At 46.7% G+C, this 250189-nt stretch overlaps 1 protein-coding gene and 1 long non-coding RNA gene across 3 annotated transcripts; one reads left to right on the top strand and one right to left on the bottom strand.

Moving 5' to 3' along the window:
- Positions 1 to 22083: 22083 nt before the first annotated feature.
- On the top strand, positions 22084 to 191081 carry EXT1 (exostosin glycosyltransferase 1). 2 transcript variants are annotated; one of them, XM_050708491.1, is made up of 12 exons: positions 22084 to 23304; positions 24804 to 24851; positions 165963 to 166056; positions 168813 to 168920; positions 172788 to 172907; positions 177862 to 177994; positions 179313 to 179431; positions 180158 to 180253; positions 183046 to 183135; positions 186842 to 187002; positions 187968 to 188139; positions 190618 to 191081. In XM_050708491.1, the coding sequence occupies exons 1-12, from the start codon at positions 22340 to 22342 to the stop codon at positions 190801 to 190803; spliced, it is 2292 nt and encodes a 763-aa protein (XP_050564448.1). In that variant the 5' UTR covers positions 22084 to 22339; the 3' UTR covers positions 190804 to 191081. The 2 variants fall into 2 exon arrangements, with proteins under 2 accessions (XP_050564448.1, XP_035412055.1); XM_035556162.2 differs by lacking the exon at positions 24804 to 24851 and having other exon boundaries at positions 22088 to 23304.
- Positions 95991 to 101328, bottom strand: LOC118252660 (uncharacterized). Its single transcript, XR_004780204.2, has 3 exons — positions 98156 to 101328; positions 97110 to 97216; positions 95991 to 96124 (listed from the first exon to the last, which is right to left on the bottom strand). It is a non-coding gene; the product is annotated as an uncharacterized LOC118252660 (long non-coding RNA).
- Positions 191082 to 250189: the final 59108 nt, after the last annotated feature.

Below are 250189 nucleotides of genomic sequence, written 5' to 3'. Positions count from 1 at the left end.
TAATCCAGTGTGAAATCCTAAGAAAATGAGTTTGGGCTAGATTTATTGTTTAAAGAACACCGGTACATGCTGGCTGCCCGTCAAATGAGCTCCGTGGAGTCACTGGTTATGTGCACGGTGGCATGAGTGTCCCCTTGCAGCGGGGACGGACAGACGGCCCCCGGAGGCATGGCCAAGGTCAGGCTGGGCAGGGAAGGAAGCTGATCTTGCAGATGGCTGTATCATGTCCGCTTCTTCCGTAAAAGTGGGATTTCAGGCATTATTATAACACGTCCAGGCTTAGTCAGAATGAAATGAAAAGCTCCTTTCAGATTTGAATTCCAAATATATCTAAATACATTTGCTGAAAAGAAAAAAAAAAAAAAAAGTCCTCTGTAGCTGTTGTTACATCTCTAATCATATTACTTCTATTAAGCACTTGCCTTGAATTCATCTATTTAATATCATGTCACCAAATTAAATAGCGATATACAGTTGTTTTTTTTAAAGCGGGGAGATCAATATTGCAGCAAAACCGCATGTAAGCAATAAAAAGCTGCGCAGAGAAAAAAAAAATCTGCCCATCAGATGCTTAGGGGACTTGTTTGTTTTGTTTTGTTTATTGAGAGCTCGGTTTTACATCCAGACAGAGGTTTGCCCTACTGCAGCAGGCTCTGGCCTCAAGACTAGTCCAAACAAACGCTTGGATCCCTCTTACTGCTTCATCCACATTCCTTGTGTGCAGGAGGCTCCTTCTCTGCCTTGCTCCTGAGAGAGGCAGAGAAGAGGCTGAGTGGCCTCCAGCGCAGTGGAGAAGCCACGGAGGGATATGAGCTTCCAGACTATGCAAAGCATCTCAGCCTGAGACACAGATCTCATCCTTCTCCCCGCTAAGCTCAGCTCCGCGGATGGAGGAGAGGAACCCAGAGCCCTGCACCAGGCTGTCCTGGGGCCGTGGCAGGTGATAGGCAGACAGACGGACAGACAGACAGATCCCCTTGCAGGGAAAGCATCCTCAGGGCGAGGGAAGCTCACTGCCTTCAGAGGTCACTTCAGTCTGCTGGGCTTCCCCTACAATAATGATGAACTGCACAGGGCAAGAACCTAAAAATGTGAACGACCAGCATTTAAATCATGGAATGAGAGGGTGGCTGGGGTTGCAAGGGACTTTTAGAGATCATCACATCACCTATCCCCACCCCCAGCTGCCATGGGCAGGGGCATCTTTCACTGGGTCAGGTTGCTCAAAGCCACCTGGCAGGGGCTGCAGAGGTGCGGGGTTGGGATGCGCTTGGCTTTGTCCTCAGTTTCTTGTAGGGATTGAGATATATGGACCTGCCTCACAATTATTCCTTTTCCACATCTAAGCATGGGTAAGATGAGGGTGATAGCTGCCTGACTCCGATCCGTCTCACGCTGTGTCAGACAGAAAAGTGGCCTCCAGCTTTGGGTTCCTCCATTCTGGGGAGCTGAATTTAAGGTTGATTGAACCTGTCCTTGAGGAGGGCAGGTAATTTACGGGTGGAGCTGTAGCCACATCTGCGTTGTCTCCAAAGGCTGCCCCAAATCCGTGGCCTGCATGCAGCTGGGGATGGACACGAGCTGCGGGAACCGAGGGGGAGGCTGGGATCGAGCTCCTGGGGTTGAGTTCCTGGGAAATACGCCGGGGTGAGCCAGGAAAGTGCTGAGGAGCCTGGTGCAGAAAGGGACGAGTGCGGTGCCCTGGCCATGCTGCGTGGGCAGAAGGGTCCCACAGCCTCACAGACTGTGTCTGAGCCAGCTGCCCTTGGGTTCAGTTCTGAGTTACACTCACCAGGGAAATACTCTAAGGCCGTAACCTCCTTTTGATGTTAACTTGGTTGAAAATCTAGGAGAATGCCAGCACTCGAGTGGTTAAAACGCGACGCACTGTTACTCCCTGTCCATCTATGAGCGAGCATTTTAAAGACAGAGCCAAACGAGGTGGTGTAAGACAAAAGCGTGCCTTTTTGTTTGATGTGCGCTGCGCTTCCCCAGGCATCCAAAGTGTTCATCTGTATAGCAGCGCTTTTTTTCCCAAACCAGAAATTGTCATGCAATCTAATTTTTAGTATACGAAGCGGCCATCACTGTTAATTCCACCCTACGGTTTTTATATTTACATTAAATTCCTTCTGTTTTCAAAAATCAACAGAAAATAAAACCCGGGTGGGAGGGAGGAATTCTTATAAACGATGAAATTAAAACCAATATCAAGTTTTTGGTATCTTTGGGCATGATCTCTGGAAGCTTTGGATATCTGCTTTATCATTTTGTATATTTGACAATTTTGTACTCTGCATTGTTTGACTTCATTTGTGCATGGCAATGTATTAAAACATGGAATTTTTATTATACGGTAAAAGGATCTTGTTTGATTTAAGGAGGTTCAGGGCTTGTTCCATCGCGTGAAGGGAAAAAATGAAAAAAAAAAAATCGATGGGGAACAGAGGCCCGCTGATGACAGTTCTCAGCAGGAGGGGACCTGTGCTCTGGTGCAGCCCTTTCCATCGTATTTCCTCCCCCTTTCCCTTTGAGGAGGGGGAGTGAGAGAGCGGTTCTGCTGGAGCTCAGCCACGTAGCAGGGTAAACCCACCACCAAGACATCTCCTATGGGGACCAAAGCACAAGAGAGGCAGGTGCTAGACTTGATGGTGCATGTCGCTTCATCTCCATCCCACCCCCATTTATTCTCTGTATGGCTCAGCACTTACAGCACAACAGCAATTTACAAGTCAGTGGCTGAGACAGTTTTCAGAGATGCTAATGCTGAAATTCCAGCACAATACTGTGTTCTTCCCTCTATGTGGTGTTTGGTTTTTGTTTTTTTCCTTTCAGCCATAATTCTGAACATTCTCTTATTTGCAAGGGAGAGACTGATGACATGTTTTGGTCAAACAGAAAATAGTGGGCTTAATACAAAATAATAGAGTGAAATTATGTAGTGTGCAATGTAACTGACAAAGTCAGGATAAATTGTCATCTAAAAAAAATCATATATCATATTTTTTTATTGCAGCAGCTTGTGATCGTGCTGCCATTTACTAAATTCTATTTACATCTTTAAAAAGCTTTCTACTCCATAAACTTTGTTAGTGAGAAGTATATGTTAGCAGAGAAAGCTTCGTTTTAGAACAAATCTGTGCACATTGCATCTTGGGCTGAAGGAAATCAGAAGAATCATAATGGTGAAGGAAGCAGTTTCCATGTCGCATGTTCTTTTCACCACAGTAGTCTCCACAGGGGTTACAGCAGCACCATATGACTGCTGTTCTGGGTGCTGCATGTGAAGATTATTTCCATTATAAACAATGGCACCTAAATCAGATCTGCTGTGGGATGAAACAGCAGCTGCCGTGACAATGAAACTCCTCCCTGGACATAGAGAAAGCTCCTGGTGCTTTGGGGCAAGGACCTGCCACGGTGCTCTGTGGGTTTTGCTTTCTTAGCAATGGGCAGTTTCCTAGTTCATAGCTCATTATTCCTAAATCATCGCTGGAGCAGCTGGTTGTGCAGTTTGGTCATTCCGTGGATTTCCTTTCCATGATGGATGGTCCTCAGAGTGACTTGCACGGTTCTGGGTCCTCCAGAGCTTGCTGTACCTCCGGGCAGCAGCCACAGGTCACAGCCCTGGCCATGCTGTTTGGCCTCTTGGCTCCACTGTCCCCTCCAAATGTTGGGTTCCTGAACTGAGACCCGATAAGCTGAGCCAATCTGTGCTCGGTTGGAGCAAAGTCTTACACGGTGAGAAAATGCCCTTAGACCAGAGTGAATTCCAGTGAATGGAGTCCAACCCCAGAAAACACAGCTGATACCCCCAGTCCCACCACTAACGCGCTGTCTAAGAACAAATTCCCTCACTTCAGCTCTTCTCATCCCTCCTCCTGACCCGTAAAATGGGAACTGTATTGACCTTGAGGCTGAACAGAGAAACTGCAAGTCTTCCAAGAAGCTGCTGCTGCAAAGATTGTGTTGCAAGTGGGACTGATCTGAATGGGCCAGGCATTTTGGTACAAATTTAACGCACTTTATTTGCGGAACAAGAATTTCCCATCCACGCCCCACGCTTATCTGACATTCACGTCTCACTGCAACCATGCCATGGCCTCTCGGGGTCTCAGTGTGGGTCGTGATGCTCCAGCAGCATTTCTGTGGGTGAGGTTTCCTGTCGGTCCAGCCTTGATTTGTCTGAGGTTAATTTCTCCTCTGAATGCTCCTTCGCCTCATTCATGTCATCGCTTTGTCATTGCCCTCTCCTTGCTTTCTGCACCTAGCGTGATTCCTCGCCTTCCACTGATGTTAGCATCGAGTGGGAAGTACACTGAATTGCTGCACATGGGAAACGTACTTTCAACTGAAGTGGTTTTGCTTTAACTAAATGGCACCAAGGCACTGGCCTTAGGAGGAGATTAAAAAGGAGACAAACTGCTACAGGTACATTATAGGGCAACAAGGGGGTTCATCTCGTCCTCATACCCGTGTTGGAGCGATAGGCTGACACGGCAGCAAGAACGATTCCGGCTGGACGTGAGGCAAAGCTTTCCAGGAACAGGGATGCTGAAGCATTGGGAGAGAGCCTGGAGAGATGGAGAACTGCTCAGCCAAGGGGAATCCTGACCCTGTGCTGGCGCAGGAGGATGAACTAAGTGCTCTCCCGGAATTTCTTTCAGACCGATTTTTCTGCAGGTATGACTTGAATGGGAAGCAAAGAGTTAACTTTGTTAATTATCATTACTTTGCATTTCAGCTGGAACCGAATTTAGCTCTTCTTCTTTCTACCTCTTGGAGGTAGAAACCTACTACGCTGTAGCTATGAGTAATTCCAGACATGCTCTGGCTCATTTAAGTCAATACATCAGGCTGTCAGCTGGGAAACTGGGACACGTCCACCGCTCCTGCCGCCCCGGGCACAGGGGCAGAGCGCGGGGTGGCTGCGGGGAGCAGGGCTCCCATCCAGCGCGAGTTCGTCTTGGTAAAGGAGAGAAATTATTCACAGGGAGGACAATCAATCACCAGAACAACCTCCCCAGGGACGTGGTAGAGCCCCCCATCACTGGAGGTTTTCAAGATGCGATTGGACAGGGTGCTAGATAACCTCATCTAGGCACCCTTTTCCCGTGACGGTTTGGACCTGATCATCTTTTGAGGTCCTGTCCAACCTGGGCTGTTCTTTGGTTCTGGGATTTTGGCATCATGGTGAGGATCCTGCTTGAGACCACCTCCAAGATCCAGGCTTTCATCCGCTCTTTGCAGGGCATGGCCAGGGGATCTGGGGCAAGGTTGGCGAGAGGCTTGGGAAAAGAGGGTTGGATAGAAATGGAAAAAAAAAAAAAAAAAAGAAAGAAAAAAGGAAAAAAAGAAAGAATAAAAAAAAAAGAAACTGTTTTAGCCCATATACAAGGCAGAAAAGGGGCAACACTTTATAGCCAATGGTCTAAAGCCTCGAGAGCTTCATCCATCGTTGGCAAAGGGCAGGCTGGAGGTGCGTGTGGTCACCTCCACCTCCACCGAAGGCTGTAGGTGTAGCCTCTCCTTCACTGGGAGTTTTAAGGCAGAGAAACGAAGCGCCCAAGGGCACGTGGCAGGTCTCAGCTCGAGCACCCTGCTCTGGCACTTTGCAGGGAGAGCCCAGGGGGAGCGTGGTCTGTGCTACGCGCCCGATGCGCAGCCCCAGGGGCACTTCAGCTCTCCCTGCTGCGGGAAGGGAAGGAGAGGCTGACAACGTGGGAGGCAAATTGTTTTATGGAAAATATCGGGAACCATTGTGCTAAGCTGATTAACTCATTTAAACAATTTTATTTAGCTGCAGAAGTTGCCCCGTATGAAAGTGCAGCTGTAAGCGTTTGCACAGTGAAATGCTCCCACATGCAGGAAAGCCAGATAAGCCCCTGCCTGTCATTGTTATAGCCAGAAATTGTAGCACTTTGGGGAAAATGCAGGGGGGTTTTTTGTGTCTTTGTTTAAGTTTTAATGCAGAGCATGAAGAACACAGTCCTGCTAACTGCATGTCCCTCGGTCCCAGCCTCAGCCTGGTGTTGGCAGTTCTTGGCCAGAAGCCTCAGCTCTTGGGAAAGCCTGGGGCTCCGAGCACCTAATTGCTCCTGGCGATAACAACTGCCCCTTACTGCCCTCTGGAAGCAGCTCTTCTTCCCTCCCTCTGCCTCCCTGAGATGTGTATCGAGGGTCGAGGAAATGAGGGTAGAGGAAATGAGGTTTTCCTCATGCTTTCTCTTTCTCTTTGTTATTAGTCTTTGTTATTAGGCTGCCTCAAAATCCCAGAACATGGACCTTTTTGACAGTGTTCTGCTAATCCCAGGAGGGACAAGGCAACCGAGAGGAAAACCAGGATTGTCTGGAATATTACCCAAATGTGCTGGACCGAGGACCACCCTCAGTTTTTCTCTTGGGCCGCCAGTCACAAAACCCTCCCCATTAGGCTTAAATTAAAACCACCATAAAAGCAGTATGGTTTCAAGCAGTCAGCAGGGCATTTATATGGGATCTTCAGCCTGCTACTTCTCCACAGGCCATGGTTTGGGACCCCCTGAGAGTAGGATATTGTCTCGAAATATTCTCCGAAAGCCAACGAGAGGCACTGATATCCAACCACAAAAAAAATTGCTCTCTGCTCTACCATCTCTGAAAGCATTAGCTGTAAGGCAGCGTTACCTCCTCTGTTTGCTCTGCTCATGGCCAGTGCTTGGCTCCAGTTTTCCTGGGTTCCTATCGCAGACTTGAAGAGGCAGCAGACCTTCATCACAAAGAGGTGGCCGTGCCTGCACGTGTCCCCTGCCTCGGCGCGGACAGAAAACATGGTGAGCTGTGTCCGTGGCAATAGGTGCTTGGGAAGCATCCGAGAGATTCTGGGGGCTATGCTCTGCCGTTTGCTTTGTGTTGAGAGGCAGCACTGTTAAAAAAAAAAAAAAAAATCAATACGGCCCATTTTAAATGGATTAGGAGGCAGTTAAACGACAGGTCTCAGAAGAGGAATTGCAAATGAAGAGTGATCCCATGGGAGTTTTCATGAAGAGAATATTCAGGAAGCTCTCCATGGCTGTTTACTTTAGAGGTTGTGATGGATAAACAACCGAATACGAGGTCCCCATGTGACGCTCTTGCTAAAGGGGCTAATATGACCCTAGCATGTATAAATGGGAATATTGAGTGTAAGGAAATGTATTAGCTCTATATCTGCCATTAATGAGACAAAATAGTCCAGTTCAGCTGTCAACAGTTAAAAATCACGTTGAAAAACTGAGAAAGGTTGGGAGAAGAGCTATAAGACTGATCGAAAGCATATCTTACGATGACCCAAAGGAGCGCAATCCATTTATATTATCAAAGAGAAGCATGAGAGATGAATTGACCAAGATCTGTAAGTATCTGCACATGAAGGAGCAATGCTGCATCGGAGGATTACTTACTCTTGCAGACAATGGCATGCAAGCTGGGAAGACTGGAGCTAAAAAAAAATCAGGTTGAAAATGAGGCATATTTTTCTCCTTAATAGCCTTGTAATTAACCACTGGAGGAGCCGACGTGGGATATGGTAGATCCTCCATCACCCAAAAAGATCTTTAAATTAAGTGTGGATGTCTTTCTACATGATGTAGCTCATGTATTGGTGTGGGAATTGCTGGGCGAAGCTCCACGGTGTGCATTATGCAGGAGGGCAGAGGAAACCACCGCAGTGGTGCTTCCTGGCCATGAAAGCTCTGAAACTATCAAAGCCATGACATCTGCATCACACCCAGCAGCACACAGCCTGTTTATGCAACACATGGCAAGAAAAGGCTCTTTTAGGGATATTTAAAGGCCTTTAAATATTTTATTAGGTAGGGTGGTGTTTTTTTGGTTTTTTTTGATAGCCGCTGCCTGTAAAACCAGGTAGATGAGGTAAACCTTAAAAAAAAAAAAAAAAAAAAAAAAGCCAACTCCAACTCCTGAAATAGATTTCCTATACCCCCAAATCCCAGTATTAAAGGCCAATATCTCAGGATACTCAGGGCTTTCAAAGTGATGCTCCAAGGACTCAGTTCTTCATCGTGGTTTAAAGCTCCTATTTCACAGATTTATAGATGCTGAAGTTGGAAGGGACCACAGTGATTATCTAATCTGACCTTGTGCATAACAGAGGCCATGGGGCAGCCCTCAATTACTTCCAGGCTCTGCTGAAGCCTTCCAGACCCTTCCTCCACACCACTGTCGAGACACAGCCTCTCCTCTCCATCCACACAGCTCAACTCGGCATCGCCTCACGTCTCACCGCAACATCCTTTCTTCCGCCCCAGACGCAAGCAATCCTCCCTGGCACATGTCCATTCAGATTGCTGCTGCAAAGATCATCCGCCGTTCCCACCTCACCCCTGGGACCCACCTCGCCACCTTTTGGGAAGAGAGAGAGGAACCGGGAGGGAAGCTTGTGGCAGATCGTCTTCCTGGCAGCCCGGTTTGTTTTTCTGGCTGTTGCAGGATTTATGAGTGCTAAGGTAGGTCCTGGGGAGATGGAGCACTAGAAAGTGATAGTCATAGACATGTGAGACGTGTATTCGTGCTTCTTTAGCTTACTGCACAGACATCACCTCCAGCCTTCAGCTGTTTGAGACCAAATCCTTGACTGGTGCATGTGACTGCTTCAAAATCAAGGGACTGCTGTGAGGTGCAGATCCCGGTGTGGGGGGAGAGCAGTCGTGAATTATTAAATGCCTGCACACATTCCAAGGCATATAACAGCATGGTACAGTTTGCATCCAGACAAAACCTGTATTTTAAGGCTCTTCATCTTTCTAAAAGAACCCAGCTTGATAAGCTCAAGTCCAGGAGGCTGGTACCATTGAGCTCCCTCCATAAATAAGGGGAAACTGAGGCAAGGAACAGGAGGAGTGGGCTGTGCAGGAGAAGTCAGCCCATAAGCAGTCCCAAATACTGCTTTCTGGAGAGCAGCTCCTTGCTTTTTGTGTGCAAGCTGTGCTGTGCCTGAGGGGAGTAGGGACAGGAGGAAGGATGCAAAAACATGACTGACTGCTTTCACTGCTGCTCGTTCAAAATACCCTCTTTCAAAAAGCCTTAGCATTATGACTTTTTTAACCTAATACTAATACACACAACTGCAAAACCTGTCCTGATCTGACTTCACAATAGTTACCTTTCTGTTTGTTGTGAGCAGGGTCTAATCCTTCTGGAGTCAAATGGCACAAAGTTGCCAAAAGTTTCTGCACATCTCTGCCTGGCATTGCCTACTGCTGAGCAGGCAGCCCTGGCCAAAACGAGAGGAAGGTATCTGGCAGCAGGTGCTAATGAGATGGTCGCATGTAGCAGGCGAGACCAAACCAGCTCAGCAAGATCAGGCAAAATCCGTGCTCTCATGAGGTGTTCACGGCTGCCTGCCACTGTGCTCAGCTGGCTGGGGGCCACTCGCACACGTCCCTCCTTGCACGGATATTTGATGGGTTTTAGACTACAAATCTGACCTTGCAAGCCCACCTGTCAAAGCAGAGCTTTGGACACTCCCTTACAGGTGGGAACAGAGCAGTATTAAAGGATATTGCAAGCATCCTTTTCTCTGAGCCAGCACAGTCCAAGCATGGGGCTGGAAGTACTGTGTTTTTTTTAGCAATGAGTTGCAAAATTCAATGCCCCATCACCTGTAACTCGTCCTGGTTCTGTGTCAGTTGTGCAGGAAGTCCTGGGCAGCTTCAGCCTTCCTAACTGCCGGTGGTCACAAACGCCTTCGAGCAGTGGTGAGGTAGAGCGGATGGGAGGCAGGGGAAAACGGGAGAGAAGGGAAGCAGTAATTTGCAGAGAAATTTTTCATTTAATTAGCTGATTATTTACATCTTGCTATACAAATCAGAGCTAAGTATATCCACCCAAGCCAATATCTATGATTCACAGTTTGTCAAATGGATATTCTGGAAGTGAGAAGTTACAGAAATAAAAGTCACGAAGCATCAGTTGTTTTTTTTATGCTCATGGACAGCATCTTTTATTACACGTAAATTCAATTTATAACTATCACAAACAGAAAAAATAGCTAAAGCCAAGTTTGCATAGATGGAAAAGTGACTTAGCTTTGAGAATAAAAACTTGCAAGCCTAAGGATGGGTTCTAACAAGGTGTTTTGGTGGGATTCACCTGACCAGCAGTCAACATTCACAGTGTCTTTGTACGGTCTGTGCTGGGGAAATCTCCATCCTGGCCTAAAGCAGCCAGCCACGATGGCAAAGCACACCTTAACGCTGCTGTTTCCCCTCTGCTGACCATGAGAGGAGGCTCAGAAACTAGCTCAGATAAAGCCTATGGCTGACTAAAGTTAGGTGAGGCGAACCCTACTTGCTGATGCTCTTTGAAGCCAAATTCATAGACAAGTCCCTGATCATTTTGAGAATTTCTGGTGAGATGCCTGGCATGATCCACGAGCCCTTCCTCACAGGATGCTGAGCTCCTGCGGCGCTACCCGACAAGGATAAAAGCTGCAAAACCCTCCCCACGCACACTTTTAGAAGTCATGCTGCAGAATCTGGGGCTGAACGGCCAAAAAGAAATGGCTTTGCTGTAACGTGGGCTACGTCCTGTGCCCTACCATGAGACAGGAGCCTGCTGCCATGCCAGGTTCCCTGAGGGGATAACTCAACCCTCCGATGTGTTATGTGGAGTTTCTCAGGTGCATTTGCCACGGCTGGGAGGACACACACGTGAGTTAATTTGCAGAAGTAGGAAGCACATGTCCGGACGTTTCTTTAGCATGTCAAGAAAAGGCAAGGGTTTGGGCAGGCTGCTGGGTGTCAAGCAGACCCCCATTCCTGAATGTCTCAGGCAGTGTGCCCAGCAGGAGCAGCTCCTGCGTTGTCTCTCTCCTCTGAAGACGCACCAGGCAGGAGGGCTACACCGCGTATCTTTGGTTCTCTGGAGCATACCTACAGAGGCAACGAACTAGCAGCCATAAAGTTGGCTGTTTAACTGACTCGATTGTTTATAAATTTAATAAACAAATGTAAATACCAGTAGGTATCTGGAAGCTAGTGTTTCGCTTTTTATCTGAGGCAGCACAATGAATGGAGAGCAATATTCAAGCACCAAAAGTTAGCAGACTAGGGACAAAAATATACCGGTTGCTAGGAGATGGCATTTAATCTAGAACTTTAGGCACTAAATAAAAACAAAGTTATAAGAAGAAACACTGTTTAGGACAGAAATCAGCACTAAGCAAGTGGTTGGTTGTGACAGGAACTGAAGCTGCCACGGTGGCTGTTGAGCAAGGCTGGGGTGAACGGGAAGGTTATCGGCCGTGGAAACAAAACCCATGCCAGTGAGAGGCACTGTGGGCAAAAATTGGACCTTGCCTGGGCTGCTGGGAGGTGGGCCCCTAAGGTAGATAAGGCTTGTGCTTCCAAATATCCCCTGTCTGTGATGGAAGCACCACCAGAACCCGAAAGGTTGTGAAACTCAGCTCGCTCCCTCCAGTCGTGAGAGTTACAGCACAGCAAAAGTGACCTGCTTGTGAAACCGAACCCTGAGTCCATCCGCCTTTCTCCATGGAGATCCCTCATTTCTTAACAGAATTAAAAATTACATATATATATATATTTATTTTTTTTTTTAAGAGGGGTGCACCCCTAGCCTAGTCCAGCTCATGGTAAGCAGCTACATCTTGTGAGGACTTGGAGGCAACCCTCTTCTGGTTCTTGTATGAAAGAAATTTACAGGCAGGTCTGAGAAACAACGTTCCTTCAGCACCATGACAGGGTAATTTCCATCTCAGAGGTCCCCTTGACCAAGGGTGGTAAGCACTTCTATAATATTTGGTCACGGTGATTGCATTAATTAGTAAGACCAAACTGCAGGGGTCTCAAGGGCCACATGGAAATTCAGACCTTTCATAACTTCAATATTACCCAAAATCCTGAATGCTGGAGCACAAGCTGTTTGGACTTGCTTAGGATAGCGCTTGTTGGATTGATTAATAATTTTCTCTGGGCAGCAGCCAAAGATCAGAGTCCATGCTGACGCCAGCAATCTGCCAGAGGGCTTGGGTATTATCAACAGTTGATATGGTCAGGCTTGAATAACCACTAGCGGAGTGGATATGAAGTTCTCTCTAGGAAGATCCATAGGACCATCTTCTCTGCTGTACCAGTGTGTCTTCTGAAGGTCAACAGCCGCTGTCTATGGCCTCAGCAGACCTGTAGGTGCTCTCAGGCAGGCAGTGACATGGGTCCTACATTACATTAATGACGCTGGCAGCATCTGGCATCTCCTCTGTGTTCAGTCTGGCTAGCACACCTGGATCTCACACCTGGATCTGCACACTCTCCACAGTGATGGAGATCTGGACCAGGATCATCATTCGATCCCTCTGACCGATCCCACTGGCTGGGCGGGGGGAGATCAGGGAGGGCTGGCTGGATTCTGGTCATTACGTGTGGTTTAGAGCCCAGCCACCGCAGGTGCTGACTGCAGCAATCTTGTTGTGGTCTCTCTAGGTGGCCCCGCGTGAGCACGGGGCTTGGACCAGGTGTCCTCCTCTTCCAGCCTCAGCCGTGCTGTGACACTGTGACTTTTACACCAGAAACGATACCAAAAAGGGGCTGGAGGGAGTAGGGGCAGAAACAGGCCACTAGCCTCAAAGGCCTCAAAGGCCTCAAAGGCCTCAAAGGCCACCAGATATCCAACTAGGTGTCCAAAAGGAATGACTTAAACTGCCTTTGCCTCTGCCAACAGCTCTGCCTGTGACCTCCACCCCTGCCACCTCAGGTGGGAAGCGCTGGTGCCCGCACCGTCCCTCTGTCCACCCCGTGGCTGTGCTCACGGCTCCCTCCAGCCCCGCATGCGCTCTGAACGAGGCTCCGAGGGAAAGGGAAATGTCAAAGATGCGTGTGGGAACTGCATAATTTTTCTAGTTTATTTTAGCAGAATGTGATCCTGGGCTTCCAGGGGCCAGCTAGGGGATTTTGTGTGCTGGGAGGTGATCGCAAATCGGGAGAGGAGCCCAGTGTACCATTACTGCTCAGCTTTTAGCTATTTGATTTTTAAGTCCCATTCTGATCTGGGGACAGGCTATGAACCTGTAAGTCAGCATTACATCTCCTAAGAGGCCTGGGAAGAAACTTCTGCTTATTTTCTGGCATCTTGGGCTAAAAATAAAGAACAGCTTGGTAAGATAAGCGCCCTCCAATTCCAGGGACCAGTGCGCAGACCACAGCAGTCAGCAGGACCTGCAGCCACCCGGGGCTCGGGGCTGAGCGGCAGCTTTCAAACATTAACTGCGATGTTTATCTGCCGTCAGAGGAGCTCATTTCCCGCACGCATGGACTGCGTGCGAGGCAGCCCACTTATCTGGTGGTACAATCGATAGGCAAAGCCTGCAGAAGTTGGGTGCCTTCTGCAAGCTCAATAAAGCTGGAGTGAGCGCTGCTTTTTGGCATCAGTTGAAGAAGGAAGTAAAACCACAGGGTACTCGGGGGGGGGTCTGATGCCAGGACCATGTGAATTGTAAGAAATAGGAGCATGTTAGTATTTCCCTTGTTTCTTATCCCTCATTTTTAAGATTCAAGGTAGGTGAGATATGTCCTGCTGCAACCGTAATTAAACATATGAGTCTGGAGGAAGGAGGGGAACAGGGAATCGCCAAGTCTGCTCTTCATGGGAGGAGGATTCAGGGGAGCAGCGCAAAACACTTCTGAGATCAGCTAATGGCAGTGGACAGGGGAGATCCTGACCATCCAAGGTTTTCAGAGGTGCTGGCACCCATCCCCATTCTTTCCTACTGAAGTAGAGCTGCAGGAGCCAGATATCCTCACGCTGCCAGGAGGCCTCCCCACCGGGGCCATGCCTGTGAATTCAGGAGCAGGTCCAGGCTCCCCTGCCGCAGTAGCACTGCTCACCCCATCTCGGGGAGTCTCCCCTTCCCTGGCTGAGCTTAAGGCTTCCTCTCATTTCCCTTGAAGCGAAAGAGGGATGTGCCCAGCAGCAGCAGCCGCTCTGGGTTGTGATCACCGCCGACCCACGCAGGTGGGAAGAGGGACTCGCACCTGCTCGCACCGCGGAGTAGCAGGAGCACTTTCATCTCTGCGATTGTGTTTTACCTTTTGATGCCCTGGATGTTTATTGCTTTATCGTGTATTAATTATTGGCATTCTCTAGGCTTCCTTCTATCTTAATCTGATTTAAGGCAGACATTTGCATTTGAAAAGTAGCTAGCATGTATAGCAAATCCTTTCCCTTGGTTTCCTATTAATGTGCCCAGCTTTGATGTATTATATTAATGCCATTTGCCAGGGGTGAAATTAGCACACCACCTAGGGAGATCCACTTCCTTGGCGAACCTACTGCTTTTACCCACAGGCAAAGCATCTGCCTGCCCTGGCGCTAGCACCGGATCCTGACGGCAGCAGCACGGACACGCAGCCGCTCCTCTCCCCATCACCTCTGCACTGGCCACGTCCATCCCGCAGCACGGGGAGCTCCGTGCACACCCCAACCTGCCGACCTGGGGCCGGGTGGACCCACAGGCTGAGGATCAGAGAGGTCTGTGGCCGTGGGACAGCGAGAGCTGAGCACGATGAGGTGCACCGTGCTGGTGATGGAGGGCTGGGCAGGGGAGGTTGTGGAGGGGTGCAGAGGGCTGCGTGGTCAGAGGGCTAGGCGAGACGTGGGGTTTGCCTAGTGGTCTTCTCGAGGGTGTAAGCGCAGAGGCTGACATGCATGTGGACTTCTCACAGCCTCAAAATGATCTGTCTAACCTTTCTGTCGCACTATCATGGTCAGTTTGGGAACAGAACAAACCATTCCTCTGGTTAGCTCAGTACCACCATTACTCCCTCCACTTTTTTCTTTTTTTCTTTTTTTCTTTTTTTTTTGGCTTGCACTGCATAGCTTGCATAATTTAGGTCTTTTGTGAAGTTTCCCTGAGCCTGATTGATCTGTTTAAATTGGAGCAAAGGGCCTATGGGGGTCACAGGAGCAACTGGCTGATGTTGACTTAGCAGAAAGGACGAGCGGTGGGCATGGGACTGGCTGACCAAAGGTGTGCTCAGAGCTGCTGACCTTAGCGAAACCGAGCTTAGGTGACCAGCCCCAACCCACCTCGGGTGTTTGCCGCAGCTGGGTGGCTCTGCCAGCCTGGATCAGATCCCAGGACCAGTGAGGCTGCAATGTCCCTGCGTGGCACTGCCGGGGAGGTGACAGCCTTTGTAAGGAGCTGTGCTGGGGCTGGAGACGTGGCCCTCCCAAAACAGCACTCTGATCCCAGCCTCGGTTGAGTCTGGGCAGCTTGAAGTGAGCTTGCTTCCCCTTAAATGCCCGCGTGGAGTTTTGTAGCAGGCTGAGCTGGTTTTAACAGCATTTAAGTTAAAATGATTACAACTTCAGCCCATGGACAAGAGTTCGAGCAGTTTCCAGAGCTCATTTACAAAAGGGGTTGGAAAAGTTATTCCAAGTTAACAGCCTACATTACAGTAGCAGTTATTTGAACAGGTGGGGACTGGGGGAAGTAGGGACATTAGCCAAATGGTGAATCATAAGCTAATCAGATTGCCACCCATATTTGCGCCGAAAGGAGGAAAAAAAAAAAGTGGTGCACGAAAATACCGCACATCGCCAGCTTCAGAACTGACTCAGCAATGGCCCAAACTTTTATTGAGCTTTACTGGGCTGCCTGCTGTGCTCCCACTTGGTATAGCGGGAGCTGTCTCCGGGAGCCACCAGAGAGGCTTGCTGTGCCCCAATAGCCTGTGGCTTGCTTGTGCTCTGTGCTGCCCTCCGCATTTCTGCTCTGCACAAGCAGGGATGAGTCTGGGGCAGCCGCAGCCTCCAGCTCCTGTGCCCAGCAGAGCTGTGCTGGTGCCGGAGAAAGCCTCTGGCCATCAGGGGACAGGTAGGTGATGGAGCCGATCCCTGCCTCTTCCAAAAGCTGGGGGAAGAAGAACCACGCTGGGGCCCAGGGCTGCTCCGCACCACCCACACTCACCCTCCCGGAGTGCAGCCGCCGGAGACCCCCTGGAGCAATAAATAAATAAATAAACGGAGACTTAAATGGATTAAAAATAAACTAATGACATAAAATAACAACCACATCGCTGGAACTCCGCTGATGTCAATGGAATTCCTCACGCCTTGCAGCAGCGAGCAGAGAATCAGATCTGAAGTGCTGAGGCTGCTGGCAGCTGCTTGCCTGTTTGTGTGTGCAGTGGAGAAAAGTGCTTGTTTGGTGCTGATTGCAGACTACGGAATAAGAGCAATTTCTCATCCCACCTCCACAGAAGCTATTTAAATAGTTCTACACCCACTTTGAAAGATGCTCAGTTAGAAAGGGAGTAAATCTGGAAGTTGTTACTCCTCGAAGGAAGAAGAACCAACACCAGGCTCTGCGGCTGGCGAAGCCCCGGGGGCCAGGAAGCCAAAGCGTTACGCAGAGCCCCGATTTGCAAAGCCATTGTGAAATACTGGGGACAGGGCTGTGCCAACCTCTCCCCTCCTTGGGGATTCGCTTACATCCACTGGCGAAGAAGGCAGCGTGTGCTGGCTCTTTCCCACACCAGTGATGGAGATTTAAGCCACGGCACAGGAGCTCAGCCAGCGGCTGAGGATGAGGGCGATGCACTTAGGATTTAAAAGCCTCTGGTTTTACTAGGTGTTTAATGTCACAGTACATCAGTGCCTGAACGGCTGTCCCTCCACCCCACCCGGAACCCTCACCTCCTTAGGAAAGGGCAGCGATGTTTTTTCTTAAAAATAAACTAATTATAAAACCTAAGTCAGTTTCTCACATTCAAATAGCCTCTGTAGCAACCAATTATTTCCGAGGACACGAGGAACAGCTGTTGCAGTGCTGTAGCTCAAGCAGTTACGTCTTGGCTATTTAAATGGATAAGAGTTGATAGTTTTATTCCCATGTGATATTACTAAGACATGATAAACAACCATAGTGTTAGTATTAATTTGTGGAGCAAAGATCGCTTTAATTTGCTTCAAGCTGAGGAACAATTTTAATGCAGTATTATCATTCCACAAATTACTGTTTGAAAATGTGCTTTGTCTTTCCCTCCTTTTTCCCCACTTCCTTTTTTTTTATTTTATTCGATGAAGCAATACAACCCCGGGCAAAGGCGACGTTAAGGCAGAGCCAGTTTGTAAATCAGCCTTCAATCTCTGCAGACCAGGAATGCTTTCCAAAGGTGAACCTGGTGCCTTGCCTCGGGACCTTCTCAGCTCCTGTTAGAAGGTAGGGAAATACCACATTTGGCCATGGAAAGGTGAATCCGTGGCACGAAGGCTGGCAGTCGGAGCTAATTAAGCAACAGGTGACACTGCTTAACGCACACGTGCCTGTCGCCAAGCCTTTCCAAGCATCCTGGCTGCTCTGTGTTTTTATGCTGTGTTTCTTCCTAGGATCACAACACACTCGACAGCGGTGATAAATCAGCTCTCGTGATGTCCTGTTAGCCAGGGAACTATTACTGACCCCGTTTAGTGAGAAATCCGAGGCCCACAGATGGCCTAATGGCGTGATTACCCCAGGTGGGGCTCCCCATGGCTTCACCGAGTCCAAGACAGAGCTCAGCACTTCTTAAGATGGAAAAAAATAATAATAATAATAAAAAGAAATGGGTTGGACCACTGAGATCTGGGTACTTAAACAAGCCAAAAACCCCACAGAGGGTTGGATTTACCACGAGGTTTAGGTGCCACGTACCTCTCGTGGGACAGTAAGGCACCAAGGAGTAACGCACGTAGATGCTCGGCAGCTTGCAGTGGACAGAAAAGCTCTGTAGCCTCCTCCCCGAAGCATGGGAGGCTTTTCCTACCGAAGGCTCACTGTGGTCCTGCCGAAATTAGACCCCAGGCACGTTCATGATGCTGTGGTGAGCGTAACAGGAGGCTTGAAGCCAGGGCGCTTGCCTGACGTGGCTCCTCTGCCCACGGCTTAGTAAAAGAGCGATGCATTGAGATGTGAACTGAAATGCAGGGAATTTCCTTACCGGAGGCTGCTCAAATGGTGAAGGTGCTTGCATCGTGCCGAGATGCTCACAAGGACCCAGAATGGAGCTGTTTTTCAGAAGGGGTGTCCCACTCGGCCCAGCCTGGGAGGGTGGTGTCCTGCGAGGCATGCGGGTGATTCCTGGTCTCCTGCTTGGGCAAACACTTCAAAACAAAGGGGCTGGGGACAGGTGACAGCGTGGCAGCATTTTCTCGTATGTTTTATGTGGCTTTCAATCCAAGGAGTACATTCTGAGGCCCAGGATTGAGGCCTGTAGGCAAAGTAGATAGAGGAACATCCAATGCCGAGGGGGTCAGTCAGGGACTTTACTCAACAGTGTCAAAATGAAGGTGCACTCAAACATGTAGAGCAATAAGGACTTTTTCACACAAAAAAAGGTTCTGTGGGCTTCCTGCTCATCCAGAGCAGGGAACTCTGAGTAATTAGATTTTGGAGGCGCTGCAAACCACAGTTGGGCACCACAAGGAAGACCCCAAAAGAGGAGTCCATGCTAATCCACCTCTTTAAATCTGGCCCCGAGCGACTTGCACGGGTCGGACAGGTGTTAAGAGGCAAAGCCAGAAATAGAAAACCGATTCCCGCTCCTGGCCTTTCGTTTGAGGGCTTGGACAGGTTCCCAGACAACTGCCAGCCACATGAAGGTACAAATTACTTGGAAGAGTGCAAAAGGGTAATGGACCGGGGTCAGAAGCCACCGCTGGCTTGCAGGCCCTTAGCAGGCAATGGCGGCCACGGCGCACGCGGGGTTCAGCCTTGATGGGGAGTACATGAAACGCTCCTCCTCTCCTCCAGGCTGGGTTTCTCCGTGCTGGCTTGCGCTCCACCTGCCTGACAGCAGAAGCAGGCAGATTTATTTCCTCCGAGGAAGGTGGGCTCGCATCGCAGGAGCACCCTGCCGCCCGGCAGACAGCTCCCCAGCAGCCCTGGTGGCATCCACGGTGCCCACGGTGCCCGAGCACTGCCAAAAAATGGGCTGGAGAAGGCTGATTTCGTGCTGTTACCCAGGGAAATGATGAACAGCAGCTAGCAGCCGGCTTCTGAAGGCAGTCTTCAGAGAGAGAATCGATCGCCGGAGCTCCACAGCTCGGGTAGGGGCACGCACCCTCTCCCTCAGTGCGTCTTGCCCAGCACAACGCGACGGCAGCGGCCGTACCGCACGTCGGGCACGGCAGCAGTGATCCGCAGAGGTTCATTTGCCTGCCTTGCAACATGATGTCATTGCTGCCTGTGTCCGGACCCAGACATTTTAAGGCTTAAGTATTTATTGCTGCTGCTGCGAAGCTGGTAATGGCCTCGGTTCCTCCAGCGTGCCGCAGTCCTGCTGGAAACCCAGCTGCTTTCGCTTCCTTCCCGTGCCTCTCTGTTGTGGTGAGAGGCGTTGTCGTGCCATGGGCTCGCTAGCACCCGAGCCTCAAAATCGGCTTGCAACAGCTACCGTCCTTGGCACAGACAGCAAAGCTCGCAGGCTTCCTTTTCTGTTTGAAACTGGTCCCCAGAGGCTTAATTTGCAGACAGTAATGGGATTCCATCTTCCTGCGCTTGACAGAAGGTGCCTCTGCGAGCAGCCTTGGTTCACCTTTCAAGAAGCTGACCTCTTTTTCTTGAACAGCATCCCAGTTTTGGTATGTGGGCTGTGACAAATGTTTCAGGGAAGGATTACAGGGTTAATTAACACATTAATATTTAATCCCGCTTCCTTGCTTTCACGTCCCAGGCCAAAATTTCTGCCCCCGGACCCAAATCTACGCCAGCCATAAGTATCACTTTCGACTAGGACCCCGAAATTTCCGCGTTATTACTCTCACTCTTTTCCTCTGCATGAAACCCCGGCCTCCTTCCTTCAGCCGTCCTCCCTACAGTCAAATCGTTTTGGAAGGGAGTTGTCTTCTCTTGGCGCCAGCCACGAGATCAAACCTCATTTCCCGTCGGTAACGCGTCCTCCTCTGCTAGGCTCTCCTTTGCTGAGGAGGCACGACGTCTTCACGCCTGTTATCTTCACATTTCTTCTTCTCAGCTCCACAGAAGCGGAGGGAGATGAGGAGAAGACACGACAGGAGCCCCAGGGGCAGGGACGAGCATGGGGACGGGCACGCTTTTTGTCAGGACAGGGTTTGTGCCCTTTGGCTGGCTTGACCCAACTCTGCTCCGGCACAGCAGCAGGAGGGTGGGAGGTGGGATCGCAGCGGGGGAAGGCCCACCCGTTATGGCTTTAACACCAGTACGAGCAGCAGGGCAAGCGTGCTGGCACAGGTTTTTCCCTAGGATGGTTCCTTGGTACCTACGTCTTGTGCAACCAGCTTGAAGCCCACCCCATCCCATTCCCCTGCCCTCAGTTACTGAGCTAGGAAGGCCTGACACCTGTACCCCGAAACATCTCTGGTGTTGATGCCCCTCGCAGAGCCGTGCGTGCACAGGCATTGCTGCCACACGTCCTGCTGCTCTCCTGCCACCTCCTGCAGCCCGGCCGTGCCCTTGGGTTCGCCACCCAACCAGCAGCGCGGCTCCCTCCAGCAAACCAGGCTGCTGGTTACGGAGTTAAACGCTGAGGAGCGGGTGAGATCAAGCACAAACACATAGCTGGAGGGATGTTCGGGTGCTCCAGCAGCTCCCTGTAGCAGCACTGGACCACCAGCAGCTGCTCCCTGGCCAGCCCCATGAGGTTTGGGGTGCTCGTTCTGGAGCACTTATCGTAGAATCACAGAATCATCAGGGTTGGAAAAGCCCTCCAAGACCATCTGGTCCAACCATCCCCCTACCACCGGTGTCACCCACTGAACCATGTCCCCAAGCACCACGTCCAACCTTCCCGTGAACACCCCCAGGGACGGTGACTCCACCACTTCCCTGGGCAACCCGTCCCAGTGCCTGACTGCTCTTTCTGAGAAGAAATGTCTCCTCATTTCCAACCTGACCCTCCCCTGGCACAACTTGAGGCCATTCCTTCTGGTCCTATCACTGGTTATCTTCAAGAAGAGGCTGACCCCCAGCTCCCTTTCAGGTAGGCGTAGAGAGCAATAAGGTCTCCCTTCAGCCTCCTTTATTATTATTATTTTCTTTTTAATTTTTTATTTTTACTTTTTATTTTTCCCCCACTTTTGAGGTTTAATTTCTTGTTTTCACAAACTCAAAGCGCAGTGGCACATAAAAAGCGCGGGGCCCTGGGGCAACCACATCCAGCGGGTGGCATCCACCCTCGCCTGTGTTGGGACAGGGGGATCTTTCAGGTCCCTTCCGCCCTGAGTGTTGCCATGCTAAGTTTTACCGTTAGGAAGCCTCTCGTCCCGGTGGCTCGCCCTGCCAGCCCACCCCGTTCAGCGGGTGACGTGGGTGGTAGGGGGGCACAGCTGCCCAGGTCACCTCAGAAAGAGCAGCCAGGCGCTGGGACGGGTCGGTACCGGCGGGGGGGGGGGGGGGGCGGGTCGGTGGAGTCACCGTCCGCGGGGTAAAGGTGCCCGGGGACACGACCCCGACCCAGCAGCGGGCGGGCCCGCGGCCCCCCCTCCCCGCGGGGCCACCCCCGGGGCTCGGCGCGCCCCGGCGCCGCAGCGCCCCCCGCCCGGCGGCTTTATGAATGGGCGCAGCGGAAGCCCCGCCCCCCCGGACGTGACGCCCGGCCAATGGGGGCGCGGGGCTGCGTGGCTGGGTGAGGTCAGCGCGGCGGGGCCGGGGCCGGGGCCGGGCCGGGGGCGGCGGCGGCGGCGGAGGCGGCAGCGGGCGGGGGGGGGCGGCGGCGGCGGCGGCGGAGCCGGGAGGGGGGGGGCGCGGAGGGACGAGGAGGAGGAGGAGGAGGAGGAGAAAGAGCGGGAGGAGCAAGAGGAGGAGCGGGGGGCTGCCGCCGGTTCCCGCCGCCGTTCCGCGGAGGGCAGCTCGGGGCGATGCAGGGCTTCGTCAGGCTGTGAGCGCCCCGCCGCCGGCAGCAGGAGCTGCAGCAGCAGCAGGAGGAGGAGGAGGAGGAGGAGGAGGAGGAAGGGGAGGGAGCGTGGCGGAGCGCAGCGCCGCGAAGGCGGGAGCGGGGCTGCCCCGGTGCCCGCCCCGCGCGGGGGGCCGGCCCCTGAGTGCATGCGGGGCGCCCCGCCGGGCCGCCGCCGGCCCGCTGCCGCCCGCCGCTGAGAGCCCGGCGGCGAGGAAGTCCGGGCGGGCGGTCGCCCACATGCGCGGCCCCAGCCCGCGGCTTGGGGAACGGCGCCGAGCGGAGGAGGCGGGCGAGGGGAGCTGGAAGCGGCCGGCGGCGGCGGCGGCGAGGAGAAGATGGCGGAGCGGCGGAGGAGCTGAGAGCGGCGCCCGGAGAAGTGGGGCCGCCCCCGCAGCCTTCCTCCGCAGCCCCCCGGACCCCCCGGCGGCCACATGCAGGCCAAAAAACGCTACTTGACGCTGCTCTCCGCCGCCACCTGTCTCGCCCTGCTGCTCTACCTCGGAGGCGTGCAGCTGCGGGCAGCCCGCGCCCCGCCGCCCGCCGGCCGGCATGGGGCTGCCCCGCGGCCCGGCAGCGAGCGGCCCTGGCCCCGCTTCCCCGACGCCCTCCGGCCCTTCGCGGAGCCGGAGGGGGCCGCGGGGGGCGACGCGGGGGGCGGTGGCGGCGGCCGGGTCTCGCCCCGGCAGCGGCGGGACGGCAGCGCCGGGCTGTACCGCGGGCGGCGGTGCCGCATGGAGTCCTGCTTCGACTTCGCCCTTTGCCAGAAAAACGGCTTCAAGGTCTACGTGTACCCGCAGCAGAAGGGGGAGAAGATCGCCGAGAGCTACCAGAACGTGCTGGCGGCCATCGAGGGCTCCCGCTTCTACACCTCCGACCCCAGCCAGGCGTGTCTCTTCGTCCTCAGCCTGGACACGCTGGACCGGGACCAGCTCTCCCCGCAGTACGTGCACAACCTCCGCTCCAAAGTGCAGAGCCTCCACTTGTGGAACAACGGTAGAAATCACTTGATTTTTAATTTATATTCCGGCACCTGGCCCGACTACACCGAGGACGTGGGCTTCGACATCGGCCAGGCCATGCTGGCCAAAGCCAGCATCAGTACTGAAAACTTCAGACCCAATTTTGATGTTTCTATTCCGCTCTTTTCTAAGGATCATCCTAGGACAGGAGGGGAGAAGGGATTTTTGAGGTTTAACACCATCCCTCCTCTCAGGAAGTACATGTTGGTATTCAAGGGGAAAAGGTACCTGACAGGGATAGGGTCAGACACCAGGAATGCCTTATATCACGTCCATAACGGAGAGGATGTTGTCCTCTTGACCACCTGCAAGCATGGCAAAGACTGGCAAAAGCACAAGGATTCGCGTTGCGATAGAGACAACGCCGAATACGAGAAGTAAGTGAGCGCTGCCCCCGCCTCGCGCGCGCGGCTCCGGGGCCACGGCGCCCGAGGGCGCGCTCTCGAGCGCCGGTGGCTGCCCTCGGGACAGAGGAGAGTCTCGACGTACCCCTCTGGCTGGCCCTGGGCGATGCCTCGGGTCGGGGAGCGGGGAGGGAGGTGGTGGAAGCGGCCACGGGGGACGCGGCTGCGGCTCGCGTCGCCTGGGGACCGGCGGAGCGCTGGCGCCCTCGGCTCGGCGGGTGAGGATGCTGCCGGAGGATGCTCGGGCACCTGGTGCTACCCCGCCTCCCCGTCCTGCCACTCCGGGTAAATGCTCTGCCCGAGACAAAGTTTGAGGGGGGCTGCAGTTGGCGAGAGCGGCGGTTGGGACGGTGTCCGAAAGCGCTGCCTGCTGCCCGGGTGGTTTCCCCGGGGGGCTTACCCGAGGCAGCAACTTGCCTCGCGGGCTGGTTTCCCCTTGGCTCGAGCTGATACAACATCAGAGGAGCGAGGAGGAGAAAGAGAAGCTCTCTGTGTGAATGCCCCGTGTTCGAGTTCCTGATTTTTGTATGGGAGGGAACGCGTCCGTGGTGTGAGCACAGCTCACGTTTTCCCTTAGCGCTCCCGCTCCTGGCTTTCCCCGATGCTTGTTTTTATTTGCTGGCGCCGTCAGGTTGCTGTGGTGTTACCTTTCCAGTACGCTTTTCAGGTTTGTACAAAGAGCTGCCGGGAAAATCGCTTCCTGGGAATTACCTCCAGAGAACCACGGTGCTGATGAAGCTGTTTGCAGCCCGTTTAAATGCTGACCACCAGTACATTTCCTGCAGAGTGGATGTACGCGAAGTTTTTAGCATGGGAATGTGTTCCGTGTTGCGGGAGCCAGGCGCTGAATTAAAACAGAGCAGCCTCGCCCCGCGGAGCTGCCGAGGGCTAGAGGAAGGGGTTTGCAATGCATAGTGAACGTGGGTGGGAAAATACTCCTGGGGAGGAGCGGTGGAGAACCTACAATGCCATTAACGCTGGTCAAAATTTGCAGTTGGCTGCCTGTTTCTCCACCGAAAGTAGCCACGGGGCTTTGAGAGGGATCGGCCGGGTCAGCGCCAAAACACGAGGAGGGCTGTGTGTTCTTGGGTGAACTCTATTCGCCTTCCCGTCCTCGTAAATTCCCCCTAAGGGGGGAGAAGACAGCAATGCAAATACTTCGTAGGCTTTTAATGCCATTCACTTTTGGGAAACTGATGATGGAGTGATGAAATGGTGCAGAAAAAATCCAGCGGAGGTACCAAATGATGAGAAATCCAGCGGAGGTGCTAAGCTAGACTCACGCTCTTGGTGACCCAGGAGCTCTTTTGGCTGCCCTGTAGGGCACGGTTATAGGGACCCGGGCTGTGGCAGAGAAGAAGGCAGACCTGGCAGCTGTGCCTTTCAGGTCATGCTGTTGCCTGGCAGAGCTTGGAGTAATTTGAGCTGGTTTACAGATACGAAGAGTCTTGATCGTTTGTTCTGTTCTGCAGAGTGTGTGTTGTCAAGTTCATAAAGCAAACACCAGCCGGTTGTTTGACGTGAGTACAGCCTTATTTTTTCTTCTTTTTTCCCCAGTTGCAGCATTTGGCCTAATAAAAGATACAGCTCTCCCCATATTTCCTGGCCTTCCTAAAACGTCTTTGCAGCTTGTTTTGTAGGGAAGAGCGTACACAACCCTCGTTCACACAAAAACCGTTCTGGCTCCGAGATGCGGCTGTATCCGGGGTGGTGTCTGGTGACTTCAGCATTCCCTCACGGCGCTACCTTTTAAGACAGGAAGTGAAAAAATGATGATTCCAAGGAAGTAAGATTACACGAAGAATTGAGGCAGGCTGAATTTGTGGCCAGGCTACCGAGGTGAGCAGGCAAACAGCTAAGTGCGGGTGCCGAAGCTCTCTAACCTCGCGTCCGATCCCAGAGAGCACCTGGCAGAGCGTGCTGCTGCCCCTCCGCGCCCGTGGTTCGGAGCTGATTTACAGCAAAGTATGCCATCTGCTGATTCTCCAGGACCGCTTCCTCCCGTGTCCTGCCTTTTCTCTTTCTCCCGTTCGGATACGGACCGCGCCTGATGCTCAGCTGGCTTTACAAAACCTGACGAGGTCACGTCCTGAGGGTAGGGTAACTGGTCAGCTGGTGGAGGTGCTTGTGTGTGAATGTGTAACCTGCGTGTGAACGCTGAAAGAGACTCCTCTATTCGCTCAGCCCAGAGCAGCATCTGATCACCAGCAAGGCTGTAGCACTTGGAAGTGTCTCTAAATAAAGCTGGGCCTGTGCTGACTCGAACACCACTTAGTGGGGCCTTGAAAACCGCAAGCAGAGCTGCTTCTGCAGGGCTTTTTCAGCTCGGGTTTAACGGTGTGTTCTCGAGGTTTTAATCACGAAAAGGATGAAATGTGTTCTCCAAGGTACGTGTGGTTGCATATCCATGTAGAGTTAGTTGTGTATGGCAGTCTTCTCCCTTGCTGCAGCGGCTACCCTACCTCGCAGGACAGACGGGGAGTAGTGCCCTCGTGCCCCGTCCCTGGAGAGCTGTGCGAACGAGTGGCGAGAGGCAGAGGGCTTGCCGAGCCAGGTAAACGAGGCGATCAGATGTTAAAACGCGGTAATCTCGTGCCGACAGGGTGGGGTTGTGTGCTCTTACCTCCGTACCAGCGCCCGCCGTCAGTTACTCGTGCTGGAGCTTTGTCTGCGGCGCAGCACGCGGTGGGTGTCGAGTCCGAGCGAGGTCTGCAGGACGCGTTCCTTCCCCTCCAGGAACCTGAAGCAGCCAGGAAAGGTGACCTCCTTACCTGTGGGAAGTGCAGGAGTGCCTTACCGCATCGGGAGGAAGGTGGGAAGGGCATGTGCATATTAAACTCCGTCCCCAGATTGCATTGAGAGATCCGTCTGTGTGTTACAGCTAATTAATTTGCTTCCCGGTTACGCATCTCGGCAGATAAAGCTGATGCAGACAAAAGTGAATTGCGTTATCACCATCCGACTACTAGCAAACAGGATTTAAGGGAAAACAAAGAAAATACCTGGTTTCTCTACACTGTTTTAGGCTCGTCGAAGTTGGCCTTTGTCATCAGTGCTGGGCTTGCTGAGCTCCTGTTCAGTGGGATTTTAGCGCCGAGCTTTCCACCTCACGAAGGGTTAAGCAGGCAAACTGCTGCTGAAGTTTGAAGACAGCCTCTTAAATATTTAATGTCAGTCTAAATATATACATATGTACAAAGTGTTTTAAACAAAGGCAGAATTCATGTACAGGCCTAACTGGTTCCAAATAATTACTTTTTGGAAGGTAATAGAAATGACTACGGATACCGAAAGAAATTGAGGAATGCAGCGTTTTAATAAAGCCAGATGCAGAGAAGAGATTTGCACCGAAACGGGGATCTTTCTAGGGATGCCAGCAGTGTTGTCTGTGGTGTTTCCCCTGATGGGTGGACAACCCTGCCTTCAGAAGATGGAGCGAGCAGCAGTGATGGTATCCAAAAATGCAAGGTCTCATCAGAAGCCCATTCGGGTGTTCCCTGCTCTTATCTGTGCAGGATAGCTGAGGTCGGTGTTGGTAATGAAACGGTGCGGGCGGGGGAGGACACGGGTAATGAGCAGAGTCCAAGAAAGGAGGAAAGAAAAGGGGGAAGTGAGCAAAAAAATGTGGTTTTGGGCAGATGAGCATTTTTTTTCTTGTGGCGGAGGGCAGCTAGTGTACGGCACCTCGGCAGGACGCGGGGTAGCTGCTGGGGGTTCACTGGGGGAAGACTCCCAGTTGAACTCGTTGTGGGTGCTTTCGATAATCCCTGGTGCCCTGTGGGCTTACCTGGTGTGCACTCTGCTGGTGGAACGCGTGTCAGCCACTGCTGCACCTCCTACCGTGAAAATAGTGTCCTGGGCAAAGGGTACAGGGATGCGCGCTGAGCACGGGCTGGGAAGAAAAGCAACTTTCGGTTTTGTTTCCTCGCCCCCAGGAATAAAATACATATATATAAAAAAAAGAAGTGGTAGACACTAGGGATGAGTTTGCCGCTCACAAGACTGGCACGAAAACACGAAGTGAGGCTTAGGCATGCCCGCCGAGCATGTGATGATAATCTAGGCGTTGCACACGCGTGTACGTGCATGTTCTGAACAAAGGTGAAATTCTTGGGTTTTCAGCATCTCGAGCTTCAGTGTGTTGCATTAAAGCATAAAGATAAATGCCCCCTTTAATCACTTCAGGCGTTATTTTCAGAATTCTTTAAAAGGTTTTTTGAGTTAGCAGCTATTTAGGACAGGGCTGAGAAGTCATCCACGGTTGTGGTAGCTGATGTCCAGGACAGATCTGTTCCCGAATCCGGTGAGCTGCACTGAGACGGGAACCGGCCCACGGATCCTAAATATCACCAGGCCACTGCTGGAGCTTGGATGCAGCTCAAGAACTACTGAGCGAGCTTGGGCATTTTCCCAGAGTATCTTGGCTCCTGCAGAGACCAGTCCCAATCAGACTGCTTTTTTATTTTAATATCAATTTTCAAGAAACTGGAAATCTGCCCGTTTTCACAAGACGTTTATTCCAAAGAGCGGGAAGCAGGTAAATATCGATGTGCTCCCCAGCACCTGAAATGTGCTGTACTGCCTTCTTACCCCTGCTCTCCGTACCTATCTCAGCATCCTTGTATGCAGATGGGGAAAGGCTCCGGCTTCCCACGGAGGACAGAGCTGCCTGCCGGCCCCGAAAGGCGCCGAAGGGACGCGGGTGCTGGCTGTCCACATGTGGAGTGGCTGCAGCCACCCTGCCCGTGGCCAGCCTCCCTCCTAACCTCAACTCGTTTTCTTGTGAGGCGAGGTGTTGTTATAATCACTTGCTCCAGGCTTTTCGGCATCTCTTCTGCCCAGCATCTAATCCGAGGCTCTGCGGTGACAATGAATTGCGGTAGATGGCTGGCTGGTCCAGCCCCTTTTTTCTTATAGGCAGAAACGTAGGTGAAAACTGCTTTTACTTTTTGAAGAAAATCGTTCTGGGATAATTCACTGATAAATAATTACCGTGCTTGGCAGTAGGACAGAACTCGAACCCAAAAGTGGTTGTAGCCATCGTTTTCACATTTAGCAGAATTAAACCCCAAACGGGCGAGTTGGAAGCACTCTGAGCCCCGAGCAAAGCCGAGCCAAAAGCCGTGTTTGCAGCCTGCTGTCCAGCCACGACTGAGACCAGCCATGCCCTTGCCTTCCTGCCCGGTGGGGCACATCTGCTGGCCTGGATTGGTTCGAGCAAGGGCTTAGCAATGTGTCCTCGGGGTTTTAGTCAGAAAAAAGGACAAACGCGCTCTCCAAGATGTGTATAATTGCATATCCACGTAGCGTTGGGAAAGTCGTTTGAGTTTGACTGCTGGAAATAATCCTTTTCTCCCATATTCAGCCTGGGAACAGCCCACTGGAAAGGCAGAAGGCAGGCGTCTGTGAGCGGGAAGTGAATGAAGCTGGTGGGCATGGAGCGCTTATTTGCTCAACAGATGTGAGTCAAGAGAATGCGCGGTAATCTGGTGATTTCTGGAGTATTACCTGCGACTGTTTTCCCGTCCTTGCTGCAAGGTTTCTTTCAGCAAATCCACAGCGTTTTGTGGTCTTTGGTAAACAAACCGTTTTGCTAACCAGAGCAAAGTAGTCGGTGGGTACACAGACAGCTGGCTCCGAAGGAAGTTAAGCGATGTGCTGCGTGCTGCTAGGGTGGCTGATTTCCCAAGGAGTTGGCTGTAGCTGGAGGATGATGCAAGCTGCATCCTCCTGTCCCTGCTTGCATGGAGAGGCGTTCAGCGCTCAGGAATGCGTAACTTTAGGTTACGGTTAAGGTCCTGCAGCTTTCCAGGTTGCTCGGGAGTTTGGGACATAGGGGTGTCCTGGCCAGAGCGCTCCCTTAAGGAGTGAATCCAAAATGAGAACAAAAGAGAGGAGGTTTGTTTCACTTGAGAAAAGGGAAGTAATGCTTCAAGAAATAAAGGCCCTCGCTCAGCAAAATTTTGTGCCTAGCTGCGTTGCGGAGAAAGGAGCAGAGTGAGCGTGTTCAGTTAGATGACTTTCCAAATGGGATGTGACTTTCTGAAATGGTATCGTGTATTGGAGTAAGGAAACATAACTTTCAGCCAGCCACGGGGTTAGGACTCCTCAATAACGAGAGGAAGGAGATGCCATTTTCTGTAAACACATTGCATTTTCCCCACTCAGCTCTCCCACCCCCCTCTTGCTGAGGTGTAACCTCAGTCTTTCAGGTGCTGTGGTGCTGCCTCCTTGGAGAGGGTGCAGATCTGGAGGTAAGGAGGTGCTGACCTGGAAGGTGGCACCGTGGGGTGTTTATGCTGGCTGAGCCAGGCTCCTGGTTCACGATGCAGTAGGAGAAGCTGCCCGCTGCTCCCGCAGTCCTGTTGGTGGCTGCTATGGGACCGCCTTCTCCTCCCATGGGCAGCTGCTGTCCATGGCCAGCCTTGCCCCTGGCCAAGACATTGCGTTTCCATCTGCCTTCAAAATGGGGAAGAACGCTTTGCTTCCCATAAGCATTTTTGGAGATTGCTTCAGAGGGTTTTAGAGAAAGTGCTGTGTAAAACTCAAGTATGGTTCATTAATATTTACCGTGTCCCCTTCTCAGACAGCATCTGAATTGTGACTTGCCAATAAAAAGTGATGGTCGTTCGAGGGAGATGTTATCTGTGCCGGTGAGTGGCAGTCCCCACAAGAACTTATTTAGGGTTTTTTGGTTTTCGTAGATGGGGATGCGTGGCCATTTGTAATATATGAACCTTTTGGCTCTCCTCACTCAGACCCCCCAGACATCTCTGCCCATCCTGGTGCCTGTACCAAAGGCACCTGTGGTGAAGCTGCTCTTACCGCTGTGGACTTTGTTCCCCGTGATGGTTTCTGGTTCAGAAATACACGAAAACGAAATAATTCCCGGGTTCCTAAGTGAATTTCCTGTTTGTTCACTTTTTTTCCTCTAATATACTCTTTGTGTTTGTGAATGAAACAGAATTAGGGCTAATTTAGTTGATTGGCTGCAAAACAAAAGTATTCAGTGCGAAGAATGGGAAATGAGAAGGCCTTTCTGCAGTGTTACTTCTTTGCATAATTGTAATAGATTATAATTATACAGTTGGGCGTCGAGCAGTGGGCTTGCTGTAAACACGGTCATGTGAAATGTCTGCCTGCTCCCTTCTGTCGGTTTGAGGCCTGGTGCGGCCCCGCCGACGGCTGCTCCAGCACCTCCAGCCGCATTTTCTCTCCTGGCAGGATGGCGTGATAGCGGCAGCGCCGCCGTCTTCGCTCCCCTTCCCGGCTCCTCCCCCAAAATTACCGCCGGTCGATGCGGCCATGTCAGGCTGTTGACACAAATCAATGAGATCAATCACTCCTCAGCTCCTGAACGGAGCCGAGAGCTGCGCCGAGCCATCCCGGCAGCGCTTGCTGAAGGGAAAACGCGTGCTGCGATGGTTCAGGGGTAGATGAGGGGACCCTGTCCTGCTAAGGATCAGTTCTCCAAGGCTACAAAAAGAGCATGGTGTATATGTATGTGGTATAAATGTTTCCTGTGATGGCAGCATGCTGTATGACCCGAAGGCCGTCAGCCCCAGGAGAGCATCGCGTGCTGAGCCGCGGAGAGGGCCGAGGCGGCGGCAGCAGGCCGGGAGGAGGAACGTGGACAGCAGGGTGACCATGAGTCCGGGGCGAAGGGAAGCTGAAGAAACCTGCTTCTGCAAAATGCATCTTTTCCTGCGTTTGCAGCTGGACGTGTGTGCTGGGAGCGGGCTGACAAGGTTCCCCTGGCCGTAGCAGCAGGGCTGGTGCATCCCTTGAGCGTGCTGGTTTAAGGCAGTGGAGCTCAGTTTCATTCACGTGCCCATAGGGCGAGCGTAATTACAGACCCTGCTTTCCTTCCCTTCTCCTAGAAGATCTTGACTACTTCTGATCCTTTTTTTTGCCCTGCAAACGATGGCAAACTTTTATCAGAATACCAGAATTACTGGTGCAATGGGGTAGTTTAGCGTGACTACTAAAAAGCCCATCAAAACTGCACTTGCTGCAGTCCGCAAGGAGGAAATCAGAGGCTGCTTGTGGAAGTCAGAACCTTCGTCCAAAGGGGAGGACAAATCTTTGTGCTGATGTCTGGTTTTGTATCTGAGAAGGCTTGTTTGGGTGTGCCTGCTCATGGGCTCAATCAGCTGCTGTGGGAAGATAAACACATAAATGTTTCATCTCCTCGATTTGCCACCAACCATTGTGCTGGGTGCTAGCAGATTTTTTTAATTAAATATAATTTATCTAGTCCTAGTGAGAAACATAATTACAGGATTTACTTTGTATACTGCGATTTTAGAATTACTTAATAAAGAAGAGTAACATTTCCCCCTCAAGGGCTGTTTAAAAACGAACAAACAAAATCAAAAAACAAACTGCACTTTGCTAAAAGTAATAAATCTCAGGCAGGAAGCACAAAAAAAAAAAAAGGCATCTAATATGTTGGAGCTGCAATAAAGCTGAAAATTAATAATCGGTAAGTTGGTGCTGCAAGAGAGCGAAGGCATTTCCTCAAATCCATAATGCATATAGCTTATTGAATGGCAGCAAAGTTTTGCATAAGCAGGAGAAAACCCTGATCAGAAAATGTAAAACCATGCGATCTGCAGCCTGAAGATACAGTGCCACAGAGGATGTGGAGCCGTGCGCACGGCTGAAATGTAAGAAGGTGCTTTGCAAGATCAGGGTCTGAAATTGCATGCTAAACTTCAGTTTCTGCTCGGGGGGGTGGGGGGGGGGGGTTAAGCGCTGCAGGAAGGCACGGCTGATAGTCTCAGGGAGAGAATTTAGGGTACTGTGAAACCCTCACACGAAAAGGTTTGTATGGCTGTTTAAAATAATTTAAAACAAATAACAGCCCTCCACCCTCCCGTCCTCTCTCACGCTTTCTTTTCCCCCCTAAAACTGAAAGGTAAGGCTACTACTTGAGTTGTAATGGAATAATATATCAAGTGAGTGATCACATCGGGCATGGACACTTACCAAATCACAGTGAGATAACTGTGAATAACTCTCTAGTTTCAACAATTTGCATGGCCATTAACAATTGATGGGTTTCCCTTAGAACCGCATTATCTGTGGCAGCAGGATCTATTCCGTGTACCGGCTCCTGCATGCTAAGTGGCAGAGAATTGCTCCAAAGAAGGGGTAATAAAAATCTGATGGCAGCAAGGTGGGTGGAACAGGCAGGGATTTAAAGGTGACATTTTCTTGAAGGTGGGGAAGTAGTTCAGGCAGTTGTTCGTTTCGCTCTCTCCCTTCCCCAGCTGGTTTTTCAAATACAGCTCTGCAAATCTTCGTGCAGGCTTCTGCGAGCTTTCCCTTGACTGCTTGGCGTGTTCTCGGGCTGCATGGCTGGCTTTGGCATGTGGATCAGTTTAAGACACGTTTCAAAAAACATTTTGGTTTAGGTTTGGATCGGCCACGTGTCTCAAGCAGCTTTTATGCATATTTGTCAAAAAGACGAAATCGGGGTAAATTTAGCAGCGCTGGGTTGATAGATGGCTCTTTTATGGGAGTGCTTTTGAGGAGGTGTCAAAAATGTGTTTTCCTTGTGAGAATCGTGCCACCCTTTCAGTGAGCACACTGCGAGCCCCGCGCTCTGTGCTTTCATCTCCGGCTTGCAGTATGTCAGCTCTTGCCAGATCCCTCTGTCAAGTTGACTTTTGCAGCCCCAAATCTCATCTCTTCTCTCTTTTTCCTTCTCCTGAGCACGCTCTTCCTGCTCTCCCCTTACTTTTCACGGCTGTTGATTCAAGAGCCAAGGATGAAGTGGTGGAGGGAAAGTGTGAGCCGTCACAGCGGGTGAGCTGCTGGGGCTCGTGGAAGAGGTCAGGGATGCACCGGAGCCCGTGGTGCAGGCACAAATAATAAAGTCTTAGATGTGATTCTTCAAAAATGCCTTCTGCAGGTGTGCCACATTGCAGTGCTGCACAGGAGGTGCTCGTTCCCGTGGAGCAGAGAAAATCACAGCTCTCCGAAGGGCTTCGTTAAACTCCCCATGTGTCTCTTGGTGCAGAGCTCCCAATGCCTGCTCCCAACCTAGTGATGGGCAGCAGGTTCCTGCTCCTGCTCTGAAGCGTTTGTTCTCAAAGCGTTGAAAAATGATTGCGTCTTGTACCTAACAGCCTTCGCAGGACTCTTCGTCACCACCTCCAGCCTTCTGGTAGCCACTTCGGTTCCTGCTGCTGCAAGCCAAAATAATAATAACAAGAATAATAACAAATACAGCAATTAGGACCTGTGTCCTTTGGCTTTGGGCTTAGAAAAATCTGCAAACTTTAATGAAAACAAGTTTTCAGCTTTTGTTCTGTTAGCCATTCCTGGTGGCCTGTAATAATCCTTTCTAGCAAAAAAAAAATTATTTTCTTTCATTTTTAATGAAAAATCTTTCTGCCATGGGTCATGCTCAGATAATTAGCAGGGAGATCTGTGTTGCATGTGTCTAGAACTGGAGAGCCGAGGATTTAGAGGTAGTGGTGTGGTCCCAGATTGCTCTGGCAGTTTGGTTACTGGTTATAACAATGCCTCGTTTACTTCACCTTTATTCTCAGGATGACCGTCTTTCACTATAATCAATGCACTGATTGCTATAATTGCGTTTTGAGGTACTGTGGTCGTACAATTAACTGGCTGGGCTAATAAAGTGTGGAATGTAATGAATATTTGTAAACGAACTTCATTAGGAAGAAGCTTAGGTTGAGAATAGGCACTGGTAGAGGATAAGAGAGGAGCCTCATCCTCTGTATCAATAATTACAGCATGGGGAAACCTGGAAATGAACAGGTCAACGTGGAAACTGTTCCTCTGTTATGTATCTGGCATTTGCTGCTGCAACATGCCTTTAAAATCCCTCTATTTAAAAAATACATATATATTTCTAGGAGAAGATTCCCCTGGAATGAGATCCTATTACAGACTGGAATTGTGTTTGCAGGATGTTAACATTAAAGCTGTATTGGGCACGATGCTGAAAACTGGACCGACAGCACAGGGCTGGCAGTGGCCTTAAGAAAGAAGAGTCTATTGTGCCCCCACGATTGGATCTTAATGCAATTAAAGTGAAAAAGGAAACCACCATTGAAAATAGGAAATGGATTTCCTAGCGGTGCCTCCACGGGGGTGGATCGCTGACATCTGGCTGTTGCTGAGAAGTTGGATGTCTTTTATTTTCCTTGAGGAGCTGTGTCCAATTCTTGCTTTTGTGTTTGTGCGTGCTCTGCGTGCCTCCCTCCAGTTGTCTTCCCCGTGTTTCGGATGCACGTTCCTGGTCCCAGGCGTGGGGTTTGGTCCTGCACGCTTCTGGGAGACTGTTGAGTCTAGCGAGTGAAGAGCTGAGGAATCCCTCCCACTTTGGAGTGTCAGCGCCGCCACTTTGGCTGGTAGCTTTGTTTTAAGGTTGCCAGAAATCCCTTTACACCTCCTTGCCTTCTCCTCTGCCATCGTTTGAGCTCACAGCCTCATTTTTAAGCTACTTGGCTGTTTTGTTGTTTTTTGTTTTTTTTTTGTTAAGCATGGGTTTTCTTGGTTGAGTCTGTGTGTCATTTTAGCAGCAGTAACATTAAATTCCTCACCCTCCTTTTTTTAAGCTTTTGGTTGTCTGTGGAGCTAGTTATTTTTTTTTTCAGAAAAATCCACATCTAAAGAGCCTTGCTCAAAGAGCACTGGCTCAAGGCCCTGTGTGTTAGGCTGGGGGCTGGCTCTTCTTGCCGTGGGAGCTCGGGGGCAAGAGGGTCTTTCAGCAGCACCAGTTCATGCATCTGCTTCCTACCTGCTGGTTTCAAACAGTATTAATTTTTATGCGTTTATTGTGTTTAATTAAAAGCAGTGCTGCTTACGGCAGTGCTCGTGGAGATTCATCCCTCCCCCCTTCCCCCCCAATGAAACAAATAGGCATCTGGTATTTGTTTTGTATAACACAATCCTCATAAAATGAAGAGTAATAAAACATAATTATCTGTAAAGGCTGGTTTTATAAGCCTAAGAATGAGCTTGTTTCTGCCTCATTTTGCTCTGTTTGTAAGATAAAGGGTCTCTTTGTATGGCTTTAGCCCCTCTCCAGGTTAGGAGAGCATCATAGGGTTTTAAAATCCTCGGGGAAGGGTGCAAGTCAGTGGGAGCACATGCACAGGAGAAGGCGCTGGCCTATCTTCAGGGCTGGGGAAGATGCTTTTTGTGTTCCTTTCGGAAAATTTCCCTTCCAGACACTGGGTTTTACTTGAAAGCTTTGGTAAAGTAGGGGGCAGAAATCTGTAGACCGTGACAATGAGGAATAAAGGTCAAAGTTTCTGTGTGCCCTTTTGCTTTGCTTTGCCTTGCTGTAACCCTGCAAAAACATTTTCCACCACCAAACACCAGCTGGGCTGGGGGATTTTGTGAACTGCCCCTGCATCGTGTCTGCTCCCAAGGGACTGGGTCTCCTGAGCATCCTCCTTGCTGGTTCTCAGCTGCGTGTCCCCTGGAGAGGAGGTGACATCTGCCTGCGATGGCATCCGCCACCAAGCCTGGGTCCAGCACCCAGGGCGAGGAGCAGCAGATGAGGCAGTGCTCCTGCAGCGAGTGGTTCTGCTGCTGGTGGTGTAATGTGCTCCTGGGGTGTTGCAGGGTCTGGTGCTCAATGTCAACCCTCTCCTGGGTGTTGTTTTTCCTGGGAAAAAGTGGAACTGGATCATTTACGCCAATTAGATATTAAAGTGGGATGTGCTAATGGTTTGTGACTGTTCTAAAGGTAAAATATGGGGGGGGGAAATCCTTTTAGAAAACTCAGTCTGAGCCTGTTTATTTTTCTTTTAAATAGTAATGACCAAAATGTCATGTGTTTGTGATGAAAGCTAAAAGCTGCAGGGCTGCAAGGCGCCTTCAACTCAGGTGTGCTTTGCAATACGTTGTCTTAGGCCCTATTCTCATTTGCACAATTAGAGCAATAGAAGAGGAGGTAGCTCTCAGCTACTCTCTCAGCTTTTCTGTGAATTGTAGCCTCCTCAAAAGCAGCTACGACTTCGGTATTGCTTTCTCTCTGCGGGGCGAGCCTTGTAATTTTGCATCTTGATTAGCAGCTGCTTTTGTTCTTCCACGACGCTCGGGAACAACAGGGTTGGGAGCATGCACCGAATTGCTGGGCGATACCCTCGCTGAGAGAGATGGCACGGCTTGGCTCGGAGCAGCTTGGCGCCTGCCAGATGGAGGCCGATGTGGAAACTTGTCTCTTTGCAGCACAGCCTCGTGTCACGCGTGAGCTAAATGTGCCGTGGGTGTCAGAGGCTGCAGAATCCAGTTCCATTTACAAGTCAAGTGGTCCGGGATGTTTGACCCCCTCCCATCCTATGTTATGTTCCACTTAGTTTCCATCAGAGGTCTGGAATGCATCTTCCTTTATTTTCTTTCTGGGGTATTGCTTTGCAGATATCTCCCTGGAAAGTGTGCTGGTCCTTAATTAATTAATATCTACAAAATGCTCTGAGACCAGCGTTGCTTTGCATTCACAACAACAGAATTATAGTTAAAAGTTGAGCTTCTGATTTAACCTCCTCATGTCTCCAGAGTAAATGGCTTTTACTTCACCAGTGTATGGGGGAACCCCCCCAAGCTGTTATCTTCAGTCGTGCCATCAGTGTGACACGGCCTCTCTTATTTATTCTCTTTCTCGTTGCCTATAAAGTGGTAACGCTGGGTGGATTTTCTTTTAAACGTGACATAAAGTGAAATCCTGTTATTTGCACACATTCTGTGGCACTCGTCTTCGAAGTATCCAGGCAACCTTTATGTAGATGACACTTTAACTCAAACTCTTCCATTGTTACGAACGTGGACCTGTGAAGACAAGCAGGGTGGAAAAGGGAGGGAAGAAAGAGCTGGCTTGAACTCACGTTGGGCACCTTGAGTCACCTGGGGGACTCTTCGTAGAAAGTGCAATGCATTGAAGAGCTCTGCTCCCGGGTACTTAAACCTTCCACTTCAAAGTATTGCACGCTTTTGCCTTGGGAGTGGGCAGGTGGAGCTGGCAGCTGAGCTCCTGTGGTAGAGCCGCCAGGAGAGGGGATCTCATCGCTTCTCCAGCCTGTCACGCAGGGAACAGAATCACAGAATTGTAGGGGTTGAAAGGGACCTCGAGATTATCGGGTCCAGCCCCCCTGCCAAAGCAGGTTCCTTAGAGCAGGCTGCCCAGGTAGGCGTCCAGACGGGCCTTGAATATCTCCAGAGAAGGAGACTCCACAACCTCCCTGGGCAGCCTGTTCCCGTGCTCCGTCACCCTCACCGTGAAGAAGGTCTTTCGCATGTTGGTGCAGAACTTCCTGTGCTCCATTTTGTGGCCACTGCCCCTTGTCCTGTCCCCACAAACCACTGAAAAGAGGTTGGCCAAATCCCTCCATCTCCCACACTTAAGATACTTGTAAACTGTAATAAGATCCCCTCTCAGTCTTCTCTTCTCAAGGCTGAACAGACCCAGGTCTCCCAGCCTTTCCTCATAGGGAAGATGCTCCAGGCCCCGTATCATCTTTGTGGCCCTCCACTGGACTCTTTCCCTGTCTTTTTTATACTAGGAACTTCCTTGCCAGGTTCTCGATTTCAGGCCCGGGAGGATGAGGGCTCCAACAAGCCTGCAGCTGCAGCCGTTTTGTATTCAGCTGTGCTGCCCAGAAATTGAGAGCCCGGGGCTGAACGGGAAGCCCGAAAGACTTGAAGAGGAAGCCACCGGTGCTCTGTTAGTTTGCTCTGACCCCCCCAGGGGAGAGGTAACCCCATCTGGGGGGGCTGGGTGTGTGACCTCTGGTTGGGAATTGGTTTCTGAAGCCCTAGTCAAGGGAAGTGTGATTTGTGAGCTCACACCAGATCCTAATCCATTTGGGGCTGCCGGTGACCGGCAGGGTGCACGTGGGTATTAACGAGCATGTTGGTCTAGGCCGGAGGATGACCACGGAGGAGCGAGCCCTTGGAGGAGGCTGTGGTGGAGGACAGGGGCAGTGCCTTGGTGTCCCCAGGGGAGGCCAGGTAAGGCTGGCAGGGGTCTGCCATCCAGGGCTAGGCGAGTTGAATCCTGGTCTCCATCAGAGGAGGGAAAGTTTTAGGAAAAATCCTTCGTGTTGATGAACCAGGATCAGTTGCCTTACATACCTTATGATAGATTAATTGCGGTCCTTAGCTTCACTCGTAGCTTTTTGCTTTAAATCTTTGGACTAAGCCTATGGCAAGGGTGAGAGAAGCTTTTTTTTTTTTTTTTTTTTTTTTGCCACTGCTTTCAGATGGAGAAGCCTCTGCTTATTTCTGGAGCCTTCCTTTAATGGCACAACTCAACTCATGTCCAGACATTCCCTGCTGCCTTGAAGCTGCCCACCTCAATCATGTCATCAGCGTGGACTGTGGCTGATATTTGTGTAACACAGAGTATCAAGTCCTGCATTTTCTCTAATTACCCCGTTGCTTTCTTAGAAAAAACAACCAACAAAACAAAACCCCAATAAAACCAATATCGCCCAAGCCCTCAGCGTGCAGCACAGCACATCCCTGCTTGGCCCACTCACCCTGGCCTGGCGCTTTTCAGTCCCTACGTATTGTCGTCCCCACCCAGCTCTGAAAGGATGGGGCATTTGGAAGGCTGTGGCTGTGGTTTGGGGACATAAGAGGTTGGGTATCAGGGATTTACATTTGCTGGGAGGTCGTTTCCTTGTGCACACATTGCACTCACTGGGTCAGCCCAGATCTTTTTGACCACGATGCATGTCAGTCTGGAGAACTGATTTATGTTTTTTTTGTTTTTTTTTTTTTTCCGAAATGGGGAAACCTGATGGTTTTATTTATTTACTCTCTAGGGTTTTTTTTGTTGCAGCATCCTCGAGCACACAGCTGGGCTGGGCCGGGCAGGAGGCTGGGGAGCCCTGAAGCCAGCACTGCTATCAGTGCTGTGTTTTGGGAGCTCGCAGACTGAGCCAGCTCCCCAGGGTTGCCCAGGGAGCCTGTGCAGCACAGGAATCGAAACTGACAGTTCTGACTACAGTTGCCCTTTCCATCCTTATTCACCATTCTGGTTTTTATCAATAGCTGAGCCTAAATGTTTAGCAATAGCAGGATGGTGACGGTAGCTGTCTTATCAACTACTGAAAGGGAGGGTACGGGGATGGCTTAGGCAAATATTTAAAGTGTGGGGAGGTAGAAACCAATCTTTTCCAGTTATCTGTGTGTGAATGCTTTGGGCTGTAAACGAAAGCTTCCTGTCATAAGGCAAGACAATTGCATTTGTAGCCAAAGGTGTGTGTTGTTGTTGTTTTTTTTTTCTTCTGCTGTGCTTAACTGTGATTCCTCATGAGACTCATGGGGGTAGCGGGGAGGAATTGCATGCACTAAAATGAAAATCGTGCTGTAATTTGATACAGTGCATGGCATTGCTGGTAATGTACGCATAAATAGAGACTCCAGCACTCGGCTCTTCAGTGGAAGACAGGTCTTCTATATTTATCAGTTTCTGCTATTTTTGCAGCATACCCTGTTACACTGTTGTTTAAAAAAAAATCCATATCGGTTCCAAAGTGTTATTGTTTCCTCATTCTGGGATCAATTGTACCAGACCTTTCTCATCGACTCTGACCTCATTGCATTTAAATAGCTGGAAATTACAAGTATTTCTTGTCTGTGGGAGCAGAGGAACAGTTCCATCTGAGTTTCTGCTAATCATCTCCTGTTCTATAGGATCGCTTTCCTCTGCTCGGAGGAGGTTTTCTGCTCCTGCTGAAGCCAATGGGAGCAGCTGCTGTTATGGATTCCCAGTAGGATCGGGGCTGGAGTCCGTGGTGGCCTGTTAACAGGGGCAGCTCGTTGTGCAGGCACCCGTGCAGCTCCATTGATTCTCATGAAGCTGGCAGGGTCAATTAGCAGAGAAAAGAAGTCCACGGGGTCTGAAATGAAAGAAAAGAAAATGTATTTTCAGAAATGCAATATTTTAAAATAATGCCTGTCTGGTAAAAAGGGGAAAATAGTTTTTACTATCTTATAGAGATAGCACCAAAGTAAAGAAAGAAAGAAGTCTGTAGTGCAGTGTGGTGTAGGAAGCAGAGCCCCGGGTTTTGTTTTCTCCAGCTCTTTTGGTTGAGTAATTTTGCTGTTTCTTTGCAGAATGGGGATAGTGGATTTTTGCAAGTGCTTTGTGAGCCTCAGATAAAAGGTATCCCATGGAGCTACTTCTCTTGCTTGACGTGGGGTTTTGGTACTCCTTTAGAGGTGTGTGATGCTCCCTTTCACAGGGTCGGAGCACAGCAGTGGTGGCCGTGGTCAGGGTGGGCACAGCCGGGTTTGGCTCGGGGGCCCCAGGCTGTCCCTGCCTGCCAGGAACGTGCCATGGGGTATTTCCGAGGTCGTTCTTCAAGAGACGTGTCATCTTTCTGTGGCCACAACCAGAGCCGTTCGCAAGTGGCATTTGTGGTTAGTTACGATGAAAGACTAGAATTGTTCTGGGCAGACTGGTTGTCAAGTGCTGGGAGGTAATCGACAGTGAGGTGGTGAGGAAGGAAGGCAGTGCCTGATGGTCTGAGGCCGGGCTGGATGGGCTTTGGGCAACCTGATCTAGTGGGAGGTGTCCCTGCCCGTGGCAGGAGGTAGGACTAGATGATATTTAAGGTCCCTTCCAACCCGAACCATTCTATGAGTCTTATTGTGGATGGACTGGATGCATAGGTAATCTAGGCTTCATTTCTCTGCTACAAACAACAAAAGCAGCTTGGACACCTCACCCCAAGATTAATGACAGATTTGCCCATGATGAGGACACTGCTGGTTTAATCCCCATGCAGTAATATTTCTTTATTTGACCTCATGCCCGTGGGTTGGTCATGAAAGCTGAAATGGACACGGACTGCTCTGGTCTCGACTATTTGCTTAATGAGAGCGCAGTAGGAATGAAGTGGATAATATTTTGGGTGGTTGGTGTGGAGAATAAAACGACATGGTAAACTGAGCCCTGGTAGTTCATTTGGGACAGTGCAGTGGATTGTTATTCCATTATAGTGGGAGAAGCTGCCAAGCAAATAGTACTGTACAATTAAATGGGGCTGTTAACGGCATGACTGAGCCAATTCATTAATGACAATGGCGTATTCTTGTATCCGCTTTCCCTTACAACTCCTGGGTGAGGATACTCAGGGGAAAAAAGACAAATGGGAGGAAGGGGGGGGGGAATGCCAGAGTGCTCCCGGCGTGACGTCCCCGCGTAGGTGCTTTTTCTTTGTGTCGTCTTGGCGAGAAGTGGAGGAAAGGAGCAGGTCACTTCTGTCACGTGGAGGCATCTGTGCGGAGGGACCGCATCGAGGCAGCAGGTGTCCTCTGGCAGCGGGTGCTCTCGGTTGCTGCTCTCTCACAGGCAAATAGCGGTGGACTGCAGGGGCCTGTGAGATACAGCAACGAGTGGACAAGAGCGCTGCCCGTGGCGTTTCAGTGGAAAGCCAAAGCGAAGAGCTGGAAGCTGCAGGCACTGCACTAGTTCCTTTGGTATAGACAAAGCTGTCGTCCGACCCATTTCTTTTTATGCTTATCAGTTTCTTTCTTAGGAGTTAAAGCTAGTTCCTGGATCTTTTAATATTTGGAGCTATGGGAAGAAGACCCCGAAATAATCTGCTATAATATAAGAGTGGTTTAGAAAAAATTAAATCAACACACACTTTACTTTGAACACTAAGCCCCTGCAGTAATGAGAACATTGAGAGATCAGCGATGCTCTTGGTCAGCGGCCTCCCCGACCACATACACGGAGGTCTGTGCTGCTTGCTGTGCAAAAGCATCGCTGGTCCAGCAGTGGCAGGGTTTGTGGGGTGGCCTCTGCCCCGCCAGGTGGGCACCAGCTCTGCTGGGCATCCTGAGGGGCAGCATGAGCTTCCAGGAGCCAGCGATGGTCACCACGGTCCTGAGATAGGTATAAATAAAACGCAGTGCTGCAGAGCTGGCTGAACTTTGGCTTGCTTGGTTTTCTTCCTTTGAAGGGCTTTAGGAGATTTAGGGCTACTCGGTGTCATATATTGGCCCAGATTGTGTGCTAATGATGGTTTTCCCTGTTTAAGGCTCCTGGAATAGAAGATAAACATCGTGTGTGAAAGCCTGAGGATGGAAGGAGGAAGAGAATTAAGAATTTGCAAAGCAGCAGCAACTCTCCGTGCAGGAGCTTTTTCTTCCCTCCCAGCTCAGTTTGTTTCCTCCTGTGTTTGCTAGAAGCAGGGTTACGCTGTTTTGATTTGGGCGGTGAGAAGGTTACCCTCGTTTTTTAATTCGAGATACAAACCGTAAACTGCAGCCAGATCGTGAAAACAAACGTGAAGTGGAGGTGCTCACCTGGCTTAAAGCACATCCATGTCAAAGTGGAGGGTTGCTGGCGTGGAGGCATTTGTGTCTGGCACCTCCATTCAGCAGTCAAATAAACCGGGTTTGAGAGCTCCCAGCACCGGGTGGTGCAGCACAGGCACCATCCAGCAAAACACGCATCTGCTGCTGCTCCACTGATTCACATTTCCTTAAAAAAAAATCCCCAAAGTCTGATGAGTTGACGCAGATCCTGCAGGGTTTGTGCTGAACCGGCTATCTGCCAGGCTGTCCTAATGTAGCTCAGGTGCCATGTCATCTCCTGAAACCAGCGTAAAACCAGCAGAATAGAGTTTGTCTCGTGTCCCTTCGTTGGAGAGCTTAGACAGATGTATGTAATCACTTAATTTAACCAGTCTTATTTTCTGTCTTCCTGCTATTATGCAAATTTTCCATTATGTGCTCGGGTGGTTTACTTTATATTGTATTTTTACAAAGAATCTAGTGTGGTTCAACTTAGCAGCGGGTTTTGCAGTGGTGCTGTGGGCATCGCAAGGCCAGGGGGAGTTGCAGCCTCCATGTGCTCCTGTCCCTGGGATGCAGTGCAGCGCACTGCTGTGCCGAACAGTTAATGGTGGTTAGAACTTCACCATAAATGATATCTTCAAGGGAAGGTTTAAAAGACGAGGCATTTCCTGCTTTGAATCTTTGTATAAGAGAGCAAATTAGGCGAGCAGCCTGACCTCTGAACTTCCTGAGGCTGAAACATCAAAAGGGTTTTACCTCCTCTAGTATTAAGCAGCAATGCTTGAAAGTGTCTCACGACACCTCTGTTTGTTAAATGCCTCAGCTGGAGGACACTGGGAAGCGCTGAGTAATCTGGAGATGTGTGTTTGTGTAACGGAGCACAAATGGTGGGACGGTTTTAAAATATTTTTTTCTCCTTTGTGGAGACAGTTTGTGTGTGTGCCTGTGTGTGTTTGGATGCTCAGTTTGACAAGCAGTGACTTTTTTCTTCCTGATGACACACAATGTCTGTGTTCTTACTCCACTTTTTTTTTTTTTTTTTAACATTGCGCAGGCTGATCCGATATGCGGTGCACGCTTTCTCTGTTAAATTACACCCTGAAAGTGTTGACCTCTAGCATTTCGTAGGAGCTTGTAAATTATGTATGGAAATGTTCTGTATTGTTCCTGTATGAACTCCATCGAGGAGGGACGTCTGAGTTGCTCCATTTGTTCTTGAGCTTGGGAAGGTTTCCCTGTTCCTCCCTAAACTAGCCCTGATCTACACTTGCCTATTGCACTGAAGCTAACTTTTGTCTGCACATGCAGGAAACCTGGAGTTGCTCCTAGCCAGATTAAATAATGGATCACTTGAAAGAATATTGCCTAGTATTTATTGCTGCTCACCGGAGGATAATTTCAATAAGAATTTATCATATTTATTCAGCAGAAGACTAATAAATTCAGATTTGTTTAAACAAAGACTCGAGGAAGAAAATGCTAAATGCTTATGGTTTTATTCATTGCAGACATGAGCTACTCCATTTCACTCAATGTACTTTTACCTGCTTATGTCACCAATTAATTTGGCTCTTAATATCTTATTTTCAGCACTTTTCTCTCTTTCCTCTGGGTACTGCAAGTCATGTTCACTCCCAATGCAAGTCTGTCGAGGATAATGGCATCTCTGATGCTTTCTGGCTTTGTATGGATTTGATTTATTGTTGTGGCAAAGTCTAGATAAATAAAAACACTTTTGCAGGAAAGTGTGATCTAATACGCTGAACTTCATCCAGGAACATCTTGAATACGAATTCTCCTATGCTGTGCTTGTGGTATTGATTAGTTCACCAGTTTTTTTTTTCCTCCTTATTTAAAAACATGCACTATGCTTAACAGGTGAAAGGTGTTGCTATTTAGTATCTATAAGATACAGTATAGGGGAAGTGCGTGCAAGGGCATTAGTAGTTTCAGATTTTTCGTGAGAAATACCTTCAAAACAAAGAAACCAGAAAGGAAATTGGTGGCCAAATGGTGAACGGGACCACATGAGGAATGGGTGAGGGGCGTGTATATCCATGAGCATAAAGCTAAGGGACCTTCTCGTATTCTTTCTTCTGCTTGTGTTGGGCATCAGTGCAAGAAACCATGTGGATGGTGTTAAAAATAAAAAACTTTCACCCAATCTGAGATTTCTTCTGTCAAAGTTATATGGGCAAATGTGTCCCCTGTGTGTGAACGGGCATACTCCAAGGTGCTGGAATGTGTTATGCCAGGCAGCTTCTGAATTTTTCTGTGTGGGGGGTAATTTTTGTGTCTGGGGGCAGGTTTGAAACTGGTGTGTAGACTAGCAGAGTTTAGGGCACATAGAAAACTAGGACAGTTTGGGAAGCTGCCACGGTTTTTGCCTGATCTGTGGAAGTTTGGTGTTGGGGCCTGCAGAATAGAGAGGGTTAATGATGCTTAGGAAGGAAAAGGGTTGGTGACCTTTTCTATGTAAAATAAGGCTGAGGAATGCCATGCATGTTAACCTAAAAAGGCCAGTAACAGTTGTTGGCTTTCTAGGAAATGTTTGCATGTGTTGGTGGTTTCTTTTCCAAAAGAAGTGAATTCTTCTGTGTCCTAGGAGTGAATCACAATGCGTTTTTTCCACTCCATTTTTTAAATTTAAAAATAAAAGATAGCAAACCTTTTTATACCAGTGGTTGGAAAGCTGATCAAGCCCTAGGAGATAAATAAAACAGTGAAGATTTACTGAACCGGGTAACAGAAGCAACGGATCTCTGTGCCTTCAAATCCTTGACAAAAATGTATTAATATGACTAATATGTTGGTTTCTTAGTGTGATCTGCTCTTGCATTGCGAACGACTTCATGTGGGCGCTGTGCTTTCTGAAATCCAGGGTAGAACAAAGCAAGGGGTGTCTTGATTTGATCTTTGCGTTAAAAATCTTGGTAGAAACGCACTGCTGATGGCAGCAGGACCTGCTGCTACTATACCTTAAAGCCTTCCTATATGTGTGATAAGCAGCTGGGTACGCTTGCCTGTGTGATTTTAGGGCCGTAAGTGGGGATAGGGCTCGTGGCCTGCCTGCAGCGCTCACCTTGCGCCCTGAAAGCTGCCAGCACGGTCAGTATTCATCACGTGGACGTTACGGGCTTTTAATTGCTTTTGTGTCTGGGTTGGTGGCAGTGCTCTCTGATTTATCATCCTTATTATTTGTACGACATTAACGCCGGGAGACGCCCACTGGGACTGAAGCGCTGCTGTGCCGAGGCTCCGTGAGGGTGAGGCGGTCGCAGAAGGCTGCTGTGGACGGGGTGAGAGGCGAAGTGCTGTGTTAAAACGGGTGCTTTTTATTCAAACTAGTATGATGCTGGAGTATCTCACACACTTTTACTTCTTACTAGCCAGAGGCAGCTTGAAATTACGCTCTCCTGCATTGTCAAGAGGGAGTATACAATTAAAGCCTGGTAGAAGTCACCCACAGACATGCGCTCTGAAGCAGGCCGCGCTGCCTGCCACCATGGGGCCCAGCTGCGTGACAGGAACGTCCCTGCCGTCAGGGCTAAAGTAATGGTGGAAAGGGCCGAAATCGGGGAGCGAGAGGCTCTCAGTGTGTGGTGACGGGTTTGTTTGGAGGAGAAGGGCTGGGAGCGACGAACAGAGCGGGTGCTCTGGCGCTAGGTGGTTTTACTGGCTGGCTACCCGGTGTAGTGTTAATGAGCATTTATAACCTTTCTCGGTGCCTTCAGCCGTTTTGGTTTCAGTGCAGTAAGCGCACAGCTTTTTAGTGCTGTTTTGAAAAGGGACAAACTATTTTTGTTCGATGGCTCCCAATTTGCTCCGAGCGTGCCGTGACCTCTGCCAGTCTCCGTGCATTAACAAAGTTTTTAAAGGTTTTACAGACACTTTCCATTAGCCATGCCGTAGCTGCTTCCATGAATGTTTAATGTCAAGAGCGGTACTTTTTATTATTATTAGTTTCTTCAGTCACTCTGCTTCGATAAAAGCAACCCCTTTCACCCTCAAAGCCTCAGCAGGCCGCGGCCAGTGCCACAGCTCACATCTTCCTCTGCATCCCTTCCCATTTTCAGCTGTAGCTGTGAGAAAGTTTACCCTAATGCCATTGTGGTCTTTGTTCGTTTGTTTGTGGTTTTTTTCTCTTTTTCCCTCCCTATTATCTGCAGTTTGGCAAGGCCTAAACCCTTCCTCTTCCTCCTCCTCCTCTTCCTCTTCCTCCTCCTCCTCCCCCCCTTCTTCCTCAGCCCCCGCTGAGCTGCCTCATGGTGCTTTTCTGACAGGATTTGGGGCTGAACTTCTCTCCAGCACAATAGCTGTCCAGCATCGCCATCTCCTTTCTGTCCGCAGCAGAAGCAAAGGGATGTCAGCAAGGCAGGGCGGCTGCTGGGGGACACTCACACATTCACCCTGTCTGGGGCAACCTCTCAGTGTTTCATTTCTTCTGCTGAAGAAAATGCTTTTTTTCTGATCCATAGCCCAATCCTCTTCCTCGTTTATTTGATGAATATGTCCCTTGTCCTCCTCTCTCCAGGAAAGCTGTGTCTTATACCAGGAGGAAGAGAAAGGCATGCCCAAGATGCCCAGCTGCTTCATGTGTACTGGTGGTGCTTCAGCATTAGATTAAGTTTTGCTACATGGCATGTTTCTGCTTGCTCCAAACACCAACCAGGGTTTTTTCTTGTTTTTAAGTTGCCATCAGCCAACAAGAAGAGTGCACCTCCAAAGCAAATTTGGTTTAGGAGGTCTTTTTAGGTGCAACCTCTAAAAATAATGAAGTGGAAACTTACCAATCCATTATGCATGCCGAACACACCTCTTAATTGTGTCATCTTGTGCTTGGGCTTGTTTTACTTGATTTGTAGACCCAGATACACCCCCCATAAATCACATGGCCTCATTGTTTAGCATCTGTGCTATCTCGAATTCATGCAGTCTGTAACAGGGAGCACTGGAAACACACCCAGAAGGTGAGTTGCCGAGTCCGAACAGCAAAGCAGCCACTGTTGGTTTTGGCTCTTAGTATAGATTTCCTTTAATACAAGTGTGGGGGTGAAGCCCCTGAGTTCATTCTATGTGAACTGCAGTCACTGACTGATTGATTTCTGCATGTGTGCACCCTGCTTAATGTGTAGGTGCCCAGATATGTTGGAAAGCCCCAGCCGGCCCTTCTTGCAGGAGCGGGTTCCCCACTGCTGCCACGTTGTATTTGTGTGTTTAGGGGCGTCCGTCACATCCTTGGGTTTCTGTGGTTTGAGAGAAACTGGACTGCATGCTGTCAGTATTTCAGCTATGCACGTGGTTATTCCAGCCATGATCCGTTGGGGCGTGAATGCAGATATGATGTTGATCTGCTTGGAGAAGCAGAAGTGTTGTACTGGTTAAAGGCATCTTCCTGCTGGAAGGTCTTTTTTTTTTTCTTTTTTCTTTTTTTCTTATTAATCCAGTTACAACTCAGCCTCCAGAGGCCTGGCCAGCCTAAGCACATGCCCTGGATTTGGTGTTAGGGTGGCACTGAATGATGTTAGCAGATTTTTCTGATAGGAGAAAGGCTTGAAGGCGAGAGGCTTTTCCCTTCAACGTATTTCCCAGTGACTGGAGCAGCCGGAAGGCTTTATTCTCCAAATCCCACTGCAAGCCCTCATCCTTTGTGTCTCCTGCTTTTGAAGCCGTGCTCCATTTGATCCACAGAGAGTCTGAAAACTCTTGTTTTGCAAATTGGTTCCTGAAGCCTGCGATCGCAGTCCTGACGTTACGGGAGCCGTGACGGCGGGAGCCGTATCTGCCAAATGTCTCTCGCAGGCTGCTGCGCCGGGATGTGAGAATTGAAATGTTCAGTTCTGGCTTCGGGAGCCAGCCAGCAGCTCGACCTGCGCACGCCGGAGGGCTGCGGCTGGAGAGGCGGCAGCTCTGCGCGTCGAAATCTCCCCGGGATGAGGCTAGATTGAGGGAGAGCTGAGACTGCGCTCTGCGAAAGCCACTCACAATTTCCCAATTCGCTCCGCAGGTAAGGAATAGCTCCGCAGCAGCAAATGCCTTTCTCCTGACTCCCTCAGACCCTGAAACAGCTGCTGTTTGTGCAGACCCGCCAGGCTGGCAGCCGCTCATCCCCGCGCGTGCAGATGTGCGTCGGTGGGTGCGAGGGATGGGGACACTGCTGGTGTCCCCCTGTCACCCTGCGCCTGGGGGTGAGGAGGGAGGGAAGGACGCGCCTGCAGGCCCCTTCGCAGCTTCACGAGGGAAGTGCCGGCGGTGTCCTGCAGGCAAGAAGAAGTACACAGAAGCGCAAGCCTATTTAAGCTGTATTGCAGGTGAATATTTAACTATGGCTTCAGGTTTTTCTTTCTAAAAATAAAGGCGAAGATGCTTCTTGGGCAGAGGGTTGTTAAGAAGTGCAAGGCGTTACTGGAAAGCGGGTGGTGGTCGTAGCGTGGAGCTAAAGCTTGCTTTCTTCACCGTGCAGACAGCCTTTGTCTCCTTGCAGGGTTCCCCCCTCACCCGTGGTTTGCCTCTGTGTCAGACCAAACCGATGCGAGCCATCGTGTTTCTCTCGAAATTAGGGAGCGAGAGCCCGTGGCTTATCTCTGCCTCCCTCTCTGTGCCGAGGCAGGGACGGGACCTGGGCGCAGCTTACCGAGGGGCTGCCTCCTGGCAGTTGGCAGCACTGCACTATTAACCTAGCGTCTCTGAATTGGACTTGAATAACAAAAACATGCTAACAAGCTCCTCTCTTTTTAATTACATTGATATGGCACGCACTGGAAACAGCGAGGCTTCCCCTCTCTTCCCTGCCCTGTCCCTGGGGGGAGAACGTCTCCGATTGCTTAAAGTTGGTTTTCCCTAAATGAGAGTTTCCTAGCAATTGGGACACCTCCTTCGTTGTTCTGGCCTTTTATTTGAGATAATATTAAGAGACATCATAACATCACAGTGTCAGAGCAAACAAAGCCCTATGTAATTTTATCCCATATTAATGCAGAGTGTCGCAGATGGTGCTATCATTAGACAGCAATCTATAAAAATGGCCCATGAGACAAAGCCCTGGCACAATTATTTATTCTTCAATTATTTATTCAGCCCTTTAGGATGTGTAGTACTGACAGACAGCACAGAGCGTACTGCCTACCAATTTGCAGATCTTGACTGACTGAGCCCTCCATCATCTGTGGAATAAAACGTCTGGGGGGGAGGGGGCCGTATCGTGGCCTTGGATTTTATTTTCTGCCTCTTTCCCCTGCTTACCGACTGGTTTCAAGGTTACCTTTCCAAGCAACCTCCACCCCGATTGTCACCTTTTTCTTGCAGCTCATTGCCAGGAAGACTTCAGGGAGCCCGGCCTGAGGTTGCCAGCCCCTGGTGGCTTTGGGACCAGGGGGTCACCGCTGCCCCTGCATCCGGGGAGCTCTGCCCTCGCTGCCGATCGATTTGGGGATGGATTCTGCCCGGACCCGACGGGAAGCAGGATCAGACCCGCTGGTTTCCCGTCAGATTAATGTGCGGGGATGCGGGCTCTTTTGGTTGAGACCGTAAAGCCGGAGACGTTGTCTGCTCCTGACAGCTATTACTGTTGCAGCGGCATTTGGGGAGAGGAATTTATTGCCTGCCAAATTTTTACTGTCACTTTACCGTCAAAATGATGTCAGTGCCATCAAAAGGAACGCGTCTGCCTCTGCCTGTACCTTGGCCTCCCCTGTGATAAGACAAATATTGCCGTGGTTGCCCAGTGAACCAGAACTGGGAGCCGATCTCGTTAGATGCTAATGATGTTGTTACTGGTTTGGTTTTCAGGCTTCGAGTGACTGGGAAACTGCTCAAGTGTCATTGTCCGAAGTGGCTCGGATTCATCTGGAAAAATCCTCCCAAGCGACTGCGTTATATTATGCTGTATTAATGGGAACTTTTAGTTCTGTAGGGTTTCAGAGACCCCATAAAATGCAAATTTATCTGTCACCAGCGTGTCCTGTCCCTTCCCTGCACATGTTGGTTGGGTTTGTCCCTTTGGTGTGTGCGCTGTCACAGCTCCTGCCCCTGCGCACACCTGAAGCAGTGTCCCACAGGTACCTTCTGTTTTGTTTAGTTTTGTTGTTTTTTTTTTAAATAAATTATAGCATTCTGCTGGAAAGCCTCCCTTGCCTTCCCCGTAGCACTTCTCCCCACACCTGTGATAAAAATGAACAGTGGCCCTCTCACTCAGAGACACGGTTTCGGTTATTTATAGATCGTACTAACTGCATGTCTTTAAAACTAAAATCCAACCCTGCCCCTTTTTTCGCTGGTGAGTCATTCTGGCAGGTCCTTTGCATTAAGCTGCTCAATTGTGGGCCAGTGGAAGCAACCTCCCTATTTTTTTTTTTTTTTTTAATTTACTGGTAAATCTATAACAAGTAGCTTGTAACTGACAAGATAAAGTCTCTAATTGGATTAGTTTGTAATTTCTAAAGTGCTCGGTTTAGAGAGCTAAGTTAGCTCGTTTTGTTCCCGATGAGATAGGATCTGGTGGTCGTTCTCTTTAATTCCAGTCAGCCCTTAGGTCCCTGCCAGCCCAGACCGTTCTCCGATTAAATTTGCAAGCAGCCTTGGTCTGAAGAGTGGACGGGGAATGTGTATTTGTTCCCTGGCCAAATGCTGGCGTTTGGGATGGAGATTTTCCTGTTCTGGGAAGCCCCTTCCCCATTAGTTGCCCACTTCTTCACGTTCTCACCCTGGTTAAGGAGTGACTCGACGAATTCAGTGGCTTCTTGTGAAATACCCACGACCTCAGCTCACGCCGACTCTGTTTTTGGCACGAGTGCCCCCAGGAGAGCTCTGCCCGTCCCCGGGTCCCCTCCTGCCATCCCACGGCCGGGTCCTCGGGCCGTGGCACTGCTCAGTCCCCTTTTGTGCCCACGTTGGAGGGATGGCTGGGATTTCACGAGTCGGTTCGTGCCGAATTCACGGCTGTTGGGGAGGGAGGACAGGCGTGAAACCACGCGTGGAAAGCCGTGAGTGTGTGTGTTTGCACTCGATCCCCATTAGATGTTCGTATCATGTTAGAATATATCCGAGCCATGCCAGCAGCTTGACTTAAGCAAAGAAACTCGTGGTGAAGGCTGAAAATCTCTGCTGACACGCAGGCTTTAACCCAGGCGGTTGTGCCAAAAGAGCCAGAAAAGGCTCAGTGGCGGGAGATAATGCCGCCGCGTCAGCACGCATTTTCAGCCTTAGCTCTGAGTTTCCTGGCTTTTGTGTACTTGAGCTGAACCCTGATGTCAGCGGCCCGTCACGCCCTCCAAGTGAGTCCCCTCGCATAAGAGGGGAGCAAATCCCAGCAGTTTGCTGCTTAGCGGGGCGGGCTGCTGGGTGATCCCAAGGGACGGGGGCAGCGGTGGCACAGGCTGGGAGCTGCTGTGAGACCTGCTCTGCTTCGGGTCCGTGGGGGCGTTCCTGGCCAGCTGTTCCCAGAACCGGAGATTTACTTTGCGGATCGATGGCTGGAGCTAACGAGGCTCCAGGGCTCAGAGTCGCTGATAATCTTTGTGCTCTTGCCAATAGCAAGACATCCACGTGCGCTGAAAATCCCTCTTGGAACTCGTTTGGTTGCGTTTTTAATAAACGCGGGCTGCGACCAACCGATTTCCTATTCGTGTCACCTGCCCCATCTAATTACTCTGGCAGCTTACCTGGTCCTTGTTGTGTCTTGCTGTTGTTCAGTCCTTGCACCCTGCAAGGTCCTAGGCAGGAGCGTGTGCTCCAGCCGGCCCTGTGGTGTCCTGGGAGCTGGAAATGCCCCGTAAGCTCCTACAGTACGATGCACCACTCACCTGCTAAGAAAACAGCATCATTTTGACAGCACCGAAACAAGCAGACGAATATTGGAAAGAATAGCAAAGACACCTAGCAAGGTTTCAGCGATAGCGGGATTTGGTTTTGAGGCTCTGAGCCTGTGCCGGAATTCGTTTGGTCTGATCCCCAGGTGTCCCGCTGACTCAATCTCCTTTAACAAGAAACATTCAAGAGAAAGGAAAGGGAAATCTCCCTCTTGAACTTGAAGTTGTAGCTGGCGTGCGAGTGAATCCTTCTAATCCAGCAAAGCGGGGGCAGAGAGAAGGGTTTATCGTCTGCCCCGTCTCGGTGTCTGCAGCGAGAAAAACGTGCACAAGCATCGTGTTGGTGGTAATCCTCGTGTGCCGTGACAGCGTAGCGTGGTCTGGCGTATGGGCCGGGTATCAGTTCTGCAGGCCGAATAAACCAAATCCATCGGGTCGAAGCGGCCCTGTTTCATGCAAGGTGGGTCGTCCGCACGCGTGAGTGGTGCAGGAGAGAAGCGAGCGCTCCAGGGTGCGCTTCTTCCCATCCCGACGTGGCAGTAAAAATAGGTCAGATGACTCAGACCTCAAGGCTTGACCGCGAGCCCTGCGGGGGAGCCTAGATGGCACGCCGAGATTGCGGTTATTGGAGGAGGATGTGAACTGTACCTGGATTACACGGCTTTGAGCATGGCTTTTTTGGGCTTGTGCTTGAAACCAGACTAGGCAGAGGTGGTGCTTTCATGGAAGAACAAATATTTCCATTTCCCCCGCCTGTGGAAAAGGCACGTAGTGAGCGTGTCTGGAAAATGAGTGGCTTTCCCTGCTGCTTGTTTTGGATGTCAGACTGGGGCAAAGTTCAGAGGTGCCAGTTCTTGTTCTTTTAGCGTCGCAGATTTCCCGCAGTGGTTTTGCCTTTGTCCCACCCTTGCGGCAGGCAAGCGCACCCATGCGTGTGTAGGACCCTCCGTTTGTCCTCTTGCTTGGAATTGCCATCGTGTCCCCGTTAAGGCTTTGTGGAAGTGGCCTGCAGGCTTGAGAGCGGGGCCGTGAATCTGTTGCAAGTCCCAGGCTCTGCGAGCACGCCGATTTACGGATCTGATCTCCGAAAACTGCTGACCGCGGTGGTTGCTTACTGCTTGCTGTTACGAGGGATGCAGTCCAGAGTGGGGAATACAGGTGGGACAGGACCCTCTGAAATTACAGCGCAGGAAATTAATCTTCCCTAGTTTTAGTAAGGCTCGAACGGTGCGTGAAAGGTCTGGGCTGTGGCGATTGGAGGTATGAGGAGGAAATCCTCAGTTTGGAGGAGCTGGAAGGCGTGCAGCCTACCCGGGGCAGCAGGAGTGGAGGAGGAGAGGGAATGGGGCGTCATCCTGGTCTTTGGTGAGCCTGATGCACACCTCTTCTTTCCTCTTTCATACAGAAATGGGTAAAATGTAAATGAGTAGTTGGTGCTGTTGCTGAGTCAAGCAATCAACATTTTTTCTCCAGCTTCTGAACAATGGGACATGAGAGAGATTGCACATAGCTGCTGTGCGTATGTATAGGTCATACGAATGTCGGTGAAACCAGAGTACGCTAAAATTGAAAGTGAAGTTTATTTCAGGTTACTCCGTTTATGTGAGGTTCCTCTGAAAGCAGAATTTGGCCCATTCTTTCTTTCATTTTTTAAAGAAGTGGAATATCCATCACCCGTTTACTTCACCTCTCTTCCAATATTACAAATAGACAAAACAGCTGAAATAAGGGGATAGCGTCGTCGGTGGGTGGTTGGTGTACAAGACTTACTTTTTTACAGAAAAAGAAAGGCAAACGCTTTGGGTGAAACTCTTGCCTTTGAAGGTTTTCCTGCAGAGCTGTGGTTTTAACCGTTGGCTCCTGCAGTGTGTGGCTCATTCTTCTCGAGGCGGCGGTGGACGGAGGCCTTGCCGATTGCTCCAGGCCGTGGCTGGTGGCCTGCCTGAGAGCCAGCTCCAGCCTGAGCAGGGAGGGGTTGCATCATCTACATGTGTACGTAAATAATAATAATAATAATGATAATAATAATAATACAGGACAGCAAATGAAGATGAGGTTTTAAGGAGGGCATGCAAGGAGGCAGAATGAGGACATTTTCCCTTTCAAAGGTAAGGAGAGGAGCTCAGTTTCTCTCTCGGCAGGGTTCCTTGGGGCTGTGCATCTTGACGGAGAGGATGAATGTGGGACCTGCGAGGTGGTTCTGCATACGTTCCGGACAAAATGGAAACCTCTCATGACTGTATAGTCTGCCTGGAAAAAAAAAAACGCTGTTTTTGAAATGGGGATAATGTGACAGAGCTTGAGGATGAACCGGGGTGTGCTGCTGGGTTTGGTCGGACAGCTACAAGTCTTCATTCTGGAGAGCAGTGCTTCTGGCCCACGCAGGGAAACAGCGAGTAAAGGTTTTAATCTGTGGGAAGCTGGATTTCCCCTGTGTCGCGTGAGACCTAGACGTCACTTAAATCCTGTGTATCTGCCAAAATACTTCTTAGGTGGCTTGAAGGAGCGTCTCGGCTTCATGGCGACCCGCTGTGCTGCGGAGGATTTTCTCCCCGGGAAGCAAGCCAGACCTGAGGGAGCAGAAATGTTAAGTGTCTTTGTTTCACTTGGCCAGTCACTTGCCTTTCTGTAGCATCTTTTTCCAGGCCTCTACAGTGGTAAATCAGGAAAAAAAAATCCATCTGCAGCTGATGTCTCAGGGGCTGGCTGCATGCAGGGCACGCGGGCTCCTCTCCCTGCTGTAGGAGCTGAGCCCTGTGGGGCAGGGTGGTCTCGAGCAGCTGGGGGCAGCGAGGAGACGAGGGCTTGGAGCAGTTGGGTATCAAACCAGGGTTTGCTCAGCAAAAGCAACTTGGGGCTTGCAGCTTGCCATGTGCACAGACCTCTCTGCCTCTCCTGGGGTGAGCAAAGCCAGCGATGGCAGCGACAAAGCCAGCGTGCGGCATGGCGCAGCAACCCCAGGTACTTCTCCTTGCTCACTTTCCTGTTGGGAGAAAAGGCTCGAGGTGCCCCTCTGCTTAAAGAGGGCTCTGCAGAAATGATTGGGATCGGGTGGCGTGAGTTCAGTTTTGGGGAAGGTCGGGGGAGGAGTGCGGGAGAGGAGATTTCAACGGGCACGGGGAGCGCGGGTGGGAAAGGGGAGCAGGCGGTGCGAGCTAGGGGCTGAGCGGGCTGCAAACGGTGGGGTGCTTGCGGGAGGATGAGGGAAGTATGGGCTTCAGTGTCTCTGAAACGAGAGAAAGAAGGTCTGGTGTTTTGTGTTCGTGTTCCAGAATGAAGCTGTTTTACAGTGGTCCTGCTAAAGGTTTTAGCACCAGAGAGAAAATGGGAACGTTTCAGTTCTCTTGACAAGGATAGTTTATTTGTATTAATTCTTTTGTGTTACACTGAAGGAAATTTCCTGGCAAAATGTCATTTGAAAGGATTATTTTAGAGTTTAAATGTGTTTTGCCAATCCCTTCTTTCTTTTCCTCACCTCCAAGTAGAGGAGGGGAATGTATGCTGAAATAAATTTTGGCTTCCTAGCTACTCAGGGGCACAGGAGCAAAAATTACTGCAAAATAAATAAATAAATAAAACATTTGCTCCTGCAGTTCATTGCAGCTGCAGCAATGTGTTGTGTTTACATCTCCACTTCTCAATTTTGGTTTCAGGTGCTGGGACACAGGTTTACAGCCAGAAAATGGCAGAAGCTTGGCTTGGATGCTATTCTTTCTTGCCCAGTCTTGTCCAGTTCTCGCTTCTCTCCCTGTCCACAATCCTTCTGAAGTTCTGTTTCTTGAGATTTGGATGTATATAAATTCGGCAAACCAATGATGAATTGAAACCGAATAATAATTCTGCAGTTTGATTTTGCGTTGTTCCTTGACACACTGAAATTAGACTTTTATTGCATTCTATTTTTAATATATTTTAAAAAGAAAGGAAAATAATGACTGTTACTCAGTGAATTTCATAAATGGCTTTATAACTATTATTGGTTCCCATGAAATAAGCTTGAGTTGAGGTATAACAGAGTCTATTGTATGGCTTTTGGCAGACGACAAACAGTACTGCAGGACATACTTTTCACAGATGCTGCAGCCTGAGCAAAACTTTGCCGTAGCCCATCCCTAATTTCTCGTCTGCTTGTGACCACGTTGTGGTCTTGTAGCAATTGCTTATGAAGAGATGGAGCAGTCGGGAATATTGGTATTTTCTGTTGTGACTTGGTGGCTAAGCTTGGCTGGGATTTAGTACCCCTAACCTGCTGGCTCTGCACACCTATGGCTTTGGTTTAGGGAGTTGCAGCTCCACGGTTGGGGTGGCCCAATTTTGTGAAGTCAGTTGTTGGTTTTGCCACTGTCCTCTTTTGCTGTGCTCAGTAACCAGGGATTGAGGGCATGCTTGTGTAACACATTTGTTTCTTAAAAAAATATTTTAAGCTTGCTTCTTTATGGGGGTTCGCCTCTGATAACTTTTGGCCCTACAGTGGAGTTGCAGCAGGGGCCAACAGGAGTTCTGGTGGGAGAAGCAGTAGGAGACAGTCCTTGCTCTGGTAAGCTCCTGGCGTCCTTCAGACATAGGTGAAGCTCCTGTCCTACCAAAAGAAGCTCACCTGGACTCCAGGAGTGCATTGGGTTTTACATGGCAAGGTTTTGGTAGCAGAGGGCTGCAGGGGTGGTCCCTGTGAGCAGAGCCCAGCAGCTGCCCCATGTCAGAGCAGAGCCAGCTCCAGCTGCTCCAAAATGACCCACTGCTGGCCAGAGCCGAGCCAATAAGCGATGCTGGTTGGGCCTCTGGGAGAGCAGATTGAAGAAAGGGAAAAAAAACTGCCGTGCTCTTGCAGCTGGGAGAGAGGAGTGAGAAAATGTGAGAGAACCAGCCCTGAAGCTCCAAGGTCAGTGCAGAAGGAGGGCGGGAGGTGCTCCAGGCGCCAGAGCTGAAGTTCCTCTGCAGCCTGTGCTGTACCACGGCGGAGCAGATCCACGCTGCAGCCCGTGGAGGAGCCCCCGGTGGAGCAGGTGGATGTGGCCTGGAGGAGGCTGCGGCCCATGGAGAGCCCCCGCGGGAGCAGGCCCCAGGCCGGAGCTGCAGCCCGTGGAGAGGAGCCCACGCAGGAGCAGGGGGTCTGGGGGGAGCTGCCGCCCGTGGGGGACCCGTGCTGGAGCAGTTTGCTCCTGGGGGATGGACCCCGTGGTACGGAGCCGTGTGGGAGCAGTTGTTGAAGAGCTGCTGCCTGTGGGCAGCCCCTGCAGGCTCAGTTCGGGAAGGACGGCATCCCGTGGGAGGGACCCCACAGGGAGCAGGGGCAGAGAGGGACCGTGAGGGCGCGGTGGAGGCGAAGTGTCAGGGACTGACCGCAGCCCCCATTCCCTGTTCCCCTGTGCTGCTCAGGGGGAGGAGGTAGGAGAGGGTGCATGGGGGGAAGGCGTTTTTGGTTTGCTTTTAGTTCTCACTGCTGTAGGCTGTTAGTAATAGATAATAAATTTTATTAATCTGCCTATGTTGTCTGTTTTGCCCGCGATAGCAATCAGTGAGCGATCTCCCTGTCCTTATCTCAACCCTAGAGCCCTTTTCCGTTGTATTTGCTCCCCTTGTTCTTTTGAGGAGGGAGAACGAGAGAGCGGTGTGGTGGAGCTCAGCAGCCCATCGGGGTGAAACCACCACAAGCAGCTAGCACGCTATCTGTTTTGCTTGTGACTTTCAGGAAATACTTCCTCAGCGCTAGGAGAGAGAGTGAAAATACAGCAATATAAAATATAAATAGATATTAAAAATATATAAATATAAATAAATATATATAAATAAATATAAATAAATATAAATATAAAAAATACAGTGGAAAGTCTGCGATCTGCCCCGAGGCGCTGCTGGTCCAGCAGCCACCTTGCTGAGGCACAAGGGCAAGATTCTTCTTCTCCGGGGTCAGGGCTGCACGGGGTAGTGCTGGGACCCGTAAATCGAGGTTATTCAGTAACAGTGTGGCTGCGAAACTCCATTAGGCTTTCATTCTGCGTTTATCAGAAAGAGCCATATAGAACTGAATAAACAAAAAAGAATCCTTAATTTTAGGAGCAATTATTTATATTTAAAAAAAAAAAAAAGGAAAGGAAAGCAAACCAAAGGAAAACTGTGCAAAATATGTTTTTGTTTCCAAGGGAAACAGTAATGAGAAAGAGTTAGGTCATTGTGGAAAAAAAAAAACACATAGAAAACCCTTTTTTAGCGAGGACGTGGAAACAGAGCTTATCTTTTTGGGCAGCTTTGCCTAATAGATAAGGCCCTGGATTAGAAGTGGGTTCAAATCCCAGCTCTGTTGGAGAACTTTTGTCAACTTAGGCCTATCATTTTATGCCCTTGTAATTTCTTGTTGCAAAGAGAAGATCATGCATGTTGTCCTCCCAGAAGTGGTTCACAGTGCAGATGAGGGCCTCGTGTGGCCCCCGGGGATAGCGCCCGCCTCTGCTGATCCCAAGGACTTGAGGCTGCCTATGTGGGGCAGGTTGCCCTGCCCTCCATGAGGTACCTGAGATACCACTTTATTTCTCACCCTCTGCTAAGGAGACCCTTGTCACCTATGATATATATACATGGCACTTGTACACCTATAATATATATACATGGCGGCGCTCTTGGGAGACGCCGTACATCGCAAAATGCCTCCCCTCCTCACCCCCAACTTCGGAGAAGCCCAGTGACTGTATCAGTTGCTTCAGCACCTGTGGGCCAAGGAGCAGCTGCTGATTGATTAAGCCTTGCAGCAGACTTTGGGAATGGCTAAGCATGATCCCAGCTTTTTGGGGGGTGAATTAAGCATGGGGAGGATGAGCGGCCTGCGCAGCATTACGCAGTCGTGTGCCGTCTAGCGCACAACCCCAAACGTGGCCTGCTCGATACTCCTCCCTCTGTCTGAGGGACAAGCTGTAATGTATTGCACAGTGCCAGCCCCAGCATAGAGGGGGTAGGTCAGCGTTAAAATAAGGATTATCAAAGAGCTGGGGAACTGGAAGTGATACGGGGGCTCTGCTTTCCGAATCAGCTGTCTTCAAAACCACAGAAGATGATATCCTCCTTGTTTGGTGTTACGCAAGCTGAAGCTTTGCTGAGCCAAACCCAAAGTGATGACTACAACCGGTGCTTGCTTTTCAGTTTTCAATATGATGCCGCAGTCTGTTTCTTTTTCTTTTTTTTTTTTTTTTTTCTGGTATGCATTGTTTTTGGCAAGCTGCAGAACAGCTATGGTGTCATGGCACAGCGGAGGCAGAAATCCACACCCTGACTATGTCCTGGGTACGTTTTTAAAATGCCTGAGGTCCCTGAAGTTCATGGTGGTGTTGGACGAGGTAGTGGAGAACACCTCTTGGAAACAGGCCAGGCAGACACTGGTGGACCAGACTTGTTACCACAGCAGTAAACCACGGGAGAGTACAAACAATGGAATGAGAGCATCCAAACTTTTTTCAACCACGTTTAAGTTCAGCATCTAAAGAATTCTCGCAAGGAGCGAACCCAAAGAAATGCAGCACCTCAAAGCCTTCAGTTAAAATGAAGGTGCCTTTAAGACTCACATTTCAGCATCCCACTGGAGGAAACCAGATTTCTTTAGGAAAACTGATTTTCTTTAGAAAATTTCTTTAGAGAGCTAAGGTAAATATTAACTGAGAAACCACAGGGCTGCTCCTCTCCCCCACACCCCCTGGTCTTCCAGGACGCTTAAATCTCCTAAAGGGACAGAGAGGTACAGTCGATGTATTGAAAAAAAAAATACTAGATAAATAAACTTCCTTTTCGGGTATTTTAAGGTGGTCCACCAGTTATTTGTAGTACCAGAAGCACCTGCCACGGGTTTGTCCCTACCCCCGCAGCCCCACATTCACTTGTGCATGTCTGCTTAATGAGCTGGAAACCATTAAAGGGTGCCCGGGTTCCTCCTGGACTTTTAACTGTGCTAAATCAAAGCCAACCCGAGGCTTGGTGAGCTCTAAGCATCTTTTCATTTTCAAATAGCGGTGCTGGATTGTTGATAGTTATCTTTTCGCTGATAGCATTGTTTTTTTTTAAAGTGTAATTGCTGTTTAATTAGTTTCTAAGTGAGAGCTGTGGTTGAAATCAGCCTGCTCTGAAGAGAAGAGGGTAAATATTGCTCGCTCATCTGTCAGTGAAGACTGACAGAAAGGGGCGTAGTCCCATTTCAGAGCCTTTTAATGCCTTGGTTAACCAGCACAGTCTGACACAACACCTGACCAAGGCCTGGCTGCTTGTATCGGCCACAGCTTTTGGTATCACCGGAGTATGGGAAAACATATTTCATACTGACCCTTGTGCAACAGCCAGTGGTTAAGCCGCGGGCGATTTCAAAATGCAGTTACTCCCTACATAAAAAATGTACAGCAGAAAATAGCAGGTCGACCATGTGGAGAAATAAAGCCAGAAGAGAGAGTATATTTTCAGTAGCAATTTAGTGCATGATTGATCTTACTGATAGTGCTAGTGTAATGTTCATAGCCGAGTAAGCCCACTAGCAACAACTTGCGTGTAATGTGTGTGCTGGAAAAATGCAAAGAAAATAAATTAAGTTTTAAGTAAAATTCACGTTTGTATTAGAAAATCAACATGTTAGAGTTTCGCATGCTTTACATTTTATGAGAGCTAATTCCCTTTCCAAAATTGCCCTGTTTATGTGCTTGTTTCGCTTTTCCCTTTGACTCTCCTCCCTGGCTGCTTGTTTGTCTTGATATCTGTACTGTGTATAAATACATATTTTTATTAACACCTGAAAGGCAAAAACAATTATTTCAGGTGCAGTTAACTTTGCCCCTGTATATTTGTTTTCTTATTAAATCCCCCATAACGCTTCCTCTGATGCTTCCTCCCTTCCCACCAACCTCTCTGATAAGACAGCTGATCGTCGTGTGTCGTTTTTGCCCCAGGGATGCCCCAGAGCAGATTTCTCCCTTCTTCAGCAAACGCAGCAGCTCCTGTCCGAGAAACGTGGACAAGAAACCCTACAGAGGAGCGAAGGCAAGGCGTGGAGCGTAGTGGAAGAGTGGTCACACCTCCAGGGACACGATGCGCCTGCGGCAGGGACGGCGCTGAAGCGAGGTGTTGGTTTAAAGGGCTGCAGCCACGCGACGTCGGGGTCTGGTTTTGCTCTCGTCATGCTCTGTGGTCGAGTTCTGGTTTAGGTGTTTGCAAGTGAAGGCTCTTTCCCTCTTGTGGAGGGAAGCTTTCAAGCTGAAGTCTCTTACCCTGTGGAAATTTGAATATGAAAGCTTTCAAAATCACCTGGCAGTGGGTGAGAGAGATTTCCGTTCTCACCCTGACCTTTCTTTTATAATAACTGCACTTTCACGTAGTCTTTCTGAACAGCGAAAGTAATGGTAAGGACCGTGTTCAGAAAGGCCAGCGGCAGAGGTGGGCAGCCTCCACTGACGCCTTCTCTTTTCCAGCCCGTCCTTGAGTTCTTCCCTTTGTAGCGCGGGTGCTCAGTGCAGCCGCCAGCCGGGAGCAGCGTAAAACCAGCACCTCTGCGTTGGCTTAGCCTTTTTGTGGTGTGCTCGGCCTTTTTTTCTGTGTGTGTCCTGTTTGGCCGAAGGCATGCTGGCAGTTATCTTTTCCTCCCTCATTGGGCTTTTGTGTGGCACTGGGATTTGGTACATCTTGCTGCAGCCTTTTCAGATGTTGCTGCCATCAGCTGTTTACAGCTCTGCTTCAAGACCGGCTTGTAGCAGGTCGGGGAACCCCTTGTGTGCACCTGTATTTCAGCAGGGCTTCTGCGTTACTGCCCTAGATGTTGGTTTAACCCACCAGTAAAAATAGATTTGCTTCCAAATCCAGACAGTAGGATGGAGAGGCCAAGGCACAGCGTGCCTTCACTTCTGCTGGGAGCGTGCACGCGTCCAGGTCCGGAGTTTGGCACAGCCCTGAAGCTCCTGGGAAGAAAGGTCCTAGTGCCTTGTAAGTCCCCATGGGATCTGGCAGAGGTGAGGCTGAGCGAGCTGCAGCCTGTGTGGGAGCTCGGGTGGGCTGAGCTCATCGAAAGCAATGCGACTTAGGAATCTGATCTGTGCTGCGGTACAGAAGGCAACAAGAACAGAAAGCATCCGGGTCACTGGATGGAGGACATGCTCGCGTCTGATCCTCGTTTGTAGGTACAGCAAAAATTCGAAGGCTGAAATAATGATGACGGTATCTTGGTGCTCAAAATGGACCCAGTGTTATAGAATCATAGACTCATTAAGGTGGAAGAGCCCTCCAAGACCATCTGGTCCAACCATCCCCCTACCACCAATGTCACCCACTAAACCCTGTCCCTAAGCACCACGTCCAACCTGTATCTAGATCCAGACAGCCTGAAGTTTGGAGTAGCTTTTTGTATTTTCCCCAATTGGTTATATTCAGCTATTGTTTATTTTACTAAACTTTAGGGTTTGATCTGTTTTATGCCGGGTTTTTATTTTTCTTTTGTACGCCTACTGTAGTTGAGCTGGGATCTCTAGATAAATAACACTGCTTCAGTATTTGCATAAGGGCCTTATATATTTCAGTTCCACTTGGGAGGAAGTGGATATCTAGCTTTTGAGCGTGTATTAAAACATCATTGTGGGTTATAAATTGTTGTTATGGGCTGTTCACATAGCGCCTTGGATTTGCATGCCCTAGTCTGAGAAATAAAATAAGTGATCATGTTCTGAGTAAATGTATCTTTATCTTACTACTGTTCTTTCGCAAAAGGGCAGGCCTGATGTTGTATGTTGAATTTTGCATGCATGGTGTGTGCAGCTAATCTTGTTTCATAATAACTTACTTTAGAGCCATTTTATGGCAGGGTGTTATCTCGAGGCCTTGAAACAGCCGGTTGTTTCAGCTTACTTAGCCCAGTGGCAGTAGTTCTCCTAGACAGCACTCTCAGGTTGAAATCCACGCTTTGCACAATGGGCACTAGGCTGTGTTCAGTTCTTTTTGTGTTATTTCCTCTCCCTTTTACTCATTCATGACTGCCACATCATTTTTCCGCGGTGAAGAAGAAAGTGAGTTATTTCCTTTGGGAAGCATCTTCCGGCACATAAAAAAAAGTGAATTTGAGTCGTTCTGTTTCCTGCTGCTACGCTTCCATCACCGGATCAGCTCCTATTTTGCTTGTGCAGTCTCCTTTTTCAGATGTGCCAAATAGGGCATTGGTGAGCTGTAGCGAATATTATAGGACATGCTCATCCATGCTTGTTCCGGAGTATAGGGAAGACATAAACCTGCTGCATCTGGCTGACGGACCTGGGTGAGTGGTGGCTGGGTGCCACTGGCACGTCATGAAAGCAGGGTGCCCTGGTGAGTGTTATTTCCATTGATAATTTCTTTCAGCATCAGTATATTATGAAGAGAGGCTGAGGGAGTTGGGGTTGTTCATCCTGGAGAAGAGAAGGCTCCGGGGAGACCTTACAGCGGCCTGCCAGTACCTAAAGGGGGCCTACAGGAAGGGTGGGGAGGGACTCTTTGTCAGGGGCTGTAGGGATAGGACAAGGAGTAGTGGCTTTAAACTAAAAGGGGGGAGATTTAGATCAGATATAAGGCAGAAATTCTTCACTCAGAGGGTGGTGAGGCCCTGGCACAGGCTGCCCAGAGAAGCTGTGGATGCCCCATCCCTGGAGGTGTTCAAGGCCAGGCTGGATGGGGCTTTGGGCAGCCTGGGCTGGTGGGAGGTGTCCCTGCCCATGGCAGGGGGCTGGGACTGGGTGGTCTTTAAGGTCCCTTCCAACCTGAGCCATTCTGTGCTTGTATGGTACAAGATGTGCTGAGATGTGTACATAAAAGTGTCTATCATCTCTGTATGACGTGTATGAAGTACCTGCATTTACAGGGGACTTTGCCTGGTTTCGAGTTAGTCTTCTGGAATGTGAACGTCAGGATTTGTCTGTCCTGTGTCCAGGAGGGGCAACGAAACTCCTCTTCTAGACAGTAAAAAAAGAGCAGCTGCAGAGGGAGTCATGCCCACCTCAGGCTGGTATCCACATGGTTTACACCCAGATCACTGCGGCCATGGACAGATGGAATAAACTGGATTTAGGGGGAACACATCCCTCTCTCTCTTGACTCTGCCTCTGCAGCTGGCTTTCAGCTGACGCCTGGCTTTCAGGCAGCTGAAATTAGGTGGCAGGAGAGCCGTGGTAACCGTCTCACTCCAGCAACAGGTCCCTAATGAAGTTACAGGATTTTATTTAACAACTTTGTCCCTCATCAGATTGTTTTTATGTATAAACCCTGGGTATTGTGACTGTAATTGTGTTTTGCCTTTATAATGTGTTATTTTGAGGCAATTTTAAGTACTTTTTTCTCTTGCCCAGCCTGGTTGCATCTACATATGCTTGCTGCGTTCAGTGGAGCTTTTCTTAGACAAGCACATCGAGAATGTGTGGAGCATCTCAGAAAGCGAACAGAAGGAGATTCCTAAAATGTCTGTTGTGAAGGGAAAGAGGAGCCTTTTCTGCAAAGAATGCAGCAAAAATTAACAGACCTAAAGCAAATTACCATCTGAAATGTGCTGCTTTGGAGAGTTTTCTGAAGACCAGAGGAGATCATGGAAAACAAATCATTCTGCTAATGTAGGACACAGCTTAGTCTACGAAAGTTATTAGTTTTTGGAAAGTTTTTGTAATCGTATAAAACTCTTTCCTAAATCATCTGGGGCTTTTTTCCTTTCTTGGCTTGCTTAGCATGTGTAGCCTCTTTTATTTGGCGTGGATAGCTAGGTGGCTGAAAAGAAAGGCTTATTCCAGGGAAGGCAAGGGGGGCCTTTTCCAAAGATAAATTTCACGGAGGGGAAGGGGCGGTAGAGTTGTGCCCCACTTTGGGAAATTGCGTAACCGTGCGCTGATGTGGCAAGTGGCGAAGGAACGAGAAACAATCACGCTAAATCAGATGCAGGTGCAAGGAGACAGTTGAACTTTGCCCAGCGAGTCATTTCAATGAGTCATGTGTATGTGTCTGCCTCCTAGCAGCCTGAACTAACGAACTTTAAAAACTATTATCTAATTAAGATAACAAGGCATTTGAGGAAGGATCTTTCCCATCTGGATGATTTTATTGGATCAGCTAAATTGTATGGCTTTGTTAGCTGGAGTCTGCCTCGATTGAAGGCTACAGCTGGTGGAACAAGATGGAAGACGGGGCCTGGAGTGAGCTCCAAATTGCGCAATTTCAATCCAGATCTCTTCCACCTCTGAAATGAGTTTGGGCACATGCCTGATCAGGGTGTTTCGCTTGTTTGAAAGCGTGCTTCTCTTTCCTCTGGTGTTGTTGACTTGTTTGAGAAGCATCTTGCCTTGAAGTGGCCAGGTTCTCTTCTGCAGATGACAAATGTCAGGGTGAGAATGATGGAGGGGAAATTATTCATTGTGTCCTGAGCTCGTATGGATCAAAGTTGCGTGTACGTACGCGTTGCCCGTTTTCTCCTGAGGAGAAGTTGGATTTCATGTCACGTGCCGTGGGGAAGAGGCCCCGCTCGGGCTGAGAGGCAGCGGATATCAATAGACCGAATATATATTGACAAAAGCATTCAACGTGCCAGTCAGAAAGCAGCCTTCTCCCCGAGACAGAGGGCAGCTGTCTGCTGCTGACTCGAGAGGTGTTTATGAGCAAATAAATCTTTGTCTTCTTTCCATCCGCTAATGCGGTTGTGCTAAATCAGTGGAAAGAAATAGGAGGAAGGTGTGAGACCCTACCTGCCAGTGACGGTGCTTTGCCCAGATCCTTTTCTCTTCAGGACTGTTTTTCTTACTGCTTGTGTAATGCAGTTAAAATACCCAGAAAAGGGAAAGTTTTATTTCTAGATACCGAGTCAAAGTATGATCTCTGTAGAACATTTTTAAGGCAATTAACCCAGTGTGGTCCTAGTCGCCAATGGAAAGGCAAACGCACTTGCCAGGGAAGTTTTTGCCTTGTCTGTCCTGCGGTTTGTGGTCTGCTAATTAGGTCAGTTGGTTTATTTGAACTAGACAGAGATTTGTTAAAGTGCGCGCTTGTAGAAGAAGGCATGGCCGTTTCCTTGCAATAAGATGGCAATTCTGAGTCAAACGTTGCTCTTCCCTGGCGGTATTTTCACAAGGCGAAACAACGCGTGCTGGATACCTTCTTAAAGACCTGCGTTACTTCTGATAAATACCACAAGTCAGGTGTAGGAAACTGGAAATTAACATACAAGTTTGCAGCTAATTTTGAATGGAATGTGTACTGTTGTTTTCAATCAGAGACCAGATATTTAAGAGAGTATTGCAATTAAAATATCTATTGTTTTTCTTTTCCTTTTGTATTGGAATATTGAAGTATATTCTGTAAAAGTTCCCCTTAGCCACTTGAGCAGAAACATATCTATAATTTTTCCTTCTTCATCACTCCTCACTGCTGGGTATCCCTGGATCACCAATGGCTGACACTACGTGCGGTTAAGAATTTACCTGCATTATTCTGGAGCTTTTTTTTTTCCTCCCGAAGGTCTAAATAGGCCATGTTTTCATCAGTTTATATGCAAAAAGAAAAATTACAGTCATTAGCTAGGTCTCTTTCTAAGCTGAGGACCAGGGGGCCATAGTCTGGCCACATTCCCTCGCTCCTTTTTGTATCCCTCCATCTAAAACAAAACCCAGTGCATTCTTGCTGACAGGCAAATTTAATTCCTTGGCATTCCGTGAGGCTCCTTCCTCCCACTGCCGGCTGTTCAGAAAGTAGCTCAGCATTTAGGACGTTCGTGTTATATGGTCCTTGGCTGTGTTACTAATTTCCCATAATCTCTGCTAAGAACCAGTATTGTCTGATTTGGGATGCATTGCTTAAAACATTAAGAAGCCGTTCCCTCCAGGGCTGCACAAGAGGGAAAACGCTGTGCCCAGTGGCCGGGGTTTATATGGTCGGTATGAAGGTTTGAAAGTTCCTTTTGTGCGTTTACTGCACAAATTTATTTTACTCTTGGAAACCCTCTATTATTCTTAAAAGCACATGAAGAATTTATTTTACACTAATTAAAAACATACTACATCGTTTTAGACCAAGCCAACTAATGTAAGCTTTTTTTTAAACTGGTATTTTAAAAATGTTTTTCAGCTGTTTGTGAGAAAGACGATAGGTAAAAAGGAAATATTCATTTTTGTTGCTTTTTCCCCCCTCTCAGAACTTTGACTACAGATTTTTTCAAGTGCCTTTTTTTTTTTTAGTGGAGTTTTTTTTGGTTTTGTTTATATATTTTTTTTAATATATAAAGGAAAAAAATCTGGGTTGTCTTGTTATAAAAAATTCATCTATTATAATTACGAGATAGAAGTTTGTGCAGCAAAAATACTAATCTCTGAAAACCTCTATTTGGAAAAGCTGGAAAAAAATGTCATGTATTATAGAAAGTAAAGAGAGCAGTAAGGATTCTTTTGGGCTGTAATAGGTTATGTACCTCTTAACTTGTTTTCATCGTTAATTTAACCTTAAATCTCTAACTTATGTCAACAGTTTTAAGATGGTTTTAATAGTAACATTAATGCAGTTAAAAAACCCAAAAACAAATTTTGCAGTATTGGCAGTAGATTGCAGATAGACTATTAAATAGAAATGCATAATTAATTTTTTGCTGTGTAGTTGTTTTGGTTTTCTGATGACAGTGCTGCCAAACGCTGAAGGTGATGGAAGTTTAAAGCTTTTATCACCCCCTTAGATCTTGATTAATCTGAATTTGTACTCAAGCTGTGCCTTATATCCTTGTTTCAAATGAATTTCTGGAGCACAAAATTTTTCGAGGCTGTCCATATGAGCCTCTTCTGGCTTTTCTGAGGGTTCAGCCCTGAGTGAAGTGACCGTGACAAAATCCGTCCTCTGGGGCTGGGGGTGGGAAGGAGCCTGGGCTACTTGTGCAATGAAAAGGAATTCAGTGAGAGGTTCCGAGTTCTCTCCCAAGAGTTCGTTACATTTCCTAGCAAAGGCCAGATACTTGTTCCTAAAAACTGTTAATTGGATTTAATATTCTTGCAAACAGTCACGGAGTTGGTAACAAAGAACTGATGGAGCGGACGGACAATGCCTTGTGCTGAGTTTCAGGATAAGTGACAGTCCCGTGCTCATTATGAACTGCTGGGGTGTTCCTCCGTAGTTAAGGTTGCAACTAGTTCCCCATTGTATTCCGTTTCATCAGGTTGTTTGTTTTGCTGTATGAGAAAACTTGGATTCGAGGATGTCTTTTGTCAACTAACTTTATTTTAACAAAGCGTTTCTTGTGTGTTTTCAGTGCTAATTGAAGTCCATCAGTGGCTATATGATTTAATGGTCTTAATAGGAATCTCTGAGCACAAACAAAACAGAACACTGTAAATCACAGCATGTACAGAGAAACGTAATTCTCTCTCTCTGGAGAGGTAAACAGCAAAATTACTGAGCTGTATTATATTGGGTTCCCTGCAGGTCATCCAAAGAAGTGGGATTTCAGCTTTATCCACTTTTGTAAAATAATGTCGCATAAACAGACTGAAGTATAAATATCGGTGACTTCTTTTGTTTCCTTTGTGTGACCATAACCAGTGCTGCTGTTGTTGAAGAGTTACAGCTGCTTACCGTGCTCCTGGGAGCTTACACATAGGTGTAAGGTCGATGATTTAACTGAGCACGTTTTCTGACAAATATTGTTTTAAAATAATTGAAGATACGCTGTTTTTAAAATACCCACCTGCCTATGATACTGGTAACCAAGGTAACTTGCACATGATATTATATGCAGATGTCTTACTGGGACAACCTATTTTTTATTTCATTGTCGAGTAGGTGGCAACCGTGCAGAAATTTTTACGTGAAGATGGTAAGAACTGCTGCGCAATTACTAGTCATGCTGGGCATGTGAAATATAGTTCTATAGTCAATTTTTAAACGTTCTGTATTTTACTTATGGACTACAATATCAGTCTTTTTCTCCTTCCACTAGTAATACAAGTTTACGATTTAAATAAGAAGCACAGCAAACATGTTCACAGATGTATGCCAGTAATGGCTGCAGTTGAATAGGTGTTATTTTCCATCTTTTCTCTTTTGACCTTGTTAGCTAGAAAATCTAGGATGCCATCTCAGACTAATTGTACTGCTGGCGTGTATGCATTGTACCTGGCTGAGGGATGTCTTTTGATGTACAGAGAGATTTAATTATCAATATATCTCTTGACAGCATTTCAAGAATGGTAGAGAACAGAACAAGTGTGCTATTTTTAAAGCTATCATTGACATCTTCAAAGTCCATGGGATATTGACAAAGCATAATATTAAATAAAATTCCATGGCGTGATATTGAGAGCTACTATAAGACTGAATAAGAAAAAAAAAAAAAAAAGATTTGCAGAAGCAAGGAAAGACGCTGTGGATGGCAGATTATTCCTTCTTGGAATAATGTGTCAAGGTGTGTATTTTATTGCTGCTCTTTGTGTCTTCCTGTTACCTTATACACAGAACAACCTACCGTGTCTCGTGTGCCATCCCCTCCTGAAGGGAAACCCATACCTCGTGTATCTGTTGCTGAAGCTGGTCAGCTGCTAACCTGTGTTAGTCCCTATACTGCTTCTTTCTCTGTAGTGGGGAATTTATGGAAAAGGGAGGCAGTTAGTTGCTGTAATGGGAGTAATGCAGAGCGTGCCGTGTGCCAAATGTTTTAAGAGCAATTCCACTTCTGGGTGGGATCAGCTCTGGAGAATGTACATGAGGTGATCAGGGCTTCCTTTTTTAAAGAAAAAAACGATACTTTATCTTCAAGTAGATTGCAATTTGTTTCCTTGGTTATATATTTGTCGTAGGAAGAAGTGAAATTTCATATTAATGATGTTATAAATTCATATCTGGAATAATTTAGGAGGAGCTGAAGGAGACACAAGTTAAAAAAACACCAACAAAATAAACTAGGACATTTCCAGTTACGAATGCAGAACCAAAACCTAACACTTGAAAACAGAAAATTACAATTGCTCTCACTTAAGTGCTCTTAACTTTTCATATGCTGTAATGTCACATGTACAGTCCTTGAAACAAAATGCAATAAACCTTCTGCCTCACTTCTTTCGTTCCACTAACGTAGTAAACCGTTTAGGATTAACATTTGTAATCTGGTGTTACTTCCTTGATTGAAGTGTCGCTGCATGAAACATGCACGTGTGTTTACTGTCATTCCTCACTACTTACATGCAAGTTTCAACTTTCATTTGCTGGCATGCATCTCTGACCTGCCTTTGTGCTGCCTTTGTGTGGACATGAAATTCCTCTGCTTCATTTGCAAATATTTCAGTTTTATGCCACCAAAATATAACCTTTTTTTTTTTTTTTTTCACTGAAGTGCTTTGATATGGTAATAATCAAAATATGGTGTGATTCCAAATGAGGTATACAAACTTTCTTGTTCTTGGCATGAAAATATTACTCTCTGGAAACACCTTCTGTGTCAAATGATGGATATGTTCCTGTGATTTATGTAAGTGATTGTCAGGAGGTTTTGTGGCTCATCCAATTTTAGCAGTCAAGTACTCTTTCCTTGTCACTTATGACATACTTGATGAATTTCCATGATTAGCTAACGTGCTTCATAATTGTCAAAACTTTGCAATGGTATTCCTTAGAAATATTGAGAAGGGGGAATTCAGTTCTACCTCCCGGTTTTTCAGCACAGGCTTTTTTTTTTTTTTCCCCTCCAATTCTCCCTAGTACATTTATCCTCTCCAGTAATCTTTTGCAAACCTCTCAGTTTGCTTTGCTTAATACTCTCTCAGATACATATTTTGTCTGTTTAATGATGAACAATCGTGCTATTCTTTACTCAGGTGCAGTACTACCTGACTGCAAGAATACTCCAGTTGTTTTTAACGGGACTATTTTGGTAGTAAGACGCTGTGGTACTGAAAATGCGACACCGGACTTTTCTATCTGCTGATTTATAACTTGAATTTTCTAGAGAAGTCCATATACAAGTATTTTTTCCCCTATGTCCAACACTTTCAGACACCTTTGGCCTCCATTTTGAGCGGGCATGCACCTCTCTGCTGTGCTACCCAGGTCATCAGTGCAGATGCTTAAAGACTGCTGGAGTATGTCCTTCCTGTCACTGTAAAGGTGGAATTGTTTATGGTGCCTTTTCTAATTCTTTATATTTGCAATTCAGTGACTTCTGGCTTCGCGGCTCATGTGGCCTGTAATAGCCAACCTCTGCCCCACGCGGCATGGCTCTGGGAAGGACCCCGCCATTACGGGCAGCAAGGCCAGCACCTCACTGCCACTTTCTACCCCCTGTCACTTATCTGTCTGCCATGGCTGGTGTTAATTACAGTGCAGGAAACTGAAAAGGAAGGGAAAATGCAAAGGAGCCTCACAGTCCTGCTTTCAGGTCTCTGATGCTCTCAGAAAAGGCGGAGAGGGCACCGCTGGGGCTTGCGTGGCTGGTGCCGGGGTGGGAGGCAGGCAACGCTGGCTGAGGGAGGCAGTGAGCAGCACATAAACAATTAACGCCCGTTGTTTCGGTTTATGGGGTGCCTTGAAGTGCAGCCCTGCTCGCCTGGGGCTGGGGAAATAAGAGCAGGGAGACTGTGAAGGCTGCTGTGAGGAGACTGTAATGATTTAGAATAAAAGCGGGGAAGACTGGTGAGCAAACTGCTGTAAATCAAGTGTAGGGTGATTTTTGGAAAGAAAGAGGAATATAAGAGATAATTCCTTTGTCCCCTCACAGTTCCCCCACCGCCCCAACAAGGCAAAAAACTGGGGCTCGGTGGAGAAAGCTAGGTCCTGGACATGTGTGGGGAGGGCAGGGCCCGGCTGGGGGCTCCTGCAGCTGAGGGACATGCTGCTCAGTGCCCCTTTCTAAAACAGGAAGACCTCAACGCATATTCCTTAAGCAAAGCAACCTCTGAGAGTGGCGGGATTATTCCCTAAAAGATAGCAGGATGTCACTGCGTCCTGGGCCTGGCGTGGGTGCAGGTACTCTCCCTCCTCAGTGCAGGGTGAGCGGATGCCATGGTGCCTCTGCCCGGCTCTGGCGTTTGCAGCCCCAGTGGGCAGGTGTTTGGAGATCCCTGTTTGGAAAGAGTACTTGTGTTTGAGGCAAGAATGTATAAACTGCACCCTGTAAGGTTCTGGGGGTGTATTTTATTGGTCGTTTTTCCTCCTGCCTTCCGTTTCAAACCTTTCTGTGAACTCGAGTCCTCCCTTTAATTTGCCTGAAGGAAATGTGAGTCCACTTTTCTTGTGTCTCATTATTAACTCCTTGTTGCAGCAGGAGTGTTTCATCTTCCAGAGGCAGCGGCTGTGGGTGCCTGGGGGAGGATGCCATGCAGCGCGGGCAGCACAGCATCCATCAGGAGCTCTGTAAATGTGAGACGAAACAGTAAATGCTGCTGTCATAATATGGCTGACCTGGGCCCCTCTATGTGCAAGAGACGCCAAGAAGTTACCTACTTGAGCAAGCGCAGCAGTGCTTCTTGTAGCTGAAATAATTTTATGGGGTTTTCATCTTTTGTGCTTTTCTTTTCCTGGGTAAAGTTTTGGAATTGAAACCTTTGTCCTTGAAAAGTCCCCACAAAATAAAATCTCTCTGAGATGAGAAACCAGTAAATGTGCTTTCTGAATTGCTTACATAAATAACTAGAAAACTCATTTTCTTGGCTCTTCAAAACACTGCAGTTCAGTATATCAGAGGCTGTGTGGTATTCCAGTCTTTCCCCCATGGCCGTGCAAAGGTCAGTGTGTAATTATGCCAGTTTGTTGCAGCAAAGTTGTGATGGTGAGACCTTTAAAACAGTTTGTGAATGAGAGAAAATATTTCTTCGGCTGGACTCTCCACTACTTCTCCCTGTTTGCAAGGTGTATCTTCGTTGCATATTCAGAAAAAAAAAAAGGATGTTTTCACTGGGAAGATGGCACCTTTGAAAATTAGACTAACCAAAGCAGAGCTGTACTCTGACGTTGCTTGCTCTATGGAGAAGGGGCACCAAAATGTTTTTAAAACTTTGAAAATGAATATTCACAATGAAATTTGAAAATTAATATTCATAGTTGAAGTTTCTCACCATTGTTAATTCCTGGATGACTGCTGATCAAAACCTTTGAAGTATTTGCTGTTGATTTAAGCAGGGATGAATTTATGGCAGAGCAGACTCCTTTTGAAAGTCCAGCCCAGTGGTAGCTATGACATTACAGGACATACAATGTAAAAGTGAAGAGGGATGGGAAGTATTTTGAAGAATGTAAAGCAAATACCACCGAACAAATAAAGGCTTTCTAAAACCCAGCAAATGAAGCTTGCTTTTGATGTACCTTGCTGCAGATGACATTTTGAAAGCTGTCATTTTAACAAAGGAAGGGAACCAAGTCCTTGTGGATGAGTTTGTCATCAAAATTGATTTTAGAAGAACTGAAAATGAAATAAATGTTAAAGAGAATTTCTTGTTTTGCTATTTAAAGGCTTGGCCACACTAACAAAGTCGTCTGACAGCTCTGTAGTAGGTGGTAGGTGCCCACTGAAATGTATCCCAGTGCACTGCATCAAAGCCTTTCTGTTTTCCCCTGGCTGCGAGCCCCCCAGGCCACGAGGAGAGGACTGCGCCCCGACACAGGCATCTGTCACCTTGGCATTTAGGCAGGTCACTCGCTGCCGTGAGACTTCAGAGGGAGCTTTCTGGATGCCTCTGCATTCCTTGATAATTCCTAAGAAGTCCACTCCCCCGGGCAATTGATCACAGGGCGGCTATCAAGTGAATTCCTGGATGACACCCGGTGTCAGCTTTCCCTGCACGTTTCCTCCCTGCCCTGGCACGAAGGCCGGCCAGGGGGCCGTGCCGGTGCGTACAGGCCGCCATGGCCCCGCAGCCGGTCCCTGTGAGCAGGTGGCCCGCGGCTGCCATGCTTCACGTTGCCACCACAGACCTGACACTTGTGTTGGCGAGGACGGTGGTTGTGCTGAGGTGGGGTAGCTGACACCAGTCGTGTTTACGATAAGAACTGCAGCCCGGGCAGCCTGCCTGCTCTCTGCCTTCCCACCCACTGCAAGCGCTGGTGCCTGTGCGTACATGTATGCGTATGCACGTAGTAGTCTCCAAAGTGGTAATTTCCAGTGGAGTTGTAATCTCCAGTTTCCTTTGTAAAAAGCTGTCTGTCTGGAGAGTAAATTTGAGCCGTTTTTTCAGTAGGTCACCTGCAGGGCAGGCAGCCAGGGTGAATTTTCCTAGGCCTGCTATGCAGGTGACCTAAATCTTTTCACCTGACTGGGTTTTCCTTCTCAGCAGTGACACATCTGGGAGCCATCCCTGCTCAAGCCTAGGTTTCTCCCTTGAACAGACACTACCAAATTTGTCTGAGTAGTAGCTTTTACGGCGGTGCCTGTTCAGCAGCATGGACCATAGCTCCTCAGGGACTGGGCTGGGACCAGCAGCACTGTCTTTGTTTGTTGTCCTCTCTCCTGCAAAGCTCTGTGGATGGCGATCAATCTACTGCTGTTACTCCACTTGGACTTCCCCGTTCTACTCGCATTCTGCATTGTTTAATCTTGTATTACGTGAATTGCAATCTATATTAAAATACTTAAGTGCTTTATGCTGGCAAATGTTACATTATAGGCTGTGGCCGTACGAGAAGTTGGAAGTTTCCCTCAGTGCTCAGAATAGTGAAATTGGCCCTGGAATGCGATTTTGCCTAGCACGGCCACCACAGCAGATGATAAGGCTGTGTGCAGCCTTTTGTGAGAATGATAGCATTGTCAAGGGTAGGACTGTTACAGAGTATTTTTTCCCAAGTACATGATACAAAGGGAGGTTAAAGCTAAGTGAAATTCTGGCCAGCACAAGAAAAATGTGGATCACAAGAAGGTCAGTGACCAGCTTTTAAGAGCGATGTTCACTGCTGGAAAATCTGGGTAAGCAAACCAGTTAGTACTTAGGAAAGAAATAAATTAGAGTTTTGTAATGTAGGTGAAAATAATTTGATTTTTCTGATGCTTACAGAGTCAGCTTCCGAAATGATGTTAATCAACATTGCATAGGAGAATTGCTCGGTTTTCCTGATAATTAAAACAGCTGGGACATGGGCCACAGCACCGAGTTAGTGGGGTGTAAGAGGTGGAGGAGGATGGGGGCAGTGCTGTGCTCCTCCAGGTGAGACTGTTCTGTCCTTGCTGGGAGCTGAGTGTGAAGGGATGAGGTTCCTTCTGCTGAGAATACTTGTAAATAATAGCAGGGCTTTATTGGTAATTGTAGTTCCTCCCCGCCATCGCCTTCTCCTGTTATTTAGCTGTGTCAGGTGTAGAGGACTGAGGTAAAATTTGAGATGCACCGAACTGAATTCCCCTGTTTTGAAACTTTCTGTTGGGTTCAGAAAGTAATATTTTCTCTCTTGTTTATTGCTCAATTAGCTTGAAGGAATCTTCTTGATTTCCTTTCCACTAAAGTGTGTTAAAGTTGCCTTTCTTCTGAAGATGCCTTGTCTTCAGAAGAAGTTTTCAATTCTGTCATTCTGTGTGGTTCTCAACATCTCTGTCTTTTGACCCTCACTTGCAAAATTCCTCCAGGCTAACCGGATAGTGTTACCTGGATCTGCCCTGGGGATCCTTGCATGTGAAAGGATCCTTGCTGGGTCCCTTGCTGGGCAGTGTCAGCCTGCCTTGGGACTCCTTCAGCTGGAGCAGCCAGGAAAGTGAAGGCAAAGCAACTTCAGTCGGTGAGGTCAAAGCGTGTAAATTAAAATGTGAATGGTTTCATCCAGGTGTGAAATGTCCTTCAGAAGTACTGGCAGGGAAGGAAGTGGTGGGAATTTGGCTTCACACCCTGGAGGGCTGTCAGTTTGTGCCTTTTCGAAATCTCTCTTAAATCTTGTTTTACATGGAGACGGTTGAAATGTTAATAGTCAAGCCTTAACACCCCTAGGTAAATACCTATTTATGCTGCCAAGTTAAGTGCATGAGCTGAAGAACATGCACTAGAGAAAAATCTGAATAATGGCAAAAGAGGGCTTGGGTCTCTCTGCTAATGGTTATTCAGTGATTCAGCTGGGAGGCCCTTGATATGGGGTACTGAGGTGTTGCATTTGGGGCTGGGACAAGCTGGTCCCCTGGGAGATGAAGGCAGTCTGGGACCGGGCAGGCGGTGCAGCAGAGCCGGGGGATTCGGGCAGTCAGGGTGCCCATCCTGCTGCAAGTTAATGACCATCTGCTACAAGAAAGGCTCAAGAGGTGGTATCCAGAGTGACAGTTTACATTCAGGAAGTTCTCACCAATTAAGGGCTTTCTTTTTAATGAAAGTTTGCTTTTGCACAGTGAATGATTTACGGCAGGGTTTTAAACGTATTGCTTTGACTATGCCTACACACTTTGAACACCCTAAGTAAAATCAGAAACCTTTGAAACAAACTCATAAATATTGTCTGAGCATTCAGAATATATTGCTTTCTGGAGGATGTGTAATGTAGTTTATCACCAAGCAGTTACAGGAAGATATTTAAACTATGTAGAGGCTGTTGCTTGAACCCCCAGTAATATAATTATTCCATTAGTTACCGAATCCTGAAGTAACCTCAAGCCCCTGAGATCTGAAGTAGTTAATGCCAAGGGGCCCATGTATTTTAGACAAAGCAAGCTATTTTAAACAAGGATTAGTTACTTGTCTTTTGTCTAAAGCTTTGCAGTCGTATATTTGGAGGAAAAAAGAAAAGATTAATATTTTTCTGTCTGCTGGATTAATGAAGTGAAATTTTCTTGTTGGAATTTTGTAACCGTAATAATTCCTAATGACACACGGAAAAGGAGGAGCTTCCCCCCTCCACCCATGCCCCCTCCAAACCATCTGAAATTCTCACATCTTTTGTCACAGATACGTCAGCCTAAAACAAATCTGGCATGCAGCAGAGCGCTGAGCATAGTAGACCAGTAGTGGTCACCCAGCTGGTGACCAGTGGACAGCAAGTCATCGGGAGTGTCCATGCAAAGCAGATTGACGTTAAATAAAATGGATTACTGGGTCAGGGGGTCTGCCCACTGCGAAGGCTGGTCCTCAGAAGGTAATTTAAAAACCAAAACCAAATAGGTAGGGAGGACAGGTAAGGTTATGTGCACAGGAGAGGTGGGCCAATACTTGCCGTAACGGGCATTGGTTATGTGTTCTCAGCTCCTTAAAATGTGCTAGAGGACTTCATCAAAAGCTTGGGGCTGAGCTGCTTTCAGGCTTTTGTTTAGTAGTTACTCTTTATAGTGGGTAATGACAAAGCGGTATTCCACATGGGAGTCCTTACAGAGTTCTGTCCTTTATCTCAAATTAATTATTGTTGTGAGAGAAGGGACAACAGTAAGAGAGGGCTTATTTCATAGAGGAATTATCACCTTCTTAAATATTCTCCGTGTAGACTGTAATTTTCTTTTACTTTGAGCACCGGCTAAGTAACTTTATATCAAGCATTGATCCTGTTTTGTTGAAACATTTACATGGTCCATTGCTTTTGATTTGTGAAATAGCATATTTGAAGTCCTGTCAAGCACACCCATTCAGCAAAGCCGTGCCAGCCATTCATAATTTTACTTGATATTAAATTGTACGAGTTGGCTTTGAAAAAAGCAGCTTGTAGGCCTGTGTTCTCTGTGATTCTTTTGAGTCTCTTCCAGAACTACAGTTTAAAGGTATTTCTGGTCCTACCTGAAATTTTAACTCCGTGACATTTGCATTCAAAAGCCTTTTTGTGAGGCGAGGCTCCGTGTGCTACAGGAACATCCTGAAACCAAAGAGTTAATAGCATAGCTCTGTTTTCTCCTAAATGTATGCATCTTCGGGTGTTTGGGTACATTTTGCTTAATGAGTTCTGACAAGAAATTGAAAACTTCCCAGTAGCCTGAGTTCACCTCAGTAACTAAAATTTCTTTGTGACTAACTAAATTATTTTTTTTTCACATTAAAGGGAAACAATCTGATAAGCAGAGTATAAACAAGTGCCCAGGTGGAAGACAGCTATTTTCTTATGTTCTTGCATTCTTCTCGGAGATTGAAAGCAGCATTCAGATGCCTCCGATGTCAGGTATTAGAACATGTATGTGCAAGATACTGATGGAGGAGACAAACCAAATGAGGACTGGGAACTGTTGCATTGCCAGTTAATTCTTCCTTTGATTCTTTGCTGTCTCTCACTATATAGACTGAGACATCATTGAATTAAGATCCTGGAGATAAATATTTCTTTGGCAAGCTTAGAGAAATTAATTTTAAACGTAGAACTGAAACATTCTTATTAAACAAATTTCTCTTTATTCTTATTCCATGCTGTTTTCTGTGTCTGTCTTTTGAACAGTATGATTTTTTGTTTGGGAGATTTATTTTTTATTTTTATTTATTATTTTCGCAGTTAGTGCAGTTTCTGCAGTGCAGTTTTGCATGTGACCAGAATCAGGCCTCAGCAAGCATTTCACATTCTGGTGATGATTTGCTTTCTACTAGACCAAACTCTTTAAGTGCACGGTGCCACAGTGCAGCTGGAAACCTTTTCTAAACCAAAGTGCTTGTGGGTGGAGGTTATTTTTTATCCTAGACTTGTCTGGAGTTGTGGGGTTGTTGTTAAACACTTTCATTTCCTTTAGGTGTAGAGGACTAAACCACGACAGCACCACAGTCCTACAGGAATTAACAGACCTTTTCCCAAAGAGCTTCTTGTCGTAGTCTCAAAATTTAAAGCCTCTTTTCTTTTCTTTTCTTTTCTTTTCTTTTCTTTTCTTTTCTTTTCTTTTCTTTTCTTTTCTTTTCTTTTCTTTCTTTTCTTTTCTTTTTTTAAGCGAGAGGAATCTCTCCTTTCCTTCCTTCCCCACCCTACTCTGGGTACTGTCCATTGTTTTCTGTTAATCTTGATAAACTGATGAATTGTAATGAAGATAAACACTCCTGTCCTTAGTAATGTAGTTCTTCTTTCTTTGTGTGAAATATTTCTGCCTCCTGTAGCAAAGTGCTGCTTTGATGCCTTGGGATCTGCCACTGGTTTTCAGTGGGTTTCTCATCACTGGCAGTGAGCACGCGATGGTTTGATGTCCTTTTTTCTTTCTTTTTCTTTCTTTTTTTTTTTTAAAGATGGGATGAGAATCCTGATTTCAAGGCTCAGAGCATCTGCCTGTGCGAGGGGGTGGGCATGCCTGCCTGAGCAGCTCACATTTTGTGTCTGAAAAATTAAGTACTACGCTAAATGAATATTTGGCTTTTGGGAGGGCTGTCTACCTGTGCCGCTTTGCGTGTTGTGTTGCCATACAAAATATATATTCATAATCTGTGGTTTGAGAGTTAGTAATTATTGAGCAGATGCAGCATACGATGATAGTGAGGATTTTAAGCAGCTTAGTGATACAGCAGTTTAAAGAATGTTTACTGGCTATAGTAACATTACTTCTGGTTGCCTGTCTTAATTCATTTCAGATTAATCTGTCTTATAGTAGGAAGGGAAATGAATTGAGTCAGTAACTTCAAGAGTTATGTAAAATCTGTACAGTGCTAAATAATTGTGCAGTTTTATGTATGCTGCTGAAATTGGAATGTCATTTTGACACAAATTTGCCAAAACAGAACGCTAGATGATCTGATCTCTTCCTCAAATAAAAGCCTTGAAACTTCTATTTATGTACTGCTCGAGAGTTTAGCAATCTCATTGTCTTCTTTTACAGGATGTCTTGGGCATATTAGTTTTTCCATATGGTAATTATCTAAATCTGCCCTCATTTGTGCGTGTGAGCACGGGGGAGGTTTGGATGTGTGTGTTCTGGAGTGTGATGGTTGGAGGGGTTTGGGAGCAGGCACAGAAATAGTGAACCCCATTCCGTAACACTCATGTTGAACAAATATCAAACTGAATCAGATAAGGATATGACAAAACAGAAACATATAATTGTATCAAAAGCAAACAGACTAAAATGACTAAATATTTTGGCAGGGAGCCCTGCTGAGGAAACTAGATTAAGTCTATCTGTTACATTATGTGGGAAGGAAGAGGAGGTCTGGATTCTCCCCTGCTCCAAAACTCTTAAGCCCAAAATATGATTCTCTTGGACTGTTTAGAGCTATTGAAAAATTGGTAAAAGGCAAGCCAGAACTGGATGAAGGGCTCCAGTGCCAGCTATTAGAATTAGGAGTTTGGAACCCCTGGCTAAATCCATTTGGTTGTTGAACTCTCTATAGCTTGTGACTGTTGGTTAGTTTTTCCTATTTATTTTAGAAACAGGCCAGTGGGAAAAGTCTGGGCTCCCCGCCCTAAACAAAATAAATTGTGATTTCATCATGCTTTGGCCTTATCTCTGTTGTTCTTTGTTCATCGCAGGCAAATCCGTCCTGAGTGATCGTTGGTTCTCCTCTTTCACTGCATCCAGCTGGAGCTTTGAAAACGTGGCACAGGGTTTTTTTCGATGTGTGTTATCAGCTGCTCTGTATCGAACTTCATCCTGTTTCGTTAGTCACTTGGTTCCTCCGAAACTTACGACTTTGTAAGTTACTTAAGGAAGAATATCTTCTTTTCCTTTGGCACCCCTCCACCCCCTTTGTGGTTAGTGTGAGATGCTGGGATCAGTAAATGCAGAGAATCTCAAATTAGAGGTGTGGTAATCCTTTGGGTCCGCTGCAGACTTAGGGCTTTGTGTCCGGCATCATCTCAGCGCTGAGCATGGCTTCCAGAGCCATGGAGTCCTAGAGGATGAGGCTTGTGCATGATTGCTGAACGCAGAGCAAGTTACTGGATAAATTCATTTACGTTTCGATATGCACAGAATTGTGTTGCACTTAATTATGACCTCTTTTTTTATCGTTAGTTTCTTTTATGTTTTTTTTTTTTTTGGAGAAGCATCTATTTGAGATGTTTGTATCTCTTTGTCTCCTTCACTGCTACAAGAAGCAAAAAGGCAAGCTTTGGTGCAGTACTCACTACCCAGTGCCTTAAATCACATCATCGTCAAAAGAGTAAAGGGCTGCTTTGTTGTTCATCTGCTGATACCAGTGACACTTCACAAGAAAAATTCCTTTACCTCAAAGGCCAAGAGTGTGACTTCATTCTCTCTGCCTTAGGACAGCATTATCCTGTGGGTGACTGGAAGTACAGACAGCAGTTCTGTCTTAAGAGCTGAGTAATTTGGGGAAACGATGCTTATCATTCTGTTGCTCCGCTGTCTGCCGCATCGCTTACTGCCTTGACCTTAGTTTGTAAACTGAGATGAAAGGCATGGAACACGCCGTTGTCTCGGTCTCCAGAGGAGAGTCCTGCAGCCGTCACGATGGAGCCCCAAGCTGATTTTTGTGTGGTGGTGCAGGCTGAGCGGGTGCAGAAGATCCAGTCGGCAGGCTTAGGGGTTCTCTGGGAGGAAGGGGGCTGTGGCAGGGAGAGAAAGAAGCTGTCTGGTTTTCATATCGATCTTAGGATAAAGGAAGCCAGAGAGCGTGAAGAGGAAACCTGCTCCTTTGGGAATCGTGGCTCGGTGTGAATGGCTGCTTCTGTGTGAACCTGCCTTAGGACCTGACTCTTCCCCCTCCTTGGTTTCTGACAAAATTCGCCACTCGCACAGCTCCTGCTTCCGTGACCTTGACCTTTGCAAAGATCTTTCCAGAATGGAAAGAAATAACCGTTATGCTGTTTCTTTCCGAAGCTGGGTATTTACTTGCAAAAGAAAAAGCGTTGAATAACGTGCCGCCTGGAAAAGTCTCCCTCTGTAAGTATGTGCTTGCGAACACAAATAGCATATATTATGATAATAATACATCACCCAGAAAACAGCACTTCAGTGCTCCTCTCTGTCTGCTAGGACATGAATTAGAGTGAAGCAACAAAGACTGGGGGGAGCATCCTGTGGGAGGAAAATACACTGCTTTCTGCCCTCTCACAGGAGAATTGAGATTTACATTTGAAAACACTTGGTTCATCAGCTTTTGTGTCTCTGTTTTGCCATTGAAAATGTAGGTGAAAGGAGATAGGTTGGCTGTGAAAAAAGCAGAAATACAGAAACCAAGCCCAGCCACATTTGATTTTGGTTTGTTAAAACAGATCATCCAGATGTATGTGCAAGAGTGCCAAAAGAGTAACTCTCAGCAAAGTTTAAGACTTTCAAACTCTTTGACAAACCCTAGCACTGATTTGATATTACCTTAGGACAGAAAGTTCACTTTAATGAAGCACCAGAGACTTTCTGTAGCACATTGTAATGTTTGTAAAAGCATTTAGTCTGGATGCTTGACCTGTCCTGAACCTGCACAGCTTGTGAGACCTAATGAGGATGGATGCACGTGGGATGGGTGAGAGTGAGAGCGATCAGACGGGCATGGATAGGGAGCACAGGAGGGAGACTTGCACTTCTTAAAGATACATTTTTCTGCGTTTCTTGGCGATTAGGTCATGAAACCAGCATTAGTGCAAATGGGAATTTGTGTGGCTTAATCTTCATAAACAGCATTAACATGCACCCCGCAGCACTTCACGTGTTAACGTATAGGAAAACCGGCTTTCAGCTAGCGCATTTGAAAGAGGCAAGATGGGGTTTCGGAGGTCATTATTACCACACATTAAAGTAAAATTTATGTTGCACAACTCAAAACTCTCGAACAGATGGAGCTGGAATGGCTCCCAGCATCTGGTCAAAACGCCAGGGCTTGCTCGAGAAGGGGGAGAAGTGCTGTGAGAGTTCAAGCCAGCCCCTGCGCTCCTGAGCAAGCCCCAGCCGTGCGTCTCGTGTTAAAGGAGGAAACTGTTGTGCAAAAAAATAAATCCTTTCTTTGCTACCTGGCACGTCGGGTTTTGTCTTTTCTGGGGCATTTCAAGTACGCGGGACAATCTCCAGGCTGCACGTGTGCTGGGGTGTCTGGCAAAGCCGAGATGCTGCGGGGCGGGCGAGGCAAAGCCTCCGGCCTCGTGCTTGCTGTCTGCTGCCATCCCCGTCTGCCAGAGGAGCAGTCCTGAGGTGTAAGGAGATGAGGGGCTTGAGGTCTTTATTCAACAGCAGAAAAGCGACGTGTTGGGCCAAGTTAAAGGTGGAGAGGCACGAAAGGAGTCTAGTTTCAGTTGTAAATCTGAAAGCATGTCATTCCTCGCCTGACCCCGAAGGAAAAGGGCTTTGAGGCAAGGCGCTTGCACAGGAGTTCTCCAGGCTTTTTTCCCTGACGTTAAAGATGTGCTGAGTACAGCGAGTGATGTATAAACTGCTGCTAACCTGGCAAGTTGGGAGTTTCTGCCATGGGTTGATACCTGAGGAGCCAGGCTGGCTTTTCTTCCCACGAAGGACAGCAAGTTACCTTTCTACGCAAATCCTTGCTTCTGTTTCTTCTCCCTCTTGATATCCAGGTACGGCTTTTCATGTGGTAACCCTCAGTGTGAAAATAAAAGCACAGGGAGAATTATGCCCGTGGCATTTTTTAATTTAGAGGTAAGATTACCGTAGCCTTTACTACACGTGATTTAAAATCTCACTCTCTGTGCCTCGATGTACGTTTTAACCCCATCGTGGTCCCCTGCTCGCAGACAGCATCTTCACAGGGAAGGGCCACAAGCATTATCTACTAAGCCAGGAATTTTTGTAGTCCGTACACCACACTGTAACTTCTAGCCTGGCCATGTAAATAGAAAAAGGCCCGCTACCCATAATTAGCACTGTATTTAGAGCCTGGGCTGCTTGCATACTGTTCAAAGAATTTAAGAGAAATGAATTTCATCTGTCTTTCATCTTTACTTTCTTTGTAAGTAAAGAGCAAACCAAAAGGAATTTCCTGGGATTGTTGCATGTATTAGATCTGAAGAGCGTTTGGGGTGGTGGTGCGTTTAAACTGCTGTGAAAAGTGAACTTCAGGCACAAAAATTGAGGTCATTTGGAATTTTTTTCTACTGAGAAATGATCGCATATGTACCGAAGAAATGAACTTATCTGGATATCTGCCACTGCCTCCTACCTCACCCTTCGTCGAAAGTATTTTCTTCCAAACATAGCAGAATGGGAACTAATGGCTTAGAAGAGCCTCGTGGTTTAGATTCCTCTAAAATCACCGTGCAGACGGGGGAAAAAGATGTTTAAAATTCTTCATTTTTGACCAAGATCCTGTTACGTAATTCAGGGGCTCTTACAGAAAATGTGAAACAGAGCTTAAAAAAAAAAAAAAGGCTGCCAAAAGCTGTGTTATAGCTTAGTTGGGAATGATGCCTTGTTCATGAGGCTGAAGGCTAGGGAAGAAGCTTCAGGATTAACACATATTTAATCTTAATTTCTGATTTATTTTTTCGGTGAAGGAAACTCGGGTAGAAGAGGAGCCTGAACGAACACCGTACTCCTCTTTGTGTGCAAGACTTCTCTAATGGCAGCAATGAGGGCTCTCCTTGTTGAAGTGGCCCGATGGTCTTCCCACTCGTACACTTTTAATGGCATTGGAGGATCTGTGCAGTAGTAGCCTTGGGCTCTTGTTAGTTCTGGTCTTTGGCGTACTATAAAATATACTTCCACGGGTTACAATCAGTAGAAGCCCCCCCCCCAATAATTAAATGGCATCTGCTTTTCATCAGAGTCATGGCTTAGTTAACCCCGGAGCCGTCGCTCTCCGCAGGCTCTCCATAGACTCCCAGGATGCACGGACGGGACTGTGCAAATTGCTCGCTGTGGCCCATCAGTGCCCAAGAAGATTGATGGGAATTCAGAGTCCTGAGTTGGCCGGCTTGGCAGTAAAGATGTGGAAAGTGGCATCTGCAGAGCAGCTGCGGGCTCTCTGGCTTCTATTAATGCAGCGCGGGTTGCCTCAGAGCCGGCATTTTTTCCCTTTGTGCAGGAAGGCGACCTTCTGGGCCCATCGTTTCCCTCTGGCGTTTGGGGGTAGGTTTTTTTCCCTTATCTCCTCTTTAACAAGCCTCGTTTCAGGCCATGCAGGTCCTTCTGCATCGTGACATGTTCGTGCAGAATCGGTGAGCATGGGCTCACGGGGAAAGGGCTCGCACACCGCGAGCCTGCGGGTCCCCAGTGTCCTGCTCCCGGTAGCCACTCTCCTTTCTCGCCTCTGTCCCCAGGAGCTTGTTAGACCCCAGCTCTCTGATGCATGACGAGAGGACGTCTGCCTGAGGCTTGTTTCGGGGAAGGAGGTAGAGAGCAGCTGCTGCTGAATCTGTCCTGGAAGTGCAACCGGGCAGTCTTGCTGCTTTCAGGCGAGCTTGCAAGCCAGTTCATCAGAACTCCCACAGATTTCGTCTGGCCCCAGTGGTTTTGCTCTTATCAGCTTTGTTCCCTAATCAAAAACAAACAAAAAAAAATCTCATTTGGACGGAATTACAATGCAACATCTGTCTGAAAAGCAAACAGCGCTTGCGAACGTTATGGTTATGAAGCAGTTGCTCCTAAACAGAAACCAAACACAGAACAAAACAAAAAAAAAACCCCACAACTTCTGTGGCTTTGCTCCCTAGGTATAGTATATTTTGGGGAAGGGAAGAAGAGGGTAAACCTAGATGGAAAGGAATGCAGCTTGAAAGTAACCCGCTTCTTTAGCCGAAGAATTTTTCTCATTACTGTTGCCTAGCTGGAAATAGCTTTGAGGATTACATCCACATGATCTACGCCAGCTTCATTCAAACTACTTTTCCTAACCAGGTATTTCTTTTCCCTGGAAATGAAGTTCATCTTGCTGCTTTCTTGCATCATGTAACCATTTTGCACAGGGAGTATTTCAATGGAATTTAATGAGGAATGCTTTTGGCTTTCTTCCCTCCAGATATGACTGTGGGTCTGTCCCGTTCTCCCCCTCCATCTTATTTTTTTTCTTGGTGGAAGGGGGGGGGGATTACTTAAATTGCTTAAACTTTTATTGCACCACGGAGCTGTTTCTCCTTCACAGCCTGCTCCAAGAGTGCTTGGAAGGCAGAGACCCGCGTGCTGAGCACGAGAAGCAGAGAGCAGATTAAGGATTAAATTTTTTGGATTTTCCTGTATTCGCTGAAGAACTGTCACCATTTTTGCCATAACTGAAACCCTAGAGCCCTCTGTCAGTCCTGATTACTTGCATGAAAAGGCTGAGTATATATGTAGGGAGATTTTACTTCTGTTTTCTAGGGTTTTGCATTCGTAGGTTGTAAGTATTTTCAGCCGGCTTTGAGATGTGAAAAAACTTTACTTCGGATCAGAAGAAAGATATGTGTGCTGTCATTCTAAATACACTAGGGAAATTACATTAAAGTAGCAATTTCATACAGAAAAAATAATCCATCAAAGTATCGATGTGTTTTTTTTTTTTCTTCCAAATGTGCTGAGTACTTGTAGATGCTGCTGCTGACTCCAGTAGCACTCGAATGCTCTGCAGTTTTGGAAATTAATCCCATTTGTACTTCACCTTTAGCGTTGATTTTATTTTTTATTTTTTCCACTTACTTGCATAACTAATCACCCGAGTGAATAGCTCTGCTCTCCTGCCAGGCACACCTGGGGACCAAAAGGAGGTGGCCCTGAGTTTTGGGGAGCCAGGGCAGCTGAGGTGCATCGGGGCTGCTGCTTTGGGGTGTTCGTGCCGTGCCAGCGGCGGCAGAGCGAGGAGAGGATGCGACGGTGCTGGCGAGGGAGTAGGAAATGCGCGGCGAGGAGCGGCTCTGATTTAATGCTCAACGCCCGTGTAAAGCATCTTGTTAGAGCAGGCTGACGGGCAGCCTCCTTTTGGTAAGCCCCGGGATAAAACACCGCACCGGTTCGCTTGCTTGGTCTCGTTGGGGCCGTGCGTTTCTGGCAGCCCAGCGCAGGAGGCGCAGTGCTCCCTTCCCCCAGGGGAGCTGCAAAGGAGGTCAGGGGGCTTCCAGCCTTGGGATGTCATTTTCTGGGGGGAAAAATGCAACGTGGAAAGATTATTCAGTGAGCGTGCACTGCTGGAGGAGCGCAGGACAAGCACAGTGGGGCTGAGCCCCACGTATCGACTCTCCCCGCGCCAGCTGCAGTGGGGTGGCACTCCGTGGCTCTGCCTCCTGACACCAGACCGAAATGGCCAAAAATTAGACAAATCTTGGATGCCTACAGCAGTGGAGCGGGGGAAACAATTGCCACATCCAAGGCATCTTACCCACCGGGCTGCAGCAAAGCAGCTGGGGATAGCAGGATTAACTCCTTGGTGAAGACTGAAGGGCCTCCCACCTGCAGCCTTGGGTTTAATCTGGGTGTTTTACCCCACCTTATGCTCGGTGCTTTAGAGCTTAGACCTTTTGGTGGGAAGGCAAGGGAATAAAAATAGCTTTGTGTGCAAGTTGTGTTTGCAAAATCAGACACTTCCTTTGCCACTCGCTCTGAAACCGAACTGATACCTCCCACAAGAAAACTGGCAGATCCGAGAGCTGCTCCCAACCCTGTTACACGTGTCAGACCAAAATAAAGCCTGCCAACGCGAGGGATGGCGTGAAGAAGGGAGGAAGCAAGAAAGCCCCCGACCTCAACGTGAAGCCCTGCTTGCTTAGAGGGAAATAGATGTCAGCTTCCACCGAGACCCAGTTTCTTGCCCCTGCTTTGACCAGGAATGTCTGTGCACCTCATCCAGGACTTGATTTTTTAGCTATATATATATATATTCAGTAATGTTTTTCTTAATTTGAACTCCTACTTTGGTATAAAACAGATTTTAGTGCCATGGAAAAAGACAACTAACGAAGAATTAAGTGGGGGATTTTTTATGTTGTTCTATATTCTATTCTAGAAAACAGAAGAGAAGGGAAATACTTCTTCATATAAACTAAGTCCCACTAGCCAATTGGTATCAAAAACTGAATACTTATAAATTGATATAACGAGTAAGTGATCCTGAAAGTATAGTTTTCAGGTATGCAGGTTATCACTTGGTCTTTTCCTTTGATCAAGAATAATGCAGACACGTTTTAAAGGGAATTTAAAATACAATGTAATTGCTACTGTGTTACTTTTTCCCAAGGTTCTGCATTTTGGGGTTCACAGGAAGAGAAAATCAGAGGGGAGAGGGAGAAATGACTGATGCCAGTAGGAGTGAGTCAGAAATTAAGCGTGATTGCTGGGAGTGTGGGCTTTCCACATTAGCAACCGACGTCTGTTCTGTTGGGAGAACAAGGCAGTTCTGAAGCCATCTCAGATGCTTGTTAGTCATGTTTTCCAGCGGCAGAGGAGAATTTTCCCAGTCTCCATGTGCTTCTCTTTCCGTCCTGGAAAACCTGCAACCAGAGTGTGCATGGAGGGAGGAGGTGGGGGAAGGTGGACGGGGGGATCGGCCGCTCCGTCCTTCTCAGCGTGGCTTTGGCACCTGGGAAGACGATGGTCCCTTGTGACCGAGGGCTGGAAGGAGACCGCGTGTTTACAAAATGTTATCCAAATGCAAAACAAATATTGGGGATTTGATCTAATGTGGGTCAGAAGGCTCTAATAGGTTTCAGATGGGAACAAATTGTTGAACTTAATTATTTGTATTGGGCAGCTGACAAAAAAAAAGAAAACAAAAAACAACAAACTATGAGTTTTCAAGAAATAAACTATCTTTATTGAGTGGGTGGGGGGAAAACCCGGTTTGCAAGAAGAGAGCTTCTCTGTACTGCTATGGCACAGGCTTACACTTTGTGTAGGTGCTTTTATTTATTTTTTTCCTTTATGTATCTTCTGTCATGTAGTCTATCTCTAGACAGCCTCTTTCTCTGTCAGAGTCTTGCACAAAAACATTTAATTGAAAATGAATGTAGAAACATCTGATGTTCAGTGGTGTTCAGATTTTGGATTCAGCCCGTCTGCTGAGCTCTGCGTTACGCCAGTGGAAAAATGCTGGCTGTGTTTCATCACATCTGACTGTTGACTAAGTTAGATGCATTTTAGCCAGTGCCAGATGCACAAGATACAGTAAAATGAGCATTTCCTGTAGCAAATTAAGACTTGTTGGCTCTGTGACGATATTGGCTAAAGCTGCTCGTTTGCACTGGGGATTTGGCCAGATTGTGCTGGTCAATACTGACAATAAAGTGAGTTAGCAGAGGAGCTCTCCTGATCCAGCTTGAATTCTTATTATTCTTCAAATCAGTTAAGTTTGGGAATCGCAGGCTTCTCTTGTCATTACTGTCTGTTAAACGGGTTCTAGATATGCCCACCACCAAGCCAAGCCAAATGCCTTGCAGCATTGCTTCGCCAGACTGAACCGGTGGAGATAAGCTTCTCAGGAAGGGGGATGCTGGATGAAGTGACTGGGGGAGCATGTTTCCTGGGCCAAACCCTGGGCTGCTGCGAACCGAGGTGTCGCGGAGTGAGGAACACATCGCATTGCTTTGGCTCGGCGCCCGGAGGCTCCTTGGGTTGCAGGCAAACTGCCCTCGGGTGTTGGCAGGCGGGGAGGAGATCAGTGGCCGGCTGCAGCCTGCCCCCTAAGCTGCTGAAGGATGGGGTGCCAGCCGGGCTGTATTTTTGGGTCCTCTGTCTTTCTTCATCGTGCTCGCTGATTTCCAGGAGCGGGAGCTATGTGCTGTCTGGGCAGTGGGATGTTGTCCTTCAGCTGTTGGCCTGTACACGAAGGGACATGTTTTATCTGGGGTCCCACAGGGAGCTGGGGTTTGCTTTTCTGCATCCCTGCAAGCACTCGTCGAGGCGATGGTGCCTGCCGCATGTGGCTGCAGTGGGTACGAGATGTGAATGGGGAAAATGCCATATTAAAACAAAGTTGCTGATGGAAACAGTAAGCAAGGATCGCAGGGAGAGAAGTGGAGCTGGGTTAAGGCAATTCTGTCTCTCCTCTTGGAGCTGACTTGGAATTTTCTGTTTTAGAAGCTTTCAAGTGCTGTAAGGGGCAGGCAAAAAAAAAAAGTTTCTTGTGTATAAGCCTTGGTTATGGTTGAGTGTCTGCATCAGAGAGGCCTTAGAAACTTGAGAGGGGTGACGCCATTCTGAATACCTGACATTTACTGAGCGTTACAGGGGAAGGTTATCTGCCTCACCAAAAAAAAAAAAAACTTACTCGCTGAGCCACCCAGCTCTTAGAGCTGCAGCAAAGGGAATTTTGTTTTGAGCTGGTGCAACAGTTAGGACGTTAAAAATGCTGCCAGCCTGCAAATGTTTTAAAAAGCACCTTGACCGGGGAGAGGATGGGTTGCAGCACTACTTGGCTAATCTCACTTCATTTAGATATCCAAACAAGAACCGTCCATGAATCCGCTATCGTTGCTGCAGAAATGGAGTGGTCTTTGAGGGGACTGTGTAATCCCTGTCATGCAGACACCAGATTTGAGATGGGGGAGCACACAGGACTGGTCCTGTGAAACCCCAGGCACTGGGAGACCTGTCCAGGGATGAAAGATGGTGCCACTAAGGCAGCAAGTGTCTGTCTGTATGTTTGTGAGAGAACAGCCAGGCTCCACAAGGTGTCTATGCTAGGAGCTCTCACCCAAGCCCAGACCTTTGCTAACTCCTCAACTGAAGCTCAGTTGTCCAAATCCTCCATGCTAGTTGCTCACCTTCAGCTGAGGGAGAACAGGGTGCACAGGAACCGTGGAATTTCTCCTCTTCTTGTTCAGCTGATATCGTGTGCAGAAAAATAGCTCTATTGGTAAAGTAAATGCAATCCTAAATTGGATTTGTACCCATGGAGCAGAGAGGGACCGATCCCCCCGCCCCACTGCAGCAGTTGCTGAAAGATGAAGGTGCTGTAGATGTGAAATGTTGAGCTTCACAGCATGACAGGAGAGACGCTGAATCCTCCTTTTTCTCTCTGACAGCGCTGACGCTGTCGTGCAAAATGGGGGAATGCCAGAAAGTTGAAATTCGGAGACTGGAGGTCTGCAGCTGTCTCTCCTCGTGTCACCGAGCCCTGCGCGGCGGCGGCGCAGTGGAAGGCAGACAGCCCCGCGCCAGAGCCATCCGAGCGGCTGCGTGGAGGGGAAGTTATCTGCCTGGCACTGATTATCTTGTCATAAGACAAAGGGGCTACAAAGTAGGTGCATGTGAAGTGTCAACAGCGGCTCTGCAGGGAACGGAGAGCTTGGAAAGCCCGGGGAGAAGACGCTGCACTAATAATGTATGAGGCGCATAAGCTGTGCCTTGTTTAAAAAAGATGCATGGGTCCCTGAGGAGTGGAGTAAACGGGGCAAAGGGAGGGCTTGGGCCAAGCTGCGGTGTTGCTGTATCTGTCTCCTTCAAAAGTGTTAACTGGTCTGAAGAAGGTAGCCCCTTAGAGGATACCTTCAAAAAAAAACCCGGTAATTTTCAAGCAGTTATCTACCATAGACAGATCTCTTGGCTATGCAAACCAAAGCTTAAGATTTACAATGGTAAAACAACTCTGTTATTTAAAAAGAAAGAAATTAAAAAAAAAAATAATAGTTGTATTGTTTAGGGTCTTTGGAGGGAGGGTATCTCTCTATCACATTTGTTGACCTGTATTAACACGATATCAAAAGCACTCAACGTTCAGCCAACTGGGGACTTCATCGATATCTCACCCAAAAGCCCCAAATCCTCTGGGCCAGTCTTAGATCCCTTTTACCCCTGGAAATAATCCCATGCAAATCAATTTACTTTCATGAGTAGACTAAACAGGATTTGCCTGTAATTAGCATGAAGTGGAACAGATTGCAGGCATGCTTATCTTTCAACGTGGAGGTGCAGGCGGCGCAGGCCCGGCGCTGCCACTGCCTTGCAGGCCTGCGCCCACTGGGCAGCTTGGGCCGCACGGAGGCTCCTGGCCCCTTGTTGCCATTGATTCCCTGGTAAACGCTGGGAAGACAAACACCTCGGAGTGGTTCGCCAGGCTGAGACCGAGATAAAACCTCACATGGGACTAAAATCTGTCCTTTTTATTTTTCGCCGTCGCAGCACTGAAGCCGGAGATTAATGCTATCTCAGTTGTTCTTAGTTGCGTCGCGTTTTTTCAGATTAAAGGCGGTGTGGGTCTTCAGACTGAAGCTGTGAAGCATATTTTATCTTTAATTTAGTACTTCTAATACATTATTATTTAATATTTGATCCCCCTATTGGCTTCAAGTAGCTTCTCTCTAATACTTGAATCCCCCAAGTGGTAACAGTTTGCTTACTGGGTAATTCTTCATTTGTGCTTCTTACGCTGTCGGGATGAGGACAACTTTATTTTACAGTTCGTGATGGCAAGCTGTCTTCCAAAATTATCTTCAGATGGGGCTGTTCTTCTGCCTGCTGGGCAAATGTGAGGTGACAATGGCCTCACCACACACGAATGATCACACCGCGTGGGTTATATGTAACATCCCAGTGTGTATCCACACAGGATCGTGCCCCCGGATGCGTTGGGGTGGGTTTCAATGCCTGCAGTGAAACTCCTTTGTATTGGCAGGATCTGAGAGGACATGAGGCACCTCGCGTGGGGATGTGGTCTTCACTCTTGAGGTGGCTTCCTGCTGTTGCGTGTTGTATATTTGGTTATGCTCCCTCACAATGAACATTTTCTTCTCCTCTGTAGGTTAGGCTGGGGCTTTTGGTTCCTTAAGCATCTCCTAGTTGCATGCCTGCTTTGACAGGGATGCTAGCTGCCATGTACAGGGAGGGATTTCCCTCTCGCCTGATCCAGGTTGGAGGTGGCTTGTGGCCTTTTACACTGAAGGTAGTAAAATGCTTTAATAATCTTTATTTCTATTTATAATACTTCAATAAAACCCATTATATGATGGATTCCAGCAACTGTGATGGTGAAGGTGCAGTGCTGTTGCCCATACAAGTAAAAACCATTAGAGCCGGGGGCAGCTCTCAGGTATGATGGAATTCAGGAGCGAGGTCAGTAGAACAGCATTAAATTTACTCATGCAAAACCAACAGGAAATTTTGGCCTTTACAAAGGTTAGCTTTTTCTAGCAAATGCACAGGGAATAGATGGATAACGGTAGCACTTCAAGTCACTTTTCACTTCTACTGTTCGGTGAAAGCTATAGTTTCAATGTTTAACTCAGGACATAAAAAGCCTTGGACTTTCTCTTGCCCTGAATGAAATTAGTAGCAAAATGACAGTGAATTTAGCAGGAGTTAAATTTGGTCAGGGATGAGTAAACATATATTTTCATTTCTGGTTTGGGAGCTGCTGGCTCTAAAGCTGGGCTTTTAAACAAACAGAAATGGAATGGCAATGTTATGAGATTTATTTAGGCAGTACATGCAGTGAGCTGCTAACCGAGTTGGTTGAAACCAAGCAAACAAAATTGGATATGTTTGATATATTGGTATAAATAAAGAAAAACAAATCTGCTTGATGAGTTGAGTACTGATGTTTATATCAACTGCACGCATGCACACAGGGGTCCGACAGTCTCCAGCCTGCCCAGGTTTGCTGCGGGGCAGAAGCACACGTTGTGCTACAGTTGGCATAAACTTTGATACCCTCTGATAGAGAAAGAGAAAATCTAATAGATCTGATGTGATAGCTCGTGTTTTGGGGAAGAGCTGTCACTGAGGCAGGAAATGACCCAGCACTTAATATCCGGGTCTGACCTTGGGATTGGTTGTTGGTTTTTCAGTGCTGGTAATAATGAGCACTTAATATTCGCAGCTAAACCTGCAAATAACAGAAAGGAAATTACAGGCAGATTTCAAATCTGCGTGCAGAAATGAGCAAAACATAATTTTCATGCCTCATACTGGGTAACATAAATATTTTATTTAGCTTTAAGGAATAACCTTTGAAGTGAAAAGTGACAGCTAGCTGAGAAATGGCCTGGAGCTTGGAGCTGAAAGACTTGTATTTGCAGTAGATTTTTAGGGATTTTTTCATTTGGGTCACTTCATATTTTCCAAATACAAACACTCCTGGTTATGTTTGTTGGCTCCCAGATATCTGTACATCTATCTATACAATGCTGGGTAGGGCCTGCCAGCAGTGTAGCGCTCAGCTCTTTTCACTAGTTCGGAAGTATCCAAGCAACAGGACAGGCATTGCATCGCTTTCGCCTTTCTCACCCGAAATCCCAAAACGTCCAGGAGAAGCTTTTCAGGCCGGGGCTGGTGCAGCCCCTGCCTCCTCCTGCATCCATTACTCCCGGGGCTGCTTGGCTTCACAAAAGCTGATAAGACCAGCGATAAAAAGCGATTTAAAGAAAAGCCGGGTACCACAATGGAGCCGTTTTGAAATGAATGCAAAACAGATGCCTCCCAATAGCAGGAAGGTTGTGCCACAGCCAGAAGCCAAGCAGCCCGGGCTGCAGACAATGCAGCCGATTCAGCCAGCATCCCGCTAGCCCTAAATTCATTGCGGTGCTAAAGAAAAGGGGGGAAGCAGGGGAGTGTGAACCGAGTGGCCTCTCGGGCTTCACTGGCCTGGCTCTTCTTGTGCTGTTGTGTTGTTTTTTTGCAGCTTCGTGTTAATAATAAATGAAGTGGAGGTTCATGGAGATGCACTGGGGTGCCTGGGTTTGAGCACAGCTGGGCTGGCGCTTGCTCCCCGGGCAAATGTTCCTCTCCCATTCCTCGGGTGGGAAGAGCAGCCAGCGGAGAAGATTGGGCAATGCAGAGGTTTGCTTTTCAGATGCCCGTGGCTTTTGTCACTGGTCCGCTGCTCAGGTGTAGACAAATGGCTCCTTCCAATGGGGACTGCCACGTGAGAGGCACTCGTGTGCTGTGTCCCTAACGTGGTAACCTGCCCTGCCCTTGCACGGAGCCATACGAGTGCAGGGACATAAGCGAAAGCTGCTGCTGTGGTGAGAGCCTCTCTTCTCATAGGAAGTAGCAGTCCACGCTTTTATCCCAATTACCAACATCTTCATTGCCATGAAAACCTCGGGACTGTTGCCCTTGTCAGTGGCTGGCAGACCTGCTGTAACATTTGATCTGTGGACCAGGAAATGATATTTGTGCCGATGCGTGTTTAGAGCTGTCAGATCTAGATTAATTCTGTAATCGCTACTGCAGGGTTCAAAGCTGCTTCCTTTTTAATTGCATTGAGACAGCTGTAAACTTTGTGAAGACAGTTGTAAACTTCTGAGGCCAAGACCGGCACCGCTTAGCACAGGAACGAGTTATTTACTGACATACTTAGTTCTACAGCGTTAGCCAAATCTGTCATGTTTTGCCCAAATCCAAAACCGAGGAGCAAATGAGAAAATGTCCACATTCACTGGTCTGTCTTGCCCCATTTCTCATGGCATGCAGATGCTCACAAAGCTGCTTGCTCTGTCCGTCTGTCCGGCAGCGTCCAGGGTGCTCGCAGGCAGCGGTGCAGCTCCGCACGCCGATGCACTCAGCAACAAATTTTTGCTTCCAGGTTTCCAAACCCTTGGACTGGGGCTTAAAACTGGAATTTCTAAAGAGCCCCAGCGATGTCTGAACGGCGCCTCTGTTCTAATAGGAAACTTGCAGACAACTGCTCCTTCTGCTGTTGTGCGCTGCTCTGCATGGGGCTGCCCTCTCAGCGGGACCATGTGTCTGTGCAGGCTATAATGAGATGTAGCCCTGCCTGGTTTTGTTTATGAGTGAAGGGCAGGGCTTGGGAAAAAAAAAAAAAAGTCTGCTTGCTAGTGGTGAGGAAAGCTACGTTGTTTGACCAGAAAGGGAGATTAAGGCATAAATTCAGTCTTTTTTTTTTTTTTTTCTTCTTTTAAAAAAGTTTTAATTAAAAAGAGGAAGGTCTGGCCTTTCTGAGCCAAGACAGCCTTTCGAATTAATTTAAAAGGCATTAGTGAGTTGTGCTGAGGTCTACACGTAGATGACTCTTCTGTCACCGCTGCTACTCATTCTGTTCCCCAAAAGCAAGAAAGCTGAACTGATAAAACGCTGCCATCTGATAGAGCTTTGAAGCCTAGAATTTAACAGGACATTTATTAGGTAAGCAATAAATAAATAAATAAATAAAAGGCCTTGTTAAAACTGTAGACATAACAGTTTGAATTCGGCCTGTCATAGGAACTCTGCATGGGGTCAGAAGCACAGGATGGGTTTCCACAGTGGTCCCCCAGAAGTTGCTCTAAAGAAGTGGAAGACCAGAAGCGCAATTCTGGCCTTGGTTTTTGTCTCATTTTTAGAAAGTGCATCTTACTGGAGTGGGTGAAGCAATCCCATGCCATGGGAGTAGCTCCCGGATTTCTTTTTCTTTCCAGCAGCTGGGTGAAGAGTCATTTTATAGAGGCCTTTTCCCTAATAAATAGCAAAGCAATCTCATAAAGAAAGTAACGTGCTTTTTAGACTCAGTAACCGTATTGAATTAAATGTTAGGCACACTGTAATTGCATTTGCCTGTCAGTTGTATTAATGTGAATTTCCTTGATTAATTTTTCAAGTTAGTTGGCATTAAGTGAGTAGGAAGCCGAAGGTCCCCCCTGGACCTCCTGTGCCAGCCCCTCGCGGGCCTTGCAAGGAGAGCAGCAGCATCGGTGCCGTGTCGTTAACTCATCCGCTTCAGTAAGTGCTTGGGAACCCAGTCTTTGGAGTTGCACGGCGTGCGTCGGTGCGGTGTGAGGAGCACTGCAGCGATGGTGGGACGTGGATGCCCAAAGCCACGTGTGCCCTCGGGTTCGTACACCCCGGTGATGGGGGTGAGCCTCTGGCTGGGCTGCCCACGGCGCTCGGAGCCATGCAGCAGGCAGGCACGCTCAGCCATCCTCCAGCAACCACGAGGAGTGGATCATGCAGTGCCTGAAGGTGCAGGGGCTAGCAGGATGCGAGGCTGGTTACTGCACCACGCACGTACGAAAGCTGGCTGCTTCCGGCTATCTTTGTGCGTGTCAGCTCGCTGCCGTAACCAAAAGCTCTCTGTTCCCTGTGCTAACAGTCAAGGCTCAGCTCACCTTTCGAGGAACAGAAATCCGATCCCGGCCACGTGGAGTGCTGCTCAGACAGGTAAGGGATGGCGGCTGCTGCACCCGCAGATCTCACGCCATCCGGCACCGAGCATCTGGAAACCAGGGGATGTTGATATGCAAGACAGAACTTCCCCGAATGAATAAAATACTTGCAGCTATTGTAGTGAGGATGCTGGTGGGGGGCTGTGCGTTACAGCTGGGCTACTCTCTGCTTGGTGTCTGCAGACTTTGTGTTAAGTCTCCGTTCCTGATTCATCTCCCAAACATCTGCGTTAGCTCGGGGGGCTCGGGGAGCCCTGGTGCAAGTGTGAAGTAGGAATGAACTGAAGCAAGCTCACCTAAATAGGGACCCTTCTTCTCGAGTAAATCAGCCTGGATTACGGTGATCCAAATAAACAATCATGTGGATGCATACATCCTGCAGCGCTCTGTTTCTATTACACAGCTCTTGGGAGATGAAAAGAGTCTGTTTAGTATCTGCTCAGAAGGAAGAAATGGGAGCAGGGCTGTGGAAAAATTTTTCAAGATTGGGAGTCTGTTTCATGTTCTAGTGGGCTGCCAAATCTGATACGAATTTTCTTAAATATTGGTGCCCGTGTACAACTGACCAGCAGTTAACACCCATAAAGCCTTGGGATGCACCGCATTTTATTCCCAACGCACGCAGCTTTTCCTCTCCGTTCCTAAACACCAGCATTTTAGAGCAGTTTGGGAAGACGTGCAAAACCAAATACAAACGATCGAGTAAGAAGAGAATTGGGCAGAATTGGAGGTGCTGTGCAAGAAGGTCCCTCCTGGCTGGCCTGAGGCCATGCCGTGCCGTGCCGTGCCAGACGTTGTTGTCACCCACACACCTTACTCGTCAAGTAAGACTGAGCTTCTGGCCTGGTTAAATAATAGGATAAATTCAGTGGAGCCATGCTTGTACCCAGAGCTAAGGATTACAAAGCATGGCCGTGGGCAGGGAAACCCACATCACAGTGCTCAGCTGGGTACAAGAAGTAAAACTTGGCAGACCCCAAGTTCCTTACCTGGTCGGTTGCTGACTTGTAGCAAACACGGCAATGTGCTACGTAAGTCTTTCCTTCTGGAAAATGGGAACATTCATAATTTCTGAACACGATTAGTAGGGGTCACATGAGTTACTCTCTGAGCAGTGAGACCGGGATTGCTTGGCCCCGTCATGCCGATGCCTAACAAGGCGAGCACAGGTTTCAGTAACTGCAGCGTCGGGCGGGATGCTGAGCAGGAGCACAGCCAAAGGGACAGAGAGGCTGGATCCTCACAGGAGCAGTTCTGTCTTTAAAGTTACAGCAAAATCTCTTTCACGTTTCTAAACAGCCTAAATTTGTTCTTTGGGCCAACTTCTGTCTTTACTTCACGAGGCAAAAAAACGGAATTGGCCCTGGTCCACTTTGAAGAGGAAGAAAAAGTTTTGGGGGGAAATCCACTCGCCCCAGGGATCGAATGAGTTGAAACCGTTTTGAAAAACTTGTGATTTAGATCGTAATGAATGCTAATGCTTGTAGTGAAAAGGTCTTCCAACGCCTCGAGCAGGTAGGGATGCTGGCAGGTGGTGCAGGCGATAGCAGGTCATGCCTGGCTGCCTTCACAGCTACTTCGGAGTGCCCGGGGTGCCGGGATGAGAACCGGCTGGGACTGCTGCATGGAAACAAAGGGAAACCTCATGGGAAACAGCCCTGCAGGGGCTGTGCCCTCCTCCAGTCCTCGTTTTTTGTAGGTGCTGGCTGGCTAGCACTCGGATAGCCGTCTTCGGGTCAGATCCAGACCATAGCTCTTGCGTTCTCTAGAAGTAAATACAGGCATGCAGTCAGAGGCTGTAGGAAAAGCTGAGTTATTCAGGCAGCAATGTGCCTTAAGAAAAGGGCTGCAGCATTTTCTTGGGGAAAGTCTGATTCATCACTTGTCTGCATGCCTGGACAAGAAGAGGGTCATATTTCTGCTAGGCACCAGAGCGGGGGGAGGGTGCTTCCAACTTGATTTATCAACTCGTGGAGATGAATTAGAACCCTCAGGGGAGGGAAAACTTCACAGAAACTGAAATATTTTTACATTGCAGATGATTGCGGCCTCCAGACTTCTTCTTGTATGGCATTTATGCAAGCACACATTCCAAAACAAAATTAAACAAACAGTCCCTTGAAGACTCCTAATTAGCCACTTTGCTCGATACTCAATTAGAATAACCGGGTAGGTAAAATATGACTGCAGTGTGGAGACTTTCATCTGAAGTTGCAGTCCGCAAGTAATGTTGGGGAACGAGTGAGAGAGTTCATCAATGAGTGCGTTTTGCTCGGAGCAAATTCGGCACTACAAACAGGCGGCAGGAGGGGAGGGCGAGATGCTATAAACCTGATGAAGTCTTGTAATTTAAAGCAGAGGCCTAGAGTTCAGAAGATCTGGAAAGATCATGCCTCTGCCAGAAACCTTGATGTGACCTCAGGCAAGTCGCTTCACCTTTCTGTGCCTTATCTCAATAAATATCTCTGTTTCCTATCTGCAAAATGAAGATAATGCCTCATACGTGTTTTGAAACTTGAATGTTAATAAAGTACACAGAAGTTATCAGGTAGGAAGTCCTCCAGAAGAGCAGATTCTGAGTCGTATATGTTTGTACAGCTCTCGATAGCTGCAGGTTTCTTTTTTTTTAGGCCACTTGCAAGTACTTACTCTGTTTAGGCTTATTTGGCTTATCCTCCTGGTGAGGAGGACAGACCTGGACCAAACATTTGGACTGAAACCCTCTGAAAACCGGAGGGAGGGAGAGCAGCTGGTTTCTCCAGACGGAGATCTCGAATGGACTTGGGGTTGTCAGCTGCACAGCGGGAACGTGTTGCTCAGAGCCTCACGCCAGAGCCCAGCTCTGATGTGAGAATTTGTGGCTAAAACCCGTCTGTATCAAAGCATGATAAAGAGCATTAAACAACTTCCCGCTACTTAGAAATTGCCACCTCTGTCTGTCTAGTTTTGTTTCCACAAAAGGACACAACTCTCAGAACAGCAAATTATGTAGTTTCTATTGATACCATCTATACTCTGCAAGTAGCTAGTGATTTTAGCTGACTGTTTTTCATAGTACAGAGAGAACTACCTAGAAGTGCTAACAAAGTAGGTTTGTCTTCTCCCCACCCTACATCTCCATACCCTCCTGTGGTCACATTAAAGTCTCTGCTTTATATTTGCTTACATTTACTAACCGTTAGGAAAACTTAAGGCTTTACCCAGGGATTCCTCCTTAGAAAGACATCTCAACAAGAGAGTATGTTTCTGAAATATGTACCAGGTGAGGTAAAATTCAGAACATTCCGGAAAAGATTGGAGAGGAAAGCCTCAACACTTCTGGAAAAAAGGCAAGTAAAGTTTAATGCACTTCTGATGAGGTGTGTTAAAGTCATGGCTTAGCTTTTGGTATTAAAGTATTAATACCATCATATTAGAAGGGCTAACATTTAAAGAATCATTTAGCCTAGTACGTATATATATAAAGTGATATCTTGATTTATTATACAACCCAAGGTTTTAAAAACACTTCTTTGAAAAGCACTGGGAAATTTTAGATCTAGCTCAGGCGTGCACTTCAGTTGGGGGCAGTATCTTTTATTTGTCTTCCTAGGCAATTGTAATTATCAGGACACCTTGAAGACTAAGTTCTTCTTGAAAGTAACTTGCAGTGCAGCTCTTGACTTTGATCATGTGTTTCTGCATGTGGATTGACCAACAGAAGCCAAAGGCTGCAGAAGGGCTGAAGCCACAAAGACTGGAAACGCAGGTTTGCAAGGGTTGTTTGAGCACATTCAGGTGTTTGCATTGTTCACAGTGTAAGGACATTGGATAGTCCCTAAAATCCTTTTGCTTAAATTCAAAAGCAATGTAATGATTCTTGAAGACTTCAGTATCCTCTGAAAGGCTCTTCTCCAAGGTTGGGTGCACGGGATTTGGGAAACTGAGTCACTTTGTAGCGTCCTGGATTTGGGACCAAAAAAAAAAGGAAACAAACATCAAAACAACCTATAGTCATGAAGAAAGTGAAAATTTAGACCTTTATCCATTCTTTATAGTAAATAGGAAGGGAGAGTTCATAACTGGTAACAGTTGGAAATCAAATTAAATGTTTTGTACTTTTCCTACCTCTATTTGTAAAACGTAAATCAGGTATTCTACATGCAGAGACCTTCAAACATGTAATTAGAAAAAAAAAAAAGCTGTTATGAATCAATTTATTATAAATTTTAATTTAAAATTGCACTTGCATAATTTTCCAATTGGGTTGGAGCCTTTATAAACTTCAATCACTTTTTTTTTTTTCCCAAAAGAAGTCAGGTGATATATCTTTTCTTATCTTCCCGATTAAATCTCTCCATGCTGGAGAGAATTATCATTTCCTTCCCAACCTTCCCTTGTCTTTTGAAAAGACCAATAGGTAATTTTACCAACTTAGATAAGGAATTCCATTATAACTGGAAGCCAATTATCTGTCAAGACATTACTGCAATATTATTAGAAAACTGGATACTTAAGCAGCAGGCAGTTTTTTGGGTGTTTCTTTTTTTTTTGTATTTCCTGCCTAACTGTCATGCACTATGTTTTGATTAGATCCTAATGATACCAAGAATGTTTTAAACAAATACTCAGCCCATGCAAATGAAAAACATTTTGCTTCTTCAGTTGCACTTGTGCGGCAATGGTAATTAATACATCTTGGGATATTCAGACTATATCTGATTAAATCAAGGTGCACCAAAGAGGGCTTTATAAATAATCTTCCCAAGAACCCCGCTGTGAGAGAACTAGGAGGAAAAAGGGATTGTGTTAGACGGCATCATTGTGACTAAAGGTGTCACATCTGCTGATCCTGTGCCCATAGCGCTGGTCCTGCCCTGGACCACCCCTGGTGAAAGGCACCAACTTGATTTTTCATAGTTTTTATGACAATAACAGGCTTTGCAGCTGCAGGCCCAGCAGACTGGAGGAATCCTACTGAAAAGTAACTGGCGTGGTTTACCCCGCAGTGATGTGGCTGGGCCTGGCAGAGGACAGCATCTCCCAAAGAGCAGTCCCAACACCAGAGTACGTACATGCCCAGCTGTCTCCCTCAGTGTGACCCTCATGGGTCGGTACTAGTCCTCGCTCTGGTATAGGTTTGTTGTACGGCATATGGCATGAAGGACATGCCAAGGAGCTTGGGGTAAGCTGCCCCGAGGGGCTGTCCTGTGAGGACCGGCACCCAAAGCTTACTTCCAAGTAGCCTCTGGGATCAAAGAACCTGAACCCCTGGCCTCCCGTGGTTAGTTATAGTATTGCCAATCCCTTACCTCAGTGATGTAATGTTTGCAAGCCAGAAGGAGAAGTTTGTTTAGGTTTTGAATTAAACATGTTCTGACTCCGCCAGCGCCCGTTCTGCAGGCCGTGATCAAGGCCCCAGTAAAGGACGGGACGCGGCCAGCCCGCAGCAGCAGCAGCGAGTCCTGGTGTTGTGTTGTGTGTTTTCCCCCGTTCCTCTTTTACAGGAATTCCTTGTGACTGCCTGAGTGTAGCGGAAAGAGATGGCTGTTTTTCAGCTGATTTATTTCACGTTTGTCAGCCAGCTTCGCTCTTTCGCCGGTGTCGTCAGCTTCCCCTTGTTGTTTGCATAGGTCTTTCCTATAGCTGGAGGAAGCAGGTTCTTAAAAATAGGAAAATATGATGTTAAAACAACAAAAAAGTTGGCAGGGGAGCTGAGGGACAGGGGACACGAGATAGATGTTAGGGTGGCCAAGGTCTGTGTGTTCGTGTAGAGCCATCTGCTCTCGCTCTCAGTACTGGGTCTTGGCTGACTGTTAGCAGGCCCTAGCCTCGCACGCTGTGCAGTTGCAAAATCTCCTTTTCTGTGTGTGTTTGGGCATGTCAGCAGGCCTTTGAAGTTTTATTAATAACACCTCTTTTAAAGAGGTGCTTTCAGTTCCTGGATTAGATGAGGGAGTGGCCCGTTTACCTCTGCACCACCCCTATCTAACTGTCTCGACCAAGTCACTCCAACACCTTTTGTAACAAAACCGCTGAAAACTGACACCAAATCCCCCCCTCGATGAAAAGCCGTGCAGAAGAGCATCCGTTCAGCAGGCCTGTGTCCGGTTGCACGCCAGCTGATGCACGCCATGTGCTCAGGACCTGCAACCCACCTCTTCGGTGCGTGCTGCAGAGCTGCAGATCCCCCATGGGAAAAAGCTTTGGGGTTTGAGGTCTTCGGAGGCCAATGCCCTGCTGTTTTGGCTTTGCTAGGCTTCTCTACCTGCCTGTCTGGAGCACCAGGATGAGCACCTAGTGCTTGTGATTTTTTTTTTCCCTTTGAGAACTCTAAGGCATATTAAGGAGGGCAAAGCATTACGGTAAGTCAACATCGGTTGGACCAGAACATCTCCCTGTAGATAGGGAAAGAAGGAGGCTTGATTGAATTTAGTAGACTCAGTTTATATGTAGTTTAATAATCCATTGTTAATCAAGCACAATCAGCACTCTTGATAACTCCTCCTTCATGAAAAACAGTAAAAAGGAACAACAGAGTAAGATGGAAGTGTGCTAAAATACCACCGAAGTACTGGGCATGCAGCCCAAATTGTACCTTCTCGGGTCTGGTCCCCATGTTCGTGGTTGCCACAGAGTGTAAAAGTCTTGGATCTCTTTGGATTTTCTGTGGGAAAATACTTGGGACCTCAGACATTGACAATTTTTTTAATTACAGCCCGTGGCAATCACAGCTTCACGGAGGGAATTTCATGGGGAGGTTTGGCTACAACTGCCAGTTCTGTCCATCAGTGTAATTAATTTACATTTTAAAAAATATTTTGATTGTGGTTAAATAACTGGTAATCATGTGCAGGTGCTAGATTTTGAGTGTGATCTTCATTACTTCTGGCAGGGAAGGGAAAAGCTATCTTCATGAATAAATACTTCTTTCCTGAACTTAAATACTGAGATTCCATCTTTGTGGGAAAGAGAATTTCTTTTCTCAGTCCATAGTTCATATCTCTGACTTGCCCTTTTTGGGACACACACACTAAACATACTTTTAATCTCACAATATGCCCAGGTGTTCATTTTCTTCTTTTTCTCTCAGTTCTGGAGCTGTAAGTAATTCTGGACTCATTCCATCCACCTGGTTGAGTGCTTTTTTCTATTCTTGATTTCTATTTTTCTCCTTCTCTTTCCCCATCTCTCTCGTGTTTCATTTCCTAAGCTTTTCTGCCAGAGCAGCTTTTTATTTCAATCACCTCCGGGAATGGAGTGGACATAATGAATTGGGTATTTTATACGGGCTCTGTGGGGGAATCAGGTGTGGCAAGGAGTGAGATTAGGCACCGCTGGAGCAGCGCTCCAAGCCGGTGCCTGTGGGCACAGGGCAGCTGCCTTGCAGCGCGGTGCAGCCAGGAGGTGGAAACCTGTGACTTTTGCAATCACTTATGGTCCATAAAGCAAACGGAGACCCACAATACAACTTTCCTGCAGTTTGGTTGGGGATTATTTTTATTTTTTCAGGAACTGATACAGATCTGCAGCAGAGATCTGTGCTCTTCCATCTTCGCTAATCAAGACTGCTGAAGAAACATGTATTTGTCAGGTTTGGCTGTTTAGCTAAATGTAGGAATACACTTCTGCAGTGTGAAGATGAACATCAAGGATCTTGGCATGGGGTAATGTCAGTGAATTGGCAATGCAATGAATGTCTCTCGTGAGACACAAACTATTATCCTGGCCAGGATCTGAAGAGGTGCTGGATGGGTGTGATTCATTATTGTTTGATTGTTTGTTTGTTCTGCCCTGGGTTGTTGCTACCTGTATTACTGTAACATCCTCACCTCCCTTCTGGAGCAGGACTCTATTTTCGTAAGAATCCCAAAGCAGCGACACACATTTGCAAGAAATGATCCAGTCTCTGGCACTGGGACAAGAAAAAGTCTTGCCCTGATCTCATTTGTCTAAGCTGCTGTTGAAAACTTCCATGAAGTTAATATTGCAGCAGGTTTAGGAAGTCTTTCTGCAGTGTTTCACTACCCTTAATATTGAGTTATTTTTCCCTTGGTATCCCACAAAAATGCATTTTGTTGCAATTGTAGATTGTTTTGTTTGTCCACTGTTGGACATAGAAATCTTCCACTTTTTTGTATATTTAAATTCAATTTCTGTTTAGCTTAACTTCTTTATTTTGCAGTTCTCTCTTATATTAGACTATGTACATCTAATTCTATTTTCCTTTGGTCATCGGTTAAATTTCTTAAATCTCTTGTGACTTTCATTCTTCTGTTCAGGGGCTGGGCTGTTTTAAATTTGTCTGCTGCTGTATCTATGTGAAAGCGCATTGTCTGAGCCTGGACTCAGGAATGTGACTGAGTAATTAACTCCCATTTTTTATGTATGCCACTCATTTTCCTAAAAATCAGGATTTTGTTTGTTTTTTGGAACGGCATTACTTTGTTGACTCATGTTTATGTGGTGATTCTCCATGACCCCCAGATTCTCATTCCTTGTTTTGTGTTTGTGCGTCAGTGTTTGCTTCCAGAGTATGTTATTTAGTTTGTTAATTAGCTCTTCTGAGTGTACCGAGTTCTTTGGATTCAAGAGGAGCTCATATTTTCCCGTGTGAAGTTTTTTTTTTTCCTCTTTACCCCTGCAATTTCTTCTGTTGCTATGTGAAAGACAACACACAGAAAACAAAGAAACTGCCAGATATTCAGAAGAAATGTGGAAGCAGAGTATATACAAAATAAACAGGCTGAGAAGAGAGACAATTGTTTGTCTTTTTCAGCTGTGGTATTTTTATCTGCATTCCTAAGAATTGCAGGGGAAACAGATATCAAACATACACTTTTTAAGAAACCAAGTGTAAATTGAGTGAACGCATTAAAAAACGAAGTTAAAGATGAGCCAGAAGAAGCTGGAAGGCTCTATTAGATATATCGCTTTGTATATCTAAGGATGATGTTGTGATTTAGCCAGCTAAAAATGGCCATAGCTGCTTTTGTAAATATGATGGATAGTAGAATAATTCATGGTTGACTTTCATTTTTCAATTCAAATATGTTTGCACATGAATTACCATTTGGCCTGGGTATATTAAAACATCATCTTCCTGGATAAATAGATAGATCAATGCATTCAATGTTAACCATGTCTTCAAATTTATTTTAACTGGGAATCATGAAGCTGAAGCCTTCTAAACACACACATTTCTCGGTAATTTTCTTTTTTAATTCAGCCAGGAAACGGAGAGTTAAAGTAGATGGCTAATACAGTGTTATCAGAGAGAATAATTGGGGTGGGATGAGCTGATTCCAGTCCAGACATTTTGAAATTCCAACCGGAATGGACGGGCGTCCTCAGCAAGCATCGTCTGATACCGCGGTATCAGCGTTATCGGCCAATATAAGCTCTTCAAATGTCTTGCAATGCAAATAAATTATTTTTACTGGGAAAATTTTAGAAGAGAATAGCTCAGGCTTTCATGCCAAGGTAAATGTTTCACTTTTAGCCTAAATTTTAATGGGAGCATTCCTATATGCCTAGGAGCTGTTTGCAAACCACCGAGCTTGCCTCCGGCCCTTGTCTGGGGATTAGCCGTGGGTGGAACGGGTGCATTTCGGGAGGGCTTGTCTGTCTGAGATGCTCCCCAAAGGGGAAAGGGGGGCAACAACCATCTCAACTTGTGGGGCTTTTCTGTGGAAGGACCAGGAAGGCCTCAGAGCTGCTGGTGGGCGGCTGAGTCCTTCATAGGCTCGGCGGAGCCCCTGTGCGAGGCGGGCATGGCAGGGAAGGCCCGAGAGCATGGCACATTGTTGCCAGCCAGCCTCGGGGATGGGCAGGAGGCAGCTGTGGGGTGCTGAGTCCTTCAGTCCCTCCATTTTCATCCCATCTTCCTCTTCTCGTGCCTCTGGCTACTGAGTGAAGCTCGTGTTGCGACCCTGAGCTGCCATTGCCATTTACCCTTTTGTTACCCCCCCTCCTTTCTCTTCGCGCGAGGAATTTATGGATGCGGTAGCAAGCATCAGGAAGAGAGGTCATCCAAAGTTTGGAGGGCTGCTAATTAGTTTTTTTTCTTCATGAATTAGTCAAAGCTAATTAGCGTCTGTCTTTGCGGAGGTTCCGATGCGAACACAAGAAGGGAGCAGCCAAGTCAGGCATTTTGAAGCACCCTCGTGCTCATAGCAGCACCCGCGGACGCTAGGTGCCCTCCTGCCCAGCTTCAGGTGACAGGCCAGGCACTTGGACGCTCCCAAGTCAAACAACGTGTCTAAACCACCACCCGAGCCAGGCACCATAGCAATTCCTCCCGTTTACATGTCGGGGACAGCTTTGTGTCAGGAGGAAGGAGTCTGGGGCCGGCATAGGGCTGGCTTTGAACCCCGTCCCCCTCTCCCTTTTCACCCCTCAGGCTGACCTGGCCGTAACATGTCGGCCTGGCTGGAGACCCAGGTCCGCAGACGTGGCATGCGGACGGCTCTCCCTGGGTACCGGGGGCCCTCGGGCTCGGGGAAGCTTCTGGCTGGCTTGCTGGTACAGAAGAGCGGGGGGCCACAATCCCACTGCCATCCCCTGGCTGCTTTTGGGGGACGGGGGTCAGGAAATGAATCCAGAAAATGAATTTCCAGACGCTCCTGTCGCAGAGGGCAAGGCTCTGCTGTTGTTCGTCAGTGTGAAAGGAAATGAGGATTTATAGCCTTTTACCTGTTACTTTTACAGAGGGAAAAAAATGTCAGAATTTAAAATCACCGTTGGGAATCATTTTCCATTTTTAATTATAAATTAGTATGCAAATGGTCCAAAGTCACTTTGGCTGCTGTTGTAAACTGCAACGCACCGAAAAAGCTCCCTCCGATTGCTTAAGTGATGAAAACTGGTAGAAACTGCTCCGTAACTGCTAACCGAGGGGAACACGGCGAAGAGGGCGAAGGGCTGAGCTTCCTCACAGCTCCGAGGTCTCACAGCACAGCAGACGCCCTCTCCATTTCGTCAACAAACGCATTGGGGTGCCCATCAGCGGTGAGGACACCGGCATCCACCTGGGGGCTGCTCAGGATTTTGCCCTCCCCGTGCCTGTTAACCTCTGGGCACCCAACAGGAGGCATGAGGAAGAAGAGGAAGAGAACCCCCGTTACTGCTTAGGATCCTGCTGCCATGGTCAGAGGCAGATCTCCACCTGGCTTCTTTGTTCAGCACAAGGGCGTAGCAACCCTTCCCTCTTTCCCAGGATTAATTATTGATCACAAAAAGCCTTTTTTTTAATTATTTTAAACACAGGGAGCATTCTGTAATCACTGTTACTTTTATACGCTGTTCTCTTCTGTCTTACTTCTGGCTTCTGGACTGTTGCTGTCACGAAGGTTGTCACATCAGGAGGATGGCTGTCTACAGCTGTCAGCTGAGAGAGACCATTTTAATTACATTTTTTCGTTCCAGATTCGAGTCACAGTTTTAGACATGCTGAGATTTGCTTCTCGGCACGTGAACTTGGAGATTGCTTGTGCAGTGGGGAGCGCCTCCCCGTCGGTGGAGGGCTGTCAGATTTTGTCTCCGCTAGAGCTCAATTAGCTGTGAGAGAAGTAGATGTTATCGTTTTGATACACGCGGTATTAAAAATTAGCTTTGAGTATTAAATACCCAATACTCCTGAAACTTTCTAATGTACTCTTTACTCTGTGGCATTGATGATGTTTGAACTGTACCTATCTATAAAAGGTCTTTTTGTTTGAGAACAGCTGGTTTCTAATGAGCAAAATGTTCGGGAACATTAACCTAAGCACCAGATTATCAGGAATATTAGCCTTTAAAGTTCCTCCACTGCTCTGCCTGAATATGTATGACAGTCTCCGAGAAACTTCTTGGAGGTTATTTAATAAATTGAATGGTGTAGTTTCGTGTTGGACATCTACCAACTGGGAGGAGGGCCGGATTGGATTGGAAATGTTCTTCGCGCTTACAATTTATCACCGATGGAAAGTGCTAATTCAGGTTCAGCAGAGTACAGGCTTCGGAAGGAAGGTCGGTGGGGAGGCAGGCGTGTACTTGGTGTAACGCCCACAAACGGCCACACCGCTGGCTCGTGGCTCGGTGTCACTTGAGGAGGGTTCTTATAAGCCGATACGGTTTTCCTCAGCCAGTGTTCATCCCCTAGGACTGGGTCTTTCCAGTTTCTGTTTTCCGTGCCTCTCACATATTCAGCTGGAGGTAAAAGGCCAGACGCTAATCTCTGAGCCTGGTGTAAGTGTGGAGCACTGTTCCCTTTGAAGTCAGTGGTGTTTCCTCTACATTTGTGTCTGTGCAACCGAGATCTGAATCCGGTACAAGGTGATGGGAGCTTTTTTGCCCCTTTTTTGTGGTTTTTGTTACTGGAGTGTTGCTACTTATAGAACACATTTCGGTTTCACTGATACCTAAATCAACACAGATGTTTTCCTGCGCAGAATTTTCCATTATGGGCTGAAGTTTACAAGATTTCATAACTCAGATATCTCTGAGTCATTTTGAGTTTTTCTGTTTACAAGGGTTTTCTTGTGAAATCATAAAATATCCCCAGCCACCCCTCCAAGAGGCTTTAATACAAATGCATTGTAATGTGCTGCCGAGCTCCCCCTGCCCTCTTCCTCTCCCACCACTTCCTAGATCTTAAAAAAAACTTCAGGAGCTCTTGATACCTATTGAAAAAGTTACTGGGGAGATTTTACAGCGAGAGCTATTTTTTTTAATGTGTCTGCTTTTCCTCTTCTTGCCCTGACGAGTTCTCGCTGCTCAGTTTGCCATGCTGGAAGGAGACAGGCATCTGCAGGAAAACAGGCTCTGGGGCTGGTGGATCTGGTGGTGGGATCTGGTGGAGAGGCTGGGCTGCTTTCTGGCCGTGTGTTTCGAAAACCTAATGCTAATAGCTGGCTAACTGGATGAGATCACTTCAGTATCTAATCCCAGTAGCCTTATCTTACCGAGATCAGTTTGCAATTATAACGAAACATGTTTTAATGGAGGCACAGTTAAGCGCGTTAAACCTCTCAGATGGTTTAGGTCCTCGGAGGGAGTCCTCCAAGTGGCAGCTGCAGGCTCGTCCCTGCCCCTTGGGCAGCTCGCAGCGTCCCACCACGGTGTCCCACCTCCTCCTGGGAGGAGAGGCTGGGAGAGCTGGCACTGCCCAGCCTGGAGAAGAGGAGGCTCAGGGGGGATCTCATCGTTGGCTATAGATACCTGAAGGTGCAAAGAGGACGGAGCCAGGTTGTTTGCAGTGGTGCCCAGTGCCAGGACAAGAGGCCGTGGGCACAAGGTGGCACGCAGGAGGCTCCCCGGAACAGCAGGCAGCACTTCTGTGCTCTGCAGGTGACCAGGCACTGGCAGAGGTTGCTCACTGTTTCTTACTGCTGTGGTTTCATCCCAAGAAGAGGGGTACCAGAGCTGGGGAAGCCTCCTGGGAGCCGGTACGGGGCTGCACAGCAGAGCCCCCTTCCCACCCGCTGCGCTTTGCTGGCTGGGGCAGCGCACGGCTCGGGCAGAAGGAGCTGATTAATCCCTTTGGATGCCTAAGTCTAGACAGGAGCAGAAGCATTTTAGGCATGTTCTGTTTTGCTGATATTTTTTTTTTTTTTTTTTAATCCCGAGGAGTGTAAGATGAGGCTGTGTTCTGTGGTAACAAATTCTTGCTGGTTCTCCCTGTCGGAGCAGAGCAGGACGAGGATGCCCTCCTCGTGGTTTCATGCTTGCTCAGCCCTGCTTGGCTTTCAGAAACATGCACCTGACACCTTTTTATTTTTTTTTTCTGTTTTGTTTTCATTTTGGTTAGAGCTTTTTTTTTACATATTCCAGAGTTTTGTTCTGTTTTTGTGTCTCTGTGTGTCTGTGTGTTTTCTTCCTGGTTTTGCCTTTCTGTGATGCTTGCGTGTCAGACTTCAGCAGGGAAGACGTAGAAGCACTTCACGTCCAACCTTCCTGAGGTGCAGACACATCTGGCCTGGAGAGCCATAAACTGACAGGGCAGAAGAAGGAAATCTTAGGCCAAAACCAAGGCCCCCAGAATAAATGCCAGCACTCACAGTCCCAGCATGGAAGCGTGTCATGTCCTTAAACATTTGTTTAGCTGGGAGTTTTGGAGGACATTGCCTAGCTTCAAAATAAACCAGAAGTTGAACCGTTGGGCACCTCATTCCCAAAATACCTACAGAACCCAAAGTTTTCCACTACAAGCTCCTGGTTTCTGTTTTCCAAGCCAAAGAGTGGTTGCTGTGAGGTGCTCTGCCCTGGACCAGGTCCTGTCCCCAGAGGCTGCTGGACACAAGCTGTTGCTTTGCTGCACGGAGCAGCTCGCACGAAGCAGGTGAAGCAAGCGGGAGCAGCAATTTCTGAGAGATGGGTTCTGGTTCTGAATTTTCCTGGTTTCTTCCTCTGCCCACCACTGCCCCCTTACCATGAGTCCTGGGCGCATGAAAGTCCTTTGTGAGTTTGAGATTACCCCCCCTAATCTTTTCCAGAGCAGACCTCCTGATTTAAAGCGCCTCGCGTGCTTATTTGAAAGGCAAATAAGGACCAAATAATAGAGGGCCTTTTTTTTTTTTTTAAGGAAAAAAAAAAAGCCAGGGCTTGTGTGCATGAAAGAAGTCACAATGCAGCCTGCCTCGCGCTGTTTATACAACCTGGTGTGAGATCTAAACACGAACCAAGAAGTGTCAGTGCCCATACATGGGGAGGGCTAGCGCACAGCTGTTTTATATGGGGGAAGTTAAAGCAGAGATCACTGAGGCGAGTCTCATAATCCTCTAAGAAGTGAATGACTAGCAGCTGCTTAAGGCGTTATTCCTATTCACACTGCCCGTGGAAGTGCACTTGGAGCTGGTTACCCTTTTTGGAGACACGAGGCAGAAAATGCATAAACAGCCGAGGGAGGGAGAAAATCGGGGAGCTCGGTCCCAGTCTGCAGGGCTAAGCTCAATCCTGGTTGCTGCAACACTGGGCAAGGTTAAATCTCCTTCGTGGGGACGTCTGTCCCTCGTGGGGAGCTGGCACTGGGAGCAGCACGGCAGTACCGGTCAGTGCCTGTCCTGTCAGGGGCTGGGAAGTCTTCCCATTGCAGAGAACATCCCATAAACATCTTTAATCGGCCTTTTTCTTTCCCCATAATAAATAAATAAGTAAATAAATTCTTTGTACTAGCCTTCCTCCTGTCAGTTTGTAATGAGGAAACTGTGCCGAGCACAATTTAGCCAAATTAAAAAAATAAGCTTTGCTTAAGAATGAGGAACTGATGGAGGGCTTGACGCTCTTCTTGCGGGGGGTGATGTAAATCATGAGTAAGTTTACTGGAGTGGATTAAATTATAGCGGCGTAAGGAAACGGTGTACAATGAGATGTGAGTCAGGCCCAGAAAGTCCCATGCAGAGATGCCAAATGGCAGCAAGGGATCATCAGAAAATCCCACAGAGCAACTTGGAAGTTAATTACTGGGGACATTTTCTCATCCGCAGCGAAGTCTGTTGTTTACTGAAACAGGTTATGGACCTGCGCAAATCCCGCCACGCCGATTTGGCCAAGATCACACCCCACCGTGCAAAAAGCGTGTTTTCTTTTTCCCATTTGTTCGTCTGACAGTCCTATCTCACACCGCGTGTTTCCCCTGTGTTTCCCCATCTGGCAGCTCCCTCTCTGTGTCTTTTCGGATGGGGAAGGGGGTGGGAAAGGACGGCTCTCCCTGGGGGCATGGGGGAGCAGGAGCATCTCCTGCCTGCCCTTGGCTCGCGGGCGGGTGAAATGTTGGGACCCTGAGCACTTTCACTGAGCATCCTCAGAGTCTGCAGCATATTTTTGCTGTCCCACATGGGAAGAGGCTCCCTTGCACACTTCGGTACGTCAGTTCCTAGTGAGAGGAGCTGAGATACTGTCTTACCTGCCTTCGGCAGCAGCCGCGGCCCCGAGCCAGGGCAGGGCTTCCCGTTACGTGATGGAGCGGGGAGGGATGTTACAGCTGGACTTCATCAGCGCTATTTCTGCTCCTAAGCTAATTCATAAATAAAATTATACCCTGAAGAGACATTTTTGGGGGGGGATTCTTTATAAATCCACACTTCCTTGTGAGTAAGAAACCATTGTGGTTACAACAGATTGGAGGAGGCTGTTCGAAGAGCTGCAGGATGCTTCTGTGGCAGAGCTCGTAGGTGTCCTTTGGCGTGTGAGCAACACTACCGAAGTGGACACAGCAAGCCTCACGAGGTCCAGCGCCGTCCTAGGAGGAAGCGGTGAAGTTTTGGTGGGGAATCAGCAGGGCTGTTGTGTGCCACAGCCTATTCCAGGGCTTCCTGCAGAAGGCGCAGGGGTCAGCGGGTGCTCCGAGCGTCGCGGTCACCAGAGCAAATGTTTGTCGTGTCGAGGCTGGAAGCTCCCGCTTGCAAAAGTGTTCCCATGGAAATGTTTTGGAGCAGGGAAAACAAAAGGTTTCTGCAGGATCGCCGTGAACTGCTCCCAGACGTCTGGCCGGCCGGCCTGTCTGGAGGGCTAAGGGGTTTGGGGTGAGGACGTAAACCTGAAGCGCAGGGAGGGCGGTGGGGCTGTGAGGCTCCAAATACAGGGAACAGAGGGTGGGGTAGGTGCTGCCTGGCAGATATGACCCCCAAAACTTCAGTGGGGAATGGGACTTTTGGGGGAGAGCAGCGAGGGAGGGATGTAAGGGGTGGCGCTGAGGCAGGAGCAGGGCCAGCCCGTGCCTCGCTTTGCGCCAGGTTCGCTGGTTGTGCTGGAAGGCAGTACAGCTGTGAAGGAAAAGGAGAGTGGAGGAGGAAGAGTGGTTGTCTTCTGTTTAAAAACACCATTGATACCTTAAAAAAGAATGAGTTTTTACGAAACCCTTCTTGCTTCACTAAAAACGTGCACCGTGTGAAGGCAGGTGCCCAGGCAGCGCTCGCGGGGCCGTGGTGCCCTCAGAGCTGGCTCCGGGAGAGATCGGCGGCTTTCGCCGGGGGAAGGAGGCTGCCATCTGAGTTCGATTTAATGTTCTTCAAGCAACAAAGAGCCACACGGTTCCCACGAACTTGTAAATGAGCTGCTCATAGTTTTGGCATTACCTCTTTCGGAGCAATCGTAGCGATCTCTGGCTGGGGACGCTGCAGTCATCGCGGAGCGCCTTCAGAGATGTGAGTCAGAGCATGACACCGGCTTCCTGCGTGCTGAGTAATCAGTCTGCAGCCGAGCTGCGGGACGCCAGCACACCCGGCCCTGCCTCATGTCGGGGGCTGTCCTCAATTTTTTGCTTTCCTTATTCACAGGTTGCCTTTTTGGCCGGCTGGCTCCAAGCGGACACTGCAATTCACGCCGAAGTGGGTTGCATCCCGAGGTGCATCCTTTTTTATCATTGCATCCATCGCTGTTGGCACTCATGAGTGCCTCACGGGTCGGCTGCGACCCTTCCCAGGGCTGGAAGGCGAGGGGGGGTCCGGCGGGGGTAGCCAGGGGGTCAGGCGCCGTAAATCTGGGAGCTCCCATTCGGATCGACTCCCCGCCAGCTGAGCACCATACATCACGCATCTGGGCTGGGGCTGACGGTTTAATGGCTTGATGAGTTTAGGAAGAATACTTTTATTGTGTGTCTTCGATTATAGTAAGTGCGGCGTGAAGTTGTTACATTACGAGGAGCTTACACGGCCTTCCTGTACCCAGCACAGGCTGCGCTTCCCAGCCAGGATCCTACCAGTAAGCTGGTGGAATCCTCTTAAGTGAGGAGCTGTTAAATTAATAAAGCTGTTAATCACATGAAATAAAAAGGGAGATAGAGAGGAGGAGGAGAAAATCTTATGCAGAAATGCCAAATCGTAGCTAGAAGGTTTTCACTGGGATGGTCCTGCGGGGCCGGGTGGAGCGGCTCCTCTGTTGCAGACCGGCTTTTCTTATGGTGATTTCTGCACATCCCCGTTTTCTTACATATCCTCTGTGTCAGAGCTGGAGCCTGGCTCCTAATCAAACGTAAAGCCGATATCGCACTGTGCTTCTTAAATGTTAATCCCAACAGAAGAACCCCTTTATACTTTATAAAACCCTGTTATTATTATCCTCTGCATACAGGCAAAAATTGCAGGCGGAGAAGGGGAAAAAATCGCTGAAGTCCTTTTGTGGAGGTACTGTCAGGACCAGTTTGGGACTGACAGACAGACCGTGCGACTTGCTTGCATGTTAAGCTTATTTTTAGGACCATTATATTTATATTATATTTAGGACTGACTTTTAGGTATACTTAAAAGGGATGGAATTTGCAGAAAGGACTTAAATACTCGGGTCCTGTGCAGTCGATGGGATTGAGGTTGCTTCTGAGACATTTAGGTGCTTCTGAAATTTGGCTTTACATCCATTGTGCTTCAAAGCTGTATGGAAGAAAAGGTGCTGGAGGGGAGCGTGATAAATAATCCGCATGCAAAAAAATTGAAAATTGACTTTTTCTCTATGATCAGCTATACGGGGCCATTATCCAGGCCGATAATGGCCTGGTTTTGATTGCTCTTTATTTGCCAAGTGTGGCTGTAGCAGGGTTTGCAGCTGCAGCAAGCACGAAGGCACATGTGTCTGATTGTCGGTGTGCCTGCAACAAACGGCGTCCTTGTCAGGCAGCTCGGTGTCAGAGTGGTTTTAATCTTCGCTGCTTTTTGCGGGGAGGAAGCGATTGCTATGCCTCAGCCTTTCAGCACAGGATGCCCTGCCTCAAGTGTGTATTTTGTTTTAAATGAGCTTGCTCTTGTCAGGAAGCAAGGCGGGATGCTTCGGCTGCAGTCTAGAAAGGTTCTTGCACGTCAGATGTCCAGCATATGCCGGTAAATGCAGAAAGAATAATTAAAAATGTATATATATATATTTTATTTTTTATTTTCTGAAATTTCGTGGAGCAGTGGAAGAGTGATACCAGCAAGCTGCAGAGTGGAGCTGCAATGCTGACCGGGGTGCAGGGGCCCTGGGAAATGAGCCCCGTGTAACCAGGAAAGCTCCAGGCAATCCTGGGCCAAAACCTGTGGTTTTGCATTTCCCTTTGAAGTCGGGGGATTTGTGCTCCCCTAACGTGACCTTTGCATCCTCCTCTGGATCTTATTGTACTGACTGGAGGCTGGCGGGCCATTAACAAAGCTGCAGAAAAGCAGAGCCATCTGAGGGGTTTCTTTTGTTGTTTTAAGACCCTTTCCATTGACAGAAATCGTGGCGAGGGAAACGGAAACAACAGGGCCGGAGCCCCACGGCGAGGGGCGTTCGCGGGGCCGGAGAGGCCGGGCCATCCACAGGGCTCTCCTTCATGCTGCCCTTCGAGCACCCGGGCTGGACAACCTCAATTCCTGGCCTGCGAAAGGCTGGCAGCGGTGCCAGCACTCTGAGCTGAAGGTTTTTGGCATGGAGGGCAGGGTTTTTGGCCTCCTCTCCCCTGAAGGCCCCAGCCTTGGCCTTCTTTCAGAGGGAGGCGCTCCGAGCAGCTCCAGTTGACTGAGAAAATCGCGTGCTCGGCTGATGAGCTGTGGCAGAGAGATGAGGCTTTTGAGGAACGGGGGCTCCCAGCCTGACTTCAGCTCCGCATTTCAGCTCGCCCTGATGTGTGTGAAATGCACCAGGATGAGGAAGGTCACTAGAAGCACTTCCCTGGCCGTCACGGGGCTTGACAGTGACCCAAAGCTGGTGCCAGCTCTTGGCTTCTGGCTGGCTCCGGGCCATTTTTGTGCCTCTTGCTCCATCTCCACCTGGCACCGTGTGCTGGCGACCTCTCAGAGTTCACAATCAGCTGTGTGCAAGCACCACTTGTGCTCTTGAGACGAGAGCCCCATCTATATTGAGACCCTGAAGCCACGCTGTGGAGGTCCCAAGGCTGCAGGCCATGTCCTGCTGCCCATTGAGCAGCGCTGACCGGCTGCAGACCCCCGCCCGGACACTCGGACACACAGACCTGCCTCCTCGGGGGTCTTCCTTCTGCATTTCCCAGCGGAAGGGCACTGGTATACCTCATCTCCGTCTGATGTTTGGCTAGCGTTGGATCCCAGCCAAAAGAAACCCAACCCAAGCACCGTCAAAGCCAGGGGTCTGTGTTATCTCCTGGAGCTGAAGGGCACCAAAAAACCCTGAAGGGCCCTTAGCCTGCAGCCCAAGGAGACACTTCTGCCCGTGTGTAGTGAAATCAGCCAGAACAAGTGATGTTGACCTCGGACCCCAGGCAGAAGCAATATCTGTAATCTCATGTTGTAGGGGATCTGTAATCTCCCTTACATTGCTATATCTCATTTACACATACTTCCCCGTGTATGTACAGATAGGGGCTTTATTCAAATATTAATCAGCCTGACTGATGGTGGAGATTTGTGCATCTGACAACTTGACATCCGCGCTGTGCGAGACCTGTGGTGTACAGGGTGGCGCAGATAGCCCTGAGCCCAGCACCTCCTTGAGACGCGTGTTTCATAGGACAAGTTGGGTTTTTCAGATGTTAGCTTCCCAACTTTTATTTACTTAAAGAAAAGGAGAAGGGACATGATTCCTTCGCACGTTAATACCTTTATATGTTGACATCTCAAATTTCGTTAGATGCTCGTTGAGGTTTTACAATCCAATTTGTATCAGATTGCCAAAAGCTGTTAAGATTGCCTTGGGGATAAGTGGCATTGTCTTGCTTTCTCCCTCTCTCCTCTCCTCCCTTTCTTTCTCTCTCATACAGCACGTTATCTCCAGAAGTAAATTTATGAGCAGCCAAAACAGGGCTTGACTGATCATCCTGCAGGACCGGCGATAAATGACACCCTGTGCTGTTGTTGGGGGGATGCGGGGCGCTCAGCTGCCTCGCTGTTTCTGCCAGCGTGCAGATAATCTGCTTTCAGTTGCAGAGCGAGAGGGTTTTGTTTGTTTGTTGAGATACCTCTTTTTTCTTCTTCTTCTTTTCTTTTTAATCTGAAGCAACGCACAAAAGCTGCTTGATCCTGACAGCACGGCTGGGCTGTGCTCCAGCGTGGGGTTGTGGGTCTGGGGCAGGATCCGGCCCCTGCCTGGGCTGCTGCAGAGGCCGGTGCCTGGCTGGGAAGAGCAGAGGGCATCCCGTTCCTGGTGTCCCATGCCTGCAGAGCAGCCCCGGTTCATCTGCCAGCCCAGGGCCGGCCTCCCGCCCAGCCCGCCATCTGGAAGGTGCAGGAGTGTTCTCCGAACGACCTTTGTGTTTCTTTTTTTTCCTTCCAGCCCTTCCTCCGCTACAGCTATCGCATCCTGGCTGTCAGTTTAAGAGTTCCTTAAACCGTTCCAGACGTGTCTGTAGGGTATCTGCTCCAAGTGTAATCTACACTGTGCTCCCTGGACCCCTCTGCTCTATCACAGAAAAATAAGCCTAATAGAGTTAAAAGCTAAAATACAATATTCATTGAACTATGAGAATTAACTGCGTAAGCCTCCTATGTAAACAGAAAGCACCAATTTGTACAGCTCTGCAGTTAAATACTGCAGATTAATTTTTTCCAAATGTCAGATGTTTATATTTAAATTTAATATACATGTTAAGCCTTTTCCCTTCTTCCTCAGCCTTTCATTTGTAATAAGAATCACTCCCATGGAGTCAGCTAGAATTACTCCTTGAAGAGAAAGAGAAGAGAAGAGAAGAGAAGAGAAGAGAAGAGAAGAGAAGAGAAGAGAAGAGAAGAGAAGAGAAGAGAAGAGAAGAGAGAAGTTGAAAGAAGAGAAAATGAAAGAAAAGGAAAGAAAAGGCCTAATTTCTAATAAACATGCTACAAGTAGAAAAAGGGTTGTTCGCTAAACAGGATTTGCTGTTAGCTCTCCAGCTCCTTACTCTACATTATTTTGGGAGCAACACATGGAGAAAAGAAAACCTCTCCCCGGTCTTTCTTTGCAGGGTCTCCTCGCATCTGTGCACACGTATGTTTCAGAAGCACAACAAATACACTTTCTGGCCCAGATGCTGCTGGGCTGTAGACGCTGGGATGTAATTACTGGAGATGCTGACACGCCTGCCAGGCGATGCGGGTGTTTGGTAACGCGGGTGGCTGGTTACATCGTGCTGGGGATCGGGTGGTTGGATGCAGACTACGGTGATGGGACCCAGCTGCCACGGGCAGCTGTAATGACGACTCCAGGCGGAGGAGCTCTTGCCCCCCACCACACACACAAGCACAGCCCCTTCCCTCTGCTTCTCCCTTGTTTTTTTCTGTTTCACTCTAATCCTACATTTTATTAACTCACTCCTTTAGAGTCAAGTAGCAGAAATAAAACATCATGCAGCGTTGTGCTTAGTTAATAATCTCAACAATGCTTCTGCTACTGTATCTTTTAGCATGTGTTTATTTTTAAAAGAGTATTGAACAGGATGCATCATCTGTTATTTGCTGTTACCCTGTCTGCTGTTACCTTTGCGCCTGTCTTTACATACTGGAATAATTCCCTTGAATCAGCATGATTGGCACGCACAAATATTTATGTGTATAACTGTCTGCGAGATCAGGTAACGGGTAGGAATTAATGCTGAAATTTGCGGCAGTGAAGTTCAGGGAGAAGGTGGCAAGATAGAAGTGACCCTTTCACAAAAGCCCTGAAATGTAAAAATGGCCCGCGCTGCAGCATCTGAATAATAGGACTGTGTAAAAGAGAAATAAGACAGTGACATTGAACCCAGCTGTAAACACTTCACAGCTTTCCTTTTGCACCACAAACCCTTTGAGCGCCCTTCTAGTTTATGCGCTGCCAGCTGGACCCCACGATGTGTTTTACAGCCTTGTAACTCTCCTCCCCAGCATATATTCTCTGTGCATGTCGGCGTGCCGTGACCCTGCTCCCCGGCTTGCTGAAGACAAATGCCCAACCAAAATCCAACCCGTCGTCCGTGCCCCAGCTGCGCAGCATTTCGTCTTGGGAAGGGTCCCCTCGTCGTTTGTCTTGCTGGCTGTGTTGCTGTAGCTCAGGAGAGCCGAGCCCATCCGTAGAGATGCTTTATCCTCATGAATGAACAATCAGAACAAAAAGTAGCATCTCGCCAGCGCTCATTATTTATTTACCTGGGCGTTTGTCCTTGTCTCCCACGCAACAAGCATCAGTGCGCTGGGCGATGTCTGATGTGGAGCTAGGCTTGGCTCTCCTGGTGATCTCCTTGGTGTCTCCAGCGCCTCGCTTCCTCCTCATCAAGCACCAGGTTGTACAAGCCTGCCCTAATTTTGGTCAGCTAATAAATGCGGGTGGCTCGGGCTCTGCGGTGCTCAGCTCCAAAGAGAAGTGCACGGCTGGGCACGACAACTCGGTGTGCCATCAACTTTCAAGGCAGCAAGGACAGATAGGGGCATGCAATTTTTAGTAGGTCATGAGGGGTGGTTATTGTACTGTTGGTGAGTTATAACATCTTCGTGCGAGATATGCTTGTGGCAGCGGAGATTCAATTTAGGGGTGACTGATTTATGAGATTGCACCGGTGATGTATGCAGCAATCTATGCACAGGCTGCTTAAAATGGATGTATGGGGAGTACTTCTCGGGGTATAAATGCGCCATATATTACAAACACGTAATGCCCATACAGACCACTTTATGTCTTCCAGTCGTATGTGGAAGGAGTAGGGAGCGGAGACACCTGCCTGCGCTCCGACGTGGAGCGTATTACCGGAGGTGGCAATATCTCAAGAATCAGAAGGGGCTTCTTAAGTGCATCCATTATACATAAATCTCGCATGTGTGTGCAAAGATATATATGTAAATGAGTGCTGGGAGATTGAGTTTTGTGTTCTGTGTATGTAAATGCCTACTCATGCACTTAAAAGTACAGTGTTAGCTGTAGGTTGCAAGTAGAGCAAAACCATATGGCTTAAAAAATAACTCCAGCTCCGCGCTGTGAAACGGATGAGAAATGCAGTGTAATGTGCGGAGCTGCAGTCACTACTTTTACCTCTGGGATTTTGACACATCCATTAACAAGGAGACCTTGGCAGTGCAGTTGTTTTCAATCACTGAGAGCCTTATGGAAAATTCAGGAAAAAAAAGATCCGCAAATAACCGCTAATATTTTTTGGACTATAATACCGAAACACATTCATTTCGTTTGAGATATGTATGCCCACATAAATAATGTGTTTATGTAGAAGTGTATATACGCATATATAAATATGAGAATGAACATATTATTCTCGTGAGTATGAATAAACGTTCATACAGTAACTTCCATTCTGAAGTATTAGATCATGTAACCTAATGTAAAGGATTTTAAAACTGGGGAAGAAGTAGTTGCATTCAAAAATGTTTCTTTGTTTTTTCTTTGTTTTGTTTCTTCTGTTTTGTTTCTTTTCTCTCATTAATAAAGTACACAGCTCCTAAGATGAAATGGGTTTGTTGCTTAACAGTATCTAGAGAGTCATCGTTCAACCTAGAGGACCCAAGCGGGGTGTAATGTAGTGTCCAACTTAGCTGGTGACTTGAGCACTGCGTAGGCATTCCACCAGAGCAGGGCTGGTAACCAGAGAAAAGAGTCTGATTTTATATGGAAAAGGCTTTTATTGGCTGTGAGAGTGTCTGGGAACACAAGTATGCATAACGGCATATGCATAAGGAAAACTCAATAATAGATATGCAAAAATAATAAAGGGGTTGAAAAAAGTAAGATGGAGATAAGTCTCAGCAGCAAAATCCAGATGTGGATTTCATACCAGATACTTTTTTTAATGAAAAATTTTGGGAAATGTTTTCCCTTCTTCATTCCAGCTGGCTCTTGCTTGGGCCCTTCTCTAATGTAAGCCACATAAGAGAAATGCCAGTCATAATCTAATATTGCACTTGGTGAATATGAAGTATTAAGAAACAATGGGGAAATGAGAAAAAAGAGACTGTAGGAGAACTAGTTTCCAGGCCTGGCTTCTTTTTAATGGGTTTAACTATTCTAGGAAAGAGGATATGTAATATTTTTCAGTAATACTTTCCACAGTCACTCATTTGCAGTTTTGGTTTTAGCCTGGTTCTTGAGTGCCTGATTTTTTTTCTTTCTTCATATTTGCAATGTGAGTCCGATATCCACCATCATCACCAATAACCTGAAAACAAATTGCCTTCATAAACTGGGTGAGTTAAAGCTGTGACGGTCCCTAGCCTCTGCTGCCATTAATAGCCTTTTTGTTCATGCCCCCAGACGCTGGTCTTAAAAAATCTTTGTGCCTAGACATGACTCACAGGATAGATGTTCTACCATGAATGACAAATTGGTTTATCGCAAATATACGGAGAAGAAATGAGGTGAGATGATCTTGAGGCTAGATAGGCTTCTGAAAAGCCAGCGTGACCTTGTGCGATGTGTGTGCCGAGTCGCTAAATTTAACCGGTCGCAGTCTTGTTAAGAAAGTGCTAATGCTTCTTGTCCAGGAGGAAAATGGTCTTTTTGGTTCCCTGGGCACCCGACCTCTTTCGGTGCAGATATTGAATAGCTTGCACGTCCTGACCTGCTTCTATTTACAAGTGCTGCAGCTGATCCTGTGGAAATACTGGAGGGAGCAGGGGAAGGAGCAGAACGAAGCCCAGACCAAGCTGCAGGAGCTGGGGAAGGGAGGGGAGGAGGGAACCATGTCTTCTCATCAGGGCTTTAGGCAGCAGGTTTCCCAGAAGTGGAGGAGAACGTTGTGACCCTCAGTGTCATCCTGCAGAACGGTAAATGCTGTTATGTTAACTCGATGGAAACGGGAGCTGCTGCAGCATCCCAGCGGGAGCACGCTGCTTCTCTTCCAGAGCACTGGCGCTGTCTTCGGTATACCAACACCTCAACCTCCACGTGTTGTCCTGTCCCCCGTGGGACAGCCAAACACTGTCCCGATGAGCCAGCTCATCCCAGCCTCATCCTCTTTGCCCCTTCAACATCACGATCCACAGCCTTCCTTGCGGTTCTTTCCTTCAAGGACTTGTCCAGTTCCCCCTGCGTACGGTGTGGCCTCATTTGGGCTTCTGCTGGAAACTCAGTTGCCCTACATTTTTCTCGTGCTGCGTCACCCCGTGCTCTGTCAGCTGAGGCTGTACGAGCTGTTGACACCAGTGGAAAGATGACTTAATGCGTCTCGCGGGCTCTGCTCCTGTGTATGCCTTCCAGCCTGCTGGGGAATTTGGGTGGGTGGTTTTTTTTTTTGTTGTTTTGTTTTGTTTTGTTTTCCCAACAGGAGGATGTATTTTGTCTTATGCTCAGTTTATGATTCACTGCAATCACCAAGTCCCTTTCTGAAAAGCCATAATCTGATTAGTGGCTCTCCACCCCGCGTGGAGTTCAGGAACAACAGGGACACTTCAGAAAATCTTTTGTGAACTATGTATGTGTGCGTCACATATGCACATTGTAGGAAAAATCTTAAAGAATGCTGTTTAGTCGTAAATCTCAGAGCTCTGCAAAGGAGATCGGTACTTTTGTTTCCATTTTGCAGATGTGGAAGCTAGCCCGTGGAGATGACAACTGATTCGCAACCCCAGGGTTTGCCAGAGAGGCAGAGCAGGAAAAGACAGGAGTGGTGTGGAGCTCCTGCCCTGTCCCGTGTCCACAGTGCCTCTGTGAAGTGTGCGTCTCTTACCTGACCCACTTCTGGGTGTGATTTCCCAGTTAATTCTTGCCTCTCAAGCACTTCAGCGCTTTGGGATGTGGGTTCTCGTGTCTGCGGCCGGACGTACATCTGAGGGATAAGCGCGAAGTCCTGCTATTCACAAAGGCTTCCATCAGTCAATTACAATTTTCACTTTGGAGAGCCAGGGCTTTCAAGAAATCGCTGTTGTGATAGCTATGGGAGGGTGTGAATGAGCAAAATAGGAAGCTGTGTAGTTTGCAGCCACTCTGCTGGTTAGAGGTGCTTGATTCTTGAATCGCTAATCATCCATCTGCTTTGCATGCAGAATGCCGCGCATAAAATTACCTTTGTGCAATTTTGTCCTCTTTTTATATGCCTTAAAGGTATGGCGGTACCAATTACTCCGTTTTCATAAAGCTGCTGGACGGTACTGCAGCCGCTTGGTCAGATCTCCTATTTATTCTACGTGTTTAGGCTTGCAGTGATAATTATTTTTTCTCTGAAGCGTATGATACAGCCCAGGAGGCCAACGTGAGGTTGCCATGAGCCATGCAACACAGCGATCACTGGCAAATGCTGATTACCTTTGTGCTTAGATGATCGGGGAGGATGTTGCATGAAGGTGTAAATAGATAATTTTCTTTTAGCTTCTTGTTAGCAATGCAGCCAAAGGGATTCCCACTCATTTAGCATTATTCCAGTTCGCTTTGCAGCAGCCTTGCCAGCCAAAAAATGCCCCAGTGAGCTCCTGGTCAGGAGTGGCTTTCTGAGTACCACTAGAAAAGAAGCCAGCCCACTCTTGGAAAATTACTTTTTTCTTGTCTGCACCCGTTGGAAGTAGCTGGCTTTAGGGGTTACACCACATAGTTACACCTCTAAGAAATATGGTGTAAGGCAATTTGCCAGATTTCCTCTACCCTGATTCACACAAAATCAAAGTTAATAATTCTCTTCCAGTGGAGGGGTTTTTCTTTTCACTTTGCTTTTTCCCTCTCCTTTTCTTTTGCTTTAAAGCAAGACTGCCAGGTCTTTGGAGGATAGAAATGTGGCTGCTAAAACTTGGAAGTTTAGCAAATGACATGGAAGTCTCTCCAGCAGATTTCTGTTTTCTCTCCAAGTACAGTTACAGTCATTCGTAAACACGTTATCTTCTTCGGCAGGACAGCCCTGCCAAGAGTGAGGGAGCATTTTCATTTCTTACGTGGATTTAAAGGAAATTATTAATTGCCGGGGTAGCAGCAAACTATTTTTTGTATGAACTGCCTCTTTTTCTAAATATGATGGGTAGGTGCAGAGCTCAGCAAAGGGGCAGCCCAGGCTGGGTACACATCAGGCTGGTCTTTTAGCTGCAGACACACAATGGGTTACTGCGACTTTCGGCCAAGTTTTGCTCCGTGCTGAGGTACAGCTGGAGAAGACTCAGCCCTTCGGCTCACTGTTGGTACTTGGTCCCAGTGCTTACCCATCAGGTATTTTAATTAAGGAAGTTTGAATTTCAGCTTAGTAAAAATGCAGACTTTACACCGACTCCCGTAATTTTGGCTGAGTTTATACCCTTCACCAGGGGCCAGGACACTGCCACGTTGGAAATTTTAGGCTCGCAGAGGATGACTGTTGCTTTGAAATTGAGATAAATATATTTTTACTGCCTTATAAACAGAAAAAAAAAGAGCCGAAGGACCAAGGTCGCATTCTTAAAATCTCACGTTTGGGTTGGAACCGAGTCTGGAAAAGAAAGCTGAAGCCTTTCTGCAGGAATGCCAGGAATGGTGTCTGCTGGAGCAGCACTCCATGAACCCTCCACGTCCCCAGGCTACCGCCGGTTTGTTCAGCGCTGCCTGGCTGCGAGGGACTTCAGGGCGTCCTCTGTCCTCCTCTCTGTCCTTCTCGAAGGTGAGAGAAGAGAGGATATTCCCACCTTCCTTCTGGTGAGGTTGAGGAGTCTCCTTGGAGGTCTTCAAAAGCCACCTGGACGTGGCCCTGGGCACCCTGCTCTGGGTGTCTGCTTGAGCTGGGGTTGCAGCAGATGGATCCTAAAGGTGCTTGCCAGCCTCAGCCATTCTGGGATTTTGGGTGATCGCCCCCCTGCTTCTCTTGCTCCCTGGTGCTCCCTTCCACGTGTGCATGGGGGCTGCTTCTGCAGCGGTGCCTGCAGTGGGAGAGAGTGTGGCAGTCGTGATGGACCTGAAATACGGATAAAAACCAGCGTTGTCTTTTAAAGGAAATGCAGGGCAGCACTAACGAGGCTAACGCTTCGTGCTTTTCTTATGGAACAACTCACTCCGGCAGCATTTTACATTGCATGGTCAGCTTACAGCCGAGCCTCCCTTGCTTTAATTACTCCCACGCCAATGCCGTTTCCTCGAAGCCTGCTGCTACACACGGGCAGACACCCATCAGCTGTAACCCTGTCGAAGGCGGCTGTGAGGCCGGCTCCCGGGCGGCAGCGGGGCGAGCGGCGGCGCTGCGGTGACCGGCCCGTGCACCCGGCCTGCCCTGCACCCCCGGCGGGCAAGGAGGAATTATCACCCCCATTACCGCGCAGGTGTCAAGGAAATGAAGCTTTTCCATTACAAGATCCCAGTAAATCACAGGGGGGGGATGACAGCCTCGTTAGCAGGGGCGACGTTGCTGTAATTTATGTATAAATACCTTCATTGTGGCAAGATAATTCAGCTACCTTCAAGTGCCTTCTCTCAGGGTGTAAGATACCTATGATGTGCACCGTAGTCGTACCCATGCTCACAATATTTTCGTAATTATATACCAGCATTTTAGCAGACTTTGTGCTCATTTGTGTTCACGTGGGCAGACCTTGAGGGAGACCCCATTGTGCACAAGCTCCTGGAGGAGGACAGATGCCTTCATGCCTTTCTCCTGTGTTTTTCCAGCCACGCTCAGCCTAGGAAACCATCATTTCCCCTTCCACCTGGGCGAGTTCTTCAGGTACGAGGCAGATTATTTGCTGCCACTTTTTCTGGCCAGCAAGTAAAAGGCCATATGCAGTTTCTCTGCTGTCAGGTGCCGCATGGTGGAAAGCAGCTGTAAGGAACGGGCACGGGCCAGCGTCTGCCCTTCCACTTCTGGCTGAGCTGTGCCCGGTGCTTTGCAAATTGTAGTTGTGTCTCCCGTGATTACAGGCTGTGCCATCACTTTCCATAGGCTCCCAATAACTTCCTTTGGGAAGGATTTTTGCTCACAGTCAAGCTTGGCCTGAAGAACAGGAGCCATTTCACTGCCTGCCTTTGGTCACATTGTCCTCTCGCTGAGGAGCGGCACGGCTGTCAGGTTGCATTTTGGGTCTGCAGGAACTTGGATAGATTTGCCTGCCTCCTGGTGGCTAATGCCAACTATCTGAAAGGCACTTCTTTTTTTTTTACTTTGTGAGAGGGCTGTTTTTCTAAGGAAGGGTTTAAACATGCTCGGCATTGCTGCGATTACAAACCCTGTGCTATTTTTCAGCCGGAGCGCTTCCTTGGCCCTTGCTGCTACCCATCACGCCAGGACACGCTTAGCACCCTTAGCAGCTCGGGTATTTCTTGTGGTAGCAACACCCAAGTCTTCAGCCTCTCAGTGCGCCTATGCAGCCGTCTGGTTTTTAGGGTAAAACCTGAGCTGCTCGCATGGACTCCTCTTGCCTGGAAACTTTGGTGCACATTCAGAAACCAGTTTCCTGGTGGGTTCTCTCTTTCCACATGGCCTTTTTCTCCACTAACAACAAATTTCCCACTCACTGGCCACTCTTGCCAAGCATTTTGCAGGGAAAAAAGTGTCTTAGGGTCTTTTTTAGACTGGCCATGAGGAAAGCTCAAAGGCAGTGTCTGCGCAGAAGGAGAGTTTGGTTTAGGCACTTGGGAGCACGTGGACACTGAGAGCAGAAAGAAAGGAGTCCAGACTTTCTGTACACACACACAGAGCAGGTCAGTACTAAAACAGCTGAGCCAGCAGCCTGGGCTGGTCTGAAGCCTTTGTCTTGATGGACAAAAGGAGCATTTTTCATTTTCGTTAAACTAGTATGGTTGAACTAACAGAATGGGAAACGCTCCCTTTGATGCTGTCGGGACATGTTCCCGTCTGTGGTTGCCCTGATAGTGCTGGAACCCCTTGAGGACTCCTGGCAGCATGTCCTTCGCCATGCCGATAAGACTGAACCCAGAGTATGCTTTTCAATCCCTGGCTGAAGAGGTGTGACACTTTGATGATAGTGTCTGCTGTGCAAACAGTATTAGCGCTGTTTTTTCAGTTAAAAATCATATAATATCCAGAGTTGGAAGGGACCCACGAGGATCATCAAGTCTCGGTTCTTGGCACACGGTGCAACCTAAGAGTTAAAGCATTTATTTCAGAGCATTGTCCAAAGGCTTCTTGAACTCTGATGGGCTTGGGGCTGTGACCACTTTCCTGCAGAGTCTGTCCCAGTGCCCAACCACCTCTGGGTGCAGAACCTTTCCCTAACACCCAGCCTGACCCTCCCCTGTCCCACCTCCATGCTGTTGACACATGTTCTGCTGGCAGCTTGTGCACAAGCAGGAGAAAGAAGGAAAGAAAGAAAGGAACAAAGGAAACTAATGATTAGCTGGGGGGAAATAATAATAATAACAATTTTGGAGACTTAGAATCACAGAATTATCTAGATTGGAAAAGACCTTCAAGATAACCAAGTCCAACCATCAACCTGACCTACCGAGTCCCACCACTAAACTATGTCCCTTAGTGCCATGTCCACATATCTCTTAAATACCTGTGGAGATAGCAACTCCACCACCGGGCAGCCCATTCCAATGCTTGACTTCCCTCTGTGTGAAGCAATTCTTCCCAATATCCGGTGTAAACCTCCCCGGTCCAACTTGAGAGCATTTCCTCACCCTCGTGTTACTTTGTAGGGCCGAGAAGCAGGCCTTGAAGCACAGTGGGGGCGCAGGACCTTCTGCTGGGCTGTGAGGGCTGTGTGGTGGGTGGCTGCATGTGGCAGGCAGGGCTGGTGGGGCTGGATTTCTGCCTGAAATGTGGAACTTGGAAAAAATAATGATTCAACTGCTGTCCCCGCACCTGAAAACAGTTGTTCGCCAAGTAGTTTAATGTCTGAGCCTTTAAAAAAAAAAGGAATAGTTTAGGCACTTTATAGGCTTTCTTAGCTTTCACCTCAGAGATGGCGAGCAGGGGACGGGGCATGAAGAGAACAACACGTGTGTGCTGAGGGGGCTGTGCAGTTTGGGGGTGTTTGAAGCCATCCGTGGCCTTGTGGGCACCAGCCCTGTGCCCACCCGCTGTGGGGTCACCGGGCCTCAGGGACAGCAGGGAGACGCTGGTGGCATCCTTCAGAAAATACGGCTTTGCCAGGACTTGAAATAGCGGCCTTGCGCCTGAGCAGTCGAGTTTTTAAGGGGAATTCTGTGGGGATGGAAACAAAAAGCTCTTGGTAACATTTCACCGGATTTAACAAAAGGCAGCCGGGCTTGGCGTGGGTTGTTTTTTAAACAACGGAGTAGGGGGAATTCTTTCCCTTCTGTCTCACAGCAAGTTGAGCGTGTGCAGCTTATTTCTGAATCAAATGTGTTCCTTTTAGAAACTGGAGGTGCTGTTAAGCTGCGATTCAGTGTGCTGGTGAATGAATGAAGGGCTGAAGCACCGGGTTCAAGTGAGGGCTCCAGAGCAGGGCCCAGGCCCACGTGGGTGCAGCAGCCCTCCCCAGGGCCCCGGCACTGCCCCATCACCCGTCTGGGAGATGCGGTAGCACATTTCCCCTGCAGAAAGGAGCAGGAACAGTTCGGTTAATCACGTTTTTCCCCCATGGTCCACTTTCTTTCATGACTGGGATGCATGGCCAAGATGCTTCTGTAGGTCTCGCCGGAGCTTCTCTGGAAATGATGGAGCAAATTCCAAAACAGGGTACGGAGAGGATCGTTTCTATAGGAATTAATTAGCTGGAAGCTGTAGGGCTGCCATGGGTAAACAGGCATGCTTGTAGGGGGTTACAATACCCCGAGGGTCTTGCACAGCTCTGGAGATATGGAGGAAAAATGGGTTTAAAATTGCAAGCTCACTGCCATGCTGCGCGAAGGCTGCTGCAGCAAGGCGTTGTTTAAAGGCTGTGTTTTCGGCATGCTCCTGAAAATGTGTTCTCGGAAACAGAGATTTGTGTCTAAATGGGAATCCAGACATACAAAACACTTCATTTATTCATGTAAATGCCTGCATAAAAATGCAAATGTGGTACCTATGGCTATTGCCTCTGCATCAGGCTACAGTATGCCATATAAAAGGCATACTAATGAGTTTTCAGCAAATTTTCTGAAAATACTTGAACAGTCATGGGCTCTGATGTATAAAGTTACCTTTTAAAGTAATTTAAAGAAATAGATACTAGTTTTTGCATCCCAATGGCTCAGCTTCTTCACAACTTTAAAAATACTTCCAATTTAAAAGAAATCTGAATCTAGAGATCAGTTTTATTTCTAATTCCGCTGCTTGTTAACTTCACTCTTGGGTATACTTCCAAGATACTTCCACCCTCCGTTTATGCATTTATTTACTTAATTCAGGGTTTTGTAATTTTTTTGAAAAGCATGTTTTGATCTTCAGGCAGATGCAGCACAGCTGAATCCAAAACACCATTCTTTACAAGGACGGCTGAGGAATTGGATAGACCGTGCCTGGTGAAACCACAGTGTTGTGCTTACCGAGGAGTCAATTCACAGCCGGCAATTCATTTTATTTTTTAAACTTTTCTTAATTTGATGGGATGCGTTACCATGTCACGAGCATCGTTTGATATACTGCTGCTAGAGCTGCACATAAGAATATGTCAGCTGATAGTTAAACCCAGTGCCGGTGATTTGGAAAGATCTAGATATTGGTTTGTTTTGTGCAACCTGAGCTAGTGCTTAATGCTGGGCTGACAATTCCTTAATCTGTTTTTAAGAGGAAGAATTAAAATACTGCTCTCTCTGCGCTGTCATTCACACGACTCTGCTTTTGACAAGAACAAGGAGCTTTATCTCAGGGTAAGGCCAGACCCTGTCTGAGCTGTCTTCCCAGGAGAACAAGAAATGAAAAATGAGAATTCAGGAAACTCGGGCACGGGAGTGTGAGTGTGTGGCTGTGGACGGCCACACACCGACCCGCAGCTTCCTTTTGGCGAAGTAGCCCTCCTTATCTGCGGATATAATAATAAGGAATTCCTTCTTGATAAGGAATGAGCGCGTAGTGTATGAACAGGTTTTTTTTGCAGGAGCTGTTTGTTCTTTCTCTGTCATGTCTGGAGACGTTCAGGTGACTTCCCAGGTTTTTGGATGATCCAGAGTGGTTAAGTTTTCAATGCTGGGACTGTGTTTTGCAATAGGAAAAAAAAAATCATGATTCCTGGTGCTAAATATTTCAAGACGTGCCCATCCTACAGGGCTTGTTTTTGCAGTCTAAGCTATTTTAATCTTTAAATTGAGATCCTGTTCTCTGGTGTATTAGGGATAGTGGGGTTATATTTGAATATCTGAACCTGTACATCTGTTCCTGTTCTCTTTTCTTCTCCCTCTGCTTGCTTTCCCAATGGCTTTCTCTGCCCTTGTGCCGTCTCCTTCCCCAGCCCTGCGAAAACCAGCCGGGCTGAAGTGGAAGGGTTTTGTTGTTGTGGGCTGGGATTTCAGGAGCCCTGCGAGACAACCGCAGCCATCACCTACGTCCCCTCTGCAAAACCACGACTGTTCAAACTCGCCTTGTCCTTGCTCGAGAAGCTTTCCTGCAGCGAGAGCCACCGGCTCCCACCCATGCTGCAGGGTGCCCCAAAGCCTCCATCAGCTGCCTGCAGAGAAGCCAAACCACCTGAAGACACCCTAACGAGGGACAAGCCAGGGTTCTTTGTGCACTAATTAATAAAAAAAATAACCTCTGGTTGCTCTGTGTTTCCAGCCCTCCAAGCAGCACTTGTTTGCAGGGAGGCAGCTATTATTTTCTGCCTCTTTCTTTTGAACTGGTACAAGGGAAACACCCTTGCCAAGAGGCTTCGTGAAGTTATTTTGGAAAGGATGTGAATGCACATATGTACACCCTTACATGCTTTAAATCATCCAGGGATTAAGTGTACCAACATCAATATTTAATACAGGTTTTGAGGAGGCTTTGTTTCCTTTCCATTTTGCTGTAGTCACAGTGAGCTTGTCAGGAGGAGTTTTTTCTCATCAGAAATTGTTGAAAATCTGTATTTTTTTGTTTTTGTTTCGGGGGATATGATATGGCAAGGTGGTTCTGAGAGAAGGACCCTTCCCAGCCTGTGTGCTCACCATACCGCATGAACCAGCTGCTGCCTTGGGTCGGGTACCAGCCGCCGGTGCCCTGCCAGCACTGATGCTCTGCCACCTCGGAGAAGTTCCCCAACCTGCCCGCTTTATTTTCTACGGCTATAAATCAATCGTTACTTCCATAGCAGGGAAGGAATTTTTGTTGTGAATTTATGGCAGAGGTTTAGGATCTGACTGCTCAGCTCTGTGCAGCGTTGCAGACGGCAGAGCAGCTAAATTGGTTGGTTTGGGTGTTTAGATCTCTCCTGTTTGATAGTTACAAATATTAAAGGAGATAATTCTTCCTGGGGTGGCTAACTGTGTTTTCAGGCTTGTGCAGGATGCTGGGAACCTAAATTTATGCCGTGGCAAGATGATATTAATACCGTGTAGACCATACCTCAGGAGGTTGTGTGTGTCACACGTGCTCGAGTGATGAATGGGTCTGTGCTAGCCAGAATTTGGCACCAAACCTCATCTTGGTCTGGTTTTGAATCGCTTCCATGGTGCATACTCAGGAGTCTGGAGGAAGGATACTGCCTTGTCCCACACGTGCTGCTTTTATCGTATTTTTGTGTGTGTGTGTATGTGCTCACCAGATGAACAACTTCTATAAAAACACCCCTCCTGTCCTTCCTCAGTTTCCTTGGCCACTAAGAGAGATTTTACTCGATGAAGAGCAGAATAACCCAGAGCTGGTCAGCCCTCCTTTCGTGGTGTGCCGTCTCTTCAAGGAAGGAGGAGGAAGGGCAGAGAAAAGGTCCAATTTATTATTTTCAGATGTCAGACCACCACGGGAAGAAGCAGATGTGACCTTCTTCGCGCAGGACGCCTCTCCCACAGTTCTGCAAGGCAAAGTGCTAAAGAGCTGTTAGCGGCAGAGCAGCCTGCTTGGTCTCAAATCCCTTCCACCCGTGTTAGCTCGCAGACAACCAGTAAAAGGTGACGCTGCAGTAATGCAGCCTGGGGTGGCACCCCAGCACATCATGCCTCCAGCCTTGGGCTCCTGCCACCAGCCACAGCAGATTTCATCTGGTCCCTTAGCAATGCTGTCGGTCCCTTTTCCGCCGCCTCCAAGAGGTGCGATACATCAAATAGCACGAGAAGTCAGCGTTCGTTCCTTGCTGAAGACGAGAGGGGTTTCACGCAGGCTGAAAAGAAAAGCTTGCTGTTTGCACGGTGGTGAGAGCGATCAGCTTTTATTGCTAGGCAGGAGGAGGTTCTTGTTTTGTAATTCCTTTGATTTTTTTTTTTCGTGCCTGGAGAGGAAAGGAAAAAAAAAAAAAAAAACCTTTATGGAATATCCGTCAAGGTAAATCAAATTTAGCCAAGAAAGAGGGTTTGGGGAATCATTTTTTAGAGCTGGAGGGAGCTATTGGATGAGAAGGCAGCGCTTATTCTTGCCTGACGTATATTTACATGCATATGCATAGAAACAGATACCCTAGCTTGATCTTTTTGTTAATTGCTGTTGGTTTTGGCAGCGAAGTTATGCGGGTCTTACAGTGATGTAGGAGAATATCCTCAATGCATTCAGAAATCAGGAAAAGAATAAAGGTATCTCAGCAAACTGAGATGGTTGTGATCTGGCACACCGAATTCCTATACCTTTGAAATAATTCTAGAAAGAAATAAAGAAGAACTTAAAATAAATTCAAATGAAGCTGCTCTTTGCTTACCGGGCCTCTTCAGTGCGACAGTCATCTCCCCAAACTATTTATTTCAAGTCAAAATGTCTAATGCCTAAAAGTGACAAAAACAATAATCAAAATGAGAGTGCTTTTAACAAATGCCTCATGGCTTCTTTTTTTCAAGACTGTGTGAGGATGGGCGTTTTGGGGAAGCTGGTGTAGTCCCAGCACAGGTAGCAGTAACGCAGCAAGCTTTTTCGGGCTTTCTATCAGCTCGCCTGTGGTTCTTCCTCTGGAATAAAGCCTGGGCCTGTCGATGCAGGGCAGAGCTCCCTCGGTTGAAGGCCGGCTGCCCCGTGGTTAGCCGCCGCTTGCCCAGGCATAGCCAGTCCCTGAGGTCTCAGCTGGGAGCCGCCAGCACGGGCGATGCTCCCAGGGGTGGCGGTGCTGGCGGTGCTGAGTGGGAACGTGAGCTTCAGCTTCGTGCTGTGGCTCTGCGAGTCTTCCTAGGGTTTGGTTCGGGTTCGAAGAGCAGATTCAGAAACGGCAGAAATGGCTTCTGAGACTCGCTGTAATCATTCAGCTTTGTTGTGTTTTCTTGGTTTGTTGTTTGGTTTTTTGCATTTTCTGTTAAGAGGAAGCGTTGTAGTGGACGTAAAACTGGGGAACCCTTTTGCCTGCAACCACAGCAAGTTCTTGCATGTGTATCCCCGATGTATAGCGTGCACGTTTCTATTGTAAGTGTATTTCTGATGTAAAACTACCAGCCCACATCTACGAAATGTATTTTCTACTTTTCTACTGGGTTGAGACCTGCATAAATGCAGTGAGGGTGTTCTGTGCACGCTGGTGGGTATATACCTGCCTCGGGAGGTCCTGAGTCACAGATGTAGCTAAGCGTGCAGTTCACTTTACGAACCCTTCTCATTTACGTGAAATTCTGAATTGTGATTTTTTTTTTTTTAATCTCAGAACCACCAACACGTTTCTTTATAACTGTAAGTCAAGCCCTTTGTGGATTTTCTAGTGCCAGGAGTAGCAAAGCCTATTTCAGAAGAGGCTTTTCGCAGCGTTTCTAAATGTGAGCGCAGCTTCTGCAGTTGTTCTTCATGAAAAGCACTTTTTGACAATCATCTCACAAAATGTAAATTTAATCTTGATAAGTGCTTTTCCTGAATGCAACCTTTCCTCTGTAGCGGGAGAGTGGATATTACATCCGCATAAGTGTGTTCAGATAGATCTACATCCAGCCAAGTGACCTTTCATTGAAGAGATGTTTTAGGATCATTTTGAAGACCCCATTATCCATCACAAAGTTTCGTGCAGATTAGGGAAAGCATAATAAGGTTTTAAGTTGGGGTGGTGTTTTTTTTTTTTTCCTTGCGTAACAAAGCAAATCAGGGCTTCCCCGGGAAGGCATTTCCCACCCTGTCTTCTGAGCTGGAGGCTGTCCTTATCTTAGGGCTCAGAAGTGCTGTTCACTCGTTTCTTCTGCCCTCTTCGATGTGTTCTGAGTTAGCAGGAATGCAGAGCTCTCTATCGTAAATAAATAGCCGAGGTGAAATGGAAAAACTGGAGTCTTTTTTTTTTTTTTTTTAACTCGTTGTTGCTTCTCTTCGCAGTGCTTCTCTTTACTAATGAAATTTAAAGGGTTTCAACAGCAGTTTCAAGAAGCTTCTCATCCTCCGTTACCAGAGGAGTCGCGGTGAAACGTGCAGTCAGATTGGTGAAAGACAAGCCATCATTTCTCGGAGATCTTGTTGGGCAGGGGTAGTTCACATGTGGTTGAACTGCCTGGCTTTTAAACCGGAGACAAGGGTGAGGAGTTAGGGGTTGAAAGCAATCCCAAAGTGATGTTTTCTTCAGACACTCAGCATCCCAACATTCTTCTGCTTTCCACAAATGTAACCGAAAGGGAAGGTTTCTCAAACCACCGTGCTGGCGGTTTTACTTTTAACGTACTGGTTAATGAGTATGATGTGGCAGTCACAGCTGAGCTGTTTCCCTCCAGAAAGCCAACTCACAACGTAAGATTCCCCTCTTTCTATCTGGAAGGTGCTTTGTAGGCTCGTGCAAGTGGTCTTGCTGTTGGAGGAGGATGCATGCTACTGACAGTTCCTGTGCAGCCTTGCTTCCTCATCAGCAGCGTGAGGACCTCAGGACAGGGCTTCGGGCATCTCAAGCAGTCGAGATGCGTCCAAGGCATCTGCACAGCCTGGCAGTTGTGCTTTGGGACATGAAGGACATCTGCACCCTTTTGGAGGAGCAGGTGGAGGCTGGGCAGAAGACCCTGGGACATCTAAAAAGACAGCAGACACCTGCATTTGGGCACAGGAATTGGTCTCCTGGGGTCAGTATCCAGCAAAAAGACCACCCCAGCCACCATTTCAGGGCGCAGTGTCAGGATACGCTGAAGGCACTTTGTGAGAGACGTTGGGTATGGAGGAGGGATGACTTCTGACTCCCTCCATGCAGGTCAGAGTGCCAGGCGTTCACGCCAGATCTGGGAGCCACCAGATCACCCAGCAGGACAAATTAGTTCCAGGCCTGGCGGACTCAGCTGATTGCATTTCTGTTCAATTAGCCAGAGCACAGGATACGGAGTCTACGCTGCCGTTATGGTTTTATGCCAGCTTCGTACGGGAGGCCAGGTGACAGCTGATGTGACATGAAGCCACCTGGTACAAAGTTGTCTATTAGAAGTTTTCTGAGCAGATGTAAATTGCCAAGGTGAGTCTGCACTGGATGAGGCTTTTGTGGTGCATGGGCATGGTGCAGGGGTTATGGTAGGAGGAAACCTTAAAAACCTAGATTTTATCATACAGCACAACTCTGCATCTCGCCTGCTGTCCACAAACCGTGATTTCCATTTATACGTCAGCCGAAAGGGCTTTCTCTCAAGTGCCTTGTGTTAGCAGTATTCTTGGGCTGTTGCAGGGATCCTAAACCTCTTACTTTCGTATTATTCAAATTGTTTTACATTCCTGTTGAGTCCTTGGAAAATATTTTGTGTCTTTGTTTTCAAGTTTTCTTAGCGATTGTTTGCCTTGTCCGGGCAGTGCCTGTGCCTCCGCAGAAGTCACCCTTGGCTTCTGATCTTCTGGCTCTCAGATAAGCTCGATTTGAAAGTTTGTGGAAATGAAGCTTTTTAATCTGATGATTGCATGGGAGCATGAAGCTAAGAACTTGGCAGCAGACAGAAAAGCGAGAGGATTCATCTTCTTTAGCTCCACGCTTAGGAGATTTCGGCCTTTGCCGTGAATCCTGCAGTGATTCACGCGCGTGGATGTGTGGAGGAGTCCCTGGGTAAAGCATGTGTGGGCATATCGATGTGCCGTGGTGAATGCTGTGGTTGACGGGGATTTGGGTGAATTGCAGGTTTCTGTAGACAATAAGAGGGTGAGCTATTGCAAACGAGAGTGCGATTAGCATTTCCAGCATGAAACCCCTCGGTCAGCAGGAACGAGGAAAAGCAAAGCGGTTTGACACATGAGAACAAGAACATTTCTTATTGCCAGGGCTGTTCCCCGGGACTTTGAAATGCCCCTCTTTGTTGGGGAAGCATGCAAATGTTCTCATTATTTTTGGTGATTTGCATTATTAAGGAAAAGTTATTACCCAGGCTCAAACTTCCTTAGAGCGTCGACTCAAAGATACTGTTTGACTTGCTGACACTGCATGTGCAAATGGACCTAATAATGAAATGCTCAGGAGTATTTGATTTTTAAGAACCTTTAATTGCTCTAAGACGCCGTGCTGTAAACAGGCTGAATCGTGGACAAACAACAGCCCTCTTCAGCTCGGTTGTTAGATGAGGTTAAAGGCGCTGGCTCAAATTAAGAGTTAATCCTTATTCTTAGAACAAGGGAACTAAGTCCTCAAAAGAAAAAAAAAAGAAAAAAAAGCCAATTTAGTGCTTTCTAATCCCAACTCTTAGCCCTGGGTGATGCCAGAGCAATCCCAGCTTTGATTCTGGAATCCCATTTCTCACTCTTCTTGTCTGTAATCGGGGTTTTGGCCCCCGTTGCACATGAAGGTGATGGGGTTTTGTGTCAGGGACCCTGCACATCCCACCTACGTGTGGGACTTTAGCTGCTCTCCAGACCCCAGGCTCAGTTTCCTTCATGTTTTGGCCACTTGGGTCTTCCTGAATGATGCCTGTGCCCGTCCACGTCCCCAGGGACACCGCGTGTTGTCCTCTGACGGTCTAGGGGAGCTGTGATGGAGCAGGGCTCTCCTGGAGGAGCCACAGAGCCGCGATGCTCCTGCAGCACAGGGACGGCACGAGGGCGGGTTCCCCTCCACCAAAGCCAAGGGGGCCGGGGGAATTGCCCCCGGGGGAATGGCCCTGCTGCACTGCACGGGCTGCCGGGGCAGGAGCAGGAGCCGGGGAGCAGCGCTCTGCTGAGCAAGGGCCCCGTGCCCGGGCAGAGCCATTAGCAGTGGCACACCGGCACATTTGTCACCCTGCGGAATAGCCGGGGATGGCACCGCCTTGTACACCCAGCCACCCCGGAGTCCGGAGGAGCATTTAAATGCCTTGAATCCGGGGAGGTGATTGCGATCAGGCCACTTTGTCTTCTTGACTTGGAGTATTTTCTCCTCAAGGGCATTTAAAAACAATGGAGTACAGCCTTCAGCTTCCTAAGCTGCCACCTTATTATCCTATTAGTCAATTATGGCTGCTGAGGAGCAGGAGTAAGTGACAGTATGGCAGATTACAGCAATTTATTTGCAGTTCTCATAGTCTTGTACCGCATATCATCAGGCTGTTTAAATTTAATGATAGGGTTTTTGCATGTGTTTTAGTGCAGTTAAAGTTGTAATCAAAATGTTTAGGAAAACCCCCACTGACCTGCATAAATACTCCCATCTTCAGTGTTGCTTTAATGCCCTGTTGTAATCTTTATTAGCAGAGCTGACTCACTAATTAGGGGAAGCAACCTGCCTTGGAAATAATAGATTTTTTTTTTTTTTACCGCTCTACAAAGCTTTGCGGCATGGAAGTTGCTGGTTACTCTGCCATGGCTCTGCTTCTGAGCTGTTCCCTCACCGCCCACCCGAAGGAAATGAAAGCCTAGAAGCAGGTACACGTTCACGTATTTTCCTTAAGCCCGGCACAAAATATTCCAGGCAGGGGAAAAGCATCTCCTGCCGGGCTGGAGGGACCCGGAGTGGCGTTGCTCTTGGAGAGGCGGCTGTGGTCAAGCATCAGAGCCTTCAACACGACGTATTTGGTGTTCAGGCATCACCCCTTTGAGGAAGCTGAGGAAGTACCAGGGATTAGTTTGTCTCTGAGAGTTTCATTTGTAGCTGGTGAAGAGGGCTGAGGGGCCTGAGGGATGAAGGATGCTCAGCAGCATCAGAGCTCCCATGGCCACGCATCGGAGAATCCAAGTTCTCAGCAGCCCTCCTGGCTCGGGTGCTTAAACACACGGCTTCTGGAACATTTAGGAGATTCCTCTCCAGGATTTGGGGTCTAAGCGGAATATTCGGCAGCTTTTGTTCTGCACTGAAATGAATGGGTGATCAGCAAACCCGTGAGCACGTCAGTCGGTGCGTCCGAACCCCAGGCAGGGAAGATGGATGAGGCTGCAGCTGCCTGCCACTGTGTGCTGTGATGTAAAACAGCAACCGAAATGAAACCGGAAGATGTAGGATGAAATTTAGGGCTGAAGGGTTTCGTGACATAAAGGGAGCTCTAAGAATAGCCGCCGAGCGCCGAGTCTATAAGCCGTGTTGCGTACACAAAGTGGGACGGTTGGGCGGCTGGGAGACAACCTGCGCTGAAAAATGAACGCGAGGCACGGGTTTCTGCTGTGACACCCCAAAAGAGGGCCTGGATCCCACCACAGCACTTCAGCGGCAGTGGCTTGGGTTTTACCAAAGTGCTCTCAACCACCCCCAAAATGCAGACCTCTCCATCCGTGCCCCTCGGTCACTGCCTTCTCCCAGGGACTTGGGGAAGGGTCAGGGTAATCCTGGCTTTGTTTTCCGGAGGGAGACAGAGGAGTGTCATCGGATTGGGATTTAGACATTGCTAATTAGCGAGTAATGGTATGTCGAGCTGAGCTGCGCTTCCAGGAATGCGCAGTCGCGTTTATGATTTGGGGAATGGTTTACAAAGGGTGTTACTTTCTGCAAGGGCAGGGACAATTAGATGGATTTTCTGTGAGCTGTTAACCAAGAGGCATAATGCCATTTATTGTCTCCATATTGGGAATATGTCACATAAAAATATAATTGATGAAAGTATTATCTTGCTTAATTGCGAAATCGAAAAAGCCACTTTCCCTTTATTTACAGATTATTAGCAGCAGTATCTCCTGCTTGGGCCGTGGCGGTTTGCACATAAGTCACACGCTCTGCGCATTATATTTGGCACATAATTCTCCTAAAGGACTCTGGCTCATCAGTTCCAGAAATCACAACTTCCAGGGACACACGCCTTCGACATCCAACGATATTTTACGGAGAACTCCGTACAACTAACACCTAGGACAACTGAAAGATTAGAAAAAGAACACAAATATTTTTTTTTCTATTTCATTAAGTAAGTGAATTCCCTAAGTCTTGTATCACACCTCCTCAAGGGAAGGAGTTTCACCTTGAAGGGTGCTTCATGTAGCTGGGATAATTATTTTTCCAGTGCTGTTTGGCAGTAAGTCACTCTCCCATGATTTTGAGGGTGTTCTTCCAGCAGCGAGAAACTTATTTTTAATGGGAAAATACAATTATGAAATATGGGAAGGCTCTGAGGCAGAGATAAAATTCAAGCTGAAGAAAACAGGAAATCAAAGGAAGCCAGTTGACCCCATTTTGATTCAGAGCCCTTGCTTTTCTTTTTCAAACCTCATTTTTAAACTAAAAACCTTTTTAAACAGAAAACCAGACTTTTTCCACCACTTAAAATATTAAAACCAAATAGAACAAGAGTTTGACTTTGCATCAAAATGTTAAATCCAGTATTTTCACACCAAACAAAAAGTTGATGTCGATGAATTGGCAGTGCCTGCTGAAAACAAATTAAACAGCGAAGTTTTTTTTTCATAATGAGCTTTAACAAAGACATTCTGCTCAACATGACTCATCAGTCTTTGGACTGTGGAATATGGTTTTAGAGAACGTGCGAGAAATCTCTTGTAGGACGCAGGTGGCCTCATCCAGGCCACTGATTTCAAAGACATGCACCTCATCTTTGCGTGATGAGCTCCCTTCAGAGTCAGGATCAATACAGTGATTTTGGGCTCAGGACAGCTCTTGTTAGCCCCCACCAACCTGGGGACGTCCACAAACAAGTCCCCAAGCGCCCACGGAGGCTGTGCTGGATGGAGAGAGGTGGCTTTGAAGGCCAGGAGAAAGTGGCAGGAGTGGGACAAGGCACTTGGAGAGGTCCAGGGTCTTTCTCCCATGAATGCGGTCGTGGTGGACGTGTGCCGAGCTGCTCTGCTGGCCAAACGCTTCCAGTCTAAGGGAGCCTGCTTATGGGACGTGTTGGTGCACAAGATGCACGGATGCTGCAAAATGGAGGTTTTGGGAATGTTCTCAGGGGGCCTCGCCGGTGACTAACTGCGGCATTGCTCGCGCTCTCCGTGGTTGGGTTTGGGTGCTTCTGTGGTGTCTAAGAGGTGTTGCCAGGAGAAAAAAAGAGAAAAAAAATGTTGAAAAGCAGTTGGTTTTATTCCATCAGTGTGAAAACAGATTTTAAAGGAACTTCCGAGCAGAAGCTCACTGTCTGAAACATATGGACATTTTTCAAGCAGAGTAATTTATTAACCTCTATTCGAGTAAGCAGAAGCCTACTGAGATGCTGTTTTCAAGCTTGGTATAAAATGAAAGAGAAGCATATTTCTGAAAGAAAAATGACTTATCTGAAGTCTCTGTTCACTGTTGCACACTTTCGCCCTTCTGAGCTGAGCAGCTGAGGCGCAGCCATCACAAAAGTGACCAGAAGAAGAGCGTTTTAGGCGAAGAGCTAACACCTGCCCACAGGAAGCCTGGGGAACGTTTCAGTGCCAGGAATCCCTGTCGAAATGGGCTGCAGCCCATCACCGGCATCTGCTGGGAAGCTCTCGGATGACTGGGGACACTGGTTGGTGCTCAGTGCCCGCAGGGACGTTTCACTGCACCTCTCTCAGCTTCTGCTTGCACAACTTTCCTTTCCCTTTGCTCTCGGTGTTTTCCTGCACCGTGCCTGAAATTCGGGTTTGTTTTCTGGCAGTGTTTGAAAATCTATAGCATTATAAGTGGTAGCAGACAATGGCTTAAAACACAGAAAGTTCGCAAACATAGTTCATCAGCACGGTAGAATAAAGCCCGGGTCTCTGAACACATGGCAAACCCTGCCAAATAGCCTTTCAAAACTTGGCCAGCTTCAAAAATAGCTTGGGCCAGGATTTGCTTCGGTTCATCAGATGTTTGTTACTCCTGCTCTTTTGCTGCTCGATGGCCTCATCTTTACAGGGGAAACTTTGCTTGAATTGGGAGCTGCTTAAAATGACTGGTGACAAGACAGAGCCTCTTATTTCCTCCCAGAATAACCATAAGCATCGCAGGGACGAGATGCCACGCCTCGGGTCTGCTGCTGGCTGTCTCCTGGAGCCCACATCCAGACGCTGGCTGCGGCAGCTCCCTGTGAGCGCAGCAGGACCGGGCTGGCAGAGCGAGCTGCTGGCGCGTGGCGGCCACTGCCAGTGCCTCATTTAATCTGGGAGCTCTGGAATCGAAATAATTAGCAGCATTCAGCCTGAAATAAGGCAAGATGCAATGGCCTGACCTGATGATGTCAGAAATTTTGCATTGATGTCCCTTTATGATAGGTATGATGTTAAAAAGGCCCCCAGCTCAAGGTGAGGGTTTGGGCTGCTCCCTGTCCTGTCTGTCCCCAGTGATGCCAAGTGGCTGAAGCTGCCACTGGTGTGGGACACTCTCGGTCCCACTGAGGGATGAGCTGCTTTGGGGCCACCTGCTGAAAGAGGCCATGGGAACCCCATCCTACAGCATCCCCGGACAGCTGGTGGTCCCTAGTGCACCTGCAGTAAGCAGCAGAGACCTTCATACGTATTCATGGAATAAAGCAGGCTTGCTTGTGGTGACACTAATAGCGTATGGGCTGCAAAGTGAGCTGTGCACATGGGGATTCCTCACACACCCAGAAATCCCCACCTCAGCCACTGATGTACAGTGGGGGTTAGAGGGGAAGGAGCCTCTGCTGAGTGGGAATTTAGTGATGAGGGCACGAGTCAGAATTTTTAGCTGCTGACCAACACGGTTATCTCCCAAAGTCCAAATAAAGAAAAAGCGTCCCCATTCCGTGCAGCAAACCATTTAAGTGTGAAATAAATTGCTGCTTTGGTTCTGTTCTCAGAACTGTGTTTGCTTGCAGTCCCCCCTCTGTAATCTGTGCAATAAAAAACCCGTGCTCGGGGTTCAGGCGGATGCGGCACTGACGTGACCGATGGGAGGAAGCAGGAGGGCTTGTGCTGTGCTGAGGGCGTCCACGGTGGCAGCTCAGCCTTGCTGAATTCTCACTGGGGACCCAAAGGGATCAAATCCCGTATTAGTGCTTTCTGTAGGGCCAGTGGCATCCCAGAGCTTGAGCCTGGGCAAACACTTGGGGCTGGGTCTGCAGGAGTATTGGGGCACCAAATATTAGATGAGAGTTGTGTCCTCCTTGGTGGGAAGGCTGCCTGGGAGTGGTTCTAGGTTTACACAGCATTTCATGGGCATTTTACAGGCCCCATTTCCAAATTGTTATCCCAGAGACTTGTATTCCCAGGCTTACACGCTCAGCACGAGGTGATGCTATGGGGCTGAACCTGCTGCCTGTGGCTCAGCAGCGGAGCCACCTGTGATGCCCTTCCCGATGGCTAAACTTTTTCTCTCTGATGTTCTTAATTCTTCCTAACTGGTACAGAGTGAAAAAGTCAAGTTGTTGTTGTTCAACCTTTTGGGGGCATTTTTTTCCCTCTGACAGCATGAAATGTCACACACGTCTCCAAAGAGTCTACCAGTTGCAAAACGAGGTGCCACCGTCTGGGTACCAAAGAGCAAATCTTCATGAGGGGCTTCAGTCCTCCAGCACAGGGCACCCCGCTGGAGAAGCAGGTCGTGTTTTGGGTGGTGCAGAACCTCCCTTGGCTGCTGTAGGAGGATAGAGAAGTCACAGGGCTGAAGCCAGCAGGCGCTGTGCAAAGGCTAATGGGCAGAAACATATCCTTCGAGCAGCTCCTCGGCCAGCCGCACTCTTACATTTTTCTTGCAGTCTTCTCATGTCATTATCCATTCATCATTTGGCATTTTCTAGCCAGTGGCTAGACGAATGCTTAGGGGCAAAGTGAGGAGCGTGGGGCTCCTAAAATTACTGTCCACGGGGAGTGCAAGTTAAAGGGTTCAGTACATGTTTCTGAGGGGAGTGGAAGGGATTAGGACGAGATTTTTCCCTCTGTGTGAAAGAGGAAGCATGTGGCAGATGATTCAGAAGCTGTTTCTGGTACAGACAGATCATTTCCTTCCAGAAATCGTGTGATGGGAGCGCAAGGGCAGATTCTCAGGGGATTCAGAAAACATTCCTGTAAAAAAACAAAACCTCCGAGTTTTGGGCTTTGGCCTGAGAACCAAACCCAGTGAGCACAAAGGCTCTGCTGGAACATGACCTTGCAGTCTGTTCAAAAGCAATTGGAAAAAAAAAAAAGAAAAAAAAAAACCAACACCCAAAATCGAGCATCTGCTACCAAGGGGCTGATGGAGACAATCCTTCCCCTGGCTTCACAAAGCGGTGGAGCGGTTCCCACCGTGTTTTGAATCACGAGGGCAAAACAAGCCCTCCTCATCCCTCTCCCCTCTAGAGAGAGCCAAAAGCGTTGGCTCTGAGGCTTACTCTGTGTGAATTCGAATGACAAACAGCCCTGTTGGTAGTTTATTACCCGCAAAGACATGAAATTAATTCTGCCAGTCGCCACACAGTGTGTGAGCCCGCGGTCGGCTAGTGAGGGGGCGGCCGGGCCGTGGGGATGAAGGAGCCGCGCGTGCGGGGGCCCTGGTTTCAGCTGGGCCCTGGTGTTCCCGACGGTGTTCACTGGTTTCCTCCGCTCTGTCATCGTTACCCTCCTTCCAAGTGTCGTTCCTGTAAAAACTTCCCACTGAGAAATTTCAACATGAAGACTTTTTCTGATCTCTTTTAAAATAAAATCTCCCAAAATAGACCTTGTGGGAACAGTTTTCCACTTCAAGAACAAACTCCTGCAAAAAATGTTTTAATGCAGATTTGGGACCTAATTATTTTTTTCTCCCTCGTAGCTGGAGTTCTGCCACAGTGTGAACGGCAAGGCCGCGAAGCTCAGGCTTCACGCACGGGGTGTTCGCCTCCTTGGGGTTCCCCTGCAGAGCAGGCCTGGGGCTGGGCGAGGCCATGCTGGCCTTGAAGGCCTCACGCTGAGCCCCCGTGGAGGCCACAGACTTCACCTGGCCGGGGAATCATAGAATGGCTCGGGTTGGAAGGGACATTAAAGATGATCCAGTTCCAACCCCCTGCCACGGGCAGGGATGCCACCCGCTAGATAGGCTGGCCAAGGCCCCATCCAACCTGGCCTTGAACACCTCCAGGGATGGGGCATCCACAGCTTCTCTGGGCAGCCTGTGCCAGTGCCTCACCACCCTCTGAGTGAAGAATTTCCTTCTAATGGCTAGTTTAAAACCATTCCCCCTCATCATTATCTACCTGAGTAAAGAGTCCTTCTCCAACTTTTTTATAAGCCCCCTTTAAGTACTGAAAGGCTGCAGTGAGCTCACCCTGGAGCCTTCTCTTCTTCAGGCTGAACATCCCCATCTCTCTCAGCCTTTCTTCGTAGGAGAGGTGCTCCAGCCCCTTGATCATCTTCGTGGCCCTCCTCTGGACCCGCTCTAACAGCCCCACGTCCTTCTTGTGCTGGGTGCCCAGACCTGGGTGCAGCACTCCAAGGCCCCAGGGGAAGGCCCCTGGTTCTGCTGGATTGCCCCAGGTTAGGGCAGGGAGTCAGAATACCTGGGCTGGGCAAAGGTGAAATGTCCTTACAGGAAGACACACAGCAAGGGAAATGCTCTGATTAAAACACAGTGTTTTGAAGCACTCGTTAGCTGAGCACTGGGAGTGCCCAGTGCATGGTCAGATAGCTTTGGGGTTGGTTAAAGCACACAGAAATGTACGGACTATGTTGTCGAAGGCTCTTAAAAAGCATGTTCTTAGTGGCAGAGGCTTACCAGGGCTCTTCTGCCCTAACCAGTGTCACTTGGCCTTCTTTCAGAGCAGACGGTGCCCTGCATCCACTGTGCCAGAAGGGGACGGGGTGCGCAGCCCCAGTCAGTTTGAACCAACCCAGCACGCTGGCTCTAAGCACACGTGTGTCTGCATACATGTGTATTGGTTCTGTCCACCCGCTGATCATGGGGAGCTGCTTGTTTGGGGGAAGGTCTTCTTGTCCCTCCTACCGTGTGCATGCAGTCGGATGACTGGTAGGGTGAACGGGATGGACAGCGTCCTGGCAAAAATATGGCAAAGTGTGTGAAAATCCTTCCAGGAGACTTGCAGGAATATTTCTGTGTCTGCAGTTTTGCATACAAGTGTCCCACAAATAGCCAAAATACCAGACTGCATACTTACTAGGGAAAGTGTGTTGTAAAAACAGTGTTTTTTTTATTCTGAAGCTTCTGAAAAGCAGAAACCTTCGCTGGCACTGGCTGACGATTAGCACATTGTGGTGGTGCAGATTAACAGACTGCCTTAGCTCCTCCGTGTTAAATGCGATGGTGGCCTCAGACCTTTACTTCATATTTTTGCATGGACAGATGTCCAGATTGTTCTTGATGGCCCTGGGGGGGAGGCCGAGGTCAGGGCTGGAGCAGCGGCTCCCTGCAGGGAAGGCGCTGGCAGTGCTTCACTTCCACCACATACGCTCATTCATCCGTCTGGGCTTGGAGGCTGCTGCAGGCACGGCGGTATCACTGTGAGCCCGGGCTGCCACGCACAGCCCTGTGCATCCCTGTGCCATGAGAGTGGGATGGGTTCGTTTTTATACTCACAGCACAGCCAAGCCCTTATCAAGGCAGGAGCGGGAGCCGTGTTCCTTCCCCTCGTACTACGGATGCTTCTTCAGTGCCTTTTGTAACTCGGCAGTCCCCGTCAGCATGAAGAGCGTTGTGCAGGTGCAAGCAGAAATCGTGCCTGCTTCCAGAAGGCTGTCTAACCCTGCAGACAGCCCCAGGAGAAGCTGGGCGTGGAGGTGAAGGCTTGGGAAATGGCTCTGCCCTCCCCACCTGCTGAAGCCCTCATCTAGAGAGGCCTCAGTGGTTCTCAGCAAGGAGCCAGGTCCTCTCCCCAGGTGGGAAATCATGTGCCGGAGGGCACCTCTTCTCTTCCCTCCTCTTGCTGAGGCGATGCTTTGCTGCCACTCCACTGAAGCTGATGTAGAAGCCAGGACACGTGTAGGGTGTTCCTCAACAGCAGAGGTACCCGAAGCATCAGTGACCCCGCCTCCCGCTTGAATAAGTAAAGACCTGCACTCTTTTGACCCCCCTGCAGTATGTTTGAATTCAGTAAATAAACCGTAGGCAGCCCCAGACAATTCAATTATAGTCTGTCACTTAGCTTTAAATCATGGCTGCATTATTATAGGCAATGCCCTTTGGTGTTGTGACAATTTCAGACTTCTCCCCACCTTATTTTCCTCTCCCAACAGCTAAAATGAAAATATTGAGCAAGTCTTAAATAAGCTAAAGCTTGTCAGGGAGATCTGAGAGCATATACTGCCATTTCAGAGGCGAGCCGAAAACAGTATGCATATGAAATGTATCATCAGTGGTAGACCCTGCTCGAGCAAGGTAGAAAGTGTCATCTGCTTTATATGAAAAATGTAGAAGAAATTGTGCTCTCCTTCTGGGATCATGTGCATCAGGACAGTAATTTACTGTGGCTGACATTAAGGCAGATGATGCTGAATATATTTTAATAGCTTAAGCTGTCACTAAAACAGGAGCCAGTTTTGATCAACCTTTTTTAAGTTCCCCAGCCTGCACTTTGAGCCAATGGTGGATGCTTCAGTGTACTAATAACTGAACTGTTGTCCAATGGCACAGTTTTAAAGTGGCACATGTTAGACGAGTATGGAAGCGTGTGCGACTTACAGGACAAGAAAGCTTCCAAGTGGGGAGAAACACAGCAATCTCCTCTTGTTATTCAAGGGTTCAGAGGTCTTCAGCCACAGACCGGGGGTTCAAGTCACAGGCTAGGAATACTTGAGATAATTTCCGAGGAGATTTTTGTGGTTTATTTGTGAAGTCGCAAGAGTTTCATTTTCAGTCCTAAGTGGTTTGGGGTAGCTCTGTGAGCAGTGCAGCAGGCAAATAAACAGCGGCACTGCTGAGTTCTTTGTTTTGGATACGAGCGAAAATAAATAAATTTAAAAGCTTTTCGGAGCAATAATCGGCCATGTCGAACCGTGTGGGCAGGTTCTGCTGACGTAATGAGCTGTGATAGGAAGCTCAAACAGCTCACCTTGCTGCCAAAGCCACCCGTGTGCTTCTGACATCAGAACAGAGCATTTGCTTTCTGCATGTTTCATGTGCAGCTGGAAAGGAGATAGATCCAGAAATGTATTAAAACTAGTTTCAGGTCCTATATCTGCTCCGCAGTCCTCCAAGAAGCTTTTTTCGTTTCCTTTGGTGTTCTTCTCCTGTGGTTGCTCTCCACAAGAAGACCCAGGGAAATAGGAAGCAGCAGTATCGAACGTGGATAACTGGGGACTGGGGCTGTTCCCTGACCAGGTGACATTTATTTTGATGTAAAGGTCCGTAGGGAATGACTGGAAAATCACTCTCCCAAGGGCTGTCTTGGAAGGTGCACCCTGGAGGTGGAGGGGTTGTGCATCCCTCGCTCTCTGTATGTGGAATACAACATAGCTGTGATAGTCTTGGTATCTGTTGCTCATTCCTTCTCTGATCTCACAGAAGTTCCTGGCCTCAATTATATTTAGAGACAATTAGTTCCACAGCTTAATTATAAGCTGCAGCTTAAGAAAAATTAAAAAACTTTTAGCACTTTAAATCCGTCTTCGTTTTATTGGCTGTTCTTATTGTATGAACAAAAACAAACGGGAGCACCAAGTCTGCCTTTTTTGTATGCCTTGCTACTGTGCATTCCCCATCTGACTGGCTCTGGTCTCCTCCCTGAACTTCAACACTTTCTTTCTTTCTTTTTGTGAAACTGTTTCTGATCACTCTCGTTAGCTGTCTTAGGACCCTGCCCAAACTCTCTTGTTGGGAGCCTTTGAGGCTGCACGAGCATCGCCACTCACATCCCACTGCTGAGCTCCCGGGGTCCTTCCCTCCTTGATTATCCCCCGCCTTTCATATTTTTCTTGCCCTTCTCAATGTTGCACGCATCTAGGAGGCTTCTGCTGAGCTACAGTCTGGTGTCCCTTTTCTGACTGGTGGTGGCTAATTTTGAACATTGTACTGGGTTTGTATAAGCCCTTTCGCTGCATCCAGTTGGGCACTAACCCCTTCTAAAATAAGTGGAGAAAAACGTGAAAAGTGTAATTTTGAAGTTGATAGCATGCCCCAAGAGGCAGGGGTTTCAGCTCTCCCCCAGCTTTACTGGACTTAATTCATCCCCTGAACTCTCTGGCTGCTCCTGCTCCTTCCCTCCCATTAAGAAGAGCGCGTTGGGCGCTCCGTGCCCTGCTGAGAACATCCCACTCTGCTTGCAGACCCCACAGGAGGTGCCGTGCCCACCTGGGTGACAGGGACAGCACGGCCCCATGGCCCCTGTCCCTGTCCTGGGGCTCAGCATCATGCCCAATGGCTTCCTGCAGCTCCTGTGCCTGCTGCCACCAGCAAGATGTGATTTTTGGAGCAATGTGGGAACGTGTGGCCCTGGTGGCATGAAGGCAGGCTTGGATGTGTCTTGGCAGCCGAGGGCTTGCAGTGAGATCCCAGGCTGCTGGTCCTAGCTCAGCCACTGACCTGTTGTGTGATATGGGAGGAGTGCCTTATTTTTTAACGTGTTACAGACTTAGAGCATCTTTTGGTGTTGGACCAGTCCCCTACTTTTGGGTACGTATGCCTGGAAGAACAGTAACTTGGTCCTAATTGACTGCGGTGCTACTGTAGAGTAATAAACTGTAATAAAATGCTAAGTTGCTCGTCAAGCAAAGAAAACAGCTGTTTGGTATTAATGTCTTCAAGAGGTAATTCCGTGCCCATTGTATTCAGACAGAGTATTTTTGTTTGTGCTAGTGCGGTATAATAAAATACTTGGATAGTTAGTAGCTGGGGAAGGTTTTTTGTGTGTGCTTTTTATTGTTGTTGGCTCTTTTTTGCCAAGTACAACGGCACATCTCCAGTGCTTGCAAGAAGGTTGAGTGTAGCTGTGACTGATGCCATGCCATGGTGAATGATACAATCTCTCCAGTAGCCAGCAGAATTGGAACCAGCTGGTGTATTTTGTACGCACACAGCTATTGAGTTGGGGGAAAAAAATAGCATTTCAATGCAGCAATCAAGACCAACACATCAGCTTCTTTTTTTTTTTTTTTTCTTCCTTTAGACGCGTTTTGCACGAGTGCTGTCAGGGATGACTTGAGATTTCCCAGCAAAGAGAGCTACCTGCTGTGGGAGGCGAATCCACATGGTAACCCTGTCCTTTCTCTAGAGAAGGAACCGGGGCATCACTGGGGCTGAGATTTGCCAGCATTGACTGTGGTTTATTTCTGTATTGAAATTCCGACGCAAGTTCAGCGGACGTGGAAGCCTCCTGGAATATTCATGTTTCTGCTCTAGGTGTAGTGGCTTGGTATCGCGAATGTGTTAACCACAGGTTTACACCAAACATGCAAAAACAAATTAGAAATAGGGAAATACAAACACATTTTCTCATTAGGGGATATAAGTATGTGCTGACTGTAGTGCAAATATAATTTTTATTCCATTTGTGTAACCTTTGGTATTTTAATGAAGTCCTGTTCCTGTGTGCAGCGTATGGTTCACTGTCAGATAATTTAACACTAAGAAAATCTGCCTTGAATAAATTAGAATATATTTGCAAATTAATTGGTTAATTAGATTTTAGACATCTCTTGAGGACAGGAGAGAAACAGATGTGTGCAAAAGCCACACAGATAGTTTGGGGATGAGTGTTTCTTGTAGGGTTTTATCACTCAGTTTTGTGAAAAACAGCCTCTTGCTGGTGCCAAAGATTGAAAACCCTCAGCTTTAAATGCAGAACATTACACTCTAATTTCCGTGGTGCTGCTGGCCTTTTTTCTGGGACTCAGGCAGGGCCGCTCGGACCTGTTAGCCGCACTCGGAACAGGTGACGTGCCTCTTGAGTTTCTTTTTTCTTGCAACTGAAAGCGACCGCGAAGCCGTATGGAAACCCTCTGAGCCGAGCACTTGCCGAGCAGCAGGGAGATGCCAGCTGGCTTGGGGAAGGCAGGCGTCTCCTGAGGAGAAGCACATCTGAGGTGGAGCCCAAGATTTTAGAAGAGTGGTCACTGAAGAAGGAAAGCCTGGACAGGGCAGGTTGTTTTCTCAGCTACGTCGGTGTAAATCCAGAACAACTCCACTGAGATTCACACCAGAGTAACTGGGAGCAGAATCTGGCCACCATCATCCACCTGACCTCAGAGCAGGGCTCGCATGGGGAATAGCTCGCTTGCCTGTCTCTCACAGGCCTCGTCACCTCATTGTCAGAGAGGCATGAATTCAGTTTTGCTTGGTTTGGGGACTTGGAGCAACCACCCAGTAACAGCCAGCTACTAATTAGTAAAAGGAATTAGGGATTCTGCAAGGCAAAGCAGCGCTTGTGTATTGGTTATTAACTTAGACCCCTGCAGAAACAAGCTCTGATTAGATCTTGTTTGGAAATGGAGAGAATTTCAGCTGTAAGAACCAGGATTGCTCCAGAAGCTGAGTGGGAATGGATTTTCGGCTTACAGGGGTGCAACAGCTCGCTGCAAGCTGGGCTGATCTTCAGAGCAGCAGCAGTGGGTAGGTGATGTTCCTGGCATCTATTTTTCACCCCTGCTAAGATATCCCCACCAGCTAAGCCCAAATCAGCAGGCTGATCGCTCAGTCCCTCTTGGAAAATATCTGGGGATCGTGTCACTTCCCATTTGCAGTTTTATCTTGGGGATTCCAGTCTGGGCGTGTTCAGAACCATTCAGCGAAATCTCATTGTTCAAAGCAGCATTTGCAGTGTGCAGCAAGGCAAGCAAGAGCCCATCTGCGTGCGTCATTGATCATTTTGCAAACAATCCCCAGGCTAAGCACAAAGCTCGCCTTGCGCTGGCTGTTAGGGGTCACGATACAGACGTCAGAGGCAGAAGCGTTTTTCCTGCTGGTGTAACCTCTGTTCGGCACCCAAACCCCGATGCTGCTGGGAAGAGCCTCCGAGTAGCGTTCTTTGTTTGACCTTGGTGTGTTTTTCGAAGCAGCAGCCGGAACAAAGTGATGGCCTCGCTGCTGCCTGTGTGTGAAAACTACAGCCAGATCTTCCAAGCCGCGCAGCCGGCTCGATTTCGGGCGCTTGCAGGACCTGCACCGCGTGTCCTCGGGCCGGCGCTGCTGCAAGCAGCTGTGTGCTTTCAGGGACTGAAGGCGGATTTTAGCGGGGCTATTGCAAACGAACGGGGAGGTGCAAAAACCGTACCCTGCTGACTTAGATGCAGCGCCCAGCGTGGCTCAGCAGTGTGGAGATAAGAGCCTGCCTGCTGCCGTCCTGTCCTTTGGGGACCTGGAGGGACCTGGCCACTGCTGGACGCCAGCCAGCCCGAGGCGAGGTCCCTGCTTGGTGCTTGGCCCTGCAATCCCGCTTACCCAAAGGCCTGGCTTGGCCTTCGCGGGCAGCTCCCAGCGGCTCCTGTTCCCACGCAGCGTCTGGCCGCCCCCTGAGCCCTCTCCGTCCTGACCTCGGCGCTTACCTCCTTATCCCCAGAGGGGATTACAGGGCTCTGCGCTGCTGGGAAGTTAAATTGGATGAGGCAGGTGCCAGCTTTCAGCGGGACCTGCTTTGTACAGCTGGGGAAGCAGCACGGCAGCGGCGCATCCTCCTCCAGCCCGGGCTGCCCTGCCCTGCGCCCGTGGGCAGGCGTGGAGGGGCATCGAGGCCCCAGGCAGAGGAAATGCTCCTCCTAAATACAAATTTGATAAATGCAAACAGCCGCAGAGGATGCGCACAGACATTTCCCTGCAGCATTTGTCTGCGTGTGCAGTGGTTCGGCATGCTGGTCTCCTGGGGCAGGATGAGCTTGTATGTTTGTTGGGAGTCTGGGGGTTGAAAAGAAACTCGCAAATGCTATCCATGATAAAATTCACGGAAGAAAGGGTTAACGTCATCGCTTATCTGCCACAGCTCCTCTGTGGGGCTTTTGTCAGATCTCATTCAAGCAGTGTTTGCTGAGGCTTTTGACAGTCTGTGGCAGCGCTGGGACAGACAGTAAGGTCATGTGTCACTTTAAAGGCTTAATTTTTTCCCAAATTCCTTCCGAGCTCTCTCATCACTTCCTCGGGGAATCCGCTGAGGCAGCACTTTAGCTGCCCGTGGACATACGGCGGAGAAGGCCGCTGCGGAACCACGCCATGACGGCAGGGAGCGGGAGGCGAGGGGTGCTGGGCTGTACTGTGAGGGGTGTCGGGCTGAAACACAAGGGGTGCCGGGCTGAACCACGGCCTGGGCCTGGTACAAGCCGCCCACCTGCTCCCCAGCCAGCTTTCTGTCACAGCCAGGGTCCCTCAGCCCAGCGAGAGCAGGGCACAGCAGGAGAAAATGGCCCTGAGACGCCTGGCTGCGGAGAGCAGGCCTCCCTCCCCGCCAGCGCTGGGCAGCTGAACCCGGGCTGGGATCTGCCTTTGTTTTTCTTTCTCGTCCTTTCTCTTCTCCAACAAATCTCCCGTGCCAGGGCATTAATGTGCGATGAGAAAATAGTTCTAAACAGAACCTGCTCGCTGCAAAGGATAATAAATGCCAATGTTCCCAAGTAAATTACAGAGGACTTGGTACGTTTCAGTGGAAAAACTGGCTGCGTTACTAGACAGAGATCATAAACCTTTGAAAGATGCAGGCAGGAGAAAGCAAAATATTCCGCATAAGGAAAATGTGATTGTCGTAATGACTTTGCTAATCCCCGGGCTTCCACTTTTATCCATTCTTGTTTCCAGTATCTGCAGATGAGCTCCGGAGGGTTTCAGTAATCCATTAAAAAAGAGCACTTTAAAACTTCCACCTAGCCATCGACTGTTGTTTGCTTTTTTTCTCCTCCTTCCCTGCAAACGTATGGGTGCCACAATTAATTTTACCAAAAGGATTGTCAAAGTGTGAACCTTTACATTCGGTGCTCTGATCGTCCTTGTGGAAGAGTCCTGTGAGGAGTTTTATAGGAATGGTGCCAACAGAGATCTACAGACACATAACACTGCTCTCTGTACAGTAATAGATACTTTTTAGACTGTCCCGTTCACCAGAGGAATTGTGCTTGAGTAAGTCGAATGCATTCGTCTGAAGGAGCAAAAATCCTGAAGGTTTTTTGTTAATGAATCTGGTCTGGTCTGCTAATTTGTAGTAGAGCGATCTAAGCAGTGCTGTGTAGGAGTTGCTTATCAGAAGCTGCTGTCCCTTTTAATGTCCCCACACATTTCAGCAATAATCTAATTTGATGAAGCTTGCGTGCTATAATATTGGAGGTAGCAGTTCTGTGCTTGGACAGTCAGAAGGCAAGAGATATTAGAAGCTTTTAGAGAAAACGGAAGGCCAGATGGACCATGAGATTACTTCGTCTGATCTCCTCACTTCGCAGCCCGTTCTGGGTCACCCAGTTTACCTCTGTGCAGAACCCAGCAGATTGGGTAGAGTTGTGGCATGTCCTCCAGGAAAGCACTCCCTCCTCACCTGAGGAGCTCTCCTCACGGGGAAGGCACCGTGTCTCCTGGCAGCTTGCTTCAATGCTTGAAAGGCCTTCAGTGCTGGGACGTTGGGACGGATTTCTATTGATATTTGTTTCGTGGTTAACTTCCACCTTTTGATTGGTGTTGTGCCCTTTCTCGGCGGGTTGAAGAACTCTCAGCTCCTCTTCTTTCTCTCCCTGTAGAGACACTTGGTGCTGTAATCAAGCTGCTTCTTACTCTTCTCTCAGATACGCTGAATGAGCAGAGGCCCTTAAGGCTCTCACTGTAAGGCATTTACTGCAGTCCCTTAAATAAATTTTCTGTCCCTGTTCTCTGTCTTCAATTAGTCAGCATCCTTTAAAATGCAGGGATATTAGCATTGAATGTTTTCTGGTGTCTGTCTCACCGACTCTGGGTACACAGGGAAAATTTCTTCCTTGTTTGTACTCGGTGCTTGATGCATGTAAGGCTTCATTCACTCCTGTGTTACAGCCTCGAGCTGCTTGTCCGCGGCGACCCCATAATCCTTTTCAGAATTGCTGCTTTCTAAAGTGAAAAGTCCTGTTTCAGACACCGGGCACTAGAGAGGATTTTGGTTTACTGTTTTATAGTCCCTTAAACTGTATGTAAAAGTCTGTGCTGCATGAGGATGCTCAAAAACTCCTGCTCCGGGTCGGCATCTCTTCAGCCTCCGATGTCGGCAGGAATTGGTGACGAGCCCAACGCGGTACATGAGGCGCTGCTGGAGGAAGGTGCCTGTACCAAAAACCATCTGGAGTCTGCGAGAGGGAGCTGGGGGATAACATCTGCCAGGAAGTTTGCAGAGGGAGCTCGTGGGCTCGTTTGTACCCCCTTGGGGGGCATGGCACGCAGCGCCCTGGCTCAGCAGGGAATTGGCAGCCTGTTCACCAGCCAGCACAGGGTGCTGCAACTGCTGCTTACAAGAGGTAGGAAGCTGACGTTACCCTATATAAAAGCCTCCTTTATGGATATGTGTGTACCTGCTCCATGCTTATCACTGGAAGGTTCAAAAAAAAAAACAGGAAATTGGCTTACATTAGAGATTTTTAAATTCGTATCAAAATTAACACACCTGTATAAAAAAGCAGTTGCACGTTGTGCCATGTCATCGTACAGCCTCTGCTACAGTCAACAGCACCAGGGCAAGTCTTCCCCTCCATCTGTTAGCTGTTAGCACTTGGCCGAAGAGATGTTGTTCCTTTGACTAATCTGATCACTGCTGGCATCCCGTCCTAAACCCTTTTGTCTGGGCTATCGTGTTTTCCTTGGCAAGCTGCAAAACGCGCCAGAGCACAGGTCTCTCTCGGACTTGTGCATTTGCATGCCGATGCCTTTCTGTTTCCATTAGTCCTCGCGACTGATGTGCTGGAGGAGGTATAAAGAGGCAGCACAGCGCAGGGGGCGTATAGATAGCTAAGGGCTCTCAGCCAGGCAGTGCAGGCTTGCCCCACATGCAACCCAGCAGGGCTGGAGGAGATGTCTGGCCATATCCAGTGCTTTGCTGAAAGCTTTTTTTTGGGGTGGAGACTCCTCCCTTCGAAAGAGAGAGCTTTCATGTCTGCTCAATCTAATAAATAATTCCAGGACAGCTGAATTTCTTGCTTTCTTTAAAGAAGCGTAATTAGTTTAAAATGACAAACTGGTCCTTTTGTTGATAAATGTTTCATATCCTTGCAGCTATGCCTGAATAGTTTGTGTAAATAATGTATTAGCTCACAAACAGACGTAGCACATTCAGGCACACACTGCCCAGCGGGCCAGGAATGCTAAAAAAACCAAGCAGATGATCGGTGCAGTGGTGAGCGCTGGGCACGGGCATCAATAGGGTGAGAATCTGGATCTGGATCTGGATCTGGACATAGCTCAGATGCCTGACACGGCACTGAGGCACTAGAGATGCAGATGTGAGCAGTCAAGCAGGTATGTGCTTTTCCTGGGACTCTACAGTTGAAATGGAAAGCAGCGCTCAGAATCGGGCCATCATCCGGTTTACGCAGTGTTTGGCACCTGCTTTTGCAGGCTGATTTTCAAAAGACTCACTTCACATGCTCAGGAAGAGCTCTCCTTCAAGGTGAGATTTTCAGTTTTGGGGGTTTGGTTATTCCTCTAACTTTGCCCTGAAAATGGGCCCCGAGTTTTGAAAACAGTAATTTTGCAGAAGTAATAGGTAAGGATATTGTGTCAAGGCAGGGTGAGGTGAGAGAAGGGTATGCATGTGCTGGTTTCCAGATGGAAGCCTCTGTAAATAGTGCAAAAGTATGTACATGTAAGTGTGCGTGCAGGTGCCTGTGGGAGTTTTAGACAACGGTTTTGCATTCCCAAGCTGAGACCCAGAAGTCCCGTGTGCCACCATGGGGGATGTGCGTGCCACCCTCCCCAGCCACGTTGGCTGAATGTAACTCCCCAGATGCGGTGTAGTGTCAACTGAAGACCACTGGGGCTGCATAAACAGCCCAACAAAAGGTCAAAACAGCCTGAGGAAAGCCAGCTGCAGTTCCAAGCATACACCGAGTTGCATGCAGCTCGCATTTTGCTCTGGCTCGGGAGGGAGGGAAGAGTCCTGCTCCGAAGGGGACTCGATGATGCAGAGGAACTTTGCTCTTCTCCTAGCTGCCTTTTTTGCTGAGAAGGGCAAATAATAGGAAACTTACCTTTTGATTTACTAAGTCAGCAGCAATAAGTGAGCACAGAGGAGGAGCGGGTCTGCTGAGTGACGGATCACATCACAGCTCCTCTGAGGAGCGCGGCCCCAGTTCGTAGGATGGCCTGATTTAGCTTTGTGTAAGCAACACCGAGGACAGGAATGAGAGGCATCTCTGGAAAACAGCTAGCAGTGCATTCATATTTTTCTTCCCGCTATCTCCTGCTTTCTCTATTAGAAAAATAAAATGATTTTAATAGTCGGCATTAACTGCAATAGGAAATACATTTGCTGACTTTCCTGCCCTTCTGTATTTCACGCCCCTGCACTGGTTTGTTGAAGAAGTTGCTCTTCATTAAGTTCAGAAGATCAGAGCCCGCTGTCCATCACTGGAAACCCCCCTGGACTGTAGCAGTGCTGAGGTTTCACCCTAGAGTTCAGAGCTAAAAAATCAAAGCACACAGAATTAGGGTTTTCTTTTTGTTCCTAGTTGGTGTCCTTGTCCTATTTTTAAGGTGCGTTTACCTCATTTATAAAAAAAAAAGAAATAAAATACTTTGAGATCCTGAGATAAAGGCAAACGTGAGAACTAAGAAACAACCTAAATATTGACATATCTGGATCTGTTGTGGTGTTGCCACTCATAGGGACTAAGCTGCAGCTGACTTCTTACGAGTAAAAATAAATCACTTCTCTATGTCATTCAAAGTTGTTCCATGGATTTGCTGAACTAATTTTTCCTCCAAGCATGGTCACATTTTGGGTCAGCGTGCCTAGACGACGTGGGGCTGTGCCAGCAGTTCCTGTATGAAGTCCCTCTTTTTTTTTTGGAAACAGATCTAGTCATTCATAGAAATGAACTCCCGCATAATTAGAGCTGGTATTGCACATCATCTCTGCTTTCCATTTTTAGACGCTGCAGCTAGAGGACTATAACTTTTAAAGATGCCAACAAGCCACTTAGGAGCTCGATAGCCGTAATGGGAAAATCTGTGGAGCTGAATAGAAAATGATAAGCCTCATAAGGAGTAGTTTAAAACGTTCGGCAAAGAGCTCAGCCAAACATTCAAAGCAAGAATAGAAACAATCGCCCCTTCTAATTCAGACCTCAGTGCTTTGCACTTTCTCTGCTGTCCCGCTGGTCCTGTCCAAATCCTGCAGGAGCTGAATGGAGAGGATGGCGCCCTTCATGCCGGGAGGCTCTGGTGGGCCCAGTTACTGATCTGCAGGATAACTGGGGGCAGAGCCCTGGTTTTATCCTTATTTTCACGTGCAGGCCTTTTTGGTATGATCAGCCATTTATAGGCTAGTTAAAACACTCAGTAACCCCAGATACCGAAGGGTGAAACTCTAGAAAACTGATCCTCTTTAGCATTTTTTTACCTCAACTTTTCAATAAAGAGCTATTTAAGAATAATTGAGAAAGATTTGGAAGCCTTTTTTTTTGGTAGACAGCAGGGAATCATTGGCTTCAGAGCCTGCAGGTGTTGGCAGGTGAGAGGTCTCACAAAGCGCCTTTCTTTTCTCCGCACTTGGAGGCTCTCAGGTATGTCCTGTAATCTCAAAATGAGGCTGGGAGGCAGATGAGCTAAGATTTGTTCTTTTGTTCAGAAAATGCAGTATGGATTTTTCTTTGTTTGGGTCTTTAATCCAAACTGATGCTTTAATAACTGCAATTCCAGTAGTAGGCTTTTTTTTTTTCTTTCTTTTTTTTTTAAGTTAGAGAAGAAATCAATAAGAAAACTGATTTTGCAGTGGGAAATTACCTCAAAGATGTTCACAGCTGGACTATTAGAGCATTTGAGGTCAGATATTGGGCCAGCTGGGGCGATCTAGGCCAAGTGTTTGATGCTGCTTCACTGCTAGGAGAAGGCTGAAGCCTAACGAATTCACTCCGCAGAAGAGAGAATATAATATCCCCAATTTTAAAAATGAGCTCTCTGTCAAAATGCCAAAGCACACTGTCGGGAGTTGGATATTACTTTCAACTTAATTCCGTGTTTCTCGATGCAAATACTGGGGAAGATGGCTCAGCAGCTGGAGCCAAGGTTCAGGGTTAGGAGATGCTGGAGTTCTCCCCACGGTGTGCGTGGCCTGCTGCGCCACGGCCCCGTGCCAGCTTCCCCATCAGTGAGATGGAAATGCCGCTTTGTTCTCCCACCGACGTGCCGAGGTGCTTTACATTAAAATACTCAAAAAGTGCTCTGTGATCTCTGGAAAAATAGCAAGGTGGAGGCACCGTAGTGATGCAAAGTGTTGGCGTAGTCTGTGGTTGAAGGAAAGGTTGGTCTTCACCTTGTCCAGCAGCTTTGAATCACAGAATGGTTTGGGTTGGAAGGGACCTTAAAGATGACCCAGTTCCAACCCCCTGCATGGGCAGGGACACCTCCCACCAGACTCATTTGGGTACATTTGTTAATAAGCAGTTATCCTTAAACATCAAGTTATGCTGGTGAGAAAATATTTGCTCCTGCTTAATCCTACTCGTCCTAGGTTGCGTGGCTCCCGCGCTATACGAGCCTGTTGGCCAGCATTTGGCAGTCCGAGCCTCGTGCATGCTTTGCATGAGTCTTATAAATATACAGTGCCTTCTGCGTGTATATTTAGACAAAGTGTCTCATGCTGAAAAATCGTTAAAGCGTTTTCTATTTGTTAGAATGTGCATTGACTTCAACGCCTTGCGGATCCTAATGTTTCTGTGCATAACGTGGAAGTGAACTGAGTACGACTGTGATGCCACTGAAGACTTTAAAGATGATTTAGATTTCAATGGCTACTGTCCATCCTAACTGTAACAAAGCTCCTTTGTCAGCACATTAAACCAAAAACTGTACTTGCCTGTTCTTCTTTGTTAATCCGGCCCTCTGAACTAAAAGGAGGTGCTGGCACGGTTCCTTGCACAGAAAGGAGAAAACATTTGTACCTTGACGTGAGCTGCTGAACGTTTGCAAAGTTTCGTGTCCGTTGCTGGCCCTAGCAGCATTTTGCAGCACTTTCATGAATTTTGCAGCATTTTCAGTCCCAGCCCATTCTCATAATTGCACCCATGTGTTACCTGTGTGCCGAGAGCGCTGTTCGTGCACGCTACCACCGTATTCAGACCGTAGCATCCCTCCTGCAGCCGGGGCAGCATGGCTGGCTGCATCTCCGGTAATGAACCAGGCTGAAAGAAATACTCCAATGGCTGCCTGTCAGCACTTGGCAAGAAAATCCTTTTTATGTTAGTTTCAAGGTCGTCAGATATCATTATAGCCAAGTATTAAAAATTTCAAAGAAAGGAGGCAGTGTGTTTGATTTATAGAATAATTATCTAGCTTTAGCTCTAACTTGGCTTTGGCAATGGTTTTGCAAGCACTCGAAAATTAAATCCATTTTTTATCGCACTACAAGGTATTATCTCACAGCAAATGATAATTAAACACCTGTGAAATCAATTAGCCCTTTAAGCAGGGGAAAAAAAAAGTTTTCCAATTATGTTTTTGCACCTCCAAACTTTCTAATTCCAGAACCAGCACTTGTGGAGAGGGAAATGAACTGTCAGCCAGTAGCCTGCTAACCAGCAGTAAGATCACCCGAAAGCATCGCGTGGCCGTAAATCCCAAAGCAAGCAGTTCGTGGGGACGGCACCCTTCCAAGCAGGATGCGTTAGCCTTTCGAGCTGCGACTTAGGCAGCTATCTATCTGACACACAGCTGAGCTGTCAGGTTTTCTACAAAGACAGTTACTCACTTGGTGTTTCCAATGCCAAGTTTTACTTGACAGTTTATTTAAAAGCCGGCATACCTTAATGGAAACCAAGCAACGAGACACGCTGTGTGACAGAGTGGGTTTCTTTACAGCCTCTCCAGCCCATAGTTCACAGCCATCTGCATTAAGAATCACCCACAGAAAACTGGCCGATTGCTTAATAGCTGAAACTTAATATACTGGAAAACTAGGGAATGCTCTGCCATTTAGCCTCGCGTTATAGGTGTTTAATATCTGTCTTTGTTGTAGCACTTGAGCTGATCCAGCTACTTTTGGAAGGTGCAGCGTGTGTCCATGGGCTTGCAGACTCGGGGAGGGAGCCCTGGACATACTTGGTAAAGTGCCATAGCGATTCTTGGCTCGTGAAGGAAAAAACAGCTCTAGTCCCATCTGACATCTACAGAGGTATGTGCTGATACTCCCTGCCAAGATGAGCTCCAGCATCTTCCAAAAGATGGATTATGTGTGGCGCTGTTAAAATATATACTGCTGGGTTGAGGCCATCGCATTCAGTTCGGTTTCTGCTCCTGTGTTCTCCTCCATCTGAATTCTGACTGAGGCACCGTACGGCCACCTTTCGGCGTGCGCTGTGTCACCGGAGAGGAGGGAGGCAGGCAAGGACGCTGGTGGTGGCATTCCCAGGGTCTGCCCAGCAGTCATCTGTATCTCAGGTTGGCCATCTGTGAACTGGAGCTGGTGATGATGTCCCGTACCAGTGATGAGAGGATTATGTAGGAAAATATGTACACTGCTTTGTGATGAAGTATGGTGATAATCATTACATCTGAGCAGCTGGACGTATGTGCTGGTTTAAACAGCCTGCCATCTTTTCAGACCTCTTTTTGGACAATGCCGATTGTTGCTTTTATAAACAACGCAGTTTATATTAAAATTGGTAGTGCAGACGTTTCCCAGGGTCGTTTATAGAGGTGTAGTGACATGGGGAAATGCTTTAGCTGTGAGGAGGAATGCGTGGCATGGCTGAGTCACTGTGGAGCCTCCGCCGCCTGCCTGCCGTAGGATAACGGGGAGCCAGGAATCCCAAGCAGCCGCCTGATCCACGGGCTGACGGATGAGGTCGGCACCCCAGAAAAATAAAAAAACTGGGGGAGAAGCAGGAGAAACAACGCATTGGGTCAAGAAATTAAAATTGTAAGAGCCCTTTGCTGAGCGACATTTCTCCTCCTGGTAATTGCCTGCGCAGCGTTTTGGTGTTTACACCTGTGTGATAGATGGGGCCGTCCGTGTTTTCCCAGCTATGGGTGGTAGCAGGGAGGGGATATTTCAATTAAAGTGTGAATACATTAGAATTGATTACAAATAGAGCTATTTGTTTATGCTGCCTAAAAAAAGTATTAGCTGAGAACGCGGTGCACTTAATCATCGTGGAAGGAAACCTGAAAGTTAATAAAACATACTGCTGATCCTTACAGAGGGATGCGAGCTTTGGGTTAATTCTATTTTAGTTCTATTTTAGTAGCTATTTTAGTTTTAAGACCCCAACTGTCACTTTGAAGGCATATGCATTTTGGATTTTGACATGTGTGAATGATGCAGCTGAGGCCCAGTCCAAGCTGTCCCTAAAATTGGCAGCAAAACATTACCTCGGTGTGGACGTGCAGCAGGCAGGAGTGCTAGAGCAAGAGCAGTAAGCGCGTGCCCTCCTTCCAATGCCGTCTTCAAGCGAAGAAACCAGGAGCTTTTGGAAATAAATAGCCTCCAAGCAAAGCAGCAGACTCCTCTCAGAGCTTTTCCTGCAATAAATGCTCCAGGGAATTAACCTACCTTAAGGGAAGCACCAGGATAAAGCAATAGAAACGAGGGTGTGCTGGTTTGTGGGAGATGGCGGCTGCTCCTGTTTCTCAGGTGCAGGTGGGCCCCAAAAACCCTCCCTCACATCCGGGTTTGCCTCCCAGAGGTCTCGCTGAGATCAATCGGTGAAGATCAGGGGGAAGTCAAGCCCATGATGGAAGCAATGCTGGCATTTACCACAGGTACCAGGTCAGCACTGAAGGGAAGAGTTCCCCGCTGCAGCGGTTGTTGTGGGTGCCTGGGCCCGCCCTGATTTCTGTCCCCTGCAGGTGAAGGGGAAGTTTCGAGTCCAGCAGAGACTGAACTTGGATACCTAACTTTAGCCACAGGGATTATTTTTCTGGCTTCACTTAAAATCAAATTTAAGGGAAGTGCAGAGATGCTGTGAGGCGAGTCCTGTGTGCAAAAAATATGGTATTTTTTCCCTGCTGATCGTATTTTCCCTCCCTGACAAAGCTCAAACCCTGTGTTGCATTTGTAGCTCCTCCTGGAAGGACTCTGGAATCGAGGGGCTCTTTTGGTTTCAAGGCAGCACTCAGCTCCCCGGGCAGCCAAAGCTTTGCCCCTTGGATGTGGGGCGATGCTGTGGGGCCATGGCAGAGGCTGAGCACCTGGCGAATGGCAGCGGTGCCCCGGGCCCTTGGTGCCTCACGACATCCCGTAGCACATGTTGGCCCCCGCATGTAACACCCGTTGGCCCCATTCCATACACCTTCTTTTATACTTTGTGCTGTTGCTGGTTTTATTTCTGTGGGCCTCTTGTGCCAACGCCTCTAGATCTGCCTTGGGGTGGCCCTGAAGCTGCACGTCCACCTCATGGCCTGTAGGCTCCTTTGCCGCGTGATGCTTTTGTAGTTAATGTCTTCTCCAAGCCCATATTTAAACACCTGGGAATATCTTCTCTCTTTCAGTTACATCAGTGTACCCCCAGGCTTTGTGTGCTGCCCACAAACTAGTAGTGGTAAAATTGGTGTGTTGTATTTAAGGGTTTCAAAGCAATAGGTGCCTCATCCCAGGGTGTTAGCTGAGGGGAATTAAACTGGAAACCAGTCCTTTCGCACTGCGCTCAGAGATGGTGTTGAGTCACCTTAAAAGATTTAGGTTGAAATTGCAGAGAAATTTGTCCCTGAGAAGAATGTCAGAACAATTCATGAACTGCAGCGTCTCTTGATGGATTTTGCTTTACTCTGGGTCTGCTCGTGTTACATTTGCGGGTTCTCCCTGAAGTGAGTGGAAAGTTTGTGCCCATACATCAAGGTTAGGATGAGGCTCTCTCTCCCTGTATGCATGATGTAGATAAATTACTTGATGACCATGAACCATGCTATTCCAGAGCTAAGCAATAAATCACAGGTTCAGCTTTAAAAGGCACAAACAGGAGCAAGATCCTAACTGGTTTTCGGCTGGGAAATAGTCTACAAAATCCTTTTATTTTCTTTCGAAAACCTATATTCATACCAGCAAATCAGATATGAAAGAAAGAGGGCCCGATATAAAACCTCGCTGACATATGGAAGTCTCACTTCCACTGGCCTCGGCCTCTGCTTTTCCTTTGTGCTCTGATTCTGCCATTGACGTTTTGTGGATATTGTTGCATTCCAGGGTATTAACAGGATTTTACATTTTTAGCTAGCTATTGATAGCTATCATTAGAATACACCAGTCACAGGAGTTATATAGGAGTTATGACTGGTGTATTTTAGCCCTACGGGGTATTCTATTTTTGGTATTTATTAAGATTTTCTGTCATACAATATACAGTAAAAGCAATGAGTCTCAGACCTACTATGCGAAAATGAATGCTTAAAAATGGCAAGGGTTTTTTTTGGCTTTCCAGTTTCTTAATGTTTTCCCCCATGTGCTGTGTCACTGCTGAATGTTGAGCTGAGACTTTAGGTGCCGATCAATGTCCCACACCGAGAAAAGGAAATTACTGCCACTCACATGGGATATATATATGTGTGTTTTAACCAAAGTTGGGATACGATTTTAAAAAATGTACTTTGAAGTCTGTTTTGTAGTTTTAATTAATGCAGCGAGGGTTTTTATTTTACTCTCAGTGGAGATAATCTTAATCCATTCACAGTGACCTTTTCTTGTGCAAATTAGTTGTACACGCTTGTTTAAGCAAATGGGCCTTTGCAAGATGTCTCTTCCTAAAGACGGAGCTTATAATTGAAAATTGGCTTACTCCCATCTGTCTGGCCTGGGTGAGAATACAAACATAGATCTGGAGTTTTTTATATATAAAAGTGTAATCATATACATACATATATATCCATATCCATATACACAAATGCAAAAAACTTGCAGTGCCTGCAGGCTATGATTAAATTAGATCCTTAGTGTTAGGAAATTTCGGTGTCACAAGTTAGCGTCAAAACAATATCTGTCTCCAGAGTTCAGGAAACCCTTCAGAAAGGAGGGGTGTTTAATCCTGAGCCTTTTGTCTCAGGCTGAGCGTTCCAGTGAGGTCAATGCCATTTGCAGTTGTACAGGTTTGCCAGAAGTACAATTAGCTAATAACTGGCTGGAAACCGTTAGGATCTGATGGGGTTTTTTGGTAAATGGTTTTGTAGTGATTGACGGAATCGGGGGAATAAACAGAAGTATCTTAAAGATGTAATTCAGAGGAGCAGGGGTCATTGCAGCTATGTGGTTAATTGCCAAAATTTGGCTGCCAAAGCAGTTTATCCCTCCTTCTCCTCTCACCACACTTGACAATAACCACCTAGAGAGTCATTGTGGCCCCCTTCCCTTTGTCAGTGCCTGGTTGATAAGGGAAGATTTGTGTGGCAGAGTTTGAATATTTTTTGCTTTGTACAAACCCCTTACGCGGAAATGAACACAGTTATGCATGACTCGGACTAAATCTGAGTAGAAATCAGATTCACAGGGGTGCGGTGACGATGCTTTGGGTATAAAAGCAGTTAATATAAGTTTATTGTTAGAATTCATGCACACCTACTTACACAGACATGGCTGATTTTTGCAAAGGTGGAATTATTCCCTTCGTTCTCGGTTTCATTGCTGCTGTCCCAGTGCTCTCCCATGGTGGCCGCTCCTTGGGGTGACCAAAGAGGAGCGAGCACGATGGTCACACACGTGCACACACACACGTGTGCACACAGGGAGGTGGTTAACCTGGTGGAGAGCCGTCCTGGTCAGAGATGATTTTATCCAGACGTGTCTCAACAGCTGTTTGCATTTTCATGCCCAGTTACTCTAGGACTCGCCGCTAATTGAATTTTGTCTTTTCTCCCCTGTTCTTGTTAGGTATGATTACCGTGAAATGCTGCACAATGCCACTTTCTGTCTGGTTCCCCGTGGCCGCAGGCTTGGCTCGTTCAGGTTTCTGGAAGCCTTGCAGGTAAGAGCTGCAGCTTAAAGCACTGCCTGTGCTGGCTGCAATTCAGCATGCAATAGCAGGGAGGTGGGGAGGAGAGAAATGTGTTTCATTTCCCTCATGGACAGTAATCCACTTTGCGAAAGCCTCTATTCATACTTCTGGAGCAATTGGCAGCTTCTTCCCCGGGGGGGGCTGGGCACTGCACTCATCTGAAGGTTGAATTGCGTTACCTTCAGGAAAAGGGTTTCCCTGGATGTGGTGGGGCTGGGAGGTTGGACCAACCTAGAGCACTATTTTGTCAAGCTGTGAGACTTCCCGTGGGAGACACTGACCTCCACAAGTAAGGCCTGGAGCAGTGAAGTAGCTCTTCCTTTTCACTTAGCCGAAACAGACCTGCACCTGCATCGTCTCTCCTGCATTGCTGCTCGCTGAACATGCCAAAGGTGGCCCAGAGGTTGTAGACCCCAGATGGAAGCATCACATAAAGGTGGATGTAGGCAGCATGCAGTGTGTCTGGGACAGCACCCAGATCCCATTCACCTTTTAAAAGCATTTTGGTTAATAGTTTCCCTTTCTTTTTTTTGCTGTTGGCCGGCATGAGCAATACAACGGGGCTCTTGAGTCCCAGTGGCAGCCAGGCGCGGCAGCACAGCGATCAGGTTTCTGTCCCAGGCCTGACACTGACCTGTGCCAGCTGTGGACAGCGTGACCTTGTTTTTTTTGCCAGCATCAGCTCGTCCCCGGGGTCCTGGATCTTCAGTCAGCCGTACAGAGCATCTTGGGAGGTGCTGCAGCTGCCCTCTGGGACTTGCATCTGGATTTCATTTACATGGGAGCCAGAGCCGAGGGAGGGGGAGGCTGGGGAGCTTCTTGGTGTTGGTTAGAAGGCAAATGAGGACACCTTACAGGGCCCTGCCTTCGGATGCCGTTTTGCCATTTGGGAGGTGTCCCAGCATTGGCAGTAAAGCCGAATGTCATCACAACACTTTTCTTCATCACCCACAAAATGTCGCAGCTGCCCTGGGACAGGGCTTTGTTTACTGTAATGCAGAGCAGGATTCGGGTACCCAAATTTAGGTGTATGATGTCATTTTTGAAGCCTGGAGGTACCCTCCTGGTTTTCTGACGCTTTTCCCCAGGGGTTCAGGTCTCCCATTAGGTTCTGTCACATCTGCCAGCTGTGGATGGGTGGCTTGGATATCCTAGAGCGTCTCAAATGCACTGGACACTTAGGTTTAGCCACTGAACCCCACATCTACTGGAGATCCAAGTTCTGAGCTGTCAGTTCCCTAGCAGAAGGTAAATAGCCCGCGAAGTGCTGTTCCTTCCCCAGCCTCTTCAGAGGAAGAAGTGGGACCGGCTTCTTTGGGATGACAAGTGGCTTCAGATCCTTCCAAAAAGCACTGCTCAGCTCTTTTCTTGAGTAGGCCACCAGTCATGTAGCTGCTGTTAGATAAATCGTCTCGGGAGCAGATAGCAAAGAGCATACCTCACTGTACGGAACTTGGAGGCTCCAGGTCGACCATGATAAAATGCAGGCATTGAGGATTTTCCTACCAGGCTAGCAGCAGTATACACTGATTATGATGAATTCCCAATTTTTGTCTGGCTGCAGGGCATGTTGAAAGACATAATCCACATTAGTGGAATGTTTTAAACATGAAAACACATTGCTAAGTGTTTTCTGCTTGGCTTTTTTCATGCGCTAATGTCATTTCCTTGCAGACGATCACAGTTCTTTGCACATCGTAAGCGCTGCTATAATGCAGAGACGTGACTAGTCTAAGATCCTCCGTGTAATATATGTTACAAAGGAAGGTAGAGCAGTCCGGAAAGTTCCCCTTCATGCTACCTTTCAGGAGGTACAGGGGGGCAGACCCCAGTCTAGGCCAGATTCAGAGCACGCAAGCTTGGCTTGATCCAAAAGAAAAAGAACCGGAGCACGAGCTGATGCCGATCCTCTGGTAATAGGTTCTTTCATCACTTCAACAGGCTTTTGGCTGGGATCTTAGACTGTCATCCAGCCGACCAGAATGCAGTGGCAATCGTTTATTTATGGAAATACTGCACTATTTACTGAACATTCGCAAACTTGCTCTCAGTGCAAAGGAACTTGCACGACTCGTAAAAGATAAAATAATTTAGACAAACCGTACTGGTGAGAAATAGATACTAAACTTACATGCGTTTTGTTTGTTTTAAGACAGAAAGCAATTATTATTTTTGTAGACAGGTGATGACGGATGGGTTGTGTTTGTGCAGTTGCTTCTGTTCAGAGAGCTGATATCAAACAGGACGGGGAATTCACTCCTCCTTGGTGGAAGAAGTGCTCTGGAATTAAATTTGATATATATTTTCTGTAGGGTTGTCTTACAACATGTTACAAAAATTGAGGGAGCTAGCTCCCTGCTGAATGGTTCACAAAGCAGCGAAGAAGGCAATCATTTTGTATTAAATTCTCTAGGGTTATATTTACAGAATTCTAACAGCTCTGTCCTCATCCGTCAGCATAAGCAGCGGATTTCAAATGCCGCTCTCCACGCAAACCCCACCTTTTGCTGAATCTGAATAAGCCCCAGATGGAAAACGGTAAACATTTTGGCTGTGGGCTCGAGCTTCTTTGCCATATTGCCTTGCCTTCTGACGGCGTGGCGCGAGTGCTGGGGCAGAACCGGTGCAGAAAACAGGAATCGCGTTGGCGTGAGCCTTGAGGCTTGTGCTAGTTGTTGGCCGGCCATGGGAAAGCCCACTAACGAGTGCGATGGCTCTGTGTGCAGGCTGCCTGCGTGCCCGTGATGCTCAGCAATGGATGGGAGCTGCCCTTCTCGGAAGTGATTGATTGGAAGCAGGCTGCCGTCATCGGGGATGAGAGATTGCTATTACAGGTAAGAAAAAGACGGCGGCCTTCAGCAGATCGGTTGATTATTGCCGCCGCCGTCTAAATGGACGGGGAAGATGAATCCGAAAGGTCAGGGCTGTAAAAGAATTTTTATCATGAAGGGATTGTCTGTGTCACGCCGGCGATGAACTCATTTAATGTGACATCATTCACGGCCTGACCTGAAGGTCATTGCAGCCACCAGGCCGCGTGCTTGAACGCAGGAGGCTTCTTCATTTTTCCTCTGGTGGGGGGCGCCTGGATCCCTCTCTGAGGCAGGGCTGTCCCAAACAGGTGCTGCCATGAGGGAGAAGACTTCTGAAGGCCATTTTTGCTCCCGTCCTTCAGAAAAAGTTGGATCTCGGGGCTCTACCAGTGCTGTGTATCTGGCTGGAAGGGGCTGACAGGCTCCTCACTCAGGCAAAGGGGTCTCGTCTCAGACCCTGTTAATGCCTAACAGTTTTGTGGAAGCAGAACCTTTTTGAAGAAGATCTTTTTGAAAGATGTCTTCAGAAAGACATCTTTGTCTTTCTGAAGCAGTGGTCACGTCGCTTTATTGTTAATCTCCCTGAGATCATGCAACAAAAGTGAGCTAAGGAATTAGAAATGCCCTGCTTACCTTCAGCGTCTGCTTTTGTCTTTAAATTCACTAGAGTTTTTCTTCTATTTCCCTGGCAGACCTGTGTTTTTTTTCAAGGTATGGAGAGAAATGGATATTAGGAAAAGTTCTTGAAAAATTGGTTTCCCCAAAGCAGCATTTGCTGAAATGCCATCGCCCAGCGTGAAGCTGAGATCCACGAGATCTGGAATAGCCACCAAATTGCTGTTCGTCTCCTATCTAGTCATTTCTGTGTCAGCACCACTGACGTGCTTCCTGACCTCTTGGAAATATTTTTGTAGGGAGACAGCAACGTTTCAAACTTTTATTTTTTAAAAAAAAAAAATGGATTTTACAGCTTTAGGGTAGTTGTCTGCAGTGCACACTGTGCATTAGTGCACACTGGCTTATCCCACCACAGTAAGAGCGGTTTTGTTATTACTAAATTTAGCTCATTTCCGAAGTGGCAAGCTATTGCCATCCATGGAGAGAAGTACTCAAAGGTGCGGGTGTGTTAGCACACAAAAGTTGAAGTGCCTTTAAAAATCTCCTTAGGTGCCTTCTTACTTGTCTGAAGATGTAAATATTTGTAAAGAGCTGGCCTAGCAAGCCTTGCGAAGTGCTACCTGTTGCCATCAATGAGACACAATCTGCAATTTAAAAAAAAAAAAAAAAAAAAGAAATTTGATTTTTGCTTTCATGGACAGCATGTTTTTCCGAGCAAAATTATTTCTCCCTTTAAATCATAATAATTTGCTGATCTTCATGCTTTCCGGTAACATGCCATTCGTTCTCCTCACAGCTGCTTCCATATTGAACAGCTACTGCACCATTATTAACAGTGTTTTTAAAGAGCTGGCAGAGGGCCTGAATGTCTGCTCTGGGAAATGTTTTTGTTATGTTACAGTTTTTCATTTCCTGTTTTAGAGCAGCTCGGATGTTTTTATTTGCATATTCTCCTCATCATAGCGCTGGGAGAGCTTAATCCAGCCTTTCTGCATTTATTGTTGTGGGGTGGTTTTTTTCCTTCCCCCACTTATTACTGAAATGACCTTTTATTAAGACGTCATCCAGTTCTAGTAATTCCAGCGTAATCCTGCCAGATTAGTGTTAATACATCATTTTCCCCACCTGTCTTTCTGGACAAGTAGATTAATAACTAATAAGCAAATGCAGTTAAAATGGGAGCCCTGATTTTCCTTTCCAGCTGTTGCAACAGAGCAGGCACCGAGGCTTTTTTTAAACCTTGGCACCGCGTTTGCAGGCACTCGCAGGCAAAAACTCGCAGTCTGTAAAACCTGAACTTCTTGCAGCAACCTTCACTGGCAGGGCGGCCTTCATGCTCAGGGGCCAGAGCAGCAAAAGAGTATTGATTTCTCGTCTTGCTCTCACATGTAGCACACATTCAAGGTTGCACATCATGCAATTAAATGTTTAACTTTATAGAAAAAAGTGCCACGTTGCCACCGTGAAGGGACTTCGATTGTGTGTTTGCTCTTGGTAATGAGCATGGATGTGATCTGTGTACAGCCAGTACAGATAATGTTCGTTATCCCAGTATTTCTTGGAAGATATTGAAAAGTAATGAAAAGAAAGAATATTCACCCCCCAAAATAAAATTTGATACAGTTAAACGTCGTTCTGCAACAGTGATGGAACTGATTAGAAAAACATGCACTAAAGCCTGGCTTTGGCTTCCGTCTTTCATACTTGTTTGAGAGGAATGTTTTACCTAAAGACATACAGGGACCATAGCAAAGGAACAAAACGCACCACCTTTGACATTTTGACCATTTCCTTCTGCAGCCCTTACTCTCTGAAGCTCAAGTTCTGTTTTATAGCTAGCAGGTCTTAGAGAGTGGGCATCGTCGCATCTGACGCTGCACTCCGGGGAGCCGTGATCTGTCCAGACGTGGATGCAAGCAATGCAGTTACAAATTTACCGATTCTCATGGAAATTCATTATTTATAAATTCTTAGAATCTCAAATCTTCTTCAGGAAAATGTTTCATGTGAAGTCGTTTGATTCAGGAGTTCCTGTAACCAAATAATGATCCTTGCCACCTCTCAGAATATTTTAGGAATAAGCAAATGTGTTTTGATCAGGAAAGGGCGGATGTGTTGGGTTGCAAGTAACCTTCAGAACAAGCTGGGATGTGCAAAAAAGCAACGCACAGCGAAAGTACATGCTTTTACAGCTCGTGATTGAAGTAAAAGCTCTGTGAAAAATGACTGTCTGAGAATGAGGTGGCCTAATTTGAAATCACAAGAAAGTAGGTGCAAAAGCACAGCTCCTCGTTCCTAGAAGAAACGAGTACAGATAAGCAAGATATCTTAGATGCCTTCCTGGTTCTGTGAGTAGTCCTTGTAATTGAAGCAAATTGCAGTTAAACTCCCTTAATAATGTCAATTTGCATTGTCAAAGCAACATACTGGAGGCCTTGATCGAGGTCCTGAGAAGTTAACCAGTGGCACGTACGCTCATTAGTTTCCTTCCAGCATGAAGAGGGACGTGGGGATGGGGAGAGAAGCAGAAGGGAAGCCCTCCCCTTCTGCTCCAGTCATCATTACATTTTGTAATCACAAAGCATTGCGGCAGGGCAATTTGGTTTTTCTTTGCAAGGCGACTTACACCAGAATTAGAGTGGTGCTTTAACGGAGAAGGGAGAAAAAGCAGCAGTGTTTTCCCTTGTGAATAGCAGGTGTTGTGGGAGACATTATTCCTTCCACCCACAATAATTAGTAAAATGCGATTTGATCCGCAGGCTCCCCAAAAGTGAAGTCTTGCTTCAGATGTTGCTATGTTTTCCTCAGGGCACTTAGTGCTGCCATGCTGCGGTAAATGCAGTTCCAGATCCCTTTAATGTGCTCTGAGAGCGGGGATTATTGCCGGACCCAGAAGTCCTGCAGGTACTAGTTTGTTAAACTGCCGGTCCGTGAAAAGCGTTGTGCGGGAGGGATTTGTGCTGGAGCTCCTCGCTGTGCCACGCCGCAGCGCTGGGGAGAGGGGAGAGAAACAAGCAAAAACCGAGAGAAAGCAAATAAAAATAAATAAATCGTGCATTCCGTAGTGGGCCAGTACCAAAGGTCGTGCAGGGCTGTGTCTCATCTGTGTCTCCATCAGGGTTTTGGCTGTTGACACACACGTCTTGTTGGATGGGAGCGCTGAAGCTGTGCAGCTTGCTAATAGAGGAGAGAACTTGTCAGCAGCATATTAATTCGATGAGATTGCGTTGTTTTGTGAAGCTTCTGACTATATTACATCTTGTATTACAGATTCCTTCTACAATCAGGTCTATCCATCAGGATAAAATCCTAGCACTTAGACAGCAGACACAGTTCTTGTGGGAGGCTTATTTTTCTTCAGTTGAGAAGATTGTATTGACTACACTAGAGGTGAGTAAAAACTGTCTGGGACCACGCAGAGCCGCGAGCTTTCCATAGCTGTTGAGCTGCTGCTGCGCTCAGCTGGCACCAGACCTTGGTTTTCACGACGTGCAATCGGTCACTTGGAAAAAAAAAAAAACCTCGGCGTCTTGATAAGTTTTCTTCCCTAAGGAAATATTTTCTTCATTATTGGTATCCGCATTAGAAAACTGACACGGTGAAGAATGGGAGCTATCGGACACGTGGGAAAGTTGTCATGTGTGATCTTGCCTTCGCAAGGCTTTATGGCCAATGAATCACTGTCCTTGTCAGTGGTGGTGAATATGTTTCTTTAAGAAACCTTTCTGGAATTCGTTTTGGAAAAAAAATACTACTCTGAAGCTCCTTGACCATTTGATGCCTTGTGATGGGGCTGTAGGTCTGGCTGAGAGAAAATGGGGGCTTGTCAGTTACTGTGTCTTACCGTCACACCCAGGGTAAGGGAAAGGCCTGATCATCCCTACAAAATAGTAAGAAATAATCATAATTAGACTGCTATTAAACAGGGAGACAGGAGATCTCAAATGTGGAGAGAATCCTTTCTGAATTCGAGAGGCAGAGGAGAGATAAAAGGCTCTTTAGAAGTAGAGCCCAGGATACAATTTCAAAAGCAGGTTTCTCTTCTAATTGTTCTGCAGGTTTGCATTGAAATTTTTGACACACTGTTACCACTGGAAGTGGCTCGCTTTGGAGGTCCAAATGCATTTGTCTTATGCTAATTCTTCTGCAGTTGCATCTGTCTTTGTGCCTGGTTGTAAAGTTCCACATTTCCTACTCTGCATTCGCCTGCAAACTGCAAACAAGTGCTGCTGCCCGTATTTTGGCCTGCAGTGGGCTTGTTCGTGGCTGACCCACCTCCAGCTGCTGCAAGACATTCCCTTGGGTTTTTCTGTACCAATGGAGAAAACCAGGCAGGGAATATTTTTGGAGCCCCTGGCGTAGCTGTACTCGCAACGCTCTCTACCCCTAATGAGCTTGGCTTCATCCGTGCTGCCTGTTGGGAATAGCTCAGCATCCTCAGTCTCCCCGGGAGCACGGACGAGGTAGTGGTATTGTCACAGCCCATGCCAGGATCAGGCTAACAAAGCTGGAAGACCACGTGGCAGTGCTTGCAGCCTAATTCACCCGTCCAGAAGTACCCTTAGAGACAATCAGGGTGCCTCATCCCCTGTCTGCCCCTTCCCTGCAGGCACCCTGTTATCATTAAGGGTTGCTAAAAAGGGAAGGCTGCACAGCTCTCCTCGCTGCCCCTCTCCTACCTGTGCTGGGCTGGTCCCGAGGGGACATCACCTGCAGCCCCACAGCCTTGGTGTCCATCTCATCCAGCTCCAGTGCTCAAAGATGAGTCTTTAGGGCTGCCTGGACCTCGTGGGACATTGGCCAATGTCATTGTAGGTGCCCAGGGGAGAGTAAAACCTGTAATAAAGCTCAAGCAGCTGGGCATCCAGCAGGCTGCGGTTTCTGCTCAGAGGGGAAAAAAGAGAAAACAAAAATCTTCCTGCAAGGTTTAATTTAATGGAACCGAGTAATGTATGCCTGGCGCTGAAGTTATGTTCTGGGTTTTTCCATTTGTTTGCAAGGGTGGTTTTGGTTTGAGGGGTTTATGTTTGTTTGTTTTTAATTCAGGACTCTCAGAATTTGTAAAGACAGCTAAGAGGGGTTCTGTTCATATGAGCAGATACTCATTTCACATTTCAGCTTGCCAGAGTGAAGTCCAGAGTTAACTTCCTGTAGGAAAGCAATAAAACAGCTGAGAGTGATTTTTGGTGTCAGAAATCTGCAAGCAGTATATCCTCTTTTTAAAATTTGATGCCTGTAAGTAAATTCCTACCAGGATTATTTTTTTTCTGGTGGATGTTATCCATCTTCTGTTGTAACGCTGTGGTGTCACAGTGCTCTGATGATACTAGATACCATCTGAATAATCACCTCCCTGCTGCCTGCAGTGCTGTACCATGTCCAAGTATGAGGACATCGGTGCAGCAAAAGTCTTCCCCAACTCAGGTGTCTACAAGGGCATCGTGTCTCTCCTCTGCCTGGTATCCTGGACACCTGTGAAAACATTTGATCACGTCTTCAGGTCCCTGACAGCATTTGGAGACCGGAGCCAAACAGCTCCTAGCCCGGTGTGGGAGCTTTGAAGCATTTGGCCAGCCGTCCGTATTGCAGCTGTAGGTGCCCCAGGCGTGGTGTGGGTCAGGAAATGGTGTTCGTGTGGGTCTGCCCCAGCGTGGTGGGCGGGAGCGCTGGCAGCAGCGGACTGCAGCAAACACCATCCCTACACAGTGTATCTGCAATTTTTCAGCTTGTTCATCCACGAAAACAAGCCCGAAACACACCTAAATCCCTGGGCAATATGCTCAGTCTTCTGCTCAGGAAGAGGAAGGAGGAGGGCAGCACAAAAGGCATAGAATAAACGTGCAGTGCTTGGCTGGGGCATATTGAGAAGAGACAATGCTGAAGGCAATATATGAATTTTTGGAAGCGCGAAGATGAGGGAAACAAAAATATTGGACTGTTAATGAATTCCAAAAAAGAAAAGGGAGATCTTGGCAGAGTTCATCACCCCTTCTTCCTCTTCCTAAACTTCTCCTGTCAGGCCTCACCATTGGAGACACTGTATAGCCGCTGCCCATCCCTGCAATATGTGCCATGCTGCGTACCCTGAATTTTAATCGATTGGTCCCCCATGTTATCCTTTTTTATACACTTCTGCTCTCTTTCTGCCAAGTCATCTTTTCTACTCTTTATCATTACAGACAGCGAGATTTCTTACGTAGACCAGGAGCGTGATAAATTAATCTGCCGTCCGTGAGCTGTGATATATTACAGGCCAGCTCCCCGGCCTGTTGAGTAGCCGTATTAGTGAGATCTGTATGCCTGCCATGCACTGAAGGCCACGTACCCTGCGTGGCATCAGGGGTCTGCTTCGTGTTAGGGCTGCTCTGGGCGCGCTGAAGCAGCGTTGAATGCGAGCCATGTGTTTCCCCTGCAGCCTTGTTGGCTACCAGCGCGGTGGAAAACTCCGCCGTCTGTGAAAGCCTCCTGACCGTGTAAATTCACAGACTTCCCCTTATCTGATCATGCCCCAGTTCTGAGAAAACAGGAGGAAGGAGCTGTAGTATTTGGGCTTTGTGGTAAACGCTTGAAAATGTGTACCTTCCAGGTTCTGTCTTTGTTTAGTGGCATGACTTGCAGATGGAGAACCAGTAGTCATCTCTCCCTGCTGCCATGCAGGAGGTCTGGCAGCTGGCACCCCTAACTTTCCCAACACATATTCGGATACATTCTTTTTAGTGGAAATATGGTCCTTAAGTCCGTTATATCCACATAAAAATAAGTTAAAAACTTAGGCATGTGAGTGAATTATTGCATATTAGCAATGCTAATTGGCTGCAGGCGAAATTAAGACAAGCGTGCAGACACCTAACATTTGCCTCAAGTTAACCATGGTGATGTGGCCACTAGCGGTGGATCATCTAGCACAAGGTAACTTGTGATTTGGTGGTTTTGTTTTGTCATAGCCATCAAAAATTCCAGGAAAACTACTGGTCACGCTCCGTACTGACCGAATGTCCTTGAACTCAGCTGCTGACAGAGGTTTTCAGCTTGCTTAGACTCCAGCAGCTGCTTTTAGTTGGATTTGTTATTTGGGGTCTTTTCGCTTGCTTTTGTTTGTTGTTTTTTTCTATGCTGTGGGTATAGACCTTCTTTAGCTCCAAAGATTTTAAGGAATGGAGCAGGGGATTAGATTTACTCCAGCTTCAGAGCCATTACTTTCGCCCAGATGTGCCTGTGCTAAGGCCAGAGATGTTAGGTTAGGAGAACCAACCTGTTCTTGGCATTTGAGCCCTGTGTAATGCATAAACCACCAACTGCATCAAATCCCCTTAGGAGATCCCAGATGAGCTGTAGAAGGCAAGGAAATCCTGATTAGCTGTCTTAGCAGAATATTCCTCCTTCACAATCCCAGCCCCTTCCAGGGTCCCATCCCCAGTCCTGCCAACCTCTCCTGCTTCAGAGGAAGACAAAGACGTAAGAGCATGTGGCCCAAGAGCAGATTGCACCTAGAAAATGGTCTCTTGCTTGGATGCTGAGTTTGTCTAGTTTTAGCTTCCCACTGCTGAGCCTTATTACGACTTTGCAGCAAGTTGGTGTAAGAACCAGAGTGTTCTTACATGCTAGCAACTGGTCTGAAGTAACTATTACCAGTGTTATAAACACATATTAATTGTTTGGCCTTGTATCTTTTTTGTAGCTTGTGGTATTCCAGATGACAAAGTAGACGACCTAGCAATCTGGTCTGCCCTTAAATATCTAGAATTCTAAGTTTGTGGCCCTCAGCAAAGAAAGAGAGTGGTTACCAACAGATCTTCTTCCATTTCAGCCAACAAGGAGCCGTTATGGAACCGAGACGTAGAATCAGTGATGTATCTGAATATTAATGCCCCTTCGTAATAGGCAAAATGAATAATTAGTGCAGCCTGATTTGCTGAAAGCCTTTGTGGCTTTGAATGCTCTCGTTATCTCAAAATAATACCTAGCTTTGTAATGCCATCCTCAAGTAATTATCTTATATGAGTTCTGGATAGTAAAATCTGACAGTGCACTAATGGGGCTTACTACTGCCGACTTCCTCTCACAGACAAAATCCTTGACGTGAAATACAGAATGCAATGAATTGCAAGGTCCCCACATCCACAGAGGCTAATGAGGTGCTCTGAAGCCTGAGCTGCCGAAGTGTTGTTGAAGTACAGAGCTTCTGTGCCATTTTAGGAGAGATTAAGCAGGAACGTCTCGTCGTTTGTGTGCCTCAGCTTGTTGCAAACTGGGTGAGGAGGACTCCAGTCGGCCGGAGTCCCTGGAACACCCACCAGTGGCTATTGCAGTCTATTTAACAGTCATTGCCTCTCTTGTTTTCCAGATTATTCAGGACAGAATATTTAAGCACATATCACGTAACAGCTTAATATGGAACAAACATCCTGGAGGGTTATTTGTACTGCCACAGTATTCCTCATATCTGGGAGATTTTCCGTACTACTATGCTAATCTCGGTGAGTGAATCCTTCCTACACTCTGGTGGCACTTGGAATATCACTGATCTTTGAGGAGCATGTGCCTCGTGACTCGCCATTCATTTCTAGTTAATGATGCTTTCCATTTATCCTGTTTCAGTCTTCCCTGCCCACTGCAGACTGGGATGTCTCTGACTCATCGACATGCATTGTGGGCCTCTCGTTTGCAAATATTGTTTTAAAAAAAAATCCTTTCATACTTTCCAGTTGCCAGTAATTAATGCCTGAGTTACTGACCCATTTATGGCCTAAGGGGACACAAGAGGGATAGTTTTTTGCTTTCTTTGTTTATTTGTGCTTGGCAAATTGGAAAAGTGGTAATTTACCCATGGCACTTGCAATTGGAGTGCATAGTTGGTATGGATTTATTCTCCATACTCTGTGTCCTCTTATGGATCCTACTAGAAGGAATGCAAAGGTCTTACGAACGTGGCTTTTTCCCGAAGCAGAGCTTAAGCGATGAATTCTGCAGGGGAATGTGCCTGCAGCCTGAAATTATCCTGCCGATGACACTTGCTTCCACTTTTGGCTCAGCCTGTGCCATCCCACTTGTGTGTATCTGTACTGCCCACCTGCTAAAAATTCGCTGTTACCATGCTTTTGGTAACCTCCAAAAGGAGAAGAAGGTTTCTGTGGGAATTTTGATGAAAAATGACTCTGACCCCACACAGATGAACGCAGATAAGACTGAGAGCAGTAAGTAAGGGCGGAAGCCAGTAGGATCTGTTATTTCAGGCAGAAAAGGAAGGCACGGCAAGACAAAAATGTCAGAATTGGAAGGCAAGGATGCAAACAGAATTATCAGGTCAGGAGGTAATTGAAGACGTATGTGGATGGGGATTTATCCAGAAAGAGCAAAAATCTGACAGAGGCTGTGATGGAACTGTGGAAACTGAACACGCCTCTGGAAATCGTGGATGCGTCTAGAAAACGCCAAGTATCCAGAGCCAGGTAGCAAAACCAGGCAGAGCTAGTGTCAAGAAAGAAATTTGGCTGAACAAACTAGATATTATCTGTGGACAAACTGGATGGAAGACAGATTGCAGGACATTTGTGGAAATAGTAAGAAAAGGCAGTAATTGTACTGAGTGAGGGTTTTCAGGGGGCATGGGAGCTAAAGGGAAGTGTGATCTCCTCAGAAGTGTCTGGGACTTCGTATCCAAGACTAAAGGACATGGCCTAAAAAAGAATGGCAAGGTTTGCTATAAACACAGATTATCTTTCCATCTCCAAGTCCTGTAACCCCTACAAAATGGGGCAATTTTGTCTTTTCTGAGCACATCTCTCTTTGCGTCAGGTCTGAAGCCTCTCCCCACGTTCACTGCCGTTATCCATGCAGTAACTCCCCTGGTTTCCCAATCTCAACCTGTGCTGAAACTCCTGGTTGCTGTAGCCAAGTCCCAGTACTGTGCACAGGTAAGGAGCGCTGTTTGGCTGTCAGTCACATCTGAGACAGGACCGTTGTCCCAGGAGTGAAGAGGCTGTTGATTTCACCTCTTCTCACTCGAGTTTCAACCCCCTGTTTCAGTTCTCGTGTTTCTTTTCTCTGAGATTTCTGGTGTCTGTGACCTGCATGCATGGGAAACAAAAATTCTGACTATAATGCGAGTGGGATAGAGACGATAATTAAACGCCTTTGTTTCGTGAGACAGGTAGAACAAAGACTGCACTTTAAATATCTGAACCTCAAGTGCTGCAAACTGCAAAAGGATGTCTGTGCCTCAAGAGCTCCTACGTGATCTTCCTTCCTCCTGCTGTGGCTCCTAGGCTCACAGTGCCGGGATTTTGGCTTGCCTAAAAGAAACCCTGGGGAGTTCAGTAGGAGCACCCTCTTGTAGTGGAGAGTCACAAGTGTTTTAGCCTTCAATGTGAGCCAAAGTAAATCCGTGACATCTGTGTGACCTGGCCTAGACAGAGACTTCCTCAGTTCCTGTCCAGCCTACGTTTGTTTAGGAGGATGTATACAGTCAGGATGGGTGAAATTACTGTAGGAAGTGTTATTTTTATGCAGATCTGTATCATTCTTGTTGATTTGGAAAGTCCAAATATGAACTCCACATTTCTGTCTGGAGATCTGAGTCTGTAGGACTTGGACTGCATTGCCACCAAGGAGTCTGATCGTGGTCCAACATTCTCTTCCAGATCATTGTTTTATGGAATTGTGATAAACCCCTCCCAGCCAAACACCGCTGGCCTGCCACTTCTGTGCCTGTCATAGTCATTGAAGGAGAGAGCAAGGTAAGTGGAGAGGAGCATCATAAAAGATTGCATATATTCTCCGGTGGGACCAGAGTTTGTTTTTCTAGCTGCTTCGCGGCTAGTAGTTCGCAACTTGTAGTTCGCAGCTGTGTGACAGCTCCTCTCTGTTCCTCGTTCCTTTGCACCAGCGTGGTCACCGATTTGTGTTTCATGCACGAGGCCCGTGCTCTCAGAAGTCAGCAGCATGGCAATTAATGCCATGCGATTCACAGGTGGGGCCCTGCTTTGAAATGTGGTCCCAAGAGTAGGCAGTGCTGCCCCCTTCTTTGGAGGTTTCTGTATCTCTGCGGGGACATGAAAGCAGCGATGCAGCTGATTACTGAGTCCGAGCAGTCAGATGCAAGGCTTGGGGATCAGCTGCAGACCCAAAAGCGGAGGAAGAGATGAGAGTGGGTAGTGCCAAACCAACTTCCAGAAAGTGCCTTCTCTCGTGGCCTTGCAGCAGACTGCTGTCAGCGAAGGGATCCCACCATAAAATAAAGGAAAGGACAAGGGGTGCTTGCATGGGAACAAAACCACTGCGTCGTCTCCTGCTGTGCAACACACTTGTTTGTTCGTGCTTCCCCACAGCTGAAACAGGCAGCACCTAGATGAGAGGAGAGGCTTCTTTTTAAATCCGTGCTGAAGTAGACGATTCCTTTCCAAAGTCAGGCCTGAGAGAAGCAGGGCTTCTTGTTTCAAGGCCATGACTGAGACACATTTGGGCCGGCCCCTCTGCGATATGTATCATTTGGCTCTCGAGCTCTGCCTTTGCAAAGAGAACTTTTAGCTGCTTGGGCTGCACTGTCGTGTTTTGAATTTATGGTCCTGTCTTTGGCCTTGTACCCCAATCACCTCAGCAAAGGGAAAGCGAGGGCCCTGCAAGGTTGGCAGCTGATGGCTTATGCCTTAGCTGGCCATGTAAACAGTATCAGGAGAGTTGCTGCAGGGCCAAGAAAGGCTGTCTGTAGTGACTTCTGAGTCTTTTGAACATTGCAGAGGTGTTTTTTGTTGTTTTTTTTTCTTTTTGGAAAGCTTGCAGAGGTGAGATAGAGGAGAAAACCTCTGACCGGTTCTACAGGATTTGTAGAAATTGGCCCAGGCACTGTTTAGATTACAAATGAGTCTCCTGAGTACACAAAGGTGTGTTTGTAGTGGACAGTCTCATCTCTCTAATATCCCAATATATGCCAAATGGCTTCTTGCGCAGAAAAGCTGCTTGTTTGGACAAAGCTAGCAGAGCCAGAGCAGTCCAATTCAAAGGCTGTACAAAGGAACTGCTTTTCATCTCCAGACCTAACTGAAGCATTCTGGCAGGCACAGTCACTCTGGCCAGGGGCTTGCAGAGGTCTGCCTTAATCTAACCTTCCACTCCTACCCGTGAAATCATGATAAATTATCGCAGGCATTTTACAACAGGGAGCTTTAACTAGGAAAAGAAAATACGTGGGTAATCCTGACTATTTTACTGTTTGACTGTCTTCCACCGTCTGTGAAAGAGCTAGGGTGAGAACCGCGGTCTCCTGACTGCTTCTTGCTCTGCTTTGCCTCTGCATAAGCAAATCAAAACTGTCAACACCTGCCAGATCGCCTCTCCCTCACAGCCACGGCGTTCCTGGGCAGAGGCCCATCGCAGCGATGAAGAGATGCTCTCCAGACAGACGCTGTGAACCTCCTGAGTGTGGAGACAGAGCTTTCTCTCAAACATGGCGTAGGTTTAGGGTCTTGCTTCCAACCAGGTTGCAAGGGATGCAGAAATGGTCATGTCCATTACGAGCTACATGAAAAACTTCTTCGTGTCCCTGTTTCCAGACAGTGATCTCCCCTAGCCGGGCCTGATTTTTGTAGTGATTTCTTCAGATAGTGAGTTTGAAAAGAAGTCTGTTAACTAGACAGGCTATTTTTCTCAGCAATTGAGGGAAACAAACAGTGTCATGTCCTTATTACCACTCATCAGTTCTCCAAAGGTGCTAATTAGTCTGGTAAAGAAGCCATATGGATTCTCATCTCATCTCAGCAACATCTCTCGCTGTTACCTTTTTGATCCCACTTCTCTATTCCTTATTGCCTTGAGAGCTGTCCTGCCATAGTTTTTAAAAGCTATTCCGCATGTACATTTTGTATGTATATATTGTGTCACTCGGGAATGTGACTTGAAAAAATGCCACAATATCAGTACGATTCTGGATGCAGAGGAAGCTCGACTGGTACTCATGTTCCTTAGTGTGTTCTCCTTTTCTGATGGAAAACATTGCACCGTTTGGCAGCAGCTCCCTGTTGATGCAACAGCAGCGCACAGAGATGGAGCCGTACCACCTGACAGGGGTACAGTCCTGGCAGTGTAACGTCCTTCACACGCAGCCTGGACTCCTCGGTTCCCAGCTGTGTCGCCTTATGAGTGCTGCAAGGTCCCTGTCAGTGCGTCATTGTCTGCGATCCTCGCACCCCACGGGAGGGCAGAGGGACTGTCCTAGCTACCTGGGAGCAAGTCCTGCCTCAGGAAGCTGTAGGTACATCTAATTCTCAGTGTGGACCATTACAGTTTGTCACATAAGGAAGGCAGCATGCCCCAAAGGGATCTGTTCAGAAATTACTCCTCAAGCAGAAGGTGTGAGCTGGCTGCTGGAGTGATGAAAATGACAGACTTTCCCTCCTGAACTAAGTAGTCCTTTCTATCAGACAGACATGCAATGTGCCCAAGACAAAAGGAAATAGGAGTGAGGAATGAAATACAGTATTTCCATGGAAATGACTCCTTTAAATGACTTTTTTCCTCCCTTGGATACCCACAGGTTATGAGCAGTCGCTTCTTACCCTACGACAACATAGTGACAGATGCAGTGCTAAGCCTGGATGAGGACACCGTGCTTTCAACCACTGAGGTAAGGGTCTCTGTCATCCTGAGCGTTTGCCTTGGCTCCCCGACTCATCTTGAGCACAGCAGATAGGCTCTTCCCTTGGCCTTGCTGGTGAAAAAGTGCTATAAGGTTTCCCGCAATACTCTTCAGATTTTATGTGTCGCGCTTGTTTCAGAAACCCTGCCACTGCCTGCCATCAGAAGAGCTTTTCACCCCGGTTAATTGGCTCATCATTAGCATATGGTTCTTCCGTTCTTTATTATTTTAGTAACATAGCTGCAGGCGGGTGTAGGCAGCCAAGAGCAGTCAGCTTCAATGCTCTGCTCTCACTTTTCTGATTAGGGTAGCGTTTCTTCCCCCCGTATTTACCAGTAGGGTGTAGGTGGGGAAAGTAGGGGTGTCAGCAGCAGGGAACTGCTGTCGCTCCAAAACAGTGTCACCACCCTAATGCAGGATTTCACTGAGGAATGCTCTCTCACTGATTGTTCTGTCGTCCCAGAAAGTTGGAGTTCTTTGCTAGTTCAGTTGTTGGAGTGTTTGTGCCAAGAGCAAGATAGTGCTAAGAAAGAAAAATACTGTAGAAAACCAATTTTTACAACTGGGATGAGTATTGATTTCTGGAACCTCTTCCTGAGAACCACAGGAGCAACTGATGGCAGTTTATATAGAGTGCAATATTTGGGAAATGCATTATTAATGATGGCCAGGGAATAGCCTGAAAAGCTCGATTTTCTTTTGTTTTCCCCTTTTTATCTCCATGTCCATGGCCATTCCTTTCTCCCCAGTTCACCTTTATGAAACCTCCTTCTTTGTCGGTGGTGTGGACCTTTCACTGATGCAATTACTGCTTGTGTGTTAGTGAGGAAATGCCTAACACCAGCCGCCAGTAACTGCTATGTACCCTAAGATGTCACTGAAATTGTTCTAAATGGATCAGATTGCGACTGCTGTTCTCCCAATTATGGTTTTGTTGTGCTGTGGTTAAACTGCTCCAGAAGGAGCCATGGCAGCCCTCTTCTGCTTTACAAATGGCATTGAACCAGTGTGATACCAAGGTTACATCTTGATAGTTCCTGCTAGATCAGGAAGAATACAGCTGCTGTCAAATCGTGTGCAAAGCCCTGCACAGCCCAAAAACCCCAAACCAAAAAAAAAAGGCATTTGTCCTAGGGCTGCAGTTCCTAATAGGTTGTTGCTCAGGATGAAGGGTCCAAACTCGGCTGCCCTGAGGGCCATGGTAAGACCTGTCAGTGTGCACTGAGGTGGTAGTGACAGCAATCCAACCTGTGGATTCCCTGAGGATTTGGGGCTTTGTTTTGTTTTGCCTGGCATTTGTCATCGTCCAAACTTTGTAGTCACTCAGGCTTTTGGAATGTATGTGAAATAAATAGCATTCGGGTTCGACTTGGCCTTGTTTTACACTCAACATTCTGAAATGCAAACATTTGTTATTGTGTGAAACAACGTAAGCATTTCTTTGGGAATTCTTCCCTCCCGTGAGCAGCTTGCCGTCCATACTGCATGTGTGCATGGTGGGTTTTGGCTCTGTGAGCCTCACACCCCTGTGCTGCAGAGAGATCCAGCTGGCCATCTCTCTCCTGCCACTTTGGCATGCCTCAGCCAGGATGCTGGGGTCAGCGTCTCTCTCTGGTGGCTCCCTGTGAAGAACTGGGGCCTTTCTACTTCTTCATTTCCTTCATCATGCAGCTTACACGAAGAAATAGCCTGTTTCAAACGTGGACATGAAACGCGTGGTATGAAACTTCCCTTGAAACTGGCTGCTCATGGGTGGTCGTCGGGGCAAAGCTTCAGGGACCTTAAGAGGCAATTTAGCAATGTGGTCAAACACGGTCACATTCCTGTTGGGAGGAGCAGTCACCAGACACATCTTCTGCTCTGTCCAGTTCTCGTGCAGTAAAGATTTTCCATTCACAGCAGAATGGCACGCAGTCGCTCTTGTGAGAGGACCTGTGTCATGTGCACAGAGGGATGTTTGTGTGGGAAGTAATTAGAAGTCAGCATGAGTTAGAAATGATACGGGGATTTAAGAGACTGGCAGCCAGGCTGGCTTTTCCTGCTGATCAGCTGTGTGGTAATGCTACTAAAAATTACAGAGGATAAAGACTAGTGATTTTTTTTTTTCTGTTAGGGTGATTGCTTTATTGTGTTTCACCGGTACAAGGACAGATACTTGAATGCACAAGTGAGGACACTGGGTGTTGCCGCTTTATTATTTATTTAAGTTTGAGATTCTCAAACATCTCGAAAGAAAACAGATGGCAGGCTTTATGGGAAAGGCCTTCACAGGGAAAAAAAACCTTTTAGCTTTTTCATGTGGTATTGATTTGGATGAGATCAGAACTAGCACAACGGTAACTGGTTTGTGCGCATTGTCTTTCTCGTAGGCCTCAGATTCCTTGAAACAACTTGAAAGAAAATAGCTAGTCCCTAACTTTGTGTTCCAGTACATGTGTGACTCTTCTGTTTCATAAAAATCCTTGTAAATGAGAGAAGTCTGACAATAATCACACAAAATGTGACTGTTCTCATAGCAGCTCTTCTTTATCTAACCCCTACACCCTTGACTTTGGCTGTGTTCTTGGAAGGTTTTCCAAGCATTTTTGAGCAAGGGTTTAGGTCCCTCTGGTATCGAGAGGGAACTTTGTATGCAATGCAGAAACAAATGTCTCTTTTTCTTGGTTTTGACTGGGACAGTTAGGATTGCCTTTAACACTTTTAAAAATTTCAGTCTAGCTTGAGTTCCAAAGTGTAAGTTGAATTGCAGGGACTGCCAACCAACTTTACTGTAATAAAAATCTTTCTATATGTATTTTTACCAAACTCCTTTCAAATCAAATGCTGATGAGCCTTCTGCAAACTACCCCAATCATCCCTTTCCTCGTATCACCAGTATTTGTTTGGTGGGATCCTGGGGTAGCGATCTCATATCACCTTCCCAGTTCTCTGAGATTTGAGTCATTAATCTAGTTACAACAAAAGAAAAACAATACATAAATAAATAGGTATAAGAAAGTCTATTGTCAGCATTTAACACCTTGTGACTCATATAGCATCATTCATTTTTTTAAAGTGCAGACTCCTAAAGCCATTTAGCTACATGGGAATCTATCTTCCCCTGTATTAAGCTATACGTTTAACCCTCTTGGTCATACAGACAGTCTTAAAAGTATCACCTGTATGCACCTTAAAGGCTCGGAACAGATGGAGTATAAAAAAGGAATCCACACTGGTTATTAGTTTTAACCTCACTGAGCTACCCCTGTAACTTTAAGGTGCTTGACTCCCAATTTTCCAGGCTTTGTGTTGACAGCACTGAAATGGTGGTTAAGTGAAATGCATGAATACGTGCAAAAGGTTCGGTTTCCCACATGGCTATGACCACTCTATATTGCATCTAAGTATAAATGCATGCACCTACACCTATTCTTTCTGTAACTTGAAAAGGTTTGATATGTAAAGGGCAAGCTTGAAAATGTTAATGTAATGCTGTGATGCTCTAGACTCCCTTTAACAGGAACCATTAAAATGTGCATAATTATAGGGCAAAATGTCAAGCAGTCAGTTTAATTTACTGATGAATACATAGAATTAATGTTTTGCAACAGTTCCAAGATTTTGAATTATGAATTAGTGACAAGGTAGTATTTTGTTTTGTTGACATTTGTTGAAACAATTTTGGTATTCATTTGGCCTCTGTCTTTGTCTGCAGGTGGATTTTGCCTTTACGGTTTGGCAGAGTTTTCCAGAGAGGATTGTAGGGTACCCTGCTCGCAGTCACTTCTGGGACAACACTAAGGAGAGGTGGGGCTATACCTCCAAGTGGACTAATGACTATTCCATGGTATTGACAGGAGCTGCTATTTACCACAAGTAAGAATCCAAAGCATCTGCTGTCCTCCTTGTGCATGAAACAAAGTGGGGGGAGAGGGGGATGAAGAACACTCTTCCGGGGAGGGGAAAAATGGAAAGATAATAAATGGGTCTACTTTTTATGGGGTAATAATTTAAGTTCTTGGTTTAGCTCTGGGGATCTGGTAATCATTATTGTGCTTGTTGGGTCTCTTTGAAGTCACTTGTATTTTGAGGCAGTCGGACTGCTCTTTTTAACATCAGGAATTACACACTTCAAAGAGTTCCCGAATTCATTAAGCGGCTCGGCTGAATGGCCTGTAGCATAGCAGAAAGGAGGTTACTTCCAGACCAGCTCTGGGTATGTGTTGGCTGACAGCTGCAGTCTACAAAGTCTTCTGGCTACTCTAAAAATGTAGCACAGTGGACACATCACAGATCAGCATATTGGGGAAAACCCCTGTTGTTAGAACTTCCGCAGACCAAAGGACTCTCTAGATTTTAGGAGAAAGGCATCGTATTCTGCAGTACCTAATCTACATCCCAGCAAAGAAGACCATAGGGGATGATATAGGCCCAAAGGAGAATAATTTGAACAATGAGGACAGTAGCAGGCTAATGTAACAGAGTTCTTTCTGACTGAACAGTTTTGAAAGAAGAAATAGAAGATAAACACATTGGTATTGGCTATCCCAATATAGCAATGAGGGTGCTCTCTTTCCTACTTCTTCATTACCTTAACACTTAGGTCTGCATTTTTTCTTTTAACATTTAAAAAAAAACCAACATATTTTGTTTTGTTATTAGTGCTGTTTACTGTTTTGATGAGATACTGATTAGTTCTCCCTTCTTGTTGGAGGATGAGACAAGAAGAAGGGATCTGGTGTATCCAGAGTTGAGACAAAATTTCTGTCTCAGCTGAGACAGAGTTCATAGTCCCTGAAAGGCCAGTGACTTGTCTTAATAACCCTGCTGTTGCTTTCCAGATATTATCACTACCTGTACACTCATTACCTGCCTGCCAGCCTAAAGAATATGGTGGACCAACTGGCCAATTGTGAGGACATTCTAATGAATTTTTTGGTGTCAGCTGTGACAAAATTGCCTCCAATCAAAGTAACACAGAAAAAACAGTATAAGGAGACCATGATGGGACAGGTATGTATCCACGGCATATTTTAGATGTTGGGAGGCATTGACAATACAACATTTTGAATTTCTAATCAGGCTTACAGAATGAATAGCATTCTGTCTATTTTTTGCGGTTTTTAGCACGGCAGAGCTATAAGTAGACTATAGACTTGCTTATTATAATGACGGGAAGTCCAGAGGGAGAAATGGCAAACACCTACTATAGATAACAACTTCTCTTCATAATTTCTCACACTACGTTATTCATAGTGATCTCACAGTCACGGAACTGATGATGCTAGTGACTGAATTTTAGTTAAACTCCAGTTTTTTAATTAAATATTCTAGACCTAAGACTTCATGGAATGCTAGAAGCAGAATTAAATTCTCTAAAGGTTTTAAGTTTTTAATTATTAATAATGAATATATAATGTACCAGGCCATCCCTATACCATTTTCAAGTATATACTGTGATTCAAGCACTGACATTGGACTGTCACAACAGAGGTAATTCATGATTTTTAAAGAGTTTTTTTTTTCCCACAAGAAACATTTTGTCCCATGGTGACACCATCACTCACTAGCAGCCATGAAACATGTGCTTTGGGGCCTCTTCCAGCTCCTGGATAAGTATTCTATTGTGACAGAAATCGGTATACCTTCTAGTAACAGGGATGCACATTAACTTGGGGGCACATCTGCTCCTCCCTTGTGTGAGCAAATGATGGGAGTAATAAAAAGTCCTATAAGACCTCCAATTCCTGAACAATCTTCTATCTGTGCTGCCACAATGTCTGTGATCAGTACTACCAGGATTACTAGGGTAAGGAGGAGAGAGGAGAAAGACGCAGCCCTCTATTTTCCCCTCACATTTTCTCCTGTTAGCATTACCTGTACCTTTGAGCGGGGAGTGGCCATACTTTTTGTATGTAGACTCCCTTATCTGTATGTAGACTCCCTTATCTCCCTACTCTGTAGGGAGTTTGTAGACTCCCTTATCTGTATGCCACTGCATTTTCATCTCATGTATAGGTAGTATTCAGCAGTTCAGACTCATCTGGGTACCTGGGAGACCTTACATGAACAATAAGGTGTCATCCAGAAAGTGCCTATTGCTTCCAGTTTGAGTTTCACCTCTCCACAGGGATGTGCTTTGGCTGTTTGGCAAAGTCTGAACATTCATTTTACTTTTTTTAGTACGGGTGGCTTGAGTCAGCCATGAACTATAACTCTCTAAAAGACAAGTTGTTCCTGCAGCTTTGGGAAATGTAATGGACTATGTTCATAATTCCTTGAAAGACAAATAAAAAATTAACATAACCTCCGTGTTGTGACAGAGATTAATAGTCATATGGAAATTCACTGCTAATGGACAGAATGTCTGCTATAATCCTCTAGCAACAAGCTTTTGCTTGCTCTTTAGTGCCTCTGTATAGTCAAGAGTCTGTAATCAATGCACATTATAAGCTACCACTTGAGCTAAACTGGACAGACCTTGGATAAAGATCAAATCTTATACAACAATCATTTGGCAGTTCCCTGACTTTATCGGTTTCTTCCCATTTTAATTAGCACACTTTGAGCTTATGAATTTATATTTGTTTTTAAAGTGTAGTGGAAACATAAGTGCCATAGAGATGCATGAGAAGTGGCACAAAACAAAACAGCAGTTTCACAGCATTCATAGTTTCTCGTAAGTAATAGTTCTGTTGTGTTCATACACATAGGCCAGGTACAGATAGAGAGCAATAACTGCTTTAAAGCTCTTAGGGCTTCTTTTCTCAGAGATGTTGATTTTCAATGGACTTTTATAGGAATTACAGCTGCCCTCAACTTTGGAAAGTTAGTCCACAGGATTTCACATATATACAACTTGTGTTGACTTTTACTGAGCTCAGTTAGAAGCTAGTTGAAATTTGTATAAATTTCTGCAAGTCTGGACTGCAAAAAATGTGGTTTGGACCTGAAAAAACTAATTTCAGTGTATCTTTCTCCTATGGCTGAGGGCCATGGGCAGCAGCTTGACTGTAGGATGTGCACATCCAGTGGAAAACAGCAGCCATCTTTCCTTTCCTGTTGGTTTTTAATGACTTGTTCTCTCTCCTAAATAGCTTGAGGGTTTAAAAATAAAGAGAGAGAGAGAGAGAGAGATGGGGTGAGGTAGCATGCTGGCAGGCTCTGGGAGGCCTGCCTAGGGGTGTCACGCTCTGGGTGAGGCCAGCCCACAGTCGGACACTCAGATCACCATGCTGTGCTGCCCTCAGTGGTGTTTTGAAGGCTGGGGTGGCCAGCCTGCCATCGACAGCTACCGCCACAGACAGGGCATCCTTCCCCTGTCTTGAAACCCCTCACAGAGCACACTTCATCCCCTGCGGCTGCCACTGAGCTGGGCGCTATCAAGCCCTGGTGACACCACCCCACAGCATGGCGTCAGCCTGGCCGTGGCGCCCGCCATTTTGTTGCCTCACAGCCGCCGCCTAACTTCTTGCTCTGCTCTCCACACAGACATCCCGGGCCTCGCGCTGGGCTGACCCTGACCACTTCGCCCAGCGGCAGAGCTGCATGAACACTTTCGCCAGCTGGTTTGGCTATATGCCGCTGATCCACTCTCAGATGAGGCTCGACCCTGTCCTCTTTAAAGACCAGGTCTCCATCCTGAGAAAGAAGTACCGAGACATTGAACGACTCTGAGGAGCGCTGCCGAGGGGGCCGAGCCACCCCCAGCCCCGCCTGGAACCAGACTGTGCCGCGGCACGGCCGTATCCGAAAACGGCGAGCGGCGCCCGGGGGCGCGCGGCTCCGGACTGCTTCACCCGCCTGGCAGGCTTCTGTTGCTCACGACTAGGTTGTGTACAGTTTCATTATGGAACATTAAATAATTATTTTTGAAATGATTGCTATGCAGGTTTAAACTTTTTTAATGATCAAAAAAAAAACTATTAAAAACAGAGTTCTTTCTTTAATCAAAATTGTGTTGGTTGTGAATATTTCAAAGCTGCCATTTCTTTCTTTCATGCGTTTGATTGTCATTGCAATTTTCATTCATTTTCCCCTGCAAAGTTAAACGCTTGAATCTCACAGGGAGAAAATGCAGCAGTTTCAGAAACGAATTGAGCACAAGCAGGACAGAAATGGAGTATTATGTTTCTCCTTTACTGCTGACTTTTTAATATTTTGTTTCTCCGTTTTCCGCAAGCCAGTAGCGGCCACTATGGCAAAACTCCTTGGGATGGATGGAAAACTGGAGAGCCCCCAGTGAGCGATGCGCAAGCGTAGATCCTGCTGGCGGGGGGCCCGTGTTGGAACACACCCGGCCCTGCGCTGAGCGGGAAGAGGAACATCCCTGCCGAGGAGCAGGCCGGCGGCGCTTGCTGCTTCTGGCAGCAGAGCCTCACTCCCTGTGGCCCTGCCAGTGGGCGAGCGTGGCACGGCCGGTGTGGGGCACATGCAGCCCGCCTGAGCCATTGCTGCTGCCTGGCCACAGCAGCCGAGCCTCTAGAAATAGCTTTGTGTTGAGGGCAGGAGAGATGTTGGCAAAAAAAGGAAGCATGTTAGTGCTTGCAACACAGGAATTTGGCCTGTAACAAAGTGTTTTAAATGAAATCGAATCACGGGCTTCTCTTCTTATTTTATTTTTTGGTGCAAATAAGTGGAGAAATTCCCTCCTGGAGTTTCGACACCTGAAGTAAAGTGCATTGTCAGATATCGGTGCTGGCAGCAGTGGGTTCTCCCAGAGTTGCTTGAGGCAGGGTAACTTGGGCAAAAGCCTGCCCCAGAAATACCAGCTTTGCTCATGCTCCAAAATGGTTTTATCATTTCAGATGGAAGTATTTTTTAAGTGGAAGTATTCCAATTGTTTACTTCTTTGTACTGCTTTGCTTAGTTATGTGCTTCTTTAAATTCAAGAATGAAAACGGAAGTGGTGATCTGTGTCAGGAAGGTGTTGTTATGATTTGCTAAGACAATAAGCACTTTAAAAACATTTCAAAATCTCACATTTTTGAGGTGCGTTGGGGCATTCTGTGACAATAGCCCCCCTGAGAGCTCTGCTGGAGTCACAGCAAGAGGGCGTAGCGTCATGCCACACACTATGGTCCAGTAAGCCTTTCTATACCTCATTCCTTTGCATCCAGGCTGTCCAGTACCAGGGGTGAAGAGTAGCTCGAGAAATAGGAAGGATGGACCAGAATTACGTTTCATTCAGGCTCAAGCACTGACTTACTATACAGCTTTAAGCAACTCCCATAACTGAGGCATGCCTCAGATCCTTGTCTGTAAAAGTAATAGTTATTGGTATTAGAGGGAATGCCATAAAGCCTAAATATTTTTTCTTGAGATGGCAAGATCAAGATCCCTAACCTGAAAGTTGCTTTAAAACTGCAAAGTACATATTACTAAATGTTTGTATGCAATTTGGCATGTAAAGACTTGCAAAGAGAGGTTCGCTTTGCATATGTATTGCAGTATTTGAACAGAGCACAGCGAGTTAGGGCAGGAACATCAGGTTCCTGACATTTTCTGTTAAATCTGAACCAAATCTTTAAAGGAATCTGCCAAAACATGGGTGAGACTGCAGCCAGTGACTAACTGCTGCTGAAGGGAAGAGGTGCCACATTCCCCTGCTCCCTACCCCTGGCCGTGCAGTCTCGCCTCGCACCTTCTGCCACTCTGGTGCCCACCAGATGCTCCCTGTGAGCCCATCTAACTAAAGTCACAGAAAACTGACCATTTGCTCCGTTTTTAATGCCATTTTAGAGGGTCAGTATGTGGAGAGAGGCAAGAGTAGAGGTAGACAGGGAGCAGGATATCCTCCCGTCTCTGTATGATGAGCTGCTACTTCAGCTCCCCACATCCCGTAAAGCAGCTCCTGTGCCATTTTGTCCTCTTGCAAATCAGGCAGCTCTTCCAGGGACTGGAATACATCTTCTCCTCAGACTGTTTTTGGAGCCTGTGTCAGACACTGGATGAGGTGGGCAGGGGTCGCGCTTTGCTCGTGGCCTGGTCTGGGGGCAGGTGCATGGATTTGCCTGCAGGAGCGTCTGCAGCTCGGGGAAGTAGCTACTGGTCTAGGGGGAATAGGGAGAGGGAAAGAGGGGATCCTACAAAAAACAAGAATTGTAATTCTGCTTCTCTTTTAGTTAGTGCCATTTGGGGGCACATGGGTTGGATTTTGAGTAACAAGGGAGCAGCCAACCTGTTTTGGAGTGCAGCGAGAAAGGCCAGGCCTTTAAGCTGTTTGACATTCTGTTACCATCGCTTTTTGGGGCGGCTGAAAGAGACCATGCTAAGGCTCGCTCTGAACGCGGTTCGAGGTCCTTTCTGTTTACAGATCGCTAATTAAGCTAGAAACAATGGCAGGGTTAGCTCCAGAAGGGATCAGGATATTTAGGCACATTCCTCTTTGCAGTACGTTACCCGGGCATGACCACCTCTCTAGGAAGGAATGCGTCTCGCGGCCGGTAGGATAATGGCCATAGGTCTGCGTCCGTGGCCTGGGCACCCACGGAAAGAGCTGGACGCAGATGCAGCGTAGAGACTCGGCGTGTTACACTCGGTGCGGATGCTGTCAGCGGGTGCTCCTGCGGACACTAGGCCTGCTTCCAAGTCTCCTGTGCGTGTCTGTGTCAGATAGAGCCGTGTTGTTCCTTTAGTGAGTGAAATCACCCTTTTATCACACCCTACGTGCGAGTTAATGGTTTTGTCCTTTCCCCCCCCCCTTAATTCAGATGGTGCTGAAACAAGGTCCACTCCTTGTTGCTCCTTTTGTATTTTTTATTATAATTTCCTTCTCTTATTTTATTTTTCATTAACAGCAGGCTATGTTAGCCTTTACTTTACAGGTACTTGAATGCCTGATGACTTGACTGAGTGTTATGCATGTGGCCTTTTGTAAAGGTTACTGACCTTAATTTAATCAGGGGTGAGATGGATGGATGAATGTGAACAGATCCATGCCATTAAAACAGAGTGAAAATAGGGATTAGAGTTTGGGAGAAATGATGAATTTTTAATTGAATTTATTAAAGGGGAAAAAAGAAAAAAGAAAAAGAAAGAAAGAAAGAAAGAAAGAAAGAAAGAAAGAAAGAAAGAAAGAAAGAAAGAAAGAAAGAAAGAAAGAAACCCTTCCCAGTTATAACTTCAATGAAATCTATTGCTGGAGGAGGATTTCACAATGAGAAAAATGAGACACAAAAACAGGGGCAAATTTCCAAGATAGAAAGTGCCTGGCTCTCCATGCAGTCCTTTGGGCCTGTACAAGATTTTATTTGCCCTCTTTCTATGTTGTGAAAAACTCAAGTTATCACCGTAACTTTTTCCAAAGGTGAATGTTTAAGCTATGCTACACTTTCATAATGAACACAGTGATGTGCTAATGCATGGCTATCGAGCGCTTTGATCTTTTCCATTTGAAAACACCGTGGATTTGATCGCCTTCAGATTTCAATTTCTTTCGTAGAAGCAACTTTGACAAAGGAATTAATCTTTCACCAATGAGCGCCTTTTAAAATAGCTCATTTACCAAAAGATGTCATTTCAAGAACGGAAGTAATCATTTGACACTGAAACAATAAAAAACAGTGCAAAGTAGACTAGTTTTATTTGTTAATTCTTTAAATTCCCAGTGTAAGATAGAGTATCTTCCTCTTTCTCTCTCTACCCCCATATCCCAAATAAAAGGCTACTCGATGTTTGTCATAACACCTGTATTGACGGACAGCAATTTCATTAATTCCCCCAGTTAAAAGTGCTCTCACAGCACAGGGGGGATTGGTGTTTGGTCTTTTTTCCAGGCCGACTCAGAAATACAGAAATTTAGGGGTGTCATCCTGACAGGGCCATTTTCATGGGCTTTAGTGGGATCTGGCAGGGACGGGCCTGTGGTCTCCTGTCCCATGCAGACCTTAGCTGGCGTCTGCTGGAAACAAAACTGCATCTTCCAAAGTTTTGTACATCTCACCCTTGTTTAAAACCAAGTCAAGCTGGCCTTTATACCACTGTTCTAACTGTTTTCACACACATTTTTAAAGTTGGAGTTAAATTAGGGGGGTTAATGGGAATCATCAGAGGCTTTGGGATGCCCCCTCTCACCTTTTCATGATTCTTTTAGTGACTCTTTCTCAGTGGGTTAGTGATGATCCAATGGGCCCTGTGGCCTTGTACATAATCCTGTATATTTATTTTGAGAGACGATATGTATAGTGTTTGGATGATGAGAATGGAAACATGAAATGGGAATTCTTAGGTGGGAAAATGTAAAGCAAAAAAAGCAAACAAATACAATCTTATTTTGTATAAAATGTACATTTTTGAGAAAAATTTTCTAATGCATTACCAATGTTTTCATAGTGCTGCCACATCTTTTTTAAAGTGTTTCTCCCTCTTTGTTTGACTATTAAAACATGGTGCAATTAAACCTAAAGCAAGTGTGAGTGAGAGAAAAAGAGAGAATGAGAAATTAAAAAGCCATATAATTTGGTTTATTTCATTAACCTGTATAACATCATAGGTTTACCATCTAAAATAGGTTGTTTTTATAGATAGTGTCACCAAAGACTTTTTTTCTTCGGATTTATTTTGAAAAGTTGTTAATAAAGGACGTACATTTCTGCTGCAGTGTGTTTTTATTTTTAAGGTAAAATAACAATTGTTGCTTGTACTGTTGAAAATGCAAATTTGGGAGCATGATTGCCGTGTATCTCAAGTTCAGGGTAATTAAATGAATGGCTCTTTCTCCTCAACTTGAACTGAGCAAACTCTATGTGTATATCTTACAAGTCTGTTACATGGATAACATAAATGGTGTAGCATCTATGCACAGTCCAGTAACATTGATAGGTGTTTACTGTCTTACCCAAGGGCAGACAAAATTCGGTCTGTGTCACTTACGGATGGTGGGACAGTATCCCTGTGTTGTGACACAGTAATTGGTAGATAACATTGACTTTTAATAGGAGTCACTATGAATTCATATGTGCAAAAATGCTCCACCAGCCTGGAGGCCTTGGAAGGCTGATCCCTGAAGGCTAAGAATGTAATAATTTATTGAGACCTGTTCATTGCTAGGGGGATTTCAGAAGCTCATCGCAGTCACTGGGGATTACATTCATCCCACCTAACTTTAGATACCTACAAAACCCTCCTGGCTGTCTGAGCTGGACCTCATTGTCTCCTTGTGTACTCAATGGACAGAGCAAAATATTTCTGGGGGTTATCTTCCTCACCTGCTTTAGACATGGACTTTTACAGGAAATAAATTGCATCTCATGTGTACTGGCTTTTCTGCGCTGACAGTACAAGCACACTCATTGCAGACCCTGCAGCACAGGTACCAGCACCTGGTCTGATGAATCCCATGCTGGGAAAGTTCCTGACAACATCACTGGCCTATAAATTTGAGGGATTTGTCATTGGTTTGTTCTGATCAGAGATGTCCAGGGCTGGCCTTATCCCTTCTGGGGTTCAGACTATCAGAGCATGGAGAGGTCCTTAAATTGTCATCCTATCTATTCTTCTGGTTTTATGAGTCAGGACAGGTTCCTCCAAAACAGAGCATCCCAACAGGCACTGATGATATTGGCTACGGGCTTCTCCCCACCAGAAAATTAAAGGAAAAATAATGTTACCCTGAAAACAGTCCTGGAACAGCATTCTTACTCCTTCAACACTTCAACTCTGGGCTTGTGGCCATATTATTTATGCAAAACAACTTGGGGTGGAATTAATTTGATTAAATACAGAGAGCTACAACTGCAGGAGCTACCAGGAGGCAGTTGTCTATGTTAACAAGTAGCACGGGCTAGTTGGTGTAGAGCTGTAGCCTGAAACCTGACTTCCAGACTTCATACATCTGGGAGGGCGTGATTCAGAAATGGAGATGGATTTGATAAAGCATTTGATATGCTTTGGCATCTTCCAGTTTAGTTTCACCTGAAACGGATCCAGTTCGTGTGCTCCAGCGCTGCTCCATGATGTGAACCAAAATGAGGTAAGTGGAAAAAATTAGAATAATTCCTTTAGAAGGGCAAACCTGAGCTGCACCAAGCTACTGCTATAGCTGTGCACCCCTAGCGGCCTATGTAGTCAGTGGAGATCAAATGCAAAATAAATCAGATGAAATGGTCCCTCAGAGAATTTGTGCCTACTTGATCTCTGTATAGATGTATAGAAAAGCAGCCTGTCAGATGAGGACGAGCTTCATTGGAGATCTGTGCATTGTACTGGCTAGGTGAGAGGCATCCCGCCGTGTGTCAGCTTTGCATGCTAACCTACCACCCTGGGAACGAAAACATAGCTGGAATAAATCAAAGCCAGGCCAAGGAAGTCCCTGGGACTTTGCTTACTTGCTCAAACTGAGGATCTGGCCCAAAATATGTAGTGCATAATCAATTCAACTCTAAATGCACTTTTGACTAGGGCTATTTTGAAAAATCTCGCTGAAACTCATTGTGCTGTCACTTGAATGGAGATAGATAAGAGAGTTGGCACTGATCAACGTCTTACTTTATTTTCTCTTTTAAATGTTTAGTAAAGAGAAAAGGAACAGGTCCCTGCTTTCCCTTTCTAAAGCTATTAGCTAATTGCATCCACAATGTTATCAGAGAGAAACAGATTTTGCTCAAGATTTTGAGAAGTGTGGTGGTGACATTACAGTAGCTGCATGATGAGCTGTATTCCACACTTCTGTTTCTCTGCATCGCATTCAGGGCTGTACATGAATTTTATGAGCTGCCTGCTCCAGGTAGTGTAGCTCATTTTGCACATTACCTGCATTTCTATGGCGCATTAAGGATGAATGGGTGTTTGCCTGCTGCAGTGGCTCCTCTGTTGGCTCGAGCTCCTCCCTGCTTCCATTCTGTAATTAACTGTTGTTTTGCTGGTGGTGGTGAAGTGAATTAAGGAACAGATATTTTTTCTTTCCAGAAAACACAGGATAGAGCCATTCCTGAGATTTCACAAGAGGGTATTTGAAGAACACAATGTTAACAACAGCTGCTGAGGTAGTGACTGAAACAAACAAACAAATGAAAAAAAAACCCACAGCACTCTTTTGAAGTTGCAGCAGAAAAGAGAATTTTGACCCTGTAAAATCTTTTTCCTCAAACTTCTCCCTTTCTCTCTACTTTGAAACAGCTCACATTCATGTTCGCCAAACAAACACAAGGGATTTTGTTCCTTTCTGAAAGAGATATGCGTTCAGTTCTAGTTCTTAATAAACAGACTGAGGTCTGTGGCATCACCAGTGGGGTTCTCTTTTGGTAGCCTTGTAGAAGACTGAAAATATCTTGATTTTTTTTTTTTTTATTTTATTTTTAAGGAAGAAATTGGGACCTTTTTTGTCATCTTGACCTGGAGCTGGAAAAACAGAGTCATCTGCAGCCACTGTGCTCTTTTGAAGATACCAGCTTGAAACAGACCAGTCAGCTACTCAAACATTCAGTTTTTAGTTCTACCACAGTCTGCTATGTAGGTACTAGGGTTTTTCTGAAAATCTGCCCCATTTTACCATCTCATCACCTAAAGCTGCTGTGAAGCCCCATGGTGCAGTAGGTAAGGTGCTAATGTGCTGATCACCGTGCCCACACTGTTGCTACTACCGATGGAGCATCAGGGAATTGGGAAGAAAACATTACAATGGGCAAGGTAAGAATATCTGAAATGAGCTTTGAAAACCAAACATTTAAATCACAGTAATGAAGGGCTGATACATCAAGAAGAAACAGATTTTCCTCTTGCTCACATGGTGTAAATCCCTCTTATTTGTGTTGAAGACAGTGGATGGTTTTGGCCCTGAAAAAGAGCAGAATTAGACTTTCAAAGTTACAATAACTTTTTATTCAGTGATGTCTTGATCCTTCCAGATAACAAAACCACATTTACAATGTGAGCAGCACCTTGTGAGAGGCTGACAAGAAAACACACAATCCTCTGCTTCTTCTGAAATAGCTGTGCCTGGAAAGATCATGGAATAGATCCTCCTGGAAACAATGTCAAGGCACATGCAAGACAAGAAGGTGATCTGAGACAGCCCGCATGGCTTCACCAAGGGCAAATTGTGCTTGACCAATCTGGTGGCCTTCTGTGATCGAGTGACTGCATCAGTTTACAAGGGAAAAGTGATCAATGTCATCTACCTGGACTTCTGTATGGCCTTTGACATGGTCCCACATGACATCCTGGTCTCCAACTTGGACAAAGATGGATTTGAAGAGAGGACCATTCAGCAGATAAAAAATTGTCTTGAAGGCCACACCCAGAGAGTGGTGGTCAATGGCTCTATGTCCAGGGGGAGGCTGGTGATGACTGGTGTCCCTCAGGGGTCAGTCTTCAGACCAGTACTGTCCCAAGTTTGTTTCATTGTTTCATATCTTTATCAACAACATAGACAGTGGGATCGAGTGCACCCTCAGCAAGTTTGCAGATGACACCAAGCTGAGTGGTGCAGTCGATACAACAGAAGGAAGGGATGCCATCCAAAGGGACCTGGACATGCTAGATAAATGGGACCATGTGAACCTAATGAGGTTCAACAAGTCCAAGTGCAAGGTGCTGCACCTGGGTTGGGGCAATCCCAGACATGAGGACAGACTGGGGGAAGAACTCTGAGAGCAGCCTTGCCCAGAGAGGCCTGGGGTTTCTGGTGGACAAAAGGTGTGACATGAGCCAGCAGTGCACACTTGCAGCCCAGAGGGGTCGCCAGCAGAGGAGGGAGGTGATTGTGCCCCTCTGCTCTGCCCCTGTGAGGCCCCACCTGGAGTGCTGCGTCCTGGTCTGGGGCTCCCAGCACAAGAAGGATGTGGGGCTGTCAGAGCGGGGTTGGAACGTGGCGATCTTTAAGGTTTTTTACAACCTAAGCCTTTCTCTGATTCTGCGATGAAACAGGTAGCTGAAGCACTATGTTAATGCCAAACAGTGACTACATTAAGATTATTTTTAATACCCAGCAAAACCTCAAGAGAAGGTGAAATAAAGCATTTGTCACTTTATAATTTTTAAGGAAAATGTATGCCAGTTCATTGCAATTCCATCTCCCTCGCAGCTATAATAGAATTGTTGCTATTAAGAGTAAAACTGAGTCTAGCTCAAGAAGATCTAAAAATTGGGAATTGCTTGTGATACCAAGCAATAATGTTGTTTTCAAAATCCACAGATGATTTAAATGCAATCCCCTTAAGTATTGAAATCTGTCTAGTTCACTCCAAAGGCAAATAAATCCAATGTATATTTTTCACTCCTTCTCTTAGAGGAGGACCAAATTCTGTTTTCAGCAGTGCTGGAGTGAATCCAAAATTGCTGCAGTTGTCCTCGTGCATGCCCTGAGTCCCAGACCGTGGTCCCACAGTGAGCTTCCTTAGCTGTGTGGCCTTGGGGTGATCATGGCTTGAGGTCAGCTTGGGACTGGATCTTCCCTCGAAGCCAGTTGAGAGGGTGCAGTGGCTTCGCTGTGTGGGTTGTGGTGCTTTGCAATACAGGTCCACAAGTGAGATGTGATGAACAGGGTGGGGAGCGGGCTTGGCCTCCTTGTGTCACTTTTATGATGCTAGTAACAGAAGTCAAGTCTGATACCCTGGGAGGAATAATGTCAGTAGTAAGTAAAGTGCCAAGGGAGACAGTTTTCATGCAATGAGACTGAGGAAGGGCTGGTAAGACTCTTGTCCCAATTCTTCCAGTGATTTATTCTGATGTAACAACCCATTTAACCTCCCTGCACCTCTCTGTACCTGAACAGCAAGTGAATATTCATAAATAACCTAATTTTACAAGGAAGAATGTGAGATGTAGAGGTTCGTGCCAGTGCTTTCTGCTCTCCAGATGAAGCACTTGGATTAAGAGTGAATCTGTGTTACAGCACATGGAAGAAACTCAGGAACTGGTACCAGTAGGTGGGAGCACTGGGGGTGGCTGCCTCAATCCCCCATCTTGTTACACGCGATGCACTGCAGTCTCCGCTCATTTATTCTATTTAACCTCTAAATGAAAAAAAGGCTTGGAAAAGCACCATGATTAATGGTGACACACAGCAATAAGAATATCACAGTCACAACCACTTACAAAAATGTTTCAAAATCATTATCCCTCCACAACAGAAGGGCAGACTTCTGAGGCCTGGTCTTGTACAACACGGGCACCCCAGCCTGTGGAGGCCCAGCTCATTACAGTTATGGATACACCCTGTCTGCAGCTCCAGCTGTTCTGGAGGTTACCTGTGTCCTCAGCACCAATTTAGGAGACTTCAGAGTCCAGTGTAACATTTCACCATCCACTAGCAGCCTCTCAACACGCTGCCACGAAGGGGAGGCACCACAGGGATGCAGGGGGCAGTGGGGAAGTCCACGGCAGGAGCCCATCAGGCACAGAGCCTGTGGATCCCTGCAGACCCCCTGACAAAACCACCCATGGGAGCTCTCCGCAGCCCAGTTTGTTCACAGTGAGCTGGGTTAAATAAGCTCACAACTTCTGCTCTTGGGCTGGGTGGACAGTGGCAGAGAAACATTTCTGCTGCCTGTTGTGGGATGGGAATTTGCAGAGATGGGCAGGGGGCAGCCACTGGGATGAGTAGCTTCTTCATCCCAGCACAGTTGGCCCAATGAAATCTGTCAAGGAATTTCAGAGATGCTCAGAAGGTCTTCAGCATCTTCCCTGACCGCAGGATGAGATGCCAGGACAAGGATAAAAACACAGCTTTCTCAACAGCTAGCATCTCTCTAGGACTGTGTTGCCGTTCTTGCATTCCCACTGCTCTGGCACTGGGTATTCCCCAGGGTGCCATGTCGACGAAGAACTCTGAGCCTTCATGTAGCCCTCAGGGTTGAACTTTCTGAGGACAGCCTGCCTGGTTTGTGTGTATGGACGGATGCCATGCAAGGGAGTGAAGTCTCACTGTATCCTGCAGCTGGAAAACTTGAACGCTTATTTAATTTTCCGAGATTGCACCAAGATTTCTTGGATTTTGGTCTGGAAAAAAAAAAAAAAAAAAAACAACACTTGTGCTGTTTCAATCAAACCAAACCAAGAAAACTGTCAGAATTTATGCAGGGCTGGAGCCCTGATTGCTGATCATAGCAAGGCAAACCTGGTGTGAGTGCTAAGTCAGTGTCAAGGTGACCTCCAAAAGGTGCTGTCAGAGCCCGTGTGCCATGCAGGAAAGAGTGTGTGGGGTGCGAGTGTGTGCGTGTGCAGAAATGCTGAAAACCTGAGGTGCCCAGAGAATTTGTTTTGCATCCTGAGACTTTCCAGAAATGGCCTCTAGTGCTTTTCATGTGTTATGCATCAAATGTAATCAGCCACACAGCACACGGCATGATGAAGTAAATGCATTGGGTCACTGAAGTGCATTAAGTGCCATTTACTGCATCGATTTAATTCGGTCCCTAGTCAAACTTATAATAACTGTCTCCATCCCTTATTGCTGCTTCCCCTTTCCTCTCACTGCCGAGCAGGCAATAGCATCCATTTTCTTACCCAAGAGAGGAGCTCAGCCCCACTGATACCCAAGCCCACTGTCACCACCCCTGCCTCGCGCAGCGCACTCGATCAGAGGGCTGCAGGCATTTCAGACGGCAGCCCATGAGGGCTCAGTATAGGGTAGGTGAGCTTGCAAAGCCAAAGGCTTTCTCACTGCCAAAGCATGGCAGCTCGGGCACTTGAGAAATTCAAACCAGGGCGCATTGATTTTTTGCTCTTGCAAGCTACGCTTCGTGAGGGGAGCTTTCCATTAACAGCGCAGGAGCTGTGCTCCGTGCAAGAGGCGAGTGTATTGGCAGGGTGGGTTTAAGTCTGGGGAATGGATGTCTCCATCAGAACAGTTTCCTCCGCAGGAATTTGTTTATGTCATTTGCACCATGTCCGCATTTTCCTTTGTGCAGCCGTGTAAGTGCCAGAGCAGGTTGAAGGTCAGTGCACAGATTAATTCTCCACGTAGAAAAAAATGCTTTTTCTTTCATTTATTTTCCTCTCAAGTGCTTACACAACCTCCCTCTTTTTGAAGAGTGCTGAGTCTTTCTTTTTCTACTTTAAATTTCCAAAACACTGGTCTAAGTGTGTTCTATCATGCATTCTTTTGTGATTACCCCTTTTATTGGGCTGCAAATTTACACTACGGATTTAAATCACATCACATTAGGGGGTTTTGCAAACCTCGTGTGAGCAATGAACTTTCCACATGTAACTCCGGGCTAAAAGCATCTCTTTGACATTGTGTTAGAAAGTGAATATATGGATACTTAGAAGTAGGCAACACATCAATTTACTTCACCCCATAATTAATTTCAGTGTTCAAACACGGGCAGGGCTGGGCTGGGCAGTGAGGGAGATGTTGCTGGATAAGATCATTGCTGTACTGCTGGTTTGGGGAGCCTCAATTCTCTCCTTTGCGCTCCAAAGCAGCTGACTTCTAAGGGTTTCCCATAAAATACTTGCTACTGTGTAATATTATACTGAGAGTGCATCATTGTCTTTAACTGATTTCATTGTATTTCTGCTCGTGATGGACAATTTCCCCTCTTGCCATCTGAAGTGTGCTGATAAAATGAGGTCTGACGAGGCCTCAAGAATATTGTAGGGGCCAGTTTTACGGGTACACTCCAGCTGCTTTGTGCCAGTTTGGTAACACAAAGCAGCTGTAAACCCAGTCTGACTGGGTTTATGTTTACTCTGCTACAGCAAAGTGGCTCTCAGCAGCTGGAGCACAGTAGAAAATGGGGTCCTCGATGTTTAATATCCAGTATATGTCCTCCGTCTAGGGTATACATCTTGCCCTTGGAAGGAAATGTTCTCATAGCAAAAGCCTTTCATCTGTGGCTGTTGTGATCATATATTCAATGAAAGCATCCAGAAACACCCCGTTAGGGGCTGCAGTGTGCTGCCGCTTTGCTGTTGACAGGAGCACAGGGGTGGGATTGGCCTGCTCCTCACCAGGCACCCAGTGTATTTAAAAATACTTAGCCAAAAGAAAGAGACAACCTGATGACTCTGAAGGTACAAATTAAAACATAAAACTTGCTTTAGAGCAGCTGAAGGGTGAGGGGACAGAGCTGCAACAACCCCGAGCTGGCTGGGGAGAAGCCCTGGGGTGTGAGAAGGGCCCGGCCTGCGCTGCCCCCTCGGAGTGCAGTGGGGCTGTGGCACTCTTGCAGGGCCGTTATGAATTTTGGGAAGCCCGACCTGCTTCACAGCACTTCAGAGGGGATTTCCATGCAGCCATTTCCATGGAGGAGGAGAAGGGGTGAGACAAAAGCTTTTCTCCTTGCTGGCAGAGCCATCAGTAGCGTGGACACTTCAGAAGGGGAGAGCTACCAGAAAGGAGGCTCCCAAGCTTTGGCCTCCCTGCTCTGCTGCAGAGCTGCTATTTGTCTGCTTCTTCCTCTTCACTCTTTTCTTCCCCCCCCCATTTCTTTTGGAGAAGTTCACTTTTAATGGCTAACTAACAGTTAATTTGATTACAGGGAAAGGACAGAAATATTTGGCAGAGCAAATAGAAGAACACACCTTGCTGGGTCCCTACAGGTCTGAACTGAGAAGCAAGGTCCAGGAATGATCAGAATAAGCTGGGGATAATGTGTGGGAGAAGAAGAGAAGAGAGATGAGAGTGGAGATTCACATCATTTGTCCCTGAATGTTGTGGAGAAGATAGAAATAAAATCCCTGAGGATTCATTAAAAAGATACGGAAGCAACCAGAGAAAGCAGAAAAGGGTTTCATATGGAAAAGGAATGGGAAGGCAAATGGAGCCAGATATTTTGGTAAAGAACAAAAGCATCAGAACTGTGTTTGTACAGCCATGAGAGGACAGAGGGTGTTCTGTCCCTGGGGGCTTCAGGGACCAGAGGGAGACAAATCCAGGACCTGCCGGTGGAGATGAGAGGGAGGGGAGTACGAAGTGAGCAGAGGGAGAAGTTCACATTTTATTTGCTTAGTCTCCTCTGAAAGAAATCACGGGACACAAAAGTCAGTTGGGATGAACTGAAGTTTTTAAGGCGTGGGAGAAAAATGCCTGTCTGGGATTGTGGGCCGGGTTGTATCAGAGACAGGTTGTTTAGCAAAGGCAGCAGAAACAGAGGATGAGAGATGTCTCCGAGGCATAGAAATTTGACTGGCTCACATGATTTCCAACAGCAATACTCTGCAACATGCTGACGAAAGCAGCGACTCCGGCTGCCAGACCCAGACCTGGAACGGCAAATTTGGGTGTTTGGTACAGAGAAAGGGAACAGAGGGTACAGAGGAGAGCAGGGGAGGGCTCACTGACACCCACAGCCTGGGAATGGGGAAAGACTGGAAAATGGCTCCAACCATGCAGTACTGATAGGGACAGTCCCCAAAATGGTGCATGGGCAACGTCTGGGAGACCGACTTGGCACAGGCTGAACCTATGCCAGAAGTCATGTGGATGAGGAAACAGCACGGCCAGCTGGGTGCTCTGGAGCTGCTTTACTTACCGGCTTAAATACTCCCATGGCCAAGAAGGGGATCTACAGCACAAACCCAATGCTTGGTGATGCCCAGGGTGCCAAAAAGCTGGAAGAGCCACTGGAACAGAGGACATATTGTACAGGCAGCTTAGTGCAGGTGGTTTTTTATGGTTTAGTGGAGCCTGCTTTTGCTGTGTATGTATGTTTTGGTGTTGGCCATATTCAAGCAGTGTCTCCATGCCCCCAGGAGGAGGGGGGCTGCCTGGGGTACTGGGGCTGTTGGGTCCCTCCCTTCTCCTCCTGCTCATCTTAGGATGCCTGCATTGTCTCCCCTCCTGGATCACAGAGAGCTCCAGGAGGCCAGGCTGCCCTCACTGCTCCTGCCTTGGTCCAGGCTGGATCACATCCATGATCTCCTGACATAGGCTCCCAGCCACACTCACTGCCACTCGCTATGCAGAGGTGTGATTTTCCCCCAGGGCTCAGCTCCCATTTAAGCACCTGCAGATAAGGGCTAAATTTCTTGAAGTGCTCATCAGACAGCTGCCTCCATTGGGACACTTCACAGCAGATTTTTTAAAAAAAGCTAAAAAAAAAAAAAAAAAGGAAAAAAAAAAAGCCATGCTGAAGTATTTGGAATGATCCAGCCGCTTGTAAGCCCCTGGGAGCAATGACTATTTTATGCCTGTGCCTTGCACCATGAGGATTAGTGTTGGGCACATGTCCTGATGATTTATATAAAATTAACTCCTTTTTCCCCACCTTGGAGCAGTTGATAGCAGTGTTTTCTTAGTGTTTTCTTTGTAAGGTGCTGATGCTGACGGAGGATGAAAGCTTCAGATTCCCTCCCTGCTCCGTCCTAGTGCCCGAAGAAGCTGTTTTCTCAATTGGTGTGATCAGGTGGAAGTGAAATTGTGATTTTGCTCTATGTTAACAGACGGATGCTGGAGGACAAAATGTTAATTTTTAAACACATCTGACGATGTCAGAAGTCCACATGGACAGACCCATTTACGTTTTAAAGGCAGGTGAAAATCTTCTCCTGTGCAGTTTCCCACCAGGGAGGGAAGGCAGGGGATGCAGGCGCTGGGCTCACAGAGCAGATGCTGCGGTTCAGCTGGCTGGTGGCCAGCTGGGAAACCCCCTGGGAGCGAAGGGCAGCCCTGCTACAGCCTCGCCACGTGCTCTGCCCTGAAACCTGCTCACGGCTGGGCACTCATGGGGGAGGGCAGCTTTAAAACCCTTCCAGCTGACGGTTATGACACCAGTTCTGAAATCCTGGCTTGCAAGCTGAGGGTTTATTTCTTTCCAGCGGGGAACGTGGCTGCTGGCAGCAGCGTTCCCTTGGTCAGAGCAGGGCAGCGGGGAGGAGAGTGAGGTCTGGAAGCCGTCAGCCTCTCGGCCACAAAATGACAAGCCTTGCTGTCCTGGAGAGGAACATCCGATGACTAAAGCGATGACTAAATGGCCTAAAGCAGTTGCGTCCCATCTTTCGTCTCAGAGGCCACATAGCTTAATACAGAGACACTTGAGCTCTGCATACCTTCCAATAACATGATTAGATGAATCTACATTACATGAGGAAATCATCCATCCCTTGGTCACACGATGGGGAAGGCGGCTGCAGCCTTCACGGATGTAGGTGAGGAATTGGCTCTGGTCAGCATGGACCTTTCAGTCTGACTGCACCTGGTTTGTAGCGGTAGATTTACACCACATTTATGGGACACAGCACGACGGGACCTGGGGAAGGGCTAATGATGCAGTGGGGCCACGTTCCCTTCTCTGGTCTATTGCTGGGCTGTTGCAAGGATTTGGCCAAATCGCTTTTCAATTTCTGGGCAACGGTTTCTCTGCCAGTAAAAGAGGAATGATGCCATCAGCTTCCTCTGAAAAGCACTCTGAGATGGACGTTACAAAGCACTAATGAAGAGCTGGCTATAATTACATCCAAATTTAGAAAGAAAAAGGGCTTTTGTTCCCTTGGACTTAATGTAATAAATAGATGGAGCAGTCCTGGCTTTACTGCCAGTTCCATCTGATTAGATGGAACTTAATTTCCGACATCTTTCCTGCTGGTGGCCGCATTATAAAGGCACCCCACAGAAGCAGCTTGACCTCTGGGTGCCTTGTAATTTTCCTGGGTATGAAGTTACTCTCCTCCAGGATTAGTTTCCTCAGCATGCCTTGCTGGGGCTGGTGCTTTAAATCAGGCAGACCCAAGCAGCTGTAGCCCCGACACGGTCATTTTACAGCTGGCTGCTGTTTGTCGCCTCTCCCTCTTTCCCAGCTGGTACGTACCTTTCTTACTGCTGTGGAGATGCCATTATCTTACACCGGAGAATTTCCCTGCCATACAGTTGTTCTGGATAATGTTTGTGTACATATGATGTTTATGAAAGCCAGGGGGCAATTTGCTTCCTGCAGTGGGCACCTCTGCAACATGTAAAATCATCGTACGCAAATGCCACTGACTGAACGGCTCCCTTTCTTCTCGTAAGTCATTATTGGAGCAGGTTGCTCAGGGGTGGGAGGGAGTCTCCATCACTTGGAGCCCGTAAATCAGGGCTGGCTGTCTTTCCAGGGAGTGTGCTCTTGCCAAACTGCATGGCTTTGGGCTGGATGGGGGCATCAGCTGGGAAAAGAACAGGTCTGTCTCATGCAGGTGGGCAGATGAGATGACCAAAATGATCCTGATGGCTTTAACGCCTGTGAATCTCCTGTTGCATCTGTGGTTTGCCAATGCAGAAATCAGAACTGCTTGATAAAGTATCTCCCTTCTCCTTCCTGAAATCCCTCCAAAGACCAGGCCTGTGATATGCATTGAGCACGCTGGCCTGTTCCAGAAATGGCAGATCCAGCTTTCACGGAAAACTTAATTACTTTCCCTGCCTGGGCCCCTTGACTTGTTGCCGTCTGTGGAAACCTGAGTCAAGACTGTCCAGATCCATGACAGTCGATGGAAAAGGGCTCGCTCCCTGCCAAGAAGAAAAGGCTGTGCTGAGCCAAAGCCCTGGCTCTGGATGCTTTGCTCTCCCAAATTCATCTGCTTATTGTGGCCTGAGGAGGGGAAGAAGTGCTTTACACTTACTCCGAGAAGCCTCTGCAACGGCTTCTTGCTTTGAAGCACTCTCCCCAGCTCCTTTGCCAAGTTCATGGTGGGGCTTATCTATCCCAGCAGCCAGCCGTGACTGCCTGCAACCGTCCCTCCTTCGCTCATTGAACAGGGAGCAAAGAGCAGGCTAAACTATTTTATAAGTGTGCAAAGACCAAGAATAAAGCTATTATCTATGGCTGGGATATAAATTCATACTCCTCGTGATGTATGTGCCCCGTCTGTAAATTCACCAGGGCAGGGGAATTCCTCGCTGGCACCTACCAGGGTGAAACAGTGACCTCCTGGCTCCCAGTGATGGATTCCCTCCTTATCTCAGGGGTGACATTTCTTTGCCACCAGACTGTAATAAAGACAGCGTGTAAGGACTGAAATGGACAGATTTCTGCTGAGTTTGGGTTCAGCTCGTGCTGACGGTGAGTCCAGGTTGCTACTGCATGTGGCAAAGAGAGTTGGCAGCGGGGGGTCTGCTCCAGGCCTGCCTCAGCCCTCGTGTCTGGGGACAGCAGAGCCACTGCCTGGTCCCACCACGTCCCCACCGCTGGGTACAAGGGGCACTCCTGGTCCCGTGAGATGGACCAGCTGCAGCCCCGGTCTCCAGAGCACTGAACGAGGAACTGTGAGCCTTCCCTGTGTGCCAGCCTGCTGCAGCCTCCCTGAAATGCCCCTGCATTCACTGCTTTCAAAATATAACCCAGCAGCATCAAAATATCATCTCCAAGCAGAGCAGAGATGTTCGGGCATGTGGCTGGTAAAGACTCTGCAAACATCAGCCCCTTGGTACCCGGGGATATGGGAAGCAGTATTAGCCCTATTTTACATACAGGAGGCAGAAATTTGCTTGACCCACGTGTGAAGCCTGCGCACAGCTGGGTACTGAAGCCACATGTCCGTAAGACCAGCTCCATCTTATTTTTGGCTCTGCCAGTGTTTTCTAGTGTTAGGTCTGTGTATACCACTAATGGCTGTGTCATTCCCTGCCTCTGCATCTAATATAAAGCAGCAAAACCCATTTACACCTAAAACTAAATAAGCATCGTGTGGTTGGAGTTTGCTGTTTGTGTGAAGGGTTGCTTAGGTTTGGCATAAGATGGGGACCATAGGGAGAGGTTGCTTTTTATCAGACCACTTCATACGTCTGGAATAAAACAGACAAGTTCTCAGGCTTTCAAGCCCTCCATCTGCTCTGAAGCAGCAGCAACCTCCCAGGTAAGCTCTGCCTGACAAAGCTAGCTCAGCGGCCATGGCGTGACATCCCTCCTCATCAGCATTCCTCTGCTGATCCCTGGCAGTGGCCATCCCAGCCATTTGTGTGGCTACTAAGGCAGTCCAGAGAGCTGGTGGAGCCGGGGAACAGACCTTCCCGTGGGTGGCGTTGGCCTTGTTCCTGCTGGCCCGCCACGGGCAGGCTGGTACCCGCAGAAGGCAGGCGTGGAGGGGGTGGAATAAATATGGGGTGGCACGGTGCCAGGGTGGTTGGCCCTAGGTCATTCCCGGGCTTCCTGTCAGCCTCTAATCAATATAATTTGGAAGGTTAGCAATTAATTAGCTGTAATGTCAGAGCCACAGAAGAGATTTCAAGCGATCGGCGCCCAGATTTCCTCGTCCCTGCTGTAAATCCCACTTCTGTGCTTGGAGGTCTGGCCAGCAGCACAGACGAGGTGTGCTGCATCACGGGCACTGCCGGACGTGTTCCAGCAGTGCTCACTTTTAGTGTGATTTTTGGCTACACTGATGAGGAGGGAACAGCAGCACTTTCAGCCTTAACGTAGTCATCTGTGCTTACTGCCTTTTGTCCTCCTTTCCATTTAATAAGAAGTTTAGTACCCGAGATCTCCTCTGAGAAGCGCCGAGAGCAAGAACTGAAAATGAATGTTTAATTTCTTCCACACAGGCTGTCGTAGGAACATGGAAACTTAGGCTCCTTTCTGAAAAATAGACGTGCTTTAAGTGTTTGAAATGAAATTTTCTTTCACCCATATTTCTTTTGTCAGAAGGAACAGAGATGTCATCAGTAATTTTTATTATCCTCCATTAGGGAAAAATGATAAAATCAAGCTTGGAAAAGTCTGCAGAGATTAATCGGATTGAAGAACTCACCCCACTGCAGCTTGGCGTGATGGGTACAACATGAGCTGTTGAGATGGGTCAGCTCCTTGCCCAGCACTGGGAAGATGAGCTGCTTTCCAGAAGCTGCCCCACTTCATCCGACCCGTGTGGTTACATCAGGCAGCTATTAGTTCTCCTCCAGCAGGACAGAGACAAATAACCTCATATTTAGCAATTTCTGGACTAGTTTCTATATCCTGGACTTCAGCTGTTTCCTTTTGATGGTCCAAATACGACATCATCCATTGCAGCGTGCTGTTAAATGCTGGTGGTTTCAGACGGGATGGTGTGTGTTGGACAGGCATCCCCTTCCCAATGCTGGGGAAGGCACCACCCAAGTGACTTTGGGCTGAGACCGTGTAGTTTTACAGTGACTGCCTGCACCTTATGAATGTGGCTATCTACTTGCATGGTACCATGTTTTTCTAAATGTCCTTGACCATTTACCTCTGCAATCCTAACCTTCAGACCACTTGTGTGTGGAGCAGTGACTTTCCTCCTCTGGTGCTGCATGCCAGCAAGGAATGAAGAAAACAAAGTTTTCAGCAGTAATCCCAGGGCTAGATGAAAGAATGTCCTGATAACAAATAGTTCTGTCAGCTCTATACAGGACTTTACCTGGGTATTAATATTATTAATCTCCCTCATTTGTAGCACAGGATTCAGCTCCAAAAAACAGAGCAAGCACCCATGTATTTCTTCTTTCAGCACCCATCCCGCAGCACATGTAGTTGTCCCTCTTTTATGACTGGGAGAAAGAATATGCAAAGAAACAGGCCGGAGAGGCCACAGGTCTTGCTCAAGACCTCAGTGGTCCCATAGTGGATCTGTGCGAGTCTCCATCTTCTTTTGTATTGTTGTTGTTATTATTATTATTATTATTATTATTATATATTTTGTGGTTTTTTATATATATATTTTTATTTTATTACTATTTTTTTATTATTTTTTGATTCTGCCCTTAGGTGAAACAAGTGCAATTGCTCTCCATAAGAAGATATGTGGTTTCAAATGGCCATGTCTGGTCATGATATACCTTAAACTTGTTTCTTTTGGAGCTTGGCATTCACAAGCACCTCCCAGGTTTGTCCTCCTCTCCACTACTGATCACTTAACTTCTTTTGTTCTCTAAGGATTGCCAAGGAGTTCCCCCCAAAACCGACCTGCAAACTCCACTGCACCTGATCAGAGGGATCCCAATGATCAGTGTTTTGTCAGACCTGACAGACATCAAGGATCACACGCAGCAGGGTTATGAAGCTCTGATTGGGGCACTCCCAAAGGACTCTCCCCCATTATTGCATGGTTTCCCGTGTCTAGGTGCAGCTCTAGGGCCCTCATATGTTCACACTCCTTTGAAGGACAGCAAGGCTGCAGGGCAATATGGAAAACGATTTTTGTTTATTTGTTTGTCTGTTTGCAAACTATGGAAGGAAGCTGAACTGTTCCGACCCTGCCAGGAGCTGAACACATGTTGCTGAGATAATTTTGCAATATCAGTTGTGTGCTTTGAAGTGTCTCCTGCTTGCACACAAACCCTCTTTTCCTTGTTTTTGTGTCTTCATCCAAAGTCTTGCTCTGCTTTAAGACTGCTAACCTTTTCTACCTAACTTGTCCACTGTTTGTAGCTACAGAGACATTGCAAAGTGGCGTGTTATTACATTTTGAGCAGATATGTATGTTGGAGTGAGTCCTTTGTTCTCACCTGGAACAACCGCCAGCACCAAAAACACCGACAGAAATAGCTCCTCACTACGTTGAAGCAATCCTCTTCCCCTTCCATCACCTGTGCAGGAGGAGAAAGGTCAAATGCTCTTTACACTTAGAGTCCTGGCTGTCATTTACATTTACCCAGTGCTTTACACCTCATCATCCTGCAGTCCTTCATGTCACCAGGGTAAGTGGGTTTTTTACCCCTGCTGTGTAGATGAGGAGAATGGGGATGAGAGGGACAGCCCCAGGCACTGGTGGGGCCAGGAAGCTGAACGTGGCTCCTTTTGAAGCATGTGGGAAGTCCAAAGCACCAACAGGTGATCCAGTTGGCCTCTGTGCCTCTTCACTGGCAGACATGGGATCCATCCATCCATCCATCCATCGTCATGCATCCTCTGAAACCTTGTCCAAACCTTCACCTCCGTGGTGCTCCCACACTCTAGTCACCCAGGATTTTGGAAAGGTGATGGACTACGCGTTCAGGCAGCAAGTCAAGCATGGGGTTATAAACCACGCTGTGTTTTTTGGCATCTCTTCTGTCATGCTGTGTAGCAGGAAACCCATCCTTGCTGCTGGAAGTGCCTGCCCAAGGAACAATGCAACTGCTTCGTCGGGGCCTCATTTTACTTCATCTACTCCTCTGTCATGAGCAATATTCCCTTAATATCTCCAGTGTTTTACTGGTGCTAGCATTCATATCCCCTCAGAAGAAGAGCTGTCTTTACCAATGTACTGTACTAACATTCCTATACCGAACCCTTCAAAAATATTGACTTTTCAGAATAAAGTGGAAGAGGTCCAGAATTGCATGAATCAATGATCTTAGGCGTATTTACTGAAATTCTCTTGGGCAAGAACTGACACATCTAAAGATTCACTTAAAAATCTCTGACTGTACAAGGCACATTATGATCTTATTGAATAAAAATGAGTCTATCCAGGAAAACAGTACAATTCTGTTAAGTACTTTCAGATCCTGTGGGACAAAGGTGTTCCACAAACACGAAATGATGTTTATTACAATTGAACTAGATAAGATCATGTAGTGTGAGTAACTCACTAAACAGTTGCATGTGTTAAAAAGAGACAGAGAAATAGCATCTACAACTCATGCTCTGTAATAACAACCTGCAAGGGGAAATACCTGCGATGGCTTGGTATTGCCAGACAATGAGCAGTAGAGACTAACTTGCTAAAAGCAAGTGCAGTTCATATGATATACCACATACTAAAGCTAGTGCTTTGAAGGTGTAGGACTGCAAATTTCAGGCACATTCAGTCCTTCCACCATTTCAAAAAATCATTTGCTCATAGGTCTGCAGTGCTTAGTGTGTGCAAGGTGTCCTGCACCGCCTGTCAGGTCTCTGAAAGCACCCACAAGTGTCCTACTGATAGGACTATGAACCCAATTCACATGGGGGCTTTGAAGGAAAAAGGCTTTTGGAAACACCCCGTGCAGCTGATGTGATATAAGGGTGAGGAAGAAAGAGCAAAACATTGACAAGAGCGTAGAGCATCGGGACTACTCAGTACCTGGTGGTGGCTGGAGGAAGACCCGCCAGTGGCAGTGGCAGACAGCCCTGCTCTGTCTGTGCTGAGGCACCACAGTCCCAGCGGTGTGCTGGCTGCTGTGAACTTTTCAGAGAGAAGAGTGAGCAAAGCTTGTCAGTGCAGAGGTCAGAAAAACATATTTCTCCTCCTTCCCGTTCTGCTTTCCTGCAGGCTGGTTCTGGATCCAGCTGCTGGCTCGCAGGCATGGGGAGTGAGATGCCCGGCCCCACAGCACTCCCTGGCCGAGCACAGAGCTGTGCCCAGGTTCACGGGAAGGCATTTGGCCGTCAGGGCAGCAGGTGTAGTTTGAACAGCTATTTTCCATCTTTCCCTGCATACAGTTTACCTAGTCTATGAGTTTTCAGGCAGACAGTGTGGATAGGTTAACATGCAAGAGTAAACACAAAGCTATTTACTCCTTAAAAACTATGCAATTCTCTTCCCACTTGAGGAGGGGAGTTCTGCTGGTTCTGGTGGAGTTCCTCCTGGCTACGCAGGCCTCACAGAGCGAAGACTCATTTACTACTTTCTTTTCATCCTTTACAACCTACACACTGCATTTTACTGTATTCCTGACTCAAAAGCAATATCCACGGTGCAAATCACTGGCAGAAGTAGAGCGTTTTGGATCCAAGGTCAGCACAAGTTTACACTGAATTCATTATACTGCAATTGGCTTGGGAGGGTTTTTGAATGCTAAGATTGTTTATACGTTTTTCTTTCTCTTATGCAGAGTTGGGCTTACACCTAGAAAGATGTTTTGATGTTCTAATGGAACTCTTTGGTCGTTTTGCACAGGGAGTTGGGAAGAAATAGGAGTGCTGAAAAGGACTTTGTCCCGTGTTATTCCTCTCTCTGAATCTGCCAACAAGCCAAGTGTAGCCTGCAGCACGTGCAGATGCAGGTTTTGCATATGTACAGTAGGCAGAAGTACATGAAAACAGTGATTTAGCATCCCCACTATACTGATGGCTGCTAGGCACATGCCCTGAGCGCCTGTGAGTCACTGTGTCAGGCAGGATCTGTCATGGCAAATAACGTGAGTGATACTGGCTGACATGTTGTGTCATCCAAGGAATCTGGAAAATGAACAATGTGATAAAATTCCTCTTTTTTTTAATTAGTCTCTCATTTAAGAATAACCTCCTTAATTATACCACCCGAGCAGCTTCTCCCTCTTTCTATTTTTGAGGAGTTTCCATCCTATCAAAATGGAAAATCTCAGTAACAGCCCACTGAAAATTTCACACACACACACACACAATAATAATAAAAATAATCCCCAAACCAGTTCAATCCGAATGTATGGATTTTTATTTATTTATTTTTTTAACCACTTCAAAATTAAACTTAGCTGAGTAAAATGTTTCTTCAGACTGGGGAATTACCTATCAGGCTACATGAGAGAAATGACTTCCCGATCACACTTTTATGCAACCGTTACATGAATACGGTTGCCCTGTAGCGGTCTATCTTTAGCAGGATCATTATGAGCTATTGGATATTGAATTAACAAAATGCCTGCTGGATTCCAAAAGTAGAAGGGTGTAAATCGATAGGGGCTGGAAATAAAAAGTGTTGTCTAATAGCTAGATGACGAAAACCAGAGCTCACATGTTTAGATGCTTCACTCAACCTGAGCTACTGACTCATGTTGTGACCTTGGGCAATCTTTCAGCCTCCCCGTGCTTGGTTCAGTTTTACTGCATAATTGAGAAGCAGCAAGACTTTTCCAAACCCAGACAAAATGTATATTTGTATATTGTATATTTGTATAATAATGTATATTGTATATTTGGGGAAACTGATTTCCAGAAACATGTCTTTTTTGTTTTGTTTGTTTGTTTGTTTGTTTCTGCTGTTGTCCTAAGCAAATGATTCTCTGGAGTGCTATTTCAAAATGGGAGTGTAGAGTAAAAGAAGGAATCTATCAAGGACTAATATGAAAGAAGAGGAGGTTATGAATGCCAGGAATGGTAACCATAGGCTGCCATACTGAGACCACTTTCCTAGGAGGATGTCTTCTTGATCAGGTGCAGCCATGTAGAGTCGTATTAGCTCCACCTGTTCAGGAATCTGTTTAAAAAGTCAGCCATTTATTGCCCTTATTCTTTACACATATCCCAGAGGGACAAAATATATTAATGCAGGCCCAGACATGGCGCAGACTTGTCCTGCTTGTCCTGCCTGCTCAGGCATACTCAGAGCAACAGATGAATTTAGAGATGCTTCAGGGAAGCACCATCCCCTTCTGATAGCCTCTTGCCAGGATCCTTCCTGCAGCAAGTTGTAACTGAACAAGTGTCGGGGCAGTGTAAATGCAGAACAGGACAGTTTCAGGGAAAAACAGCAGGTCGAGGAGGAGAAAAGAAATTGCAATGACATATTATCCTGGCTACAGCACGCAGACATTATGAAAAAACAGCACCAGGAAACCTTACGACACATGGTTCTGGGTTTATGCTTTAAGTTAATATTTCTCGTTTCTGAAGAGATTCTTGGACAATATTGCATTACAGGCTCCAGATCCCTTGCTCAATTGACTAACAAGGTTAATAACTTATTCATGTGTTTCTTAGCTTTTTCTTGACCAAGAAGTGTGTCACAGCTGCAGTGAGTCAGCTGTTTAGGGGAGGGTTGGGGCTGGTACCAAACATGACATTTTCAATATGAAGATAAGACAGATATCGTCAGTTCATAGCATCTAAAGGAGTTGCAACAATTCGCTCACCTGAAACATCTTTTGCAGAATAAGTGAGGGACCTTGTCACTATTTCTGGGTCTCACTCCCTTCTCAGAATGTTGAAGGGGACAAGTTAGCCATGGTAACACTTAGTGAAATATGCTAAGTTAGATAACGGAGTCTTCGCCCCAACACAAACCAAGTGCTCTTGTGTCATGGTGCGTGGCAGGCAACACGAACCTTCATTTCACACTGTAAAACAGAGCTCTGGTGGCTGCAGAGCAGGCCCCACTGTCTGTCCTTGAGAAATAATAATAATTCTCTGTTAGGGTCTCGAGTGCATTTCATGGGGCCCAGAGGAGATGTGGGGACAGCTGGTGAGCAACTGGCATTGAAGGTGGAGCTTGGCGGTGTGCTCCAGAGGGTGGATGCAATGAGCTGTGGGGCTGCAGTGGCTTTGGACCCCTGGGGTGGGGACCCAGGGGCCATGGCAGAGGCTGTGTTTAGCAGTGCAATATATCCCAGATATCCTGCCTGCCTTAGGTGCTGCTGGCTGCCCCGTTTCCCACCTGTGGATAGTTTACATGGAGAGCAGGTTTCCCTGCCCCAGTGGAGCCTCTTGCAGGATTGCTTTGCTGGGGGAGGTGAATCTGAATTTGAAGAGAGATGCTGGGTCTTCCTTTCATTGGCATAGGCACTGATTTTTGACTTACTTGACAGGCAGAAAGGCATTCCTTCAATCTCCCAATATTTTAGAGAAATGCATCCAAGAAGGTCTTTCAGATGAAAAAGAAGAGTCAATGAGCACGTTTACCCCAACTATTCAATGTAAGTGGAAATCACATATAGTCATGTGGAAGGAGAAAAAAGTAAAAACAAACAAACAAAAAAAAAATAACTTGTATTTAAATGGTACCCGTAGTAGAGAGGCGAGTGCCTTCAGACAGCAGAGAAAGATACTGGAGTTCTGCACAAGAGAGCTTCTTGGCTTTGATATAGCTTAAAAGAAAGCCATTTGACATCAACAATGGAAGCAAAGGGTGTTTAATTGCTCAAGAAGTCAAACTGGCTTGCAGGTGGTTAGAGACCATGACTGTTCAAGCGTTTCTCTATCCATTAACACCTGGCTCTGGTGCCTGCTCCGAATAGCTGTGTGTGGAAAAAAAGGTTCTGAAATATTTTAGATTTATTGCAGTCCAGATTCACCGTTCTCCCCAAAGTACCGTCAAGACAGTGAACAAGAACTTACCACCTTGGGAATAATACAGCTTTCACAGCGGGATGATAGTCTCAGGTTAAATTAATTTAGTCGACTGTATTACTGAGAAGGGCTGAGAGGGGGGAGCGCTGAGATGGAGGCTGTGACAGCTCTGAAAGCAGGGAATGGGCTTTAGACATGGAAGCAGAAGATCTGGTAGGGAAGACATGGTTTCCAGTTCAGTTTTGTAAAGATATTTACCATATAATGTTTTACCGCTTATTTTTTGTACAAATGGGAATTTGTCTGTAGTGTTATCTGTGTTTTTCCTTAAATCTTGTCCTAGACAGTGGCATGTGTGGCTCAAATAGGATCTCCTCAAATAATTTTATATTATTGTTATTTATTAAAATTAGATCTTTTTAAAATGAGATTAAAAAAAAACAGCTTATTTCAGTTTCTATCCTCTCCCTTTTTTCCCTTTTGACAGGAAGGCGGGTGGAATTAAACAGTGTTGAGTATTTACTTGAAGAGAACTGCTTTTGACTTGTTTTGTACTTGTTTACTTCTTTAAAAGATATAAGGTCATCTGTGTGTTACACAAATTAAAATTTAGACCGGGGCTTCTTTCTTTAAGAAAAAAATGCTGTCTTTCCCAACATCTTTTTTCTTCCCTCTTCATTTTCTTTCTTCAAAAGAGAAGATTTACTAAGTAAAATATATGTGGTACTTTTGATCCAGTTTTGAATTAAAATATTTTTCCTCAGTAAAAAGATTTCCCTTTTATTTTTTCCAGTTATTAAAAAGTACACAATAGATCCATCTTCAATATCTGATTTATTTTTCCTTTCAAAAGTCTGCCCATGGTGATCTTTTTTTTTTTTTTCTAATTTAATTCCACGCAACCCTTTCAGATTGAAATTTCTTACTTAAAATAAAAGATGTTCCTGGCATATTTAAATTTACCCTGCATGTAAGAATAAAATACACACCCACGATAGTAATGCCAAGCTTATATGGTGGACCTGAATGTGTGCTTTGAGAGACTGGCAGCAAATATTTAACCTCGGAGTACGATGTGTAGGAAAAGGGTGAGTGAGATTTTCATTGCCTTAGACTGAAGCTAAGCTCTCAGCATATTACAGATCCATTTCTCCTTCCTGCATCCCCCAGCTTCTCCCCTTGCATTGACTTTTATGCCCTTTCTTGGGGTTACAACCCAAAAGCTCAGCAGTGCCCATTCAACCTACTTATTCTTCCTTGATCCGTTCTGTTTCTGCTACACCTTTTCTGAAATGAGGTGACCCAAGTTAACGCTGTTTTCAGGATAGGTTTGGTGGTGTGCTTTTTTGTGTTTGCTTTTTTTTTTTTTTTCACCTTTTTACTCTTTGTATCTCACCTCTACCTGAAAACATTCTAGAGCACAATTACTGTGCAATGGTAGACCATTTCAGTCACTTTTCTGCAGCATAGCCTGTTGGTAGGTCACTGCAAAGCTGAGTTGGATTCCCCCATGTATTCACACCTGACTCTACAACTTTGTGGATGATATCTAACTCCTCTCCTCTTATTTTCTTCATCTGTATACTGGGGATAATGATTATTTTCCACCTTTAAAACTATGAATGCAAATCCAGAAGGATTCAGCATGATTATTTCCCTCTGCCTTTGACTTCATTCATCTGAGGTTTAGCTACTTTTAGCCAAATTTCTTAAAGCCTGAGTGAAGAAGCACTAAAGCACATAATTTGTGCCTCTCTTCTTAACTGAGGCTTTCCATTAGTATTGCTGTTTGTTAACTTGGTAGTATCCTTCCATCTTTTTCCTCCCTTTCAGTCTGCAAATCTACCTTATCTCTGTCTCTGTAAAACTGCATATATATGCCAAGGCCTTGACAGATTAGCTATTCAGCTATCTTGCTCCAAGCCTGTCAGCATCGTTCTGCTTGTTTGTTTCACAGTTTCTCCCATTCTGCACAAACATACAGAAAATGTAAAGAAATAATCTGTAACCCCCAAAGCATATAGACAAAGTGGAAAAAACTAGGCAAAACATAGGATGTGAGAAATTGGCACAGAAATTTGTAACAGCTGACTCTGAACCCCCACTGCTTCACTTGAGGTCTGGCCCTGCAAATGCTGGACCAGTGGCTATGATTCCCCTGAGGCTAACCTCTGATAATTCATTATACATAGATTTTTCTCAATGTGTGCGAATGCCTACCCACAAACAAGCTTAACCATCTACATCTGCTTCCCATTCAGCAGTCTGAGTAGCATTTATCTTTCCTCACTTTATCTTTAGCTCTTCTGCTCCTTTTTCTCTGGTCTTCTCTCAGCAGGAACTCTCCATCACTGGTGGTGGACTGCAGCCCTCACCCAGACTTCATCTGAGCCCTTTGCTCTTTACTCAATTTGTCAACAGAGAATCGAACTTATTTCCCCTTGTTATAATTTAATTCTGCAATTAGGCTGCTTTAGTTTGCAAGGCACTTTGGGGTGTGGATTTCAGGAGAGGTGGTGTACAAAATAAATGCCTATTGACTTGGCAAGGTTGAGGATGTCTCATTGATTCCAGTGCTCTCTGCATTATTCTTTGACTGTTCCATGCTCAATATCGCCCAGCATTTTATACTTTTTTTTTTTTGATTGCTGCTGCACACTGAATATGTCTTCATTGAGCTGTCCACAATTATGCCTTTATATGTTTCTTTGGAGGTTACAGCTAATTCAGAGCCCACAAATGCACCCAAGTAGTTTCAAGCTGTTTCCCACAAACTACCTGTCCAGGCTGAGTTTTATCTAGCATGCTACTGTCCAGTTACCTAGATGGGTTAAGTCTATTTGGAGTTCCTTGCAACCTCCTGTCAGCTACACTGACTTATTTTTGTTTCCTTGGTGTGTTTTATCCCTTCCCGTTCCTTTCTGCGGGTTAATGAATGTGTATTTTTTAATACACTTTCACGATGAGTTGCAGCATGATATACTGCCGTTTCTTGGAAGGGAAATGGGACAGCTATCTATTGAGAATGACCCCACTCCTAGTTTATAATCTCTGGATAATGTTTGCTGATCTCTTGAGTATGGGCGTATTGACTTCTTATGGCATTTTAAATTATAATTATTTGCAAGCATTAGAACACAAGCTTTTATATATATGTGTGTGTGTGTGATCTTCATTTATCTGAAGATAACGGCACCTTTTTCTTGTGACTATAGCCAGAAAAAGTCCCTGAATTATCAGAACAGAGAGTTTCTCCTCCATTTTATGTCTAGAAATCAAAATCACCGGAAAAAAAATAATTTACAAAAGATATCAGGAAAAAAGTGTACCCAGCCCAAAGCCCTGTGCCATATAGGAACTGGGCAGGAAAGTAGTGATGCTTTCAAGACACATTTCGAGCCTTCAGCAGCTTGGGTTGTCTTAGGGATTTCCATAGGCAGAGTTGGTGTTTGGTGTTGGATTGCATTTATTTAGCTCTGCAGGGCAAGCAGACGATTAGCGCGGGAATAGGAAAACTGGTTAAAATGGTGGAAGTTTGCTAAGTGGCTCCTGCTCTGGTGGCTGCTCTTCCTGGTGAGGTTCTCCGGGTAGCTGCTCTGTGTGGTTTCTCCAGAGGTAAGAAAATTTTTCTCAGACAGGTCCAGACCTGGATCACAGGTCTGTCCTGGAGAGAACATGCCTGGAGACATACCTATGTGTCTCCAACACCCTTGGCCCCAGGAAAGCTGCCCATGCTTTTGTAGGCACTCCCTTTGGCTAGGTTGTTGCTTGTCCCTTTTTTAAAAAAATCAGAAAGCAGGAAATAGCATGTCTTTAACCACTGGGGAGAGCTTTCCCCGAGACTTCTCTAAGTCTGCACAGCAGGTCAGGGACGGTGCTGATGGAATCATCTTTCCTGCCTAAAATGTTAGTCCTGCCCTTACTCCTACCTGACAATTCACTCCTTTTCTCTCTTGTTGGCTAAGCCACAGACCTCTGCTCCTAATTTTGACTTTAATTGGCATTGCTACCATTTCTCTTGCCACGATGTCTCAAGTGGTTTATTCTTCAGCATACCTAAGTTTCCAAAGTCAAATGGGGTTTTCCATTTTTCAATAGTGTCCTCAGCTGGCTCCTCCTTGAACTACACAGATCATAGGATTGTAGGATAATTCAGGCCTAAAGGGACCACAGGAGGTCTCTGGTCCAACCCTCTACTCAAAGCAGGGTCAGCTCTGAGATCGGGTCAGATTACTCAGGGCTTTACCCAGTCTAGTCTTGAAAAATTCCCCAGACGGAGGCTATGCAAGATCTCTGGGTAAGCTGCTCCAGTACCTGACTGTCCTCATAGGGGAAAAGTTCCTGACTGTCCTCATGAGGATAAAGTCTTTCTTTATACCCAATTTGAACCTTTCGTGTTCCAGTTCATGCCTGGTGTCTCTCACCCACCCACCAAGCATCACCACAAAGAGCTTGGCCCCATCTTCTTGTTGACTTCCTTGCAGGTCCTGGCAGGCTGCTGTCAGGTCATCTCCAAAGCCATCTCTTCTTCGGGCTGAAGTAATCTGGCTCCTCACACAGAAGAGCTGCAGTTTCTACCATTTTTCTCCAATTTTTTAAGTCTTTCCTGTATTGTGGGGATTAAAACCATCCAGATGTGCTCTAACAAGTGCTGAATGGGAGGATAATCCCTTCCTCAGTCTCCTGGTGGTGCTCCTGCTGGCACAGCCCAGGATGCTGTGAGCCTTCCTTGCTGCCAGGGCATACTGTCCCATGGGCAGTGCTGTCTACCAGGACTCCTGAGGGTCTTCTCAGTAAAGCCAGTCAGCCCCAGCGTCTGTCAGTGCAGGAGGCTCTGCCTCCCCAAACGAAGGGAACTTTGCATTTGCCCTTGCTGAATTTCATAAGGTTCCTGCCAGCCCTCCAGCCTGGGTCTCTCTGTATGGCAGCCCTGCCCGCGAGTGTATCGACTGTTCCCTCCAACTTGGTGTCATCTGCAAACCCGAGAAAAGTGGACTTCAGTACCTCGTCCAGGTAACTGATTAACTTGATAAATGTATAACATTCATGTGAAACAGGACAGTCCCAGTGTGGAGACCCCTGCAGCACTCCACTTGTCCTCCGGGCAGAGTACAACCCATTAACCACTGTACCCTGAGCTCAACCATCTAACCGAGTTTTACCCTTTTGGTTGTCCACCCATCCAGACCACAACATCCTAACTTGGCTACAAGAACGTTGTTGGAGGCAATGTAGCCCTGCTAAAGTTGAGATAAATGACATCCACTGCTCTCCCTCTGTCCACAAATCTGTTTCTCAGAAGCATTCTCAGAATCTAATTTCTTTATCACCTTTTATTCTTTGACCTTGAGCTCTTTTTCTGTGTTCCATTTTCCTCACTCAGGAAAGCACATTTCTCTCTCTGGCAACAGTTCACCCTCTTTCCTTGGGAACAGTGAAGCAAAAAGTTCATTTAATTTTGCTGCAATGCTTACATCTCCTCACTTCTAGTCCCTGCTCTTCTACCTCTGAGAGACTCTAATGATTCCTTTGTTGATCTCTTCTTTATATGGTTGGAAAAAAAGAAGGTCTATTATTTACCTGAATTTCTTGTGTGGTCTTCATTTCATCCTTTCCTTATCTTCTCCTGTTTGGTTGGTTGTGGGTATTTTTGTGCATGTGTGTTTTGTTTTGTTCGGTTTGTATATTTGTTTTGTTTTGTTTTGTTTTGTTACAGCTCTCACTTCATGCTGCAAGCTTTCTATGTATTCCTTAGTACAGTACCTGCTGGGTTTTATGACTTATATTCTTATTTTTAATTAATTTATCTTAAATCTTAATTTGCTGCACTTCATCTAGCAGGAGCAGGAGAGCATTTGACTTTTTATTATTTTTGGCATCACTATCAATCTTTTTCCTTTTCTAAGTTGTTTTCTCATATTGCTGTTCTCCAAAATGCTGACTATAGGAAGTCTAATGGCTGTATTAGGAAACCTGCAGGTACATGACTCCATTTTCTTTTTAATCCTGTTCCTCTCTCCTGTTTGGGGAATATGGGAGCAATGGAGTAAACCAGGAACCTTTCTACCAAGTGGGCTGCATTGACCCCCGTGCAGCACTGCTATTTTATATACATATGATATCTCAGCTACCAAAAGGCATGGGTATGGTAACAGCTGTTCAACATCTTTCTTGCACAAAAACCTTTTGAGAAGGATATTCACCTATTTCATGAGCAGTGGTCTGAAGAAGAGAAGACAATATAATATATCTAGGCCACGGGAGACACAAAATCATGAAACTGTAATGACTTGTTCATCTGGGGGTTGCACAGTAAACCTGAATCCATTGGTTTCTTCCCGTAACAAAGCCTCAGATAATATACATTGAAGTACCAAAATGTGTTTGCCAGAATTGAGCAATTGCCAAAGCACAGGTCAAGTGTCACTCCCTGAGTACAGATGTCGAAAAGAGCTGGAGTGCATTTTTGGAAGGGTGGGAACAGACTTCTAGTCTTGTTTTCTTGAAGGTTACATGGAATAAATCACAATGTCCTTCCTAGAGAAGTACCAGACATTTGCTCATGGGTTTGTTTGTTGTTTTATTGTGCTGTGTTTTCTTTTTAAAGAAATCTCTGTTATGCTTTTCACTTCCTTAGTACTTGTACTAATGTTATTTAGGATCTCAGCTCCATGTGATATTTATTTCAGTCACGATTTTCCTTCTTAGAAGTTCGAGTTACAGTGTAGAAGGCTACTCCTTTGCTACAGGATAGATGATCTCCCTGTTGGAGTATTCCAAACCATTTGATAAGTCCCCTGTAATTAATTCATGGAATATTTCGTAGAATACCTGTGGATTTCTAGGTTTTCTTTTGAAAAGATTGGAAGAATTTGGCACAGAGTGAAAAAAAAAAAAAAGAAAAAAAAAAGAAGAAGCAACTAGTCATAAATTAGAGATACAGTCATAATCTGATGCCTCCCCTGGTCTAATCAGAAACCTATCCTGCTCTTGGATATCTAGTTTCCTTCTTGTTCTCCTTCAGGGGTGTTTTTTTTTTTTGTTGTTGTTGTTGTTTTGTTTTGTTTTATTTTTTTTGTGTGGTGTTTTTGTGGGTTTGTGTTTGCATGTGTGTGTGTTTTTCCCAGTTTGCTTTTTGCTAGGGAAGAACAGTAATTAAAAAATAAGGCGCAACAACTTCAAGTATTCTCAACCAATACTTGATTGTGTATATATACACTTTATACTTTCTGCAAACCAAGGCATGCATGCAATATATATATATATATAGTGTGTGCACATACATATAATATATTATTATATATTGTATATATTGCATACAATATTATAATATTTACAGAGATTCATTTGTCTAAAAGCAGGATGATGAAGTCAGCCTCAGCTCTGTACCCCTGCAGAAAGCTATTTGTCAGGGTTCCTGGATGGGCCAAGTGGCAGTAGCTCCTTCCTTCTGTGCCTGGAAGAGCTCATTCCTGGAAAGAAGCACAGCTGCTTGCTTTCAGCAATCCCCCATGTTGCCCATCCTTACCAGGAAGAAAATGTGAGGATTCAAGCAACTGCTGGAGGCACCCCTTGTAACCTCGTGCCAAAACAGGAGATGGCTCCTCGCCAGACTGTCAGCCCCCAATCTGGTCATCGAGTTTGTGTTTATGGATTGCTCATGCATGGCTCTCTCATTTCATAAAGGAAGGCATTAATAATGCCCAGCAGGGGACAATTATTTTCCCCTCCAGCTCTTTACCAGCCAGGAAGATCACAGAACAAAGCCCCCAGTGATGGACACTGTCTGACTCTCAAACAGCAGAGACTTTTGTCTGTGGCCCCACAGCAGTCAATGGGCAGCTGTGAGAAGATGCCCAAGGCTGGCACTTCTCATGCCTGCCCGCGCTGTGACTCTGGCTGCCTCACTGTTGCCCACAGAGTAATTTTGGTGGCCGTATGAGGTGACACAACAACCCTGTAGGTACTGGTGTCCACCCAGGGACTGAAGGATGCTGCTGCCAGAGCAGCTGCTGCGTTGGCCACAGAGCCCATGAGCTGGTGGTCTCCCAGGTGGGTGGCCTCGCAGCAGCACGCTGCGGGCAGGACAGATGCCCCTTTCCTCGTCCCAGCCACAGGCATTTTGTGCTTCTGAATTCATTAATTCATGACCATGTGGTGTTTTTGAGTAGCCTGTCTTCTGCTTCTAACCTGGTCTCTGCACTGAGCGCTGCAAGTAGGTGTTGGTGGATTTGGGGAAGGAAATTGTCCCCTTCCATTCAGCCTGCACCGGGCAGAGATGTACCTGGCATGTACCCAAAATGCATGGTACAAGATGCAGTAAAAAATTCAGAACTTACCATTATCCTACCACTGTAAATGCTGCCTCATCTGCCCTTTGGCCAAAAGCTTTGGAAGACCAGCTGAACTCCATTGCTGCATTGTAAGTATCTGAAATAACCGTTATTCTACCCTGTACTTCTCCTTATAAACTTAACCTTAACTTTCTCTATAAGAAGAACCTTAGTGGCTACCTTCTCTGTCAACATTGTTTTAATTTCTGAAGGAAAAAAGGAGGGAGTGGGCGGGAATACAGAGCTTGAAACAAATCACTGAAGTTTCCAATGTGAAGCGGAAATCCCAAGTGTTCATGATGTTGAGGTTGTCTGTGGGGAAAGAAAAATAAAATGTGTTTTGCTAATCATGGATTCAAAATAAAGATGTTGCTCACCAGCACAATAGAAAAATAATCAGGCAATTCTTTCAGAATTGTTTGGTAACCTTTCTAGCCTGTCAAAAGTTAGTGAAGACATTGAAAAACAAAAAAAAATCAAATGTTATGAGAATTGGTATAAAAACCAGAACATTTTTTTTTTGTCATCGTGATGAATTTCTTGGCATGGGAAAACAAGAAGTAGAATGAATTTAGCTCATCCAGTGTGATGCATGCACTTAGAATGACATGACAGAGAAAGATAGACTCCAACCAGTCACAGTCCCACAGTTTGTCTTGCTGGAGATGTTTTATATATACTGGCTACAGAGCTTCTTTTCTCCTTGGTTGATGCTCAGTCCATGAAATTATACATGTCATTTTGGCTTACATAAAAATATTTTATTGTAACAGAAACACAGACCCTCCACGTAGCCTGTGGTTCCCTCTATGAAATTTTAGATCATTAGGTTTAACATTATAGGGCTTCAGGCACTGCTTTGCAGCGATGGTCTAGCAAGCGACGTTACCCATTGTAGTTAAAACATGTAAGACTGCTTTAAAAATGTAGTGTTTGTGAGGAATAAAGCAGCCGCTCAAATCTGTTGGGAAAATTTGCCGACATAGCTACAATATCTTCTCGTCTGCTCTCGTCTGCTCTCTGCTTCCTTTATTGATCGTAATGGGGAAAATGCATTCAACTGAAATTACTCACGCTGGGCTTGTGTAAGGGAAGGTCACAGAACAAATGATTTTTTTATATCATTAAAAAGTAATAAAAGCTATTCTAAATATTTCTAGATTATTATTCTTTGTAACTTGAGACAGATCCTTGACTGGTGTAAAATGGCAAGTTTTGGCAGAGCTCAAGAGTTATAAACAAATTTACTTGGCTGAGCTACTCTGGAGTATGAGACTCGATCACAGACATGACCATTTTAAGTCATTTGGTCTGAAATTTGCTGCCAATCATATTTATCCAGCTATCTTTTAAATATATATATATTTTTTTCAAGATCAGTTAGGTTTCACAGAAGAAATCCCAGCCTTGCTGAAGTCAGTGGAGAAAAATAAATCCTGCCGTCTCCCCTGGAGCATATGCAGAATCAGTGCCTTTATATGCTGCTAACAAAAATAAAGGGAATGGAGGGAGGAAAACAGTCAAGTGGCTAAGCTGCAGTCCTTAAGTCAGAAAATAACCGTGCTGCTCTTAGCATTTGTGCTTGCATAAGATGTAGGTGCCCTGATCTCATTCACACCGAATACTTGATGCCCACTGAATACAAAGGTGAGCTGTAATAGTCTCAAAAGCCAAAAGCTTACACTTTGGTAGTATATCACAAAAATACAGACTGGAGCAAAGAACTACATCTACTGAGGATGTGGTGTTTTAAAAAGAAGACTGGACAAGTGGCCATACAGACATAAAGAAATGCTGCATCCATGTATGACCGCTGAGTGCTTGGAGGCATGAAGGAAAGGCAAAAAAAGCAGTGGAGAGCTAACCAGCAGTCAAGTCTGCCTGTGCTAAAACACCATGAAGCCCTTTCAAGGTCTCACGCACTACACAAGCTATGTGAGTGCTTATATAATGTTGCACACGCTCCTTTCGGTGGGATAAATTTTAACTTTTTGGAAGTCTTACTGCTCTTAGAAATATCTTGTTTGTTTGTTTTGTGTATGCGTTAGAGTGCTTTTTGGAGACCGAATTTCTAGAACTACACAATCTGTTTCCTAAGATGGCCTTGCAGATGGACTTGCCCATAAATCTGCGCATAGGGTGTACAAAGACGTCACGTAAACTTTGCAGCCTGGCAAGCTGTGGTTATTCCACTGAGGGCAACTGCAGCTGCTGGTATCTGTGAGTCAAACAAACCTCTGCTTTATTGTCACATCGCTATTTAAAAATATGGAACAAACGTCTCTCTTCAAATAACAACAGAAGAGCCGATCGTTCCATGCCTTGGGGGCACAAGTTGCTAAGGTCAGTAGGAACAGCAACAAAATATTGAAATGAAACGAAATGAAAATGTTGGAGGTTTGTGGATGTCTCTGAAAAATAATTCAGCTTCAGCTTCATTCCAGCAGAGCCCTGGGATCTGGAAAACATTCTTGATCTGCCAGACGTTTGCAGAGTTAATGCTCTTAAAAAAAAATGTTTTCATATGATTCCTAATTATATTCTTTTCTAATGAATGGAGACAATTTCAGATGATTTGTGGCAGGGGATAGACAGAAATGATGAAAAATCAAATGGGAACAATGTACGCTGATGACTTCCCTTGAATCTCTGTAGGGTGATTATTATTGCCTTTTACTAGGCTTAGTGAGGAAAGTGTATCAGTGAATAGGTAAAAGGTTGTTCTACATTTCTTTCCCATTTCCCTAAGAATACAAAGATTAATCTTTATTTAGCTCCCTTCACTCTAAAGTGGATTCATTAGAAAGTCAAGAATCAAGCTATCATGATAGACATCCTTAGTGCTGTCACACACTGATGCTTTCCTTTCCCTCTGTCCATGGATGGTAGGGAACTGGTGGCATCCAGCACTGGCTCTTCTCCCACACTGAAAGCCCTGTAGGACCCAGGGCTTTTTTCCTTTTTTCCTTCCAGCATCTCACAGAAGTCTCACTAATATTATTGGCATTAATATTTAACCTTGTGAAGCACATGAGGTTGTAGGGTACACCTGACTGGAAGGTCCAGGCTCCTGCTCAAAGCAAGGCTGATTTAACCCAGGTTGCTCAGAGCCTTTACTGGGCTGATTTTGAATACCTCTGAAGATGGAGGTAGCACAGCTTCTCTGGGCTCCTGCTCCCTCTGTGAGATCTTTACTTGTGCTGGGCTGGAGTTTCCCTTGCTGCAGCCTGTGACTGTGTCCTCGTCCTTTTGCTGTCACCCCGAGGAGGGGGACCCTGGGGATCAGCCTGGTGGGGCTGGCAAGGAGCACAGGAGGCGGTACCGTGGGTCAGCTCTGACTACATCTGGAAGTGTCCCTTACTTTTTCCTTTTACAGGAAGGTGCCAGAAGCTCTCCACTGATGACAGCTTCTGCTTTAGGCAACCTCTTCATGCTAATTATTATAGATTGGCTCCAGCAATGAAGTAAGACTTCAAAGTAAGAGTAAGACTATTACTCTTTTAATTAAGAGTCAACTTACAACACCTTTAGCAAAGCGGTATTCATACCCAATTCTTTTTGCCTTCTTACCTTCAACAGTGCCCTGTAGCATCAAGCACATCCCCAGCATAATTCAGGCAGGAATTTTCTCTTGTATTTGAGTTGATTCTGTGTTTAATTTCATTGCTGTTCCCTTCCTACCACCTCCAGCTTGTGCCTCGAGACAGGAAGAACATGAATATCCCTTCTGCCTTCTCTGACTAAGGTCCTCACTTCTCATCCCAGATGGGAGCTGGCTGTAGGGTCTCCCCTGCAGCTGACCTGAACCACAGTGCTCAGCAGCTCTATGAACAGCTCTGATAGCACTGCTGCACAAATGGGGTCTTCCAACAGGGGCAGAGCCAACATCTGGAGGACAGAAACCTCTGCAGCCATCCTATAAGCTAAGTGGTTCCTGCTCATGAAATGGGACTTTCAGGTAAATAACTCCAATCATTGCAATTTCTTCTCCTAGGAGAATGTTTCCAGGACTTTTATTGTGCCTATTGACCTGCCCTGCTTTCCCAAAGCCCTGCAGCTCTGCAATATTCTCTCTGAAATAAGGGGCCCCATAATTCACATAGTGTTTATTTGACAGCCTTTGTGGAGTCAGGGTAAGAGCAGACAATGCTGGGGAGGCACTTTTTCCCCATTCCACTTGCTGCCAGCCCAGTATGTTTTGTCTCTTCTGCCTAAGTTGATGGGGTCATGTCGTAGGCATAGGCTGAAAATGTCCTGTGGTTGTAATGTTCAGCAGTTTAGCTTCTGACTGCTTGCTAAGCCTGACTCACAAACAAGTTTAACAATCAAGCCAGGGTGAATATTTTGTCTATGCAACTTTTTTTTTACTTTTTTTTTTTTTCAGAATAATAAATAGACCAGTAATTTATTTAAAAGATGTTCTTATTTCATAAATATTTCCATAAAAGCTTGAGGAATCTTAATTATATAGCAATTCTTCACCCCATTGTGGAGGAGCAGAATTATAACTAGCTTCCCTTTCCCTGCTCAGCAGCTCCGTGATTTCTGATCATACCTCTAATTGCTCAGAAGCAGAACCTGCTCTCTTTTAAATGATTGTTAAATGATTCATTCAGGAATCATATTTATCTGGAGCAATTGTTCCACTGATCTCCACAAAAACCCACGGAGGGAGAAGCATCACTCATTCTGCAAATGGCAGTTCCTAAATCTGTTGTATTTTGTCCCTTCATAAAACGTGCACCTTTTACAATATATCATTGGGTCATTTTTAGTTTTTCTCTAAAGAAAACCATCCTAATTAAAGCCTGATTAGATGAGTAGTTAGTGAGAGATACAGCTGCCTGCATAGCCCAGAAGAGCTGTTAGAGAAGGTTTTAGCAACTGAGGCTCACGGGAATATACAGCTTAAACTTTTCAGAATGAGACTGGGCATCCAATCAATATTTAAACCTACTTCACAACCTTTTCTCCCTGTGATTTTCACTAACCAAGAGCCTGTGATATGACCCTTTCTATTTCAGTATGTCTTTTCTGCAAAGATTGATAGGGGAATTCTTCTTAATGCTGAAAATCATTAGAACTATTTCACCTCACAGTTTCTTTGTTAGACTACAAACAGAATGACAGATGGATACAGGAATCTGGAGTCTGAATATTTCATATTGACAACAGGCCGGACTCCACTCTCATGTACACCAGTGCTAATCAGAATTTAAAAATGAAACAAAACAAACAAACAAACAAGAGTGTAGTTACTTTAGTTTTTAGTTGGTGTAACTCTCAATAATATTTTGAGGAAGAAAGCTCTTACAGAGCCAAAATAGTACAAAAATAATTGCTATTATTTATTTATCACGTTCACACTCTTGTTTTCCATCGAATAATCCTTTGCTGGTGGAAATTAGTGATTCCGATATGTATTTGGTAGCTCGACAATGAAAAAACACAAGATGCAATGAAGACTTCCTCTAATTTCCTTTAATCTCATGCTGAGTTACTACCAGCATGACCCTGAGAGAAGTATTACTTCCTGAATACGGAGCTTTGATGAACAATAAATATTTCTTTCTTGACAGGTTTATTCCTTTGTTGAGGAATTGCTTGAGAGCTATTTCATTGCATATCGTGAAGGTGTAATTGGGCTACAGCAGGCTTATTCCTTTAATAGGTTAGGCAATAATTTCACATCACCCTTTAGTACACAGGGCTTTCATTCTGTTAAACTGATTGATTACTTTATCAGGATTCATTTGCTGGCATTTGTGTAAAGCAGCATCTTGCAGAAGGAAGAAGAATGCAACTTTACACCCTTGTCAAGCCGTCAGGATCTGTATGAGACAAGACAGCAGTGAAGCAGACAGTGCTGCACAGAGAGGTCTGCAGGGGAATTCAGACCAAGAGGTTGTCCTGTCTGTCTCTCCATCCAAGGCAGAAGCACTTAGCTTGCCTTCCCTGTCAGACCTTTGTGTTAAATGGTTCTTAAAATCCTGCTTGTCCTTTGCAGCCTGAAGCTGCAGACATGCAAACCTCTCTCTTAAAGCCTCTTTCCACTGAAGCGGGTGAAACCAACGTTGATGCCTACAGAGGCAAAGATGTGGTTTTGGAAATTCCACCCTGCCAGAACCGAGAGTTGCGTCCTGATCCGTGACAAAGAAATTGTCCCAAAGTTCTGAGAAATATTTACCTTTGGATTTGTAGAAGTACCTGCTGGTATTCTGACAATCACCTAAATTGGACTGTGCTGAGGAAAAGCTGACCTTCTCCTTTCTCCAGTAAGCATGGTCTTATATTGGATTTTGATAAATAATATCAGTCAAAAACCACTTAAAATTCCTCTTAGAATATTTCCCTAGATAGAAACCAGAGTGAGAGAAATATTAGGCTAAATTCTCTTTTGACATAAATCCATTGAATCTAAATTAATCTATCTCTTAGAGTAACCTGATCATGGCATCCGGTGAAGTATCCTTTTGGCATGACACCCGAGGCCTATGCTAAGTTACACCAGCAAGAATTTGTTTTGCTGTAACCACAGTCAGACCACTAGCTCTGATTTTAGTACCACGTTAATAAATCTTCCTTGCAAGGTTGCATAACGATGATTTGGCAATAAAAGCTTATTTCGGTTTCCTTATAATTTTAATTTGCAAAATTGATTCAGATGGAAAATTGGAAGGTTTTCTTTCAGAACCAAGAAGGATGTTTTTGTGAAGTTCGAAGAAAATCTATTAAGATGTGTTTAAATTACAGCTCATCAAACAATTAGACTGACTTGCTGTTTTGATAATATAATAACGTCTGTGTCTTGCTTAAAATGTTATCACATTATTGTCCTCAGTAGAGAATTTCCAGAGAGCTACAACTTTTTCAAGAGTAGCATGCTAGTTATGCATAAAGAAGTAGTTATCAATTGAAAACACATAAGCAAAACTTTCTGGTTGGATCTTTTTACCCAATGTTATAAGGAGCCCAAAGCATAGGCTGTAGTAGTAAGGGTTCCCAGCCACTACTAAATCTAAATTACCCGGTGCAGACAGACTCTTGTCTCTGTATTGTCTCTCTCGTCTCTATATTTGGCTGTGTACCGTCTTCTTCCTGAGGTATAGTTTTCAAGCACGAGTCACCAGAGCAGTCTATGCAAAGTTGATCCTAATCTACACTGTGCCATTGTTTGCCAGAACGTTTTGCTGCTAGTCTGCCATGAAGGATGCTTCATTTGCTGCCAGGTGGGTTGCCTAAAGGTGCTGGGTCATCCCACTTTTCTTGCCCCAGTCCAGAAAATTGCCATCATGCTTTAAAATGGGTGAGTGGAAAAAAGGCAGTCTCAAACACCATGCACACATTCTGCCTCATTTAGCACCTACATAAAAAAAAAAAAAAAAAAAAAAAAAAGTTAATAGAGCTGCCAAACCAATTACATTAGATTAAATTAAATTATTGAGCCAAAAAATTAAGATATCATGGCAGACAGGTCTAGGAATGTGGTGGCAAAAAGGGGCATGGGATACCCAGCTCTAGAAGAAATGAATTTACTCAGTGAGCTACCACTGATATAAAAATATTTTTAAAATGTCAGATGGAACTAAAACATTTTAGACATATGGTGCATTAACCAAATGTTTAAACATTTGCCTTTAGCTGCATAAATGTAAAACTGATGGAATGTGTTTAGCAAGCGATACAGATTATCTTTAACTGCATTAAACTGCACATGTTCATTGTAATGCAGGCCAGTTATAAATGCAATACAGACAACATCTTTAATCTCATCTGTTGATAATATCTACATTTTTCTATTGCTTTGAAAATTGTTGGTCATCCGTAACTCAGAGTATTATTTGTGCTGACTGAAAAGATGAAAATCAAACATTAGTAATCAACGCTGAAACTGAGAAATGCTTTGATTTCTCTAATTAGGATACAGGGCTGAGCTTCAGAAGGAGCTTTTGCTACACATGCTATTAATGATCTTGGGAAATCACAGCAATTCTCTGGGCGTAGGTAGTTTGCCAGATTGCAGAGATAGCCAGCTGATAAATCAGAATAAGCCTCCTCTGTCAGCTCCTGTCTGATTTATGTAGATACACAGGGAGTTTGTAGGGAGCTTGGACAATAACTGCAGAAAAAATACTCCATATACGCTCAGCAGGGATTCTCAGATGAATAATCATCCCTTCTACAATGTATAAAACTTGTGGGATTTTCATTAATATCCACCAATTGTCTGAATAAGAAATAATATGACTTGTGGAGTCACAGAAAACCAAGCTCCCTATCGTTATGAGCAAATCTGCATTTTTTTGACTTAGTCAATTTTTTTTTGTCATACAATTCTTGTAAAAATTACATTCTTTTAAAAGTGCCAACCCAAACAATTTTCTGGAGTGTGGAAGTAGATGTCTTGACAATCCTTATTTTAATTGACCATGAGAACTTCTCAGTGAATCAACAGAGCCTTCTACAAATTGTATTCCTTGAGATAATACTTATGGCTGGTTAGGATTCCCAAATTCTATTACTGAAAACTTCAGAAAGGCACACAGATCTATTAGGAGGGAAAGAACAGGGGCTGATAAGTCAAAGCAGAAAAAATGTAACTGCTGTGATACCAGGTAGAAAGCAAGTGAACTGACTGGAAGGCAGGACTGCTTCTGAGTTAACCTGTGGCTAAACAGTAGCTGCAGTATATCAAAACCATCTGCAGGTGCTGCAGAAATGTTTGTGGAAGGCCACTGAGCAGAGCATGGTAATAACTAGTGGTCCAGGTCAGAAATGCTTTAAGTCTCGTTTTGAAATCAGGCAAGATAGAAAGCCAGTGATACCATGTGGCAGTGATGGATTAACCCATTTGCTTGCCTCGTGACAAGACTGAATATAATGCTTCCTCAGCCTCTTTACACAAGGACAAGAAGTAGAAAACTTGATGTATTGGCATGGCTGTGCTGGCGTGCCAGCTCTGAGCAGGGCTGGTGGACACAGGTGGACACAGGGACCTGGAGGGGTGCCAGGAGCTGCTAGGCCTCTGGGGACTCTCTGGGGATGCATTGCTTCAGGACTCTTTCCTCTCCTCTGGTGTTTAAATAAAGGTGTTTTTCTCTGTTGCCAGAACCGCAAGAGTAGGTTTGGGATTGTATTGCTAGTTATCCCTTTATCATCTGGACAGAGCAGAGCAGGAACTTTTCCTTTCCATTCCTCTCGCACTGTACATTCTAACACCATGCAGGGGACCTACTTGCTCCAAAGAGCATATGCAGGCACACTGTTTTGGCACGTGTACGAGCTTCATGAGACAGGCTGATTCCCCATGATTTCTGAACCAGAGGAGAACTTAATACACTCAAAGCAAGTTAAAAACCACTGCTGGTTACTGCTGGTTAACCAGCCGTTACTTTCCACCTGCTCTCCCCAAGAGCGTTGAGGCTGAGGAGCCAGCCAGCCGGCTGGCGTGTGGAGATGTCTGCTCTGCATGCTACCAGCAGCACGACACGGCCTGCTGGCCAGATCTGCTTCTCGTTCAGGCTGAACTGCTGTCCCTCCCTGCGACACCTGGGGATCCATATTCCTCCAGGAGCCCACAGTGGGGAGGGGATGGCAGGGGTGTGAGGCAGAGGCGAGGCCCGGCGAGCTCCCGGCTGCTCGGCGCGGGGTTCTTTCCAAGTGACAGAAACATGCCCAAAGTGATTACTCACCTGCCTACTGCAGAACAGGCCCATCTGCATCAGGGCAGTTTGGCCTCTAGTTGGTTCAGCAGGTTTCCGTATCACGCTAAGAAGTGTTCAACAGTATCAAAACTGACATTTTTCCACATTTTTATTTGGTTCAGCCCAGGACAACCCAGAAAGTAAGTGCAAAAGCAAGCTGGCAGTACCAGGTACAGTTATCTTCAAGAGAGCTGAGGGGAAAGTAGCTTTTTAAGCTACTTGCAAGCATTTTAAGCTACTTGCTTGAGCCCCTGACACAGGCTGAGGAGGGAAATGGGGATCTCCAGAGTCAGTGTGTGATATTAAACTGTTGTCATCTTATCTAAGACAAGGACCTCCAGGAGCTGAGCCTGGGCTGCACCTCCTCAGATGGGCTGTGTCATGATGACTCCAGGCCCACAGGACATGTCTGGTGGCACCTTGGGAGAGGATGGCCATTTTGGTTTTCTTCCTTCTCTGACGACCATTTTGTATCCTGAGATCTCAAAGCAGGTGCAAAGGTCAATAAATAGCATTTGGCGATAAGGGCATGGCACAAGAGCAATGGCACTAGAGGGGCAATAACCTGCCTTCATGTGGCAATTGAACTTCCTGTACAAGTGTGCATTTATTTTGCTCTTGAGAGTAAATCTCTCCAGTGAAATTCAGAATCTCTCAGACAGGAATACTGAGCCCAAGACACATTACCATCTTAATATTGAACTTCTGTGAGAAGTATTTCTGTGTGAATTGGCCTTGTTGCTCCAGATGATTACAGTGCACTTCCCAAACAGTAAAACTGTGCTAGAGAATCCCATATAATTTAGAAAGAGACAACTAGAAACCAGTTCCATGAAAGGAATGAATTTTATGTGAAAATAATAAATTTGGCTGTGACAGACATACTGAAGGAAAACTGCTTTAAAATAATACACGTCTCAGAATTTGTGGCTATCTGCCCATCCTTCCCTGCTCACACTGACTTACCCAGATGTATGTGTGCCTCCTCTCTTGGAAAATACTTTCTAACTCCCCTGCCTTTATGACTGACTGGCATAAGTCCAAAGTCTCGGCTGTATCATATTTCTGTCTGCATGCCTTAGTGTTCACAGCTAAACTAATCATGGCAACTAGAGTTGGTTACGTACCTGAGTGTCTGGATGGATGGAGGAACACTTCTGGAGATGAATTTCTCCCCTTTAACACTAAAATCCATGCAAGTAGGCTGGGCCAAATCATTCTCACCTCTTGCTATGCTGCCATGCCAATGGACATTATCATGCTTCTTATACAGGGCACTGAAGGGGGCCTAATTTTCACCCTCTTTTGCTCAAATTGTGTGCACAGCAGCTGATATGTGGTATTGGGACATGGAGCAGATGGCCACAAGTGGCTGCTGTCCCATCTGACCCCATAGATTTGTATGTGTTCAAGTGGTGTAGTAGGTTGCTAACCGTTTCACTTTGGATTAGAAGGGAATGGTAAAGCAAATGGTAAAGCAAAAAAGTCCAACTGAAAAAGAACACCTGGAATACCTGCAAAGCAGATACATCTTTTAATAGGGGAAATCCTTCTCTGAAGTGAAATCTTCTCTTTATAAGGTGTGGTTTTTAGAGACACTCTAACTATGCAATAAAATACCTTACTGAGGTGGATCACAGTATCTTATTTGTATCATAGCACATCGCTGTATTGCTTGCTTGGGTCTTTGGAGCTTTTGACATGTTGGCCTTGATATGCATAAGTTTATTGCTTCTTTTGTTGTGTTGATGGCCATGAATTCCTAACTCTTTTGAACTAGATTTCTGAAAAGACAGACTGGAAAAAGTGCTCTCAGTAAACATCTGTTACAAGGCTGAGACACAAGAAAGGAAAGTTTGCTGTCACCACAGCCTTCTTTGTTCAGAGTAATCTAACTAGTCATCTCCTGTACTTGGAGCTATCTTGTCAGCTAGGTATTCTTTCTCTTCTGCAGAATGAAATCAAACTGACTTTTGTGTTACTAATTCCCTGAAGAAACCAGAACCCTTACAGTTCTCAACCACTTCCCAAAGTGTTACTGTTTGGGGGTTTTATTTCACATTCCATGCCAGGTTTGGAATTTCCACCTCTTATCCAGCTCCCTGGTGCACAGCCCCCTCTTTCCCACCTCCCTCCATGTGATGGGGACGGTGTTACAATTTCCTTTGCACGTGCAGCACAGGCAACAAGGGCTTTTCCTCCTGAGTGGCCTCTCCCCTCAGCTCCCCAGCCAGCATTTGCCTGGAGGAAAGCCAGCTGCTTCTGAAATCAATGAGAGAGGAACAGTGGTATCAAAAGACACTGCCAAATAGTGGAGGAGGGAACTGAAAGAGATGCTCCGAGATGAAATTTCAAGACAGCCCAAGGTTCCTTCAAGATTTTCTTTTGGACCAGACTACAGACCAAATGAGGTTCAATCAGATTTCAGGTTGCAGGCTCACTTTTCAAAAGCTTTTTCCCCCTTCCCCTTTTCCTTAGCATGCCATGGTCTTCAGATGATGATTCTTGTTATGTACTGGAAATGTACTTGAGGTCTATAGCCTGTGCTCTGCACACTGCTTCAGAAGTGAGGCAGACTGGTGCAGTTTCCTTTTCCAGTGTTTTCTGATAAAATCATCAATGTCCTTCACAGGCAAGCTGTGACAGCATTTGAACCACTAACCTTAATCCATCTGACATTCTCTTTTCTGCGGTTTAATTATGTTTACAACTTTCCAGGAGTATCCTAGCCTTTCTCTTTTTACCATGGGCTTGTCTCTGAGGTCACCAGCTTCACTTCAGTTTTCCCCAAATGTGCCTAGCAACCTATACACTGTACCTTCCTCGTGGCCACAACGTTTGGCTTGTAAGAAGTGATTTTAAAAATAGGACTATAAATATATTTTTATATTTGTATTTCCAGGGCACTTATCTACTAGTGATTTTCTGAGCCCTTTAGGTAAAAACACAATAAATCAGGTAAAAATAGAAAAAAAATCCAATCAATGCTGAAGGCCATCCAGCAGAATTGGCTCCTGCACTGTTTGCAGTTTGACATTGATTCTCTCTTGGTTTCTAGAAACCTGCTCCTTGAAACGTGGCTGCATCGTACAGTCGCTCTAGCCCAGAGCAGAGGCATGTATATCGTTATTTTTTCACACCGACAGCGGACCTGAGATAAAAGTAGAAAAAGTAGAACAGTAGCTCACAGTACAGTTTCGGAATGAAATCATCAGCTTCGTGAAGCTGAAGGGCCTTGTCAGAGGGCAGTGATTCACAGCTTGGAAAAAAGCTCTCTTCTGTCACAGCGGAGGCCAAAGGTCCCATCCGTGCTGACCAGTGGGGCAGGCCTCTACAGCCGTTCTGGTCCTTGGGGGTCAGAAACCAAACAAGCTCAATCTATCTTGAATCACTCTGTGGCTGTAAAAAACAAAAACAAAAAAAAAAAAAAAAAACGATTGCAATTCATTGTGCAGTTGCAGATGCCCTCAGTGCCTCTTTGTCTGGTGCTACCCCTCCAAAAGTTATGGGTCATCTCGGAAACTCAGGGCCTTATCGGGCAGCCTCGTGTGGTTATCCTGGGTACCCCAAAAACAAAGTAGATGCCTATTTGTGGCTAAATGAATTGAGGCAGTTTTTCCCTACTTTACACTACTGAAGTAAATTGTTTAACCCCTGCTAACAAAGTTAGACCTTAAACTAGACCAGAGCTCACACAGATACAGCTTCCCCGCAGCTCCCTCTGAAATAACTTTCAAAGGGCTCTTGTTTTTTTCTTTCCAGCCTGCTAATGCTAGTAGTGGCATGATAGAAGCCATATCAAGTCATGACTGGGTTTCTCTGAGAACCCGAAAATTGTAATCCAGGGCTTTCTTCCATTACTAATGGTTCACAGCAACACGGCTTGCAGGGCTATGTCAGCAGAACCACAGATGATCGTATTAAAAGAAACAGATTCATTGTCACTGTGTTATTGCACACCACTATGTTTCCAGGTAGCATTTCTTCAGTGTGCTCTCAACCTGGGAGTCATTAAAGCATTCTGCTGAAGTGAATTCTGTTCTTTATCTTTCATAAAACCAGGAACAGACCATCCCTCTATGCCTACAACACACTTTTTTCCTGCCCTTTCTGTAAACAGGGTGTCTGCTGTCCCTCGTTACTGCAAAGCCAAAGCACCTCTTGGTCTTTCGCATCACGTCACTGAGGCAGGGAAGTGTACCAGCTGCCATTTAATGATGGGGGACTAAGGTCCAGGGGGAAAAAGGCAGGAAAGAGAGATTCAAACATTTTCCTAACCAAATCCCAAGTTTGTTTCTTACTCTGATGATGATCCCTAACTGCCAATTAATGAAAGGGGCTGAAACGAACAATAGTTAGAAAACAATGCCCAAAAAGGATCAGATTGAAGGCTTACCTAATTTGTTATCCTCGTGTGTGTAAGGAATAGTGAAGATGTTTGTAAAATGAAGACTATAGGAACAAGACAAACATACCTAATACTAGGAGCATCTTTCAACCTTTTTCAGGTCAGGGATTTTCTGTACAAGTAACAGTTGTTATTTCCTCTCCCAGTAACTTGTCAGGTGTCCAGTGAAACCATGCAAAAAAAAATCAGTAAAAAAAAAAACTTGGCAGAAAAGAAGCCCTTATTAACCGGATCCCCTTTACTCTCGTGTTTGTCAGTTGCTTCAAGGACCTGTCATAGATTCCTAAGGCAGGATTTACCTTTATAAAATCTGTAGTGATTTCCCAAAGTACATCATATGTATTCAGGCATCCACTATTTCTATTTAAGTACAGTTCCTGTTAATTTATCTGGTATCTATGTCAGTCTTAGAGGCAAGTAGCTCCCTAGATCTCCCCTAGAGAAAGGGAAGACATTGCAGCTTTCCAGTTCCAAAATGCTTTTAAGGGAGAAGTTAAAATTTCACAGCTGACCATTTGACAAATTGGCTTAATAGCTCAGTAGTCTGATTTCTAATCTGCATCGGTTTGTTGTAACAGTATATAAATGCTTTGTAATGATGCCTTAAGTGATGTGATTAATATCTATCATGTGATGTTTACTCTTCTCCCCTCCTCTGGAGTGAAGTGCATGCCCTGGAATGTCATATTTTGGTATGGCTTTATCAGTTTTGGTTTTGTTTGGCTTTGTTTTCTTTGAAAAATATACATGGTGCTCTGTATTTATTTTAGAGAAGGCAAGGTTAAAGAAACAGGGACCTTCAGTCTTGAGGGACCTCATTCCACCGTCCCAGGCTGACCAGTTCTGCCTCCTGCATGGATAAGCTTTGTCCTAGTTTTAGTGAGCTCAGTTTCCAGCAGAAGAGCAAAGTTACTGAGTACAGAAAATCAAAGGCTTTAAGCAATCTAAGATATTTCAGGCCAAAGTTGTAGATTATATGAAGGTAAGTTCTAACATTGTGAACTTGTTCTGGTAGGCTTTGGGAAGACAACACAGGACCTAGAGGAAAAAAAAAATGTTTATTGTGGCCAGCTCTGTTATTTTCTGGCTTGTGTGAACCTCTGGGGTACAAGCAGAATGCCTTAAGCCAGATACATCATTCTGGAGATGTAGGAGTAAATAACTGAAGTGGGTCACTGCCTGCTAGGCATGCAGCAGGTCCCAGCCAACTGCAGAAGCCATGTGCAAGCCCTCACGCAACAAGTTAGCACTGACAGGGAGTGACTGCTCCATGAATAAAGACCAAGGGGACCCTCACAGACGGGCAGGGTTTGGGCTCCAAGTTTCTCAGCCCTGTGATACGCCGGGCTCCCTCTTCACACAGACTCCAGCAGATGGTTTCGGATTCACTGAGCATGGATTGGCTGAGAAATTAATGCTGAAGAGAGCTTCAGCAGAGGGAGCTTTCTCATCACCGCAATTAATATGTATTCTGGTGCTTTGTGGGATGCCTAAGCAACCATTCCTGGTGTTTGGGAGCCAACATCACAGACCTCTGTGCTGCTCTGAGCAGCAGCCAGAAACGTTGTTTCAGAATGGCTTGCGGTCTTTCCATTCCTCATAGGCTGAGAGCGATGCTTTCTAGCCCTGCTAGCTCAGGTGCCACTGCTGTGGCCATTTTAAATGCTCTCACGTGGAAGCCGAGCAACAGAAAATGTTAAAAAGCAACAAAATTCTCAGTAGGAATTTGATATGAAGGGAGGGCATCTAAGCTTGCTGGTGCACTCATAGATTTTTTCAGGCATGCATCCAGTATTAGACTCAGACTCTTAATTTCCTTTAGGCTATGATTTCATGTGGCTTAGTTTATTCATAGGTACCCGAAGAGTTTAAAAGTCTCATATAAATCCAGAAACTTCATAATGACCCCAGACATGTCCATAAAGCAAGCAAGCTCTGGAAAAGTAATAGCAACCATAGTAGCTGCGGATAACTTCCTTCAAGTCCTGCCTTCAGAGCACGCAGCCAGACAGGGTTAGCGTGGTCATGCAGCGCATAGGATATGTAGGATGTATACATCAGGCCCTTTTACAGACTTGTGGTGACTCCAAGGTCTCCCGCGCTCTTCATTCCCACGCCAGCCAGCTGTAAGTGGGCTGTGCAGTGTAATACGAGGTGTCAGAGATAAGCCAGGTTTCAGCTCCTCCAAATCACTGCCAATGTGCAGCCACTATTGTGCTGCTGACAAGTTCTCCCTGGTTCCTTGGCCCGGTTACAACTTGGGTAGCTACAACCTGCCTACTTAGGGTCTCCCCAGAGTTCCTGTTGGCAGCGTTAGTCTTTTTCCACTTCTTGTCCTAATGTAGTTGGGTTATCTCGCTGCGCGTTGCTAAATGCTACCGCTATCCATACCAGAGGTGGCTGCACGTCGGGTTTGGGTGAAGCGATCTCTCATGAGGGCAGCGTGATCTTCCAGGCTTCACTCCTGTGAATAATCCAAAGCCACACAATCAGGCTTCCAGAAGTCCAGCTCTACCCAAGGCCAATACGCTCGTAAGAGTAACATTGCTCGAGTGCCATGGAGTTTTACGTGCACATCTACACAACATCCTTACTGCAAAAGTGGAGCTTTTGTTTTAATTTTCTGTTTTCTATTGACTTGAAAATAAACAGAACATTTGGGGAAAAAAAAGTGAGAAACTGAAAAGATTTGCCTTGTTTGTTCTGAAACTACCAAAAGCCTGGGGCTTTGAACGCTCTTGTAAACTGAGCAATGATCGCAGCCTTTCAGCTCAGGTGGAGTCCAGTGGAAGCCAAAATTAAAAATGCAGCCCACTGTGTAAATAAATTAAAGCCACAGCAAACACTCTGCTGTCCCTGTGCGTTTTGCACAGGCCTACATGCACACACTTAGATCCTCTCTGGAGATGGGAGGAATTGCTCTCTCGAGGTGCCCACCTCTCGTCATGCATCACAGACGAGTTGCTTAGCCCAGACACCGTGGAAGACATGGTCTGGTAAATGTTTTTTTTACCAAACTGGTAAAACAGACACATTAGCATTTTGCATTTATTTAGAAAACATTTTTGCAAAGCGCTTGGTCAGCATTCTCACAGGATCTAAGGGAGGGAGGGTGGATTATCCTCAGGGCCACCTTTTGCTTTGCTGTGACTACGGAGGAAGACTTGACAAGTTGCTTCAGAAAGCTTTTAGAGGCAGAGGTAGGTAAGGCACCCCCTGCCCACTGCCTCACACCCAGCAAAGACTCCGCTGCTCCTCTTGCACCAACCCAGGGAAGGAAATGAGGCTTGTGTTGACCACAACGGGAATGGCAGCAAGATCGCCTTTCGAAGGACTGTGCCATAGTGAAGGGTCCTGGTGCAGAGGTTATTAAGGTAGGAAATTCTGTAGGGCACTAGCAGGATGAGCAGAGACTTGCTGGGCATTATTTTCTTACTATTAGAACATTGTTTTCTTTAAGAGATACAGACACCAAGGCAAAGAGTGTGTTGTCCTATGTCATACATCAGATTACACCTTTGTCTTCCTTCATGGGTCCATAACTACTCCCTCTGTCTCTCACTCTTCCTTCCCAAGGTACATAGAAAGGAGCGGCTTTTAGTCTTCACTCGGCAGGATGGAGTACAACCACCCTACCTGAGTAAAGAGTGGCAAAGACATCTAAATTTTCTGCGTGTGATGTAAATTAGAATCTTGATTTTTGCTTCTTGAGCAACAACACGCATCAGTCTCTCCCACCAGGAAATAGTCACGATCTGTATGCACGTATTTAAAAATCACACAACTTTAAGGTACGTTGTACATGGTGAGTTACACATGCATTTGTTTTCGGATGCAGTCAATATCCGTACTGGCAGGAGATTTTTAGGTTTTGATATACTGCTCTGATGATTGCCTATGTAGGGTGAAATGCATCCTTAAACACTGCACTGTCAAAGTAATATCCACAAATCATTCAGCGCCCATCACTGGCAGATAGTAAATATTTTATACCATATTGAAAAATAATATTTCTTCTTCTTAAGTATTGCTCATGTGTTCCCTTTGGGCAACTCTCAGAATAGCCTTTTGGGATTCATAAAAACAAATAGTTCCCTTTATGCTTTTAAAGCTTTCATCACATGGGCTCCCCAAAGCACTTCCATGGCAGCAATCGTAGTCACTTGGTTTGAAAGATGAATATATTAGGGCGAACAGAGAGGGAGTAAAGATTTTTTTTTTTCTCTGTGCCTGCATAAAGATGTCACCTATGCCACGTGCACAGGACTGCCACTTGCATGGATGGCAACTCTGCAGGGATGCCAGAGAGGAATGGCCTTGCTTTGGGAAGATGCTTCAAAGCAGCATACAAAGAAAATGATCTGTGTGCCTGGGGAAGGCCATGATGCTCAAGAGAAAGACTATTAAACGAAAATACTATCTTTTTTTTTTTTTTCCTATGCTGTTGTTATTTCCTATATCCTGATCTATCTTTTCACTGCTGTGGTTGCATCTGAATTGAAATTATTGGTTTTGCTGATAATTTTTGCTTTAGATGACAGATACCCCTTGCATCATACTAGATCATACTGGCACTGAATGGGATTTTTCCAGTGACATTCAGGCTGCCCCCTGGGCACTTCTGTCTTGCCCACATTTCGGGCTGAACGTTAGGACTGCATTGCTCAGCTCGGGGTTGCTCGCTGTAACAAGCAATGCCTGCCTTGTCAATCCCAAACCTGACAGTACATTTAGTTCTGCCACTCCTCATGACCCGTGTGCTTAACAAGTCTGTTAAAACCTGCGGGCAGCTTGGCTCTGTGTTATCACATCACCGGCAGGTCCCAAAAGATGAGCTGGGGATACCTGCTGGAGAGCAAACATTTGCTTATGACAGCCTGGCCGGACACCACGCGGTGGTGGGGCTGCACGGAGGTGTCTCACTCAGCGGGGCTTTTCTTCTTAATGTCTGAAAAATGCTAAGCTCAGTGTGGATGCACTACCAAGGCAGATATTAAATATCACCGTAGAAAATTAATAGGGTTCTGCAGGTGGAGAAGAGAAGATCACCGGCCCACAAATAATCCCTCCTGTCTCTGAAACGCTTCCCCTCCAGCAGTGGTGCAGGCTGACGTTGCCTGGGCAGTCCCCGCTCTTCGTGGGCTGGGGAGGAGGGAGCCAGCTGGGCCGCCTGCACGCTGCAGCCCTCATAAAGCTAAAAAATGGCACCAGAGCTGCGTGCTTCTAGCTGCTGCTACTGATGAGGCTGGCCCAGGTTTCGTTTGCAGTGCCTATGGTTCTGAGAAATAGCAGTGTGTCATTATGTCCCTGGAAGCTGGAGATTATAAAGGGGAGAACAGAAGAAATAATAATAATAATAATAATAATAATAATAATAATAATAATAATAATAATGTGGCTTCCGGAACCGTGTTTGTTAAAGCAGTCTGATATTCTGCCCTTGAGCTATTCCTCCAAACAAAATCTCCAGCGTGTATTCTTCCCTTTCGAACATTTAATGGAGTGTTGAGCCAGCAAGACAGCTGGGAAGTTCGAGTTTCTGACTGCACAATGGCAGCAGTGTCTATGCTGTCAAAATTAACTCTGCATTTTTTCCTGCTCGTGCTGGAAAAAAAAGATCTTTCCAACCTTTGAAAAATGTGCTGTGTGCTCAGAGTTTTTATATTCGTCCTCTAGTTTAGCTCAAACGAAGCTGGTTCAAAAATTAAGTTGTAATATCATTCAGATAGCCAGTGTTATTCAGACATCGATCACATTAAGGTATATTTTAAACACCTGACCACAGGGTGGACGGAGAAGGAGTGGGGATGACTGCTTGGCTAATGAGGGGACGGGCACTGCATCAAAACCTGGAAAGAAACATCAACCCAGTCCTACAGATATATCCAAATAAAGCTGCCACAGTGTCTGCTATTACTGGCATTTACCAGGTAAATTCTGCTCTGGGTTGCACTGACCCAAGGAATTTAATCATGCTCTGTGGGTTTTTGCAGCTGAGTTTTTATTACGCACTGATTTTTTGTGCACGCCTAATTGCTGTTGAACCGTGGGTTTTGTGATCCTTTTATCAGCCAATGCACAAACCGCGTCAAAACATCTGACACGCGAAGTGGCAGGTTTTCACTCGAGCTGCTGGGCAAAGGAGGCTTGTACAGGGTCTCCTTAATATCCATTCTGACCTCTCTGCCTTTGAAGGTAATAGCACATGGTCAGCGTCAGCCCGGTTTTTAATATATGTGACCCCCTTGAGGATCTGCCCAAAAAATCTCAGGCTTCTCTGTGATGGAAAGCAATGTTTTTCTCTTTAAGGAAAGGAGGGAGGCAGGTAAGGAAGGAGCGAGAACTATGCTCCTTGGGTAGGGAAGGCAAATGTAAATGCAAGATGCCATTTATCATTATTTGATATATAGCAAAATACAGTAATTTCATTTAGCAGCAGGTTTTAAGAAGATTAAACATGCTAGGAAAATTGTTTTAAAATAACAATGTAACAGGATATTGTAAATTATTTTGCAGTAGGCTGTCATGCCATGTCACCATAATTCTTCAATATTTAATTAAAAACCACAACAACTTAATATTCAAGTCCTGTCAAGAAAACTAATTGGACACAGAGACCAGCTGCTGGAGAAGTTTGGATGTCAACTCCAAATGGTAATGTTAGTGGCTTGCACTGGCTTGTGGGTACACATTTAAAATACTCGGTCACCACAGAATTACAGAAAATGCTGTGTTTTTATTATGAAGTCTTGACATTTTAGCCAGGGAGATTAATCTTTAACGACAAGATACACAAATCCTGTTTAATTAGAGGCTGATCTTTTTACAGCAATTCTCACTTTAGCATTTTGTGATAGGAAGCTCTCTCTTGGAAGAGCGGGTGCCTGCAGGTATCTGTGGATCTAGGTACACCTGCACAACCTTCAGTTCCCCCCCATCTCTGAGATTAAGCTATTTTACAGTAGGGATGGATATTTCAAATCATTAGCCCCCTATTTAGCATTTTAAACCTTGCTCTGTGATGAGAGACCCCTAGATCAGCCTACGTGGCTGCGGAGAGCTGAGCTTGGGAACTGCAGGACCCAGGGCAGAAACGTTCCTGTTCTCTCCATTGGAGTGGGGCCAGCCCCATTGGCCAGGCTTTATGCTAAATAATGAAAGCCCTGACATTAAATGTATTACAATGAATTACACGCCTATTCAGGGCGATATTTTATAGCTCCACAGTCTCAGAGCTATGTATGTTTTTTAAAAAATAAGCTTTAAATTACAAGCGCTCCGTACAGCTCATTTAAACTCACCAGTACTGGGTATTGCAAGGTATCTGTATTTCAGTGTTTATCAGAAAACAGAACACTGTTTGCAAATTGCTCAGGAATAGGAAAAAAGGTTTAAAATGATGGAAACTGGCATAATAAGGATTTATAAATATTGTGGTAGTGGAGCAAGTAAGCTATGTAATTCTCCTACCTTTGCAGCATTATAAAATACCCACAGTAAAAGACACTCTCTTTTCTAGTAAATTGTTATGATTTTTTTTTTCTCTCATTGATTTATACTGAAGTGTTGAACTCCAACGCTTTCATTGCCAGCGAGCAATTAAGATGAAAGCACTGTCCTTTCTGAGAACAGCATTCATCCAGGTGATGGGGAGATCTGACACTATGTTTTGGTCTTTTACTCAACACTTGTTTGCAAAACAATAGAAGGGAACTGTACTTGATGTCATTGCCTTAAAAATTAACAAAGGGGGAAAAAAAAAAAAAAAAGAGAGAAAAGGCTGGAAAAATTTATCTTGTAGAGAGATGAGAAATGGGCTTTTCAGGGAGCCAATGTCATGCAGTATGGAAGCTAATAAAACAAATGCGGAGTCTATGCAAATTCTGTACGTTAGGCAAATTAGAGGCAGTTGAATTAATCCTGAATAAGTGACCAGCGCTTGTGCTGCTTCTGCCTGGGTTCTCCAGCTGCCTCTGATTTCTGGTTATGCTCTCCTTGCTGCCTAAGCAGATTCTTTTATGGCTTGATCCCGTGAGCACCTGAAGTGCTTGCAGGCATTAAGACTTGCTCTCAGCTCCTCTGAGACACTCGAGGACTTCAGCCTGGGCTCCGGGGGGCCTGGGTCCGGCCCTGGGGCGTGCTGCGTGCCCTACTGAGCTGTGTGGGCAGCTTTTTGGCCCTGCAGCTCCCATCCAGCAGCTGGGAGATGCATGAACCCGTGCAATGGAGGAGTGAGGGCAGCAGAAGCAGCTTGCCTGGCTGAGCACTTCATGAGCATCCTCTGGAGAGCAACACGGGGCAAGCTGCTATACCGAGTGGGTGACACGCTGGGTGTTACATTTTGTCACATTTTGTCACATTTTGTCTTGACAGTGCTTGGGCAGGGTCTGTCTGCAGCCCAGTGACCTGACTGCCATGGAGGGAGAGCAGCTCCGAGGATATTCCCAGCTGTGAATCCTCCTGTGCCATCCCTGTTCCCCACCGTGCAGGGTGAGCCCCCATGGGACCGGGCAACGAGCATCCTCTGAGCTTGTATCACGTATTATTCACTGGAGGAAGAACGAGATCCTTCCAGGCTTGGATTTGACATCAGGTGGTGAACACCTCATTCTTGTAAAGCTTGTTCTGCCATAGAGAACAGCGTTCCTCTGCGCAAGATTAGTGTACGTCTTCCACATGTAACTTCTGCTAATTTAATGAATTATTTAGCAGCGCCATGCTCACAGGCTTGTGCCAACACGGTAATAGAATTTCGGATCGGCTATAGGCATAGCCAGATGTTCACAATTTTTCTCCCTCTTTCCGCACAGATTTTATGCAAATTGCGGGAAAAGCAGCACTGCCATCACCACCGTCTCCCTTAATAAATCCCGTAATGGACTCCACGCCTCCACATCGCAGCCCACAAGGGACAAGCTGCCCTGTGCGAGCCTCGGTCTTTGTGAGTTAGAGATGCTTAGAGGTGGGGAGGAAGGGGCCTCCAGGGGCCATTTCGTCACTTGCCCATGCATGCTGGTGTAAATCGTGTGTAACTGCAGCTCTGCATTTACACAAAGGCGGTGTCGGGGGAGGACCAGGGCTCAGCGACCTCAGGAAGAATTAGATAAAGCTGCAAAGCTGAGGGGTGATCAGGAGGTGGTGACAGAAGCACAGCAGGAAATTCTGAGCTGCAGCATGTGACTATTTTACAGAGCCCTTTTTCCTTTTATTTTTTATTTATTTATATATTTTTTTTGTTTCCTAGGGATTTTTTTTTTCCAGTGCTGGTACAATTTTATGGAATAGCTACAAAGAGAAGACCTGGCCTCGCTCTCCCTGTTTCCATTACTCCGTCCCCTCCTTGGAGGATTTACCTGTGAATTACACTTCCAGAGCTGAGAAGAGATTCAAGCTGCGTGTTCGCAATTATACTGAACAGGGGACAGGGGCCATCAGGACTGAAGTTGGTGGGTTTTGGTGCTGGGGCTGCTTCCACACTGCCGTTCTCCCTGCTTTGCCTTTTGAATGGCTGCAGAGCGGGACGGTGCGGCTGCAGCCAGAGCAGTTGTGGCCCAGGGCTGCTCAGCAGCTCATAATGGCATCCCCGCTTTGCAAAGTAATTAAATACAAGCTTTACTCACAATAAGTTCATCACAGCACTTAAACTTGAGCACACGCTTAAATGTTTTCCTGAGATGGGTCCTTGGTTTGATAGCATTTTATACAGGAGGTCAAAGTTAATAAGCGTCAGGCCCGCTGCACGACAGTGTGGGAATTACCCATTTGCAGAGATCTAGAAATGTCATTTATAATTCAAGTCTTTCCAGGGAAGGATAATTGTTCCATTTTGCATCGCTGTACAGGAGAAAACAA

The sequence above is a fragment of the Cygnus atratus genome, chromosome 2, assembly GCF_013377495.2.
Source record: "Cygnus atratus isolate AKBS03 ecotype Queensland, Australia chromosome 2, CAtr_DNAZoo_HiC_assembly, whole genome shotgun sequence".
In the NCBI taxonomy this organism is placed as follows: Eukaryota; Metazoa; Chordata; class Aves; order Anseriformes; family Anatidae; genus Cygnus; species Cygnus atratus.
The sequence above is the reverse complement of the archived record's forward strand: the minus strand, read 5'-3'. Positions and strand labels throughout refer to the sequence as shown.

Bases quoted from the DNA above. Each gene is read 5' to 3' on its own strand.
- EXT1 (XM_050708491.1), top strand. From the start codon at position 22,340: ATGCAGGCCAAAAAACGCTACTTGACGCTGCTCTCCGCCGCCACCTGT. The intron at 179,432-180,157 runs GTAAGGAGCGCT...ATTCTCTTCCAG, and splicing joins AGTCCCAGTACTGTGCACAG to ATCATTGTTTTATGGAATTG. The intron at 180,254-183,045 runs GTAAGTGGAGAG...GGATACCCACAG, and splicing joins TCATTGAAGGAGAGAGCAAG to GTTATGAGCAGTCGCTTCTT.